The sequence below is a fragment of the Bufo gargarizans genome, chromosome 4 (genome assembly GCF_014858855.1).
Source record: "Bufo gargarizans isolate SCDJY-AF-19 chromosome 4, ASM1485885v1, whole genome shotgun sequence".
NCBI lineage: Eukaryota > Metazoa > Chordata > Amphibia > Anura > Bufonidae > Bufo > Bufo gargarizans.
In genome coordinates, this window is record NC_058083.1 from 119,316,414 (window position 1) to 119,604,771 (window position 288,358).

General features: G+C 44.1%; 1 protein-coding gene across 2 annotated transcripts; it reads right to left on the reverse strand.

Moving 5' to 3' along the window:
* Nucleotides 1-24,710: 24,710 nt before the first annotated feature.
* Nucleotides 24,711-195,911, reverse strand: SPSB4 (splA/ryanodine receptor domain and SOCS box containing 4). Of its 2 annotated transcripts, none has more exons than XM_044290033.1 (3): nucleotides 195,453-195,911; nucleotides 122,324-123,168; nucleotides 24,711-26,308 (listed from the first exon to the last, which is right to left on the reverse strand). In XM_044290033.1, exons 2-3 carry the CDS (start codon nucleotides 123,015-123,017, stop codon nucleotides 26,181-26,183), a joined length of 822 nt encoding a protein of 273 aa, XP_044145968.1. In that variant the 5' UTR covers nucleotides 123,018-123,168; nucleotides 195,453-195,911; the 3' UTR covers nucleotides 24,711-26,180. The 2 variants fall into 2 exon arrangements, with proteins under 2 accessions (XP_044145968.1, XP_044145969.1); XM_044290034.1 differs by lacking the exon at nucleotides 195,453-195,911 and adding an exon at nucleotides 123,597-123,726.
* Between the last annotated feature and the right edge of the window lie 92,447 nt (nucleotides 195,912-288,358).

The following is a 288,358-nucleotide window of genomic DNA, read 5'->3' on the forward strand; positions in this document are numbered from 1 at the left end:
AATGTTTACCTGCTTGTTGCTTGCCAGTTTCTTATCTCAACGTCGTAAGAACAAATCTGTGAGCTGTGATTTCAGTTTAGCTACAATGTCTACAAGGAGTCTGAGGTAGTCTGAGACATACCTTCTTGTCTCATCATTGGTTAACACCGCTGCTCTCTCCCTTCTCCTATTGGCTGTCGTGTATGAATAGAAGTCTATCACAGACACACCTGGAAGTCACTGCATGGACACTGATTCTTATTACAGGAAGGGCAAAATACTTATAAAGTACTAATACTGATACCAAGAATGATTATAAGGTAATCTCTGCACAAATACCCAGTAAAATGAGCCTTATTAGGGTACTTTCACACTAGCGGCAGGACGGATCCGACAGGCTGTTCACCCTGTCGGATCCGTCCTGTCGCTATTTCGCTGTGCCGCTGGACTGCCGCTCCGTCCCCATTGACTATAATGGGGATGGAGGCAGAACTCCGGCGCAGTGCGCAGTGAGAGGCTGCCGGACTAAAAAGTCGGACATGCAGTACTTTTAGTCCGGTGACCTCTCGCCATGCACTGCCATGCTACGCCAGAGATCAATGGGGACGGACCGGCGGCACGGCGAAATAGTGGCAGGACGGATCCGACAGGGTGAACAGCCTGTTGGATCCGTCCTGCCGCTAGTGTGAAAGTAGCCTTACACAGCCCAATGTAGCAGACGATTGTCAGTAGGGAAGTGCTTCTCCCAGCAATCGCCTGTTCGCTAGCAGAGGAGACCACTGCTATTACATGCAGCAATCTCCCCTGCAGCATAGGGAGAAGCGATTGCTATGCCATCACTTGGCCCTATGCTGTACTGCCGGCGGCAGATCGTGATTAGACACAACGATCTGCCGCCTGCAAACGATAATTTTTTAACATGTCAAACAATTTGGAGTGCCCAAAGAATGAGCGTATTACACTGCACACTGTATTATACCTCTTTTGCTGCCAAATGGCCTCCATTAAATTCAGGAAATGCAGGTTTCACATGCATGCTCAGCCCACACTATATTATTCCTCCTTTGTTGCCATTTATTGGAGGCCATTTGGCACCAGGAGAAGTACAATATAGTGTGGGTTCAGCGTGCATCTGGAACCTGCATGCCCTGAACTTAATGGAGGCCAGTATGGCACCAGCGGAGGTATTATTTAATGTTAGGTTTCTGTACTAAAGAGATCGCCTTGATGCTGGCGGACAGGCACAAATAATTTTGTACAAAATATATTTGCCAAGAATCTCACATTTATAATGTAGCATTAGTATTTGTACAGTTTCTCTAGTGAGTATGACACTATTGTATTCACTTTATTATTTGTGTTTGCAGAGTGCTGTTGTTTGTTTATGCATTCATAAATGTTACATTTTATAGGTGGCCAGTTTGTGAGAATTTTTTTTAAAGATACACCTGGTTAATAAAATAGCCAGAGATGGGCAAAGAATTGGCTTTAAGTGGTTATCCAAGAGTCAGACAGACCTCCCAGAGTGGCCAACCAGCAGTAGAGATCATACTTACCTGGTCCCCACCAGTGAGATCGGTGTTTCAAACTCTTTGGCCGACTCTTCCTCTCCCTGCCGCACTGAGATCAACATCCATGGATTGGGGGACACGTGACCACTGCAGCAAACCACAGGCCGCAGTGGTGACTGAAAGAGTATTTTCCTTCTCAATGCACCTTGATTCCGTCATTTGTCCCCGAAGACAGGCCCGGAGAACATGTCAGTGACAAATGCAGTATGATGTCAGTAACAGTTCTTTTTATTGCTTGTCATACATGGGCCTTATATACATTCATGCATACATACAAGAATAGCTGCAGCTCTCATTACAATAGTAGCAGTTCCTTATACACGCAGGCAGCTCTTATTATAATAATTCTGACTAGAATATTTTCCTTATAAAGACCGGAGGTAAATGTATATATAGTCATCCTTCAATATGATGTCACCCAACTCCTGTCCTTCATACAGATTATACAGCTAATTCTTTTTAAACCTTCAGTGACCTGCTACTCTTGCATCATGACAGCTGGTCAGTCACGTGCAGTCTGATTGGTTGCAGCATCACATGTTCCCCTGTCGATGGATGTTGATCTCCGTGCAGTGGAGAGAGGAATAGATGGCCGGGGAGCGTTAAGGCTGTATTACACAGCCTGATGTGGCAGACGACTGTCGGGAGGGAAGTGTTCCCTCCTGGCAATCGCCTGCTCGCTAGCGGAGAGACTGATGCTATTATACGCAGCAATCTCCTCCGCAGCATGGGGAGGTGCGATTACTATGCCAACGCTCATCCCCATGCTGTATAGTGGATTGGTGGTGGCAGATCGTGATTAGACACCTGCCGCCCGCAAATGATAGTGATGAGCGGCAGGAGAAATATTTGAATTCGAGATATTTAGCAAATATTTGGGTGAATATTCATCATAAATTAGCAAATTTTAAATTATTTTCTTGATTGCGATGTAATACTTGTGTTATTTGCCTCTGTTGATGTAACCTCGTTGTACACTTCGATTGTACACGAGAGAGGTATCTTGGCCGTTAAAATTATTATTTTCAGGATGTTTTTTATTTGCAGAAACGCGGAGTGGCTATGTGGTCATACGTAGCCACGTACGCAAATATTTTCATGCGGTGCTATGAGGAAGAAGTTGTCTATCTGTCCCACCACTTCAGACATATTCTGAGGTGGTAGAGATATATCGACGACATCTTCCTCATATGGACAGGTAGTGAGACTGAGTTGAATGATTTTTATGGGTTTTTGAACAATCATGATAAACATCTGCAATTCACTCAACACTTCAACACTGAGATCCAGTTTCTGGACACTAGGATTACATTGAGTGGAGGTATGCTGCACACGGAATTGTACACCAAACCCACTGACACCAATACCTTTTTATGTTATAATAGTTCCCACCCTAGGAGGATGATCCAGTCGCTTCCTTTTTCTCAATTTCTCAGGGTAAAACGTAATGTGACTGATCAGAGCAAACTCAATTTGGCCCTAGATTCCATGGACACCAAATTCTCAGATAGGGGTTATCCCCATCGGTTGTTGGTGGAACATATGGACAAGGGTCCGCAGCATGGATAGGGGAGATTTGTTGTCCAAACGGAAAACTGTTCAGAAGCCTGATAGGATTCCGTTTGTTTCAGTATACAATGAACTTAGTCCCTCCATTAACAGAATTATTAGGAAACATTGGGATATACTGGGGACTTGTTTCAAGGAAATTCCTGAGTTTAAACATCCACCGCTGTTCTCATATCGAGGCTCCAGGAACCTGTGAGATCAGCTGGTCAAGGCTGATATTAGTTCCAAGGGGGCCTCTAGACAGACTACGTTGACGCAGCTTGGGCTGGGTTGTTTTCCCTGCCTAGGTTGCGTCAATTGTAGGTATATTCGCAAAGGGAAGAAATTTATGCATTCTATCACAGGTATGACTTAGGCTACTTTCACACTTGTGTTCGGGGTTCCGCTTGTGAGTTCCGTTTGAAGGCTCTCACAAGCGGCCCCGAACGGATCCGTACAGCCCCAATGCATTCTGAGTGGATGCGGATCCGCTCAGAATGCATCTGTATGGCACCGTTTGTCCTCCGCTCAGCAGGCGGACACCCGAACGCAGCTTGCAGCGTTCGGGTGTCCGCCTGGCCGTGCGGAGGCAAACGGATCCGTCCAGACTTACAATGTAAGTCAATGGGGATGGATCTGTTTGAAGTTGACACAATATGGCTCAATTTCAAACAGATCCGTCCCCCATTGACATTTAATTTAAAGTCTGGACGGATCCGTCTGACTAACTTTCAGACGTAGAATTTTTTCTGAAATATAATGCAGACGGATCCGTTCTGAACGGATCCCATCGTCTGCATTATAGGAGCGGATCTGTCTGTGCAGACACCAGACAGATCAGCTCCAAACGCAAGTGTGAAAGTAGCCTTATGATATTATGTTTCATTTAACTTGCGACTCAAGTTTTATCATATATGTGTTGTCTTGTCCATGCAATTTACTTTACGTGGGTGAGACATCTACTGAGTTAAAAACCCGCCTCAACAATCACCGGTATAGTATCAGAAAAAAACGTCTTGACTTGCCGGTATCCAAACATTTTGCTGAGGCTGGGCACAGAGAGTGTGACTTGAGGTGTTGGATTCTTGATCACATACCCCAACCTAGACGTGGCGGTAATAGATCTAGGTTACTAAAATGCAAGGAGCTACAGTGGATACATAGGTTGGGCAGTATGGATTGAACGTGGAATATAACCTTGGGGATATTTTATGAAGTGTGGTTTGCCTCCTCGGGCTCGTGATTAGCATTTCGGTGTCCGGTGTGTACACATAGAGAATTAGAATATTTCTTGCCTTATCAATAATTTTTCCTTTTTCCCTTTTTTTTCTAGATCATTTGCACAATTGTAACAGGAGGGATAGAGAACAAAGGTCAAGTTGGACGCAGTACATCCTTCGGGAAGGAGGCATTTCTATATGCAGTGTCTATTATAGTATGCACTGCCCTGCTCGGGGAGTACCACGGGATATATGCTATATTGTTATATTAGCCTTTATGGTGTTGTTTTTTATTGTTTTGTTTTTTTATGAGTTGATGCCCCCTGTGTCACCTGCGCACCAGCTGGAGGAGATCCCTCATGAGTTTAATTATGTCCGCACAACCCTCAGGACAATACCCCTTGGATAGCCGCTTGATTTGTGGTGGCCCTTGGGATTTTTTTGGGTGGGGTGGGAGCCCTGTGATGGGGACTATCCCTACCTGTCGGCGGCTTAATACTCAGTAATAGAGCTGGTTTTAGGGAGTAGCAGTGTGGACTCGCAGAGAAAGGGCGGTTTTCCATTAACCAAGATGGCGCGTGTGTGCCTCGACCATACTGGGCATGCGCAGAATATTTAACACACCTAAGCTGCTTAGTGGTGCGGTAGCTGGGGAACGATCATGCGTCGGCAATTGCCTATGACGCATGACGTCCGTGGCTGTATGAGCTTCCCGATTGGCGCTCCTCTGAGCAGGCGCAGTGGGATATAGACAATGCCAGGATGGCACATGGATTGTGCGCCTCACCCGATTGGTATGTCTGCGCTACCTTTTCTTTTGCTCCTCCCCCTGTTTTTTAGGTCATTACTTATCACCTGACATGGTCAGTTTCTGTATATGATTAATATGTTTTTGTCACAAGATCAATATATTATGTATCACGATTGATATATATGACCATGTCCTTACTCTATATTGTACTTTGCATACATTGTATGTATTTTTTTCTATTGCATTATTTTGATACACACCCACCGGTTGGATTGGGATCATATGATTTGTATGCTGATTGTTTCACCTATATATATATATATATATATATGTCACCATTTGTATGAGTTTTCTGCTTGAAAAAGGCTCTAGTATTGAGCCAAAACGTTGCACCGCACAGGTTATTAAAGGAGTCATTTGTTCTTCATTTTCTGGACTATTTACTGGGGTAAGAAGCCTATTCCCTTAGGAGCGTGCACCCATTTTCTCAACATTTGCCGATGCCGCCATTTTTCTCAGTTTTATATATATATATATATCTATAGATCCAGAAAAAGGACGGCACTCCGGTCTTGAAAAAGTAAAATTATTCTTTAATCAACCTTGCGGTACAACGTTTCGGCTCCAATACTGAGCCTTTCTCAAGCATTTCTCAGTATTGGAGCCGAAACGTTGTACCGCAAGGTTGATTAAAGAATAATTTTACTTTTTCAAGACCGGAGTGCCGTCCTTTTTCTGGATCCATTGATTGGGGTAAGAGGTCGATTCCCCTGGAACGTGCACCCATTTTTTCTATTTGTAGTCAGTGCCGCCATTTTTCGTATTTATATATATATATATATATATATATATATTGTGGGGATCCGCTCTGGTAGGCAGTGGTAGCGAGTGCAGTATAGAGGCAACACAGAATGGTCTTGGTGTAAAACACGATGCTTTGTTTATTCACACGGTGCATACAAGTGAAAGACGGTGCAGTTCATAGGGAGGGTGGTCACACACAACAGCAAAATAATAGTTCAAACACAGCAAGTCCCTGCTGCAGGCTACTTGAGGCCTGTTTCAGTCACATAAAGCAAAGTCTATTTAAAGCCAGGAGTAATGTCACCTTTTTCGTGAAGTAAGTCCATGGGTCCTGCTTCTAGCCACAGGACACGGATCCCTCCTGGTTTCAGCTGCAGGATCCTGCACAGTCCTCCACAGGCCTCAGCACACAGCCCAGCTCACCTCCACTTCTCACTCTCACAGCCAGAGAACACAGAAGCTTCACATTGCACACCACACCCTTGTTGCTGGTCAGGTTTTAACCCTTCCCTGCAAAACCTGGCCTGGACCGTGGGGAGACAGGCACCCGCCCGCATATCTGCCTGCTCCCAATAAGAGCCGGCCCGGATCCCCTGTGTTAACAGCATAACCGCTGCAATATGCACTTTTCTGGCTCTTACTCCACCGGTGCCAGGACCCCCGGTGGCACGTACCTGCCGTCTATTACCACCCCAGGTACTCTCCTACATATCCCCCCCCTTTGTTCAACCCTGAAGGGTTGCACACCCTGTTCAATCCTGAGGGGTTGGACACATGTACAACAGTGTACCCGGGAAAGGGCATCGGCATTCCCCTGTAAGCGGCCTGCCCTGTGTTCGACACTGAACTTAAAATTCTGGAGGGACAAGAACCATCTGGTGACCCGGGCACTCCCCTCCTTGGCCCGGCTCATCCACTGGAGAGGGGAATGGTCGGTCACCAGACGGAACCTTCTCCCTAACAGATAGTACCTAAGGGACTCGAGGGCCCACTTAATGGCCAGGCATTCTCTCTCTACCACACTGTACCTGGTTTCCGCTGGGGTGAGTTTGCGACTCAGGAAGACAACAGGGTGTTCCTCCCCACTGATTTCCTGAGAGAGTACTGCCCCTAGGCCCACTCCAGAGGCGTCCGTCTGAACGACAAATTCCCGTGTGAAGTCGGGTGTCACCAAAACCGGGGACCCGCACAGAGCCGACTTCAAACGGGAGAATGCCTCCTCCGCCTGCTCATCCCAGCGGACCATCACCGTCTTCCTCCCCTTTAAAAGTCTTGTCAATGGGGCCGCTACTGTGGCAAAGTTGGGGATAAAGCGCATGTAATATCCTATCATCCCTAGGAACGAACGTACTTGCTTGGTGGTAAGAGGTCTGGGCCAGCTCTTGATCGCCTCAACCTTGTCTACCTGGGGTTTGACAACTCCCTGCCCAATCACGTATCCCAGGTACCGGACCTCCTCGAACCCGAGCGAACACTTTTTTGGGTTGGCCGTCAGTCCAGCTTTTCTAAGTGAATCGACTACGGCCTGTACCTTGGGCAGGTGACTCTCCCAGTCCTGGCTAAACACGATGATGTCGTCCAGATATGCCGAAGCATATGGACGATGGGGCCGTAGGATGACGTCCATCAATCGCTGGAAGGTGGCTGGAGCGCCATGTAGGCCAAAGGGCAAAACTTGGTACTGAAATAACCCCTCGGGGGTGACAAAGGCAGTCTTCTCCTTTGCCGCCTCCGTGAGAGGCACCTGCCAATATCCTTTTGTGAGGTCGAGGACCGAGAAATAGCGAGCTTTCCCTAGCCGTTCTATGAGCTCGTCTACCCGGGGCATGGGGTAGGCATCGAATTTCGACACTTCGTTGAGCTTTCTAAAGTCATTGCAGAAGCGCAGAGTACCGTCAGGTTTTGGGATGAGGACTATGGGGCTGGCCCACTCGCTCCTTGACTCCTCAATCACCCCTAACCTCAACATGGACCTTACTTCTTCTGAAATGGCCTGTCGCCGGGCCTCCGGTACACGATACGGCTTTAACCGTACCCTGACGTGGGGCTCGGTGACGATGTCATGTCGGACTACCGAAGTTCGACCAGGAAGCTCAGAGAATACGTCCCTATTTCGACTCACCAACTCTTTGGCTTCCTGAGCTTGTTTAGTCGACAGACCACCCGCTATCTTTACCGCGGAGGTGCCCTCCCGGACCTCGGGTGGAGCTGGGATCTTCCCCGCAGACAAGACAGTGCTTGGGCTGTCCCCAATGAGACACTCCCTATCTCTCCACGATTTCAGTAAATTTACATGATATACCTGTTCTGGCTTCCGCCGGCCTGGCTGGGATATCTTGTAATTCACTGACCCCACCTTCTCTTTCACCTCGTAGGGACCTTGCCACCGTGCCAAAAACTTACTGTCAATGGTGGGGACTAGCACCAGTACCCGGTCACCCGGGTTAAATGTCCGGACCTGGGCACTCCGGTTGTATACCCGGCTCTGTGCCAGTTGGGCGGCTTCCATGTGTTCTCGGACGATTGGTAGGACTGTCTCTATACGGTCCTGCATCTTTTCTATATGCTCTATAATACTCTTGTGGGGGGTGGGCTGTTGCTCCCACGCCTCTTTTGCGATGTCCAGCAACCCTCTTGGCCGTCGACCGTATAATAGCTCGAAGGGCGAGAATCCCGTAGATGCCTGGGGCACTTCTCGCACTGCGAACAATACGTACGGCAGCAACAGGTCCCAATCCTTTCCGTCTTTGGCTACGGTTCTTTTAAGCATAGTTTTTAGGGTTTTGTTAAAGCGTTCCACTAGTCCGTCGGTCTGAGGATGGTATACGGACGTGTGCAACCGTTTAACCCCTAAAAGCTTGCAGAGCTCCCTCGTCACCTTAGACATGAAGGGCGTCCCCTGGTCGGTCAGGATCTCTTTTGGAATCCCCACCCTTGCGAACATACCCATGAGTTCTTTAGCTATGAGCTTAGCAGAAGTATGACGTAGTGGGATCGCTTCAGGATATCTGGTGGCATAGTCTAAGACCACCAAGATATGCTGGTGCCCTCTGGCCGACTTGTTTATGGGGCCTACCAGATCCATCCCTATTCTTTCGAAGGGGACCTCGATGATGGGCATGGGTACTAGGGGACTGCGATAGTGGGGCTGGGGGCTCGTCATCTGACACACTGGACAGGATTGGCAAAACCTTTTGACCTCCTCATAAACCCCGGGCCAATAGAACCTTTGCAGAATCCGCTCTTGGGTTTTTTTTTACGCCCAAATGTCCTCCCAGCACGTGGGAGTGGGCCAAGTCCAGTACCACACGGCGGTATGGCTGGGGTACCACCAGCTGCTCCACTACCTCGTGCTGCACTTTGTCCACCCTATACAGCAGGTCCTGGTTAAAAGCCAGATGGGGAAACACCGAGTCGGCCCCTGGGTGCTGAGCCACCCCATTTACCACTGTCACCCCTTCCCTCGCCCGTAATAATGTCGGATCCTGGAGCTGGGCGGTCCCGAACGTGTCACGGGATACCTCCAGGTCCGGGATGGACGGGGTTTCCACGGATTCGCCTGCCAACACCTCTAGGGGAAACCTATCGGGATGACACTCTACGGGTGATGTGGTGACCCCTACAGCTGGTATCCCTGCATCGGGATCCTCGGGCACTGGGCCCGATTGTCGTCTGTCCCTAAGGGAAGGCATATTGCTCTTCCACAGAGTCCAGAACAAAGGAAAATCCCTTCCCAGTATGGCGGCATAAGGGATTTGGCGTCCCACTCCGACGACATGCTGCACCTCTTTGCCCAACACGGACATGGTAACCCTGGCAGTGGGGTACTCCCGGCGGTCCCCATGGATACAGACAATGGACAGGGTTTGCTTCTCTGGGAGTGTCTCAGACACTAAGGACTCATGCACTAGGGTCACCAGGCTCCCCGAGTCCAGCAAAGCATTAATCAGATGCCCATCGACCAAGACTTGGCACAGAGGTGGCATATCGGTGGTCGGCCTGGCATCCGCGGTACATACAGGCCGGGCAAAGAAAGAGGACCGGCGAGCGAACCCGCAGTCCATGGGTTCAGGTGTTTGAGGACAGTTCGCTGCCCTATGTCCCAGGCCGTGGCAGTGCCAACATTGAATCCCCGTGGTCCCTCCCCAGTCTCTCTTCCCTGGAGTAGGACTAGCCTTCCCCCCCCTTTGTGGTTGGGTCCCTTTTTCCGGATCCCTAGCCTGAGAGGGAGCCCGACGGGATTCCTGCGCCTGCGTTGAGTCCCGCACCAAGTCCTGGGTTGCCACATACCTCTCGACAAGGCTTACTAACTGATCCAGGTTGCCGGGGTCTCCCTGACCAACCCAGCGCTGTATGGCCCTTGGCAGTGTGCGCACCAAACGATCAACCACCACCCGTTCCACCATCTGCGAGGGGCTCAATGTCTCAGGCTGCAGCCATTTTCTTACCAGGTGTAACAGGTCATAGGCCTGGGACCGAGCAGGCCGGGACTCGGAGAAGGCCCACCGGTAGACTCGATGTGCACGCACATAGGTATTAACCCCAAGACGAGCCAACACCTCCCCCTTCAGCCTCTTATAGCTTTTGGCTTCCTCCTGACTGAGGTCGAAGTAGGCCTTTTGTGCGTCTCCCACTAAAAATGGCGCCACTACTTCGGCCCACTGTTCTGCCGGTAACCTTTCCTGTTCCGCAGTGCGTTCGAAGACCATCAGGAACGCCTCGATATCCTCTTCGGGGCCCATCTTTCTTAACGCTGAGCGCACCTTATCCCGGGCAGCAGGTAGGATTGCGGTCCCCCCCGGGACGGCTTGTTGTTGTAACACCCGCATGGACTCCTGCATAGTCGCCAGTTGCTGGGCCAGTAGACTATTCAACTGCCGCTGGTCTCTCAGGGCTTCCTCATGTCTCCGAGTAGCCTCCTCATTACTTTGCACCAAGTGTCTAATAGCCTCCTCCATCTTGTCTGGAGCCACAAAACTTGCTGGCTTAATATATGACATACAGTCCAAACAGCACAATTTTCAGCCTCACTGCCGTTTGCCCGCTGAAGCCACCAATTGTGGGGATCCGCTCTGGTAGGCAGTGGTAGCGAGTGCAGTATAGAGGCAACACAGAATGGTCTTGGTGTAAAACACGATGCTTTGTTTATTCACACGGTGCATACAAGTGAAAGACGGTGCAGTTCATAGGGAGGGTGGTCACACACAACAGCAAAATAATAGTTCAAACACAGCAAGTCCCTGCTGCAGGCTACTTGAGGCCTGTTTCAGTCACATAAAGCAAAGTCTATTTAAAGCCAGGAGTAATGTCACCTTTTTCGTGAAGTAAGTCCATGGGTCCTGCTTCTAGCCACAGGACACGGATCCCTCCTGGTTTCAGCTGCAGGATCCTGCACAGTCCTCCACAGGCCTCAGCACACAGCCCAGCTCACCTCCACTTCTCACTCTCACAGCCAGAGAACACAGAAGCTTCACATTGCACACCACACCCTTGTTGCTGGTCAGGTTTTAACCCTTCCCTGCAAAACCTGGCCTGGACCGTGGGGAGACAGGCACCCGCCCGCATATCTGCCTGCTCCCAATAAGAGCCGGCCCGGATCCGCTGTGTTAACAGCATAACCGCTGCAATATGCACTTTTCTGGCTCTTACTCCACCGGTGCCAGGACCCCCGGTGGCACGTACCTGCCGTCTATTACCACCCCAGGTACTCTCCTACAATATATATATATATATATATATATATAAGCTAACTATCTAATGTAATTAAACAGTAAAGCACAGAGCACAGCAATGACACTGATGTCTCTCTCAAAACTCCATAAAACTACAGAAAATGGCTGCTGGGGAGGTTCTTATATAGTAAGGGGTAGGCAACTTTCCTATTGGTTGCTAGGGATGTTGCTAAGGTCAGACAAAGACATTGCAGCCTTCTCATTGGCCCAGAAGCAGGGAGGGGTCATGGGTTCAGATGAAATAAATATCTAGACTATTCGTGAATACGAATATATAGCACTATATTCAAAATCTTTGCGAATTTTCGAAGTGGCGATATTCGCAATTCGAATATTCGCGCCCAACACTAGCAAATGATAATTTTAAACATGTCAAAAGATTTGGATTGCCTAATCAATACTGCCGCAATTAGCGGCAGTATTGATGATTATATGAATGCTTGTTAGCGATCACCTGACTAAAAATCTGCAGGTATAATACAGGCTTTAGACATCGAATCCAGCGGTGGGGAACAGGTAATTTATGATCTCCACCGTGAGTCGGCCACTCTGGGAGGTCTGCCTGACTCTTGAATAACCCCTTTAACATTTCACTTTTTTTAGTGTCCGCATAATGCTAACCAGTGTCCTCTGGTGCTGATATGTTCCTAATACAGCAGCATACCAAAGGTTCATCTGAAGACAACCCTGTTTGGATGTAATTTTTGTATATTTCTGATGGACTAAATTACTAATAATGTATTGTTATTGACAGGCTCGGACTGGCCCACAGGGGTACAGGGGAATTCCCCAGTGTGCCCCTGAGCAAGGTGGGCCCCTAGTCTCCAACCCCCTGCACAAGTGGCACATAACACATTAGATTTAGTGCACTACATACATATATTCAATGTACAGCACCTCCACCAGCCTATGTTTATAAAAAAAAAACTTGTTAGAGTATTTATTATATTTGAATGTATCTGTATGGTGGGCCGCAAAAATAAATTTTACTGGTGGGCCCTTGTTACCCCAGTCTGACACTGAATGTATAACAGGAGACCTTGTCCCTCTAATATACAGGTCTTCTATACTATATATTTCTATAATGTACCATAGGTTAATGTCAATACTAAGGATAATCTGAGCTGGAAGCCCCACCATTGCCCTATTTCTTCTCTCTGATTATATCCTGTAGACCAGTGTATGCAGCAGAATACAGACTGTCATACATGAGATGAGCCTGCAGTAAGGGAAGAGAGCATCATAATGATATAAAGAGCACTAAAGATGAGCTAATCGAAGCTGACAAAGACAAATTCTATCCGAATTTCAGGAAAAATTTGATTCTGAACGAATGCGAATTTCCTCGTGCTTCGTGGTAGCGAATCGCAATTTTTCCTAACATGCCGGCTACAATGGTGGCTACACATGTGAGGACATGGGGCAAGAAACTCTGGGAAGGTGGGATGACCCATAATGTCATGCAAATGTAACACCCCAGAGTTGTGTTACTACACTCCTCTACCCCGCTACTATCTTCTAAGAGCCTTTACCTTGTAATCTGATATGATTTTACATTATGTCATTCATAAATGTGCATAAACCATGTTAAATTCCACTAATGTTGTAATTTTCCATGTTCACCAGCAGGTGGCAGCAATGTGTTGGTAAGGACTTATGCAACACGCCAGACCTGCAGGGTATAGCGAAGTGAGGTCACGGTTATGGGCAATCGAGGGTTACTCACTGTATTGGAGAACCCTGGGCAGGCGAGTGGCAGTGAAGGAGAGGTAGACACAGTTCCTCTGGGGCACACTCTGTATGTAGGGACCAGGCCTGATGGTGGATGAGGTGCCCTGGATGTTACGGGTATTTTGAGTGCCTGGGGCAAGGTCCCTGTTGGATTCGTGACGCCAGTGCCTTTGGACGGTGGCACACCGGTTGGTAGTTGGAATGATGTAGGTACACAGGTAGAATAGTGAACCAAACGTTACTTTTACTGAACAGTTCAACTTTGTACAGCAGGTGGTAACACAGTCTTTCAAATCACAGTTCCACAAGTAGGCTTATTCACAAAATGGTAGGTATTAATTATGCAAGATACGCAGAGGGTAAATTCACAAGCACTCAGAAGCAGGTTGTACCTTTCCTCAGAAATAGTGTACACTGTTCTTTCTAGAACTCCTGTCTGGCTTTCTATCCCAAGGCCCGGATGCCTAAAGGGTGGCTTAAATCCTTGGTAATTATATCTTCCTCAGGTATTAATTAAATCCTTGCTTTCCTTTCTATTTGCATCTGCCCATCAGGGTTACTTATCTTTCCCTGGATCTTCCTTACTTGGCTGGTGATTGACTGTGGGTTTCTCCCAGGAGGTTCTGTCCTGCAACTGGGGTGTCTTCAGAGCTAACTAAGGCTCTCTTGGCTTCAGGCAGGCTGGATCTCCTCACTGGCCTCCTGGTCATAGCTAGCAGCCGGGGCTATCAAGCTGCATGTCAGGAGCAGGCTTTCTAACCTCTGTCTTCTCAGACTCCTGACTCTGCACACACTGCACTGCACTAACTCTCCCTGTCTGAGCCTGGACATTTATACTAGGGGCTCCCTATCTCCCTCTAGTGTCTGGGATGTCTAACTACACCCAACTAGGCCTGCTATTGCATCATACAGGGGTACATTGCATGTAAAAACACATTAGAACATACATTAAATGCACAATTAAATATAACATTTCTGTCCCTTGTGACTAGGAGTAACGCGCACACCAATTGACCCTTGTGTAGTGCCTACCCCTACCTAGTGGGACACTACACTTAGCTACAGTTTAGTACATCTAAGCTGGAATGGTTCCTCCAATACGGCGGCCATCTAAGAGTCTGCCATTCACTATCATACTTTGTTCAGGGACAGACAAGTATGCAGGCGCTAGGGAGAGTGAAAGAAAAACTAATTGTTAAAAAAAAGGAAAGAAGCGATTTACTAGTGCAGGGAAAGGATAGTGAGAGGAATAATTTCACAGGCAGGGAGAGATGTGTGCAGATGCTAGGGAGAGTCATAGGAAAATCCTCATTGTGAAAAAAAGCGATTTACAAGTGTGGGGATCCAGATAGTCTCATGATACAGCTCTGTCATTCTAGCAATTAGTTATTGGGGTGCTATGTTGGAAAGCCTTTAGTGGCTTATATCTGTGGAAAAAGATAAATACTGTATATAGGGAGGTCACTTTTCCTGTTAACTGCGCTGATATCATTTAGTGGCCTGCTTCAATACAATACGAGAAATATTTACGCAAGTTGTTATTGTTGTTATTTGCGCTAAAAGCGTTTATTTCACTACAATACGAGAAAAATAGGCGCAGTTCACATTTGGTCCTATTTGCGCTAAAAGCGTTTATTGCCATATTTCTAGAGAAAAAGAGAAAAATAGACTTAGTTCATATTTGGTGTTATTTGCGCTAAAAGCGTTTCTTGCTATATTTCACTACAATACGAGAAAAATAGACGCAGTTCACATTTGGTGTTATTCGCGCTAAAAGCATTTATTGCCATATTTCTAGAGAAAAATAGACTAAGTTAATATTTGGTGTTATTTGCGCAAAAAGCGTTTATTGTCATATTTCTAGAGAAAAAGAGAAAAATAACTAAGTTCATATTTGCTGTTTTTTGCCCTAAAAGCGTTTGTCATATTTCACTAAAATACGATAAAAATAGATGTAGTTCACATTTGGTGTTATTTGTGCTGAAAGCGTTTCTTGTCATATTTCTCTACAATATGAGAAAAATAGACGAAGTTCACATTTGGTGTTATTTGCGCTAAAAGCGTTTATTGTCATATTTCTAGAGAAAAAGAAAAAATATTCGCAGTTCACTTTTTCTGTTATTTACTTAATCATTTAGTGGCCTATTTTAGTCCAATACGAGAAATATATACGCAGTTAACTTTTGCTGTTATTTACACTGAAATCATTTTGTTGCCAATTTCAAATCCTTTAGTTGCCTATCTCAGTAAAAAAATTAAAATATATTTGGTGTTTTTAGGGGTGTTTTAATTTGCTTTTAATTTATTTAGTTCAGCTAAAAGTATGTTAGACAGAGAAGTGCCAGTAAGGGGGCGTGGCAGCGGGAGTTTCTTCTCGAGGCCTCAGGTCCACATGTCACCTAGCGGTCGTGTCTTGACCAGCAACCCAGCGGTTCTTGATTGCAGTACCAGCAGCCTGAGTCCAGAGTTGCTAATGAGCAGCTTTCTCCACCCGCATAGTAAAGAAACTACTCACCAGCAACAGCAGGTAGACCCGGAGCAGGACCTGAAACAGCAGGTGGTGGCATACTTTGACAGCACCCTGCCAGCCGTCATAGAAGATCCGCTGGACTACTGGGCAGCCAAACTGGATTTGTGGCTGCAACTGGCCGAATTTGCCCTGGAAAAGCTGTCCTGCCTGCCCGGTAGTGTGGCATCAGAACGGGTGTTTAGTGCGGCGGGGGCCATAGTTACCCCAAGAAGAACTCGCCTGTCCACCCAAAATGTGTAGAGACTTACTTTTGTCAAGATGAATCAGGCATGGATCAGCCAGGATTTCCACCCACCAATGCCTGATGCATCAGACTAGATCATTCATCTCCACACTATGTCACCGTGCCACTCTGTGGTATCATGCTGCTGCTGTTGCTGCCATGTCCACACTATGTCACCATGACACTCTGTGGCCTCCTGATGCCGCCATCTCCACACTATGTCACCGTGCCACTCTGTGGTATCATGCTGCTGCTATCTCCACACTATGTCACCGTGCCACTTTGTGGCCTCCTGATGCTGCCATGTCCGCACTATGTCACCTTGCCACTCTGTGGTTTCATGCTGCTGCCATCTCCACATTATGTCACCATGCCACTTTGTGGCCTCCTGATGCTGCCATGTTCACACTATGTCACCTTGCCACTCTGTGGTATCATGCTGCTGTTGCTGCCATCTCCACACTATGTCACCTTGCCACTCTGTGGCCTCCTGATGCTGCCATCTCCACACTATGTCACAGTGCCACTCTGTGGCCTAATCATACTGCTGCTGTCACCTCTACACTTTGTCATTGTGCCACTCTGTGGCCTCCTGATGCTGCCGCCACCTCCAGACCCTGTCATTGTGCCACTTCGTGGTCTCCTCATGCTGCTTCCACCTCACCACTATGTCATAGGGCCACTCTGTGGACTTTTCATGCTGTTACTACCCTCCCCACTCTATGACGGGGTCGCTATTGTCCTTGTTTGGCCTTCTTGAAATCACCATTTTTTTTACCTTTCTTCTGATCGGTCAGAAGGAAGGAAAAATTAGACGCACAACAGATCCTGTCTGTGTAGCAGCTATAAGGCCTGTATGGTCGCATCAGAATTGGCTTACGATTTGGTAGCCAAAAGCAGGAGTGGGTACAAAACACAGAAGACATGCAGATATTCCATTCACGTGTCATCTCTGTTTTAGATCCACTCCTGGTTTTTTTGGCATTACCAATACTCATGGATTACTGAGCAAATGCTGACCGAGTGAAGGCAGATGCTCCCCAGACAGGATCCGGTTTTTGTGGGTTATTGTTCTGACGAATCAGTGGAAGGGCAAAATAATAACGTCAACACAAACTTACTGCGGACACCCTCTCCACTCTGTCAGGGGGCTCTACTTGTATAAGCGTTTAATAGAACAGGTTCTGTAGACATCTATGCGGAATCAGCTGATGACAGTGTAAAAGTAGTGCGCTTCTTCTTGGCACTAACATCGACCTGTAAGGCTGAGTTAATACTTGAGTTATTCGGTCAGTTTTGGCCCTGTGACTGCCCAAATAAGTGAAGTGTGCAGTGATATTAAGGGCGACACCTGTCATCTGCATGTCATACTGACTCACAGTATTATTTCACTACCACAGCAGACTCCCTATGCATGTTACTGCAAGGCACAGTGTTCTACACCACTATAAAGGCTCTCTGCAGCCCAGAAATAGCCGTTGTTTTATCAAGATTCGGTGCGAATATATTCAGATGGAATCAAGTTTTTTCGGACAATTTGGCGAACCGGACGAATCGAATTTTTGAGAATTGTGCTCATCTCTAAAGAGCAACTTACTGAAAAATACAAGCTGGACATAGACATATGGCATTAACTTTTCTGCTTGTGTGTCATCCTTTAACCGCTTTCCACAACACGGAAGGAAAGTTATTTCCACACAGCAGTATAAATGTAAGATATACTTATCTGGTGTGGACACAATAGCCATGTCATCAACTTACAGCCAACATAATGATGCTACATCTATACACTATCACAGAGAGCGGGGCTTCCACTGTTACCCAATTGCCACCCCAATCATGAGATTGCACGGTGCTGGTGGGTTGTCTGTGAGTCTATTAGTCCAAATAGGTTGGCAACGCCATAAGTCATATCAGCATAATAAATTGCAATATAGCAGTATTAATATCATCATTAGTATCATTTTTGCAACATATCATAGAAATGATTGGGGGATCAGAAGTACAAGTTTTAATAATATTTATCTTTTTTCAGTAATTTTCACTATACAATCCATTTTACAGTGCAATATACAATCAGCAAAAAGTTTTAAAAAATCCCCAACCTAACTGAACCCACCTTTATAACACCCAAAGAGGAGTAGATAAAAAGAAAAAGACAGATTAAGGCCTTATGCACATGACTATTCCGTTTTTTGCGGTCCGCAAAAAACAGGAGCTGCCCGTGTTGCCTTCTGCAATTTGCGGAACGGAACGGGCGCCGGCAATATAAATGCCTATTCTTGTCTACAAAGCGTGGACAAGAATAGGACATGTTATTTTTTTTTGCGGGGTCGCGGAACGGAGCCAAGGATGCGGACAGCACACGGAGTGCTGTCTGCATCTTTTGTGGCCTCACTGAAGTGAATGGGTCCGCATCCGATCCGCCAAAACGGCAGCTCGGATGCGGACCCAAACAACGGTCGTGTGCATGAGGCCTAAGAGTACAATAGGGGTCATTTACTATCAGAAATATTAGCTTATTTGCACTGCAATCTGCGACTTTTCCCAGCTCACACCAGGTCTAAAAAAGTGGTTGTGGCGTGGGTGGGGAAGGGAAAGGACCGCTAGGCCCATATCATTCATTATTTTCTATGCCTGTTTTAGGCGTAAAAAAGGTCTACGTTTAAGCCAGCAAGGAAGCTGTCTTACATTTAGATCAGCGGTGGATGTGCCGAAGTTATGTAGAGGCCGGTGCCTCTTCAGTGGATCCACTGCCAGCAAAAGGGCTTTTTAAGACCAGCATCTAAAACACTGGTCTTATTAAATCACGCCCTATATCTCTTGACTTATGTGGAAGTTATGTCATGGCCACAGCCAGCTAAACAAGGCCCGGCCAGGAGAACCAGAACCAGAGACACTACAATTGCTATGTAACTACTGCTCATGTCTTTATTGTAAGCCATTCTCCAGAGCTGTCAGTTTTTTTGCTGGAACTGAACAATCCCTTTAATAACTGGTACCTCCTTATACCAGTTCCCACCTGTTTAATAGAAAAAAATGATAACTTCTTGTAAAGTAATTATTTTTTATTGGTATTATAAAACTGAATAAATGATTATAATTCAGTTCTTTAATCCTGGAAACATTGATGATTTAATCTCCAGCCCGTCAGACGTTACGGTGTCTATGTAATCTGATGATAATATTTCTCATAGACGGATCAAACTGTTTATATAGATTTTACTGTAAATGTTGATATTAAAGTTTCTGCTATGATGATGTTATAAGGTCTGTGATGTTAAGAGATAAACTATGATGGTAAAGTTGGTTTTTCCAATGTATTGATGGAGCAGCAACAGAAGATGGCTCTAAGGAACCGTGATGGACGATGACTCTCAGTTTTTTTGCTTCTGCTGTTTTTCCTTAGACATTTTGGAATCCACCATCTTCTTATTAGTGAATCCATACTTGGCCAGGCCTCTTTCACCTCAAGTACTGAAGGTATGAGTGAATCCATGCTTGGCCAGGCCTCATTCACATGTAGTAGTGAAGGTATGCGTGAAGTCACACTTGGCCAGGCTTCTGTCACATCAAGTTCTGAAGGTATTAGTGACTCCACACTTGGCCAGGCCTCCCTTACATGAAGTACTGAAGGTATGAGTGAATCCATGCTTGGCCAGGCCTCCTTCACATAAAGTAGTAGTGAAGTTTTGAGTGAATTCACACTTGGCCAGTCTTCTATCACATCAAGTTCTGAAGGTATTAGTGACTCCACACTTGGACAGGCCTCCATCATAAGATGTACTATAGGCCTGCTAATGTCCACTTCCTCACTATCGAAATTGTTCTCCTCTTCATTCTCTCTTTCCTCTTCCTCTTGCTCTTCATCCTCCTCTAGAATTGTCTCTAGGGTTGGCCAAAAAGAGACTTCACCAAACGTTAATGGCCAGAATGCCGACTCAGCCTCCTCCACCATCTGCCTCCATATCACATCTGTGAACTGCTCCTCTTCCTTGGTCTGTTTCATTCAGGAAATATCCAAACCACTTGCGATTGCAACCAGTACTGAAATAAGGGAAGAAAAGGATTTTCTGACAAAAATGGATACAGGGATAGATAGATGATAGATAGATAGATATAATAACAAAAGACGAGGCAGCACTCCAAGTACGTTGAATGGGTGAGGCCCGGTTTATTCCCAAGCCATTCACCATACTTGGAGTGCTGCCTCGTCTTTTGTTATTATATTCATCCATGGAAGTGACACCAGTTATCCCTTAGGATTTTGCACCCGACTGTCTTATCTCTAACTGTGCTGCTGTTTTCTTCTGTTAATAGATAGATAGAATGGATGGACACTGTTATTGTCCCATGCCTCATGAGAAAAAGAAGCTTCTACTCTTAGTAAGTAATGGAGGGAGACAAAGACAGCACAGTAGACAGACAGACATCAAATGGAGGAGACTTAGGGTACTTTCACACTAGCGTTTTTCTTTTCCGGCACTTAGTTCCGTCATAGGGGCTCAATACCGGAAAAGAACTGATCAGTTTTATCCCCATGCATTCTGAATGGAGAGAAATCCGTTCAGGATGCATCAGGATGTCTTCAGTTTAGTCACTGAACGGCGTTTTGGATGGAGGAAATACCACAGCATTTGCAAAAGATATATAACGGATTCGTTTATCCGGATGACATGCGGAGAGACAGATCCGTTCTTGCAATGCATTTGTAAGACGGATCTGCATCCGGATCCATCTACAAATGCTGTCCGTTTGCATGCAGATTGCCGGCGACAGAACTCTGCTGCAAGTGTGAAAGTACCTTTATAAGTAGAAAATAAATAGAAAAACATGAAGGATGTGACAGAATCCTCCAGTGCAGACTTACCCTCCACTGACAACTAGAACCCTCAGGTGATTCTGAGCTCTACCACTCCTTAGTGTGGTAGACATAATGTGTGATGTCATAATGTTTAGGGGCGGAGCCAATGTTCACAACATTCCGTGACCATAAATAAGCAGTAGTTTTTAGGGACAGACAATCAAATTCACGGTGGATATACAGTCATGTGAAAAAATTAGGACACCCTTTGAAAGCATGTGGTTTTTTGTAACATTTTTAATAAAAGGTTATTTCATCTCCGTTTCAACAATACAGAGAGATTAAAGTAATCCAACTAAACAAAGAAAACTGAAGAAAAGTCTTTTCAAGATCTTCTGTAAATGTCATTCTACAAAAATGCCTATTCTAACTGAGGAAAAAGATAGGACACCCTTGCCCCTAATAGCGAGTGTTACCTCCTTTGGCTGAAATAACTGCAGTGAGACGGTTCTTGTAGCCATCTACCAGTCTTCGACATCGGTCTGAGGAAATTTTACCCCACTCCTCAATGCAGAACTTTTTCAGCTGTGAGATGTTTGAGGGGTTTCTTGCACGTACAGCCCTTTTCAAGTCACCCCACAGCATCTCAATGGGATTCAAATCTGGACTTTGACTTGGCCATTCCAGGACTCTCCATTTCTTCTTTTTCAGCCAATCTTTGGTTGATTTACTAGTATGTTTTGGGTCATTGTCATGTTGCATGGTCCAGTTCCGCTTCAGCTTTAATTTTCTAACTGATGGTCTCACATGTTCTTCAAGCACCTTCTGATACACAGTAGAATTCATCGTGGATTCTATGATGGTGAGCTGACCAGGTCCTGCTGCAGCAAAGCAGCCCCAAACCATGACACTTCCACCTCCATGCTTCACAGTTGGTATGAGGTTCTTTTCTTGGAATGCTGTGTTTGGTTTACGCCAAACATGTCCTCTGCTGTTGTGTCCAAATAATTCAATTTTGGACTCATCTGTCCAAAGAACATTATCCCAGAAGTCCTGGTCTTTGTCAACTTTATCTCTGGCAAATGTCAGTCTGGCCTCGATGTTTCTCTTGGAAAGCAAAGGTTTCCTCCTTGCACACCTCCCATGCAAGTTAAACTTGTACAGTCTCTTTCTGATTGTAGAGGCATGTACTTCTACATCAACAGTAGCCAGAGCCTGCTGTAGTTCTCGAGATGACACTTTAGGGTTTTTGGAGACCTCTTTTAGCATCTTGCGGTCTGCTCTTGGGGTGAACTTGCTGGGGCGACCAGTCCTGGGCATGTTGGCAGTTGTTTTGAAAGCCCTCCACTTGTAGACTATCTTCCGGACAGTGGAATGGCTGATTTCAAAATCTTTTGAGATCTTTTTAAATCCCTTCCCAGACTCATAGGCTGCTACAATCTTTTTTCTGAAGTCCTCTGACAGCTCTTTTGCTCTCACCATGGTGCTCACTCTCACTTCAACAGTCAGGAGCACACCAAACTAAATGTCTGAGGTTTAAATAGGGCAAGCCTCATTCAACATGCAGAGTAACGATCTACTAATTATGTGCACCTGGTGTGATATACCTGTGTGAGATCTGAGCCAATTTAAGAGGGAATACATGTGAGGGTGTCCTATCTTTTTCCTCAGTTAGAATAGGCATTTTTGTAGAATGACATTTACAGAAGATCTTGAAAAGACTTTTCTTCAGTTTTCTTTGTTTAGTTGGATTACTTTAATCTCTCTGTATTGTTGAAACGGAGATGAAATAACCTTTTATTAAAAATGTTACAAAAAACCACATGCTTTCAAAGGGTGTCCTAATTTTTTCACATGACTGTACACACATACTAAAAATGCAATATATATATAAAGGCAGGCTCAGACTGGCCCACAGGGGTGCAGGTGAATCCCCCGATGGGCCCCTGAGCAAGTGGCACATAACACAGTAGACTTACTGCACCACATACATATCCTCAATGTACAGCACCTCAACCAGCCTATGTTCATATAAAAAACTTGATAGATTATTAAAGAAATTCCCCACTTTATTATTAGAGACACAATCAGAGCTGAGAAGACTTCTAGGTATAGAGGAAAGCTAGCCGGTATCCTCTTTTTTCCAGGACCTACCTGCAGGGACCCTCATATTCAATAATCTGGTCGCATCTTCCTGCTATGTGAGCAGGTAATATTTCAATATATCGGTACTGTGGGTCCCCAAAATAAATTTTACTGGTGGGCCCTGGGCACCCCAGTCCGGCACTGTATAAAGGTAAGCATGTTCACAACCTGCTAATATATATATATATATATATATATATATATATACGCACACACATGTATAGATAAAAAAAAAATATCTTCCCTGCAGCCTCTGACAGTTTATATATTATATCATTTTGGAGTCATTTATACATCATTTTCATAAAATGTGCACACATACATGGTACATACAGCTATAGACACACACACATCTGAACACATACTGCACATTTCTAGTATATGTATATACAGCTTATTTATTTCTCTTCCCCTCTTTCTCTATGTATACATTGTATACAGGCTTGGACTGGCCCACAGGGGAATCCCCCGGTGGGCCCCTGAGCAAGGTGGGCCCCTAGTCTCCCACCCCCTACACAAGTGGCACATAACACATTCGATTTAGGGCACTACATACATATATTTAATGTACAGCCTCTCAACCAGCCTATGTTCATAAAAAAAAAAAAAAATTTTACTGGTGGGCCCTAGGTACCCCAGTCCGACACTGATTATTGATATGTCCTGTGTGTGCATTGACAAGACAAGATAAGTCAAGGAACTGTGAAACTAAAAATAGACATTAACTGGTTCTGATTAGGTGGACACCTTCCACTGATGGGCCCAAGGAACCAGTGCTTACTAAAAATAAGACTTACTGGTTGGTAGGAATACATGGCTAAAATTAATTTTGTGTCAAATATTAACAATTTGTTTATTTTAATAAAAAACAAGTGGTTTGCTGTATAACATTTTTTGAAGTTACTCCATGTATTCTACTTCCTGTCCTGGCACTTTAAATGCCTCTTATTTTGGACTGTTAGCATGGCAGGAAGTTTAGCTTAATAAGGGTGCATTCACACGACCGTATAAATGGATTCGCTGTTTTGCAGAGCCGCAATTTGTGGACCGCAAAACATTTACGGTCGTGTGAATGCACCCTAACTTTTCCAGTCAGACCATCTGTGTAGTCAGAGAAAGTCCACCTGTAGTGACTCAATTAGTCCATCATACATTACACTAAAGCCCCCTTCACATGGGCGTTCAGGGTGCATAGCGAGAAACCCACGCGGGTAGGCATGCAACTGCAGTCAGTTTTGTCTGCAATTGTGTTCCGATGTTCAGTTTTTTTCCGCGCGAGTGCAATGCGTTTTGCATGTGCATGAGAAAAAACTGAATGTGGTACCTAGACCCGAACCCGGACTTCTTCACTTAATTTAATCATCCCTGATAATCTGCCTGACAATTGAGCCGTGAAAACCCAGCTTTAGCTGTATGGGAATGTCTTGATACAGTAAACAATTGTGGTTAAAAATAGGTAGAAATATTTCTGACATGACATGTAGTATATGTCTTTAGTGAACTTACTTGAAATCGTTTTGTTGAACCTCAAGTTTGGGCATTTATCACAGTTGATAAATGCAATGGATGAGTCAACCAGAAAGTGTCAATATGAAAACTCATAAAGGTTTACACTGTATACCAAAAACATCAAAAAGATATGTTATTTGTTATAAAGAAGAAAAACACCCAATGTAATTCTCTTTTTTATTTATACTTTTTTCAGCAAACCCTCCAAAAATCTCAAGCATCACTGCTTAAATCCAGACAATTCCCAAAAATGACAAACCAAAAGGATATGCATTCATACAGATGTGGAACCACTTGGTTGGTTCCAACAACAGCCATAATAGTGTTCTGAGTAGAGAAATAAAAGGCTGTGATATATCTCAATAGCATGGATACAGGGCATGAGAGGTACATGAGATTTTGTGATTTTGAAGCACATCAGTGTTGGTTTAAGAATGATATTTGAGCTGAGCTTGATGAAAGTGAAGCTCCTCTCAATGTCACTGTGGCGCCTGTTGTGGAGCAGATATGATGTCATTACGGGGGCGGGGTCTGTTTATTGAGTACCTACAGACTGACAAATGATTCAGGTAGTTATTGCCTTTTTAAGAATATACCTGAAATGCTCCCAACTACATTTGACACAAATCATAGTTATAGACATGATATAGGTGTAGATTTACAGAAAGAATTCATATTTAGGGGTTTAAACTAGTCGGTAGCTGTGTTTTCTTTTTTAAATCAGTTTTTAACAGTTCTAGTTCCCAAAAAAAAAAGCATTTGTAAAGACTGTACATAGAAGAGATGGTGTCTCATAGTAAAATCACAATAGTCCTACTGTACCTTCTGGCTCCGGTTGATGCTACTACACTAGACATACTGGTACAGAAAAGCCCAGTGCTTACTTCCCTCAGAGCTTCCCCATCCCTTGAGTGTCAAGGGATGCATAATCCTTAGACATGTTCTCTCGTTACTTATTTGTTTACATTTGCGGTGCTTGTGGAGAGAGTGAGCCCTTGCAAGGTTCATACCTTTTGTTGGTAAGGTTGGTACGACCACCTGGGTTGGACCCTACATCTCAATGTGCCCAATACCAGCAACAGGGCCTGAACTTATGGTAGGTATGGACATTTGGGCTACAAATAAATACCTCTACTAGAACAGAGGTAAGTAGTTGTCTCATAACTCCCTTGTGTTCATGTAGAGATAAGCTGTGTTCCTAGATCATTAACTTTCTACTAGCCACTTTGATATGCATTGAATTATTTTGACCCCTTGTTGACTGGCTAGGCAGTCTTCACTCTGTTTTAATGGCGTAGCTATATGTGCCTATTAGATGTGGAAAATGTTATAATTTTACTACATCTGAAAAACTTTCTATATGGAAAAATAAATGGTAAGACAGAAATTGGGAATCCTTTGAATAGACAGCACTGGATGAAACATCAGACAAGATTTTTCCAGTAGTCCATTAATGCTCTGTGGCACTGCATCCAGAAAAAAAGAACACTATATATATATATTAAAATTAAATAATGTGTAAATATCCATCGTAAAGGAATTTTGTTTCCATGTAAACAATATCTGCCATGTTGCATTACATCTTCTCTCCTGTGTTGTTGTCCGGCCGAGGCTTAGAGGTGCAGTGATGACGTCACTGGTACTGTAAATAGTTCTTTAAAGACTGAGGCAAAGGTAAAGACTCGATTTGGTGCAAACGTTCTCTGCCGATAGCAAACCGAACTGATCTCCGGCACAAGTCCATCAAAGGCAATGGCTCCGCTGCAATAAAAGAAGACACACGTAAATTACGGTTCTACGTAATATGGGGATTTCATAGAGATGACATATTCCGGTATTCTGGAGCTAAAAAGTGTTGTGATGTTTTTTGTTTTTTTACATACTATAAAGTTACTAAGTAAGATGAAACCATCAAGGGACCCTAAAGCATATCACAATAAATACATGAAGAGAACAACATCATCGGTCAATGTTTTTGGGTGTAAACAGGTATTAGATGGGCACAGGGGCCTAGATATTCTAAAACAAGACACATTGTGATAAATGGGAAGGTGAATAAAAAATATAATTGAATAAATTGAAGTCCACTCTTACGTTACTTGATGCACAACTGCAGCAATTAATATATATATATATATATATATATATATATATATACACGCCCGAGGGCTTGTATATGCAGAGAACATACATAGATCTAAAACAGCGAGTTCTATGTATCTAGAGTCCCTGAAATCTCAGCCCAGACTATATGGGGGCAAAAACAATGCTTGTACTAATAACATTTATGTATGAAAGATGAACCACCATCTGAAGTATATTTTTACCTTGTGAACAGACAAATATAAATGGCAGTTCCATAATGTAATGGTGATTATAACAATCAGTTGTTTTTAGAAAAGGGTTAATCAGATTACACACCAGGGTGGGGTGGGGGGAACCAATTGACCCTCATCCTCATTGGCCCATCTCACCCTGAGAGACCATTTAAGCATTATACAGATGGCTCATTGATTTCTGTGCATGCTGTCTAATGCTTCAAATTATCGATTAGTGATAAAAGCACATTCTCTGTGGTCCCAGCAGTGGCAATCCCCATAGCAGATTCTCAGAGAACAGTGGGTTGACGAACCCGTATAACTCCGTTGAAGGGGCTTTCCAGGAGATCAATATTGATGGTCTATCCTTAGGATCAATATCATCATCAATATCTGAGCTCCCTCAACGATCATCTGTTTGATGAGGCCACAGCGCCCTGGTCAGGGCTACAGCCTCCACACAGCATATCAAGCACAGCTCTGTACACTGCATAGTGGCTGTGCTTGGTATTGCAGCCCAAGCCCATTCACTTGAATGGGACTGGGCTGCTCCTAGGCCATGTGACTGAAGAACATGACATTGCTGGCCTAAGAAGAGAGTGGTCACCAGAGAGGCCTCTTCAAACAGCTGATCAGAAGGGTACCAGGAGTGGAACTCCCACTCATCTTATATCAATGACCAATCCTGAGCATAGGCCATGAAACTGTACTCTCGGAAAACCATTTTAAATAAGCTTTTCCCTCAGCCAAAAGTTTGTTTTATGTCTTTGTATGGTTATTGCTGCCTGCTCAACACAACATGCTCACTCCTTAGAGAATGAGGTTCTATGAGATATATAAGACATTTATATCAGGCTACCTGCTTGTCCCCTTTAATTCCATTCCACCTCGCTCCTCTGCCTAGGTCAGCTTTACATTTCATATTTTATTAGGAGATGTGCCAGTCCAGGATGCTATGCAAAGGTCAAATCTCCAGACCTCTAATAATGTTCTAAATATCACTGCCAAGTGAGCGTGGCAAAATGCTTTATGGGATTTGGAATCGGCTCCTTAAGGCTTTTGTGTTTTGGGCTGAATACAACGCAGACACTGCAGCGCGGTGTGGAATTTCTTCTTTCCACAGGAAACCTTAGGTTTCCTTATAGGCTATGAAAATACTAGTCAGGCAGATCTGTACAGTAACACACTGTATGGAGCTCAAATCTTCTCCAAGGCCTGTTTACGCAGCTCAACTGTGAGAACAAACTTAGTGCGAATTCATGGAGACGACAATCTATGCTTACTTATCTGTTACCGACATTTAAGATTTATCAGGTATTGGATCCTTTGGGTATTTACTTTCTTTTCTAAGTGATTTTTGTATTGCATCTCAAATGAGTAAAAATTATTTATCTTCATTAATGGTTCTACCGAAAAAATAACCATTTAAAGGGCTTCTGTCACCCCACTAAAGTAATTTTTTTTTTTTTGGGCTAGTTACATTCCTTATAGTGCGATATATGAAAATATAATGGTGTTACTTACTTTCATTCAGCCGTTTCTTAGAAAAAAGGAAGTTTTATAATATGTAAATCTAAATCAGGTCTCTACCAGCAAGTAGGGCGTCTACTTGCTGGTAGCCGCCGCAAAAAACCGCCCCCTCGTCGTGTTGATTGACAGGGCCAGCCGGGATCTCCTCCTCCGGCCCTGTCAGCATTTTAAAAATCGCGAGCCTCTGTTCATTCCGCGCAGGCGCTCTGAGATGAGGAGGCTCGTCTCCTCAGAACTCCCTCAGTGCGCCTGCACCGATGACGTCTTCTCTTTCGGTGATGTCATCGGCGCAGGCGCACTGAGGGAGTTCTGAGGAGACGAGCCTCCTCATCTCAAAGCGCCTGCATGGAATGAACAGAGGCGCGCAATTTTTAAAATGCTGACAGGGCCGGCCGGAGGAGGAGATCCCGGCTGGCCCTGTCAATCAACACGACGAGGGGGCGGTTTTTTGCGGCGGCTACCAGCAAGTAGACGCCCTACTTGCTGGTAGAGACCTGATTTACATATTATAAAACTTAGTTTTTATAAGAAACGACTGAATGAATGTAAGTGACAACATTATATTCTCATATATCGCACTATAAGGAATGTAACTAGCCCCAAAAAAAAATAATTACTTTAGTGGGGTGACAGAAGCCCTTTAATTCATTACAACTATTGCCTGCAGACTGAAGGTGCATTTCGTGAGTTTGCTAAGCAATAAAACTTATCAGAATACCAGTTTTACATTTCTTTTCCATCATTTTCTTTCATATGGTTTTTACATACAACATTGACTGACATTATATATATATATATATATATATATATATATATATAAAATAAAGAAATCGGACTGCACTCCAAAAAGGTCTTCAGTGAAAAAAGGATTTATTCACCCATGAGGTGGCACAAGCTTGAGAAAGGCTTATATGTGAGCCGAAACGTCGCTTGTGCCACCTCATGGGTGAATAAATCCTTTTTTCACTGAAGACCTTTTTGGAGTGCAGTCCGATTTCTTTATTCCGTATTAGTGGGTAAGCACCAGTTACCATACTCGGGCAGTGCACTCTTCTTACTTTGTTTTTTGGCTTGGTGGTGCTGCTGGTTATTTTTTCCAAATATATATATATATATATATTGAAATCAAGGTACATAGTGGCCCACATTTACAATGATAAGTCCACTACTTTCTTGACATTGTGCCAAAATTATGGTGCTTCTCATTTTAGATACATTTATTATTCACATGTGACTAAAAGAATGACTTTTTCTGACATCCCCGTCATTTCCTGGTTTTAAACTGGAATGTAGATGTGGCTAGCTTTTGTCTAACTTCCAAATACATATATGAAGCTGAAATCTATGATTTTTATGGGACACATTAGACCATCTATAGGCCCCTTTACATGGGCCGACACACCAGGCAGTTATAGGGAATGATTCATTCCTGATAATTGCCTGCTCCTCAGAGGAAGTGAGAGCTGCATTTACATGCATCAATCATCTCGTTCACTTGTCACCGTAGAATGTCATTGTCTCTGGACAGCAGATCCATGTTCACACAGCATGATCTGCTTCCCCGAAATGGCAATTTAGTTGACCTCATCAGTGACGCTTTCACTTGATGAATAAACGCTTGATTGTTCATTAGGTGACTGGCGGCACATTTATTCGGAGCAGTTATTGGGAAAAAGTGTTCTCAGGAACGTTCCTTCCCGAGCATTGACCCACGTAAAGGTTGGTCTAAAGTTTTTGGTGGGCAGAATTTTGCCGCATTGGCACAGATTTTTAACATAAGCTAAGCCAAAAAATAGCTGGTATAAACTAGATTAATCAGTCAGAAGATGCATCAGATTTATCATCCAGCATCCGCCACTGTGATAATTTTGGCGCATTTTCAGGCTACAAATTAGACAGGATTAGTAAATGTGGGCCACTGTGTCTCTATGGATTGCCATGGCAATGTAAGATAGCAAATACTGTAAATAATCATAGTCTCTCCTGAGATGCATTCCTGGGGGCCAACACATAACTACAACTAGAAAACAAAAAGACCTATGCCATCTTCTATAATGCTGGAAATACCTAAACTATGGATTTCAGATGGCTAAAAATGCCTGATTAAGACCATTTTCTGCCAATCGAAAGCAGATATCTGTTGAAAATCAAATAGCTTTTATGATCATTGCCTGATGCAGATGGAATACTTGCACAGCTTATGACTAGTGACAGATATTTACCATGCTGCATGATCAAATCTAAGTTAGGATGTGTTTACAAAGAACTTCTTCACTGTAGTGCTGTTCCATGCCGTCCACTAGCCTCCTCTCAGACATGGCTGCCACAGGCCTCCCCTGGTTTCCAGCTCTGCTCTCCGGGGCAGTGGTCCTCAATCCTCCTCATGCAGGCTGAGACCCGCTTCCTGCCAGCTCTGCCTCTCAGCTCTCACTGCCTGTAAGGGTGCTCTATCCAGCTCTCGTCAGCTCACGTGCACCTTACTCTTTCCCAGCCTATGGGTGGCCTCCCTAGGGTATTTAAGGCATCTTCCCCTGTGGGAGGATGCCCGAGCAATAGTTCCTAGTTTTCTAGTTTCCTGCTAAGGTGCGCTACTTTTCTTGTTTCACTCTCTCATGTACCGACCTCTATCTGCCCTGACCTTTGCCTTATCTCCATGCTGAACAACTGAATTTTGCCCTTATCCTTAGACTAACTTTGGGTTGCACAAATTCTGCCTGCCCTGACCTTGGCTTGTCCCTCGTGATGGTTTTTCTTGACCACTCCGGTGTCTCTTGACCCCTGTGGCTTAAACAGAGACCACTCTAAGTGGTGGCAGCCCAGTGGTTCCCCTGCAGCACAGTCTAGATCCCTCTATCGGGTTTAAAATCTGAAGACTAGGGTGGCCACTTAGTAGCCCCAAGTCAAATCTGTTCAGTAGACACAGCCGATCCACATCAGTTTTGTAACATTCACCTCATCAGCTGAAGTCCAGCCCATCGATCTATGGCTAACAACTGTTGCTGTTTATCTTTTTAAGTTATTATGTCTGGCAAAAAAACAACCTTCCCAGACCAAACATGGGACTGAATCAAGATGTACTCTGACAAATAACGTAAAAGGAATCAACAGTCAAGTGACAGCCACTCCTTACCAGTAGGGTTGAGCAAAACTATACATCCGAAGCAGAAATAGGTCTGAAGTTTAGGAAAACTTCAATTCTAAACGAATCTGAATTTCCTTGCACTTTGTGGTAACGAATTTGTTTTCCTAAATTGGTGGCTGCACGTGTTAGAAAGTGAAAGTAAGTGTAGACGAGACAAGCCAGGGAACGCAAGATCACCCATAATGCCATGCAACCAGCCAATCTACAGGTAGCCTTCCCCCTGTGATGGCACCGCTAGACAGAGCCCTATAACCCTGATCCCACGCGGTCGCCACCATTTTCCTGTGAGCTGAGCATAGGGAGAGACGTGACAAGACGCTCATGCTCTAGGGACAGTGTTGCTGCAAACTATTTACAGAGAGTGCAGGACAATATTGGAGAGGGGAGACTGCAGGGAGAGTGCATGGAGGGTGGAGGGGGAGCATAGGAGACTGCTGAACTGCAGACTCTGCTCCAATTTATCTCTGTGTACATAACTGTGCAGTGCACTATGAGTCATAGCTAATCCATTCTGTTAGCTGTAGAGTTACTGTGCCATCAGTACTACAGGCAGGGCTAATTTATCACCATGTACATAAGTGTCCAGTGCACCAATATTCATAGTTAATCCGTTCTGTTAGCGGTAGAGTTACTGTGCGTCAGTATTACCAGCCAGTGGTACTAATAGGCAGATTGGCCTGGGTATACCTGATTTATAGTGATCCGTGGCAAATTAATTTGTAATGAATCTAATTTGTTGTCGGCGAAGTTGCCAAATCAAATTTTTCAAAGCTTCGCTCATCTCTACTTACCGGCATAGTTGCACATTTTGGCAGGTTTGGATTAGCTATGGACCATTGACTTTGCACTAATTCCAACTTCACTATCACATTCAACACAGAAAAAACACTGTAAATCATAAATCGTTTCTCCATTTTATGGATGGTTATTAGAGTGCTGTATCTAGATAATATCAATATTTGACACCACTATCATTTCTTATGATCCCATGTGTAGGGTGCCATACTGATTCTTTAACATAAATCTATATTAGTGGTGTATAGCTTATGTCAAATCTCCTAATGGATTGCTTTAGGAAGGCTTTGATCAGTGTACAGATGGTAGAAGTTTCTTAGATCCTTCAGGATCTTTTTTCCCTCCCTTAGCTGAGGATTTCATTCATCTTTTCTACGTAATTATTAATCTGTGAACTGAGCCTTTACCATCTGCGCCAGGCATGATCTTACTAAACTCAATTAATACTGCCATGTTTCTTCAAGAAGCACAGTTAAAGGCGCGCACACACACACACACTACTTTTAAGAATGAGCAAACATCAAAGTAAAAGGAAGCAAAGCCAAAGATGTCTCATGTAAACATTTTGTTACAACAGAAGCATGGAGCAAGAAAAGAATGACGACAAATAATGCTCAATAAACTCGCAGACCTGGGGGGGGAGTCTACAACAGATGGTAATGATGTGATCCTGCCTACTATAGGCCATCATGGCTGAGCAGCCTGACAGGAACTTTCACTAATATGTATGTATCTGGAGGACTTTCTCTCTTTCCTGCGGTCGGGCAGAAGTTCACATAAGATTGTCAGGCACCTACAGTACATCTCACAGCAGTGCCCTACAATCACCACTTGCTAACCCCTTCCTCCCCATGCAAACTGTCTATCAAATATGGCCCCAGATAACAAAATATGGTCCATAATGCTCCACAATTTCCTTCTCCACTGTCTAGAGAGACAGATATAGCTATATATTGAATTTATATCTGAATTAAAAAATATGGATGAATGAATGAAAGGTGTCTCGGCCGCTTCACTATAAGATCACTACTCCAGCACTGAGGAGGAAGGGAGCAATGAAGCTATTGGGCATATTAATCCTCCACTTAATGTAGGCGCCCCCAGAGGAAGGCTTCGCAGAAACGTGTGTTGGGGTGTGCGGTTCTCCTGAGGGTCTTCATAATATGATGGGTATGTAGCCTATGTTATTTGTTTTCTATTAGTTGTATTGTATTACTTGGTAGGAGCCCCTCTTCTTTTTTTGAATTAGATACTTGTTTGACTTTCTTCTCCCGACACTTGCACTTTACTAATAGGTAGTGAGTATCCATTTATGATATACAGGATTCATCTAGTGCTGACTTTACATTATGGACTCCCCTTGTTACAATATATATATAGAATACTTTTGTAGTGCCATACCGTCCCTCAGGGGAACCGTACCTTTCCTACTGTAGTTTTTATCTTTGTTAACAATGTTATGTAATATTTATTCATATAATAAAGACGTTTTTATTTAGACTCTTTTTGTAGGTATTTATATTGGTGTAGAGTTGGCTTGTAAAAGAGGTTTTGTATGAACCACATTTTAGGTATAACCTTTTTGCATTAATGTAGGAGAAGGTGGACCAGAATTTCAGCTACAGGATAAACAGCAGGGGGTGCTAAAATTTAATATACATAAAAAAAAAACTTACGACATTTTCAATGCATGTATATTGCAATAATACTTCATTTGCAATGCCTTATTCATTATATAGTAATACTTTTTTTTTTGTTGGATAACCCCTTTTAAGAAAAATCCCTATTACCTGTGCAGTACCCCAGAATAGGGTACCTGCAAAATGTATAATTTAATGTTATTTGGTACTATGTAATGTTCTGATGTATTATATTGTACCTGCATAGTTTTGTATGGATAAGTCAGGGTTAACAATCCTGACTCTGCCTTTGTAGAAGGCTAAGAGATCGACCTAGGTCCGCCTCTAGTTTAGTGTGTGAGTCTAAAGAGAAGAACAAAGAGGAGCTACATGTGCTCACTCCTAGGAGGAACTATGCCTGAGTCCAGGACAGTCACTCTCTCTTTACAGTACTCCAGAGAGAGAAAGAAGGTCCAAAATCTGCAAGGCTTAGTACTCGAGCCAGTAAGGTATTTGTAGTTTAAGGCTGATAGAGACTTTACTGCAGTGTGAGTAACATTGTTAATATACCCGCCCACACTTTGAGACAGTCCTGGCCCACCATATCTTAATCCTATACCCCTCAGCTGGGAATCACTGACACATTTTCAAGAAACTTATTGCCAGCCTTAGATTTTGCAAAGAGAAAGAGACTTTGGAAAGATAGAGAGAAGTACTACAACCCCATCATTACTCGTATCCATACATTGCTATCAGGGAAGATTTGCACTGTAAATTGTGTGGAACTGTGTTTGATACCGTTGGATATACTGCAACTCCCATTCTGCACTCCCAAAGAGAGACTTATATGTTCTCTACAACCGGCCTGGTTACTGACTCCAGCACCATTCATTGACCTACATCTTCTTCCCTGCACTTGTACCAAACTCATAACGCAAAGGGCACCCCAACTACCATCAGGCAGGATCCCCAATATAAGGGTGTGCCTCAAGGGAAGAAAGGGTGCTCACCTGTCACCACCTGGTTGTAAGGAGCATCAGTATGAGGATTGCCACTGTGAATGATTATTACAGCCAGAGCCACTACCACTCCCTTCCTCCGCTCAGGTTCCTCCTGGGCTTGCGTCACCTGCAGGAATTAAGCCCACAGTACTCATCTTTTACTATAACTAACTTTTACTATAACTATACCATAGAGCGATGACAATGAGAACCTCCTTGTATGATGGGTGTCGAAAAAAAAGGCTTTATAATGCTCAACAACATAAGGACACACAGTAGTAAACAAAAAGGCATACATGCATAGTAAAGCTAAGGCTACTTTCACACTTGCGGTAGCCTTTTGCGGAACAGCCTGCCAGATCTGTGCTACCGCTAGTCCACTGTGCTGCCGGAAGCCCGCTCCAGCCCCATTCACTATAATGGTGGTGGGCTGGAGGCCAGGCCGCAGCTGATAGGCGGCCGGACAAAAACTACAACATGCTGCGGTTTTTATCCGGTGGTGAGCACGGTGACGTTATCGCAGGTCCTGCTGAATGAAGAAGGGGGACCTGCGGTGACATCACCGTGCTCACCACGTGGTGAGCGCAGTGACGTCACTGGAGGTTCTTTTGCAGGTCCAGCAGAAAGAAGAGGATACCGGCTGCGCGATCAAGTGGATGAGGTGGATTTTATTTTATTTTTAACCCCTCAATGGCCATTTTATTTAGAATTCTGTCTTAAGAATGCTATTATTTTCTGTTATAACCAATATTATAACGAAAAATAAGAAAGTAAAGTTCGGATCCCCATTGACTTTAATGGGGTCCGGGGTCAAGTTCGGGTCCCGAACTTTGACCTGAAGTTCGGCCGAACCCAGCGAACCCGAACTTCCACGGGTTTCCTCACCCCTACCCCTGAGCCTTTAGCTACGCCCCTGCACAAAACTGTGTTCACACTGAGGCAAATGCTGACAAACAGCCTCAGTAATGTCTCCCATTGTGGTGATGCCTGCTACACGTCTGCAGTTTCTTTTTCTTTTTTTATAGGTTCATCTGGCAGACTGTACTTACATCATCCGTGGCAGAAATGATTGAGGGAGCTCTATTTAACCGTTTACGTAGGCGCTGATGACATGGCCTACAGTCGCAGCCTATAGATCCAAAATGAAAATAACGTCTTGTCCTCACTGCAGCTAGCTACACGCTGTTCATTTATCTCCAGAGCTCCCCATGGATGGCGCAGATCCTCAGCAGACTAAACAATCTCTGGGTCATGACAGGAGTGGAAACTGCAGTGACGGCAGCTTGCATTCTAGCAGATTAAAGAGGGGGGTCTGGGAAATAGTTTGAGGTGCTGCTAGAGTGTAAGGAAGACTATTATATTAAGTCATATGTTTTGCTTCGCTGTGCGGTACATTTCCTGCCTTGAGCCAGCAATTTCCCTTGTCTCAAAAGCTGTAGAACATTGTGGCCATTCATTCTCTAAATCATAACTGCACAGTGGGGAGTGTTACTTAGTAGATAGCACGAATTAAAGGGGTTTTTCAGGATTTTTTTTATTTTTTTTTAAAAGACAGACGGTGCGGGATAAAGATCTAATCAAACCACTATTGCTCACCTCACCCGCTGATGCTGTTCCCAAGCTGTTCTGGTCCCTGATTCGGCCAGTGACCGGATGATTGGGCGGTCCATGCCACTTCCTGTCTGCTGAGCACAGGACCAGGAAGAGCATAGGGGATAGGATCAGCAGGGGACCAGCAGAAGTTGAGGATGTGTGAGGTAAGTAATGATTATGTTTTACTTTTAACCCATTACATCCTTTTTTTTTTTATAAGTAAAATAATAAATTACTTTCAACATAAAGTTATCAACTTTCCTAAAATAATTTCTGGTATTTCCCATTCAATGATAATTCTAGAGCATCTGTTCCGGAGCTCTGTGTTGGGCTGTTTCTCCTTAAAATTAATAAATAAATGGACAACTGGGTGTTACCATTTCCCTTGTCGATAGGGTATGTCTCTATACAGTCTGTAAGTATTTATTGGACACTGTAAGACTGGGTAGGAGCTCACCTCATTGACAAGGGAAATGGTAGGACTCAGTTGGCAATGACTTCATACAATTACAGGAGAAATAATATAATGCTGAGTCCTAAAAATATTATATGGGCATGCCGTAAGTGGTGTCAGGTCCTCTATAACTGTATTATTTCCTGGTCTCCTTGTCTATAACGGAGTGATTCCTACAATATTTTATTTTTGGAAGACTCATGAAGACTTAAAGGGGTTGTCCAATTTATTATTGATTTCCCATCCCCAGGATAGGCCATCAATATCTAATCCATGGGGGTCCTACTCCCTGCACACTCCACCCCAATGGAGTCCGACTCCCCGCACACCACTGATCAGCTGCTGGGAGGTAGCTTCAGCTCCACCCATTCTGTAGTGGACCGAGCTGGTTACTGCAGCACTGCTCCCATTCACTTCAATCTACTTCCGTTACTAGAGCTACAGTACTCCTGAACAACTGATATGGAGGAAGCAGGATGTAGATCCAATCAGATACTGATGGCCTATACTGAGGGTAAGACATCAATGTAAATGGAGTTAAGCTGGTTATACATGTGAGATTAAAGTTGGTCGAATTCGGCCAAATATCAATTGAGAAAATGCAGTGAACGAGCATTTGCTATGAATTTTGTCTGCGAAAAATGCAAATAATAAGATAAGATGGGCTGAGATCCAACCTGTCCAATCCATGCTTCCTTCAATCACATTTCTATGGCCAGCTTTGCAACCTATGACCTCATATGAGCTAAATGTCCTGTGAATGTTCAATGATTATCAAAGGTTGACTTTCCTAGAGTAAAACCGATTCCCTACTCTGCTCAAAACATTGGTCAGAGAGATGGCCACAAGGACACTACTTCTAGGTGCTACCCTACAAAAAATACATTGTGGGATTTTCTTATCCCATCAGATATGTTAAACCAATCCTACACATGAAAGAAAGAACAAGTAAGGCTACTTTCACACTAGCGTTTAGGCTCCATGCACATGGGCATGTCCCAAAAATTGGCCCACAGACAACAGACCTGCAAAATACAGATACCTTCCATGTGCATTCCACATTTTTCTCGCCTCCACCAAAAGAAAGGACTATTCTTGTCTGCACTACGGAACAGAACAGGACATGTTCAATTTGTGGAATGACCAAAGAGTATAAATGTCTGCATGGCCCCATGAAAATGAATAAGTCTGTGTGCCAGCTGCTAAAATTGTGGATAGCACACGAATAAAAAATACAGTCGTGTGCACGAAGCCAGTAATGCAATGAATATCTGTGACACAGATGTACCTAGGTTTAAGTCCTACAGATATTGAAAGACTATATACTGGATACTCATCATATGACAGAGTATATGAGGATATGTAAATCGGATGTGGAGAGAATGGGCAATAGAAAATACATTCAACTGCTACATCTAATACACTGTACTTGCATATAAGCTGCAGCCATCGTAGACAGGGCATATTGAAATATTTTGTGAGACTTTTCAGCCTAGAAGCTGTCAAGGACAGTCTCAACATCTGTATGCTAATTGAGTCAAGAAGTGCGGCTAACCGTGATTCAAATGAATCACAGCTCAGTAAGTGCTACCAGCTGAGGCGGCTACAATGTGCCATATACACATAATGCGCCCAGATGGTGGAGGAAGCCGATGAAACTTTAACATCGGTCTCAATAATAATGTTCATTTGCACAGAGAAATTTGTGAAGGATCTCAAAGACGAAATACTGGTATTTTAAGTACTTTTCTACATTAGATGTTAAATCCCTGCAAAACCTTACCTGAGGTCATATGATGGGTAGATCTGAGAATATTTCTGACCTATTTTCTGAAGTCTGAAACTGCCTTTATTTAGGGATACAAGACTAATGAAGGTGTCATGATCAGATGAAGCACACCAGGAGAGCCTCAACATCTCCAAACTATAGGACCCAAGGTACCAGACATTTGACTTGCTCTCAGGTTGCACCCTATAACGTCCTCGACCTCATGTCTTTGAAGGCACTTAAGCTGATTAATGTCAGCATTTTTGAGCCCCAAAATATATTTTTCTCTTGAACTATTGTTCCTCACCCCAATAGATCAGACTTCTGTTCAGATCTTAAACACTTTATAGAGTCTATTGTGTTTGAGATCTTAGTAGAAGTCTTATTATCCTGAATATCAGGTGAGAGAAACTCCACCAGAAGACCAGCAGCAAAAAGTCACTTTACATAACAGATGGCAAACTACTTTCAGCTTACTCAAACATGCTTGGTTTTAGGGTGTAACAGGGCCGCCACCTACCATGTGACATGTATAATGCTGGTGTCTTCTTATAAGGAAGATTAGCCACACAGGCATCAGGGCCCAAGTACCTCTATAACTATGCCCCTAGGGTGGGCAAAGCAGACAAAAAATAAAATCTCAGAATGAGCTCTCTTTCACACGAGCGATATGGATTGTGTCAGGATCTGTTCAGGGAAAAACGGATTGGTTTTGCACACAAGCTGAATCAGTATTTTCAGCAGTTGCATTCAGTGTGTGCGTTTTTTCCACCCGGATTGTATCCAGATTGCCTGCGTTTTTCAGGCACGTGAAGAAAAACTGAAGGATAACAATCTACATCTACTACCAACCATTAGTGAAAAACACATTACATCCAGATGCCGTCCGTTTTTTAATGCACAATATAGAACATGCTGCGATTTTCCGTGAACGCAAGGATGATACGTGAAAAAATTATACTTGTATCACATCAGGATGGAAAACTTGCTGGTGTGAAAGAGCCCTAAGTATGACAATCACTGTTCTAGCTGGTTGATAAATTCGATGGGAAACGGAATCTTATGTTTCAACCGCATTATGACATTTTGTACATTATTGATTAAAGGTCATTCCATGTGTGTGGCTAAAGCTTTACAGCGGCAGTGCAGTCACGTCTTTATATTCACTTACAATAGACAGATAACTGAGGTGTCTGAACACCTAATCTTGTCATCTAGCCGCTAAATGTTAAAATGGTTTTCAATCAGACACTGAAGACACGGAAGGATCAGAGTTTTTTTTCAGCCCTCCTAAAATCTGACGTGCCGCTCTGCTTTGATCTATTTGCAGTTTATGGATTTTGGCAATATTAAAATGTCATTAATTTAACAGAATGAAACCTTTTTTTATTTATTTCATTTTTGATTGAAACATTTTCAAAGGGCTTTCGTGCTTTACTGGAACTGGAACCTAAGGGTGAGTTTACAGGCTGCAATTTCTGTGCATTCTGATTAGTTCTGGTCACATCAGGGGGTGATTGTATGAAGGAGAGATCATTTTCTATTGTAATCACTGCCACTGTAACTGAAAATCAATTCACGCTGCAAATTTACTGTACAGTGTGTATGCCACACAGAGGGCATCCTCTCTAAAGGAAGGTTTGCACTACGGTTAACCATTCTATTGTTCACAGGCAGTGACATATTATGACTAATAATAATAATAAATAAATAATTATATATATTGTGGGGATTCGCTCTGGTAATTAGGTCTAGCGGATGCAGTAGAGAGGCAAAGTACACCGTTTTTTAATCAAACAGCGGTGTTTATTCTCACATTGGTGTATAACAAAATGCAGATAAGGTGTATCACAAATGCAGGTGGCTTGGTGTTTGTTCACACACAAGGAAAGTCCATAAACAATAAAAGTCACCTTTTCTCCTGGGTTTTAATTCACACCCTGTTAGCCGTTTAGCCTCATCAAGTCCATAGGCGGCCTGTTCGCCTTCAGAGTGGCCTGAGTCCTCCAGCCCAGCTCAAACCTCAAGTACCAGCACAGCCCTCAGTTCACAGCACACAGACTCCTGAGCTCCACTGTCAGAGGGAGGTAAATCCACCCACCTGGTAGTGCTGGCTGGTTTTTATGCCTGGCAAAACCCGGCCTGGAACATGGGGAGTAGTCACCCATCCAGCACTTTGACTACTCCCAGTAAGAGCCTATCCGGATCAGCTATCCATGCTAAATCTCACGGTGTCAATTAGCAATAGCTGCTGCTGACACATAAAATACCGGCTCTTACTTCACCGACGCCAGGAACCTCGGTGACACATACCTTCTATCCACGACAGTCCCTTGCGCCTTCCTACAATATATATATATATATATATATATAGAGAGAGAGAGAGAGAGAGATTATAAACTATCTACCTAGTCTCTCACCCATCTACTTGATTTAGGACTTTGTTTGCCATCTTCCAGGCCGAATATAATTCTGCGCTTTACTGTCACGGTATGATACTGCTTAATAAGCTCTATTGGCTTTGACTTTGCCTCAGTCTTCTGTAAAAAGTCTTCAACAGTAGCTCTTCTCACTGTCTGTTCATATCAAAGATAAATCACAATGAATCCCATTCTTGCAGCTTCTAAGCTTTTAACAAAATTGCTGTAGGAGGATTGTGGCGGGCGAAGGCTACATTCATTATAGCGTGTGAAAATGACCAATGAAGAGGTCAGCTTTTGAGAAAATAGTAATATTAAATGATTTTTCAGCCACATATATTTTAAAGGGATATTCCAGTTTTTTTATATTTGATACTAATGACCTATCCTCCGAATCAGATGTTTTGGACAGCCGCCGAAAACTAAATATTGGAAGGAGCCGGAATCAGAAGACTCTTGTCCACTGTTTAGTCACCATGGCTGTGTACTGCAGCTCAGCTACTATTCAAGTGGGAGTAGAGCCGCAGTACGCTGGCACGGCCACTACACAATAGACGTGGCCTTCTTCTTCTGGCTCCATCTCATGTTTAGTTTCTGGCAGCTACCCAAACTAATTGATTGGTGGGCGTCCCGGAAGTTGAACCCACGCCAATCTGATATTGATGATCTATCAAGGGGATAGGTCATCAACAGGGGTTCACCACCAATGAAGCCAGGTGAGGCTTTATATGTTCTCCCTGGGTTTGTGTGTCTTTCCTCCTACACTCTGAAGACATACTGATAGGGAACGTAGATTGTGACAGCTTGATGCTAATGTCTGTAAAGCGCTGCTAAATATGTCAGCGCTATATAAGTGTATAAAATAATAATAATAAAATAGTAATATTTCCTATCCCATATGAATGTTTAATATATTGGCTCTTACTACTATGTTCTTTGCCTATGGCTTAACATAAATTAACGGTGAATGTAAATTCCACTGTGTTTCTTTCAGCCATATAAACTGAAATATTCATGCATTTCCAACAAGTGCTTAATGTACTTCCTTGTGTGCATGTATATATTAATCAGATTATCAGAATAGTTCATTTTAATATGTGCATATGGAAATATGACATAATGCAATACTGATATCTAATGAGAAGCTCAGGTTTTCTCAAAACCAATATTTGCATGGGGTTTGTATGTTCTCATTACATTTGGGAGGGTTATGAAATTGGCCTGCATGTGTGTGAGAAAGTAGCATTCTGGGCCATGTATATGGAACCTGTATGGAACCAGCACTGCTGTGAGGTGTATCCACACAATACCATATTACAGAGCAATTTCACGCCTAACAAGGCTAACAAGGAGGAATACCACCATAATAAGGCTTGTGATTATCCTACCACTTTTTTTTTCTTGGTCCATGCAGAATCTGAGAGGTAAGACCTTACAGAAGTCTATGGGTGTGGTATTTAAAGGTCTTTTCTGGTTTGAATCAGCATCCTTTCAAAGTGGTCACTTGACCATGTCCCTACAGCTCTTTATTTCTTGTGATGTTATGTCCATGGGAGTGTCAGGGGAAGTGTCTATGTAACTAGCTGGGTGTTGTAAAGGGCGGTGCTCTGGAGCTGTGACAGAAAGAAGTGCATCATGGGTTTGGTTTGTTGTGGAAAAATTATTGTTCGCCGTATGGTCGCCATCTATCCTATGGAGATGCGCAGATTCGTTCGGATTCGCGTTCACATCTGCGCGGAGACTTTTGCACGATGGTCTGGTCGTCCCGACCTGTAGCTGATTTGTGCCCGGCCTGGTATTACTGAAGGATACCAGTGTCATGGCGCTGGCTGAGGAGGGAGGCATGGGGACCGTCGAGCGGGGATTTCTTCATGCACGAGGATAAGCGCGGCAACAGAAAGGGCGCGAATATGTTTGTGAACGCGCGAACATAAGTTTGCGCTATCATTCACATCTTCGCCAGCCAGTCACTTCATACCATAACCTGTCTCCTCATTGCTCATGATTGTAAGACCGCCTTCCAGCCAATCACTTCATACCATAACCTGTCTCCTCATTGGTCATGATTGTAAGACCGCCGTCCAGCCAGTCACTTCATACCATAACCTGTCTCCTCATTGGTCATGATTGTAAGACCGCCTTCCAGCCAATCACTTCATACCATAACCTGTCTCCTCATTGGTCATGATTGTAAGACCGCCTCCCATCTTCTAGTATAAATAAACCACGCCTAGCCGCTGGGAGGCAGGCACATTATTGGAACCTACTTGAGAACGTCTCTGTGATGTTATTTTGGAGGAATTGCGCACACATCGACGCACACTACACCAGGAATTTCCCGATTGTACTTCTGGCGGTCGTTTTCGGTTGTGAGAACGAGACAAAGGAGCACACGGCGTCATCAGGTTGGATGCAGGAACAGGGAAGCTATGTATAGGATAGAGACTTTTTTTTTTTTACATGATGAAAACAAGTCCAATTTGAAAAAAAAATAATGGGAAAGATGTACATTAGGTGAGCTAGTAATCCTGGAAAACTCCTTTAAGGTTGAGTACTGCTTGGAAGTTGTATGGAATTATAATACAGTTGTGTGATTGAGCTCTATGTTGGAACTCTAGTTTTATTCTGCTTAGAGCTGAGATTTATAGCATTATATGTGTCATATTAGGACAATCACCTCCATCAGTGAACTGCCAGATACCTGCAAACATCATTTACTATGTGCTCCTCTGTTGCGTCATGGTATTTGGTCAAGTATCGGTAGATTAATTTGTCACAAATGGGTTGGGAATATTAGTATCTCAGACTTTTCTTAATGGTGCACAAGCTTCCACTAACCTTTTAGATTTCACCTTTTTAAATATCAACATGATTTTTATTTATTTTTTTGCCTGAATAATTCTAATAACAGGTCAGTGCTTGGAGAATTCATCTGTTTCCTCTTCATGACAATCTCGGCAAGGATATGTTGACAGGAAATGGTTCACTTTGACAAACATCCATTAATTTATGGCATATCTCTTATTATTTTAGTGTTACATTAGGCTACGCTTCGCTTACTAGTTTGTGGTGGTGTTCATCAATTTCAGTAGTGAAAGGTTGACTTTTACATGTCTCAAATCTCTAACAGACTAAACAATTTATGGGTCACTGAACACAAGCGGAATTTGTAGAAAAAAGAATGCCAATTTCTATTATAAATACAGCACAGTTTGACCTTCCTTTCCTGGAGCTCACCCTAAAGAAATTATGCCATCTGCAGGTTACCATACTGCGCAGAGTAGATGTAGTCTTTATAGAACGTTCAACTAGTAGATGATTTTTCTTATTTTCTTATTTTCCTTCTACTTTCAATTGTGTTATACTTTCTTTAGCTAGTAATTTAATTCAATTCTTCTCAGCTCATGGGCATTAGTAGCACTATGATTACATCTTTGCATCACACCACATTAAAGGGGTTTACTGGGACTTAGGCCATCAATGTCAGATTTGTGAAAGTCCAACCACCGGCACCTCCACTTATCAGCCATTGGGCAACCATCGGTGCCGGAAACTATACAGTGGAAGGAAGGCTCAGTCTACTGTGTGCACTGACCCCGCAAGATCACTCTACAGTGGATGGAGCCTTCTGTTTCTAGCTCCATCCAATGTATATTTCATGGTGCTGACAGCTGCCTGATACACCTGATCAGTGGGAGTGTGGGCTGTTGGACCTCCACTAATGATGTTAACCCATCCTGAGGATGGGCCATTAATATCTTAGTACCAGAAACCCCTTTAAAGAGTCATGTACAATATGATATATGCATGTAGATGTAACTTCCTATATTTTACAATGAAAGACCACAGCATCAGTCAAACCCACCAGAGAATCCTCTGACAAAACAGTAGGTCAGCAGAAGACAAGCCAATTTGAAGCTGACTTGAAGCCGTTTGCTGCTAGAGATAATTCTCATGGATTGATTCACAAATAACTAATTAAGGTTTATTACTGATATAGGACCAGTATGTACAATAATATAAGCATAATTTAAGATTTAATTGAATATTCACATGTTCCCTACAGATTGAATGTAGGTGGCCCAAGTCATGTCAGTCTGACAATGCATGACCAATACATTGTTCCAGAATTTAATCACAGTGGATGAAAAAAGTGGGCAGAAGGTCTACAGCAAATCTGTGAAGATCCTCGTCATGTTGGGTGCAGCAGCATACAATATGGGGACATCAGCAAGGTTTGTACTTGTCAAGTCTGATCGATCTACATTGTGAAGCGATAAGAGAAAACAATATTAACATTTTATAGTATTTGGAGGCTGAACACAGAGTTTTTAGCTTCTGTAACTTTAAACCATGTACGATCTCCTGGAGTTTACAGTTTATGCGCACAAATAAAGAGGAAATGAAGACGTAATTGCTTATTGATTCCTACAAGTTCTTGAAATCATCTATTTTTAAAAGACCTTTGCCGGGAGAAGGTTATTGGTCTTCTGTGCACATTTGTCTGTGATTGGAGTTACGAGATATCATTTGGATTGAATGGTGTAAGATAAACTTTATAGCGCAACTCACAAGGAAGCAGAGACTGAACGATATACGGTAAAACGGAGATCAAAGTTATGATGAAATATAATACAACCAAGTTTTTTAATTTTTATTTAAGGTCTTTTAAATGGGCAGATTGAGCACTGATTGACAATACAGTATGACGATCAACACATATTTAGTATATTTAACTCATCCTACTGTATGGGGACAAGCAATCATTATTTCGATTGTTTGTCCCAATGCAGGTTGCATTAAGGGGGTGTCTGTCATGTTTTCCATCATATGTAATGGAATCTAATCACTTGAAGAGCAATATGTTAACGCAAAGAAATAGGTAAGTAGAATCCAAAATACAAGACCCAACAGGGGAAATATTTATTGGTTGCATAAACGAATAACGTGTTTTAGGGACGAAACGTCCCCTTCGTCAGGTTCACTGGCAACCTCAGAATCAGTGCAGTTTCTTAAACTGGTCATACACATTAAGTAAGATTTGGCTGAACATGGTGCTATTAGCCAGCCAACAATTTTAAGTGTATGGGGGTCTCCCAGCCACCTCCTAGCAAATACCAGGGACTCAAAGATGGATGTTTGATTTCAATATGTACAGTCCTTTGTCCAAAAATCTGGCAGCAGCTTATTCCCCTCTTGCCATTGAAAATAGGCAAGTATTGCCAAGCCTGGTATGCATGGTTATGGTGGAGTCAGGAGAAATGATTATGGTCTCCTTAATTCAGGGAAAACAGATCGCTAGACTAGAGCTCTCCTACTATGTCAAGAGCATAACCTGGGACATATAAAGCTGCTCTATAATACAAGGGACCTAACATCCCCCCATCGCGTGACACCACTTTCTGCCATGTCATTGCTTTATTAACCAAGCTACCTGGCAGCATCTATTCATTCTGCATATACACATACTTTTAGAAACTGCATTCAGGGAGTTCTGAAAGTTTAATGCCAACTTTTTAGGGCATATATTTCTTTTCTCAGACTAAGACCCCTTTACATGGATTTGCATGGATGCAGCACCATCCCCTGAATGTGTATTTTGATGCTGGAGATCTGATGGTGTGTGGCCCCGGTGCCAAGCACAAAAAATGTTGATGGAGCACTGTTGGGTGGTCCTAGGACGCTTCTGGGAGTGTCAGGAGATTTGTCAATTTATCCAGCAGGTCTCCAATCAGGAGTGTAGGAAAACATGCATATGCATAAAGACATTAGACCGGCATCTGCTAGAATATTTTAGAAATGATAAGCAGTGCATTTCCATAGGTGACTGCGTAGGGATCATGATGAATGCATTTTCTCTGCTTTACTCTGAATAAATCAATGTCTAAAATAATAATATGCCTTCAATAAGATGGTTCTCGAATGCATCGCCTGCATTACTGTCTTTCCAACTTCAACATGGACATGAAATGGCGAGATCAATGTGTCTTCGCTGCTCTACTGCTACTGTTTCACATGTTTCTGATGGCGGTATGGATTTAGTATTAGATTTCTGAAACAACAGGCCTCTCAGTTCAGAAGTCTGGAATGGTTAAATTATTCATGAGATGTACCCACAGCAACCTCGACGGCTGCAGAAAGGTCAGTGGTTTTTCTACACGCCAAAGGAAAGACATATATTATTAACTGCTCCCTTTGAGTTATTTGAAAGAAGTGCAATTATGCCCCTGTTTGCATTCGTTCCCCAAATCTACTTCATTAAAGAAGCATGACGGATTAAAATGTCCAGAAATGAATCAATCTGCTGTATGTGAAAAATTATTTTTCCCTCAAAGTGATGGGATTTGCTGGAAATGGCAGTAAACTATTTGATCTTGAATATTCCCCTGATGCTATTACACTTTAGAGAGCAATTCTCTTTAATGCTGCTCAATCTGCAAAGTTTGCAGGTGCAGATCACACCGCCTGAAGCCCTAGTAAAATCCCATCACGACAGTGCTTACATTACATGGTGCCCACGTAGAAATGAGTAGGCAAATTATCGCTTTTCTATGATAACTCTGCTGAGGGACATCTTCACAGTTTGTGCTGCCCTCGGCAAAGGACAGAATACGTTAGTAAATTAGGGTCAACCCATGTGTCAAGGCAATTACACCAATTTTCGGACCTATATGCAATAACAAAAAAGCCAAATGGTCTCCTACCACATATCCCAATATATACATTTGTTGTTTGACTTTGGCCTGCTCATTGGATGGCATGCTACCCATGTACAAAAAATTCTGCCAAAAAGCATCCAAAAAACATTAATATTTATTGCAATGAGTGCCCACATTATGCCAATATACAATACTTGACTAATACTAGTTATGCTACTTTCACATCTGTGTTGTTAATTCCGTTTTAAGATCTGGCAGAGGATCTCAAAACCAGAATTAAACGGATCTGCGCCATTTAATACATCCAGGTGCATCTGTTTCGGTTGTATTAAATAAAAACTGAACAAACCGGATCCAGTATCAAAATCATTGCAAGTCAATGGGCGCTGGATCTGTTTTTGTTTATTTTCCACTATCTGGCAACCTTGCTTTACATTGAGTTTCATGTCGGATCCGGTTTGTTCTGTATCGCAAACTGGACACAAAACCACAGCGGATGCATACTTATGCATCCTGATAAGTTCTGTTCCCATTGACAATGAATGGGGACAAAACTGAACCATTTCATTTTGGTTTTGAGATCCTCTGTGAAAGTAGCTTTATATAGTTATACAGTGCCCAAATAATACTACCAAATGGAGGTAAAAGAATATCCTCCAAATAATACCACCAATGCCAAAATAAGGGGCCATATATGACTACAGGCAGACACACATACCTGCACCTTCACAGCACGCACTCATTTTGTCACAAACTTGTCTGGGCTCCAGCGTTGCGGTCTCTGGCTTCTGAGACGCTCTGCTAGGCTGCACCAGGGGTGCAATGCTCAGTTTCTCCCTGCCGTGTACGTGCGCTGGGGGAGATTGGCGCGGGCTGAGTCACGGCCCGGCTGCCCCACCGATCTGATGAACATTCCTGCCTCCGTTATGAACAGATCCGGTTGTATTATCTTTAAAATAGCCATGACAGTCCCGGCATTAATACCATTGTAAGTCAGTGGGTGCCGGATCAGTTTTTTATTGTTTTGCTCCCCATCCCATTCCGGATAGAAAACCGCTGCTTGCAGCGTTTTTCTCACCGGTATGGGAATGTAACCAAACCGAACGGAATACATTCTGGTGCACTCCGTTCAGTTAAGTGTTGTCCCCATTGACAATGAATCGAGTCAAAACTGAAGCGTTTTCCTCTGGTATTGAGATCCTCTGCCGGATCTCAATACGGAAAAGTTAAACGCAGAAGTAAAAAGTAGCCTAAATGAGGCTTTTGCAGCGAGTTATATAAATGTTACATTATATCTAAATTCATGAAGATTACAGAGCTTTTTCCTCAGCAGCTTTTTCCTAGCTACCCCTGTATCTTTAAGAGAACAGTTCAGCAAATCATTTACAGAGCATGACCTCTCTTTGGCCAACAGAGTTATTTACAGTCCTATCAAGAAACGCCATAAAGCCAGCTCGGCAAACAAGAGATGCTATTCACCAAGCGTGGCTTTAAAGTGACAGACGTGCACATGTGAATTATATTTTCCACTATAGCACAAAGGTCATGAAAGAGTTTGTTGTAAAAACAACACAAAACGGTTGAGTAGACAATCTCACCATTTATAGCTGTGCACTATGCCATTATCTACTGGAATGTGGCAGGCCAGTGTGGTTCTTACCTTCCCCCAATCTAAACTTACAAAAGAAATCCTTTTGAAGACTACATACATGTTTTTTTATATTCTGCATTTTATATACATTATATATATATATAGCTCTGTATTTACATGCCATGAGCCACCATGGTTACAGACTACCGTACTCGATGTAGTCTGATCCTGCCATCATACTTCTTTCCATGTACTTCTTGCTAACCTACCAAATGTTTATTTATTAAGAACTAAGAGATAGCTAGAAGTGAGAGATTGCAGGTCCTGATGACACAGGGTTTGTTTGCAGTCTGTTGCCATAGTAACACATAGGCCTGCATGGCAGCTATACACACACAAAATTGTAGGATATGTTTTGAATAAGGGTTATCGGCAAAATAGTTCCATTTTGTATTTTAGATATACTGAAACCATACAAAAATGGTTGAAAAGGTGGACGTGGCTTTTAAAAAGCACATTACACAACTAATAAAAATATATAAAAACAAGTAATAGACTTGATGCTCTCAACTATAAATCCTCTGCACTCTTCAAAGATACAACTGGTCGTCAAAACTGCACATAGGAAGCATAGGATTCTCAATCTCACCCCGTCTACAGATATACTTGCAATTCTATGGTGGGTAAGTGTAATGGACCTTAGTCGGTTCTTTCCTTGTCTCAAGAGACATCAGTTCACCTGAACTGGGTTCAATAAATCAGTCTTAGTGGTGATCACACAACTGTGCTCGGTCCGGGAAACATGGGCCATGTGTCAGCCGCATCTCCCGGACTGACCATGGCTCCCCTGACCTGAACTGATTTATGATACACTCACTTCTTATCTGATCGCGGGTCTAATGTACTATGCTCAAATGATGATTCTGCGATCGGTCCAGGAGATGGAGCTGACACATGGCCCATGTTTCCTGGACCGGGAGTGGTCATGTGACTCATCCCTTAGTTTTTACTAAAAGCATCAATTTGGAGCTGAGAAGTCTTATTTCTCGGTGGTTTGGAGTTTTTTTTGCAGACATGTTTTCATGATATGTTTTATATAATTTTAAAAGGGTATTGCTATCTCATGAAGTGAAGGAATGGTAGGTCTGGTAGGATATGCCATCACTTTATGATTGGTGAAGGTCCAACAGACCTCCACCGCACAGTAGGGTCACCCATTGTGCAGGGGAACTGCAACTCTATTCAAATGAAATGCCACCCCTATTTGCTCATAGGTTGGAAGCTCTTGTGAGGTGGATCCTTACTCCTCTTGTTTGAATTGTTGATAACTGAATTGTTTGTTACTCAGTGATTTTGTCTCTACGTGTACCCCATGATAGTAAAGGCTGCAGAATACGTTGGGCACTATAAAAAGATTATTATTTATGAATGGTTATTTTCTAGCACATACTGTATATGAAGATTTTCACCAAAATGATTTTGCCTACTTCTAAGCAGAAGGACCAACTCAGCCACCCACAGAGAAAATTATTGGATGTCTGCCATTTACATGCTACAAGATAATGATATTGATCAACAGCAGCACAAAACATGTTTCTTTGGTTACTGTCACAGATAAGGGTTATTTAAAACCTTTGATATGGTATTATATACTCATCATCTGTGCATTCATAGTCATATCTGGTTGGGGCAGATGGAGAGGGTTCAATCTATGAAATGCCAGGGTCACAATATTGGGCACTTTTATTTTATTTTTGCTGTCATACTACTTTGCATTACCCAGATAGTGGGGCCCAGGGCTGTAAGTTGACCCAAAGCATCACTTTCCATTTCTACTACTGGTGTCCTCTTAAGCTGGACCTTTTAGGCCCTCTCATACACCAAAGTTGGTGTGACTGTAACTTCTGCATGCCCTGTAGCTATGGAGCGCTGTAATACTGCCAATAGTGTATTGAAATATGATAAATGCCTTAGCATCGTTGTTAACTATGTGCACCCATTTAAAGCTACAACCAATCCATCTTTAAATTTCTTACTAGGGGTCCAACAACTAGGGGTGCAGAGACTGCAGTCAAACTTGGGTGCTGAAGCCTGAGAGGGCCCAAAATATACCTCTATACCATATGAGGAGACTAGTAATATGACACATGACAGTTGTTGGCCATTTTACCGATTTTGACAGGTTGTCTTCGACGAGGACCTTTTTGTCTGTTTTAATAGCTCCATGCATTCCCCATGTAATAACAATTCTGGAACATCTAGTCTTATGTCTGTATGTTGTGCCATAGAGTCCGACTCTATCCAATGAATGCTGCCATTGTCAGACTGTGCAAGTACACCCCCCCCCCCCCCAACTGGTTACCACCCCTCTGTACCCTTACTGCAGACTGCTAGCATTTCATTCATAACTTCTATCAAGAATAATAAAGGAAGGGCACATGGCACATCATAAGAACAGATGCTCCAGAATTGTTATTACATGAGAAATGCATACAGCTATCAAAACAGACATGTCAGGAGAGGTAACAGGTCCTCCTTAAATGAGGGATTTTGATTTAAAAAAAAACGTAATTAAGACCAGCCAATAACTTCTAAAGTATCCAGTAAGTGCCATTTGGGAGTACTGCGATGGTTCGTGACCTAGATGAAAATTCGGGGATGATTCAAGAGCAGCAGTGAACTGTTGTGACGTGGTTGCTTATTGTTTCAGAATCTAATAGATGCATTTAGGTAGAGGTATCTCTCTGTATCAGAGGAGCCTCCGCTGAGCCAAGGCTCTGATGCAATAGTGGGCCTCAAAAGGTTCAGGAGAAGAAAAACACTACGAGCTGCATTAGGAGATAAGCACTTGCCACTAGGGTCTATTTATTTTATTCAAAACCATATTGATGATATTGAGGTTGGGCTCACCTTCTCTGGTGGGCCCAAGGAATCCTAGTTTGACACTGTCACTGGCTTATTGCTAGTTCCTCATCCTAGGAAACAAGTGTCCAATGCTTCTTTACTCCTCCTTTTCATTTCCCGAACTTGGAAAAGGAAGACATAAAGCCTCTGTAAATTCACACCACCGATAGGGATCTGGGGAAAACCTGTGCTGAGGTTTTAAAGCACCCTCTCTGCTTATGGCGGAATAAGAAGAACTCCCACTACTCTCGATATATGTCTGCAAATTATACAAATATCTGTATATGCCCAAAACAAATCGTAAGACTTTTCTGCCAGCATTCTTTTCCTGACACTTACTTAGTATTCAGCAATTACACTGTGCAGACAGTTAGATAATAAGGGGCAATGTAATTTTGCTTTGATTAAACTTTCATTAAGTAATAAACATAATTAAATCTTCACCGATAATCTCATTTTAGTGGACATTTGCATCTAATATCATGAGTACAACGCATACGATACAAAGAACATAGGGTTAATAGGGTTATTCCCTGGGAAATAGGTTTAGCATGGACTAAAGTTATCGATCATTTTTTTCCCTTATGATTTACCTAGAAAAAGAACTCAACAGACAAGACTTTTTGTAGATGAATCTGTTCCCTGCCGCGCCCATAGAAGACCGATATGTCATGCTGCCCTACACATTACATCTCACACCACTAATGAGGGAAATGGTTAATAGTGAGGCAGACACGGGCGGCTCATACTGACAGCTCTCCAATGCTTGTTACCATGCTTTATAACACCAAGCTCCTTAATGCACTGGGAAAGTCATAAACTATACAGCAGCAACGCAGAGGAAAGCCAAATCCAGGCCCATAAAATATAAAAGAATCACCTCGGACATTGTAAAATGAGTAAATGAGTTCTATAATGCAGCTCATCTCAATGGTGGAGGACACGCTTCTGTGGTCACCTGGCTCTGATCTTCCGGAACCCAAAAACGCAAAAGCATTGAAAAGAATTCCAATCATGTTTGCTTGTAAATAAACCTAAATGACCAGTTTTCCTGTATCCAACACTATCCGATATATCAAGGTATTAACTGAAGGTCTGAATAAACCCGATTATGGGCAGCGGTGCTACAGATACCACTACCTAACCCGACATGTCTAATTCCATAAAAATACTAAGAATGTATTAATTCTGTTCTATAAAAATAATTTGTGAAGCAAATACTGTGACCATGCTTTAGCTATTATCCAGAAATATTAGTTATAATGGCAGCAGGAAAGCAGTGTTTCTACCCGATTACTCACTTTATATTGTTACATTATATAATATATACAGTACAGACCAAAAGTTTGGACACACCTTCTCATTCAAAGAGTTTTCTTTATTTTCATGACTGGAAATTGTAGATTCACACTGACGGCATCAAAACTATGAATTATATACATAACAAAAAAGTGTGAAACAACTGAAAATATGTCATATTCTGGGTTCTTCAAAGTAGCCACGTTTTGCTTTGATTACTGCTTTGCACACTCTTGGCATTCTCTTGATGAGCTTCAAGAGGTAGTCATCTGAAATGGTTTTCGCTTCACAGGTGTGCCCTGTCAGGTTTAATAAGTGGGATTTCTTGCCTTATAAATGGGGTTGGGACCATCAGTTGTGTTGTGGAGAAGTCAGATGGATACACAGCTGATAGTCCTACTGAATAGACTGTTAGAATTTGTATTATGGCAAGAAAAAAACAGCTAAGTAAAGAAAAACGAGTGGCCATCATTACTTTAAGAAATGAAGGTCAGTCAGTCCGGAAAATTTGGAAAACTTTGAAAGTGTCCCCAAGTGCAGTCACAAAAACCATCAAGCGCTACAAAGAAACTGGCTCACATGCGGACCGCCCCAGGAAAGGAAGACCAAGAGTCACCTCTGCTGCGGAGGATAAGTTCATCCGAGTCACCAGCCTCAGAAATCGCAGGTTAACAGCAGCTCAGATTAGAGACCAGGTCAATGCCACACAGAGTTCTAGCAGCAGACACATCTCTAGAACAACTGTTAAGAGGAGACTGTGTGAATCAGGCCTTCATGGTAGAATATCTGCTAGGAAACCACTGCTAAGGACAGGCAACAAGCAGAAGAGACTTGTTTGGGCTAAAGAACACAAGGAATGGACATTAGACCAGTGGAAATCTGTGCTTTGGTCTGATGAGTCCAAATTTGAGATCTTTGGTTCCAACCACTGTGTCTTTGTGCGACGCAGAAAAGGTGAACGGATGGACTCTACATGCCTGGTTCCCACCGTGAAGCATGGAGCAGGAGGTGTGATGGTGCTTTGCTGGTGACACTGTTGGGGATTTATTCAAAATTGAAGGCATACTGAACCAGCATGGCTACCACAGCATCTTGCAGCGGCATGCTATTCCATCCGGTTTGCGTTTAGTTGGACCATCATTTGTTTTTCAACAGGACAATGACCCCAAACACACCTGCAGGCTGTGTAAGGGCTATTTGACCATGAAGGAGAGTGATGGGGTGCTGCGCCAGATGACCTGGCCTCCACAGTCACCGGACTTGAACCCAATCGAGATGGTTTGGGGTGAGCTGGACCGCAGAGTGAAGGCAAAAGGACCAACAAGTGCTAAGCATCTCTGGGAACTCCTTCAAGACTGTTGGAAGACCATTTCAGGTGACTACTTCTTGAAGCTCATCAAGAGAATGCCAAGAGTGTGCAAAGCAGCAATCAAAGCAAAAGGTGGCTACTTTAAAGAACCTAGAACATGACATATTTTCATTTGTTTCAGACTTTTTTGTTATGTATATAATTCCACATGTGTTAATTTATAGTTTTGTTGCCTTCAGTGTGAATCTACAATTTTCATAGTCATGAAAATAAAGAAAACTCTTTGAATGAGAAGGTGTGTCCAAACTTTTGGTCTGTACTGTATATATATATATATATATTATATTTATATTGTTATATGTTATTTATATATCTCCTCCTTTTCTTTGATCCTGATTTGTCATAACATAATAAAACAGAGGAATATATAAAAATATTTTATATTTGTCCCAGGAGATCAGTCATGGCCTCGTCTCCTTCCCACAAGCATCTGACTGGCTGTAAGGGCTCTTTCACACGAGCGAGTTTTCTGTCCAGATTCAACGTGCGTACATTTTCACGCATCATCTTTACCTTCTATATTGTGCATTGTTCACGCAGCCCTTGTGCCATAGAAGGGAATGGGGCTTGTGTGAAAATCGGAAGGCCTCTGGATGCAACGAGTTTTTCACTGATGGTTGCAAGGAGATGTAGATTGTTATTCTTCACACGCAATGAAAAACGCAGGCACTGACAAGCAAAGGATATATTTAACCCTATAAGTGTACATATATTGTACTGGGGAATACAGATTTTGCTGGTGCACAGACAGCACTACCCATCTCAGCCTCCAGGTGGCATCTGGCTTAATATAAAGCACTGCTGCAATCTTTAACCAGTAGGAGGTCTCCCAGCTATGGTATTATGCTTTGGAGAATCTCCTTATTCGTGCACTGGCAAGATTAATTTGGCACATTAATTTCCCTCGACTCTATCTGCACTGAACATTTTGACAGGCTGCCCTTGGGCTTGAGACCAGCTTGTTTTAAAAGGGATGATGCTGAGTGATCTCTCATTTTTGCATGTACCCATTACTGGCCTCAGACTTTTGCTTTGAAGAACAGGCTGATGTGTAGAGACAGGAAGGAGGGCTGTGATGATAGTTTCCCACTCACAGCTGCCATTTATCACAGCTCTGATCCACATATGAGCATGTTATAGGCTGATAATAAGGGCTCATGCACACGACCGCAAAAAAACAAAAACGGATGACATCCGTGTGCATTCTGTATTTTGCGGAACGGAACAGCTGGCCCTTCATAGAACAGTACTATCCTTGTCCGTAATGCGGAGAATAATAGGACATGTTCTATTTCTTTGCGGAACGGAAATACGGACATACGGAAACGGAATGCACACGGAGTAACTTCCTGGCAGGCAGGAGTGTAGGTTTTAAACTAGATAGTCACAAGCCTGCACACTCCACCGTTGAGGCCACTCATTGTCTGGAAGCGGTGACATGCGGGTAGGAGGCACATCACACTTCTGGACCAGCGGGGACTGGAAGCAGTGGAGAAAGGAGCTCTGTGCTGGAACTGGAGTGCCAGTGACTTTATTTTTTATCCCTGCACCCTTCCTGCCCGTATGAAAATGGATTCCTGGTCTCAGAGAACTCCTTGAAAAGTGTTGCGGCAGAACAATCTGTTCACTATATATGAAATGTAAAAAAAAAACTTATTGATATATTCATATAATATAGACACCCTATCTTTGTTCCGGCAACTCCACATCCATGCTCATTGTGATACCGGCAGTGCCGGAGATGTGCTTGATGGGGTTGGCTGTCTGGCTTAATACCAATAACTAAGCAGGTCTTTTCTTTGTCTCTGCATCAGCCATGATGGAGAAGAAGACTGACTCAGCCAACTCCCTGCAAGCATGTCATCAGCACAGCCTGTACTGGAATGAACAGTGATGTGGAGCTGCAGAGGTAACATCTCCATTTGGTAGGCAGTGGATATAGTGCGGAAGAAACGTAGGTGACACCAGCTGCAACTCACGACTGTATGTGTTTTGTGGGCCGCAAATTGCGGATCCGCAAAATACAGATCTCAGCTGTGTGCATGCTGCAATTTCCTTTTTCACTTTAATAGAAATGTCTTATCTTTGTCCACAAAATGGACAAAAATATGACATGTTCTAGATTTTTAGCAGGGCCGTGGAACAGACGAGTGGATGCAGGCAACACGGTGTGCTGTCCACATCTTTTGCGACCCCACTGAAGTTAATGGGTCCGCATCCAATCTTCAAAAAATGCGGATCAGGATGCGGACTAAACATACGTCATATACATGAGCCTTTTAGGGTGTATTCACACAGCCATATCTGTTTTGCGGACCACAATCCACAGATCTGCAAAACAAGCACACCTGCCATGTGCAGCCCGCATTACGGTGCGGTCCCACTGACTTTATTGCCTGCTGACCAGTGGACACCTACTTATGATTCCCCTGCATGACACAACAATTCTCAAGCCTCTGTTTGGCAGCCTGCACTCTACCCAGCTACTTGACTTACCACTCTGACCCCTTAGTAAGCTCCCACAGCTTTGTACAGAGCCTTCTCTCTTACACCATGTGGCTTCAGCTACACACTACTGCCTGTTCCCTCTTGTAAACACCTTATATAATATGCGAACAGTGACACCTAGTGTCATGAGTGAACACTACAAATATTACATTACATGTAAACAGGTTGAGGAACAGCGTGACTCCGTGACCACAGGCTGAATACATAAAACGTAGCATTGATAGTCATCACTAGTATCTTTCTCTATGCCTGTATGCCTAAATATATACTGGCAACCTCAACATGACTGCAAACTAACCGTATGGCTGGACCGTGAGACATGGTTCAATTTGTGAATTGATCTTCATTACTAAATAAGCCGATAAAAGAACAAACCATTTAACTCCTGAACAAGCTATTGCTGTATGAAAGAAGCCCTGTACCATATACCTAACATTTATTCTTCAAGAAGTGTAAAACACCTTACATCCTATTTGCGTAAGTAACTAAACAATGAGATATCTCCTGGCGCCAGAACTTGTCTTGTGTAACAACACTACTTAGAAAATATGGGCCGAAACACTGCTCCTATTACAAAGGTCTGCAGTTGTATGTTGGACACATGCCGACGCTCCTTTCTTCTTTTGCCAGTGCTGTTTAGCTAATGTAATCACAGTTTGGGCGCAGGAAGCTACAGTCATTTTTCAGAAATACTACCCTGCCTCTGTATTTGCCTGGCTCCAGCATAGGCAGACTATGAAACACTGTACTATGTGACTGCTGCTTGTTTCTCTCATGAGAAGCTTCCTCAGAGCATCAAATAACTGTCCAGGTAATACTCTGAATTATTGAGCAGCACTGTAGGCTCAGACAGAACCGGGAAAGCGTATGCTTTCCAAATAAAGTCCTTATTCCCCAACATTTAAAGTGTGGAGGAAGGTCACCAGATGTGGTGTGTGTGGCCATTATCTTAAACATTGCTTCTAAAGGGCCCTTTACATGGACAGAGACTCCTCCAGATAATCGCTAACGAGCACTCACAGGAACGCTCGTTAGCGATTATCTGGCGGTGTTCGTCAGGTAATTGTATTGTTTGTGTAGGCACCTAAATCGTGCTCCGTAAACAGCCTCTGCAGCCAGCAAACAATGAGTCTGTATGGGGATGAGTGATGACATTGGCCATGGCTTCTTCCCATGCTGTGGAGGAGATCGCTGCATGTAAATTCAGTGGTCTTCTTCACTGATGAGCAGGTGCTTGCCACGAAGGAAGGTTTCCTTCTCAACAATAGCCTGCAAAATTGTCCCATGTAAAGGGGACTTAACATCTGTCGATCTCCACCCATACATACCATATGCTGCCCAGCCTCCTCCTCCAACCATGGGAAGGTATACAGTGTAATGAGAACCTTATTCAAAGAAAGAAAGTTAAAACATACCAGCCTTCTAAAATTACCAGATTTAGGCTCCCTTCACGCACTCTGTGGCTTGTAAAAAAAAAAAGCCATGATTGTCATGTAGGTGGTCCATTTTGTTGTACAAACATTTTGGTCATGCCACTTCTGTCCCTACAAAGAAGCCTATGGTCAAATGTCCAAAAAACGCCATGCTACATTTAAATAAAATTCCATGGACCCAAAAATAAACTAAAAATGATGCAAAAAAAAACTGACTGTTTAATGGTTCCTTACTGCCTTACAGATCACATCTGGTAGCAGTGGTTTTGAAATGCCAGGGCAGATGCCATAAAACACTGCGCTTTTCTGAAAAATACTTTGTGAGAAACCAAACCAAGGACAGGCTGAATGATAACTGTCTGACAGCAGGGAACCTAACCACTGGGGCCCCAATGATAACTAGAATGTGGGTGGCAAGCCTCCTGTTCCTCCTTAAGAAGGAATTTGAATGGAGGGGTGGTTGAACATGTGCCCTGCTACCTTATTCAATGTCTATGGGGCAAACTGAAACAGCTAGGCACTATACTTGACTGTCCCCATTATTTAGATCAAGAGAACAGGACCAGGCAGGTTCATGCTGCCAGTTGGAACCGAACCGAGTTCGGGAAATGTTTTTTTACAGTACAAATTCATTTATTTGTAGGTATCAAACCACGCTGCTCAGAATGCACCGGAGGTGTTCCTCTTTAGTTTGTAGTCATATGCACCTTCAGATATAGGGACACGTCGGTATCCACATAGGAAGCTCTTTAATCCTTGAGCAACTCTGTGAATTAGCAAACATAGATGAATTAAAGCATATCATAAAAGGTCTTTGTCCTCAGGGCATGAATAAAGACGTTTTATAATTGTCCCTGGCTGACAGTGCTTCGCCATTTGTGCGATCCCTTTGCTAATCCACAGAGTTGCTCAAGGATTAAAGAGCGTCCTATGTGGAAACCGACGTGTCCCTATATCTGAAGGTGCATATGGCTCTGAACTAAAGAGGAACACCTCCGGTGAATTCTGAGCAGCGCTGTTCAATACCTACAAAGACTTGCTGTGTGAACTTTACCCACTTCACTATAGGACCTGCAACGTATTGGAGACTTTTTAGTGTTTTTACAACTTAATTTATGAAGTTATTGCGCGAAGTCTCACAACACTTCGCGAAGCAATAACTTCGGCTCATCAGAGCCAATACATTCTAATGCCGTATGGAGTATTAGAACGAAGTTTTATGCGAATCGACTTCGGATGTTTCATCCGAAGTCGATTCGCTCATCCCTAATCCTGACGATAGGCCATCAGTATTAAACACTCAGAAAACCCCTTTAAGTGACTAGCATGACATAGTATACATGTTTGTGGCCTGTCCAGTTTCTGCCAAGGATATACCAAAATGATTAGGAGCCATGTGCAAACCTTCCTATTAAGACTGGTGTCAGAGACGTCACCCTTAATACATTCCTTACATAATATTCTGATGGGTCACCATTTAGGTTTGCAAAAGAAAATATCCCTCACGTGATAATATTCTAAGGTTTTTTTTTCCAAAAAATAGCATTTTAATTATAAGTAACCTCAACGTGCTTAGGGGCCAACATGAGTCTATTAAAGATGTCAATGCTATAGATACCAAATATAATAAATGTGCAGGGATTATATAACAATGTGCATGTCGGTGCTGTACAACCAAGAGCAAATAAGTGCAACCTTAAAGTACATTTTGATAATACGTAAATTGACCAGGTATTAAGAAGCGACACGTTACATCGCAGCCAATCAGCACTGCAGCAGAGTCAATGTAATGTGTGCGTAATCAAAGCTTATATGATGGCTCCTTGAGGAAGCCAAGGTTATGGTGGTTATTCTGAATACCAGGTGGAGAGCACCTTTCTCATACATTATATGAGCAGGACTACAATGTCCTATCATAATGTAAAGATGACTGCACAAGTTCTCGGTGAGGAGCGCACCTAGCTGAAGGTATGATGCCATTTCCAGCAGTGCGTGAGTGAAGGAGATAGAAAAGAACATGTGGCTTGTTTGCAAACTACTGCTGAGCGATGTGTCCTCTCTTGAGGCTGGCAGCTATTTTACAGAGATTACTGGAACAAAGTCTCCAGACAGGATACACGCACCACCGTCCTCCCTCGCAGCCGATTCATCCTGTCGCCTCCCCGCAGTTGCAGAAGGAAAGGATAAAGTCAAAGATTTGTGCAATGCTGGAATGATGAGACCTTCATTTTTCTGCTCATAAATATATGTATTTTCCTCTTATAGTGTTCTGTCTCTTAGGCAGAAATGTTCCTCTCTATCTGGTACAAATCATTGGCTGCTTATTTCAATGTGACTATTTGTACAATTATCAATTTACATGTAAAATTGTGTTGTCAAATGAATGGAAAACAATTGATCTAAGGCTACATTCACATGAACGTGAAAAATGGTCGCGTGACGATGTTGCTGTTGGGGCAATGGGGCTATTCACGTGGCCTTTTTTTTTTTTTTTTTTTTTTTATGGACGGTGAATAGCAGCCATCAAAAAACAGGACATGTCCTAATTTTGCCCATTTTCACTGCCAGATGGACCCCACTGAAATTAATGGTCCCGCTTTTAATGGTTGTTTAGACAGGAGTGTGCCTGTTTAATGTCTGTTAAAAATGGGTATACTATGAAAATAAGGGCGTTCCGAAGGTTAAAAAATAATAAAATACTCACTTCATCCACTTGCACACAATGGAACACTCTCTCTGCACTGGAGCCAGCAGGATCTGCACTCCCAGCGTGATGAAGTCATATGTGATGTCACAACGCTGGGAACGTCAGGTCATGGTGCCTCCAGTCCATACATATGGGGGCACAACAGTGGGCTAATAACTATACTGGGGCACAACTGGGGGTCATTATACCTACTATACCCACTGACATGCGCTTTCAGTTTCAGGTTATAGCATTAAACTCCATTGTGTGTGCCTGGCCTAAGATGCCCACACAACTTCAACAGCTATGGGCCAAACACACAAATGATAGCTATTTCTCCCGGCTTTCCTATACACATACATAGTCAGTTTACCCAAGTGTGCATGTGTTGCTAATGGTGAGAAGAGAGTAAGCCATTATTAGACCCCTATGGCAGATTATGTCCCCTGAGAAAAAGAAGGAACAGACTTGAAATTCAACAGCCTGATCCTTCTGTCCCTCAGCACCATCTGTGAGGTGTGAGTCGGGAGGACTCCATACACGTCAGATAAGCAGCCAGTCTTGCAAAGATGGGCAGGTATCCATGACTATTTCTTAGGCCTGTGTATCTTTCAGAGGCATTGTCAGACATTGGAAATACCTAAAATGCCAAAAGTCTCTGGTGGAAAGAGAGTATGCAAGTATAATTGTGTTTCCTACCACCAGGACATGGGGCAAACGACCCAAGGCTCATTCATCTGATGGTACCGTGGAAACTTTTTCTCAGGGGCCTGATATAAATCCCAGATGATGGAGATAGGATAAGTGTCTACTCACAGTTTTGATCCATTCTCTTTACCATGGTGTGTCGGATTGAAATGCATCTTATTGATAGCCATCTTGGACTGTCTGAAAGCCAGAGAATGAATTCTATGCCTACTTTGAGCAGGTGTAGATTTGCGTTACAATTTTAACCATTTTCTGATCTTAATAATGGCAACCCCATCTGCATTTTCTCGCAATGGTGTTCATGATTTCCTGCTCCATAGTAAGACTATAGGCTAATGTATTTATAATTTCCAAGCAAATCCCATGTATGTATAAGGTCACCCCTCTATACTCCTATATATATACATATATCTGCATGGGCTACGATATCTGTCTCTCACTTGCATTATCGCTTCTGTGGAACTGTTGAACTTGCCTTACTACCAAAGTATAAAGAAATAGAACTATGAACACAGATACCTATATATTTGCCATGTATAGCTATACACTGTATAATATACATTATATACACCCATACTGTATATCTATACTAAACCAAACTTATGATATTTGGAAGTCAGACCGTCAGAAAAGTTTTAAAGTAAATTAGTAGAATTAATTAATACAAATCTATTGATTAGACCCTAAGGCTAATGAAACCCATTACAGAATGAATATATCATAAAATCAATATATATTGGAATGTTCAATGGCTGAATGTAATATTCAGTGTCAGTGGTATACTCACCATAGTTGCAGACCATGTATCAACCCCGAAAGTTGGGGGGCAACACTGAACTGCTTCTGTTCCCGACATGAGAACATTGTATTTTCATGTATCTACCACTAAGGGGATCTCAGTGCATAGTTTTTTACAGCTTCCATTAATTTAAATGCTAATTCGCTGCCCGACTAATCCACCTCTCACCTTATTACTCCTCTGCCTCTCCCCTCTGCCAATCCCTTCACTGGCTCCCCATTGCCCAACGAATCCACTTCAAAGTACTGACAAACACATACAAGGCCGTCCATAACCTGTCCCCTCCCTACATCTCTGAGCTACTTTCCCGATACATCCCTACACACACTCTCCGATCCTCACAAGACCTCCTTCTCTCCTCTCCTCTTATCGCCTCTTCCCACAATCGACTCCAAGATTTCTCCCGTGCATCCCCCATACTCTGGAACTCGCTACCCCAACATATCAGACTCTCACCTACAGTGGAATCCTTCAAAAGAAACCTGAGAACCCACCTCTTCAGACAAGCCTACAACCAGTAACCCTGCTGCCTCTATACCGCCATGACCAACTTAACCCGCACCTACTGTGTCCTTCTCCCATACCATGTAGATTGTAAGCCCTCACGGGCAGGGCCCTCTCTCCTTCTGTACCAGTTTGTAACTCATCTTGTTTATGATTAGTACAATTGTCTGTTATGTATGTGCACCGCTTATCACATGTACAGCGCTATGGAATGAATGGCGCTTAAATAATAAATAATAATAATAATAATAATAATGAGCTCCCCCTAGTGGTGGCCACAGTCAGTTTAATAATATAGTAAAAGTAGTAGTGGCTACACTTGGTGAGTGGATATATATAGGTGCTCACTCCACAACCCACCCCAGGTTGTAGCAATAAGATTTAATTGTTGTGTATAGATGGAGGGCACACAAAATATTGACCAACTATTGAAGTATCATATTTATTCTGCAGATATATGACTCTGGTTTTAATATTTATCCCTTATGGTATGGATTGTTGACTTTTTATCTATCTATGTATAAATAGGTTTTATATATATTAATAAATATTTATTGTTCAGTCCACATTGCCCCAGATATTGTGTGTGCCCTCCATCTATACACAACAATTTAAGTTTAATAATATACTATATGAAGGGAAGCAAATTGACTTGCATGGGGAGCTTTATCAATGTATTTTTTCGGCCATTGTCTGGTTCAGAATGAGCGCTATATTTATAAAGCACCTTTTCCACTTTTCTCAACAGAGAAGTTGGATAAAGTAGGTGAGGTCGAGGGCGATTTTCTTAAATAACATTTTTTATTCAAAATAAATATTCAAAAGTAATTTTTGTGAAGAACTGTAGTGAATTTGTGCTCATATTACAAATACACATTGACATGGTACAGCTATATTTTGAGTTCTACATCTCGTGGTATATACATTGATATGCTTGAGTTCTTCTCATGTAGAACTATGATGAGCTCCTGCACCGAGCTGAGAATAGCATGGGGTTAACACTGATAGGTCAGGCGGATCCATCAGAGAAGACAAGGCAATGTCAACGTCTTCCAGTAAGAGATATATCAGACGTTCTGCACTCACTTCACGTATAAGCCAGCTCAGTGTGTAATGAGTGAATTTAACTATTACCATGAGTGGATGTGACTGGGAATTTGGAGGGGATTAATTTTCTTAGTCCTTTTACTAAGTGATTTTATCACCTTTACTAGATTTAGAGTACGCTGGGACCACTGCCAAATCTTCTTTCTCACAGCAAGAGATTTCATGACATTTCAGGTGATGGACAGTCCTTAAATGAGCAAATACATAATTGTTCTGTAATGTGTGTACAGATCAATATCATGTTTGAAATATTATATTACAGGAGAATCTGAAAGACTGCGCCAGTAAAAACTCTCGGGTTTAAACTGGTAAGGCTACATTTACATTAGGTAAAAAAATGGGCATTAAAAATGAACAGATAGTTTTTCACGGCTAATTTGCACCAGTGCATGCATCCATTCTCTGGCCATGTATCCGTTTTTAATGGACATTTTGCATCAGTTTTTAATGGCTGTTAAAAACATATGTAGTTCATTGGCTTCTTTTCTTTTTACATCCCAAACCTTACAGTATATTTCCCCCCCCCCATAGTGCCCCTGAACATCAAATGCCCCCAAACTGCCACCAGTATGAATAATGGCCCCATTATGTCCTTCCACTATGAATAATGGCCCCATAGTGCCGCTTCAGTATAATGTCCCCCAGTATACATAACTACCCACATAGTGCCCTCCTCAGTATAAATCATGGCCCCTTAATGCCCCTCATTATATATATTTCTGGCCCATTGTGCCCCCAGTATATATAATGCATCCCCCAGCTGTGGTAGTGTTGATAGATCCATAAAAAAACAAAAATACCTCATCCACTTGCACACGATGGAACACTTGCTCCTCACGGGAGGCAGCAAGACCTGCACTCCAAACGTGATGATATCACAACATGGTACAGCTTGGTACTGCGCTCAGCCCACAATTAGCTGATCGGCAGAAGTCCTGAGGATACGTCATCAGTATCAAATCTCGGAAAACCCCTTTAAACAAGGCAGAATTCAGGTACGTCCACCATGCTACTTTCCGCTACGGAAACCTGTAGTAACCCTAACTGTGAGTATGGCAACCTGCACAATAGGTGCAGAGCTTAATTTGACGTTTGGGTCTGCCCTGTGGTTGCATCGTACATGAAAAAGTGTTGCACCCCTATTTCTTGATGCCTTTGCTAGCGTCAGCTAAAGAAGTGTGCTGTGAGGTAAAATTACTTTAAAGAGATATCTTGGCCTATAAACTAAAACTGCAGCTGTGTAACCTGTAAAATCTATGGAAATTGCATTTGTGTAGTAACTGCCAGTCCATGCATGCTGAAAACTGTGCCTGATGTGCTTGAACTTGAAGCAAAGAACTGTTCTACTGCAAATCCTCATCATTGCCTCCTTGAAAAGTGCATGAGACCCTGCCTTGCACCTCCAAATTCATCACCCCGAAACATCATCAGTCAGAAGAACCCCAACACTAGGGTGTGCCCCGAAGGGAAGAAAAGGTAGGCCCTTCTCATTACTGCATTGCCCAGGGGAGCGTCAGAGTGAGTAACAACCACAACCACCATTCTTGCTACTATAATTCCTATCCTCTCCTCTGCTTTCCTCTCCTGAGCTCACTGCATATGTCATCAATATCCTAGTCCCAGAAACCCCCCAAGGAAGATTAAAAAGGGGTTATTACAAAAGGGACTATTACATAAAACGTAGTCTTTAACCTTGGTTAACATTAGCATCATGGGCACTAGGGATCAGCGAAACGAGCTTCAGATCCTAGATCGGAATAATACTGTAAGGACATCCGTCTCCGTACAGCATTAAAATGTACAGGCTCCGATGAGGCGAAGTGCGTTATTCCCAAAGTCTTGCAAGATTTCGTGAATAACTTCGGTATTTTATTTTTAAACTGGAAAACCAGTTTAAAACTTAGATCTGAACTCGGCTTCGGTTCCGACTGGTACCTCGGAACCAAAGCTGAGTTTGGATCCAAATTTTAAAATGGTTTTCCAATTTAAAAATCGAATTAAGACTCATGAGACTTCGGGAATAACTGACTCCGCCTCTTCGTAAGCCATACATTTTAATTCTGTACGGATCTCCGTATAGCATTAATCCGAAGTTTTGAGCGAAGCGACTTTGGATCTAAGATCCGAAGCTCGTTCTGCTCATCCTTAATGGCCACCATTGTTACCTGAGTTACTGCATCTTTAATGGATCCCAATGGATCCTGATGGATGACATTAAATTTGACCATGCAAAAATAAAGACAGATCTAAGTAGGGTGGGGCAAGGCACATAATCATATCTTTATGGTAGCTTTTCTTCAGCAGGACTAAGAAATATAAGTTTTATTAAAAGCTATCATAAAGGTATATTTTTCCACCTCGCCCTGACCAGGGCCGGTGCAAGGATTTTTGCCAACACAAGCGAAGCTACATTTTGGCGCCCCCCCCTCGCATCTCATCTAGCCCTGGCCCCTTCTGCAGCAGCTGGCCTCTGTGTGGTCCTGGTATCTTCTCTCTGGTTCAGACAATCGCTGGTTTGAGGACCGTATTTTTCGCCCTCTAAGACACACCTAGGTATTATCCGAGTAGGATAATAAGAAAAAAATATTTTCCATTACACCTCAGGTCAGACCAGCAATCAGACCCCCAATGTTAATCAGACCTCAGCTAAAAGTCCCAATCAGGCCCCCAATGTTAATCAGACCTCAGATCAGACCCCATGTCAGACATCAGCCCCTATCCATTAGCCCCCCATGTCAGCCATCATGCCGCCATGTAAGCCATCAGGCCCCCATGTAAGGGCCCTTTCACACTTGCGTTGTCCGGATCCGGCGTGTCCTCCACTTGCCGGAGGTACACGCCGGATCCGGAAAAACGCAAGTGTACGGAAAGCATTTGAAGACGGATCCGTCTTCAAAATGCTTTCAGTGTTACTATGGCAGCCAGGACGCTATTAAAGTCCTGGTTGCCATAGTAGGAGCGGGGAGCGGGGGAGCGGCATACTTACAGTCCGTGCGTCTCCCGGGGCGCTCCAGAATGACGTCAGAGCGCCCCAGGCGCATGGATGACGTGTACATGCGATCACGTCATCCATGCGCCTGGGGCGCCCTGACGTCACTCTGGAGCGCCCCGGGAGCCGCACGGACGGTAAGTATACTGCTCCCCCGCTCCCCACTACACTTTACCATGGCTGCCAGGACTTTAGCGTCCCGGCAGCCATGGTAACCATTCAGAAAAAGCTAAACGTCGGATCGAAACGACGTTTAGCTTAAGGCCGGATCCGGATCAATGCCTTTCAATGGGCATTCATTCCGGATCCGGCCTTGTGGCAAGTCTTCAGGATTTTTGGCCGGAGCAAAAAGTACTGCATGCTGCGGTATTTTCTCCGGCCAAAAAACGTTCCGTTCCGGAACGGAAGACATCCTGATGCATCCTGAACGGATTTCTCTCCATTCAGAATGCATTAGGATAATCCTGATCAGGATTGTTCCGGCATAGAGCCCCGACGACGGAACTCTATGCCGGAACCGGCCAACGCAAGTGTGAAAGGGCCCTAAGCCATCATGCTCCCATGTAAGCCATCATGCCCCCATGTCAGCCATCAACCCCCCATGTCAGCCATCAGCCCCCCATGTCAGCTATCAGACCCCATGCCACATTTCTCCCCCTCCATGTCAAATCACCCCCCTTTGTCACATCAGCCCCCCATGTCACACTTCTCCCCCTCCATGTCACATTTTTCCGCCCTCCCCCAGGGTGCGCCCTAAGGCAGCCGCTTGGTCTGCCTTATGGTAGCACCGGCCCTGGCCCTGACCCATACCTAGCTCTGTCAGCAGTTTTGTAAGATCAAAACTGCTGACAGACTTATTTTAATTTATAATGAAGTCCACATGTTTCTGTGCTCTTTTTCTTGTATAAAAAGTAGTCCAGACTATAATGCCATAAAAAAAACACGGCAGAAACCCAATGATATGGAGACTAGTGCTCACGTGAACAGAGCCGTAATGGTTAAAAGCAAATCTACAATGAGACTATAGTAATGTATGCTCTGTCAGGGCAATTACCTTGTGGCAATATTCAGTAAGTATAGGTCATACCTGGCATACCTAAATAGCACATAAATATACTGTATATGTCTGCTACTCCATTAAGTGTGCCAGGATTTCTTAAGAGAGATGCACTGCTAAATTCCGGGCTCATTAAATGCTATTATTGGAATGTACTATAAATATCCTATAATCCCCAGGATTCATTATGAATGAAGCAAATAGGATGCAGACCTACAGGACCCAACCTTTAAAGTCAATATCTCCAAAAATCATTTGCAACTACCAGCGTAATGTCATTACACCTAATGCCTCTGTATAACTTGGAAAATAATTTGATGTACTGCATGAAGTCCGTTAATAAAAGCCAGCAAATGGTTAATTTAGAAGACTAGACAGAAAAGTGAATGGAGGAAGGAGAGACTGCGGGAGCCGCCTAACTGTCTAAAGCCTGATCATTGTCCAGTTCTTAATAAATGAGGCAGATGTTCTATTCAGAGCTAAATTTGGTAGGCACCTGGACTTCATCACTCCCGCACAGAGACTAAAAGGTTTTTCCAATCTGCCAGTGCCACTTTACCACATCGTTCTAGGCACATTGTTCAGCCCACCAGGGTTTTATAACATTGGCTCAAGGACAATACAAAACTGGGCTTGTGATTTACACAGACCATGGCCAATAAATGCACAGCTATCTGCAGCCAATAAACTTGAGCATTGAGACACTTGCGGAGCTCAGGATTTTCCCCATAGTTATTTTTATATCTTTCAACTTAGTATGGCTTGCTTGATGTGTGTTTCCTATCAGGGAAGCTAATATGACATGCCAATCTTACGTAGTTCAGATAAGGACTTCTTATCTCGCAAAATATTCAAAAACTAGAGATTTGATTTAAAATAAAATGTGTCTTTGGTGAGCTTATATTAAAAGGATACTCAAAGGCTCAACTATTGATGGTCTATCCTAAGGAAAGGTTGTCAGTATTTAGGGCTCTTTCACACTTGCATTGTCCGGATCCGTCGTGTACACCATTTGCCGGAATTACATGCCGGATCCGGAAAAACGCAAGTGAACTGAAAGCATTTGAAGACGGATCAGTCTTCAAAATGCGTTCAGTGTTACTATGGCACCAAGGACGCTATTAAAGTCCTGGTTGCCATAGTAGTAGTGGGGAGCGGGGGAGCGGCATACTTACCGCCCGTGCGGCTCCCGGGGCGCTCCAGAGTGACGTCAGAGCGCCCCATGCGCATGGATGACGTGATCCATGCGATCACTTGATCCATGCGCGTGGGGCGCCCTGACGTCACTCTGAAGCGCCCCGGGAGCCGCGCGGACGGTAAGTATACTGCTCCCCACTACACTGTACCATGGCAAACAGGACTTTAGCGTCCTGGCAGCCATGGTAACCATTCAGAAAAAGCTAAACGTCGGATCCGGTAATGTGCCGAAACAACGTTTACCTTAAGGCCGGATCCGGATCAATGCCTTTCAATGGGCATTAATTCCGGATCCGGCCTTGCGGCAAGTGTTCAGGATTTTTGGCCGGAGCAAAAAGCGCAGCATGCTGCGGTATTTTTTCTGGCCAAAAAACGTTCCGGTCCTGAACTGAAGACATCCTGATGGATCCTGAACGGATTTCTCTCCATTCAGAATGCATGGGGATAATCCTGATCAGGATTCTTCCGGCATAGAGCCCCGACGACGGAACTCTATGCCAGAAATGAACAACGCAAGTGTGAAAGAGCCCTAATTGGTGGAGGTCTGACCTCCAATACATCTATAGAAGAGCAAAATAAAGGCCCCATGTCCCCGTCATTGTTACCCATCATCCATATGCCTGTCCGTGCCTGGTACTGCAGCTGGGGCTGAGCAGTAGTACCTGGAACCTCTACCTGTATGGAGAGGTTGCTGTGTCTGAGTGAACACTGAAGATGCCATGCTGGTCACGTCACTCCAGTTAGTGCCACAGCCTTTATCTTCTAAAGACTGATAAGTGTCTATGATTTTCAGACTCCTATGATACTGATGGCCTATCCTAAGGCTATTGAACACATTAAGGAACTGCATAAATCCCCTTTAGCTTCTCTATCAGCCCATCACCAGAGACCGGCCAGACATTGTCTTTTTATATGCCCTTTTAGGGTATGTGTAGCTAATAATGGGGGTCCCATACTCGAGATCCCCCTCTAATAGTTTGTTATAGCACTGTCACTTCATCTTTGTTTTCTGAACGGCTGCACTGCACGTAACCGAGTAAATGTTGGGCTTCAATACTACCAGCAATGAGACTTCCTCCAAAAAATGAACTTGACTGTGCTGCATAAGGTGCATTGGGGCTGTCCAAACATCCTGACCCCATAGGGCTCTTTTCGCATCAAGCTTATGGCCCTGTTTAACATATACACCAAGATGCATACATTAAACTGATGCCTTTGATAAATGTCATTCATAGGTTCCCATTGTAAAAAAACATGCCTGTTGTATGGAATAGCACATACTAATGCACTACATACCTTCTGTCATTGTGGTATACGGACGTATGTTGGCCAGATGGAGACCCAAAGTGCACACTTTTGGTCTTAATCAGGCTAATGTAACCCTATAGAAACATTGTAGAGGAGATTTATTAACACCAACATTGTGTACGCTCCTTTTGTTCCTGTGGTGGTGTGAGATGTACCCCAATTATTAAGAGGAGCACGCCTCTTAATAATTGTGGCCCATATTGGGTACCAGAACAGAACTCTAATGCCGACAGGAGCTGGAAGAAATTTCTGGTGTAAAGTGCGCCAGTTTTCTGACACACGTTGCTGAATGAGGTCCTGCCCACAGCCACCTCCTCACGCCCACATCCCACCCACTTTTTGGAAAAGCGGTGAAGGTGTTGGAGAATGCTAAAAAGTAATAAATTAATCCCCCCTACTTTAAATCTCTCCTTTAGGGATGTATTTTGTGATCCGCAAAACACAGATTTGCAAAAATTATGGATGATGTTTGTGTGACAACCTTATTGCATCCGTATTTTTGGAGATCCACTGTAACAATGCCTATCCTTGTCCGCAAGAAGGACTAGAATAGGACATGTTCTATCTTTTTTGTAGAATGGCCATGCGGACATATGGAAATGGAATGTTATTTCAGTTTTTTTTAAGTGAATGGTCCCACATATAGGACGCAAAAAAATGGAACGGACACGGAAAAAAAAAATACCTGTGTGTACATTAGGAGCTTTTCTGGCATAGACACTAAACATGCATCCCAGTCATGATGAGAACATAGTCTAATTGTGCATGAAATACACTGACAGATGCCGGGGGACTCGTAAGGGTTAAGGTACTTTAATTACAATGTATATATACTCCAGGAAAGAAGGGAATATAGAATCCTCCTCCCCTTATAGCTTCAGCCCAGTTTTGCATTTCGAAACAAAACCAAAAGGCTTCCTACTCTGTCACAAGGTTAGAAGAAGGATGTGAATTATCAGAAAAGCCAAATCTCTAGAGGCAAGGAGCATATACCGGCTGCTGGTTTCCTCCCACAGACACACAAAAATAACATAATCAATGAATGGAGTGGCTCAGTTTGCATTATTAATGTGAATATGGCACACCATATCTATAATTCCATTAGATGACCTCTAAGGAGAACGTTCGTGAACAAAGCCTTGTGTAGGTAGACACTAGACGTACATCACAGTCATGATGTGAACGTGTCACTACCAATAGAGTCATTACCAGTGATGACATCAAATGACAAAGTGGACCCAATTCAGTCCTTGCATCAGATCTAGTATTCTGACTAAAAGTGGCAGTAAAAAAAAAATCAGCTGTGACTCAGCCGGTCATGTATTATTCAGCTCGTCACAGACGTTCATTTCCAGTGACTTCTGTGATCTGGGGTGGCGATCACCTCCCAGGTTGCTCAGCAGCATATGCCACAGGAAGTTCTCAGAGGCCTTATGGTGCTCATTTCATCACAGTTTCTGCACTGCTGCCATTTAACATCTGATCTAATCTGTCCTTCAATACATGGATCCTAGAAATTTGTTGCAAACAACTTTAAGGGGACACTTTAAAAAGGGATATTTTGTTTAACTCAATATTCATGAAAAAAAACATTTTTGTTAGAACTTTTGGCTTCTAGTTTTTCATTTCCACATCATTATGCCATTAAAAATGAAAAATGCAAAAGATTGTCCCTCTGTAGCAGACAACACAAATGTCCTCCTATATGAAAAGGCAATGCACTCATCAGTTTACTACTGCTGTGAGGGGAAAGTCTTACCTGAAGGGTAATACTCATGATAATAGTAGGTGTCAAATTATAATAACAGTATGAAAGCTCTATTGATAGGCTTGGATAAAGAGGTCCACAGAAGAGCATTGCATTGATTCGTGTAAAGTGTGATGCTCTAATTCAATCCCTACAGGGGTCTCTCTGTGGTCGTAGTGGTGGTCTAACTGAGAGATTTAAATGGGTATTCCCACCTGGGACATTTACTGAATATCCACAGGATATGTCATAAATGACAAATAGGTGTGGGTCCCAGAGGTGGTACATGCACCTGTGTATATGCCATAAATGTCCCATATGAGACAAACCCTTTGGGTTATAGACTGTCTGCTGTGCTATAAGTCCAAGCAAAGAGAAAATGAAAGATCCAGTACAGAAAACCATATTCACATAAAAGTTTATATGTGATAAAAATAATTTTGGATGGAAGTGTCCCTTTGAAGGAGTTGCCCACCTTTTCATTAAAGGGAACCTGTCATCGGCAAAAGCCATCCCAAACCACCAGCAGTACCTTCAAGTAGCCGGCAGTGAGTTTCGAATGATGATTTTCTTACTGTATTCTGATGAGGCAGAAGTATGAAAAACAATCTTTTATCCTCCATCTAGGTAACCGTGCCCCCTTCCCTGCCACTTGTCCTGTGACTGACAGCCGGCTGTTCGGCAAAGCCAGACGGCTGTCGGGCATAAGCGCTGTCAGTCACAGCGAAGGGGCAGGGAAGGGGGCGCGGTTACCTTGACTTGAAGCAAGGAGGCCGCTGCCCCCTTGACTTCAAGCCTGACTAGAAAATAGCACGGACGGAGGATAAAAGATCATTTTTCATACTTCTGCCTCATCAGAATGCAGTAAGAAAATCATAATTACGAAACTCACTGCAGGCTACTTGAAGGTACTGCTGGCGGTTTGGGATGGCTTTTGCCGCTGACAGGTTCTCTTTATCCTCAAGAAAGGCCATCACCAGCTTATCAGTGGGGTCCGACATCCCGCAGCCCCGCTGATCAGCAATAGTTGCGGTACTGGAGACAGATTGCTCTGATCTACTTTGCAGTGGACTGAGGTCATCTCTGCAGCACTGCTCCCATAAAAGTCAACGAGGCTCATGAGCCGATCAAGGCAGTTTCTTCTCCATGAGTGCAACACTGCAGTCTGTATGATTTTGAAGGCATCCAAGGAATAGAGTGGGCATATGATTCCCCTTGTGCATCCCTGCTCTCATAATGTCAACCCACGATTCATGTCTAGTTGTAGGATCCATAGCTTTAAGATTATTATACATTTCAATGCTGAAAGAATATCTTCAACGTAAAGTGAAAGGATATATTCAACGTAAAGTTATGTGCTGAGCATATCTGGATTGCAATTGACGTGGTATCAAAAACAGAATCTAGCTTTACAATATGATAGGAAGACTACAAAGGAGATGCACATATATGGTTTCCATGTGTTTCTTTCAGCTTACAGTTCCAACAGAAACTTCTATTTTTGAGAACTTTAAAGACAAGATAATCTTCTCACTCACCACAAAGTTTATCTCTGAGAGGCATGTTCTCCACTAAAGTGTGCCCATTTTTCTGAAGAAACATAATCAAGCTGAAAGTGATTGCCTCAGTTAATGTAGCAATAAGTACTGATGAATGGGTTATGTATCCTATTGGTTACAGACCGCAATTACGTAAATGTGCTTGCTGACAGTGTACAGCCAGGCCTATCCAGTACATTGGCCTCGGCTGGGTCTTATAGCACCTGAACCAAATGAAGGGAGAGCACTTGCCTTTTCTCGACTCCTGTGGTTACTGCAGGTCTAGGAGCAGGTACAGAGACAGTAGGTGAAGGTGATCAGTGAGATCATCACAGACAAAGAGCTACCACTACTAGACATTACAGTTTTAAATAATAACCGACTGGACACCAGGGATATACGTAAATATTACACAGGTTGTCTGCTTGATGCATTTTGAGATAATATAAAAGAGCCACCAGAAGGAACAATGCTTGCTTTGAAGACCCCAGTCATTTAATGCTGAGCTTCGCAGTGGTGGGATCCCACTCTGACAACAGCTGATTGAGGAGGGTTTTGGCAGTTATCAGTTACACATCAGGGGATACAGCAAAAAGAAAGAAAGTCGGTTTATAAGATCTGAATCCAGGGATAAATAAAATGAGCCAACTAGACAACTGGTGGAAAAAAGTCACCATATGGGACATATAAATAATTTGACGCCATATGCACCAGAACATATATAATACATACTTGCCTGCAGTTGTGATTTTTCAGGGACAATACAGCAGAAGAAGAGTAAAAAGGGGAACGCTTATGCAAGCCCCACCTAAAGTGTGCATTTTGTTGGCGTTCATGCATATCTGAAGGACAGGGCTTAAATGGCCTGACTTCTAAAGACCTCTTTAAATGGGCCAACTGAGCAGGCAATTATCGGAAGAGATCCATTTGCTGCCGATAATTGCTTCTAAATCAGAGGAGGTGAAAGCTACATTTACATGCAGCAATCGCCTCCTCTGTATGAGGATAAGCGATTGCAGTAGAGAATAATGGTTTCTGGGAGCAGACCACTATTTCGGCAGGACAAGCTCCTGCCCAGAAACAATGATTTTGGTGTCCACATCAACAATGATTTTACCTGATAAAAAGCGTTAGCTCATTCATCAGGGTATCGGTTGCACCTTTACACAGGGCAATTATGTGTAATGATTGTTAGTAAGAATGTTGGTTCCCAATAATTGGCCCATGTAAAGAGGCCTTAAGGAATAGTATTGTACATGCTGAAAAGTGATCTCCACAAAGCAGGAAGGGTCAGTCCTGTTGTTAGGGCTCTGTGGCCAGAAGACTCTAGGATCTTTTTTTTTTTTTTTTTTAAGAGGACCTGTCGCCACAAAATGCAGGGTAATCTGCAGCAAAAATGTTACTGAGATGCAGATTGAGATATCGTTTTTGGGGAAAATATTCTGTAACATTTGTAATTTATACATTTCAATATCTGCTCTTTCTGAGTTCAGTTGTACCTGGGAGCTGTGTTGTCAGTGATTGATATTATTCTCTGTGTAAGTGTGTATAATGAGATAGCCTGTCAGTCACTGATAGTTGTACACAGGGGAGGTGTTATCAGTGATTCATAGTATTCTCTGTGTAAGTGTGTATACAGACATAGCTGTCAGTCATTGATAGTTGTACATGGGTAAGGTGTTATCAGTGACTGATAGCGTTCTCTGTGTAAGTGTGTATAGAGTGATTGATAGCATTCTCTGTGTAAGTATGTATACAGAGATAGCTGTCAGTCACTGATAGTTGTACATGGGCAAGGTGTTATCAGTGATTGATAGCATTCCCTGTGTAAATGTGTATACAGAGATAGCTGTCAGTCACTGATAGTTGTACATAGGTAAGGTGTTATCAGTGACTGATAGCGTTCTCTGTGTAAGTGTGTAGAGAGTGATTGATAGCATTCTCTGTGTAAGTATGTATACAGAGATAGCTGTCAGTCACTGATAGTTGTACATGGGGAAGGTGTTATCAGTGATTGATAGCATTCCCTGTGTAAATGAGTATACAGAGATAGCTGTCGTCATTTTGATAGCTGTACACAGGGGAGGTATTATCAGTGATTGATATCATTCTATGTGCAAGTTTGTATACAGAGATAGATGTCAGTCACTGATAACACCTCCCCTGTGTAGAACTGAAGTCAGAAATAGCAAAAATGTAAATGTAAAAATTGCAAGTTTTACTGAATCTTTTCCCACAAACATATGTATCAATCTACTCAGCTCCCCCTGCTACTTGCAGATTGCACTGCATTTCAGGTGACAGGTTCTCTTTAAGATAGTGACATAGAAAATAAAGGAAAACATTACCAAAAATGCTAATGATAGATTATTTACTTCTAAAGCTAACAGCATATTTTATAGAAGCAGCAGGTTTAGACTTCCTAGTCCATCAACGACCTTCCGATTATGAAAACACTTCCGTCTTCTTCATATTGACGTGTGTGCATAATAGATAAGGGCTATAAGAAGTAGTGCAGTTTTTTGAGTTGCTGGTGACGTTATGCAATGTCACTTAAGCACCATTAAAAATAAAATATACTAATTAGTCAGCTTTTTCAGACGCATCAGGAATGCCATCAGTGTTAAAATAAGACTCCACTGCATTCTGCTAATCTCCAATCAATACACATTAGAACTCTTTTAAACGAGCGTGACGGATAAGGTCCGGATGCGTTCAGGGTGCGTTCAGTGAAACTCGCACCATTTTGTCTGAGATTGCGGTCAGTTGTTCAGTTTTTTCCGCACGGGTGCAATGCGTTTTGATGAGTTTTTCATGCGCGTGATAAATACTGAGTGTTCACAAACAACATCTCTCAGAAACCATCAGTGAAAAACGTATTGCATTCGCACTTGCTTTCAGATGCAATGCATTTTTTTCACTCGCTCAACGCAGAATTAATGCGTGAAAAAAAACGCTCATGTACACAGACCCATTGAAATGAATGGGTCAGGATTCAGTGCGGGTGCCATGCGTTCACATCACGCATTGCATCTGCGCGGAAAACTCGCTTGTGTGAAAGAGGCCTTAGGACTCCTTCACATGGGCGTTGCGGGAAAATGTGCGGGTGCGTTTTGCGGTATCAGTGTTCTGTAGATTGTATTATTTTCCCTTATAACATGGTTATAAGGGAAAATAATAGCATTCTTAATACAGAATGCATAGTACAATAGCGCTGGAGGGGTTAAAAAAAATATATTTTTTTTAACTCACCTTAATCCACTTGCTCGCGCAGCCGACATCTCTTCTGTCTGTCTTCTGTGCGATTTTCACGCAACGCACAAGTGATGCGTGAAAATCACCGCTCATGTGAACAGCCCCATAGAAATGAATGGGTCGGGATTCAGTGCGGGTGGAATGCGTTCAACTCACGCATCGCATCCGCGCGGAAAACTCGCCCGTGTGAAAGGTGCCTTAGGGTTGTCAGATATTACACAGATCATGGATTTTATCTCTGCATCCTCTGTGTAAAGTGAGAGCTAGGCATTTTGCTAGCTGTCACATAACTACAATTAAATTGAAGTGGCATCAGAGGAACTATGACTAGAGCAAACGAGACCAACTTCAACATCTCCGCCATAGCTGAACTACATTTCTCAAGGCAACCAGTCACGCTATCACGTTCAGATGGATAACTATCCAGATCACTGGTAGCTGTAGGTTAACCCTCAAGGCAGGGCAAAGAATGCATTCGAAAAACCAACATTAAGAATGATGCTATTGGCATGGCACTTGTGAGTGTATGTCCACATGATAGGTTATACTCCGATGTGCATTTTCCAAGGCTGACGCTCAGATTTCAGCCACAGATTTCCACATTGCAATCATGTGGTATGGCATGAGCGTTAGTCTCATTGTCATTCTACCGTGGCACCAAGAATCTGAGCCGCGATTTCCCACTGCATGTAAACAGTGTGGAATTGCGCCAGAATCGGCATCAGATTTGACACGGGTGAACATGCCTAAATAAATGCACTATGGGAATGCAGCTTCACACGGAATGTGGTGTGGAATCTGCACCAAAATTGGTGTCAGCTCTGACAAGTGTAAATCTACCTTAAGTGAAATTATTTAAATGTATCGTCACACGGACTGCAGTGCGGACTCACACTTTATGCCCTATTTTATTAGAGGATGAAGAACCTCTTTAAGAGAAGCTGTTTATATTAGGACAAGCACATGGGCTAATCCACTAAGGTATAAAAGTCAGAAGACAAAGAAAATGCCATGACCAAGTTTTGAGTGGGTAGGCATTAAAGCGATCATCTTGCAGTGTAATATTGCCGCTCATGCTCATTCACCGGGCAATTGTGATTTTTAAAGCCTGTATTAGACAGGCTGATTGGTCAAGCATTTATCGGGAGGGAAGTGTTTCCCCTTGGCAATCGCCTGCTTACTAGTGGAGAAGACAGCTGTTATTACATGCAGCGATCTCCTCCGCAACATGGGAAGAATGTTGGTTTGCCGGCAGCAGATGGTTTGCCATGTGGTTTGCCGGCAGCAGATGGTAGTTAGACAGCGCAATCTGCAGCCGGAAAACGATTATTTTTAAACGTGCCTACAAAAAAACAATTGCCCGATGAATGAGGGTTTGCTCGTTCATCAGTCAATCTGCGGCAGTATTACACTGCAAGATGATCACTAACGAGCGTTCATACAAACTCTCATTATCGATCATCTTGCGAAAAATCGGCCGGTACAATACAGCCTTAAGAACGCTAAAAAATGATTGTTTGCCGGCGGCAGATCGTGATGTCTAATTACGATCTGCCGCCGGCAAACCATTGTACAGCATGGGGATGAGCGATGGCATAGCGATTGTTCCTCCCCATGCCGCGGAGGAGATCTCTGCATGTAATAGTGGCCGTCTCCTCCGCTAGCTAGCGGGTGATTGCCGGGAGGGAACGCTTCTCTCCCGACAATTGCTTGCTCAATCGACCTGTGTAATACAGACTTTAGAAATGTTCATAATGATGTTATATTTTGTAATAAACAGGTTATTTAAATTACAATATTATTTATACTCTTTATAGTATTCTGGGTATTGTTCTGGGTATTAGGCTCTACTGTAGTGTGTTTTGTGATTTGGCAAAAGGAAACATAACCGTTGGGATCAGTGTTCGCCAGTCCAACACTTATATAGGTCAGACAGGGAAGATGCTCTGTGTATTTGCATGCAAGTTGTGTCACCGACCAGGGTGACTATTGTTCTCCGCAGCCTTCAAAATGTCTGACTTTATTTACTCAGTTAAGTTGTCACATTCATCACTGTACATTGCTGTTCTAAATTATTTAGGTACTTTTGTATGCCCTCTTCAAACATTGCAAATGAATTACCTTTCTTTGCAAAAGGGCGATGGAAGCACGTTTCCAAAGCCAGAGGAAAAAACTGTGTATGCAGCTCTACACAATATGTCTGCACTGTGCATGAAAGCGAAATAAATAATTAATGCATTTGTACTAAGACATAAAAGTGCGAGCATGTTACTCTAAAGGGACTTGTGTATTGTCTTTCAAATACTGAAGAGGAAGGCTCCCAATCCAATGCTACGGCTCCATGCTGTGCCCAGCAGCTGCTGCTGAGTTTGGCAGCAGAGCACAAAAGACCTTGAGATTGAGGAAGCCATAGGAATTGTTAATAATGCAGCTGAACAAAGACATTTTAGACATATGCATCTGCCTGCATAAATAACAAACAGCAATTTACTAATGTTTTAAGAGTCTGAAGCAGAACTCAAATAAATTGGAGATGAAAACTATAAAGGGAATGCAACAGGCACTTTGATGATGCTACAGGAAGTCAACCAGAGGGAAACATCTGGCTGTTACTTTGAATTTTTCATAAGTGTTGAATGCAGACCTGCTAAGATACAGAATGTTATTTACTGCTTCATGGTCACACCCTACCATGCCAAGAGTGGGATTTTGGAGGCATGTTGGAAAAATGATACACTGATTACTCAGGGGGGGAGGAGGGGGGTTGCCTATCCTCAGGGTGGGTCATCCATATCAGATTAGTGGGGTCTCACTCCCATTACCCCCCCCCCTGATCAGCTGTTGGCAACTGCTGGCACAACAAACTATTCAGTGCCAGGACCTGGAAGCAGAAGGCTTTATACGCTGTGTAGTGGCTGTGACCGGGTACTGTAGCTCAGCTACCATTCAGGTGGGAGCTGACGTGCAGTATGCCAAAGCCAGAAACTAAACAGTCCAAGACAGCTGATTGGTGGGAGTACTTGACCCTCACTGATCGATGACCTATCCTGAGGAAAGCAATAAACAAAATGTAGAAGCAGCACCACACGATCCTTATTGATGTATCCAAATAGATGCCTTGGGCTTGGATCCAACGGCCAGAATATGTAGGCAGCATCTCACATCATCGACTTTATTCGGACTTAGTAAGTAATACAAATGGCAACGTTTCGGCTGATACACAGCCTTTGTCAAGCCTATTCACATGGTGTTACATGCATTTTTCTATCCTGAGGAAAGGTCGTCAACATCTGTAGTCCAAACCACTCCTTTAAATATAAATACTAAAATGGGGGATGTGTAAATAGGAGATGATGCTCCTTAAAAATGGAGCTAAACGTACAGTCACCTTGCAGGGACAGGATGGCATCCCTCTTTCCATTTCTTTTTTAAGAATACTCTTCCTCCTATATTTGATATAATATAATAGTATCTTTAGAAGAAGGAGTTTTGTTCAGGCTTTCATCACCCATGGGTAAGTGCAATGGGACCGGAATTGAGGCCCATCTTCTCCTTAGGACTCATATGTGACCTTATAACTCCATTTATGCCCTGGTTTTTGAGGAACATCTAAGAATATTCGTAGCAAATTAAGGAATACAAATGTGCATTCAGTGGGGTACATGGAGATGAGACCCCCTTATGATGCTGGGTAATACCAACCGGGACAGAAGGATTTGATGATTGTCTTCACTCTCCACTCTTCCTTCCATGACCCTGGCACCAATTCCCCCTGTGTTTTGCTAACATTTTAGTTTCCCAGTAGTAAGTATTTCAAAATAATTGTGGATAATTTCATATTAAATGATATGTTTTATTGAAGTAACTTTAAGCATTTCAGTCACTTTAATGAGCTCTCTAGAGCTTTCCATCATACCAGATGGAAGGAGAAACCTCAGTGATATAAGCATGCCTATAACATTCCAGACTGAAAGAACTGATATTATTTGAATTAAAATATATTCTTGATTTATCCCATTGAGACTTTGAAGAAGATCTTACCCCCTCCCTGGCTATAAGCACTGTATAGCAATCAATGGCAATCAGACAGGCAATATCATTCCATATGTTTGCAGACTATCTGCATGTGTTTAAGGAAGCATCAGTTTACTTAACAGGCCATGGTCTGTTTCTTGTTATATCTGCTGTTCTCTGACATCTTGTGAACTTTCCTCCCTAGCTTGTTTATAAGGCATCAGACAGAGATTATATCTTCATCACCAATGGGAACCAAGAAATATGCTGACTAAATGTCTGCAGATTTGGCCATTAAACATTATTAGGTTTCCTGGAAACACCTGCACTCTTATCTGAAAGACTTCAAGTTTTTGTACTGTTTTAGAGCACCAAACATGAGTCAGTGAAGCCTCACAGACAATGGAATGGGCTCTAGTCCTATAGTCTGTAAAGAGATTGCCATAATGTGCATCACTCTCTGTCCCCAATGGAGCTTAGGGTCCTCTTACATCGGCATACAATCAGCTGAACAAGCTTTCATAAGAAAACAGGGCAGCGATCAGCCAACAGATGATCCAGGTGCCCCAATCTTTTATGTGGGCATATAAACAGGGAATATGTTACAGACAATATGCAAATTGAATGGGAATGAACAATCCTACTAATGATCATCATACACATTCAATAGCTGTTGGCTGCACAATAGTTCGACCAACAGCTATATCTCCTGACCCCCCTAAAACTCCTGCATACACATACGGCTTAGCCAAATGTGTATTTGTATTTATCGGGTAGAGGCGAGAAGCCGCTGCCAGACATTTACGCCTGTGGCTTACCTCCCAGGTGAACAAAGGGATCGAACAAAAATATTAATTTCAACTCACCCTTCGCTGGCCCAACATCATCTGTTGGGGTAGGGTCAGGAGCTTCCCCATATACAGTAAATTGTCTTCCGAACCCACAGGGCCTTTAGAGTTTGCATTAGAGGTCCTTTCTACGAACACTGATTGACTTGTTATATATCATCCATTGTACTAAAGGCTCTATTACATGGGCAGATTATTGTTATGATGATCCGTTAGTGATCATATGGCAGTGTAATACTGCCACGGATTACCTGATGAACAAGCAAACACTCGTTTATCAAATAATTAGGATCTTTTAACATGTAAAAAAATCCTGGTTTGCCGTGTAATAGGCTGCCACCAAACCATGAGATAGTATAGGGATGAGCAGTGCAGGTGGAAAAAGTATGTGAACCCTTAGGATTAAATAACTGGTTGAACCTCCTTTGGCAGCAATAACTTCAACCAAATGTTTCCTGTAGTTGCAGATCAGACGTGCACAACGGTCAGGAGTAATTCTTGACCATTCCTCTTTACAGAACTGTTTCAGTTCAGCAATATTCTTGGGATGTCTGGTGTGAATCGCTTTCTTGAGGTCATGCCACAGCATCTCAATCGGGTTGAGGTCAGGACTCTGACTGGGCCACTCCAGAAGGTGTATTTTCTTCTGTTTAAAGGGAACCTGTCACCCAAAAATCGCCTATTAAGCTGTTTACAGTACCTTATAGTGCTGTATAGTCGTTTCCTGATGCACTTTTTGTTAGTTTTGCAGCATGTATGCTCAGTCAGAAATCGATGTTATATTCAGCTGCTGCCCCGTGCTTCAAGTCAGGCTTGAAGTCACGGGGGCAGCGGCCTCGGCGTCTTACATGGCCCTCTCCCCGCCCCCTGCCTCTGTGACTGACAGCCGAAATCCGATTCCGGGACCGCGCTCAACGGCCGCATGCGCAGTAAAGGGCGGCAGGAGCGCGGTCCCGGCTGCCGCGCGTACTACGCGCCGTCTTACTTTCGCCGCACTGCGCATGCGCCCGACATCCTGTATCAAACGCGCCCGCGCCCGGCATCTGGGCGCGGGCGCGTTTGATACAGGATGTCGGGCGCATGCGCAGTGCGGCGAAAGTAAGACGGCGCGTAGTACGCGCGGCAGCCGGGACCGCGCTCCTGCCGCCCTTTACTGCGCATGCGGCCGTTGAGCGCGGTCCCGGAATCGGATTTCGGCTGTCAGTCACAGAGGCAGGGGGCGGGGAGAGGGCCATGTAAGACGCCGAGGCCGCTGCCCCCGTGACTTCAAGCCTGACTTGAAGCACGGGGCAGCAGCTGAATATAACATCGATTTCTGACTGAGCATACATGCTGCAAAACTAACAAAAAGTGCATCAGTAAACAACTATACAGCACTATAAGGTACTGTAAACAGCTTAATAGGCGATTTTTGGGTGACAGGTTCCCTTTAAGCCATTCTGTTGTTGATTTACTTCTATGCTTTGGATCGTTGTCTTGTTGCAACACCCATCTTCTGTTGAGCCTTAAGTTCTCCTGCAAAATGTCTTGATAAACTTGGGAATTCATTTTTCCTTTGATAATAGCAATCCATCCAGGCCCTGACGCAGCAAAGCAGCCCCAAACCATGATGCCCCCACCACCATACTTCACAGATGGGATGAGGTTTTGATGTTGGTGTGCTGTGCCTCTTTTTCCCCACACATAGTGTTGTGTGTTTCTTCCAAACAACTCAACTTTGGTTTCATCTGTTCACAGAATATTTTGCCATTACTGCTGTGGAACATCCAGGTGCTCTTGTGTAAACTGTAAACGTGCAGCAATGGGGTTTTTTGGCCAGCAGTGGATTCATCTGTGGTATCCTCCCATGAAATCCATTCTTGTTTAGTGTTTTACATATCGTAGATTCGCTAACAGGGATGTTAGCATATGCCAGAGACTTCTGTAAGTCTTTAGCTGACACTCTTTTTCACCTCATTGAGCAGTCTGCGCTGTGCTCTTGCAGTCATCTTAACAGGACAGTCACTCCTAGGGAGAGTAGCAGCAGTGCTGAACTTTCTCCATTTATAGACAATTTGTCTCACCGTGGACTGATGAACAGCAAGGCTTTTGGAGATACTTTTATAACCCTTTCCAGCTTTATGCAAGTCAACAATTCTTAATAGTAGGTCTTCTAAGAGCTCTTTTGTGTGAGGCATCATTCACATCAGGCAATGCTTCTTGTGAAAAGCAAACCCAGAACTGGTGTGTGTTTTTTATAAGGCAGGGCATCTGTAACCAACACCTCCAATCTCATCTTATTGATTGGACTCCAGTTGGCTGACACCTCACTCTAATTAGCTCTTGGAGATGTCATTGGTCTAGGGGTTCACATACTTTTTCCACCTGCACTGTGAATGTGTACATGGTGTGTTCAATAAAAACATGGTAACATTTAATTAGTTGTGTGTTATTAGTTTAAGCAGACTGTGATTGTCTATTGTTGTGACTTAGATGAAGATCAGATAACATTTTATGATCAATTTGTGCAGAAATCCATATCATTCCAAAGGGTTCACATACTTTTTCTTGCAACTGTATATTTACTTGTATATAAAGTGCAAGTGCTGCCACAAATTTCAAGGAAAAGGCACTCCGATACAACCTGTATATCACATAAAGTGGTACTCCTACACTCATAAAGCCTATGCACTAAGTGAAAGGGCTGCCAAAAATTACAAGGAACCGGCACTCCAGTACACCCCTTATTACACATAAAGGACAGCATCATAGACACCCTTGAAAAATTATGATTGATCGCCTGCTGGTGACCCTCAAAAACATTAGGAGCAAGAGCCTGCTGTTGACCCTCTAAAACATTAGCGGCGAGGGCCTGCTGCTGATCTGACCATCAAAAAAATTTGGGGTGAGGGTCTCCTGCTGAGTTGACCCTCTGAGACATTTGGGGCGAGGGCCTGCTGCTGATCTGACCATCTCAAACATTATGGGCGAGGGCCTGCTGGTGAACCTATAAAACATTAGGGGTGAGGGCCTGCTGCTGAGTTGACCCTATAAAACATTAGGAGCTAGGGCAGCCTAATAAGCATGTTGCTATGATGGAGGAGAAGGACGAGAAAAGGAAGACTGAACCATATACCATTTTTTGTGGTGGAAGGGGTGCATGGGAATACAGTGTATTCAATACACCATAAAAGCTACATTTAAAGTGCCTTTATGTTTAGCCGCTTTCCTCTGGTGGAGTAGAGATGTCAGGGGGAATCCAGGCCTTGTTAATTTTGATAAGAGTCAACCTGTCAGCATTTTCAGTTGACAGGCGGATGCGCTTATCGGTTATAATGCTCCCAGCAGCACTAAATACCCGCTCTGACAAAACGCTGCCCTGCATCTGTTGGAACTGCCGTGTGTTTCCCTCATCTCCACTCCTCGGTTGCCCAAGGAACTACGTACTCTGCTGCCAGCGTTGTCAGCTGGAAATTTTGGGAGCAATTTTTCCACAAGGACCTTCTGGTATTGCACCATTTTGCTAGTCCTCTCTACCACGGGAATGAGAGATGAGAAGTTCTCTTTGTAGTGGGGGTCAAGAAGGGTGAACAACCAGTAATCGGTGTTGGCCAAAATGCGTATAACGCGAGGGTTACGGGAAAGGCAACCTAACATAAAGTCAGCCATGTGTGCCAGAGTCCCAACAGACAAGACTTCACTGTCCTCATCAGGAGGATGACTCTCAATCTCCTCATCCTCTTCCTACTCTTCAGCCCATCCACGCTGAACAGATGGAATAAACCTGCTGTGGGTACTGCCCTCTGTAGTGGAGGCAACCGTCTCCAGATCCTCCTCCTCCTCCTCATCATCCAATTTGCGCTGAGAAGACGAACTGAGGGTGGTCTGACTATCACCCTGTGTACTGTCTTCCCCCATTTCCACTTCTTCCACATGCAAAGCGCCCACCTTCATTGTGAGCAGCGAGCGTTTTAGTAGACACAGAAGTGGGATGGGTACGCTGCTCACCATCTGTGTTGATTCCTCAAAGTCTCTTAAAACCTCACAGAGGTCAGACATCCATGCCCACTCGTCGCTTGTGAATAGCGGAAGCTGATATTGCAGCTGGTATTCCACTACTGCCCTCTGCTGCTCACAAAGCCTGGCCAACATGTGGAACGTGGAGTTCCAGCGCGTGCTCGTGTCGCACAACAATCGGTGAGCTGGCAATTGCAAGCGCTGCTGCAGCATTGCCAGACCGGCGGCAGCTGTAGATGACTTTCGGAAATGGGCACACATGTGGTGCACCTTCACCAGTAGCTCAGGCAAATTGGGGTAGGTTTTGCAAAACCGCTGAACCACTAGGTTGAACATGTGGGCTAGGCATGGCATGTGTGTGAGCTTGCCGAGCTCCAAAGCTCCCACCAAGTTACAGCAATTATCAGACACAGCCTAGCCTGGTTGTTGGTTGAATGGCGAGAGCCACAGCTCAGTCTGGTCCCTTATACCCTGCCACTGCTCTACGGCGGTGTGATGTTTGTCAATAAGCAAATTAGTTTCAGCACGGCCTGTTGCCGCTTCCCCACTGCAGTGCTACACTGCTTCAAGCTACTGACTGATGGCTGACTGGTGCTGAAAGAGAATTCAGAGGTGGAAGTGGAGGAGGAGGTGGAGGAGGAGAAAGGGGGTTTGCAGCCACTAATGTAGGTGGTGGCGGAAATCCTGATAGAAGTGGCTCGCAATCCTTGGTGTCGGTAGCACCTGTGCCCTCCCAGGGTACGATTCCCGGCCTCCACAACGTTTAGTGTGCTGTCAGGGAAATGTAGCGTCCCTGGCCAAAAGCACTTGTCCATGTGTCAGTCATTAAGTGGACCTTCCCAATAACTGCGTTGGTCAGGGCATGGGTAATGTTATGGGACACATGCTGGTGAAAGGCGGGGACGGCACAGCGGGGAAAATAGTGGCGGCTGGGGACTAAATAACGAGGGACCGCCTCCGCCATCAGGCTGCGGAAAGCCTCAGTGTCCACAAGCCTAAATGGCAACATTTCCACATGGCTTTAAAGCACCCTAATAGGTGGGCCGAACACCTGGGTCCACAATCAGTGGTGGTGAGGTTGCTAGTGTTCACACCCCTGCTCATTTTGTTACGACACAGGTTGCAAATGACAATTTTTTTTATTGTCTGTACTTTCCTCAAAAAACAGCCAGACTGCGGAACACCTACCCCTTGGCAAGGGAGATTGCGGCAAAGCGGTGCTCTGGGGAAAAGTTGCGGGCCTGTTTGGTGTGTCCCGCCTTCTCCCTTTTGCCACCCCACTGCCTCTTGCAGCCTGTTGCGGTGCTGCGGATCCCTCCTACTCTGTACTGCTGTCCTCGCTTGGCTTGCCACCTTCTCAGGTTGGGTCAGTGATTTCATCGTCCACCACCTCCTCTTCCACTTCCTCACTCTGGTTATCCTCCTGACTTGTTGACCTAACAAGAACCTCACTTATTGACAACTGTGTCTCATCCTCATCAGGAACCTCTTGAGACACTAATTGTTGTGGTTGACTTATTGGCAACTGTGTCTCATCATCATCATCCACCTCATAAAACACTAATTGCCATTCCCCACCATCATCTTCTTCTGACTGTGGATGCTCAAGAGTTTGGGAATCAGTGCACAAGATCTCCTCATGTCCCTCTTCAAGCAGGCTTGGCGAGAGGGCCAAATCAAGGAATGGCGATTAAAAGAGCTCCTCGGAATATCCAAGTGTGGGATCACTTGTTTGCCAAGACTCTCCATGGTGGGAGGAAGGAGGAGCAGGGTGAGGATTCTGTTGACCGCGATGTTCCGAGCATCACGATGCTCGAGTGAAAAAGGTATTCAGCTGAGCATGCTCGCCCCACACTAGTTATTATGTGTTGTTTTTATCTAACCCTTATTCGTTGTAAGTTTTCTATTCTTTGTTTGTATTTACCTAATTTGCTAAAAAGAAATGGCCTAATTATCCCTATTCCCTTGATAAATGTACTTCTTTATTTTACTATTCTTAAAGAGGTGTGTGTAATCTCTCTTTCAAGAGTATCTGAACCTGAAATGGTGTATTTGTTAGCAATACAAGTGCCTGGTGCTAACCAGTACAAACATTGGAGGAACACACAATCTCTATGCAGAGAGAGAAATCCAAGAATCTAAGTTTTACAGATGTAAGAATTCAATTTCACTACTCCATGATTAGATACATACAAGACCGCTGGGAAAATATTATGTGCATCAGGAATAAAAGTTCTCTGTACTTGACTATGGCCACTGGTCGAGCAATCAGAATTAGCAATTCTTGCCCAGCAAAACAATTTAACAGTTTTGAGGAACCATTATCTACACAGGGTCTTTATGGTCTAAGCGGCTGTAGATGACTTTCGGAAATGGGCACACATGTGGTGCACCTTCACCAGTAGCTCAGGCAAATTGGGGTAGGTTTTGCAAAACCGCTGAACCACTAGGTTGAACATGTGGGCTAGGCATGGCATGTGTGTGAGCTTGCCGAGCTCCAAAGCTCCCACCAAGTTACAGCAATTATCAGACACAGCCTAGCCTGGTTGTTGGTTGAATGGCGAGAGCCACAGCTCAGTCTGGTCCCTTATACCCTGCCACTGCTCTACGGCGGTGTGATGTTTGTCAATAAGCAAATTAGTTTCAGCACGGCCTGTTGCCGCTTCCCCACTGCAGTGCTACACTGCTTCAAGCTACTGACTGATGGCTGACTGGTGCTGAAAGATGAGAATTCAGAGGTGGAAGTGGAGGAGGAGGTGGAGGAGGAGAAAGGGGGTTTGCAGCCACTAATGTAGGTGGTGGCGGAAATCCTGATAGAAGTGGCTCGCAATCCTTGGTGTCGGTAGCACCTGTGCCCTCCCAGGGTACGATTCCCGGCCTCCACAACGTTTAGTGTGCTGTCAGGGAAATGTAGCGTCCCTGGCCAAAAGCACTTGTCCATGTGTCAGTCATTAAGTGGACCTTCCCAATAACTGCGTTGGTCAGGGCATGGGTAATGTTATGGGACACATGCTGGTGAAAGGCGGGGACGGCACAGCGGGGAAAATAGTGGCGGCTGGGGACTAAATAACGAGGGACCGCCTCCGCCATCAGGCTGCGGAAAGCCTCAGTGTCCACAAGCCTAAATGGCAACATTTCCACATGGCTTTAAAGCACCCTAATAGGTGGGCCGAACACCTGGGTCCACAATCAGTGGTGGTGAGGTTGCTAGTGTTCACACCCCTGCTCATTTTGTTACGACACAGGTTGCAAATGACAATTTTTTTTATTGTCTGTACTTTCCTCAAAAAACAGCCAGACTGCGGAACACCTACCCCTTGGCAAGGGAGATTGCGGCAAAGCGGTGCTCTGGGGAAAAGTTGCGGGCCTGTTTGGTGTGTCCCGCCTTCTCCCTTTTGCCACCCCACTGCCTCTTGCAGCCTGTTGCGGTGCTGCGGATCCCTCCTACTCTGTACTGCTGTCCTCGCTTGGCTTGCCACCTTCTCAGGTTGGGTCAGTGATTTCATCGTCCACCACCTCCTCTTCCACTTCCTCACTCTGGTTATCCTCCTGACTTGTTGACCTAACAAGAACCTCACTTATTGACAACTGTGTCTCATCCTCATCAGGAACCTCTTGAGACACTAATTGTTGTGGTTGACTTATTGGCAACTGTGTCTCATCATCATCATCCACCTCATAAAACACTAATTGCCATTCCCCACCATCATCTTCTTCTGACTGTGGATGCTCAAGAGTTTGGGAATCAGTGCACAAGATCTCCTCATGTCCCTCTTCAAGCAGGCTTGGCGAGAGGGCCAAATCAAGGAATGGCGATTAAAAGAGCTCCTCGGAATATCCAAGTGTGGGATCACTTGTTTGCCAAGACTCTCCATGGTGGGAGGAAGGAGGAGCAGGGTGAGGATTCTGTTGACCGCGATGTTCCGAGCATCACGATGCTCGAGTGAAAAAGGTATTCAGCTGAGCATGCTCGCCCAACACTAGTTATTATGTGTTGTTTTTATCTAACCCTTATTCGTTGTAAGTTTTCTATTCTTTGTTTGTATTTACCTAATTTGCTAAAAAGAAATGGCCTAATTATCCCTATTCCCTTGATAAATGTACTTCTTTATTTTACTATTCTTAAAGAGGTGTGTGTAATCTCTCTTTAAAGAGTATCTGAACCTGAAATGGTGTATTTGTTAGCAATACAAGTGCCTGGTGCTAACCAGTACAAACATTGGAGGAACACACAATCTCTATGCAAAGGAGAGAGAAATCCAAGAATCTAAGTTTTACAGATGTAAGAATTCAATTTCACTACTCCATGATTAGATACATACAAGACCGCTGGGAAAATATTATGTGCATCAGGAATAAAAGTTCTCTGTACTTGACTATGGCCACTGGTCGAGCAATCAGAATTAGCAATTCTTGCCCAGCAAAACAATTTAACAGTTTTGAGGAACCATTATCTACACAGGGTCCGGAACACTTGCCGCAAGGCCGGATCCGGAATGAATGCCCATTGAAAGGCATTGATCCGGATCCGGCCTTAAGCTAAACGTCGTTTCGGCGCATTGCCGGATGCGACGTTTAGCTTTTTCTCAATGGTTACCATGGCTGCCGGGACGCTAAAGTCCTGGCAGCCATGGTAAAGTGTAGCGGGGAGCGGGGGAGCAGCATACTTACCGTCCGTGCGGCTCCCGGGGCGCTCCAGGGTGATGTCAGGGCGCCCCAGGCGCATGGATGACGTGATCACATGGCATGTCATCCATGCGCATGGGGCGCTCTGACGTCACTCTGGAGCACCCCGGGAGCCGCGCGGACTGTAAGTATACCGCTCCCCAGCTCCCCGCTCCTACTATGGCAACCAGGACTTTAATAGCGTCCTGGCTGCCATAGTAACACTGAAAGCATTTTGAAGACGGATCCGTCTTCAAATGCTTTCAGTACACTTGCGTTTTTCCGGATCCGGCGTGTAATTCCGGCAAGTGGAGTACACACCGGATTCGGACAACGCAAGTGTGAAAGAGGCCTAATGTGTATGTGGGTCTGCCAAATCTACTCCAACAACAGATCTTAAGGGAAAAGAGAAGGGTCAGACATATTGGATTTCCACATGCTTCATCATTTCAAGGAAAAAAGACAACTGCCAGAGGTGTCTGGCAGCAGTTCATCCCCTCTCATTAGTCGAGTCAAGTGTATGGAAGGTCAGAAGGAACAGCTGGCAGCTGAACAAGTGTTTGAGCGACAGTAATGTTAAGAACCCTAAAGACAGGCCCACTGTGCAGAGAATTATCAGGAACATTCCGTCTGTTCCTGATAATTGCATGCTGCTTGTTTGAGTATGTGAAAGCAGCATTTACATACTGCAATCATCTCCTCTGTATGGGGACCAGCGATCGCTACTGAATAGCACGTAGGCCAGGTAACTTCTATTGACCGCTCATTAATTCAGTATTTTAATTGGCTGTGCAATACAATGTTAGTAGATGAAATCATGACCGTAGCATTAATGTATCTGTTACGCTGAGCGCTCCGGGTCCCCTGCTGGCCTCGGAGCGCTCACAGCGTATGCCCCCAGGCAGCACTCCAGTGTCTCGGCGTGTGCGTCCTCGCTCTCTAGGGCGCGCGCGCGCCGGGACTCTTAGATTCAAAGGGCCAGTACACCAGTGATTGGTGCCTGGTCCAAAGGGGTTATTAAGGGTTAAGGTTTGTGAGAGGCAGTGCTGACTTAATTAGGCTGCACCTGTGCACTGCCCATTTATACCTTCTCCTCCCACAGCTTCCTGCCGGATCTTTGTGCCTTGTGCCTCAGAGAAAGCGTTCCACTGTGTTTGTTTGCCTTGCCTGTTGCCGAACCCGTTGCTACCGTCTACTCGCCTTTGAACCTTGCCGCCTGCCCTGACCTCTGCTACGTCCGACTACGCTCTTGCCTTCTCCCTGTGTACCACGCCTTATCAGCTGCCAGAGAGGTCGAGTTGTTACTAGGGGACACGACCTGGTAGTTACCGCCGCAGCAAATCCATCCCGCCTTGCGGCGGGCTCTGGTGAAGACCAGTAACTGCTTAGAACCGGTCCTTTAGTACAACCCGCGCCATCGCCTCTCTGGTCCAGAGGATCCACTACCTGTCCTGCCGGTACGTGACAGTAAGATCCGGCGATGGATCCCTCTGATGTTCCCCTGCCAAGCCTAGCGGACCTCACCACTATTGTGGCCCAGCAGGGTCAACAGCTGGCCCAGTTGACCGCTATGTTGCAGCAGCTCCTGCCTTCTCAGCAACAGCCAGCTCCTCCATCTGCTCCTGCTGCATCACCTCCGCCTGCAGTTGCCACCGGTTCCAGAATCCGTTTGTCCCCTACCAGACAAATATGACGGAGATCCTAAGCAGTGCCGTGGGTTCTTGTCGCAATGCTCTCTCCACCTCGAACTTCTGTCCGACCAGTTTCCTTCTGAGCGAGCCAAGGTAGCCTTTATTTTCAGTTTACTGTCCGGGAAGGCCCTGGCCTGGGCTACACCACTATGGGACCGCGCAGATCCTGCCACCGCTTCCGTTAAGAGCTTCTGCCTAGAGTTCCGGAATGTTTTTGAGGAGCCTGCCTGGGTTACCTCCGCAGAGACTGCCTTACTAAATTTGACCCAAGGAGGTTCTTCCGTGGGTGACTATGCCATTCAGTTCCGCACCCTGGTCTCTGAGCTGAACTGGAACAATGAAGCCCTTTGCGCCACCTTCAAGAAGGGACTTAACAGTGAAGTAAAGGACGTTCTGGCTGCACGTGAGCTTCCTTCCACTCTTAGTGACCTCATCTTGCTGGCCACTAGGATAGACAAACGTTTCGCCGAAAGACAAGAGGAACTCCTCCTTGAAAAGGAAAAAGCTCGTCCTAGACGCTTTCCTCGTCTGGCTCCCGTTTTTCTGCGTCCACCTCAACCCGCTACTGGGTTTTCCGCCGTGGAAGCCATGCAGGTGGATCGGTCACGCCTGACTCCGCAAGAACGAAGTCGCCGCATAAACGAGAACCTGTGTCTGTACTGTGCCAGTACCGAGCACTTCCTTAGAGATTGTCCTCTCCGTCCACCGCGTTCGGGAAACGCTCGCACCTAGTAAACGTGGGAGAGGCGTTGCTAGGTGTGGATTCTTCCTCTCCACGTCTCATCATACCCGTGCAGTTGATCATCTCTTCCAAGTCCTCTTTCTCCGCAGCCGCCTTCTTGGATTCCGGTTCAGCTGGCAACTTCATTCACGCCTCCTTCGTTGACAAGTACCGTATTCCAGTAATCCGTCTACCCAAGCCGTTTTTCATCTCTACTGTTAACGGTGAGAGACTCTCTGCCACCGTGCAGTTCCGTACCCAGCCTCTGCAGATGGACATCGGAATATTTCATACCGAGACTATAGAGTTCTTTGTCCTTCCCTTCTGTGCCTCCGAACTCCTCCTGGGTCTGCTGTGGCTTCAACGTCATAGTCCTGTCCTGAATTGGTCCACCGGTGAGATCCTGCGTCGGGGTTCCTCCTGTTCAGACCGCTGTCTCAAGCCTGCTCTGGTCAAACAGAACCCGCAAGTTTCTCCGCCTTCTGGGCTGCCCAAGCCATACCATTCCTTTGCGGATGTCTTCTGCAAGAAACAAGCTGAGGTCCTTCCTCCTCACCGATCCTATGATTGCCCGATCGACCTGATACCCGGTTCTACTCCACCTCGGGGCAGAATTTATCCTCTCTCACCTCCTGAGACTCTTGCCATGTCCGACTATATACGTGAGAACCTACAGAAAGGATTCATAAGAAAATCTTCTTCTTCTGCTGGGGACGGTTTTTTCTTCGTGACAAAAAAAGACGGCTCCCTCCGCCCCTGCATTGACTACAGAGGTCTTAATAAAATTACCATCAAGAACCGTTACCCTCTGCCTCTAATCTCTGAGCTATTTGATCGTCTCCGAGGGGCTAAAATCTTCACTAAATTGGACCTTCGAGGGGCCTATAATCTGATCCGTATCCGTGAGGGAGACGAATGGAAGACCGCCTTTAACACAAGGGACGGCCATTTTGAGTATTTGGTGATGCCCTTCGGCCTCTGTAACGCACCTGCTGTCTTCCAGGAATTCGTCAATGATATTTTCAGGGACTTACTTTACACCTGCGTGGTCGTATACCTGGATGATATCCTCATCTTTTCCTCCAATTTGGATCAACACAGGGTCCATGCGCAACAAGTTCTTACTCGTCTTAGGAGAAATCGCCTGTACGCTAAACTTGAAAAATGTCTTTTTGAACGGACCTCCCTGCCTTTCCTGGGATACATTATCTCAGCCCAAGGACTTCAAATGGACCCAGCCAAGCTCTCTGCGGTTCTGGATTGGCCACGCCCCTCTGGTCTCCGAGCTATACAAAGATTTCTGGGCTTTGCGAATTACTACAGGCAATTCATCCCTCACTATTCCACTCTGGTAGCTCCTATCGTGGCCCTCACAAGAAAAGGTGCTAACCCCAAATCCTGGCCTTCCCAAGCCGAGGAAGCCTTCCAGTCCCTGAAATCCGCCTTTGCCTCTGCACCCGTTCTCTCTAGACCAGATTCCACCAAGCCTTTCTCTCTTGAAGTGGATGCCTCCTCGGTGGGAGCCGGAGCTGTCCTCACCCAGAAGTCTTCCCGGGGCAAGACTTCTACTTGTGGCTTCTTTTCAAAAACATTCTCTTCCGCAGAGAGAAATTACTCCATTGGGGACAGGGAACTGCTGGCTATTAAATTGGCACTGGAGGAATGGAGACATTTACTCGAGGGCGCCACACATCCTGTGTACATCTTCACGGACCACAAGAACCTGGCTTATCTCCAGTCTGCTCAGAGATTAAATCCCCGTCAGGCTCGTTGGTCTCTGTTCTTCGCCCGCTTTAATTTTGAGATCCATTTCCGTCCGGCTTGTAAGAACATTAGGGCAGATGCTCTGTCTCGCTCCTCTGATGTGGTGGGCGACGAGTTAACACCTCGATATATTATCCCTCCAGAACGCCTTATTACAGTCGCTCCCGTGGACCTGCGCCTTCTTCCTCCTGGCAAATCCTACGTACCTCCACGTCAGCGGCTGCGAATTCTCAAGTGGGGCCACGCCTCCCCTTTTGCCGGTCATCCAGGGGTGCAAAAGTCTCTCCAACTAATCTCCCAAAGGTACTGGTGGTCTTCTCTGGAGAAAGATGTCTCGGACTTCGTCCAGGCCTGTATGATTTGCGCCCGGGATAAATCGCCTCGCCAGAAACCAGCGGGTCTCCTCTTGCCTCTACCTGTTCCTGAAGTTCCCTGGTCTCACATCGCCATGGACTTTATTACAGATCTTCCCTCCTCCCATGGCAAGTCCGTTATTTGGGTCGTGGTGGATCGCTTCTCCAAGATGGCTCACTTTGTACCCCTGCCCGGTCTACCCTCTGCACCCAAACAATTTTTCCAACACATCTTCCGTCTCCATGGCCTTCCCAAACATATTGTCTCGGATCGTGGGGTACAATTCGTCTCCAAATTCTGGAGGGCTCTATGTGCTCAGCTCGGGATCAAATTGGACTTTTCTTCTTCGTACCATCCTCAGTCTAACTGGCCAAGTAGAACGCGTGAACCAAATTTTGGGTGACTATCTGCGTCACTTTGTATCCTCACGCCATGACGACTGGGCTGATCTACTTCCCTGGGCGGAGTTCTCCTACAACTACAAACAATCCTCTGCCTCTAACAAGTCTCCTTTCTTTGTAGTTTTTGGCCGTCATCCTCTTCCACCTCTGCCGCAGTCTCCCACTCCTTCTTCTGTACCTGCCGTTGACAGTCTTGTACAGGATTTTTCCTCCATCTGGCGAGAAACCCACGCTGCTCTCCTCAAGGCTTCCGCCCGTATGAAGGTTAAAGCTGACAATAGACGCAGATCTCCTCCGGAATTTCGCCCGGGTGACAAGGTGTGGCTCTCCTCTAGGTACATCCGATTTAGGGTCCCAAGTTACAAGTTGGGCCCTCGTTTCTTGGGACCCTATAATATCAAGAGTCGTATCAATCAAGTTTCTTATCAGCTCCATCCGAATCCTCCCTCCGAATCCATAACTCCTTCCATGTCTCCCTTCTGAAACCTGCTATCTTTAACCGTTTTTCTCCCAAGCTTGTTTCTCCCACCTCTGTCGCCGGTACCTCCGATATATTCTCTGTCAAGGAGATCTTGGCGACCAAGATCTCCCGGGGGAAAAGATTTTTTTGGGTCGACTGGGAGGGCTGCGGTCCTGAGGAGAGGTCATGGGAGCCAGAGGAGAACATCCTGGACCGCAGTCTCATCCGCAAGTTCTTCGGTACCAAAAAGGGAGGGAGACCAAAGGGGGGGGGGTACTGTTACGCTGAGCGCTCCGGGTCCCCTGCTGGCCTCGGAGCGCTCACAGCGTATGCCCCCAGGCAGCACTCCAGTGTCTCGGCGTGTGCGTCCTCGCTCTCTAGGGCGCGTGCGCGCCGGGACTCTTAGATTCAAAGGGCCAGTACACCAGTGATTGGTGCCTGGTCCAAAGGGGTTATTAAGGGTTAAGGTTTGTGAGAGGCAGTGCTGACTTAATTAGGCTGCACCTGTGCACTGCCCATTTATACCTTCTCCTCCCACAGCTTCCTGCCGGATCTTTGTGCCTTGTGCCTCAGAGAAAGCGTTCCACTGTGTTTGTTTGCCTTGTCTGTTGCCGAACCCGTTGCTACCGTCTACTCGCCTTTGAACCTTGCCGCCTGCCCTGACCTCTGCTACGTCCGACTACGCTCTTGCCTTCTCCCTGTGTACCACGCCTTATCAGCTGCCAGAGAGGTCGAGTTGTTACTAGGGGACACGACCTGGTAGTTACCGCCGCAGCAAATCCATCCCGCCTTGCGGCAGGCTCTGGTGAAGACCAGTAACTGCTTAGAACCGGTCCTTTAGTACAACCCGCGCCATCGCCTCTCTGGTCCAGAGGATCCACTACCTGTCCTGCCGGTACGTGACAGTATCACATCACTATATTGCCGTTTTAGGCTACTTTCACACTAGCGCTTTGGCTCTCCGTTTGTGAGATCCGTTCAGGGCTCTCAAAAACGGTCCAAAACGGATCAGTTTTTTCCTAATGGATTCTGAAAGGAAAAGGATCCGCTCAGAATGCATCAGTTTGCCTCCGTTAAGTCACCATTCCGCTCTGGAGGCCTGCAACGTTTTGCTGTCCGCCTGACGAAGCGAAGCCAAACGGATCCGTCCTGGCACACAATGTAAGTCAATGGGGACGGATCAGTTTTCTCTGACACAATCTGGCACAATAGAAAACGGATCCGTCCCACATTTACTTTCATTGGTGTTCAAGATGGATCCGTCTTGGCTATAGAAGACATAATACAACCGGATCCGTTTCATGACGGATGCATGCGGTTGTATTATTGTAACGGAAGTGTTTTTGCAGATCCATGACGGATACGGAAAAAAAAAAAAACGCTAGTGTGAAAATAGCCTTACATGCATCACTATATTACAGTAATATCGCCCCTTTCTGATTTTTCCTGAATGCAGCAGCCAGGCTCATTTATCTTTCTAACTGCTATAATGATGTCTCCACCCTGTGCCAGTCATTGCCCCGGTTGTCCATACAGTGTAGGATTCAATTTGAAGTGCTCATTATCACCCACAAAGCTCTCCATGGTGCTGCACCCCCTATATCTCCCTCATCAATTCTGTCTACCACCCTACCTGTGCTCTACGTTCTGCCAATGATTTAAGACTAACATCCACCATAATCCGAACCTCACACTTCCATCTCCAAGACTTCTCCTGAGCTGCAACATTTCTCAAGAATGCGCTTCTCCAGACAATCAGGTTACTTCCAGAATACCACAATTTTAGGTGCACCCTGAAACACATCTATTTAGAGTGGTCTGTCATATTCCTTAAACTATGTCTTCTCCACCGCCCTTGAACTTTATAGATGGCTGAACAATTGTACAAAACAAGCACTTTTTCGGATTTGGGCCACCCATAATTCTTCATAGCCTCGTAAGCTCTTATGGGCAGGGCCCTCACTCCTTTTGTTCTATTGTTGATTAGTTTATTCTATGTTAATTCTTTTTTTGTACATCTATAAAGATTTTTATCATTATTATTATTATTATTACTATTACATACGGGTCATTCAAATGATCACACCAGGTCCTACAGTAGAAAATAGAGGGGTTACTAAGTGGAGAACCCTTCTCTATAATTTCCTTACACCTTAAAGGGAACCTGTCACCGGGATTTCATGTATAGAGCTGAGGACATGGGTTGCTAGATGGCCGCTAGCACATCCACAATACCCAGTCCCCATAGCTCTGTGTGCTTTTATTGTGGAAAAAAAATGATTTGATCCATATGCAAATTACCCTGAGCATCCAGCGTGAAGGAGCGCCCGCATCCTCAGAATCTCCTCCTTGCTCCCCGACGTCAGACAGCCAGAGCGCCGTAATCTTGCGATGCGCGAGCTAGCGCATGTGCTGTTCCTTCCCTGAGGCTGGTGCCAGCACAGGGAAGGAACACTATGAGAGCACTGCGCATGCGCTAGCTCGCGCATCGCGAGATTAAGGCGCTCTGGCTGTCTGACGTCGGGAAGCAAGGAGGAGATTCGAAGGATGCGGGGTGGTGCTGGGCTCCTTCACGCTGTACTCATCTCACGTACAGGACACATCTCAGGGTAATTTGTATGTGGATCAAATCGTTTTTTTTCCACAATAAAAGCACACAGAGTTTTGGGGACTGGGTATTGCGGATGTGCTAGCGGCCATCTAGAAACCCATGTCCTCAGCTCTATACATGAAATCCCGGTGACAGGTTCCCTTTAAGAAGGCATATAGAGTTGTCCAGATGAGAAATGAACAAGTGATAAGTCGAAAAGACCTACTAGTTCTGGGCTTATATAGCTGCGCAGCAAGAAATGTAGTATAAAGTGGTTATCTCATTACACCCAACCTTTTTAATATGGAAGATATGATGATCAACTCCCAGCACCCCAGGCAAAAAGCTGTGTTTGCTGGGGAAAGACCTAACATTTAGGAGTTTGTAGATGAGGCAACCCAGTGGCACAACTAGAAATGACTGGGTCCCACAGCAAATTTTTAAATGCCCCTCCCAGGCAACTTCTTAACAACCCCCTCCTCCTGTGCAACCCCCACTCCTGTGGCTAGTCAAAATCGCTCTCTTAGAACAGGCCCGGCAGCCGCTCTTCTCCTGGGTGGGCCCCTGCTTCCCCTACAGCTACTCCCCTGAGGCGACCCTATTCCTTTTCTAGGGGAGGACATAGTTCAAGTAAATAAGACTCAAGGCAAAGGGCCTTCTGGTTGGTGAGGCCCCAAATAAATCCATCCATTTTGGAAGCAATATACACAGAACAGCTACATCGTATAATACACATTCACCTTAAAATACAAACATCAATAAAAATAGAAATCAATAACTGCGCTGATTTTGACCTATTCCAGGTAGTAATAGTACTGCTGCCACAGGTCACACTTGATTGGTTTGAAGTGCAAATGAACTGGCAGCTGGTGCACAATGGAAATTCTTAGAAGTCATTTCAGAAACTTTTGAAGGAATGCTCCAGTGCCCTCCTTCATTAGATCTGTAAATCTTTACTATGCACAAGACTAATATAATCCCAGGCAGGCATCTCATTTGCAATAAACACATATAATTAGCTGTCCCCTGTACATTTGAAAAAAGCTCAGCAGAATTCTTATGAAAAATGAATCTTATTATTATTACCTCCTCTGATTATAATAGAGCTACGAGCTGCTATAAAAAGGTCTGCAAACAACTAGTCAAAGACCCCATTTGAGCATACATAAAACTGAGGGAGGGGTAGTTATGGGGTTGAAACGTAGTCCTTGTGCCCTCACTCCTTCCCTGGCCCTTTACAGCTGTTTAAGGTACTTTCACACTTGCGTTGTTTGATTCCGGCAGGCAGTTCCGTTGCCTGAACTGCCTGCCTGATCAGGCAAACTGTATGCAAACGCATGTCATTTTTTCTGACTGATCAGGCATTTTTCAGACTGATCAGGATCCTGATCAGTCTGAAAAATGCCCGATCAGTCAGAAAAATGCATTGCAATACCAAATCCGTTTTTCCGGTGTCATTAGGAAAAATGGATCATTTTTTTATTCTCATTTTTAAAGGTCTGCACATGCGCAGACCGGAAGGACGGATCCGGCATTCCGGTATTTTGAATGCCGGATCTGGCACTAATACATTCCTATGGATCCGACATTCAGGCAAGTCTTCAGTTTTTTTTGCCTGATCAGTCAAAATGACTGAACTGAAGACATCCTGATGCATCCTGAACGGATTACTCTCCATTCAGAATGCATGGGGATATGCCTGATCAGTTCTTTTCCGGTATAGAGCCCCTAGGACGGAACTCTATGCCGGAAAAGAAAAACGCTAGTGTGAAAGTAGCCTTAGGCCTCTTTCACACGGGCGTCAGTTTTTTTGCCCGGATAAGAGGCGGGTGCGTTGCGGGAAAATGCACGATTTTTCCGCGCGAGTGCAAAACATTGTCATGCGTTTTGCACTCGCGTGAGAAAAATCGCGCATGTTTGGTACCCAAACCCGAACTTCTTCACAGAAGTTCAGGGCTTGGGATTGATGTTCTGAAGATTGTATTATTTTCCCTTATAACATGGTTATAAGGGAAAATAATAGCATTCTGAATACAGAATGCATAGTAAAACAGCGCTAGAGGGGTTAAAAAAAACTCACCTTAGTCCACTTGATCGCGAAGCCCCGCATCTCCTTGTGTCTCCTCTGCTGAACAGGACCTGGGGTGAGCATTAAATACAGGTAAAGGACCTTTGATGACGTCACTCTGGTCATCACATGGTACGTCACATGATCTTTTACCATGGTGATTCCCCATGGTAAAAGACCATGTGATGACCGAAGTGACGTCATCAAAGGTCCTTAACCTCTATTTAATGCAGCAGCTCACCCCAGGTCCTGTTCAGCAGAGGAGACACAAGGAGATGCCGGGCTTCGCGAGCAAGTGGACTAAGGTGAGTTTAAAAAAAAATTAACCCCTCTAGCGCTGTTTTACTATGCATTCTGTATTCAGAATGCTATTATTTTCCCTTATAACCATGTTATAAGGGAAAATAATAATGATCGGGTCTCCATCCCGATCGTCTCCTAGCAACCGTGCGTGCAAATCGCACCGCATCCGTACTTGCTTGCGGATGCTATTTGATTTTCACACTTCCCATTCACTTCTATGGGGCCTGTGTCGCGTGAAAATCGGACAATATAGAGCATGCAGCGATTTTTACTCAGCGCACAAGTGATGCGTGAAAATCACCGCTCATGTGCACAGCCCCATAGAAATTAACGGGTCAGGATTCAGTGCGGGTGCAATACGTTCACCGCACGCATCGCACCCGCATGGAAAACTCGCCCGTGTGAAAGGGGCCTTAGAGAACCTGTACAGTCTGTAACTAATGATGTCTGCATTTTTCTGGTGAAAATAGAACATTACATGGGACTTGGTTAGATTTCACCCACAGATGGCAGACAGTATTACAAACAGAAGTCCAGTCATGGAAGAAGGGGGAGTGGCTGCTACAGGCCCGAACTCAGGAAGGGGCCCAGTTAGTGATAAGAATAGTCTTAGCACTGGTATTACTCACCACTCCCTGTTCTTCTCCTGACGACTGCCCTGCGTTGGCAGCGCACAGCTTTAGGACAGGACCTAGGGTATGTAAGAGCACACTATGACCTGATGCAGTGCTGAATGAAGAGCCAAGGCATCCACAGTAGGAGAAGAGAGGTGAGTATTTTTTTGGCCCAGTCTGAAGTCTGCAGTAAGGGAGGTGGGGGCAGGGAAACCTTCAAAAATTTGCTGTGGGGTCCAGTCAGTTCTAGTTATGCCACTCCAACATTTCCAAAATTAATTCTGTACTAGAGCAGTCCTGTCCTGTTATGCTCAACCCAGTACTAGTAACCATGAATGAAAACTTTACACAAGTTTTATAAATGACCCCCTATATCTGTGCATGTGTGAATGCATGCATATATGTGTGTGTATTGTAGGAGGGTTCAAGGGATGATCGTGGATGATATATATGTCACCGACGTTTCTGGCCTCGGTGAAGTAAGAGCCGGTTTCATGTGTTAGCAGCAGTTGCTGTTTGACACGTTGCTATTTAGTATGGCTGTAATAGCTCATTTGGGACGGCTCTTATTGGGAGTAGTCAAAGTGCTGGGTGGGTGACTACTCCCCACATTCCAGGCTGGGTCTTGGGCTATTAAACACAGGCAGCACTGTGGAGCTCTGTCAGTCTCTGTGTTTGGGCCTGGATTAAGGCTTGCTACCTTTTTGGTGTGAAAGCAGGTGGATTCTGCTTTGTCCAAGGACTTCTTCTTTACTGCATGGTGTGAATGAACACCAGAATCACAAGGTGGCTGTTTTCCTTGAAACTGACTTCTTGTTTTATTTACTAAATGTGTGAATAAACACTGAACTGTTTAATTCAATTACTTTGTTGTTGCCTCTATACTGCGTCTGCTAACCTGCCTATCAGAGAGAATCCCCACAGTATGTACATATACAGTATGTACACATTGTGACACATACACACACTGTATGTCACAGCTTGTATATGTGTGCTTATGTTTTTTTTTTGTGTATGTGCAGTGATTCCAAGAGAGAGGAGTGGAAGTATTAATGATGGTGGTAGTAGTTCCTCACGGTGGCGGTCCTTACTCTGGCGCTCCCTGGGGACATGCAGAGCTGGGAAGGGTGCACCATTTTTTCCCTTTGGGGGACTCCCTTGCTTTGGCATTCTCTTGCTTGGTGTTAGGTGGGGTGCCCTTGGTGAAAATGGATTCTGAGGTGCAAGGCAGAGTTCCCTGAGGTGTGGTGAGGCCGGTGTAATGGTAGGACAGTGTTTTTACTGGCAATTCAAGTTCCAATACAGTACTCTACAGCAGTAGTCACAGTCCAGACTTTGCATGGACCTTACACGGTTTTGCAATTCTACAGTTTCACTGACTGAGAAGGTAGTTAACAGGCCAAGTGGTTTTCATTCTGAGAAGATCTTTATGCAGCTGTACTTTTGTCTTAAGCATCCAGACATATGGGTGCACTTTTCTTTTGCAGCTTTCTGCACTAACACATGGTCGCTCACCGTTCTCTGTACTCACAATGTGGTGCTACAAAGTTCTACTGTGAGATGAGGGCCTTAGCACTGGGATGGCTAACCTCCGGACCTCCAGCTGTGGTGAAACTACGACTCCCAAGATGTACACTCAGAACTCCATACAAATGAATGGAGCATGCTGGGAGTCATAGTTTCACCACAGCTGGAGTGCCGGAGGTTAGCCATCACTGCCTAGCAGATCCTCAGTCTACCTATAAAGTATATACAGGCTCACAAAGCCTTTCATCTTGTGAACAAGCGCAATGCGGAGTCCATAACTCTCCCGGACAAGTTATCGTCACAGTCTTTGTTGCTTGTACCACCTCTTAACACTGGAATGCACCACAAAATGTCACTTTTCTCCTATTTATCCCTTAGAAGCTGGTTTAAAGGCCTTTTTCTCCACTTGACTGGTTCTCCATCCAGGGCTGTTTTCTGCCACATCTACCCACTTCTATGGCTCACACTCAACTTAGGCCAAGTTCACCCTTCAGTTATTTGGTCAGTTAATTCTATTGGTTATTGTAAGCCAAATCCAGTATTGAAGGCACAGAGAAAAAGTATAATGGAAAGATTTGCACCAGTTCTGTGCTTTTGATCCACGCCTGGTTTTGGCTCCCAATAACTGATGGAAACTGACCAAATAACAGAAAAGGGAACTTGGTCTAACTCTACAATACTAGTACTAACTTACTCCTCCCCATGAGGAAGGTGTAACTTCCTCCACCTATCAACCTTTACTCCTTCTACAGCATACACATAAGGCCTCATGCAGACGACCGTTCCGTTTTTTGCGGTCCGCAAACCGCGGATTCGCAAAAAACGGAAGCCGTCCGTGTGCCTTCCGCAATTTGCGGAACGGGCGGCCATCAATATGAATGCCTATTCTTGTCCGCAAAGCGCGGACAAGAATAGGACATGTTATGTTTTTTTAGCGGGACCATGGAACGGAGCAACGGATGCGGACAGCACACGGAGTGCTGTCCTCAACTTTTGCAGCCCATTGAAGTGAATGGGTCCACAACTGAGCCGCCAAAACGGAGGCTCGGATGCCGACCGAAACAACGGCCGTGTGCTTGAGGCCCTTTAGCAGTGGGATATGTATGCATGTACCATAGGTGTGGCTTTACAATATTCTGCATACTCTCCCGACCTACATATTCATATTACTGAGATAAATTTTTATAATTAAGAATTGGTAATTCTTACAACCCTGGTGACCTACATACTATAGAGTTACTACAGACATGGCCATCAAACCACATTTCAAACCTCAAAAAGAGACACCGAAATAAGCAGAACACGACACATCATACAGTAAACTGTGCTGTTTATGGCCAGCTGACCAAAGCTGGACTTTATTAAATCAGACTGCTCATGTTACAACATGAATCACTTGCCCGAGTTCCAGTAAAGGCACGGTGCTGAGTTCTGGAAGAGTTACATTCCTTACTCTGGAGTACTGTACAATGCCTGGCACACTGGACACAAGATGCACGTCACTGGGTCAAGATAAAGACACTGAACAAGTAGGGCATGCTGGGAAATGTGAGCTCAGCTACCTTTTGAACTGTAAATGCAGCGCTGAATTGGAATGGCCTATACCAGTGATGGCTAACTTTGGCACTCCAGCTGTGATGAAACTACGACTCCCAGCATGCTCCATTTATTTCTATAGAGTTCTGAGAGCAGCCAAGCAAGCTGGGTATCTTGGGAGTTGTAGTTTTACCACAGCTGGAGTGCCAAGGTTAGCCATCACTGGCCTATACTATAGGTAACTCGGGGTCAGTAGAGGAGAAGCAAAGTAAATCATCTTTGAAATTCTTTGATTGTAAGTCATTTATGTGTGAAAAGATATGAGCATGTACTGAAAAGGAAAGGCAGGCCCTTAGAAAGCTTTAGCCCCATCTCCAAAAATCGAAAATGTAATAAAATGTTATAAAGCACAATACAATGAAAGCCCTTCTTGTAATTCATAAATGCCATTATGTGTCATGAACAATGCAGAAATGATGGCCATTGATGTCGGGTTACATCAGTGTAGAGGACAATGCCCTTGGAACATTCTGAAATCCTCTTAAACCATCAATGATCATCATCTTCATCATCCTATTAAACCTCACCCTGTTAAGGCCACAATGGATGAACTATTCTCATGGAGAAGCTATGGCAGTACGCTCATTTTGATACTGGAGTTAATGTTATGGAGCCGGGGACATAAAGTGCACATTAAAATAATAGGCGGTGGTAGCGGCTTATTGCCCTGCTGCTCTGCGCTCAGTTGACATTTCTATATAATTTTGTACAGAGCAATTTTCCATAATATCACTACCATTCTCTGGATGTGCTGTTCAGGGAGAACATAGTAATGCTGATATTACACCTGTCAGGAGGGAGCACCGACCTAAAATATCATTGACAAGGATTGCTGTTACTGTTAGCAGAACTTAGAGACAGACGGTAATGTGAGGACACAAAGTGATGTTTGACTATGCGACCCTCACAGCAAGTATAATACCAGTACTGTATGTATATAAATCTATAAGTGGGGAAAATCGGCTTCTACCTTACAGGGTTTTTTGCCTTCCTCTGGATCAACATGTAGGATAACAGGCCGAACTGGATGCTCAAATGCGTTCTTTCAGCCTTATAAACTATGTTACTATGTTACTTTGTTACCATATCTTGTATTGAAAAACTGGAAAACAAAATTCCTTGTCGGGTGAAAAAACAAAAACTTATTCCCACCATGGTTTTTTTCAAGGTTTGTTTTTATGGCGTTCACTGTACTCTAATACTCTAAAAATGACATGATGAGGTTATTCTGCGGGTCAGTATTTCGGAGATACCATTTCTATAAAATGTATAAAGTTTTTATTTTGTTTTAGTATTTATAAATTCTCAGCATTGCCATATTCTGACACCCATAACTCTTCATGCTTTCGTCTACAGAGCTCTTGGGAGGACTTGTTATTTGCGGGGTGAGCTGTGGCTTTTATTTGTACCATTTTGGGGTACATATAGCTTTTCAATCCCCTTTTATTAAATTTTTTGGAATGGGCAAGGTGACCAATAAAATCAGGATTTTTTTTTCCGTTTTTCCATTATGGCATTCATCACACAGGGAAAACATTTTTAAATTTTAATAGTTCAGACATTTTCAGACATGGTAATACCGGTTATGTTTTTTTATTTTTTTATTTATCTTTATGTTTAAATTGGTAAGGATTTTTTTTTTTTTATATTTTTGTGTTTAAAAATAAAACTTTTCATTTTTTTACTGTACTTTTTAGTCCCCTTTGGGGACTTGATTGTGCAATCTTCTGATCACTTATACCATACATTGCAATAGAATACTGTGGGATTCTGACAGGCTGCCTGTCAGGCCGTGCCTCTGGCATGGCATTGCAGGCAGTTCACTATAATAGACCTGAGAGCCCCCTCCCTCTGTCTAAACACATAGAAACATAGAAACATAGAATGTGTCGGCAGATAAGAACCATTTGGCCCATCTAGTCTGCCCAATATACTGAATACTATGAATAGCCCCTGGCCCTATCTTATATGAAGGATAGCCTTATGCCTATCCCATGCATGCTTAAACTCCTTCACTGTATTTGCAGCTACCACTTCTGCAGGAAGGCTATTCCATGCATCCACTACTCTCTCAGTAAAGTAATACTTCCTTATATTACTTTTAAACCTTTGCCCCTCTAATTTAAAATTGTGTCCTCTTGTGGTAGTTTTTCTTCTTTTAAATATGCTCTCCTCCTTTACCGAGTTGATTCCCTTTATGTATTTAAAAGTTTCTATCATATCCCCTCTGTCTCGTCTTATTTCCAAGCTATACATGTTAAGGTCCTTTAACCTTTCCTGGTAAGTTTTATCCTGCAATCCATGTACTAGTTTAGTAGCTCTTCTCTGAACTCTCTCTAGAGTATCTATATCCTTCTGGAGATATGGCCTCCAGTACTGCGCACAATACTCCAAGTGAGGTCTCACTAGTGATCTGTACAGCGGCATAAGCACTTCACTCTTTCTACTGCTTATACCTCTCCCTATACATCCAAGCATTCTGCTGGCATTTCGTGCTGCTCTATTACATTGTCTTCCCACCTTTAAGTCTTCTGAAATAATTACTCCTAAATCCCTTTCCTCAGATACTGAGGTCAGGACTGTGTCAAATATTCTATATTCTGCCCTTGGGTTTTTACGCCCCAGGTGCAATCCCAGTCAGTGAACACAGGGGTTCAATGACTGGGATTGGAGTTTAACACACAGCCAGCATGTATGGAGCAGGATCAGCTGATGACCCAGCCCCATACACCTCTCGCACTCCTCTAATGTACTATTACATCATTGGGGATTAAGCCTTTTGCAGCCTGGTCTGCAGGATTGTCCTGATAACTATGTTAGCAGCTGTATGTACCTATTGTCATACATACAGACTCAATAAGTTGCAGCACTCCCAGTAATCTTCAAGAAATCTGGCATGTGTGAACATACCCTTACCCACCCGGATTAGAAAAGTACTATTTCAATGCCACGCTTCGTCCATATTTGTTTTATGCATTAAATACATATTTAAATTTCAAAATTATACTTGGCACAGTGTCACATTGATTAATATACTGTTTGGAATCCACTTCTATTAGCCAGAACTGAGCTACACTTGGAAGACATTGTATCACCATGTATTACATGACCACCCATTCCTTTGGCTTAAAGACGTTTTCTGGGAATTTGATACTTATTACCTATCCTCAGGATAGGTCCTCAGTAGCGGTGACCGAATCGAGCTTCGGCTCCAAGATCCAAAGTCGATTCGTTCTCCAACTTCGTTTTAATGCTGTACTGAGACCTGTTTCCATAGAGTATAAAAAATTTGTTAAGTCCGAAGTCTACAACTTTAAAAACATTTTAAAACAGGAATCCGTTGTTGGCTTCGGCACCGAGGTACCAACCGGTACCGAAGCATCTGTCACAATATAAGTATAGTGCCACTGCATGACGCCTATATATGAATTATTGTGTATTATGGCCAATTTATCTATAATATTAATAATGTTACTGTGATTTCGGTCAAACACATATGACATTCATTAGAAATATACTGTGAATATTCTATGCGTTAAAAGGTAGAGCCCCATAGAAGTAAGTTTAAATTTATGGCCCCATACCATTGAGAGGTTGTAAAGAGCCTAGACAGCATGAGGACGAGTGATGGCGGAGAGATCACTGCATGTAATACCGGGGCGACTGTCAGGAAGGAACACTTCCTTCCCAACAATAACCTGCACCTCGGCTGGTGTGATACTCACCAAAGGGGTTTTCCCAGCTCAGACAATGGGGGCATATCCTTAGGATATGCCCCCACTGTCTGATAGTTGATTGTCCCACCACTGGGATCCGCACCTGCACTAAGAACGGAGGCCCAAAAGTTGTGGAGGGCACACTACGCATGGGCAGCCGGCTTCCATTCATTTCTATGGGGCTGCCGAAAATAGCTAAGCGCTGGCTCGGCTATTTCCGTTGGCCCCATAAAAATGAATGGGAGCAGTGGCTGCGCAAGCGCGGTGCGCTTCCATTCAGTATTATAGGTAGAGCGCTTGGTGGTGGCCAGAACTGGAGAAACCCAGGGTCCTCCTTCCCCGCTCCATTCTCCATGTAGGTGCTGGTCCCAGAGGTGGCCTGGGTATGCAAAGGTCATTTGATAGATCTCCATACTGTTCATTCATATACTGTTTGTCCATTGTAATTAGATCGACTGTAAACTGTCTTTTTTTTCCAGACTAAACAAGCCCAAGTTTAACCTGCAATCCACATATTCCCTTACTTGGCCTGTTCGCCCTCCTCTGCACCCGCTCTGGTTCAGCTATGTCCTCCTCATACACAGGTGCCCAAATGTGTACACATTATTCCATGTGTGGTCTGAATAGTGATTTGTAAAGAGGCAAAACTATGTTCTTGTTCTGAGCATCAATGCCTCTTTTGATGGATCCCATTATACCGATGGCCTTGGCAACAGCTGCTTGGCATTGGTGACTAAAGTTAAGGGAATTTTCCCACCCAAAAATATTTTATATATTTGAAACCAGCACCTGGGTCTGAATACGTTTGTAATTAATGGTCATTAAAAATCTATTACAACCGCAGGGTTATTAAATAAAATGTATCTGTATGCTACATGCTGTTTTTTCCCCCTTATTTTTCTGTCCACTGTAAGAACATTGGTGAGGTGGACGCACCTGCTCAGTTCCATTCTTCAACTGCCAAAAGCCGTATCTACTGTTGCTATGAAAAAGAGGTGTAATAGAGAGGACACTACTTTTGAGCTGTGACAAGGAGAAAGCTGCAGTGGAAAGGATGCCCTCCCTGATAATGGACACCCCCCTGACCTATCAGTTTGAAATAAATCAAGCAGAGCAATTAGAGCAATGAATGGTGGATCTCTGGATCCATGTCAGGTACAGGGCTGGTTCTGGCTTTGTCATGTACTATAGGGTGTCTGATTTTTATTTTTTACATTGACCATGGTATGACCCCTATAAAGGGGTATTCCCATCACATACAATGGGAGCATATCGCTAGGATATACCCCCATTGTCTAATAGGTGCACCTCTGGGACCAGCACCTACAACGAGAACAGAGCGAGGAGAGCTGTGGCTGGAGGACCTCGGATTTCCCGGGGTCCATCCACCACAAGCACTGCTCCCATAGAAGTAAGTGGGAGCGCACTGTGCACGAGCGGCCCCTGCTCCCATTCATTTCTATGGGGCAGACAGAAATAGCCGAGGCAGCGCTTGGCTATTTTCGGCGGCCCCATAGAAATGAATGGAGGGCGGCTGCGCATGCGGCCTCCGTTTATTTCCCGGCTCCGTTCTCATTGTAGGTGCGGGTCCCCCCTATCAGACAATGGGGGCACATCCTAGCGATATGCCCCCCATTGTCTGAGATGGCAAAACCCCTTTAAGTTTACTGTTCACCAATATCTTAAAGTGTTTTCCAGTGGCAGTTTTTCCTAGTGTTTTACATACAAGACATAATTATTCATTTCATTTTCTTCGGTCCAAGTACATGACCTTATATTTTTCCATATTGAACTTAATTTGCTATTTCTCCACTAAACCTTCCACACATCCCTTTGTAATATTATATTGCCCCCCCCCCCCCCTTTGTGTTGATTACTTTGTGAAGATTTATATCATAGGTAAATATTGACATTCTACTTTGTAAGCCTTCTGCAGGGCCATTAAGGGGTTGTCCGGGCTTTTACTATTGATGACCTATCCTCAGAATAGGTCATCAATATCAGATGGGCGGGGGTCTGACACCGGGCACTCCCGTGATCAGCTGTATGAGGAGACAGTACGCTCAGTGCGCACGTGCCGTGTCCCGTCTCTTTTCCTGCTCATCGGTGCTGTCTATGGCAAAGCAGCAGCTAATAGGAAGAGAGACGGGACGTGCACACTGTGTGCGCCGTCTCCTCATACAGCTGATCAGCAGGGGTGCCCCGTGTCGGACCCTCACCAATGTGATATTGATGACTAGAGATGAGCAAAGTTTTGGAAAATTCTGTTTCGCCGAATTTTACAAAAAAAATTAGCTTTGTGACGAATTACTTCACGCATTTTTTAGGGAGTAGCGGGTGCAATGACAGGAAGCTGCGATAGCGCAGCCCCCATCATTCTACCCTTCAGATGCCACGTTGATACATGATAGCGGCATCTGAGAGTAAAAACTGTGTAAAATTAACTGAAAAAAAAACCCAAATCATACTTACCACCTCCATTTGCTCACGACAGGCCAGCTGCCGCCATCTTGCTTGAAGATATGGTGCGAAATCTCACGCGGCCCGAGATGATGTCGTCACGCCGGCCAGCGTGGTGACTTCATACATCACCACGCACGGGATTCCATCTGAGATCTTCAATCAAGATGGAGGTGGCCGGCCCGTCACGAGCAAATGGAGGAGGTAAGTATGATTTTTGATTTATTTTTTTTAAACATTATTTCAGGTTAAATTTATTCTCAACCACGAAGCACGAGGGAATTCGGATTGAATTCCACTTCGTTGGGTTCGATTCGCTCATCTCTATCAATATTAAAAGCCCTGACAACCCTTTAATAAGTATATTAAGAAGAAGAGGGCCAATACTGACCCCTGTGGCACCCCACTGGTGAATGTGACCCAGTGTGGCACTTTTTTTCCATTCAGTTGTGACGCACTCGCCATAATTGAATCGGTGTCTCTCCTAATGTACCTTTGAGGGTTTCTCTAGTGATAGCAGCACATTGGACAAATTCAGACATGGCATAAAAGTGGTAACTAAAAGCACTTTAGGAAGTTACTGATAATATCCACGATGCTATTGTACATTAGGCCATGAGTCAGATCAGAGAGGAGAAAATGAATTGTGATTCACTGACTTCTTGCTTTAAAACTTGGCGGCGTCTCAAGAACAACTGACTGCAGTGAGACTACCTAACGGTAACGGACCCTATTCCGTAACACTGGGCAGGAATGTGAAGCCTTGTTTAACACCAGGGTCTCTATGGTGATTACTACATGAGTGAATGTCAAATAGTTAACGCATGAATCATTTTCCAGATAAAACATTTTTTTAAATATATATATATATATATATATCGGGTTCTTTCATTTTTTTTATTCAATACCATTTTGGAGCCAGAAAAACTCTTTAAAGTCTTTAAAGAAGATTTCATGATGTATCACAATATGAAAACAGCACAGGAATAGCTTCTCCTCTCTACATTGACAGAATACAGGCTGTAATATAGGGCACTTCTATTCTGACAGCACCCGCAGTACCATCCATTAAACATCTGCAGGCAGAGGCAGTCTATAGATAGGTATAGCTTGCACCCGGGGCCTAAAAATAACCATGGGGCCCCATAGCAAAACTTTACTGCCCCAATCCACTATCCCCTAGCAATGCCAAGCTCATGGTTATTTTGGTTTCCCTAATGCATAGAAATAACATACTCAGTGATGTCACAGTACTAGGATAAGGCACACAGTGATGTCACAGTACAGGGATAAGGCACACAGTGATGTCACAGTACTAGGATAAGGCACACAGTGATGTCCCAGTACTAGGATAAGGCACACAGTGAAGTCACAGTATTGGGATAAGACACACAGTGATGTCACAATCATGGGATAAGGCACACAGTAATGTTAAAATAATGGGTCGAGATACAAAGTGATGTCACAATAGTGGGATAAGACACATAGTGATATCACAGTACTGGGGTAATGCACAGAGTGATGTCATCATATTGAAATAAGGCACACAATGATGTCACAATAGCCGGATAATGCACACAGTGATGTCACAGTAGTAGCATAATCTACACAATGATGTCAGAGTGCGTTGACCATATCATCTCATACCGCAGACATAATGCATAGAAAATAATGTTGCAATGTATGAAAAAACAGCGTGGGAAAAACATAATGATGTCACCACGCAGTTATAATGAACGTGTGAATTCACAGCATAGGAATAATGCAGACGCTCCTCCATAGTAATCACTATCTATGTCTGAGTGGTGATGGGTCCTATTAGTTGTTGGGCTCCTGGCAGCGGCTAGGCATGCCACCTAGTAGTTACGCCCATAGTTTGCACCTTGTGGAATGGATGTATACTTTTAGTGCAGAATGCCTAGAAGGATCCCCATAGGATTATAGGCATACATGGCGGATTCTTTAATATAGTTTTGGAGGATAAATTTTATTAGGGAGGTCATGTAGGTTTCATCACTGGGCAGAGTTCACTAGGGTGGTGTCGGTCAAGGATTGGGTCAGGGCTGTTGCCGAGCCAAGTCAGTAACGGGTTTTCTTAAAGTGACCAATTGTTGCTGGTTCGGGTTGAAGTTTCTTTCTGGTCCAGACACAATGGGTTGATTGGTGTAGAGGTTTGGGGCATGTGATATGTTAGGAGTATTAATAAAGGGGTATGTGGGGGATTGTTGCATTGCCTCATCTGGAATCTGCAGTGCCCGCCCTCCCGCCCACCCCTATAGTCACAGCTTTTATTTAACCTGGGGCAAAATTGCTTACTGATCAGCGATTTGATGAAGAGGCTCTAGTTTATGGCTGAGCTTCTCATTAGGGTTGTTATTATTGTGTTTAATATGGTTATTTATTTAATAATATGAATTTTTATTATTACATTTTATAGGGAGTGGCCAAAAAATGTATTCAATAAAATTACGGTGTACGTTTTTATTTATATTGCTAAAGGGCTTATACTGCGGATCTGGTGATGTCACCGGCACTAATGGGTGGGCTTTAGCACTGCCCTAGCCTGTAAAACAGCCTAGGGCAGCGATGGTGCCGGTGACGTCAGTGGGAACACTACTAGGCGGAAGTGTATGCCTAGCAGCATAAAATGGGCAAGGCAGAGCATGGGAGCATTTCATGTCAGAGGGGCTGAGGGAATATGTCCGGGTTCAGCTCTGAACACTGACAACCCTTTAAGGTGTGGGTTAGGGGTATGTTACGATGTATAATCCCATATCCCAACACATAAATATCTCCAGTTTAAATAACGCTACTTTCACACCTGCGTGTACTCCGGCCGGTAGGCCCCGCAGACAATGCTGGAAAAAGGCTGGGCAAAAACAGCTGTGTGCAGCGTCTTCTGTCCGGCTGATTCTCGGCATATTTGCCAAGCAGCGGCCGGATCTTTGCTGTACCCCATTATAGTCAATGGAGTCTGGCGGGAAGGCGGTAGTATCTGGAAAACTCTGTTCTGTACCAGAAACGCCTGCCCATGGTCTCTGTCGCAAAAGTGAAACTAGCCTAAATGAGATTTTGAAGTCCTATTTTGGGAAAAACTACTGAATATTTTTTGATGTTCTGTGGTTACCCAGATTTACAATACGCCCTACCGGTTGTGGATTTCACATGGAGAGTTGCTGATATTGTCACCATAGGAGCCATTGAAATAAATGTGATACGTAAGTTTTAAAAAATGTTATCTACTGCAAAAATTCTTAGATTCCATCAATACAAGTAACCCATTGATGAGGCCTCTACTACTGCAATGCAGCTGTGGGTCACATAACGTTGACAGCTGAGAGAGGAGGGGGCTGTCGGTGAGACCCGGCCCCTCACAGTCTCGCTGATCTACAGTGTGTATATCACAGGGCTCTCAGTGCATATCCTGCCCAGCCTGACCACAGTTTACATGGGGTGCCGATGTGTTCATCTGTAACTACACAGTTTTACAGCAATATGTAGACTCATAGCAAATGTCCACACTTTGTAAGCAGTGAGGGATGGGACTGGCCCACCAGACTATCAACAACATCACAGACTCGAGACTTAGGATCCATTCACACGTCCGCAATTCCGTTCCGCAGTTTGCGGAACGGAATTGCGGACCCATTCATTTCTATGGGGCCGCACAATGTGCTGCCCGGACCCGGAAATGCGGATCCGCACTTCCAGGTCCACATTTCCGTTCCCGGAAAAAAATAGAACATGTCCTATTCTTGTCCGCAATTGCGGACACGATTAGGCATATATTCTATTATAGTGCCGGCGATGTGCGGTCCTGCAAAACAAAGACGGATGTGTGAATGGACCATTATTCACACGTCAGTGACTCATGTCTGTGTGCTATCCGTGTTCTCCAAGTATAGAACACGGATCTATTGGATCTAGGTGTACTCAGATGTCTTTCTGATTTTTACTGATCAACTGCACAGAAAATTTATAAAAATTGTGTTAAAAAAAGGTTTTAATTTTTTGACAATAAGACCTTATCTTAATTCTTGCATTACTTGTTCTATTGATTCCGTTCTATTGATGTATTTTGCTTTCTGCACCATGTTATACAGATAGCTGTAACTGGATAAATCATGAATATCTGATGGTGGGAGTCCTGGCACCCCCGCCCCAATCAGCCAGTCATATTTGTAGCTCTGTCCCATTCATGTGAATAGGCCTGAGCTGCAATACCACCGCTGTGCTTGGTTAGCTGTGCGGAGGCTGCCGTACTCACCGGAGCACCATGGCCTATTCACACAGATGATTGGTGGGGGTACTGGGATTTGGACCCGTGTCAATGACAATCGAACATTCATGACCCACCCTTAAGAGAAGCCATCAATACTGAACTTTCAGAAAACCTGTTGATATCAGCGATACATGTCACATGCGGAGGCCGGAGTTACAGAAATGGCCAAGCGGATCATGTTTTTGTGACTCCCATAGAAATGAATAAGAACTGCATCGTTTATCTAACCCGAGAGCTGTGAAAACAGGATAACTCACTGCGCTAATCTGTTCTGGTGGCTCCCATTTACTTTAGTCCACGTACCCATTTTCATAACCCCGGCCACCAATGGCCACTGCATATGAGGGGTAGTCCGACCTCAGCCATGTATGCCTTTGATGGGAATACTGTTTGACCCAGACCAAGATGGTTATAAGATACAGTGCAAATAATGCATACTGTAGTCCATGACAAGACCAGCGACCAGTCACATGATGAAAGCATCCGATTGGCGACTGCCCAACACACTAGTTTTTATAAAAAAAGCTGTACGCTGCATCCTTATTGTGCCCCCAACAGACAGATACCATGGGCTTTACAGTTATCAATAGATAGGAATACACATAGTTAGGCCTCATGCACACAGCCTTTGTTTTGGTCCGCATCCGAGACACAGTTTTGGCGGCTCGGATGCGGATCCATTGACTTCAATGGGGCCTCAAAAGATGCGGACGGCACTCTGTGTGCTGTCCACATACGGTGCTCCGTTCTGTGGTCTGCAAAAAAAATATAACCTGTCCTATTCTTGTCCGTGTTTTGTGGACAAGAATAGGTAGTTATATCAATGGCTGTCCATGCCGTTCTGCAAATTGCGGAAAGCACACGGACGCCATCGGAGTTTTGCACAACACACAATGGTCGTGTACATGAGGCCTAAAACTAAAGAATAATTCCACAGTAACTGCTTTTCAACTGCATTAAATTGGCTTGATTTAACCTGACTCTACACTGTTTTCTTCCTTTTCTCCACTAGGCCAAAACTGAAAATAGTGCCTGGTACATGGCACTTTTTTTTTGTACCACTGCTACTCTGGGTGGAGGTGAGTAGAGTAGGGCAGGGCTGGTGGAAAAGTGGCTGCTTGTAAGGGAAACCCACATGTGTTGCATCTATAATGTAACCTACCCACCAGTCAGTAATGGCCATCTTACGTTTAACAATTCCACTGTGCTAAAATAACATACAACCATGTGGAGGTAATGTGAACTTGGCCGTAGATGAAAAAAAAAAAAAATAAAATAAAAAATCATACCCATCGAGACATCTAAATGGAGCTACCACCGTAGTGACCTCCCGCTCCTCCTATGTCATGCCTGCATATACTGGCATGCAGCTTGATTACTCCATTAAAGCCTGAATACAGAAACAGTATCTATGTGCTAATACTCCAGGGCCTGCATCAGCTCACCGAGCTATAAATACAGCGTTCTGAAGGGACCTGGGACTACTGGTTTATTCTCTGTACAAACAGTTTAAAGGGGTATTCCAGCATTTTTTTTATCGATGGCGTATTCTGAGGATAAGCCATGAAAATCTGATTAGCGGGCGTCAGACATCCCACAACCCCGTCGATCAGCTGCTTCAGTGTGCTCAGACACTGGAAGTACACAGTGCCGTCCATTGTGCAGGTACTGCAACGCTTCAAGTCAGCACCAGAGCTGATCAGATTTTCCCGCCGATCAGATATCGACGGCCTATCGGAAGATACCCCATCAGTAACACAATCCTGGAATACCCCTTTAAGGATGCACCAACAAGATCAGGACAATGCACTCTATGGTAAATATCATAACATATACTGTAGCGCAGGTATCAGCGACTTTCGCCACTCCAGCCGCTGTGAAACTACAACTCTCAGCATGCAAACACACCTGGCTTTTCTTCTAACTCCAATAAAAGTGAATGGAACATTCTGGGAGTGGTGGTTTCAGGACACATGGAGTTCTGCAGATTGCTGATCCTTGCTGTCGTGTAACTGCCATTCATCTTTGTGTAACATGGGGATCACAGAGTTGAATTTTTCATAGTTACAGAGATATACGTCCATCGAGTTAAAAAAGGGATGGGTGCAGATATGAATTTACCTTACAAATTCAGGTATATCCAGAGTTATTACATTGTGAATCTGCAGTTCCCCATTATGTCAGACACAGTGTGAAAACCTTCTGCATATTGGCTGTGATGTCCCGAGAAGCTCCTGGGCCTACATCTACTGTGTAAGGCCCTGTTCACACTAAGTCTGCAGTGTTGTATCCCGTGATGGAAATCGCAGACGTAAGCTTCTAAAGGATGCCACTGAGTGGTATCCATCATTTATAGGCACCCATGTTCAAAACAAATGTATACCACACAGAATAAGCTTTTTTGTCAACCCTGAGAGATACCTGCTGATGGGTAAATGGGTTATAGAGATCCATTTAACATATGGACTAGTAGATTTCCCCCTGCATACAATATACATACAATGCTGAAGACCCTAATATTTATCCTAAACTCCCAGTCCCAACCCTCCTCATTTCATTATTGGACCCTGTTCCCATCATGTTTGTGATGTCCATGTAGGGCATCCACCAGGAAAGCTCCTGAGATACATGCTACATGTGTCCATAAAGTTATATTAGCCCGACAGAGGTCAACAAAGTATCACTTTGGCCTCCTTCTGGTCTGTATATGTTATTATACTGCAAAAGACTGCATGGAATAGCGTAGTTGACTATTATTCCATGCAACAGTACCCAGTAAACAATGTATACATGAAACATCACAATGAGACCCTTTAGATGGTGGAGGCCACTGTATGTATAACATCCATCAGAGGCATCTGTGTAATGTATATGTCCCAGAATAGGCAATAAACGTGATGTAAACCGAGCCTAACACTGAGGACCACCTATGTCGTCTGAGTCTTCATGCCCTCTTCAAGCCTAGCTGCATCAATGACGCAGCCCAGCCATCACTGGCTGAGCAGTATTCCCATCCAATCCTGCCATGTCAAGAACAGGAGCAACAGGAACCCCAACACCATTGCAATGGCAGCACTGGGGAGTCAGCGAAAGATCATTTTTTTTTTTTTTTTAGCATTTGTATGCCATGGGGTAGCATTTTCAAAGTGCTGGAATACTGGATTAGATGTAGTGAAAAATGCATTAAATAAAAAAATCATAATTATGTCTATAAATATATGAATGGATATGTTGTGTAAAAGGGCCATTAAATGAAACGACTCATGGCAGCTAGATCACCTCCTCAGTAGTAGGTGGAATCTATTTTAAAATGTTGGCAGCTATACATGTTACAGAGATAACGGACTAAAGCTGCTACATAAAATCAACATTTCATTTCCTTGGAAGCTGCAATTAACAATTTCATTCTACAAAATCCAAACTCCCGTACTAAATAATTAAAGGATTATCCAGGGGGGATTACATTTCTTATATATGGTTCAGAGGGGGTTAAAAAGAGAAGCATTACTCACCTCACCACTTCCATTTTGATTGCTACCAGTTACTGCTGCTCAACCAATCACTGGCTGATGCAGGTCATCAATGCAGCCAATGATTGGCTGATCAAGCATCTAATGCCATTCCTGTGTGGCGCTGGGAACAGTAAGTGGGGAGCAGAGAGGAACAATAAGGGGGGTGAATAAGGCTTCTTTTCTTTCAACCTACTATGTGCCATATATAAGAAATTTGGACAACTCCTTTATATGCTTAAGATATTGAAAACTGGTGGTTTCAGCAACATTTGTTCAAAGTCGTTCTGTTACTTAGAAACCAACTACAAGCTTTTATGGGGTTTTAGGAAACTCCTTAATAAATACCCTAAATGGCATGCTGAGCTAATAAGGATTGCTTCTCTATTAGGCCCCCATTTTTAGAAATAGTAGAAAGCTGAGTCTACATGGTTACCAGCTCTGGTGGACGGCAGGCTTACTTTGAAAAACAGAAAACCCACTAATTTCACATGGTGCCCTCCAATGCTTTGTTTGCCATTGGCCCAGCAATGATATTAGCCGAATACAGGACTATCAATGTTGATACTTCCACGGTTCTATGGTCTCAGGACACCCAAATCGGGAAGCAGTTGTCTTAACTAACTGTTGTCAAAGAACCAGATTAACTGAACAGAGAGCAGAGAGGGCTCTATAGACCTGTAGACTGAAATGGGGCTTTTGCTGATGTTGATTTATGCTATTATACCTTACCATCCCAGATTGGACAGTCGAGTAACCGTAGCCTTCTCTGCAACCCTATCCAGGGTCTCATAAGAAAGAGATCTAGCATAAACTTGCCCATGCAAGGGTGTGTACACTCTTTGTACAAATGCTCTGTGAACCGTATCTCCAGGATTTGGAGGCCAGGCAATGCTCCTCTGGGAGGGAAGGGATGCAAATAAGCTCTTAACAAGCTCTGCCGCTAATGCCACCAGATGTAAGGCAGCTATCCTACATATCAAAGTTTGACCTTTTGAAAGACCTTGAGACATGACTTGGATAATAATTTAGCCAGCATCTCATCTGCAGACAGCTGTTTTGGGGTTATTGCCCCTCATTAGTGCAGAGCAGAGAGTACTGGCTTAAATGGGTGAGAGGCCTAGGTCAGGACATGCAAACTACAATATCTCCCATTTAAGGCGCTCTCCAAAAGGAGATATTGTATTCCCCAAATCCTGACCTAGGCCTCTCACCCAGTTAAGCCAGTACTCTCTGGTCTGCAATGATGAGGGGCAATCACCCCGAAAGAGCAGTCTGCAGATGAGATGCTGGCTTAATTATTATCCAAGTCATGTCTCAAGGCTTTTCAAAAGATCAAACATTGACCTTTAGGATAGCTACATTACCTCTGGTAGCATTAGAGGCAGAGGTTATTGTATCTCCACTATAAAGAAACATTATCTATGTTTCTATGACTGGGGTATGGGTTGATTGCTGTAAAAAAGGGCATATTTCTGCATTAAATACCAACACAAGTCCCTCAAATGAGACAGTGCTGATGCATCACACACATAAACTCTCTAGCAATGAACCTCACTGAAAATGCAGCATAAACAACTATGAAATTATTCACTGGTTAAATCGATCAACCTTTCTGCTGGCCTAGGGATATAATACAGGGACAGGACGGGTTATTTCCATCCCTGCTCCGACATAAATAATAGATCTACAGCAACCACGCTGGGTGTATCTTTTACAGCAACCAGAATGGAAACTCTTAAGATAAGGAATCAGAGCCCTGTATTGCTGTTCTTTTATAAAGCAGCTACCCAAATGTAAAGTAATGTCCGTAAGTGTGTCGGATATATAGACTCACACACAGTATACAGTATGCATATGATACATCTAGACTGTGGAAGGTCTAACAGGAGTACATGGCGCATTCACAGGGAGGATCCAGTACAGCCTGCATTCACTTTGTGACACATTAACCCTCCATGTACGTATTACTATGTTCAATACCTCAGTTATGTCTTCTGGCTCTGGATAATATGATTTGACTGCACCGATTCTTGATTACAATTCAAGATCCCTTTTATTACAAGAAAAAGCTGGTAACAATTCAGTAAAATCTGCTAAACGCTAATCCTTCTAGAAACACACATGGAAATACATTTTGTTCAAGAGCAAACTGAGAATAAAAAAATTGGCGTCTCCATAATAGCACAATCCTTAAGACTAAAGTAACTGCAAAATAATCGTAACTTTCCACAGGGCAGCAGCGTTCAGGAATTTTGTTTACTGGCAACTCATAATGAACTGAAAGCCAAAAAGTGAAAAAGAAAAAGGTAAGACCTGGCATGGCCGGCAGTATTGAGGTCACTGCCTCCACAATGTTGTGCAACCTTTGTGGGGTTAAAATTTGGAGAACTAGAAGAACAGATAACAGTGTTTTGCTGACTTGCTTAATGTACCTAACTCCACCACAGAGTTCTTTGTGTATTCACAGCATGCAATGTAAAAACCTGACAAAAACGGTATGGGGTGCATGTGTGGGACTAAAGGACTTTGTATTTCTCAATTATTCCCAGTGTGCAAAGCAAGCGCGGAGCGTCCTGTGGATTTCTATAGTACAATGTTTGCAGTGGCTTGATGGGTTGATATCCCAGGGTACTGAGATGCCCACGTATTACAGTAACTACAAAATGCTATAGTAACCATGGTTATTTTTGGTTTTCAGTTACTATTACATTTACAAATTCATAAGCCTATTGATTTCAGCTCATGGTCGCAGTATGCTACAGTAAATGATAAGCAACATTGGTAGGTAGCCAACATCAAAGATTTAGAAAGTCTCCTGTATAGTCATCACTAATATTTGTAACATCTTCACAAGGTTATATGTATAATACTAGGTAATCAAGGTAATAATACTTACGATCAAGTCCATTGATGTATCGCATTGAAATTTCACAGTGACCCCATACAGCGCTGACAATAGGATAAAGTTTTTTCCCTTTAAGTCCTCTGAAGGCAACTCCTAAATATTGTCCATCAACTATGAAGCTAAGAGTCCCCTCATCCATGTCTAACACTACCAGCAAAGAGTCTGGGAGTACAAATGATTCATCAGGTTCCAGAAAAGCTGGATAGGTAACGCCAGGTTGGTTTTTACAATTGTGATACAGTTTGTTTCGTCCTAGGTCCCAGCCCCAAGACTCACTATTGCTTCCTACCAATGAAGTATATCCAACTGAATGTAAAGGGGAATCTGCAGTTGCTACTCCCACAACAGCATGCGTTCCTCTTTGTCTCGTAGGCCAATGAATTTGCCAGACATGAAGGCCTCTTGTGTAGCCAACTTTCCCTCTGATGCAGTCTGTACTTTGTGCAACTGGGTGCCGATGGAACGTCAGACGGTCGTCCTCCTTCACAAAGATATTCAAAGACCGGTCCTCATTGTTCCAAGCATGCTTTTGCTGAACTTCCAAAGTAGCCATGGGCATATCCAGCAGCATGTCTAGTCTAGCAGGCTTACAAAAGTCAGGGCCCCTTAGTTCTCTTTTGACTGGTCTATAGGGAGGGTCCCGTACATCCACAGATTTTATACTCCCTGAGATCTTTTGACCCATTTCTTGTTTGGGGGTTTAGGGGAAAGGGAAGATGTTCCTTGGTTTCCTTCTGTTACCTCATTAAAAAAAATATACTGAAACCAGTTACTTGTGCCCTACAAGCAGCCTATGAGGACCTTCGGCCGTTCGGCAATCTTCTGGAAAGTCTTTCCTGGAAGAAAGGAGAACAATATATTAGTCCAGGATGAGTGACATAAGTGGGATTGTACATAACATCTTAAAGCAAGTTTCTCAGCCTTGGACCTTATGTTCCTAAACATTCTTTATCTGATATGCGTATAATGTGTTGCTAATTAATAAATCCTCCTTTCACAGTTGTTGCATAAAACTCTGATTCCATGCTTCATCCGGGAAGCCTAGAGAGAACAAATATATAAAAAAAGGGAAAAAACTAAGCCCACAGATTGCTAGGAATTCCATAGAATGAATGCTTCCAAGGCACCATGTAGATCGGTATGACTTGTGGTAATTATTGAGCTTCACATATGTTTAGTAGGTTCAATGTGCCAAATATGTACTTGTGAAAACAAGCCAAAAGAGAGGAAAGGTTGCGCTCAGCGAGAGCATGTTCTGTGATACCTTCTAGCTGCTAGGCTTGAAACGCTACACAAATTGTAAGAACTTCAGAGGCCTCTTCTTAAGAACTAGCTTCATATATTTCCGAGGCAGTGGTAGCTGACAGGTTTAGACACCCTGGACAGACTCTGACTAACTAAAAACAAAATGTGCCTGAGAATGTACAGAGCTCACAGTGTGCTCCACAGACAATAACTTCCTCTGATTCATAATGGGATACAGACACACGCTGCTTTCCTTCCCTCCACCCCTCCACATAAGTCTAGCCAAAGCCTCGCCTTTGGATGTAAGAACATTATTCACATTCTTTCAACTAACGGTTCTGCACACGAGATCGGAAGACACCTCTCTCTGAATCATTCTCATCTATCATGTTTCCCTCATATATCCTGTACAGTATGTCAGACCATGATTGCTATTTTTTCTATGTAAAATGTGGCTAAATGGACTATTTAATAAAAAAAATAGCCACAACAGCATAAGTCAGATGTTAATTTTGAAATGTAGATGTATATATCACCCCATTGTCATACTTTATAAATCACTTCTTTAGTTCTTCACCTGAATGTTGTCCACGTTCAATCCCAGAATATAAATTATAGTAAGAAAACCTCTAAAACCCCACCAACATCTAGGCCAGGCATGCTCAACCTGCGGCCCTCCAGCTGTTGCAAAACTACAACTCCCAGCATGCCTGAACAGCCTACAGCTATTAGCCTACAGCAGGGCATTATGGGAGTTGTAGTTTTACAACAGCTGGAGGGCCGCAGGTTGAGCATGCCTGATCTAGGCTATTCATATAATGACGGATCATTATATGTTAGAAATGTTTATGTAAAAAAAAAAAAACTTTCTCTAAATGGGACTGAGACCTCTCCCCCTACATCAAGGGCAGATGGAGACAACACAGCACAAAATTATAATACTGCTGCTTGGGCATTAAAGGGGGTGTCTCACTTTAGTAAGTTGCATTTATCATGTAGAGAAAGTTAATACAAGGCACTTACTAATGTATTATTCTCCATATTGCTTCCTTTGCTGGCTGGATAGATTTTTCCATCACATTATACACTGCTCATTTCCATGGTTACAGACCACCCTGCAATCTGGTGGTCGTGCTTGCACACTATAGGAAAAAGCATCAGCCTCTCTGGTGGCCTGGACCATAGGAGCGCGCTTAGGTTGGGGCTTTTTCCTATAGTTTGCAAGCACGACAACCACTGATGAATTGCAGGGTGGTCTGTAACCATGTAAACGAGCAGTGTATAATGTCATAGAAAAATTAATCCGGCCAGCAAAGGAAGCAATATGGATAATAACAATACATTAGTAAGTGGCTTGTATTAACTTTCTCTACATGATAAATGCCACTTGCTGATGTGAGACAACCCCTTTAAAGTATTATTGTATTTCAGGGACTGATGATTAAGAGAATAACTCGGCAGCTGGTTCTATTGAGTTTTTTTTTTATTTATTAAAGGAGTTCTCCGGGAATTATTTAAAATGGCCGCATGCAACCTGTCATAGAGTGTGAGCAGGATTAGTTGCCTCCACTTGCAGAGGTTCCTAGGTAGGGTGAAGGGGCAGGGCCTTACTACACAATATGCTCTAGCTCCTACCTATACTACATATTAGTGATTCTTCTGTCAGGCTGCTCAGCCATGATGGCATACGGTAGGCAGGATCACATTGTTACATGTATTGTAGAGCAGTGTGTGGAGAGGTACTGCCCCCTCATCCCCCTAGGCAGCTCTGCAAGTGGAGGTAACCACTCCTGCTCACATTCTACAACAGGTTGCTGGCGTCCATTTCAACTCATTCCTAAAGAACCCCTATAAAACAGGCTTTCTGAGACACACCGATGAATTCTATAGGTCATCAATATGAGATTGTGGGGTCCAACACCTGGTGGATTTACATGGGACGATTCTGCAGCCGACTGTCTTCCTGACAGTCGGCTGCTCGTCAAGTGAAGGAGATCGCTGTATTTCCATGCAGTGATCTCCTTCACGGTATGAGGACTAGGGATGGCTATTGCCACCCCTCGTCCTCATACAGATTCATGGTTTCTGAGCAGCAGACCGCTGTTTAGACCACACAATTTGCTGCCCAGAAACTATGATCAGTGGTGCCTGCATGAGCGATGCATCGGGTGATCGGTGGCACGTTTACATGGGCAGGTTGTCTGGACAATTATTGGCTCGTGTAAATGCAGCTTTAGTGTCAGCCGCAGTTCTGGAAGTATACATAGCAGGAACAACACCACTCCATACACTGTGTGGTGGCCCTTCTCAGGTACCAGTCACAAGACTAGTATCCAAGAATGGACACTAAAAGTGTACTCAGCTGGAGTGTTTCAGCTCTGTATAATGTTTACTTCTGGAACCAACAGCTGTCGATTGGGATTCTGGGTGTTGGACCAACACCAATCTCATACTGATGACCTATCCTATGGATTGTCTATCAATATGTTAGTCTTAGATAGCCCACTTTAGTTATATTCATCAGATAATCCAAATACAAGGTGATTCCTCTAAGACAGGGATCATCAACCTTCGGCACTCCAGATGCTGTGAAACTACAACTCCCAGCATGCAAACATGCTTGGCTTTTCTTAGAACTCCCATAGAAGTGAATGGAATATTCTGGCAGTTGTAGTTTCAGAACATCTTGAGTGCTGAAGGTTGCTGATCCCTGTGCTAAGAGTTGTCTTATAGCCTTATAGGCGATATTGTTCAGTATTCTAATGACAACCCAACAAAAGACAACACCAAACAGGTACCGGCAGAACAGCATAGCCAAAGATGGCATGGACATTTTTTTGTTATGTTTTTCATGTGCTTCTCTTGCTTTCCAAAAATGCTGTAGCCAGATGATACCTAAAAGTCTGAAGTGAAATCTAAAACTCATGACGAACAATGCATTTTGCAAAAAAAATTTTTACCACCATGAAATTCATGGCATATTTTACAAGATAAAAAAATGCTCTAAAAACGGTGTACAGAAATATTTGTAAACTGCGGTAGACAATGGTAGATGTAACCACAGTGGTTTTATTGCTCCAAAAACACCACGTGTCCACCACGGCCAGGGGAGCAGGTAAGAAGAATGTGACCTGATTTGTGATAATCCCAGCAGACCCTCATAACCGGTGCACTTACTGGGTTATAGTAAATGGGGGAATGGGGGGGGGGGGGTGCGAGTGAGTAATTCTGAAAACATTTAGCCAAGTATTACACATAAGGACAAGAAAGATTAGTAACATTAACTACTGTACATCACAAGGAGATGTTTGCTTCAGACACGTCATGTCATTTCAACATGGCCAAGGTTTGTTATGGTCTTTGTCATACGTGAGAAAGCCGAGACTGTACAGTCTGCACTCCAGCCCCTGATATTAGTGGATAGTACATCACTTGTGGAACATACGTATTCTTGCAACAATCTGCTGCCAGATGTTAGTTAACAGTTGCAATGTTTTACAATTTTAGATAAAGTTTTGGTTCTGTCGCACTGATTTATTATCAGTGACGGAACGCGGGTACATGCAGGACACATCATGTGATAAAAGGGTTTATGCCGAGTCAACTAATGAAAAACAAAGGAAAGTATTTTTCTTTTTCACAGTTTGTTTCTAATTAGCATCTAATTGAGATGTCATGCAAAAATATAATTTAATAAGTGGGTCCGTCTTTATATCCCTTAGTTACGGTGAAACGCAAAACAGTCTTTGACACTAGGCCTGGCAAGAACCTGATTATTAATACATTGGCTTAAATAAAGACTTTTTCTCTAATGCCTGCAGCCTGACTCCATAAACAGAAGATTCATACTTTATGCTCCCTGCCACTCTGGTCCTCCGCGCAGGATCCTGCATGTCCATGTTTCAGTCCTTGGATAATTTACATCCAGCTGTGCATGGGAATAGTCACATGCTTATCTGTAGTCAATACCTGGCTTCAGTGGAGATGTACCACTTCTGGCCAAGTCACCGCCAAAGGTACATGACCATGCCCATGCAACACTGGATATAAAAAGTCTATATAGTACAGGTACACAGAGGACGATAGCTGAGAGGAGAGCTTCCCCCTGTGATGAAGATGGTCCATACCTTCGTTAAATGGTTGGCCATTCATTTCCGTGGTCTTCATATAATACCCCATAATACACCTGCAACCACAATTTTATATGGTAACATAACTGGGGCTCTGAGGCTGAACTCATGCCTATCAAATAATCGCCAGGACAGCTTTCAATTATTTTCTTGATGAGACAATCCATTAAATATAGCTTAAAAACCTAAATATGAAATTATGATTTGGCTTTCTCCAGCACTATACCCAGCCCACAACACTTAATAGGGTTGCCCAGCTTTTTGGACCTTTTTTTTTTTAACTTTGGACCCCCGCCTGCAGTACCTATTAAAAATTCATACTCACCTGCTCCCTGATGCTCCTTTCCAACTTCCTGGGTCCCTAGCTCCCTTCAGAATTCAGTCCTGCAAACTTTTGGATGGATGGGGTCACGTGCACCTCTGTACACAATGACTGGCCTCAGCAGACACATGTGCCCAAGTGGGTTATGTGCCTCTTGGGGAAACATTACATTGAAACGCACGTGATCTGAACTGTACAGAAGTTTCCAGGACAGGACGATAACTGGAAGACTGCCGAAGGGAGACAATGACCCAGAGAGTCAGACTGGAGCAGCAGGGAGCAGATGAGTATATATATATATATTTTTTAAACAGGCTGAGGGTCATAGTTAAAAGAGTCAAAAAAGTAACCATCGCTCATCTCCATACAACAGTAAAGATTGCTTTATTCAAATACAGCTAATGAGCTGCCATTCATATGAGGGATTATTCCCAATCATTGCCTATTGATATCGACCCATTAAATTAGTCCCTTAGTCATATGGTCCTTTCCTATGTAGGCTAATTGGTATAGTGAAGACCATTACAGAAGATCTAAACTCAGAAAACCATCATACCTTTTAGAAGAACTTGAGGTCTTCCTGTTCCTTCAATGTATGACAAGCACAAATTATTTCCAAGTCTTTTGATTGTTGAGAACATTAACTCTCCAGTCACTAATATCACTCACACATACCTTTTTGTTTAGCTCATGAATGTTCACTGTTTGGTATTCAAAATGTATACCTGATCCAATTCCCCAATGAGTGACTCGTGTACCACATGTGGCTATTGGAGCCCCTCCATGTAGCTTCTTAGATGTTGAGGGTTCCAGACACCAATGTGCACTGGTAACACCACACCAAGGAGGGTATGCTACCAGGGTCAAAACCATTAACCTGGGGTGAGAGTCATATAACTTGAGCATAACTTTAACAGGTTTAGCTAATGGTAGGGTGAAGAATGAAACTTAATAAATCAAAAAGAAAGCAAGATAAATAGATATGAGAAGAATAAAGTTAACACTGGGATTTTTTTTTTAATGTAATTCTTACTTTCAGGAAACTATTGTTGGGTGTTTAGTAAGATGGGTTGCATGTTTTGCCTATCAATCAACTATCACTACGATCAAAGTACATTTCCAAAATGGCTTATGTAAGACGTTAAAGAACTGAGGGGAGCTCAGTGTGGGGCTGAATGGATATGGCTATAGTTTACTATGAGTAGACTATAACTTTATGGCCAATTTATAATAAAGATAAAGATTTTGCTCCCAGTCTTTAAAAAAATATCACGTCTTCAAAAACAGGGCTAGATTCAAGGCTCAAGAACCTTTCAAAACAATTTTATTTGCCAAAAAAGAGAATATTTTCCACAGTGAGCAAAATGTGCTGACAAAACAGAGACGCCGTCCAATATCCAGCTCAACACTAAGAACATTATGTGGTTATCCATAAAGACTAACATTCACGCCATAGTGACATCTCAGGTGACTAACAATTAATAACAGTAATTATTCATGTAAGATCCTGGGAAATCTTAGTTGTAGGCTGTGAAAACAGAGATAAATGCAAACTATGCGGTCTCAATACACTCAATGAATTACTTGGTTTTCTATAAAATTTGAATATTATCAAATGTCGTCAATTGTTTTTCCTGATTCTTCATTCATTTGGACCAGGAACTAGTCATGGGTCAAACAATGTCTTCGGTTAAGATACAAAGAATGATAAATGTTTTTTTTTTTCTAGTTTTATGTAAAGATTGATTACTGTATGATAAGACGGTATGTAACTTTCTAATATACTCTGTGTTTCAATGTTTCATCATTTTCAACACATTTGCTTGCTGTGTGTTGTTATGTTTACATTTATTAGCAAGAGTCCTGTCTTTTGTCACATCCAGTTGACACGGGTAACTACAAGCTGACTCTGAAAAAACTCTGATCAGAAAGCTACTTAAATCAAGTTTTATATTTTAAAAAAATTCTAAATTTTTTGGGGGATTTTTTTTTCTCATTTTCTATGTCATGTATAGCAATATAGCTGAAATCTTAGTTTTTACACTGACCACTGAGCCGCAAAAAGCTGACACTTCCGGTTCTGTAGAGTTCACTTCTCAGAAGTCATCTCATTATTATCATAGGCAGGATTACAATGATACGATGCACATCATGCATGCAAGGTTCCTGCCCCGGTCATAGATTTGGTGCACCCTCCAGCAGGCTGTGTGCAAGACTCAAATGTACGGCAGCCTCCTAGCTGTCCTTCTGTCTTCGTTCATGCCATAAAATTGCCGGACTCGCTGGTGCCACTCCCTCCACTGCTGCTGGTGCCACTCCCTCCACTGCTGCTGGTGCCACTCCCTCCACTGCTGCTGGTCCCACTCCCTCCACTGCTGCTGGTGCCACTCCCTCCACTGCTGCTGGTCCCACTCCCTCCACTGCTGCTGGTCCCACTCCCTCCACTGCTGCTGGTGCCACTCCCTCCACTGCTGCTGGTCCCACTCCCTCCACTGCTGCTGGTCCCACTCCCTCCACTGCTGCTGGTCCCACTCCCTCCACTGCTGCTGGTCCCACTCCCTCCACTGCTGCTGGTGCCACTCCCTCCACTGCTGCTGGTCCCACTCCCTCCACTGCTGCTGGTCCCACTCCCTCCACTGCTGCTGGTGCCACTCCCTCCACTGCTGCTGGTCCCACTCCCTCCACTGCTGCTGGTCCCACTCCCTCCACTGCTGCTGGTCCCACTCCCTCCACTGCTGCTGGTCCCACTCCCTCCACTGCTGCTGGTGCCACTCCCTCCACTGCTGCTGGTGCCACTCCCTCCACTGCTGCTGGTCCCACTCCCTCCACTGCTGCTGGTGCCACTCCCTCCACTGCTGCTGGTCCCACTCCCTCCACTGCTGCTGGTGCCACTCCCTCCACTGCTGCTGGTGCCACTCCCTCCACTGCTGCTGGTGCCACTCCCTCCACTGCTGCTGGTTCCACTCCCTCCACTGCTGCTGGTCCCACTCCCTTCAGGGCAGCGTAGAAACACCACTTGTGACAGTGTTTAAAAATTCAAAAACATGGGGGGTTTTTACATCAGAAAACTGGTGTGAGGGGAATACTACATTTCCCACTGAGTTTTCTTCTCTTTTTGAATCCAACACTTGATTTGGCTTCCAAAACTGCGTTCAAAAACCTGAAGGTGGAAACCCAGTATAATGGATCATTTTCCTTCTCTCTGCTGGTTTGTACATTTTCTCTCTCCATGCTTGCCAGGAGTTGTATCCTCCACTTCTGCTCCCCTCTCCCCCTCATGCTGTTTCTTTAAAACACTGACCAAGAAACTGCAGCTGCATCCCCTCGCTCACTCACTCCTTCCCTCTGTCTTCTATTTATTGTTTTACATTAGATGAATTTTTTGATGGCTACAAGAAGGAAAGGGGAGACTGCATGGAACTGGAATGAGAAGATGATACTGTTTCTGCTAAAAATGTGCTAAAATGTTCCATATATAGTCACATTAGGGATGAGCAAATCAATTCTAAATTTCTGGTAATTCAATTTGGGCAAATTTTGTGGACAGAGTGAGAGAGAAAAAATCCTAGGAGACCTCTGAATGTCATACACAAATTTTCATGCCAATTAAAGCACTTTCCATTTGGGAGAATCAGTTTCGGACCCAAATTTAATCAGATGACCGTTTAGGCCGAATCGAACCTGAATAGAATTTTGAGTGATAGTAATAATCTTTATTTATATAAGCGCTTTACAATCAGAGGGTTTATGTACAAAATCATACATTACATAAGAAGCAACAAACAAGTTAACATCTAAAACATGAGGAACGCGGGCCCTGCTCGCGAGAGCTTACTATCTATCAATAACGTCTACTGATTAATGTAATAATATGACGAGTACCCTTATATTGGATATTATGTTTTCCTTAAAAGACTTTTCGTGTTGACCCTACATTTACTGTCATTAAAGTTTTAAAAGTATCCTAAAGAAAAAGTTATGCGATTATTGTATTACCGTGCAGTGCATTACGAGGTATGAGACTAGAGCATTAATTACAGGCTAGGTCATTCTTCATTGCACGCATTTAAAGCTTGCACATCCATCATTGCTATTAATTCAGGAAAAGACTTCAATGCAGTCTGCAGGTTGGAGCAGGTCCAAGGGTGCAAAACGATTGCTCATAAAGTATAATAGAAAGCTGAAAGTATGTGGATTGGTTAACCACAAAACTACTTTTGTTACTAATTATACAAGAGACGGAAGGGGAGATGCAGCTGTTCCATATAAAGATTCAGCTCAAAAATCACTGGCTGCAGATACAATGGGATCCAAAGGGACGGACATAAATCACTGGCTGCAGATACAATGGAATCCAAAGGGACGGACAAAAATCACTGGCTGCAGATACAATGGAATCCAAAGGGACGGACAAAAATCATTGGCTGCAGATACAATGGAATCTGGAGCTAGGTACCTAAAGAATATCCAAAGGGACAAACAAAAGGAAAAAAGATCAGAGGCAGTCTAGTGACTAGAGTGGAGCGAAGTTTTGTAAAATTAGATTTGGCTGCCTTGCAGAATTTTACAAAAAAATTCACTTTGCAACAAATTACTTCTTTTTCCTTTTTTTAGCCTATTTCGGGTTAAATTGATTCGCTGCCACGAAGCACGAGGAAATTTGGCTTTGCGGCAAATCAAATTTATCCTGAAATTCGTATCCCTACTAGTCAACTCAAAAACTGACACCAAACCACGCAAGTGTCCACACAATGTCACATATTAGAAGGAATTGACCATTACTCCACTTGCAAAATTTTCTATCAATCTTAAATCAAATGTCACAAAGCTCGGTAAGATGTTGATTGGAATCTGTGGCCAGAAAACAAGCTTCATGATTCTTGTTTGGCTCTTAAGGGCCTTTCACACATGGTGATAATCGCATGAATGATAAGTCACAATTATCGCCAAGTGCATACATGTCCACCGATCAAACCAAAATTGCTAGTTTTTTACTGATCACATGTAACTGTTTGTAAACAGGCATCTACCCGACACTTGTAATGGAAACTGTATGAGTGGGGGAGGAGAAACAAACAACTGCAAGAATTATATTTACAAAAAATGAATTATTGTATCATCTAGAAAGATACAAGTAAATGAGCACCAGCCATCTCGCTATGTCTTCAACTGGTGCTTCTAACAGGCATATAAAAGGACCTTTAGGCTTCAGCAACGGCCAATGGCCACACGAGCCTAAAGAGGACCTTTCACTACAATAAAAAATCTAAACTAAGCATACAGACATGTAGAGCGGCGCCCAGGGATCTCCCTGTACTTACTGTTATCCCTGGGCGCTGCTCCGTTCTCCTGGTATAGGCTCTGGTATCTTCAGATTTTCAGCTCAACTGGGTGGAGCCTGCCGGAGTCTCCTTCTCCCAGGCTGGAGTGCTGGCCAATCGCAGCGCTCAGCTCACAGCCGGAGAGAAAAAAAAACCTCTCAGGCGGAACTCTCAGGATCCGCAAAACAGACACCGGCCATGTTCGTTCCACATTTTGTGGACCGCACATGGTCGGTACTATAATAGAAATGCCTTTTCTTGTCCGTTGCTGCGGGCAAGAATAGGACATGTTCTATTTTTTTCAGGGGCCGTGGAACGGAAGTGCGGATGCGGACAGCATACAGTGTGCTCTCCACATCTTTTGCACCATTGAAAATTAATGGGTCCGCACCCATTCCGCAAAATTGCGGAACGGATGCGGACCCATTATGTGGACATGTGAATGGACCCTTATTCTGCAGAAAACAGCCACCAAGTGGCAAGCAGGGGCGGGCTTTGCTTTGGGCACCTGGAACTTATGCAGTACAGTGTATTATACTGTTAGAGGGATACTAACAGGCACTCTGGCACAGCCTCATAAGTATACGGTGCAGGCAGACCTGGGGCCTTCATTATGTCCTTGGCTGCTGTGTACCAACATTGTCACCTCGTGATCTTGTAAGTGGCAGTGCCGATGCCTGAGAGATGGAGCTCTTTGGTGATGATCTGGCAATCCAAATTTTTTGACAGGTTTCAAAACGTCATCAGTGGTCTCAGTTTTGTTTTTTGCCCTCCATTTCCGTATTCCACGGACATTGCTCTGAAGAAAATTAATTTACAAAGCATCTCCTTCCAATGGCCTATGAAAACCACTGAAAGAACGTGGATACCATATTTACTGTGTCAGTGGTTTTCAAGGACCCCTGGACTTCAAAGAGCATGTTTGGACCGTATCACTGTCTAAAACACTGCAAGTCTCTGTGGTTTCTCCACTGACTCACCGTCAGTGGAAAATCATTGATGTGTGATTAAACATATTAAACTCAATGAGTACATATGCTGTCCGTGGACTAGAACACACAAAACACATGTCCGTGATTCACTATTAGTCTTCAGAAGTAAAAAACAATGTGATTTGAAAGTGTGACCTACAAAATATTAGGGACTTCTGCTCTATGGTAAAACTCATGCACCCAGCAGCAGTCCAGGAGATACCACAGCAAAACAGGATGGCAAAAACCAAAATGTCTCTAGGAGCTTTTTCACTGGACATTTCTACCATTACAACTGTATTACTTTTCTTAGGAATACATATGACTATATATGAAAATTAAATATGATTCTGTGTTTTTGAATTTTTTTCCAAATCCCTTTTTAGAACAGCAGTGACATGTAAGCAAGTGGGCACGTGCTGTTCATGCACACGCCATTGCTGAGGCCATTGCGTGGCTGCCTGAGTTCATGGGTGTCATTACGTCTGGTCTGGCGAGGACCAGAGGCGGTGGGGATGGAAGCTGTGGTGATGGAACGCAGGACTGTCAAAAGGCGATTTTTTTTTTTTGTCATTTTAAAAACTGTTATGCGTTCTTGTCATTTTTTATGGGTCTTGGAAAACCGTTAAATAAAGTAGGATCTAGCATATGTGAGCAGAGCGACTTTGAACGCCCTGTGCAAGAACCTGAACGAGGGTGGCTGCCAGCAACTCACGCTTTATTAAATACCTTTACTGAACAATACGAGACATACTGTATGCAAGTAAAAGGGGACCCCTCCATCAGCGCAGATTGGAAACAAAGACCGGCGTAAAATGCTAGTCTTTGTAAATGACCCCCAAAATTTCTTGATGCTTAAGAATGTGCCTTCTTACACAATGGAATACATTAAAAGGGTTACATGATACACTATGAGGTACTGAGGCTAATCTGATCACAGTGTGCTAATTTGGCAAATTGCGGTCTGGGTGCCTGTTGCTGATTGCATGTTACGTCCTCTGCAGCAAGCCAGCTCTGTTTAGACCATGCAGGCAAGACAAATAAGTAAGGCCCCTGGGAGATTCCACCCTTCTCTGAATATCAGATTCCTATGTTTCCTGTCAATTGCACCAGACTAATTTTAGCTTCTGATGACATAAGTATACTGGAAAAAAAAACTAAATGCCTATGAGTCTGACCAACAGACTGTACATCTCAGCTATGCGAAAAACAAAGCATCACTGACAACGATCAAGGTAACCCTTCACTGGCTGAAAGAAAGGCAAAATTATCCAAATGTTCTTCAGATTTATAAATGGTCACAGTTACTGTAATCCCCTCTTCAAAATATTGTAAATATAAGTACTTGAACTGTTATAGCCTCTCAAATTTTAGTAATAATAACTAATGATTATCATTCAGGTTTTCCACAGAATGACTATAATTAAAGACCCCCCGTAGACAATAGACCATTGTCAGTCAAACCTTCTCAGAGAGACCAGCTACCAAGCTAGTGTTTGGAGAACTCCTTACTCTCCCACGTACAGTACACGCTGGTGTTATGTGGGAGCTAGGAGAGATAGCTCATAGAAGGTGGCCTACAGTATAAGGCTACATGCACATCTGCTGCTGAGTTTCTGTCAGGTTCTAGAAGACAAAATAATACTTCATGCCGTGGTATTTCATCCAGCAAAATGCCAGTACTCACACTGGAACCCAACGGACCCAATATCTGGCAGGAGCCTCCATTATAAATGACAAAATAACACTGGTAACTTGCAGTAATATGCAACACATTCAAAAAGGTTTTTTTTAGAAGAAGTTTTTTTTAAATAGCTGGCTGTCTGTTTATATACAGAAAAAAATAGCTTCTTCTTGCAAGATCTTGTGCCAGCAGATGACACATAACTCTATTTGTCACTCTCTCTATATATGCTTTCCCTAATCAAAGTCTCTATAAAATACCCAATTATTCTCTCCCTATACTATCCATATAGTGCCCTTATCACACTAGATTAGAGGTTTGTGTCAGGACTTGGTATTTGGAAGGCATTACCATAACACATCCTTTCAGATCACAACCTGAAGACAGAAGGGCATTCTCTGACGTTCTCAGCAAAGGATCTTCCTGAATTCTGCCCCTGATTGGCTCATTAGGTTGACTTTCAGCCTCTAAGTCAATCAGGGCAAGACCTCCTCCCCACTTCCTCCAAGTGTCATGTGATCCTCCATCTTCTTCCTCTCTCATAGTTTCCCCCCACAAATATTAACAGTGAAACTGTGCTGGGTGCCAGTTTTACACATTTTGTCTGAAACCAATCACCAAAAAATCTGATTTGTTTGGTGGATGACATTTTGTGAAATTCAAAACAAAATGTATTCATTTAGAATACATTTGCTCATCTCTAATGTATATAAATGGGTGTATATAACAAAAGTAATAAGGGGTTAAATGGTGATTGATAGATAGATAGATAGATAGATAGAGTTATTTATGGTATTGGGAATATACATAGCAGTACAGCAGCAGTATACATAGCTATGGTTGTGTCTGTTTATCCCGGGTATGGAAGTGGATCTGTCAGGCAGCTGTGATGGAACACAGAGGAGCTGATCATTATCACCCACAGAACCAGAACCAGTTCCTTGTGTACATCCAATCATCCATTACACAATTGTTGGTAGCAGCTTGGGGACAGCCATAAATGTCAAAAAAGAATGATGAGATATTTCAAATTGCCTTATTTGGATATATACAAATATAATACCCCAGAGTGGCATTACCACCTTTGTCTGGCCCCTACTACCTTTAATGATGATTCTGTGTCATCATGTGTATTTATTTCCATGTCCTGCAAAATGTGTATTCATATTTCCTTTCAAACTACTTTTTAAGTATAATGTGCCTGGTTCACCAGCAGATGGCGGCAACAGTGGCAGAGTTAGTTTCCCTGGAAAGGAACCTTCTAGTTCCTTCCAGCCCTCTCTAGAGAGGTAGGAGTTTAGTTAGAGAGAGAGAGCTGTTCAGAGTAGCCTCTGTATGGGGAAGTAGCAGGCCCTCGTCCCTCCTGGATAATCCTTCAAAAGTGAGTCTGGAGGATTCCCCCCTTGGGGAGGAAGCAGGCCTCGTCCCCACTGGACAGGTCCTGCCTGCCTGTGAGTTCTAAATGGTTGCATGTCCCCCTCCTGGGCTTGCATTGCCTAAAGCCAAGCTAAGGAAGCTTGAAGCCAGGAAGAAGTTTTCCTAGGATTACAGTGAGAGACAGACTACAGAAAGACAAGTTACAGCAGAAAGGAAAAGTTCCTATTTATTCCAGCCAGACACAGCAGAGCTGAGAAAGCTACAATATAGCAGAGCAGAGAAAGCTGCAGTATAGCAGGGCTGAGATTGTTGCAGAAGTGTTTGCCTGCCAGAAGCTAAGCCTAAATCTGCTGATGACCAAGATAAAGTTAGAAGATTGTTCCTTGTTGAAATTTTATGCAAAGTAAAGCTGCATTGGAACTATATACAAAGTCTGGTCTCAATTATTCCTTCATCATCCAAGTTATTCACCCCCTTTTATCACTGCTTTGGACAACCACGTCTGGGATCCAAGGATATCCCCTCAGGAGCACCGTGACAAGTGCTAAAGCCACACCCAAGGGACACTATAGGCAACCCTTACTCCACTCTGGCAATCCTGCATCTGGGTACCAACACCACTATACTTAAAGGGGACTCCATGTTCTCGTTGCTGAAATGCAACTGGCGTCACGACAACTTGCTCTATCAGAGGGACATATATCGTAAAAAGCTCTTAAATTGTAAGGAAACCTTCAGATGCTGGCCCTAGTCCGCTGCACAAACACATTACATCCCAAAATATACAATTATCCAGGATATAACCAATCAGGACAGGCCACATTATAGTCAATGGATAAAATGTGTATAACAATAGTCCAGTGAAGAGATAGGTGGTCAAGAACCAAGTAAGAACAGGAGGAGAAGGAACACCATTCAGCCGTGTAGGAATACAAGGTGGACAGTAGATATGATCATATCCCTGGATTTATAATATTGTGCACATGTATATCTATATGTTTTGTATATGTTTTTAGTTTATTTCATGTTGGGGTTATTGTAATGCTACATGTATCGTCTTAAATGAATGCTTCATAAGGAGGCACTGACTTATTTACTATGTCATCTAAGACCTTTTGTCACGGCGGGCGTGCACTCCGAATAACAGATAACGCACCAACCAGGCTCTGGACGAGAGACAGGGGAAGGGTCACCTCCTAGCTAATCCCTGACCTCTTTCCCTGCACTGCTCAGCCCACATACAGACCTTGAAGGTAGGTGTGATGTGTCCTCCAGCCTGGGCTGACAAAACCCTGAATTCCCTGAGATGGTGAAGTGGGGAAATAGGAGCAGGCTGCTCGCACAGAACCTGGATTGGAAAGATGACACAAAACAACCAAACTAGAAATAGCACTTATCTTCCACAGCAGGAACAGACAGCCAACCTTCCCTCCTAGCTTCCCAGACCACAATGATTAGTATAATCCGCTCAGATCACTTGGCTGGAGTGCCATTTAAACTAATGCCTCCACCCAGTGCACCTGACGAGAGGCGGATCGAGCACGGCACCAAAACAAACACTAACTTCGTGCTGCTATCCTGGCCGACCTCCGCACATCGTCAGAGTGGGGCATGACACCTTTGTTGACTGGAGCTAATTGACTTGGTTCTGAATCTTCAATGTCCAGATATAGCTGAAGTAGCTGTGTGTACTTAGCATGTAAATACAAACATCTATAAACTGGGGTAACAGGGCCTGCAGTCTAAATTCCCCAACAGCATGTCTTTGGAGTGTGGGAGGAAACTGGAGCACTTCAAGGAAACCCATGCAAACACAGGGAGAACATACAAGCTCCATGTTGTCCTTGGTCAGATTCAAACCTGTAACCCCAGCTCTGCAAGGCACCAGTGCTAACCACCATTTATAAACGTAGAAAAAGAATGCAGAGCAAGAATGCTTTCTTTCTATCCGGAGATTTAGAGTGGAGGTTCCATTTTTACTTTGAGACATATCAGAAATGGGTATCAACTAACGGGTACCTTCACCAATGACTGAAATAAAGAGGCCTGCAACAAACTACTGCAATCAGAGCATGATAGGTGTTGTAGTTTTCCAACTGCTGGAGGGCCACAAGTTACATAACACCGATAAAAACAATGAGGCAAATTTACTATTTAAAACTCAACAGTTTTTTTGTTGCATTTTGCGCTAGAAAAGAAATGGTTGCATGCTTTTTTACACACTTTCTGCCTCATCTGACAAGAGGTGTGACTTAGCAAAAAGTGCTTCACTAGAAAAGGACCATGGCCTAATTGCACCTCATGCACTAAAAAATGCGCTAACATTTTGACACATTTTTGGAGTAAAACAACAATTTATAGGTGACGTAAACTTAGATTTGACAGTTTTTTCAGCGCATGGACAAATTTTTTTTGCATACGTACAGAATCTAGAGCAGGATTTATGATACTCCAAATTTATAAAGGTCCATAACCCAGAATAGTAAGTTTGTCTAATAGTGAGACTGGGATTTGTATTAGACAGTGTACAGTATGACACCATTAGTAAATTTGCCCCCTTGTGAGTAGCTTGCATCTGTCCAAATCATAAAAAATCCTTCAAACAGGGCTTTGATGGTACTATGCGCAGAAGATCCCAAAAGTTGTGTCAAGTCCAATAACCATACGTGGATAATGTGGCAGAAGTATTGCACTGTTTAGAGAATGGCCATGCTCTAGTGACACAAATATAACGGTGGCAATTCTATTACTTCAGGAAAAGTTATTTTCCATGGGTGAATAAAAATGCCAAAAGTTCCACAAAGTCCATCTAGTTTGGTTCATTCACAACAAACAGAAGAGGCAATGAAATAAAGTATATTTCAAGATCCCAAGAAACTATACCAGAATACAGATTATACATGGTGATCAATATCTAGAAAAATTACCAAATCCATGTGTCTCTATGTACAAAGTAAACAAAGTCAAACTTTTTCAATGTTACTGGGGACACACGGAGAGAGGGCATCAAATGAGCTCATTGTAAAATCACAAGAACATTATGCTCTTGGGACTGGCTGGCGTTTTCTATTTTTGCTGTAGAATGGAGAAAGTCTGCTCACGCTCATGACAATGGTGGGGCTTCTGCTACTGCCAGGGACATATTATTTAGAGACTGTGAGAGGAATACACGTGTGGTTAAGTGTACTGTTCTACAAGAATTCCTAGAAATACTGTAAATCTCCGTGTAACAAGGAGTTTCCTGTTATGTCACAGAGGCTTGGACAACAGTCAGAAAATATGATGTACGGCAGGAGTGGGCACACACTTTGTTTCTCTGTAACATAGGCAAATGGAAACTATTACAAACCTCCCTTTTTTTTACATTCATGTGAAAATCAAAGGAAGTTGTGTGTCTGAAGGCGAGAAGAATTGTCTTTAAAGTTCATTTTAGGACGTGACTCCAGGGGGGGGCCAGGGGGTGGTTGCCCCGGGCGCCAAATTGCAGGGGGCGCTGGGCAGCAGGCATTTCAAAAAGAGCCATGGGAGCCTCCGTTCTGCCTCATAGGCTTCAGGCCACAAGGCGATTACCTCACTGTGATCTCCTGCGCCGGGTCTCGCGAGATGATGTGATGACGCGGCACAGGAGGCCACAGTGATGTGTTCATGACCACCTGAGCCGGGACGCGCGAACTCAGGCCAAAAGCAGAGATGGAGTGAGGAAGAGAGGTGAGTATTTTATTTTATGTAATTACCCTAAGGCAGGCAGCAATCGGGGCACTATGGAGGAGGGGGGCATTATCAATACCACAAAAGAGGAAGCATACCAAGGAGGCAATTATGTAGAAAAAATGTGGGCCATTGTATATGACAATGCTAATAAAGAGGGGGCCATTATAATTATAATACAGAGGGGGCCATTATAATAATAATAATAATAATAATAATGATAATAAATAATGATAGTAATACAGAGGGGGCCATAATAATAACAGAGGGGCCTTGTTACTGCTGGGGGCACTATAGGAGGCCTTAATTATACTAGGGGCCTATTGAGGCATTTTTATTTAGCACATATTAATAGGGATGCTATTGGAGGTATTGTGGGGCAGTGCTCCTCAACTCCAGTCTGCAGGGCCCACCTGCCGGTCATGATGTAAGAATATCCCACAGAATGAATACCTGTGGTAAGTACTGATGCATTGATACTAATTATATCACCTGCTCAATGCTAAGGAAATTCTGAACACATGACCGGCAGGTGGTCCCTAAGGACTGGAGTTGAGAAACACTGGTGTAGGGATTGCTATTACCATCGAGGACAGTTTGGGAGCATGATATTATGGGGAACTATCTGTCTGGCTCTACCACAGTATTGGGGGGCAGCAGGATGAAAGTGTTGAGGCATCAGGAGGAGGAGGACGATAGTAAAATGAGGAATCTATTTTTTTTTTCTGTGAAACTCTGCAGAGATGAAACACGGCTAAAAGAAGGTGTCATGGCGGTCTTATCTCCGAATGAAGATGCTGAGGAAAGAATCTACATCACAGGAGATGTCACTGGATGGATGAGGTATGTGGTGCTGTATCTACTGTATATTTTGTAGCGATGTATGAAATATCCATCCACATATCCGTTTACAGTAGGGTTGGGGGGAGGTTGGATATAGAATTTGGCCCACACTGCCGCAGTCCGGCCCCAGACTTCAGGTCACACTGTATGTGTTCTGAATTCTGGGGGCCTCACACCCATCTACTACATTATCTGTACTCAGAGAGCTATTACCGTGTTATCTGTGGAGTTATGTAGGACTGCAGGTGACATCTACTACACTATCTTCAAAAAAAGGGCGTGGCCACAGTTGGAGGAAGGCGCAATACTTGACTTGCCCCGCCTGCTGGCAACCCACGCAACGCCACTGCGTGACTCTAAACAGTTACTAGAGAAGAGAAGATTGCGGCACACAGGTTCTTCATTGACAATTTATACAAGTTATTAGTTTGACACCATCATATATGAATTATGATCCAGTTACATCATGTAATACTGTAGCCACTTTTGATAATCGTGCTGACCGGACGTTTCGGTCCTACATGGACCTTCTTCAGCGGTCTACTTATCTGTGATGTAATAATGATAAGGATCCTATTAGTAACCAAATATACATGATCAAGAGATGGTGTAAGACAACATAGAAATGAACACTTGACAACATTTTCAGAGACAAAGCATGTTAGTCAGGCAAAGATGAGAGATATCTTGAGCAAAGAGGAGTGTAAAGACTCCAATGTTTAGAGATAGGGAATAAAAGATGGGGAGACAAATGGCCACTAGAGAAATTAGAAAAAGAGCCAGTTATAACGGAGAAACATAATAAATCGCATATAGAAATAGTTTGTGTCCTAGGAAGTATTACCTGTATTTTTGTGGCTGGGGTATATGGCGCTGGATCACAGGACGCTAGCCTGTGAGCGCGGTGGTTATAAACTGTATGCGTATAAACTGTATAAATGATATAAATTGCAGATGAAGAACCTGTGTGCCGCAATCTTCTCTTCTCTGATTATGACTACTAAGTCATTGCTGACACCAGCAAACCTAGTGTGCGACTACCGCTGAAGATATCATATCAGGAGTGCATCTACCCAATGATTTCTTACATATACCCAGCCATGAGTTAAAGATTTGCGACTACAAAAGAGATCGCAGACGACTAATTGGATGTGAACTCCATTGCAGCACTCTCACTGAATATTACAGAAACAATCGTATCCCGAGGGGTTTACGCTCACGTCTGAGACCAACACTATTTGCAGACAATACTGAGTTCTGCGAACGTTTAGAGAGTATTTTGAACAAATGCTCATTTGATTTAATTTTACTCACCATAGGAAAACTTCAGAAATCAATTGGAGAACTATCCAAGAAGATCGAACCAACAGAAACAATGTTAACAACAACAACAGCATTAGAAGAAGAGTGGAAGAAAGCCAAAGAACTGAATACAGAGAATCACGGAACAGAACAAGCGACAAAAATGTATCCGCAACGCAGAGGATTATCATCTGGATACAGTCTACAGGTGGAAAGGAAATCAACAACAGAACCTCTGGGATACCCTAGCATTCTGGTCCGGGATCATCCTCTGACAGTGACAGATCAACGGGCTACAGACGTCCACCATTTTTTTTTACGATATCCAAGGAGAAGAGGCAGACTAGGAAAAGTGCACCAGGAGAGGTGGTAGAAAGCGACCAAGGAGATCGAATCCAGACGAGATCCAAGGTAAGGAGGCCAACCTAGAAATCAACATTTCTTCGTTCAATCTGTCCCCAGCACAGACTAGTGTACTACAAAAGGGTTTGTCATTTTGTCCCACATCAAATTTAAATACATTTACACTAGAACAAGAACTACAGAGATTCTATCATACTCTAAGATTTATTTCAGTGAAGAGGGTTCTAACTCACAAACCACCACTGACCCACCGAGCGCTCTATCAATAGAGACATTAGGCCTCAGGAATAAGAGCTCTTTCATGCCCCCACGGAACAAACATCCAATTGAAACTTATATCTCCTTTTCTCAGAATACAATACAAGAAATTCTGACCAAGAATACACTAGGCCATTTTAGACACTCCAATAATTTATCCGTGGAAGAAAGGATGGCCCTTAATACCCTACAGACCAATACTGACAATACTATCAAGCAGGTCGATAAAGGCAGAGCCTTGGTAGTAATGGACAAAGCAGAGTACCTTGGGGAGATCAGAAGACAATTAGCAGATACCACTACATATGAAATCCTACCCAATGACCCTACCAGACATATTCAGAGAATAATATCCCACACGTTGATGATATTCACTAGCCAAGGGGTGATTGATTCTAAAACAGCTACATTTGTTACAAAACAGAATCCTATTACACCGGTTTTCTACGCACTACCTAAAATCCATAAAAGACTGAATAACACCCAAGGACGTCCAATAGTAGCATGCACAGATTCCATCTTCTCTCCCCTTGCAATCTAAATTTACACCGCTAATTAGGTCATCCAAATCCTTTCTCCTTGACACAACCGACTTTCTTATTAAACTACAGAAACTCGACTTTATACCCAATTGTACGTTACTGACATTGGATGTAAACAGCTTATATATGTCCATTGAACACGACAATAGCATACAGGCAACAGCAAGACTGCGTCACACTCACTCTAAACTACAAGATAGGCAACAAGAATTCTGCCTCGAATTATTGAACATCATACTAACAAAAAACTTTTTTCTGTTCGGTGACACATACTACGTCCAGAAGAGGGGGACCGCTATGGGATCTAATGTGGTACCTCCCTATGCTAATGCATATGTGATGGCATTTGAAGAAGATCACGTGTACACATGTTTTGACAATTGTGGAGAAAAAGAGGCACAGCACACCAACATCAAAACCTCATCCCAACTGTGAAGTATGGTGGTGGGAGCATCATGGTTTGGGGTTGCTTTGCTGTGTCAAGGCCTGGACGGATTGCTATCATCGAAAGAAAAATTAATTCCCAAGTTTATCAAGACATTTTGCAGGAGAACTTAAGGCCATCTGTCCACCAGCTGAAGCTCAACAGAAGATGGGTGTTGTAACAGGACAACGACCCAAAGCATAGAAGTAAATCAACAACAGAATAGCTTAAACAGAAGAAAATACGCCTTCTGTAGTGGCCCAGTCAGAGTCCTGACCTCAACCCGATTGAGATGCTGTGGCATGACCTCAAGAAAGCGATTCACACCAGACATCCCAAGAATATTGCTGAACTGAAACAGTTCTGTAAAGAGGAATGGTCAAGAATTACTGCTGACCGTTGTGCACGTCTGATCTGCAACTACAGGAAACGTTTGGTTGAAGTTATTGCTGCCAAAGGAGGTTCAACCAGTTATTAAATCCAAGGGTTCACATACTTTTTCCACCTGCACTGTGAATGTTTACATGGTGTGTTCAATAAAAACATGGTAACATTTAATTCTTTGTGTGTTATTAGTTTAAGCAGACTGTGATTGTCTATTGTTGTGACTTAGATGAAGATCAGATCACATTTTATGACCAATTTGTGCAGAAATCCATATTATTCCAAAGGGTCACATACTTTTTCTTGCAACTGTAACTGAATCATAATTCATATATGATGTCAAACTAATAAATGGTATAAATTGCAAATGAAGAACCTGTGTGCCGCAATCTTCTCTTCTCCGATTACGACTACTAAGTCCTTGCTGGCACCAGCGAACCTAGTGTGCGGAGCTCCACCACTACTACATACTCTTAACAGTTATTAGTCATGACATACGGAAAGGCTCCATGGTTTCCTCTTGGTCTGTTATAGACTTCAAAATAATAATGTACACTCATGCAATGTGTGTGTTACGCATTGATATCATGTGACTATATCAAGACAAACACCAACTGAAACACACAAAACTACATAAGGAATTTACATATATTTTATTGGTAGAGTTTCACGTATTCGCTCACAGTTTCTGAGATGTGAAGCAGAACTGAAGATGAAACTCTAAAGCTACATTATTTATTTTCTGCACTTATATAGCGCTACTATATTTCATAGCACTTTACAGACAATAGCATCACGCTGTCCCCAATGGGGCTCACAATCTAAATTCCCTATCAGTATGTCTTTGGAGCCTGGGAGGAAACTGGAGTACCCAGAGGAAAACCATGCAAACATGGGGAGAACATGCAAACTCCATGCAAATGTTGTCCTAGGTTGGATTCTAACCTAGGACCCCGCCACTGAACTACCGTGCTGCCCATTATATGGAATACTTACATTTCACAACTATCATGGCTATCACCCTAAAGATCTCTTGATAAATGATGTTCTTGATACAAACTTCTTGCTTTCAAGCTAAAGTTGGTCATACAAAAGAAATTTGTTGATCAGACGATGCAAAGACTGGAGCCTGTCGGATTTGTCACATAACTGTTCCGAACGAAGCCTATGGGCCCCATATACTATAATAGGATCCGTTAAGTTTCCTTTCTGGGGATCAATTTTGTAGCGGACAACAAAGTCCTGTATACATAGAAAGGCGAACTTAGCCCTGGATAGTTCCCAGGAAAGTACAGTCCAGGTAATTGCCTACTCATTTGTTGAATTTAAGTGCAGCAATGATCGCTACTGTATAGGGATAAATGATTATTGCTACAATCTTTTGTCCCCATACAGTTTCATTGTTTGTCAATAGCAACCCCCCCCCCCCCCCCATTTAACACAGGGTGATGTGCTGCCAACTAATGAGGATTTTTGGTGCCCCATGAAAGATGTGATGGTCCAACAAATGAACGCCTGCCCCTTTGTTGAGTGATCTGCACCACAGTTACACAGGACAATTGTCGGGAAAGAGGGTTTGTATGAGCAATCTTTTCTGACAATTGCCCTAATTTTTGCTCCATGTAAAAGGGCTCAAAAAAATAAAAAAATTCTAGTTAGGATTAACCCCTTGACTGTTGAATTGGCTTCTTCTGATTCTCCTTACTCTGCCTCAGGTTCTCGATTAACCAATCGTCTACTGAAATTGTTTCTACTAATTCTCCTATCTGTCTCACCAGGTTCTGAAACTTCTTGTCTACAATACTACTCTTTGCTCCCTGGTCATTCTGGTAGGTCGGTTTCTAGCAAGCTTGCACCAGCTTTCTGCTACCTTACTCCACAGACATAACATGAGTCTCTAGCAGCCAAGTCCTCCTGACCTTATAGAAGTCTCTAGTGAATTACCTAGGTCTAGTCTTAGCTTACTATCAACTGGAGTGGTTAAGGAAGTCTGGTAGCAGTTTCTTAATTTGCTGGCAGTTGTTCTAAGGATAGCATTTCCCTACGTGTTACCAGAACATTGTGTAAGTACATACTGTGCTTATTGGTCATTGCTCATCGGTGGCACTATTATTTTCCAATATTTTCATAAAGTTTTTGCAAGGACAATTTACTTCAAATGCAATGCACTAAAACCTATTCCAAGTTCCAGACGGTGCACATTGTACCCAGAGTACTAAAAAGGATTTGGAGTATGCATTATTTAAATATAATACTTGCCAAGCAGCAACTAAAATCCGGCTACATAACTAACTTGTAAATGAGAACATAGTATTTTAATAAGAACAGATGTTTGTGCACTCATCGTCCTAGATGACTCACTTCACCTGATATACCGTAAAATGTTCTGCTCTAAGTTTTTGTATGTAATTTCCTATAGCGGGCTCACACACTGAAACCATTAATTTATGTGCGTTTTCCTCAGCTGAGTAATTCCAAGACATTTACTTCAGTGGGAAAAGAAGTGGAGAAGATACAGCACATATGGCGTATGTACGTGGCCACTCAATTCATCCAAGACATCTGTGTGTCCAAAAAAGGATTTATGTACCCTAGGAGAAGACTTGACACTGCCAATGGGCAAATAGACAGCTCCCAGCCTAGGCTGACACCTTTTTTAAAAAGCTTTTTCTGATAATGGGAAGTTATACAGAGAACAAACATTGGGTCCTCTGATTTCATGATTGGGGATGTGATGAAAGCCGCTTTCCCCTATGAACATCCCAACAGTACCGAACAAATCTTAGAAAAGAAAGTTAATGTGGTGCCTAAAGAGTATTGAATAGGTCCAACAGGGTGGACTTTTGCTTAATTCAAACTATGAGACAATCCGGGCTATGATGTATTTCATCCCAACCTTGTTCCATTAAAGATGGTGATGTATCATCTAGGAAATAAAGAAAGCTAATATCTATGGCTATTGATCTTTTATTATTTTTATTTTCTTTATTTTGCTAATTTTTATAGCGCTGACATATTCTGCAGCATTTTACAGGCATTATCATTGCTTGCCGTCCTCAATCGGAGTTCCCTTTCTGTATGTCTTTGGAGCATGGCACAGGAACAGCATAAGAAGTCAGGGACTGATTCAAACCCAGGACGCCAGTGCTAACTATTGAGCCACTCTGCTGTCCTAATGAATTTTAGGAGCCTGGATTACCCATTTAAGCAACGGAAGAGATTCTGTTGCCCCTTACTGTCTTTTTTCTACAGAATTCAGAAACATTGGGGTTATTTATCAAGCTGGTGTAAAGTAAAGCTGGCTTAGTTGCACATAGCAACCAATCAGATTCCGCTTTTCATTTTCCAAAGGAGCTGTCAAAATGAAAAGTGGAATCTGATTGGTTGCTATGGGAAACTAAGCCAGTTCTACTTTACACCAGTTTTGATAAATGACCCCCATTATGTTAAACTGAATAAACTAAAAATCTACCATGCAACATTGGGCAGCAATTTATTGGGAATACCGCATACTGAAGCTTTATTGAAGCCTGCTGCTTAAAAACTCACTTTTATTTCATCAAACTCTGTATAATTCAATAGTTCAAGTGAGCATACCAACATGTGTAATACACCTTATTACAAAAATATGTTTTGTTCTTCACTTATCAGCCACATCTTCTCCTCTCCCTACCTCTTGCACCGATCATTCACTCTTAAAGGGGGTTGCCCCATGATTAATGTAGAAAATGAACATCAGACATCATACAGTACATGACAATTTCTTTGTAAGAAAGCTAGAACCAGCCCTGTACCTCACATGGATCCAGAGATCTCCCCATTCATTGCTCTGCCATTCATTTTCTGCGGGATCACATTGCAGCTGTTGTCCATAAAAGTCGCTAGCGAGGGGAGTGGAGAAGGAAGATGAAACAGCTGGAGAGAGACAGCAAGAATAAGGAGGAGAGAGAGTTTTACTGTCAGACCCCAGTGCTGGATTCATAGCAACACTGCTCAGTATAGCCAGGCTGTGTTCTCCATGCTGCTGCTTCTGTGTATGTCAGAGATAGACTAAAACTGGCCATACACATTAGATCTACAGTATGTCAGCAGAACCCACCGATTTCAGTGGGTTCAGCCAACCATCTATTGTGTATAGAGCCTCTTGAGTCTCCACAGCTGCTCTGGGGAGGTAAGGATTGGGCACAATGGATTTCAACTGCCCGATCCTTTTTGTTCTCAGGAGATAGGCTGGTGCCTCCAGTGGTGTCTGGCAGTGGCTTTTTCCTGTCTCATCATTCACTACATATTCATGCTTCGCTGAGCCGAGCATGTAAAGAGCATGCATATGTGTGGGAGAGACAGCTGTCGTTTAGACAACAGTTATCTTATGTGTATGCCCATCTTTAGGGACAACTGATATTAGATATGGAGCATGCAAAGGGGACAACTGGAGATAAATGAAGGGTACAAGTCATATAATTGCCAGAAACTGTTCCCTCATACACAGCATATTCTGAAAAATGGCGATGTGTCAATATAGTTGCTCTACCTGTTTTGTTCACTGGTCTTAGGTGCACCGTTAGTGGACTATCCCAACGTCAAATTAAAGATTATGATTGTATAGCAAATAGACTAACAGGCACTCAGCCACCAGGAACTGTATACATTTTTTTTATATTTTTGATACAGTTCCTGGTGACTGAGTGCCTGTTAGTCTATTTGCTATATATTCTGAAAAAATCACCTGAAACAACAAGTGTGGTTGAAAGGTAGACCTCAAGAAATCAGGAAGCACCTCGGATTCTGCAATGGGCGTCATCAACTCAACATCTACAAGGGTAGCAGGGCTTATTAAGGAACCTTGCATGAAATAGCTGAGGTTCCACCTGCAGACTGTGTAATGTTTGGTGACATCACCAGTTCCAGCTTGAGGACCCAGGGGACACTTAGTTTGTCCCAGAGTGAGTCACATAAATGCTAATTTCTGGTTGGCTGCGGTGGTTTCAGTTCATTCTCAAGTACTGAGATACCAGTAAAGTGCGCTGCTTCTCACTTAAGGGCAAAGAAGAACACTGACATCTCTGCAAGTAGATATTGAGGTCAGGGTACTGAGTGATCATCCTCTACATATGTGACAATCAGGAACAGCAACGTGCTTGAAGCAACACTTTGTTATTTTTAAAGAACACATCACAAGGGACCAATACTAATTATTCAGTCTGGATGTTCTGCAAATAATTTAATATTAAGCTTCCACCCGTAATTACATTGGGAAAGGAGAAAAGGATTAATAAAAACAATGAATTATATCAGCAAATATACTAATATGTTGAAAATACCCAGTTATTTTAATCTGCTGCATGGTTTTGGAGCTGGAATAAGCTTCATTTACACTAAAAGTAAGTAAATCATAAATCCCAGTGCCCATTACCTCTACAATGAACATAAATTTGCAATTTGACTGCTAGAAGCAAAATATTAAAAGTTCCTTTGTGAGTTTAACATGCTCAGCTCCCATACACTAAAGCAAAGTTCTGTCTAGACACCATGTCTCGTCTACATGCGCCCTGTGTTCCCACCCGCATGGTTAAAAAAAAAAAAAAATCTTATTAATAGCCTATTTTAAGTGTTGACTACGTAGCTTTGTTGTTCTATAGCTTTGTTGTATGCAGAAAGCAAAATAAGTAATAGTGAGGGAGATTTATAAAACCGGCGTAAAGTAGAACTGGCTTAACTGCTCATAGTAACCAATCAGATTCCACCTTTCATTTTTCAGAGATCCTTTGGAAAATAAAAGGTAGAATCTGATTGGTTGTTCTACTTTACACCAGTTTTGTTAAATCTCCCCCAGTGTTTTTATGTTTGGCAAAGGAGCGATGGAAAGCATTAATTTGTTAAATTCAATAGATTTTCCTGCCACACATTTATAGAACATCAACAGAACCTGAAAAAGTGGGTCCCATGCATGGAGCCTGCTGGATGGCACACTGAGTCCTTGGTAGCACTCCATGAGTAAAGCAAGCTTCAGATCCTAGATCCGAAGTCGCTTCGTTCAAAACTTTGCATCCATCGCCGAACAGCATTAAAATTTTCGGTCTCCGATGAGGCAAAGTTAGTTATTCGTGAAGTCTCACAAAACTTCATTGAATGACTTTGGAGGAAAACCACTTTAAAACTTGGATCCAAACTCAGCTTTGGTTCCGAGGTACCACTTATCACTAGTAGCTACATGGTGCCATTTTATTTTTCCCCTTACTTAGCTATGTTTAGAACAGTGGTAAGCAACCTTAGGGTACGACCACATGCTCAGGTTTTTGCATGCAGTTTTGGAAGCCAAAACCAGGAGTGAATTTAAAAAAGGAGAAGTTGTACCTATCATTTATACTTTCTTTTCTTTTATGGGCCACTCCTCATTTTAGCTTCCAAAGCTGCATGCAGAAACCTGATCGTGTGGTCGTACCCTTAGAGAGTTGGAGATCTGCCATTGTTAGGGTGCATTCATACTGTCAATGTTGGAAATCTTTCCATTTTACCTTATCTCTTCGGAGGCTCCACTGGTTGAATGTAACAATCACTGATGGAAATCACTGACCAAACACTGACTGTGTGAAAGCAGCCTAATGTGTGTGGGTGTTGAGGTCTACTTGGTACAGAGTTGTGAGAAGTCCATGGGGAATGATGTGTAAGTTATCAGGGGTGTTAACAGGGTGGTGTTAATAGACACCGTCACTGGATGGATGGGCCATCAATATCAGTCGTCCGGAAAATCAGTTTGACAGCAGCACATCCCTATTTACACAGGACGATGTGCTGCTGGCGAATATTCATTTTAGGCTGCATGAAAGATACAATCACCCGGGAATAAGTGTTGATACATTACCGATATTTGCCTCAATAATATGCTCATTTAAACGTTTGCAGTTGCATGGTCATCGTGCAACTGTGGTAGGGCTCCCCATAGAAAAGGCCGGGAGGCCCTACCATCTAAATTGCTGCATGCACAAAGCTCAATCAGCACTGTGTATACAGTTCAGGAAGTGGACGTGCCAATTCCTGTGGAAGTCATATCGATCGGTTACCGCAAGAGTTGCTGGTTCTTAGCAGACCCAGATTAGCTCTACAGTAGGACTTTAAAACAGTGTACAATCTCTCTGGGGGCTGTATTTCCCCCTTAACTTAGGCAAAAATGTCAGGCCCAGTTAAAGGAGAAATCAGCAATAAAAAAAATAATGTTTAAATTCTCCCCCAAAAGTCATCTATGACTCGATTGAGGGGGGAGCAGAAAGTGCAAAATAAAAACTGTAAAAAATAAAGATAAAATTGAAATAAATAAGTGAAGTAAAAAACTGCCAGCACACACCACATCCATAAACTACTGTATATATTCCCCTATATCAAAGTTACTGTTAAATGGGTTGTCTCACTTCAGTATGTGGCATTTATCATGTTGAGAAAGTAATACAAGGCACTTACTAATGTATTGTGATTGTCCATATTTCTTCCTTTGCTGGCTGGATTCATTTTTCCATCACAATATACACTGCTAGTTTCCATGGTTACAGACCACCTTGCAATCCATCAGCGGTGGTCGTGCTTGCGCAATATAGGAAAGAGCACTAGCCTATGTGAGCTCCTATGGTGCCGGCCACCAGGGAGGCTGACGCTATTTCCTACAGTGCGCAAGCATGACCATCACTGATGGATTGCAGGGTGGTCTGTAACCATGGAAACAAGCAGTGTATAATGTGATGGAAAAATTAATCCGCCAGGAAAGGAAGCAATATGGATAATCACTATACATTAGTAAGTGCCTTGTATTAACTTTCTCTACATGATAAATGTCATTTGCTGAAGTGAGACAACCCCTTTAAGGAAAGTGGACATCAAATAAAAACTGAAAAATGCTAAATAATAATGACAGAAATAAATCCCCATGCATCACTCCAATAAAGGGCGTAAATATTATTTACATGACCAAACTGAAAAAAAAAAAAGTTATGAATTTCAAAGACACATAGAATAAAATATGGAAAACGTGTCTGGTCAGGAAGGGGGTTAAATGGACCGGTCTTGAATTGGTTTAAAGCAAAATAACTGAAAGGCTAAACATTTGCTTTGTCCAGAACATTCACATATAATAATTTTTCCAAATATAAAAATGGTAAAAAAAAAGACTATGGGGGAGATTTATCAAACTTGTGTAAAGTAGAACAGGCTTACTTGCCCCGAGCAACCAATCAGATTCCACCTTTCATTTTCCAAAAGAGCCCTGAACAATGAAAGGTGGAATCTGATTGGTTGCTATGGGAAAGTAAGTGAGTTCTGCTTTACACCAGTTTGATAAATCTCCCCCTTTGTAAAAAAAAAAAATGTATGGTTTTCAAAGACGCATGGACAAAAAAAAAATGTCTGCTGATCTTTTCAAGACACACACATTTCAGCCATTTACCAAGTACTGGGCCTCCTTGGTAGTGACCTCGGTGTCTAGGGTCTCTGGTGCTGTGCCTGTGTTTTATCACAGTTGCACCTTTAACCTCACCATTATAAATCTGTTGCAGGACTGTGTACAAGTTTGCAAAGGTCAAGATACATGAGTGCCGAGACCCCTTGACCCTCCCCACCCACAGTGCAATCTGCTGAATGCTACAGTATAGGTAATAGCCAGAGGCCATAGAACAAGGGCACCATACAAGTGTAAAATTCCATACTTAGCCACAAAATCTCCGGAATATACTGCATGTTGTAGACGCAGATCCTTGCCATGGATGGTGCTGCATGCTGGGAGTATGAATTTAACAACAGCCTCAGGCAATGTAAACCTGAACTAATATGTGGAGGAGTGGAGGCCGCAAGCTGAGCCTTACAGGGTAAAGGAAACACATGCAAATAAAGCACCATTTATTACACTGCTGCTATTTAATAGTCAGAAATGATTCCAGTAATTCTGAAACAATTCTTCTTACACAACATCTTGGCTTGAAAACACTTTAAGAACAGTTTTACATTATTTCATGCAATTTCCCATTGACAAAGGAAAATGCCAGGTTTCCTAATTTACCACCCACTATGGTGTGCTAAGACTTCCGTCCTCTATCATCTGTATCGCTCCTCTCTCCCATGTCTACGGTCAGGGGCAGTTTAGGGCACTATATAGTAATATCAGGCACTGAATGGCACTATTATTTGTCATCGCACAACTGTCACGTGACTGCTACAGGAAGTCACTTGCCACAACTGTGACTTCATTAAAGAAGCACTCCCACAATTTTTTTTATTCTCTGACCTGTTAGAAAGGTACATTATGTAAGCTGTAGTGAAGGTAATCTTCTTACCAGTGACTGTATGTGTTAGTTATAACCTCCCTTCTGATCCTCAGCTGTGTCATGTGACCAACTCTCTGATCTCCAACTGAAAGAGGACAGGAAGTCAGTTACTTGTCTATTGATTCGTATGAGACTGACATTGAGGTTCTCATGGGAATACATAGAGAAACTGGCTTCCTGTCCACACATAAGATGCTGTGTTATTGGGAAAGTCAGAGTGCTGTTTACATGACACAGCTGAGGATCAGAAGGGAGGTTATCACAAATACAGTCACTGGTAAGAAAATTACCTTCACTACAGTTTACATCTTGTACCTTTCTAACAGGCCAGAGAATACAATTTTTTGTGGGTGTGCTTCTTTAAGTACGGCACATGACTGTTGGGAGTCATGATTGGCTCCTTAAGTCTTGCAATGGTACAGAATGTCATTTCACAAGCCGTACACTGGTGGGGAGCCCTAGACTGGAAATATGAGGTGTGTAAGGGGGGGGGGGTGACAGGCAGGAAATTACAAGGTGAGAATTAGCTTTCTCACACAGGCACCGATCTGAGATACACATAATGATTAATTAAAGTATAACTGTCATTTTTTTTTTTTGAGTATTGGATTGTGGTGATTAATATCTCCTTGGTGGCCCTATTTCAACTTTTCACTTTGTACTCAATTACCCCTTAATTCCACATTTGTGTTCCCTGTACTGCCTATTTTTACCTCTTCTTAAAAAAGGGTTGCTATGCAGGATCCGTCTATCTATTGAAGGACGGAGGACGCAGAAGCAGGCAGCGTGCAGGGTCACATTACTGACAGCCAGGGACTGTAAGTAAATGATTAAAGCCAGGTCCTCCCCAGCAGCTCATAACAGTGCCTGGGCTGTGTGCACTTCTCCCTGTCCCTGCGCCTGGCAGACGCTCCCTCACTCAGCAGAGCTGGAGAAGGCAGAGTTGGAGCAGCGCAGGGAAGGGAGATCTGCCATCTGCTCAGTGTATAAATGAAAGCAACGTGTGGTAAGAGGACCCCTTTGTGCTGCAGGAGATTAACCCTATAGGGGGAGGGCTCTGGCTACTGACACTTTTGGGGGGCTATTGTTACTGGCTAGTGAGGGAAGGTGGGATTAGCCTCAGGGTGAGGGCAGTGGCGGCCATCTTAACTGAATAGTGAAATTGCAGTTTTATGCAGACTGGTTGCTAATTGCTGAATCTAATTAAATATGGGGTATGAAAATTGAAATTAGGGTCTAAGTGTGACAGTTATCCTTTAACTTCTATTAATTATTTCTGGGGAAACTGTTAAAAAAAAACAGCAACACTACCATTGCCTTTTTACGTTATACATTTCGCAACATTCACGTTCTGGCATAAATAATCTGATAAATTTACTCTCTGGGTCAGTACGATTACAGTGATACTATATATACACAGTATATATATATCACATTTATCTACTTTTGATTTTTGCAGGACAACTTGTAGCTTTTATTGCTTTCATTTGGGATACATGGGACTTTTTCATAGTTTTTTATGCCATTTTTCTAGTGGCGGACAAGCAGCAAACAGCAATTCTGGCATTGGTTTTCCTGATTTTTTTTATCCCACAACCATTAGCTAGAATGGGCCAGAAAATCAGAGCTGGTGAAATCCTCAGTATGAGTGCTGTCTATTCTAACTCTCTGAGGGAGAGCTTTCTGCACCGACAAGCTGGTCCAGCCAGGGACAAAGCAGCTTATTCTGTATAAACTGTAGCACTGGAGGTGGGGAAGGGGCTTAAATGTCAGGCCCAGTTATAGGAGAAATCAGCAATAATAAAAAATATGTAGGGGGACATTTATTAAGACCGGCGTTCTTTATAAAGCCCTCAACTGGTGGATGATCTGCCGGAGTTATGAAGAGACGCAGGCCTCTCCATAACTTTTGCGCATCCAGCGCCAGTTCTAAATTACATAGTAAATGACCCCCGTAATTATTAAATTCCCAACCAAAAGTATTCCATGACTCCATGGAGGGGGGCGAACCAGTGCAAAATTAAAACTGTAAAAAATAAAATTAAAATAAATAAGTTTAAAAAAAAACTGCCGCCACACACCACACCGCGGCTTCTAGCCCCACCCCTGGCATCCATAAACTATATATTCCCCTGTTAAGGAAAGTGGACATCATTTTAAAACATACAGACGTGGACAAAATTGTTGGTACCCTTTGGTCAATGAAAGAAAAAGTCACAATGGTCACAGAAATAACTTTAATCTGACAAAAGTAATAATAAATTAAAATTCTATAAATGTTAACCAATGAAAGTCAGACATTGTTTTTCAACCATGCTTCAACAGAATTATGTAAAAAAATAAACTCATGAAACAGGCATGGACAAAAATGATGGTACCCCTAGAAAACACAGAACATAATGTGACCAAAGGGACATGTTAATTCAAGGTGTGTCCACTAATTAGCATCACAGGTGTCTACAACCTTGTAATCAGCCATTGGGCCTATATATATGGCTCCAGGTAATCACTGTGTTGTTTGGTGATATGGTGTGTACCACACTCGACATGGACCAGAGGAAGCAAAGGAAAGAGCTGTCTCAAGAGATCAGAAAGAAAATTATAGACAAGCATGTTAAAGGTAAAGGCTATAAGACCATCTCCAAGCAACTAGATGTTCCTGTGAGTACAGTTGCACATATTATTCATAAGTTTAAGATCCATGGGACTGTAGCCAACCTCCCTGGACGTGGCCGCAGGAGGAAAATTGATGACAAATCTAAGAGACGGATAATCCGAATGGTAACAAAAGAGCCTAGAAAGACTTCTAAAGAGATTCAAGGTGAACTTCATGCTCAAGGAACATCAGTGTCAGATCGCACCATCCGTCGTTGTTTGAGCCAAAGTGGACTACATGGGAGACGACCAAGGAGGACACCATTGTTGAAAACGAATCATAAAAAAGCAAGACTGGAATATGCCAAACTACATGTTGACAAGCCACAAAGCTTCTGGGAGAATGTCCTGTGGACAGATGAGACAAAAATCGAAGTTTTTGCCAAGGCACATCAGCTGTATGTTCACAGACGAAAAAATGAAGCATATCAAGAAAAGAACACTGTCCCTACTGTGAAACATGGAGGAGGCTCTGTTATGTTCTGGGGCTGCTTTGCTGCGTCTGGCACAGGGTGTCTTGAATCTGTGCAGGGTACAATGAAATCTCAAGACTATCAAGGAATTCTAGAGAGAAATGTACTAGCCAGTGTCAGAAAGCTTGGTCTCAGTCGCAGGTCATGGGTCTTGCAACAGGACAATGACCCAAAACACACCGCTAAAAACACCCAAGAATGGCTAAGAGGAAAAAATTGGACTATTCTAAAGTGGCCTTCTATGAGCCCTGACCTCAATCCTATTGAGCATCTTTGGAAGGAGCTGAAACATGCAGTCTGGAAAAGGCACCCTTCAAACCGGACACAACTGGAGCAGTTTGCTCATGAGGAGTGGGCCAAAATACCTGCTGAGAGGTGCAGATGTCTCATTGACAGTTACAGGAAGCGTTTGATTGCAGTGATTGCCTCAAAAGGTTGCGCAACAAAATATTAAGTTAGGGGTACCATCATTTTTGTCCATGCCTGTTTCATGAGTTTATTTTTTTACATAATTCTGTTGAAGCATGGTTGAAAAACAATGTCTGACTTTCATTGGTTAACATTTATAGAATTTTAATTTATTATTACTTTTGTCAGATTAAAGTTATTTCTGTGACCATTGTGACTTTTTCTTTCATTGACCAAAGGGTACCAACAATTTTGTCCACGTCTGTATTTTAGTTGCACTTAAATAAAAACTGTGAAAAACAATTTTCCTCTTTTTTACATTTTCCCAAGACAAAAACAAAAACTGAAAATGCTAATATAGTAGTGACAGAAATAAATCCCCATGTATCACTCCAGTAAAGGCGTAAACATTATTTACATGACCAGAGGCAGAACTTTATTGGACTCTCGGCTGCCATGTGAAGTCATCGGCACCCCCGGAATCGCTTTTGCAGTGGTGCCAATGGCTGACACAGGGAGTCCTCTCCCTCTAAAACCACTTAAATGCCACGGTTGCTATTGACCACAGCTTCTAATGGGTTAAACATCTGGAATCAGCAGTTCTGCCAATTCGGGCCTTTAGAGCAGGAGCCTGGCTGTCTTAAAGGGGTTGTCCGGGTTCAGAGCTGAAGCTGGACAAACCTCTATTTTCACCCAGGCAGCCCCCCTGACATGAGCATCGGAGCAGCTCATGCTCCGATGCTCTTCTCTGCGCTGCGCTAAATCGCACAGGGCAAAGGCTCTTTTGTTTACAATAACACACTGCCGGGTAGAGGATTCCGCCTGGCAGTGTGTTCGGTGACGTCACCGGCTCTGATGGGCGGGCTTTAGCGCTGCCCTAGCCGTTTTACTGGCTAGAGCAGCGCTAGAGCCCCCCCCATCAGTGACGGTGACGTCAAGGGGCTCCCTGAGCAGCTGAAAGAAGAGGCTTCAGCGCTCCTGCAAGGGACCCGAGTCTAAGAAAACTTCACTTTCGGCCAAGAATTTCCTATAAGAAATCGGGGCTTCAGAAACACGTGGAAAAGGTAGGACATGGATGTATGTTATATGTATGTCTGTCTTGTACTAATGTAACAAAGTCCTCAATCCCGGACAACCCCTTTAGGAGAGCTGAGCTCCTTCTTGTTCCTGCATGGGAGACCCGTGCAGCACTTACACTAGGAAAAGGAGGAGAGACAAAATGAAAGCCTCCTTTAACCCCTCTATGTAATATATGGAATAGGATGGAATAGATGGCGGTAGTATTTATGCTTCATGTTTATTTTACAGCCCCTTTACTCTATAATTCCTTTGATAATAGCTGCTCTAATTACAATGCCCACATCAACATATGTTCTGTTTGCAGCAAGCACAAAGGTAACAGTTGTGCCTCTTCTCTGGCAAATCTCTAGTGATTTGCTGAGAAATCGCTCGAAGTAGCACAAAAATGTGTTTATTTGTTTTACTTGTTTATATAGCGCTAACATAATCCAGAGCGCTTCGCAGACATCATCGGAGCCTCAATGTCTGTCACACAGGAATGAATAGAGAAACTGTCCACACACAAGACTAAGGGCTGGATTACACCAACAGATTATCTGACAGATTTCTGATCAATTGTTGGTCTGATGGCCAATTGCACACACAGATCTTTTGTTATACACACCAACTATTGGTCTGATTGGACAGATATTGGTCAGATAATCTGTTGGTATAATTCAGCCCTAAGTGCCAGTTGGAGAGTCAGAGTGTTGGTCACATGACACAGTTGAGGATCAGAAGGGAGGTTATAACTCACAACTACAGCCATGGGTGAGAAGATTACCTTCACTACAATTTTCATCTTGTACATTTTTTTTAACGGGCCAGAGAATAAACATTTTGGTGCCACATGAGTTACATGGCGCTGATTTTGTGTAGGATTTGCCATGGATTTCAAACGCTTTGTTGAAATTTGCATATTTAAGTTTTTTTCTGGGATTACTATGGTTTTTAACAGCTATGCTCATACTAATATAATGGCTTACCTCGTGTACACATGCTTTTTTTTCAATTTGGGCTCACCTGTCCCATTTGTAGACAAATCCTTCTGGGTTGTTTTCATCCTGTATGTAGCACATCCTGTTGCTGGATCCAACCGAACCCATGATGCACTTCTCCTTTCTCTGCCACACCTCCAGCACCACCCCTAACAATATCCAGCTACTTTATAGCTCCTCCCACCCAGCTAGTTACATAGACACTTCCCTATCACTGCCCCTAACAACGCCCAGATAGTTTATAGCTCCTCCCACTGAGACACTCCCCTATCACTGACACGCCCATAGACATAACATCACTTGAAATAAGAAAGAGCTGCATGGACACGGTCATGTGATCACAGTCCAGAATGGAAGAAAGGGGCAATAAAGGTAAGAGAAATACATAGCTGAATTACAGCTCCCTTGATAGATGATTATTTTACAGGCTGCTGATGCAAACTGGAAATAATAACGTATTTGTTTCCATCTACGGTATTACTAGCTTATTATAACAGTAATCCCATAATTATCTTCATTTTAAAAATGAAGAGGTAGGGGTTAATAATAGGATTTAGCATATTGGGGGTGCAATGGCATATGTGAGGAAACTAGATGCCACTGGTCTCGTCCCCAGCAGCGAGCTGACATCGGCTTCTCAGTGGAAGTGGTTAGCTTAATGAGAGAGCAGAAGAGAGCGGCCCAAGTATTGACATGCATTGTTGAACCGAGCAATTTTATTTCTAATTTTCCTGAGATGAGGAACACATTGTAACTGGCATGAATTAAATATGATGAAATCAATGTGCTATGTGGCTGAAGAACATTTCTACAAATATTTACCTGATATTTTAGGAATCTACTGGCCTGTGACTGTCACTGGCAGGAGCTCGCCCTTAGCCCACCAGGACATCAGAATGTAAGCTCTGCAGGCCATAAATCACCTCCTGCTCAGAATGCTGCTAATACATAAACCAGCATTGGACTTTAAGGGTACGTTCACTTGGCAAATTTTTGATGAAGATTTCTACATGTTTTCTATGCGGAAATCTGCAATAAAAAAGATGCTTAACATTAACCCTTCGTAGTTCATACAGAACAAGCATGTCCATTCTCGGCATGGTTTGCAAACTTGGACCCTAGGAGTTCTGCCATGGGCTCCACAGTCAAAATATACAGGTTTCATTTTTCCGATGAGTATTTCTGTCATGTAGGTAGACGCCACTGCAGATTTTGATGCAGTTTTTGGAACCACAGCCAGTAGTAGATCCAAAAAGAAGGAGTAGTATAAATCCTTCCTTTATTTTTACCATTCCTTTTGAATCCACTCCAGACTTTGACAAAAAAAAAAACTGCATCAGAAACTTCCCCTTCGGACAATCCCTTTTTTTTAGGAGAGTCAAAGTAGAAATTCATCAAAGGGTGTCTGCTGCTGGACCCCACGATGATCAGCTCAGTTGGGGGACGTGGCAGCAAGTTTAGTTCCTCTGTCTCACCACTACAGGGTAAATGAAAGGTGTTATTCGGGAACTTGATATTGATGGCCTATCACCAATACTGGTCAACAATATCAGAGAAGCGGGGTCCGACTCCCAGAACCTCCACTGATGAGATGTTCTAAGAGGCCGTGAAGGCTTCAGTCTCTTCCTAGGCCAGTGACATCACATTCATCGGTCACATGGATTAGGCAAAGCTCAGTCCCAATCCCAAGCACAACTGCTATCCAATGGACGGCTCTGCAAGGAGGCAAATGTAGCTCCAACAAGGAGTGTCATGTAGTTTTCCTACTGTCCTAAATTGTAAATTTGGCAAGTTAAGCAATGGTATGGAATAGACAGAAGGTCTGAATAGAATTTCTAGCAACTGGCATAATTTTTTTTAATTTTAGCTGGACTGGCCCTTTATCGTTGACGTCAGCGCTGGTCTTATGCAGTTTTTATTTTACACCTAAAGGCATAATAGAAAACATATTGTCCTCTGAAGTTCATCTTTACATTCCAGACTCTGACTTCAAAACTAGGAATTGCTTCCGTCAAACAGCAGGATATAATAGAGATGCCTGCAGAAGCACAGCACTACACTAAGACTAATGTCACCAGGATCCCAGCAGGTGACATGACTAAGATAGGAACCTGCCGGTTTAGTACACACAATGTCACCAGCATCCTACAAGGGATAAATCTGTCACAAGAACAAAGTAAAGATGTTCAATATACACAGAACGGTATGCAGGATAAACTCTCATTCTGCCTATATCATACCAACATAGGAACTATAGACACCACTGGGGTGGAGCCAAATACATGGTGGCATTTTAAGGGGCTGCATAGAGGGCCATATCCATTAGATTAACTCAGCTAAAGGATGATGTTCTAATGTAGCAGCTCCTTCAACACTTATATCCTCAGCATTGTGCAGGAGAAGAAGACCTACAGTCTACACGACATTGTTGAAGCTAGGAAGGGAAAATACAGAGATAGGACTTAGCAGTGGTGTACTAAGTGGGGAAAGTGGGTGGCGGTACGTCCCAGGTGCCGATCTCAGGGAGGTGCCAGAAACAATAAGCGCTTCCATCAATACAGATGGAAGCGCTTATTGCTGGAGTGCTGGAAGCTGCAGTCCTGTCACTCACCGGTCAGCTCCCAGCGCTCCTCCCCTCCTTCAGGCCGGGGGCGCTCTGAATGGTAAAGCAGGAAGACTTCTCCCCGCTCCACCATTCAACCTGCACGCACAGATCGCGCTGCCGGCCTGTGTGGGCGGAGCTTGCAGACCAGAAATCTGCATAAGCTCCGCCCACACAGTGCTGCAGAGCGATCTGTGCCTGCAGGGAAGAGAGGACTGTGAGATTCAGGAACGGGACAAGGTGAGTAGTTACTGTGGTTTTTTTTTTTTTAATACAGAGGCGGCACAGAGGACTTTATTACTATGGAGAGGGCACAGAGGACTTTATTACTATGGAGGGGGCACAGAAGACTTTATTACTATGGAGGGGGCACAGAGGGCTTTATTACCATGGAGGGAGCACAGAGTACTTTATTACTATGGAGGGGGCACAGAGGACTTTATTATTAGGAAGGGGGCACAGAGGACTTTATTACTATGGAGGGGGCACAGAGGGCTTTATTACTATGGAGGCGGCACAGAGGACTTTATTACTATGGAGGGGGCACAGAGGGCTTTATTACTATGGAGGGGGCACAGAGTACTTTATTACAATGGAGGGGGCACAGAGGACTTTATTATTAGGAAGGGGGCACAGAGGACTTTATTACTATGGAGGGGGCACAGAGGACTTTATTACTATGGAGGGGGCACAGAGGACTTTATTACTATGGAGGGGGCACAGAGGGCATTACTAATGTGGAGGGGGCACAGAGGGCATTACTAATGTGGAGGGGGCACAATAAGCATTTCTACTATGAAGGGGGCACAGAGGACTTTATTACTATGGAGGGGGCACAGAGGACTTTATTACTATGGAGGGGGCACAGAGGACTTTATTACTATGGAGGGGGCACAGAAGACTTTATTACTATGGAGGGGGCACAGAGGGCATTACTAATGTGGAGGGGGCACAATAGGCATTTCTACTATGAAGGGGGCACAGAGCTAGAGGGCATTGCTACAATGAAGGGGGCACAGTGGACATTATTACTGCGAAGGGGGCACAGTGGACATTATTACTATGAAGGGGGCACAGTGGACATTATTACTGTGAAGGGGGCACAGTGGACATTATTACTGTGAAGGGGGCACAGTGGGCAGTATTACTGTGAAGGGGGCACAGTGGACATTATTACTTGAAGGGGGCACAGTGGGCATTATTACTGTGAAGGGGGCACAATGGAGATTTCTACTATGGCCATAATGAGGGGAATGTTTAAAGTCCGCTTTGCCTCACTGTATATTGCCATAAGTTGCACCAAATTTATCAAATGGCACACAGTTTAATATATTTGGTACATATTAAAAATTAAAATAAAACTGGCACTCTAGGCTCTTCCATGTAGAAAATTTTTTAATAATTTATTGCCTTTGATTGAAAAATGGTACTCAACAATGGTCACTCAAGACATAGTATAGGGAGACATACAGGAGTGAGAAAGATGGACGATATCCACACTTTTCAGATCAAAGTTTTGATACCCTAAGAGAGCCAGTTTTATTGTCATTCCTGCATTATACAATTCTACGATTCATCAGTCCCTTTGACATTAGGGTTTATCACAGGTAGTACTTTGTCAAGAGATGTTATTCTACTTTGTACGCTCTACTGTAGTGAGACTGTGCTATATTTTTACGTGCAACTTATTTTTTCAAAGCTGCATTTGATGAATGTGGCATACGGCTTCTCGCCTAGTTATTCTCAGCCACTTTCAAAAAGTTGCAACAGTAAATCAGTGTAGAGTAAAATCAGAAAAAGTCATATATTTTTTCACACAAATGGGGTGCGCCATAATCTGCAAATCTTCTATGCCGAAAACCAGCATAAAGGCGTCATAACTTCCCCTAATAAACCTCTCTTTTTTCTATCCATTCCTGTGCACCAAAAACTCCAGCTAGATTCATATACAGAGCTTTACCACAATTTTGTGATGTTTTTACTGTGTCTTTATTTGCTTAGGATACTTTAATGTTCACAGCAAAATATTGCTACACATTGTTTGAGTTTTTGGCATTTTGTTGTGTTTTTTTGGGGTCAGTACATTTTTTCTCACAGACGGACTGTTCTAGATGACATTTTTCTGGCATTTTTCCCATAGGCTTTTCCATGAGACTTCAAAAAATAAAATGCATCTACAAAATGCAAAAATAAAAAAAACATTTAAAAACAAATAAAAAAAAACACCATTCAAAACATTTGATATGTCAAAAGACTACACTAGTTCTCTACTCCAGTTTCCAAAAGAAGGTGGTCTGAAACCTGTCTGAATCCTGCTTGAACAATGCCATAAACTGAAGTGGCCTTTAGCATCTGTCAACAGGATCAACCCTATTAAACTATGCACGATGCCAGGTAGGGTTGATTCTGCTGCTAAAACAATATATGATTTATAATCCTCTGTTAAACTATACCTAAGAAAATTAACATTTCATTATTAAGTTAATTTGGTCTTCAGAGCACAGAGGGGCAGCACTAGAGCTGTTTGAAGAGCTTGTGGCACTCGCAACCTTCCAATCACATTGGATGTTGGCTTTACTTGAATGGGGACTGAGCTGTACCTAGGCCACGTGACTAAAGAACATGACATCAGTGGCCTAAAAGAGCTGATCGTGGTGGTGCCAGGATTGCCATTACCAATCAGATACTTGGACCCCTTTAAACTTTAAATTGCACAACCCCTTTCGATATCTTCCATTTAGAGTATCTGTACATCATAGAGGGCAATCACCTGCTCTTGGGCACAATGTAAAATTTAATTTCCTAAAAGTAGCTTCCCTATAAATGACGGCTGAATAGTGGGTCGAAAGAAGGCACTGTGGCAATCGGTTGGTTACAGCGTCAGCTTATATCCGAGAAGGGATGTACAGATGGGATAACCCTTTAAGGAAAATATGCATCAAAAGTTATCAGTGAAGTGAACATGATTTAAAAAATATATATTTATTTCATGCATTTATAAATCATTCATATCGACCAGACAACCCTTTTAATTATACAAAGCAAGAGACTGAAAATGGCCAGCTAAGGTCTACATAGGAGTTGGGAAACTGCATTTTTCCAAGCCTGTAGTCCTACACTTCCAAGTATTCTGATTACCGGCACCATAATTCTGACCTTTCCAAATGAACTCTGGGGACCTATTAGACTTTCCAATGTTTGGGCAGGACGAGCGCCGGTGGACAACAAACACATCCATTTCTTTCACAGACTGATGCAAAGTCAATGTGGTAGGAACGACCTCTACTATAGCTGTCCACCCTAATTCAGTTCTATTATCGGCAGCATATCCCTGATTACACAGGGAGGTACCAGTCAGGCTAAAAATTGTCTGTTGACTTTGGTCTGGCCACCACCAAGCCGGCTCCCCATAGAAGTGAATAGGAGCATACCGTACATGCGCGGCCCCTGCTCCCATTGATTTCTATGGGCCGATGGAAATAGCTGAGTCAGCGGTCTGCTATTTTTGCCGGCCCCATAGAAAATGGATGGAGGGCAGCTGCGCATGCGCCCTCTTTCACTTGCGGGGCTCCGTTCTCGATATAGGCGCGGGTTCCAGTGGTGGGACCCGCACCTACAAGACAATGGGGGGCATATCCTAGCGATATGCCCCCATTGTCCACGATGAGACAACCCCTTTAAGGTGGCCACACTCATTAGACAGAAGTTAGTGAATGTTCATTTCCCAGACAAAAAGAAAGATCGCATGAAAATATTCTGACTTCTTTTCAGACGATAATGCTCACTTGGTCACTCGTTAAATTTCAACTGACAAACGTTCATTTTGGTTGAAGTCGTCCATTTTGATTAACTTAAAGGGGTTGTCTCATCTTAGAAAATGTGGACCTATCACTAGGATAGGCCCACATTGTCTCATAGGTGCAGATCCTTCCTCTGGCACCCGCATCTATATCGAGAACAGAGCCCCGAAGTTGGTGGAGGGTGCACTGCGCATGCGCAGCTGCCCTCTATTCATTTTCTATGGGGCCACCCAAAATTTCCATCAGGCTAATAGAAGTGAATGGGAGGGGTGGGCGGGCATGTGCAGTGCGCTCCCATTCACTACTATGGGGAGAGCGCTTGGTGGTAGACTTCTGGAGTCCTCCAGGTACCACTTTGCAGGGCTCCGTTCCTGATATACAGTACAGACCAAAAGTTTGGACACACCTTCTCATTCAAAGAGTTTTATTTTCATGACTATGAAAATTGTAGATTCACACTGAAGGCATCAAAACTATGATTTAACACATGTGGAATTATATACTTATCAAAAAAGTATGAAACAACTGAAAATATGTCATATTCTAGGTTCTTCAAAGTAGCCACCTTTTGCTTTGATTACTGCTTTGCACACTCTTGGCATTCACTTGATGAGCTTCAAGAGGTAGTCACCTGAAATGGTCTTCCAACAGTCTTGAAGGAGTTCCCAGAGATGCTTAGCACGTGTTGGCCCTTTTGCCTTCACTCTGCGGTCCAGCTTACCCCAAACCATCTCAATTGGGTTCAGGTCCGGTGACTGTGGAGGCCAGGTCATCTGGCGCAGCACCCCATCACTCTCCTTCATGGTCAAATAGCCCTTACACAGCCTGCAGGTTTGTTTGGGGTCATTGTCCTGTTGAAAAATAAATGATGGTCCAACTAAACGCAAACCGGATGAAATAGCATGCCGCTGCAAGATGCTGTGGTAGCCATGCTGGTTCAGTATGCCTTCAATTTTGACTAAATCCCCAACATTGTCACCAGCAAAGCACCCCCACACCATCACACCTCCTCCTCCATGCTTTACGGTGGGAACCAGGCATGTAGAGTCCATCCGTTCACCTTTTCTGCGTCGCACAAAGACACAGTGGTTGGAACCAAAGATCTCAAATTTGGACTCATCAGACCAAAGCACAGATTTCCACTGGTCTAATGTCCATTACTTGTGTTCTTTAGCCCAAACAAGTCTCTTCTGCTTGTTGCCTGTCCTTAGCAGTGGTTTCCTAGCAGATATTCTACAATGAAGGCCTGATTCACACAGTCTCCTCTTAACAGTTGTTCTAGAGATGTGTCTGCTGCTAGAACTCTATGTGGCATTGACCTGGTCTCTAATCTGAGCTGCTGTTAACCTGCGATTTCTGAGGCTGGTGACTCTGATGAACTTATCCTCCGCAGCAGAGGTGACTCTTGGTCTTCCTTTCCTGGGGCGGTTCACTTGTGAGCCAGTTTCTTTGTAGCGCTTGATGGTTTTTGTGACTGCACTTGGGGACACTTTCAAAGTTTTCCAAATTTTTCGGACTGACTGACCTTCATTTCTTAAAGTAATGATGGCCACTCGTTTTTCTTTACTTAGCTGCTTTTTTCTTGCCATAATACAAATTCTAACAGTCTATTCAGTAGGACTATCAGCTGTGTATCCACCTGACTTCTCCACAACGCAACTGATGGTCCCAACCCCATTTATAAGGCAAGAAATCCCACTTATTAAACCTGACAGGGCACACCTGTGAAGTGAAAACCATTTCAGGTGACTACCTCTTGAAGCTCATCAAGAGAATGCCAAGAGTGTGCAAAGCAGTAATCAAAGCAAAAGGTGGCTACTTTGAAGAACCTAGAATATGACATATTTTCAGTTGTTTCATACTTTTTTGATAAGTATATAATGCCACATGTGTTAATTCATAGTTTTGATGCCTTCAGTGTGAATCTACGATTTTCATAGTCATGAAAATAAAGAAAACTCTTTGAATGAGAAGGTGTGTCCAAACTTTTAGTCTGTACTGTGGGTGCGGTGGGACCCGCACCTATAAGACAATAAATAGTCTAGCGATATGCCCCCATTGTCTGAGATGAGACAGCCCCTTCAATGTGTATGGCCACCATTAGTCCCATCATGGGCTATAGGGCTTGAACACTTCTGGAGTATTGAGATAACCAGCTGACTCGGTTGGAGAGGATAGTGGTCATGTATCTTGGGCAATTAGGGACAACATTGCAAAATGACAGACGGTTACAGGACGTAAATGGTGCATAGGTGATGACAGCCCTCCTAAATACTGGTTCTGTCCTTCTGAACGATGACATAAACTAGACAAACGCATCCATTGTGTTTCATACCTTAGCTATAGACTGGTCAGCGGGCAGTTGAAGGGGAATTTTTCATGCTTATGAGTTGCCAGAACTAACAAAACATAATTCTTAGTTATGTCATGAAAAATGTGCCAGTTGCATAGTTATAATTACACAGTACGTCAGCTAATAAAATACAGCTGCTCAAATGTAATCAGTGAGAACACTCATCATACAGCGGTACCGAGAGGAAGGGAGCGCTTTCATTCAAATCCCATCTTTGCGTGTCCTAATTTTAAATTATAGCTGAATAACAGTTGACATTCCATCGAGATGATCTGCAGATTACAGGGGTGTGACCCAAAACTCTGCACTGCCGTATGACCACCTTTAGGTAATCATTCGAACACAACTATACCATTCAAACTACACCGCATGGATATGTTTATTAGGCCAGGAGCACACCGCAGTCGTATCATGATCTGTTGAGCGCCATATGTGTGACATTGGGAGAATAGCGCGCCGTAACCTGGAACATACCAGATTCTTTATTCTACCAGATTCATGGAGAATATTAGCTAAGATAACCCTTGGTGTGCCTCTGTATGAAATTAAAGGGATACCACGGTACAGGAAACCCTAATTCACTTCTATGAGTCGCCAACTCACTGTGTGAATGAGGCCTTTAAAGGGAACCTGTCGTATCAAACATGCTTTTCGATTTCTGGGCAGCATTTTATAGAGCAGAAGGGCCTGAACAGATTGATATATAGTGCTGCTAGAAAAATCTGTGTAACTGGTAGTTTATTCATTTACACTCCTGATCACTTTGGGTTTAGGAGTCCAGTGGGAGGTCCTACTGAGTGAGGACAGCTATATTTATGGGCAGACTCTACATGGAAGGATGATACCAGTAAGACCGGACAGCTATATTTATGGGCAGACTCTACATGGAAGGATGATACCAGTAAGACCGCCCGCTGGGCTCCTAAGTCCAAAGTGAACAGGAATTGAAATGAATGACTGATACGGAATCTTTTCCCATAAAACTATATACACAGTATATCATCTGCTGCCCACAGACTGGACTGCATGGTCTTCATTACAGGTTCCCTTTAACGCTGGGTTCACACCTGAGCGTTTTACAGCGCGTTCCTACGCGCTGTAAAACGCACAACAGGCAAGAACCAATGATTCCCTATGGGAATGGTTCTCACCTGGGCGTTTTACAGCGCGTACGATCGCGCTGTAAAACGCCCGACGCTCAAACAAGTGCTTGAGCTTTTTTTTGGGTGTTTGTCGCGCGTTCCCGCACATAGAAATTCGGGAACGCGCGACAATGTGTGAACGCCAGTCTCTGTATGCGCGATTGTAAACGCCCGTACAATCGCGCATACAGAGCGCTCGTTTCCGAACGCTCAGGTCTGAACCCAGCGTAAGAGTATCTCCTGGAAAAGCCAAGATTTGGATTTCATTACCCCACAATTGTCGTTAGCAGGTGTCTCTGGATCCAGAGATTGCTGTCACTATTAATGTCAGTATCCTCTGAAGGCTGTGTACATCTGGTTTCAGGGGTTCTATCCGGGGTTTTGTCACGTTTTGGGCGCTTTCCCATCAGCACTATATTTATTTCCGTTCTTCTGCTCCGTTATAAGTGTCGGATTCAGCAATAACTGACAGGAACGGAGCCTCACAGATCCTATTCACTATAATGGGATCTGTTATCTTTCTGTTTGGGAGAACATTTTTTAGCAGAGAAAAAAAGTGTTTTTATGTCTAAAATAACAGATTTCAGACTGAAAAGGCTAAGGCTACTTTACTTTACACTAGCGTTTAACTTTTCCGGTATTGAGATCTGACTGAGGCTCTCAATACCGGAGAAAAACGCTTCTGTTTTGTCCCCATTCATTGTCAATGGGAACAAAACTGAAAAGAAGGGAATCCTCCAAAAAGCATTCTGTTCCGTTTGGTTGCGTTCCCAGACCGGACAGAAAACCGCTGCAAGCTGCAGTTTTCTGTCTGGCATGAGATGCGGAGCAAAATGGATCCGGCATCACCCACAATGCAAGTCAATGGGGACAGAGCCATTTTCTCAAATGGACACAATAGAAAACGGATCCGGCACCCACTGACTTACAATGGCGTTCATGCGGGATACATCATTGCTATTTTAGAGATAACACCGGATACGTTCATAACTGATGCAGACGGTAGTATTATCAGTAACGGAAGCGTTTTTGCTGGACCCTGCCGGATCAGGCAAAAATGCAAGTGTAAAAGTACCCATAAATGAGTCTGAGAGATGCTCTATGTGGTGGGGGTCCTGAATGAGGGTCCTAAACTAGACAACCCCTCTACACCATACTTATCAGCTCGTCTCTGGTTGCTATATGGGAGCAGGAGCCAGAGATTAACATAAGGCTACTTTCACACTGCTGTTTCTGGGTCCGCTTGTGAGATCCGTTTCAGGGCTCTCACAAGCGGCCCAAAACGGATCAGTTCAACGGATAAAACTGAGCCAAACGGATCCGTCCTGACACACAATGTAAGTCAATGGGGACGGATCCATTTTTCACTGACACAATATGGTGCAAATGAAAACAAAGCCGCCCCCCATTGACTTTCAATGTAAGTCAGGACGGATCCGTTTTGACTTAGACTTTTTTTTAAATGAATAATGCAAACGGATCCGTTATTAAAGGATACAAGCGTTTGCATTATCGGTGCGGATCCGTCTGTGCAGATACCAGACGGATCCGCACCTAACGCAGGTGTGAAAGTAGCCTAAACCAGGGATGCTCAACCTGCGGCCCTCCAGCTGTTGTAAAACTACAACTCCCACCATGCCCTGCTGTAGGCTGATAGCTGTAGGCTGTCCGGGCATGCTGGGAGTTGTAGTTTTGCAACAGCTGGAGGTGTGCAGGTTGAGCATCCCAGACATGAACCACAGTAACGGTTTCTGCCACATAGAAGCAGCTCTCAGAATTAGGATGCTGCCACATTTCAAGCCTGTGCTTCTTTTTGAACGTGTTGTTTTTCGCTAGATACCCGAAGTTATGCTGTGTTTTCTTCCTGCAAAGGAAAAAAGAAAATCACACACAGCAAAAGTGAATTACATTAATTACAAAATAGAGTTCTAGTAAAGTAATTTACTCTGCTGTGTGTTTTCTCTTGCTGAATGAAAATGCACCATAGCCATAGGTATATTTTTGCAACAAATGAAGGCGTTTTTTTTTTGTTGCCCGCATCTTAAACGTAGCACAGCCACCCTAAGTATTTACTAATTATCATAAGCCATGATACACATGTGACTTATATTAACCGAGGCCTAGGCCTAAGGCCTCTTTCACACTGGCGTTTTGGCTTTCCATTTGCGAGACCCGTTCAGGGCTCTCACAAGCAGTCCAAACGGATCAGTTTTGTCCTAATGCATTCTGAATGGAAAAGGATCCGTTCAGAATGCATCAGTTTGCCTCTGAAGGCAGACACCAAAACACTGCCTGCAGCATTTTTCTGATGCCTGACGAAGCGGAGCCAAACGGATCCGTCCTGGCACACAATGTAAGTCAATGGGGATGGATCCGTCATGGCTATAGAAAACATAATACAACTGGATCCGTTCACGACGGATGCATGCAGTTGCATTATTGTAACGGAAGCGTTTTTGCAGATCCATGACGAATCCGTAAAAAACGCTACTGTGAAAGTAGCCCAACCCTTAACCCAGCAAGGCAAATATAACAGCCATTCCTGTAGAAACCATTACAGAATAGCCCTGGAAATCAGCATTTTGCATTCAGCATCTATTCCAGCAGGATCCATCTGTTTGTCCACAAGGAAAATAAAAACCCTTTACTAAGACATTAAAGGGGTTGTCCCACAAAAAATATTCCACAGTTTTCAAATCAGCACCTGGATCTGAATATAATACTGTTGTAATTGCAGGTTATTAAAAATTGAGTATAGCCACTGAGTTATCCAGCCACCTGCAGTTTATTTTCTTATTTCTTTGACCTGCTCACTGAGATGGCTGCACATGCTCAGTTTCATCTTCCAACTGCCTTCTGAGCTGTGATAGGGAGAGCATGGACACGCCCCCTGAGCTGTGATAGGGAGAGCATGGACACGCCCCCTGAGCTGTGATAGGGAGAGCATGGACACCCCCCCTGAGCTGTGATAGGGAGAGCATGGACACCCCCCCTGAGCTGTGATAGGGAGAGCATGGACTAGCCTCCTGAGCTGTGATAGGGAGAGCATGGACACCCCCCCTGAGCTGTGATAGGGAGAGCATGGACACCCCCCCTGAGCTGTGATAGGGAGAGCATGGACACGCCCCCTGAGCTGTGATAGGGAGAGCATGGACACGCCCCCTCCGCTGCAGCAGAAAAGACACTCCCCCTGAGCTGTCACCTTGATATAAATCTAGCAGAGTAATGAATGGGGAGATCTCTGGATCCATGGGAGGTGCAGGGCTGGTTCTAGCTTTGTTAGAAAGAGGGTGTCATGTCCTATATGATGATTTTCATTTTTAACATTAGTCATGGGATAAACCCTTTAACCCCTTTAAACCCAGTCAGAGAGTGAATCCTCTGGGGCTTCTAGTTATCAGTCTCTGCTTCACAGAACGACTATAAATAGCGATCATTTATAGCAGGCATCCTCAAACTGCGGCCCTCCAGCTGTTGCAAAACTACAACTCCCAGCATACCCGAACAGCCTACAGGTATCAGCCTACAGCAGGGCATTGTGGGAATTGTAGTTTTACAACAGCTGGAGGGCCGCAGTGTGAGGATGCCTGATTTATAGGGTACGTCCACATGAGACAGAAAAGGCAGCAGCAAAATCTGCAATTATTTGGTCCAAAATCCACATGAGTTGCATGCAGATCTGGCTGCAGATGTTGCTGTCTATATTACTCTTTGCGTTGGGCTTTGAAATCAAGTAGGCGGTGCTATCAGTGATTGACAGCCTACCCTCTATTGCTGTGTATACAGAGATAGCTCCTGCGCACTGGTGCTTTATTCACCCCTACAGAAGTACCAGGCTACACAGAACACAGTCCTACCACTTTACAAATCACTGGTCAGACCACACATGGAGTACTGTGTACAGTTCTGGGCTCCTGTAGACAAGGCAGACATAGCAGAGCTGGAGAGGGTCCAGAGGGGGGCAACTAAAGTAATAACTGGAATGGGGCAACTACAGTACCCTGAAAGATTATCAAAATTAGGGTTATTCACTTTAGAAAAAAGACGACTGAGGGGAGATCTAATTAATATGTATAAATATATCAGGGGTCAGTACAGAGATCTCTCCCATCATCTGTTTATTCCCAGGACGGTCACTGTGACGAGGGGACATCCTCTGCGTCTGGAGGAAAGAAGGTTTGTACACAAACATAGAAGATTCTTTACGGTAAGAGCAGTGAGACTATGGAACTCTCTGCCTCAGGAGGTGGTGATGGTGAGTACAATAAAGGAATTCAAGAGGGGCCTGTATGTATTTCTGGAGCGTAATAATATTACAGGCTATAACTACTAGAGAGGGGTCGTTGATCCAGGGAGTTATTCTGATTGCCTGATTGGAGTCGGGAAGGAATTTTTTATTCCCTTAAAGTGGGGAGAATTAGCTTCTACCTCACAGTTTTTTTTTTTGCCTTCCTCTGGATCAACTTCCAGGATGACAGGCCGAACTGGATGGACAAATGTCTTTTTTCGGCCTTATGTACTATGTTACTATGTTACAGTAGTTGGGTTTGTTTGCACAGGTTAACGCCGCCACGTGTCCTTTATAATACTGGTGTCTCCTCACGTGGCAGGACACGGGTACAGTTGCTCTCCTCACCATAACAATTTTCGACAGTCATGACTGATATGTCATGGCAAACAGACTGTTATACAATGCCATGAGTATGCGGTGACAGAGGACAGGGCTAGAACTTTAATGCGTTTATTACTTTTTATCTTTCCAACCTTATGGAATATTTAATATTTCTGTTTTCTAGGACAAAGCCTTTAACTATAACCATTATGGCATTTACAGTTGGATCTTTTCTCATTGCAAATTGCTCCATTAAACTACAGGACATGAATTAGTCATATAGACCTCTGTTTACTTTAAGGGGTTATGTTTTTAAAAAAAATAATGGCAGAATTCTGTAAAAATATTAATAAAGAATTCATACTCAGCTCAGTAGTCGAGCACTGACTATTGTATCTACAATGCAAGGCCCTGGTCCCTGAAGAAGCTCCTGCCGTCACCACAGAAAGCCATTTACAGCTTCCACCATCTATTCCTCACGGGTTTATTAAAGGGAATGTGTCAGAAAATGACCTATTATATGAATCAGATTTTTCACGAATTTTTGCTGTTATTTATAATTCTCCTCGTGTTGCTTCGAGTCTCCTCAGGGTACGCCGGTTTCCTCTCAGACTCCTACAAATTACTGCTAGGTTAATGGGCTTCCTATAAAATCGGGCCTAGTGTGGGTGTTTGAGATAGGAAATTGCCATGATGGTTCCCAGACAGGACTGATGGGAGTAAAAGCCTTTCTACATGGGCTGAGAGGGCAGGCGATGATTGGAGCTGAACAGCTGTTACTACTATTGCTGAGCGAAGCGCACTTTGGATCATAGATCCGAAGTCGCTTCGTTCAAAACTTCGTTTGAATGCTGTACGGAGACCCATATCCGTACATCATTCAAATGTATGGGCTGCACGGAGGTGAAACTCGTTAAATTCGGAGTCTTGCGAGAGTTCGGTGAAGAACTTCAGACTTCGATTGCACAACTTGAAAACCATTTTAAAACAGCAATCTGAAGTCGGCTTCGGATTTTTTTCAAAACAGTTTTCAAGTTGTACAATCAAATGCCAAAGGTCTTCACCGAAGTCTCGCGAGACTTCAGACTTAACTAATTTCACCTCCGTGCAGCCCATACATTTGAATGATGTTTTGAATGAAGCGACTTCGGTTCTATGATCTGAAGTGCGCTTCGCTCCACCCTAGTTACTGCGATTATTCATCTCCATGCAGTTTCCCTGTCTGTCGGCAGCACATGCCTGTTTGAAGACTTTAGGTGCCACATAACGTGAATGGCAGCTGAGCTGCAGTACACCAGCATGGCCACTATGTAGTGAACTGAGCCTTCTGCTTCTGGCTCCGTCCTCCGTTTTGTTTCCAGAACCATCGACCGCCGAAAACAGCTCCAGAAAGCGCTGTGGCCTCCTTGCAGCTTACCAAGCACAGTGCCATTCATTGGATAGTGGCTGTGCTTGGTATTGCAGCTCAGCCCCATTCACTTGAATCGGACTGAGCTGCGCCTAGGCCACGTCACATCATTGGACAACTCTTCAAACAGCTGATCGTTGGAAATACCAGTAGTCATACCCCCACCGATCAGATAACCTGAGGTCATCACTATTACGCATTTTGCGGAACAGAATTGCGGACCCATTCATTTCTATGGGGCCACACGATGTGCTGCCCGGATACGGACATGCGAACCCGCACTTCCAGGTCTGCAATTCCGTTTCAGAAAAAAATAGAACATGTCCTATTCTTCTCCGCAATTGCAGACAAGAATAGGCATATTCTATTAGTGCCGGCGATGTGCGGTCCGCAAAATGCGGAATGCAAATTGCCAGTATCCGTGTTATGCAGACCCGTGGATCTGCAAAACATGCTACGGACGGGTGAATGGACCCTAAGGCCCCATTCACACGTCCGCAATTTCGTTCCGCATTTAGCGGAACGGAATTGTGGACCTATTCATTTCTAAGGGGCCACACGATGTGCTGCCCGGATACGGAATTGCGGACCCGCACTTCCGGGTCCGCAATTCCGTTCCCGAAAAAAATAGAACATGTCCTATTCTTGTCCGCAATTGCGGACAAGAATAGGCATATTCTATTTGTGCCGGCACGCACATTGCCGATGTCTGTGTTTTGCGGATCCACAAAACAATCTACGGACGTGTGAATGGAACTCGGACAAGCCTATTTAAACAATGAAGACTGCTACTGAATGACAGCAAGCAGAGATTTTGAAACCCATGAGGATTTGATGATGCAATTATATTGGAGAAATGCATAACTTTTCAATATTCAGTGAATATTTAATAGTGCGTGCACGGTGTAAGCAATCGGTTACTGGCGGTGCTATATTATTGGAGGCAGAATGGCGGCATTTTGTCCTTTACACACGGGGATGCCGCTATCTAACATTTAGGTAACGTTACTGTTATTATAAAGGCTCCCGGGGCAGTCAGGTACTATAAAATAAAGACAATTTGTGAAGTGTCGATCCCTCTTTCCAATCACTTGGCTTTGTATTCTCAAGACAATGGGAATAAATTAGTTCTGCAAATGAATGAAAAGTCTCTTTTGCAGAGATTGAGTTCTTTGCGCCTCAGTGGACACACGTCAAGGTTTATTTCTTGCCTTACATAATGCAAACGGAGACCTTCCCCAGCCCCGAAACCATTACTATTCCTCACTGCATCTGTCTCATTTGCCTAGAGTTGGCATGAGAAATTGGCATGCAATTTGTGTCACGGCGGCATGAAACAGGCTCGTCCCAGAGCTCATTAACCCATCCCCCGGGCCCCAGGAGAAAAGGGTTAAACCCCCGCACATGGCTACATAAATGTATACAGTACAAGATGGAAACACTGCTTCTACTGATAGCTTATATAATAATGCATGCCATCTTATTACAGCATGCTCGGATCTCTCCTGCTTGTCTGACTTTTCCGTTTATTACCTGTGAACCTGAAGTGTGGCACTTGGGGTAATCGGAAGGCTTGTGGGAAACGATGAATCGTTATATGCCGTCTATTGCAAATGATATAATAAAGTACGATACCTAGTAATCACCCAAGACACACATTCTAGTAAATAGTGTGATCACCAGGAAAGGAGTAACGGCACCGTACACTGGTAGATATGGCAGACGACTGTCAGGATGGAAGCGCCTGCTCGTCAGTGGAAAAGCAGCGATCACCGCCACAGTATGGGGAGGAGTGATCACTAATGTCATCGCTCGTCCCCATACAGAAGCACTATTTGCCGGCACCAGAGGCTGTTTGGACGGCACGATCTTCTGCCGGCAAATGGTTTTGGTGACCACATGAAAGATCTAATTACCCGACTGAAAGAGCGTTTCACCTTTACACCGGCGATAATCCCATGACCGCCTATTAGCGATTATCTGGCTGATGCTCAGGCAGTATAAAGAGACCTTAAAGGGGTTGTCTCACTTCAGCAAATGGCATTTATCATATAGACCAGAGATGCTCAACCTGTGGCCCTCCAGCTGTTGTAAAACTACAATTCCCACCATGCCCTGCTGTCTGGGCATGCTGGCAGTTGTAGTTTTGCAACCGCTGGAGGGCCACAGGTTGAGCATCCCTGATGTAGACTAATACAAGGCAGTTACTGATGCATTGTGATTGTCCATATTGCCTCCTTTGCTGGCTGGATTAATTTTTCCATGGCATTATACACTGCTCGTTTCCACTGGCGCAGCACACACACAAGGTGGCTGGGATGGAAGCTGTTGCGCCTGCGTGCCTATGTGAGCTCCCACGGTCCCAGCCACCGGAGAAATCTGCCACGTGTTAACAAACCCTAAGGCCTCTTTCACACGGGCGTCGCGGGTTAGGGCCGGATGCGTTCAGAATGACCTTCTATCTTCATTCAGCAGGACCTGCGCTGACGTCACCAAGCTCACCACGTGGTGAGCGCGATGACATCAGCGAAGGTCCTTTTGTAGGTCCTTCAAGAAGAACAAAGAAGAGGATCCCGGCTGCGCGATCAAGAGGATGAGGTGAGTAATGTTTTTGATTATTTTTTAACCCTCAATTGACATTGGACTTTGCATTCTGTATTAAAGATTGCTATTATTTTCCTTTAGAACCATGTTATAATGGAAAATAATAAAGTAAATGGGGTCCCGGGTCGCTCATCCCTCGTCTCCTTAGCAACCATGTGTGAAAATCTCACCGCATCCGCATTTGCTCGTGGATGCGATATGCTTTTCACGCAGCCCCATTTATTTCTATGGGGCCTGCGTTGCGCGAAAAGCACAAAATATAGAACATGCTGCGATTTTCATGCAACGCACAAGTGATGCGTGAAAAACTTCGCTCATGTACACAGCCCCATTGAAATTAATGGGTCCGGATTCATTGCGGGTGCAATGCGTTCACCTCACGTATTGCACCCACGCGGAATACTCGCCCGTGTGAAAGGGGCCTAAAGGTGACCCTCTCAAAGGACCTTTCATCCACCTCTCAGACTTTAGATCATTACCCAGTTTACATAACGATACAACGATGCACAATACATTCCAATCATCAATGTGGGATTCATCAACGCTTCCAGGACAAAAATACTATGAACATACGCACACATGACCACGGAGCGTGCGAGAATAGGGAAAGGGGCAGCGACTCATCTCTGGTGGGAACAAATCCTGCGGCATGCTTAAATCAAACTAAAGGCCCTAATACACTGCCCAAAAATCAGGCAGATTATCGCTAACAAATGCTCCTTAGCGATAATCTGCTGGTGTAAAAGGTACCGCTGATTACCCAATGAAAGAGCAAAAAGTGCTGATGATATAGCTACTCCCTATTCTGTTTAGAAGGCTGGACTCTAGTACAAAATCGTTGACTTGCTTGTTGCTATGTAATGTGTGATTTTGCTTGTACATGTTCCCTCTGATTGTAAAGCGCCGCGGAATATGTTGGTGCTATATAAATAATACATATATTATCAGGATAATCCGGTAGAAGTAGTCTTGCATATGCATATCTAGATGCCTGCTCTGAAATACCTCTCTGCTTTGAGAACTCTGAGGCCTGGTTACACCCACTTAGGGCCTATTTACAGGGGCAGATTGTCAAGTAAATTATCAGGACAGTCGTTCCCGATAATTGCCCCATATGAATGCGCCGCCAATCACTAGGCAGGTGACTCTATCACTTATATGGCATGTTTTTTAGCAGGAAATTTTGCTGCTGACAAACAATGAAACTGTATAGGAGACAAACAAAACGATTGTTTACGCCCCCTACAGAAAAGACGATTGCTGCATGTAAATGAAGCTAAATGAGCGGGCACTGATTGAGAAAGAGTGTCTTGCTCCCAGTCATTATCCTGTGTATCGGCCTGTGTAAATGGGCCCTAACTTGAGTGTCTCATTTCAGCTTATTATACCTTATAGACAGGCACATGGGCCTTAAAGCGGTTTTCCGAGTTTACCTATTCTCCAGATAGTTCATCAGTATCTTATCAGTGGGTGTTCAACACCCGGGACCCCCGCCGATCAGCTGTTTTAGAAGGCACCGGTGCTCACAGTAACGCTGCGACCTTCTCTATGCTCACCGTCCATTTGATACCCTCTGGGTTTAGTATTGAACCTTAGACCATGTGACCAATGAACGTAAAGCCACATGGACTAGGCTAAGCTGCGAGAAGGCAGCAGCGCTACTGCGAGAGCCAGTGCCTTCTAAAACAGCTGATCGACAGGGGTCTCCATCAGATACTGATGACCAAAATCCCGGAAAACCCTTGGAGGCATTGGGAGAGGATAATAATTAAAGTATAGAAAACAATTTACTTTGAAATTAAAAATCTGTCATTTAGAACTGTTTTAGACCAGGTCCTCCTTTGTGACATAGGCAGAATATTTGTATGGCTCTATCCATTTTTTATTTTTTTTTACATAGGGAAACATTAAAGTCTTGGAAATCCTGCAATTGTATCACAATTTACAGTGAAATCTGTGCAACCCCATCCTGCTTTAACAAGGCTGAACAATAGGAACGTCACTGCAGTTGACCGCCCATACGTAAACATTTGGACAATTTCCTATGCACGCTTGTTTGGCTTGTTAAGTGCAAACAGAGTTCTTCATGCACAGAACAATATCCCAGCTCGGCAGTCGCTTTTAGTGAGGAGTCACTGGTGTGTTCAGAAAAGATGGCAAAGTTACTTGTCCGCTAATTAAAAATCCTGGTACTTGAGGTCTGACAACAAATGAACACGTGGCTGCCATGTAACAGCAATGACAAGCTGGTGGAAGGACTGACATCAAAAGTGCGGTGAGATAAGATAATTCCGGTTCAGAGACGTGTCCAGGGTCCTTTTTCAGAAAGTATAGTATTAGAAAATTCTGAATAATAAACATTCAAACATTGCATTACTCAATAGAACAAGCGAATATAAGACACTTCTAACTTTCCAGTTAGAAAAAAATGCCTCTTTGTCCACTTATGAGCTACTTCTCCTCCCCTGCCTCCTGACCTGAAAACTCATTTTCAATTTACAGTTAAAATCCAACTTGAGAGAGGCAGGCACGGGCTTATGTCACTAAGGGGTCAGATTACATCCTGCCCATAGGAGTCTATAGAGAGGGTGAGAAAAGGGAGCTTCTGGAGGGAGACAGAGGCACAGACACATTTTGCTGCTGGCTCTAGTAAGTTTTCTATCTCACCTCAGTGATAGATTCACAGCTACACTGCTCAGTACTACTGTACTATGTCCTCCACCTGAGACATAGGAGAGCAGAATCTCCTCTCCTCTATGTGCAGTGTATGAGAGGCATCATAGCAGTTCGTTCTCACTCACTAGCTCAGAGATATCTTACAGATGGAGCCTGCAGAGAATACAGTCCATATAATGAGGAGATATAATGTTACTGGTCAGGGGTCACATGCAGTTGGTTATAATGTAGCACTGCAGAACAGAAACTGGTGAGACCACGAGATTGTCAGGATTGGAGCAGTGAGGGATTTACAAGGCGAAATTTTTTTTTTTTTTGTTATTTTATCACGTGCAACCCCTTTAAGCTGCCCTGTATGGGAGAACAGTTGTCAGAACCCAATTGTGTCAGGATTGGCAAACCACCCTGGTGTATGGGAGGGCCACAAGTGTCTATCAGTCAACAGAAGGATCTGGCATGCTTGATGTTCATTCTCGCAGAAGATAAACTGCTGCCAGCGGGTTCGGTAGCGGCTTATACTGTGCCTCTTCCACCATTGAAATAAACATGGATATTAACGGTGGTGTTGGGAAAAATATCTGCTGCCATCAGGAGTTTCCATATTTTTGATGGCAGGAATAGCATAGGCTAGTTTCACATAAATTCTTCCGGGAGGCTGTTTCGGCGGAGGAACAAGCTGCTGGAAGACATTGTATCCGACACAGCCAGATGCTACCTGACCACTATAGAGCCCATTGACTATAATGGGACTTGGTGGGGATCCGGACTGTTTCCGGCATTAGTGTCGGGATTCAGCCGGGCAAAAAATATTCTGGTGGTGCTCCGGCCTTTTCCAGCTGTGCCGGATATGATGTCTTCCTCTGCCGGAACAACCTGCCGGAAGAATGTACGGCTAGTGTGAATAGTTTGGTTTCCCAAAAGAACAAAGATATGACGCTGGTGCGAACAGAGCTTTAAACAGTGCCTGCGTTATACTGGCAGCAATGGCAGGTAGATGGGTATGCATGCTATACACGCTCTGTACATGCTCTGCATGGTCACATCAGCAGCAATAAGGCACAGCTCTGAGGACTGTACAATACAAAAGGTTAGGATTAATAATAATTATTGGGATATTACCCATATATGTCCAGATTACTGAAACTGGCTTCAATCAATGTGCCATTGGGCACCGCTGACTGTCTGGACCTAAATAAATATTAAGCCATGTGTGAGTCCATTAGAAAGTTGGCATTCGTCCTGTGCGCCATGATGCAATGCCCGGGCTTCCACACTATGACGAGCAGCTGACAGTACACTCATTTATTAACATACCACAAACGCAAGCCTGATTCATTTCCATGATCTCATCAATTATTACAGGAAACAAAAAAAAACAGGATTCCTATGAGCAGTTAATTATGGTTTAGTGACGCCCACTTGGGTTTTACTCGCCATCATAAGGCTGCATCTCTGCCAGTGCGGCAATTAACACACACAGTGCAATTCAATGACAGCGCTGACTGGCTCCATCTCATCGAGACGGAACCTTCTTCTCGCACTGACCCCATTCAGCATGACTGCTTACATTCTTGGAGCTTTCTTACAAGCTCCACGGCTCCTTAGCGGAGACATGGCAGCAGATTTTCCTTTTTTTAATGTTTTTTTGTTTCCTTGTTTTTTTTTTTTTTTAATCAGAAGATATCCCTCGTCTGGTTTAATATTTCCGCTTAAAAATATATATATATATGAATACAGATTCAATAAAGTAATGGACGTCTCGGGAAGCCAGATAGAAATCTTCACTTTCATGAATAAAATCCTTTACAGTTCCTAGGTGAAATATATATGAGACATTGCTGTAATTTCAGAGCAATGACACCCAATTTTGGGGCACTTTCATCCTGCCACAGGAAATAATTAAAGGGGTTGTCCAGGTTCAGAGATGATCCCGGACATACCCATAATTTCACCCTGGCAACCCCCTGACATGAGCAGCGGAGCAGTTCATGCTCTGATGCTCTCACTTGCCCTGCGCAGGATGGCGCAGGCCAAGGGCTCTTTTATTTACTATAACATACTACCGGGCGGAGGCTTCCGCTTCCTCTGATGGGCAGGCTTTAGCGCTGTCCAAGCCGTTTTACAGGCTAGGGCAGCGCGAAAGCCCACCCATCAGTGCCGGTGACGTCACCGGGCCCACTGATGGCCGGAAGCCTCTCCCTGCAGCCTGAAGGAGAGCCCGATTTGTCACCCGAACTCCACAAAATGCCTTTTCCCTGCGCGATTCAGCGCAGGGCAAAGGAGAGCATCGGAGCATGAACCGCTCCGATGCTCTTGTCAGGTGGGGCTGCCGGGGTGAAAATGGAGGAATGTCCGGGTTCAGCTCAGAACCCAGATAACCCCTTTAGCTTGCAACTATGGTCTATTTCTTAGGGCTCATGCCTGTGAACGCAAGAGCTCTGTGCCCGTGCTGCGGACTGCAAATAGCGGGCACCGGTCGTGTGTACCTCGTGCTGCGGATGTGGACCCACTGACTTGAATGGCTCAGCAATCTGCAAGGTATGGCAAAAGATAGGACATGCCTTATCTGTTGCGGTGCGGAGGCACGGACCTGAAGCGCTTCGTAGTGTTTCCGTGGCCTTTAGACCCACATTTCCGCTGCACAAAAGATACAAGGTCCTATCTTTGGCCGTATCTTGTGGATCAATCACCCAATCAAGTCGATGGGTGGACATAGGCAGCACGGAGTGCACAAGGCCAGTGCCCGCATATTTCGGACCTGCAGTTGGCGGTCTGCAATACTGGCATGGAGCCCTTACGTTTGTGGGCATGAGCCTAACGAATTTTTTTTTTTTTGCGGCCCGTATGCGGAAAAACCATTCACTTCCATGGGGCCACAAAAAAAACTGAAATAACTGTTTTATTATGGGGCGGCCCTTTTGTTTTGCAAAATGCGGGATGCACGTGGCCAGTATCCATGTTTTGCGGATCCGCAATTTGCTGACCACAGAACACCCAACGGTCATGTGCATGAGCCCTTAAAGAGAAGCTCTCAGATCACATGTCTATTTTAGTAACTACTTGCATTTCCCCGTGCAATACCAATTCTGGAACATTTTTCATATAACTCTGTTTTGTCATTCCTCTATTATTCCTTCTAGAAGTTTATAAAAGCATTGACAACAGTCTGCAATGGGGTCCAACTAGTTGTAAATGGAGGGGGGGGGGGGGGGGCAGCACTGACTGGATAGTTTCAGACTGTGCAGGAAACCCCCAACCGGTAACAACTGTACTGCAGACAGTATAAATTCTAGCAGGAATAATAGAGGAATGTCACAACACAGAGCTATATAAAAAGATGCAATGAACTAACAATTATCCCCTGTCCTGTAGACAGAAGATAACTTAAAATGGGCAGAATACCCCTTTAAATATACTTGTTGATTGTAGGATAAAGTGTCAGAATGTAACCAACAAGCTATCTGCGCAATTCTAATGTTACTAAATACTCTCCTCAGGATCCTCCAAGCAGCCGATCCTTCCACAACAGATTGCAATTACCATTGACACGTTAATTATTTACCTACATCTGCAAATACAAAGGCACTTCCTAAATCCTCGCATGACAAGTGACTGCTGAGAACGGATGTCTCCTCCACAGGCGCAGAGTATTACCATTACAAGGTCTTATTTTTTAGACGCTTTTCTAACCACATTGTCAGGTCCATTCACACGTCCGTATGTGTTTTGAGGATCCGCAAACTGTGGATTCTCAAAACACGGACACTGGCACTGTGCATTCTGCATTTTGCGGACTGCACATCGCCGGCACTCTCATAGAAAATGCATTTTCTTGTCCGTAATTGCGGACAAGAATAGGACATGTTCTACGATAGTGTGGATCCGCAAATGCGGATGCGGACAGCACATTCCGGTTCCGTTGAAAATTAATGGGTCCGCACATGTTGCAGACCCATTTAGCGGACGTGTGAATGGACCCTTTGCACAGGAACGTATTTTCTATATGTGCCCGTTCAGTTTTTTTTGCGGATCTGTTTTTTGCAGACCTCAAAATACATACGGTCATGTGCATGAGGCCTCAAGCACGTGACCGTGCGATGTAAAACATAAACACACTGACCCATAGAAGTCAATGGTGCTGTTCCCACATTGTTTTTTTCATGGATCCATGCGCGCCATCCGATAACTTCCCCACAGGTCTTAGGGTCTCGCCGCACTGTGATTTTAGGTGTGACACATGTCGCTCACGCAAGTATTGCAGACATCAATTGGGTCACAGCGTGGCTTGCACGTCTGCCATAACCACAAGCCCAAAATTGCCCAAAAATCAAACACTGCTGGATTTATTGCTATTTTGGGGTAGCAGATGCAGAAAACGTGCAAGTCGCGCTGCGATCCCATTTATTTCTATGGGTCTCTTGCTACACTGTGATACTTGAGTGTGCAACATGTGTCACGCCCAAAATCGCAGTATAGTCATGCCCTTATTCTTACAGGAAATGGGTTAACTAGCTGAACACTGGGGAGGTCTGACATCTGGAACCCCCACAGAACCTGAGAATGAAGGTCACGGATGGAGCGGCAGGTCGGGCATGCGCCATTCCACTCCATTCATTCTCTATGGGACCGCAGCAGATAGCCAAGTATAGCGGTATACAGGCATGGGATTCCGCCAGTTCCCTCCAGTTCTCCGGCTGAGTCCCGATCCGGTGCTCTGGCGGTGGGAGGGCAGCAGGAGATGTCCGTTGTTCGCTTCCATTGCTTGGCGCACCGCTGATAGTTTAGCTCCTTAGTTGGGTGGTATGTGTGTGTACTGTATATATGATGTATTTATGTATGTGTACCATGTATATGGTGTATTTATGTATGTGCACCATGTATATGGTGTATGTATATGTGAAACGTCTCGTGACGCCGTGTGTCCGGCGTTGAGTAGGGAAACTTATGAAACCCACCCCTGGCGGTATAGCTGAGTATAACCTATTACCTGCAGCCCACAGAGAATGAATGGAGAGGAAGGGCACATGCCCGACCTGCTACTTCATCACATGGGGGGAAGTGGACCCCTGTTTGCAGGATCTATGGACCCCCAGTGATCAGTTAGTTATCCCCTATACGGCAGATACTAAACCCTTTAAGGATCCCTTTATTTCAGACTGAAAATGGGATACGGTCGTATGTACGAGGCGTAAGGTGGAGAACCCCGAACTCCTGTTTCTCCTTTATCAGCATAAGATGCCCTAAAATATGGATGGAGCTTGAGCTACTGCAGAACAGCTAATCGTCGGTTGGCGGGTGTCGGACCCCTGCCGATCAGACATTGATGGCCTGTGCTGAGGATAGGCCATCACATCAAATCCTCAGTTCATACCTTTCAGTCTGACTTAACTGGCATAGCACAGAGGCTGACCCCCCTATACAATACAGGACTGTCTCACCGTATCACAGTACCAGTTTGCCTTATGACGGCGGTCAGGCGGAGTAGACCTAGACTTCCGCAGAACACTCCGATCCGTATGTCACCGTGCAGCAGACTATAATATATAGTTTCATACCAAAGGCAATCCATAGGTTTGTGATGCCACGTTGCAGCTCCCACCAGGTGTGCACTAAAGGCTGCTCCATCTGTCTCCACTTCGTCGGAGAGGTACGCTGGGACAGCGGCCTTCAGGGACATGGATTTCAGTTCTCCAAAGCTCAATGAGATCATCTGCGGGGACAACTACGCCTCTACAATATCCATTGTATTTTCTCATTTCAGCCATGTCCATTGCTATCGGAAAGCCCTGCAATCCACTCTGACCGCGCGGCGTTCACAACGCTGCCAAGTCTAAGTGAATTGACAATTTAGAAGAGGCTCAGCTTTGTCAACAAGAGCACAGTGCCGCATTATCTGGCAGGGCAAAGCGAGCGCTGAGCGTGTTCTTCAAGAAGTAACTGCTACCAGCCTTCACTCTGTCCGATTACTGCAGCTGCTACGTTCATTACACTGACGAGGAGGCCGGTGAAGCACATGCAGAGGCCGCTGCAGCTAACAGCTCGCCATTCTACCGTTTATTTTTTCTGTTTTGGGGGCCGTTTTTTGAGTTCCGTATACAGAACCATTTATTTCAATGGTTGCGCAAAAAAAAAATACGGAATGTACTCTGTATGTATTCCGTTTCCATGTTTCCGTATCTCCGTTCCGTGCAAAGATAGAACAGGTCCTATATTTGTCCACAAATCACGTTCCGTGGCTCCATTAAACTCAATGGGTCCGCAAAAAAAAAACAGAATGCATACGGAAATGCATCCGTATGTCTTCCGTATCCGTTCTGTTTTTTGCGGAACCATCTATTGAAAATGTTATGCCCAGCCCAATTTGTTCTATGTAATTACTGTATACTGTATATGCCATACGGAAAAACGGAACCGAAACAAAAAACGGAACAACGGATCAGTAAAAAACGGACCCCAAAATACTGTAATAGCCATACGGTTGTGTGAAAGAGGCCTTAGGGTGGGCTCACACCAGCGTTCTGGATTCCGTTATGGCTTTCCATCATAACTGGTTATAATGGAAAATAACGGAATCCGTAAGACGGAAGACTTTAAGAGGCATTCTGTTGTGATCCGTCATAATAGAAGTCTATGGGCAGCAGAACGGATCCGTCTGGTTCCCGTTATGTAAGATGGAAAACAAAGTTCTGTCGACAGGACTTTGTCGTCCGTTCTGTATAATGGGAACCAGGCAGATCCGGTATGATTCCCATAGACTTCTATTATGACAGATCAAAACAGAATGCCTCTTAAAGGCTTCCGTCTTATGGATTCCGTTATTTTCTGTTATAACCATGTTAGCCATAACGGAATCCATGACGCTGGTGTGAACCCGCCCTCACCCAGTTGTTGTGATTTTGTGTTGGTTTAGAGCATTTGAATGGTGTATAGTTCAGTCTCCGCTATGGCACACGGTAGTCCTCCATGATGGTGGCAATTCTCCCATAGCAGAAGCGGTAACTACCAAAGTACAGATGTAGCCAGAGCTGACCTCTGCTGATACCAGCTCTGGGGCTGGAGGCGGCATGCATGTGGCAAGTACTGGCCTTCCTTTCCAGGCAGTGAGAAGAGGGGCTGCAGGAGAAGGGGGCTTTCCTGCTAAATATGTCCACCGACACAATGAGGCATACTGGCACTGTTAGAGAGGCACTCTAGAACTCTATATAGAGGCCCTTTCAGCACTGTTTATGGTAGTACTCTGGCACCGTCTATAGAGGCATACTGGCACTGTCTATAGAGGCGTACTGGCACTGTCTATAGAGGCGTACTGGCACTGTCTATAGAGGCGTACTGGCACTGTCTATGGAGGCGTACTAACACTGTCTATAGAGGCGTACTGGCACTGTCTATAGAGGCGTACTGGCACTGTCTATAGAGGCGTACTGGCACTGTCTATAGAGGCGTACTGGCACTGTCTATGGAGGCGTACTAACACTGTCTATAGAGGCGTACTGGCACTGTCTATAGAGGCGTACTGGCACTGTCTATAGAGGCGTACTGGCACTGTCTATAGAGGCGTACTGACACTGTCTATGGAGGCGTACTGGCACTGTCTATAGAGGCATACTGGCACTGTCTATAGAGGCGTACTGACACTGTCTATAGAGGCGTACTGGCACTGTCTATAGAGGCGTACTGGCACTGTCTATAGAGGCGTACTGACACTGTCTATAGAGGCGTACTGACACTGTCTATGGAGGCGTACTGGCACTGTCTATAGAGGCATAATGGCACTGTCTATAGAGAGGCGTACTGGCACTGTCTATAGAGGCGTACTGACACTGTCTATAGAGGCGTACTGGCACTGTCTATAGAGGCGTACTGGCACTGTCTATAGAGGCATAATGGCACTGTCTATGGAGGCGTACTGGCACTGTCTATAGAGGCATACTGGCACTGTCTATAGAGGCGTACTGGCACTGTCTATAGAGGCGTACTGGCACTGTCTATAGAGGCGTACTGACACTGTCTATGGAGGCGTACTGGCACTGTCTATAGAGGCGTACTGGCACTGTCTATAGAGGCGTACTGACACTGTCTATAGAGGCGTACTGGCACTGTCTATAGAGGCGTACTGGCACTGTCTATAGAGGCGTACTGACACTGTCTATAGAGGCGTACTGACACTGTCTATGGAGGCGTACTGGCACTGTCTATAGAGGCATAATGGCACTGTCTATGGAGGCGTACTGTCACTGTCTAAAGAGGCGTACTGACACTGTCTATAGAGGCGTACTGGCACTGTCTATAGAGGCGTACTGGCACTGTCTATAGAGGCGTACTGACACTGTCTATAGAGGCGTACTGACACTGTCTATGGAGGCGTACTGGCACTGTCTATAGAGGCATAATGGCACTGTCTATGGAGGCGTACTGTCACTGTCTATAGAGGCATACTGGCACTGTCTATAGAGGCGTACTGGCACTGTCTATAGAGGCGTACTGACACTGTCTATGGAGGCGTACTGGCACTGTCTATAGAGGCATACTGGCACTGTCTATAGAGGCGTACTGGCACTGTCTATAGAGGCATACTGGCACTGTCTATAGAGAGGCGTACTGGCACTGTCTATAGAGGCATACTGGCACTGTCTATAGAGGCGTACTGGCACTGTCTATAGAGGCGTACTGACACTGTCTATGGAGGCGTACTGGCACTGTCTATAGAGGCATACTGGCACTGTCTATAGAGGCGTACTGGCACTGTCTATAGAGGCATACTGGCACTGTCTATAGAGGCGTACTGGCACTGTCTATAGAGGCATACTGGCACTGTCTATAGAGAGGCGTACTGGCACTGTCTATAGAGGCATACTGGCACTGTCTATAGAGGCATACTGACACTGTCTATAGAGGCGTACTGGCACTGTCTATAGAGGCATACTGGCACTGTCTATAGAGAGGCGTACTGGCACTGTCTATAGAGGCATACTGGCACTGTCTATAGAGGCGTACTGGCACTGTCTATAGAGGCGTACTGACACTGTCTATGGAGGCGTACTGGCACTGTCTATAGAGGCATACTGGCACTGTCTATAGAGGCGTACTGGCACTGTCTATAGAGGCATACTGACACTGTCTATAGAGAGGCGTACTGGCACTGTCTATAGAGGCATACTGGCACTGTCTATAGAGGCGTACTGGCACTGTCTATAGAGGCATACTGACACTGTCTATGGAGGCGTACTGGCACTGTCTATGGAGGCGTACTGTCACTGTCTATAGAGGCATACTGGCACTGTCTATAGAGGCGTACTGGCACTGTCTATAGAGGCGTACTGACACTGTCTATGGAGGCGTACTGGCACTGTCTATAGAGGCATACTGGCACTGTCTATAGAGGCGTACTGGCACTGTCTATAGAGGCATACTGGCACTGTCTATAGAGAGGCGTACTGGCACTGTCTATAGAGGCATACTGGCACTGTCTATAGAGGCGTACTGGCACTGTCTATAGAGGCGTACTGACACTGTCTATGGAGGCGTACTGGCACTGTCTATAGAGGCATACTGGCACTGTCTATAGAGGCGTACTGGCACTGTCTATAGAGGCATACTGGCACTGTCTATAGAGGCGTACTGGCACTGTCTATAGAGGCATACTGGCACTGTCTATAGAGAGGCGTACTGGCACTGTCTATAGAGGCATACTGGCACTGTCTATAGAGGCATACTGACACTGTCTATAGAGGCGTACTGGCACTGTCTATAGAGGCATACTGGCACTGTCTATAGAGAGGCGTACTGGCACTGTCTATAGAGGCATACTGGCACTGTCTATAGAGGCGTACTGGCACTGTCTATAGAGGCGTACTGACACTGTCTATGGAGGCGTACTGGCACTGTCTATAGAGGCATACTGGCACTGTCTATAGAGGCGTACTGGCACTGTCTATAGAGGCATACTGACACTGTCTATAGAGAGGCGTACTGGCACTGTCTATAGAGGCATACTGGCACTGTCTATAGAGGCGTACTGGCACTGTCTATAGAGGCATACTGACACTGTCTATAGAGAGGCGTACTGGCACTGTCTATAGAGGCGTACTGGCACTGTCTATAGAGGCGTACTGGCACTGTCTATGGATTGGCTATTAGGGCAGGCTTAAACTGATTATGGACTCATTCTGGCATTGTTTATAGAAATACCCTGGCATTGCTTATGGGGGCACTCTGGCACTACTATGAAGACATTCTGGAACTGTTGATACATACACTCCGTCACTCTTTATAGAAGTATTCTTGCACTGTTTATGGACTCACTCTGGCACTAGTTATAAAGGCATTTTGTCACTGCTTATGGGGGTACTCTGGCACCACTTATGGAGGCACTATAGCACTACTTATGGAGACACTCTTCCACTGTTTATGGAGGCACTCTGCCACTGTTTATGGAGGCCCTCTGGCACCACTTATGGAGGCATTATAGCACTGTTCATGGACTCAATCTGGCACTGTTAATGGAGGCACTCTGGCACTATTTATAGACTCAATCTGGCACCACTTATGTAGGCACTCTTTATAGAGGCACTCTGGCACCACTTATGGAGGCACTCTGCCACTGTTTATGGAGGCACTCTGCCACTGTTTATGGAGGCACTCTGCCACTGTTTATGGATGCCCTCTGGCACCACTTATGGAGGCATTATAGCACTGTTCATGGACTCAATCTGGCACTGTTTATGGAGGCACTCTGGCACTATTTATAGACTCAATCTGGCACCACTTATGTAGGCACTCTGGCACTGTTTATAGAGGCACTCTGGCACCACTTATGTAGGCACCCTGGCACTATTTATGAACTCAATTTGGCACTACTCATGTAGGCACTCTGGCACTGTTTATGGAGGCACTCTGGCACCACTTATGTAGGCACTCTGGCACCACTTATGTAGGCACTCTGGCACTGTTTATGGAGGCACTCTGGGACCACTTATGTAGGCACTCTGGCACTACTTATGGAGGCACTCTGACACTATTTATGTAGGCACTCTGGCAGGGCACTATTTATGAACTCAATCTGGCACTACTTATGGAGGCACTCTGGCACTGTTTATGGAGGCACTCTGGCACCACTTATGGAGGCACTCTGGCACCACTTATGGAGGCACTCTGGCACCACTTATGGAGGCACTCTGGCACCACTTATCAGACTTTCAGTAACATTCAGTTACTCTGGGGCTTGTCCCAGAGTAAGGATTTATCAGATATCGGTAGCACATGTAATACATGCTTGGTTAGTGGTGGTCCGACTTTAGGAAGGGGTTTCGCTCTGCTAATTTTTGATATAGGAGATAGGGCAGGAGAGACAAGAGAGGAACAGATTTGAGGAACATATGGAACCATCTAAACCTACAATGGACACCAAACATTAGACCGGTGGGTGAAACAATGAAATACTGACTAAAAGTCCTATCAACTAAAGGACTGCAGGGAGGACCCGTGAACCATGTGTGGAGGACTCGTGAACCATGTGTGGAGGACCCGTGAACCATGTGTGGAGGACCCGTGAACCGTGTGTATGTACTTTCCATATGTACTTTTATTCCACATAATGTGCTAGAAATCCGGAAGAAACGGATATTACCTAGAGATTAGAAAGAAACTCAAGGCCACCAAAATGAGACTGCGGGGACCACTTTGGCTGATAAGGTCCCACCAGCCGGACAGGTCAATGATATAACATCTTCTGTGAAGTCAAGATTCCGTTTTCTGTCTATTTACCTACACGTGGCTGATACCAACCAATATACTGTACGTATTCTTCCATAAACCGCCACCCCGAGGCCTCAGTACTAGAGAAGTAAATGGCAGGCCTTATCTACATGTATCACAATCACTAATACTGTATTCAGCTGGTAATTCTGATATTTCCATGTGTTCTTCTTACCCAATGACATGCTGCAGCACTCCCCTTTCTAATTTATGAATAGAATGCCAGGATAATAGTGAAGACTGACACATAAAATGGAAATATAATTCTGCCTAACAATGCTGATTTCTCTGGTCTGTAAAACTGTAAGTGACAACCCTAGAGAACAATGTAATGGTAGCCATCGTTTAGTGACAGTACACCTTGATGACGTATCAACGAGACATACAAGTGTAATCTACTACGCCTTACCAAAATGAGAGAAGAGGGCAATTCAAAGGAGACTTCACAAAACTTCACAGAATCAAGCCGCTTTCACACAGTCAGCGTTTGGTCAGTGCTTGGTCAGTGAATTCTATCAGTGTTTGGGCTCGGTCACACGACCGTGACGTTTTTTGCGGTCTGCAAATTGCGGATCCACAAAAAACGGATGCCACCAGTGTGCCTTCTGCAATTTGTGGAACGGAACAGGAAGTCCGCAAAAAAAGATAAGAATAGGACATGACTCGTCATTTTTGCGGGGCCATGGAACGGAGCAACGGATGCGGAGAGCACACAGAGTGCTGTCTGCATCTTTTGCGGACCCATTGAAATGAATGGTTCCGTATGCGGAACGCAGAAAACGGCCCGTATATGGAACGTGAAATCCGTTTGTGTGAACGAGCCCTTTGTGAGCCAAAGCCAGGGATGGAGCCTACACGGAGATAAGATAGAATGGAAAGATCTGCACCTGCTCTGTGGTTTTGGCTCACAATCACGGATGGAAATCACTGATCAGACACTGACATAACACTGACGGTGGGAAGCAGCCTCATAATTCCCAGACTACTTCAAGTCATGTTAGATCAGCTCGTTTTGTAAAGTTTACCAAAACTGCAGCGTAAGACACAAATAACCCCTTGTGGTCTAAATGTTTTCTCAGGAACATAAAACCAGAACCGGGAAGTGATGGTAAATGGTTGTCATGGTCCAAACACAGAACGGTCAGAACCGCTCCACATAGAAGCCACAGTTCCCTGATCTGGACCACCAGGAGGCTAGTCTAACGGCTCCACATCCCAGCCTGCCCTTCATAAGCCACATCGTTTATTGCCCCCCCTGCCAGGCTGTAGTCAGGGTGGATAATTGCACGTTCTACTTCAATACAAAGCGCACAATAGTCACAATGTACTGCTCTGGGCCCTGGTAATATGCCACCTACTGATTGCCCTCAGTTCAATGGAGGTAACAATGGAGCATCTTTCAAGAGAGGCCAGGCGTTTACAACAATGGAGAGAAAGCAAAACATACAATGGAACTCCCTCCATGTTCTTAGGAGGGTCCTGAGATACCATGTGCCAAAGCAGAACATCATCATACCGAACCCCAAGAAAACTTACACCAGTACAGATGACAGCAAACAATGCCAGGTGCACCCTTGGCACTTTTTATGGCAGTCTGGCATCATTTACAATGTAACATTGTTGCAAAGTTTATTTGTAAGCAGTGTATTCCCATCCAGCAGGAGCCCTGGTGATGGGCACTGACAATACAGGGGGCAGACATGTGGCCCAGGGTGGGCACACCATACAGAAGAGCATTCACAGGCAGGAGCCACCACTTATAGGGGGCAGACATGTGGCCCAGGGTGGGCACACCATACAGAAGAACATTCACAGGCAGGAGCCACCACTTACAGGGGGCAGACATGTGGCCCAGAGTGGGCACACCATACAGAAAAGCATTCACAGGCAGGAGCCACCACTTACAAGGGGCAGACATGTGGCCCAGGGTGGGCACACCATACAGAAGAACATTCACAGGCAGGAGCCACCACTTACAAGGGGCAGACATGTGGCTCAGGGTGGGCACACCATACAGAAGAGAATTCACAGGCAGGAGCCACCACTTATAGGGGCAGACATGTGGCTCAGGGTGGGCACACCATACAGAAGAGCATTCACAGGCACAGAGCACTTACAGGGGGCAGACATGTGGCCCAGGGTGGGCACACCATACAGAAGAGCATTCACAGGCAGGAGCCACCACTTACAGGGGGCAGACATGTGGCCCAGGGTGGGCACACCATACAGAAGAGCATTCACAGGCAGGAGCCACCACTTACAGGGGGCAGATATGTGGCCCAGGGTGGGCACACCATACAGAAGAGCATTCACAGGCAGGAGCCACCACTTACAGGGGGCAGATATGTGGCCCAGGGTGGGCACACCATTCACAGGCAGGAGGCACAGAGCACTTACCTCAGCAGCAGATCTATCCAGCACTTGGCATTCAGAGCCCTAAGACGTGAAATCAACCAGAAAAGACAGAAATTGTACAAAGGATCCTCGGAAAAAACGTTACAATCCCCCTGTCTCCAGATGTGGCACAGGGCAAGACGTGGTGCCAGCCTCCTGCCAGGGCTGGGTATCCTGGTAAAGTTACTGCTGGAATGATCCCCTTCTGGATCCACACATGTAGTTGACTAGCACCCGCGGTCTTCCTGGCATAGCACAGGGCAGCACCAGCCCAGCCATCAGCCGATCCCCCTCGCAGGTCCCTGCTTTCCTTCCCTTTGGTCAAGCCCCTATGGGGGGCAGTTTGGCTTTGTGCTCAGAGATTACCTTTGTCACCCCCCACCCCCTGCAGCCCAGATGGGAAGAGCCTGCTGCTGAAGCAATGCCCCATCCTGAAAGCTGATCCCTGCTGATCTCATCACTTACACCTCACTAATCCAATGGCGGGGAGTGAGGAGCAGATGGAGCCGCCCATGTTCTGCCTCCTCCAGGAGAGCACACAATGCAGGACCGCTCTGCTGCTGACATCTGCTGGGGGTTTCCTTGTAGCCCCCAGAAGTGGGGACGATGTACTCCATGCCATTACCTGCAGCTTTGTGTCACATATACCAGATCTGTGCCTCTCCTTCCTCCATGTCAGCCCCCCTGCCCTTCCCTTATCTGCATAGTCATTGTCCGCTCCATGGTAAATTGGATTCCCAAAAGTACAATTATTTTACCAGTAGTGTTTGTCATAGGCGCAAGTGACAATGTGAGGGGCGGTATAGACCTGAGCGAGGAAAAATTCCCTCATAAAACGTCACTTTTATTCCAGTAAATAGAAAAAGTAAAGAATTATTAGTTGTAAGGCGTCGCCACTTTACAGGAGGGATTAACTTAAAGGGGTTATCCGAGACTAAGGCCTCGTTCACAAGAGCGTCACGGATTTTGTCCGGTTGCGTTGTGGCAAACCCACGCGAGTAGGCACGCAATTTCAGTCAGTTTTGTCTGCGATTGTGTTCCGTTGTTCAGTCTTTTTCCGCGCGAGTGCAATGCTTTTTGCACGCGCGTGAAAAAAAACTGACTGTGGTACCCAGACCCGGACTACTTCACTGAAGTTTGGGTTTGGGATCGGTATTCTGTTGATTTTATTATTTTTCCTTCTAACATGGTTATAAAGGAAAATAATAGCATTCTGAATACAGAAGGCTAACTACAGTGTCCATTGAGGGGTTCATTCTGCTTCCTGCAGGACCTGCAAAAGGACCTTCGATGACATCATCGCGCTCACCACGTGGTGAGCACGGTGACGTCAGCGCAGGTCCCGCTGAATGAAGATCAGGCGAGTTAATTTTTTTAATTTTTTAACCCCTCAGTGGACATTTTACTAAACATTTATAACCATGTTAGAAGGGAACATAATACAGTGAATTGACTTTAATGGGGTCCAGAGTTGCTGATCCCTATTAACTAACATTATCTCCTAGCAACCATGCGTGAAAATGGCACCGCATCCGCACTTGCTTGCGGATGCTATGCGATTTTCACGCAGCCTTGTTCATTTCTATGGGGCCTGCGTTGTGTGAAAGATTCAGAATATAGAACATGCTGCGATTTTCACGCAACGCACAAGTGATGCGTGAAAAACATCGCTCATGTGCACAGCCCCATTGAAATGAATGGGTCCGGATTTAGTGCGGGTGCAAAGCGTTCACCTCATGCATTGCACCCGCGCTGAATATTGGCCCGTGTGAAAGGGGCCTAACAAATGCTCCCCCATATGCCGGGCCCCTCACACTAAATATACTTACCTGGCACCCCTCTTCCTGGGCCGGTGTTGCTGCTTCTTCTGGGGGGGACAGCCAATGGCAGGCGGTGACGGGGACGAGCCTCCCTGGCATCACCCGCGATGCTAGGGAGCCTCGTCCCCGTCACTGCCTGCCATTGGCTGCTGCCCCCCCCCCCCCCCCTGAACACCAGATGTTTTCATCCGCGCAGAGAGAGAAGCGGCAGCCGCGTGGGGAGCCAGGTAAGTAGATTCAGTGTGAGGGGCATATGGGGGAGCATTTGTTAGTCTCGAATGACCCCTTTAATTTAGATGTATTTGGAGTTACCAGAGCTCCGGCACTATAGACCCTAGATCCTGGATTAAGGACTCGTTCACATTTCCGTCTTTCACTGACGTATGCTGTCCGAAATTTTCCATGGACAGCACACGTACCTATAGATTTAAATCTCTCTGTTCACATTTCAGTGTTTTTTTACTGACTGTGAATCAGTAAAAAAAACACCTGGACACGCGCAACTTTAATCTGTGATGCGGACCAAGCACACCAATTAAAATCTACAGGTATGTGAAGATCACTGACACAACACGGATGGCATCCATGTTGTGTCTGTGTTGCGTCCGTTTTTCACTAAATAAATAGGAAGGACTCCTGTACTCCGCTTTGCTGCTTCATTTGCATCTATTTATTGAGGTGGGATTTCCAGTACAATAAATGCTGAACATTTTCGGCTATAAGTACTGGCTGAGCCGCACCGGGGGTTTAGTAGGAAGATGCAGGGCACATAAGGCCCATTAGGGATATGTGGCGGTTAGGTGGGTGAGGCAAGTGCCTCTGTTGTGTGGCGCCATATATCCCTAATGGGCCTTATGTGCCCTGCATCTTACTACTAAACCCCCGGTGCGGCTCAGCCAGTACTTATAGCCGAAAACGTACTGGCTGATTTGCGGATCCGCAGAACATTTACGGACGTGTGAATGGACCCTTAATCGAAGTGACGTCTAACCATTTACAATTGTTTTTCACTGAAGACTCTGAAGATTCTTTGGAAATTAATTTTCAGCTGAGCAACTTCCGTGAATTACAGATGAAACAAGGATGGTAAAAACGGACACACAGACCGACCACGGATCCTTCACAGACATCTTCACGGATGAAAAACGTACACTTTTTTTCACAGACACGACAATGCGAACGAGCCCTACGCCTCATTTACACGTCAGTGTTCAACGTATGTGTGCCGTACGTGTTCTCCACAGACAGCACGCGTCCCCATTCATTTTACTGTGTGTATTCGCACATGAGTGTTTTAGCACAGTCCGTGGGTCCGTGTTTTTAGCACGAACGCATGCTCTATTTTGTCCGTGTTCACGGATCCATCACGCGCATTACAGTCTATGGGTTCGTGAAAACCACGGATGCAATATGGATTCCATCCATGTTTCTTCCGTGTTTCACGGATCATTAGGAAGAGATGGTTTGAAAATAATTTTTCTGCTGTTCGCTGTCAGAGAAACACGGATGGCACCCGGACCCAACACGGGTCCATCACAGACAGCTTCACGGATGCATCACTTACAACCTTTTCATGGATTTAAGCACGGAAACGGACGTGTGAATGAGGCTTTACGCTGCAGCAGTGGTGAAATATGCAGTGGGGGAGGGGTGCTATTAGAATTTTAATCAGCATGGTTTTTCTTCTCTAATCACATGTTATAATATGCGTGGTCTGTAGCCATGCAATTACATGCTGCCAGGGTCCATATAATACTAAAGGGCTTCTGGCACCCCCCCAACCACCAATTTTCAGTTTTTGACTTATTATATTTGTTAATGTAAGCAGATTCCATATATGCCCCTCTTACCTCGGGCTGTGCAGTAATTACAGTAAAAAACGTACTTTTATTATATGTAAATTTCTTCACTACCAGGAAGTTGGGCGGACTTGCTGGTAGCCGCCGCATCCTCTGTTTAAAAAAACTCACCCTCCTCCAATTGATTGACAGGGCCAGCGAGCGCTCTCCTCCTCTCGCTGGCCCTGCCTGCAGCCTGAAATCCCGCCCCTGCGCCGTACCGCTCGTCATTCGGCGCAGGCGCTCTGAGAGAAGGGCGGCCGCTTGGTCGCTCCTTCCTCAGTGCGCCTGCGCCGATTACGTCAGCCCTACGCCCGGAAGAGAGGTACACTCCTGTGTTCTGTTGTTTATCACAATCGTAGTATTGGTGGCAATGTCATTTTGTGGCAACTCTGTTTGATTAATATCAGTTTCTTGTGTTAGGGCTCGTTCACACGAAAGTGTGAAGCCCGTGCTGTTGACCGCAAATTGCAATACAGGGGCACCTTCCGTGGGACAGGCGCATGTGGATCACAGACCTATTCACTTGAATGGGTCCGCGATCTCTCCGTTCCGCAAAAAGATAGAGCATGTTCTATCTTTTTGCGGTGCGGAGGCACGGAACAGAACCTCAGAAAGCACTCCGTAGTGCTTCCGTAGTGTTCCGTTCCGTGCTTCCGTTCCGCATCTCCGGATTTGCGGACCTATTGAAATGAATAGGTCCGCATCCGTGATACAGAATGACAACAGAACGGTGCCCATGTATTGCGGATAAGCAAATGCGGTCTGAAATACGGGAACAGGACACCAACGGTCGTGTGAACGAGCCCTTAGGCTGTGTTCACATGTGCTTTTAGAGCCACATACATTCAGTCAGATTTTCCAGTTAGATGTAGTGCAGCGTGCGTCATTTTTTTCAGGTATTTGATATCACGGGTTCATCACAGCATGTAGGGTACGTTCACATGTGGCGTATATGCTGCAGATTTCCTGCAGCAGAATTGTACACAGAAAGGCCTCATGCCCACGAACGTTGTTTTGGTCCGCATCCGAGCCGCAGTTTTTGCGGCTTGGATGCGGACCAATTCACTTCAATGGGGCTGCAAAAGAATGCATCCGTTGCTCTGTTCTGTGGTCCGCAAAAAAATATAACTTGTCCGATTCTTGTCTGTTTTGCGGACAGGAATAGGCAGTTATATTAATGGCTGTCCGTGCCGTTCTGCAAATTGTGGAATGCACACGGACGCCATCCGTGTATTGCGGATCCGCAATTTGCAGACCGCAAAACACACAACGGTCATGTGCATGAGGCCAAACTCTACAGTGTTTACAGTGGCAGAAAAGTGGATGAGAAATCTCATCCACAACTGTGGACACTTTCTGCACATAACGTGCAGTGCGGATTTTAGATGTAGAGGTTAAAATCTGCAGCAAACCCAGAGTATTTCTGCCATGAATTTCACAGCAGCAAAATCGGCGCCATTTGATCATATACATTAGGGCTCGTTCACGTGAAAGTTTTTTGTGTTCCTCATACGGGCCGTTTTTGCGTTCCGTATACGGAACCATTCATTTCAATGGTTCCACAAAAAAAACTGAATGTGCTCCGTCTGCATTCCGTTTCTGTATTTCCATTTTTGGTTCCGTTGAAAGATAGAACATGTCCTATTATTGCCCGCAAATCACATTCCGTGGCTCAATTCAAGTCAATGGGTCCGCAAAAAAACGGAACTCATACAGAATGTATTTCGTATGTCTTCCGTATCCATTCCATTTTTGCAGAACCATCTATTGAAAATGTTGTGCCCAGCCCAATTTTTTCTATGTAATTACTGTACAGGGAGTGCAGAATTATTAGGCAAGTTGTATTTTTGAGGATTAATTTTATTATTGAACAACAACCATGTTCTCAATGAACCCAAAAAACTCATTAAAGGGATTCTGTCACCTCCCCTAAGGCAAAAAACGATTTAAAACCAGCCATGCAGCACAGCTTACCTGGATTAGGCTGTGCTGTTCAATCTTGAAATCCGTCCAGCAGTTAGTTCAAAAAACGAGTTTGATCAATGAGGAAATGCGTCCTGAAGGTGCCCAGAGGGGCGTTTTTTTCTTCTGAGAGAGCCCAGTCCCGCCCCTTTTTCAGTGCCCAGCCCGCCTTCCTTTTACTTCCTAACTGCCGCCTCCAGCCTGCCACAGCCTCCCCTTCCTCTCCTCCCCCTCCCTCTTGCCGAACGAAGTCTCGCACAGGCGCAGTACCCACTGAGGGCTGCGCCTGTGCGATCATCAGGAGACTGAGGGCGGCAGCTTCATCTTCGTCACTGGGCATGCGCCGAGCCCAGTGACGTCCGATGCTCGCTCTTCCCTGCTGAGGGAAGAGCGAGCATCGGACGTCACTGGGCTCGGCGCATGCCCAGTGACGAAGATGAAGCTGCCGCCCTCAGTCTCCTGATGATCGCACAGGCGCAGCCCTCAGTGGGTACTGCGCCTGTGCGAGACTTCGTTCGGCAAGAGGGAGGGGGAGGAGAGGAAGGGGAGGCTGTGGCAGGCTGGAGGCGGCAGTTAGGAAGTAAAAGGAAGGCGGGCTGGGCACTGAAAAAGGGGCGGGACTGGGCTCTCTCAGAAGAAAAAAACGCCCCTCTGGGCACCTTCAGGACGCATTTCCTCATTGATCAAACTCGTTTTTTGAACTAACTGCTGGACGGATTTCAAGATTGAACAGCACAGCCTAATCCAGGTAAGCTGTGCTGCATGGCTGGTTTTAAATCGTTTTTTGCCTTAGGGGAGGTGACAGAATCCCTTTAATATCAAAGCTGAATATTTTTGTAGGTAGTTTTTAGTTTGTTTTTAGTTTTAGCTATTTTAGGAGGATATCTGTGTGTGCAGGTGACTATTACTGTGCATAATTATTAGGCAACTTAACAAAAAACAAATATATACCCATTTCAATTATTTATTTTTACCAGTGAAACCAATATAACATCTCAACATTCACAAATATACATTTCTGACATTCAAAAACAAATCAGTGACCAATATAGCCACCTTTCTTTGCAAGGACACTCAAAAGCCTGCCATCCATGGATTCTGTCAGTGTTTTGATCTGTTCACCATCAACATTGCGTGCAGCAGCAACCACAGCCTCCCAGACACTGTTCAGAGAGGTGTACTGTTTTCCCTCCTTGTAAATCTCACATTTGATGATGGACCACAGGTTCTCAATGGGGTTCAGATCAGGTGAACAAGGAAGCCATGTCATTAGATTTTCTTCTTTTATACCCTTTCTTGCCAGCCACGCTGTGGAGTACTTGGACGCGTGTGATGGAGCATTGTCCTGCATGAAAATCATGTTTTTCTTGAAGGATGCAGACTTCTTCCTGTACCACTGCTTGAAGAAGGTGTCTTCCAGAAACTGGCAGTAGGACTGGGAGTTGAGCTTGACTCCATCCTCAACCCGAAAAGGCCCCACAAGCTCATCTTAGATGATACCAGCCCAAACCAGTACTCCACCTCCACCTTGCTGGTGGGACTGGAGCTCTCTGCCCTTTACCAATCCAGCCACGGGCCCATCCATCTGGCCCATCAAGATTCACTCTCATTTCATCAGTCCATAAAACCTTGAGATATTTCTTGGCCCAGTCTTGACGTTTCAGCTTGTGTGTCTTGTTCAGTGGTGGTCGTCTTTCAGCCTTTCTTACCTTGGCCATGTCTCTGAGTATTGCACACCTTGTGCTTTTGGGCACTCCAGTGATGTTGCAGCTCTGAAATATGGCCAAACTGGTGGCAAGTGGCATCTTGGCAGCTGCACGCTTGACTTTTCTCAGTTCATGGGCAGTTATTTTGCGCCTTGGTTTTTCCACACGCTTCTTGCGACCCTGTTGACTATTTTGAATGAAACGCTTGATTGTTCGATGATCACACTTCAGAAGCTTTGCAATTTTAAGAGTGCTGCATCCCTCTGCAAGATATCTCACTATTTTTTACTCTTCTGAGCCTGTCAAGTCCTTCTTTTGACCCATTTTGCCAAAGGAAAGGAAGTTTCCTAATAATTATGCACACCTGATATAGGGTGTTGATGTCATTAGACCACACCCCTTCTCATTACAGAGATGCACATCACCTAATATGCTTAATTGGTAGTAGGCTTTCGAGCCTATACAGCTTGGAGTAAGACAACATGCATAAAGAGGATGATGTGGTCAAAATACTCATTTGCCTAATAATTCTGCACTCCCTGTATATGCCATACGGAAAAACAGATCCGTGAAAAACAGCCCGCAAAACACTGAAAAAGACATACGGTCGTGTGAACGGGCCCTTAGATAAATGTCAACTGAGCCTGTCATTTTTGGCAGGACTGGCCAACCATCTATTGTGGTGTCCCAATTCTTCTCACTACCAGATGTCAGTGCAAAGAAGGTTTGGCCATTGGTAGAAGGGCTGGGAGGTGCAGCAATCTAAAGCTTTAAAGGGGTTGTCTGAGTTATTTTCTTGTTCTTTGTATGTTTCTAAGGGCTCATGCACACAAATGTATTTTCTTTCTGTGTCCGTTATGTTTTTTTTGCGGACCGTATATGGAACCATTCATTTCAATGGGTCCGCAAAAAAACGGAAGTTACTCTGTGTGCATTCCGTTTCCGTATTTCCGTTCCGCAAATAAATAGAACATGTCCTATTGTCCGTATTAGGCCTCATGCACACAACCATTTTTCGGATCCGCATCTGAGCCGCAGTTTTTTTGCGGCTCGGGTACGGACCCATTCACTTCAATGGCGCCGCAAAAAATGCGGACAGCATTCCGTGTGCTGTCCGCATCCGTTGCTCTGTTCAAAGCCCCGCCAAAAAAATATAGCATGTCCTATTCTTGTCCATTTGCGGACAAGAATAGGCGTGTCTACAATGGGCCGTCCGTTCCGCAAATTGCGTAAGGCACACGGGCGGCATCCGTTTTTTGTGGGCCGCAGAAAACTGTACAATGGTGTGCATGAGGCCTTACGGACAAGTATAGGACTGTTCTATCAAGGGCCAGCTGTTCCGTTCCACAAAATGCGTATTTTTTGTGGATCCGTTTTTGCGAACCGCAAAATACATACGGTTGTGTGCATGAGGCCTAACTAGGCAAATGTAAGGACTTTACAATTCACTTACTTTATCTCCAGTTTCTGCTTTCTCAGATTTCACTGAGGGTCACAGGACCAGTGATGTCAGCCTCTCTCCCTGCTCTGATGATGTTTCGTGCACAAGCCTGAGAGAGCAGATGTGTGTCTGTACACAAGAGGTCACTGTGCTGGCCACACCCCTCTGTTGCTTATTGCTCTCTCCATGGATTCTTAACTAGACTCAGGGCTGAAGGCTTTACTGAGTAGCTGCAGGCAGTGAGGAGACAACTGCTGGGCACAGGAGCTGATAGAGGAGTTCTGCAGAGCAGAGCACAGGTAGGGGGAAGATCCTGTGTGCATCAGCAGTGTCATTACAGTAGTCCTACAAATACAACATGCTGCTGAGTCTCCCAGCAGGCAGACATGTCGCTCAGGGCAGCACTTGTATTCACTCCCTTAGCAGTGTCATTATGCAGCTGGGACCTGTTGTTCTACACATACAACATACTGCTGAGTCTCCCAGCAGGCAGACATGTAACCCAGGGCAGCACTTGTATTCACTCCCGTAGCAATGTCATTATACAGCTGGGACTTGTAGTCCTACACATACAACATGCTGCAGAGTCTCCCAGCAGACAGACGTTACTCAGGGCAGCTCTTGTATTCTCTCCCGTAGCAGTGTCATTATACAGCTGGGACTTGTAGTCCTACACATGCAACATGCTGCTGAGTCTCCCAGCAGGCAGACATGTCACTCAGGGCAGCTCTTGTATTCTCTCCCGTAGCAGTGTCATTATACAGCTGGGACTTGTAGTCCTACACATACAACAAGCTGCTGAGTCTCCCAGCAGGCAGACATGTCACTCAGGGCAGCTCTTGTATCCACTCCCTTAGCAGTGTCATTATACAGCTGGGACTTGTAGTCCTACACATACAACATGCTGCAGAGTCTCCCAGCAGGCAGACATGTCACTCAGGGCAGCTCTTGTATCCACTCCCTTAGCAGTATCATTATACAGCTGGGACTTGTAGTCCTACACATACAACATGCTGCAGAGTCTCCCAGCAGGCAGACATGTCACTCAGCGCAGCTCTTGTAGCCACTCCCTTAGCAGTGTCATTATTCAGTTGGGACTTGTAGTCCTACACATACAACATGCTGCAGAGTCTCCCAGCAGGCAGACATGTCATTCAGGGCAGCTCTTGTATCCACTCCCTTAGCAGTGCAGGGGGAGGGGCAGAGATTGTTGTTATTGCAGGTAAACAAAGGGCCAGAAAAGAACCAGGGAAACTAGATTTATTTATTTTTTTGCTGAAAACTTGCTTAGCTTAGTTATATATCGCTGACCATCAGATTTACAGTGCTATATATATTTTTTTCATAGCTCGGACAACCCCTCTAAGCTGGTCATATACTGTACGTCAGATGTATGTCGGACAATTTCACTGGGACCTTCTGACCATATAATGTGTATCGGGGGCTTCCCTCTGTGGCAGATGGATGAAGATTTGGGTATTGGATTTTAACTGCCCAATCCTTTTGTCATCGCCAGATAGATTGCAGCAGCCCTCCCCTCTTCCATCTGAGGACGCTTGCTTAGCCGAGCCTGGATGTGTATGAGGGAGTGAGAGCTGTCGCCGAACAAGCTTTGGCCAACAGCCATCTGATGTGTATGGCCGGCCTTAGCCTGACTGAGCGAGGGCATCGCCACTATGGTCAGATGTCTGCATGCAGTTTTGGAAGCCAAAACCAGGAGTGAATTAAAAAAAGAGAAGTTGTATATGTAATTTATGTAATTTATACTTTCTATTCTATTATAATCCACTGCTGACTTGTGCTTCCAAAACTGCATGCAGAAACCTGACCATGTGGACGTAACCTAAAAGTGCCTCGGACAGCATGTATTCTGAACAGGGCCCTGCCGACAGTCCTCGGGGGACACTCCCTTACACATTGCCATTCTGTCACATTCGTTATGTAGACCATTTTCATTCTACATTGGCTTAATACGTTTCTGGTTACTATGACAGGTTTGGCCAGTACAAAAATACTATTTCAATTCCTTGGTTGAAAATGGATAGTTCTTGTAATCTGTGATGGACTCCAGTCTCTGTTAATGGTCACAATTGTTCCATCAAAAATTCTTCCAGTGCATTCCAGTTTAACAATCGGTAACCAGTTAAAAATATCAAAGCATTGGTTGGACTGGGCCATTCTGATCCTATTAGGCTACCTTCACACTCGCGTTTGGTGCGGATCCTTCTTGGATCTGCACAGACGGATCCGAACCGATAATACAACCACGACACATCTATGGTCTATTCCAGTGTTTCCCAACCAGTGTGCCTCCAGCTGTTGGAAAACTACAACTCCCAGCATGCCTTGACAGCCTTTGGCTGTGCGGACATGCTGGGAGTTGTAGTTTTGCAACAGCTGGAGGCACACTGGTTGGGAAACACTGGTCTATTCAGACCCTAAATTCCCTGTAGGGGTCCCTAACTGAAAATAAAAATATTTCTTTATTAGTTATTATTTTAAAATAAATGAACCAAACAACTATAGAAAACTATTAAAATTATCAGTGTCTGATGGAGGGTACAATTGGAGTGTATGTATGTATTTGCCTTTGTCACATGTAGCCACTATGGAGTGCAGTGCCTCCCATTCATTTGTATGGGGTATAGCTGCACTTACAAGCCTCTGCTAATACTTTGTTTGTGCATTCATACAATGTGATGGCAGATTGGGCGCTCCTATTAAGATCCTTTTATCGTTCGGCCTTTATATTCAGGCTGGACAACAGTGAAACAATGTTGCTAGGTTTATGTGTACTTTTGAAGCTGCCACTAGTCTGCTCAATTCACTTGTCTCTAGGCTACACTCTACACTTTTGTGCTACTGACTGCTCTATTTCATCCATAGAAGTCACTGTTCGCGCTAAACCGCTCATGTGGCATGCTCAATTCCACTCCTCAATGTCTGGTGCTGTCTCTGCAGCATACTCTCTTTATACTAGTCCCTAACATTTCAGGCACTGTTTAAAATACAGGACGTCATACCACCCCTCCAGACATGTTTCGCCACGCTCGGTGGCTTCGTCAGGGGATGTGGGGTATGTGGACGGTCCACATACCCCACATCCCCTGACGAAGCCACCGAGCATGGCGAAACATGTCGGGAGGGGTGGTATGTCTGGTGCTGCAGAGACAGCACCAGACATTGAGGAGTGGAATTGAGCATGCCACATGAGCGGTTTAGCGCGAACAGTGACTTCTATGGATGAAATAGAGCAGTCAGTAGCACAAAAGTGTAGAGTGTAGCCTAGAGACAAGTGAATTGAGCAGACTAGTGGCAGCTTCAAAAGTACACATAAACCTAGCAACATTGTTTCACTGTTGTCCAGCCTGAATATAAAGGCCGAACGATAAAAGGATCTTAATAGGAGCGCCCAATCTGCCATCACATTGTATGAATGCACAAACAAAGTATTAGCAGAGGCTTGTAAGTGCAGCTATACCCCATACAAATGAATGGGAGGCACTGCACTCCATAGTGGCTACATGTGACAAAGGTAAATACATTCATACACTCCAATTGTACCCTCCATCAGACACTGATAATTTTAATAGTTTTCTATAGTTGTTTGGTTCATTTATTTTAAAATAATAACTAATAAAGAAATATTTTTATTTTCAGTTAGGGACCCCTACAGGGAATTTAGGGTCTGAATAGACCATAGATGTGTCATTATTAATAATATCCCGAGGGTTCCTAAAAGGGACTTTATTTAATAAACTGGATAATACAACCACATGCATCCGTTCAGAACGGATCCGTTTGTATTATCTTTAACATAGCCAAAACGGATCCGTCTTGAAGATCATTGAAAGTCAATGGGGGACGGATCCGTTTTCTATTGTGCCAGATTGTGTCAGTGAAAACGGATCCGTCCCCATTGACTTACATTGTGTGTCAGGACAGATCTGTTTGCCTCCGCATCGTCAGGCAGGACACCAAAACGCTGCAAGTTTTGGTGTCCGCCTCGAGAGCGGATTGGAGGGAAACTGATGCATTCTGAATGGATCCTTTTCCATTCAGAATGCATTAGGGCAAAACTGATCCGTTTTGGACCGCGTGTGAGAGCCCTGAACGGATCTCACAGACGGAAAGCCAAAACGCCAGTGTGAAAGTAGCCTTACTTGATACTGACCAGTGCACAAGGATGTTTTTGCGGTTCCTATATCTGGTATATTTCCTTGCTAAGTCTCTACATTCCAGCTCTGATAACACTAGTAGATAGCAGCCTGTCATGTTACTTGATCCCTATGGCTCACCCAGAGGATCACAGACCCTTTATCTGTCTCTGCCTGTTATCTGCTGTCACAACTATACATATTTTACCCTGGGCCAGTCTGCTAAGCCTGAGATTACTTTCCATTTCTGCTTCTCCTCTTCCATTTAAAATTGATGGTGTTATATCCTCAAATTATTCTGCAACAAGCATAAAAATAGAGCAGTTCTTAATAGTGTAAATACATATTACAGATGTAGCAGAGCCGGATTTATCACCCAGCGCTCTTATTTTGGCACCATGACAACTCAGTAATGCTGTTTATATATTGCACAGAATCGAACTTATGTATCTAATATCCCTGGTCAGGTTGCCATTTTTATATTCCAAAGGACATGTGAAAAATGATGTTGGAATCTTTAATTGCTTTGCTATGGACAATGTCTGTTTGTTTTAATACATTCTAAAGTGTTTTTCTAAATGTGAAACTCAACCCTGTTAGGCATCATGCACATAGTTGTATTACGGCTCCATATCTGCTGTATCATGCACATAGTTGTATTGCGGCTCCATATCTGCTGTATCATGGACATATTTATATAACGGCTTTGTATAGCTCCATGCCTACTGTATCATGCACATAGTTGTATCACGGCACCATACGACTCCAGATCTGCTGTATCATGCACATAGTTGTATCACGGCACCATACGGCTCCAGATCTGCTGTATCATGCACATAGTTGTATCACGGCACCATACGGCTCCAGATCTGCTGTATCATGCACATAGTTGTATCACGGCACCATACGGCTCCAGATCTGCTGTATCATGCACATAGTTGTATCACGGCACCATACGGCTCCAGATCTGCTGTATCATGCACATAGTTGTATCACGGCACCATACGGCTCCAGATCTGCTGTATCATGCACATAGTTGTATCACGGCACCATACGGCTCCAGATCTGCTGTACCATGCACATAGTTGTATCACGGCACCATACGGCTCCAGATCTGCTGTATCATGAACATAGTTGTATCACGGCACCATACGGCTCCAGATCTGCTGTACCATGCACATAGTTGTATCACAGCACCATACGGCTCCAGATCTGCTGTATCATGCACATAGTTGTATCACGGCACCATACGGCTCCAGATCTGCTGTATCATGCACATAGTTGTATCACGGCACCATACGGCTCCAGATCTGCTGTATCATGCACATAGTTGTATTGCGGCTCCATATCTGCTGTATCATGGACATATTTATATAACGGCTTTGTATAGCTCCATGCCTACTGTATCATGCACATAGTTGTATCACGGCACCATACGACTCCAGATCTGCTGTATCATGCACATAGTTGTATCACGGCACCATACGGCTCCAGATCTGCTGTATCATGCACATAGTTGTATCACGGCACCATACGGCTCCAGATCTGCTGTATCATGCACATAGTTGTATCACGGCACCATACGGCTCCAGATCTGCTGTATCATGCACATAGTTGTATCACGGCACCATACGGCTCCAGATCTGCTGTACCATGCACATAGTTGTATCACGGCACCATACGGCTCCAGATCTGCTGTATCATGCACATAGTTGTATCACGGCACCATACGGCTCCAGATCTGCTGTACCATGCACATAGTTGTATCACAGCACCATACGGCTCCAGATCTGCTGTATCATGCACATAGTTGTATCACGGCACCATACGGCTCCAGATCTGCTGTATCATGCACATAGTTGTATCACGGCACCATACGGCTCCAGATCTGCTGTACCATGCACATAGTTGTATCACGGCACCATACGGCTCCAGATCTGCTGTATCATGAACATAGTTGTATCACGGCACCATACGGCTCCAGATCTGCTGTATCATGGACATAGTTGTATCACGGCACCATACGGCTCCAGATCTGCTGTATCATGCACATAGTTGTATCACGGCACCATACGGCTCCAGATCTGTTGTATCATGCACATAGTTGTATCACGGCACCATACGGCTCCAGATCTGCTGTATCATGGACATAGTTGTATCACGGCACCATACGGCTCCAGATCTGCTGTATCATGCACATAGTTGTATCACTGCACCATACGGCTCCAGATCTGCTGTATCATGGACATAGTTGTATCACGGCACCATACGGCTCCAGATCTGTTGTATCATGCACATAGTTGTATCACGGCACCATACGGCTCCAGATCTGTTGTATCATGCACATAGTTGTATCACGGCACCATACGGCTCCAGATCTGCTGTATCATGGACATAGTTGTATCACGGCACCATACGGCTCCAGATCTGCTGTATCATGCACATAGTTGTATCACGGCACCATACGGCTCCAGATCTGCTGTACCATGCACATAGTTGTATCACGGCACCATATGGCTCCAGATCTGCTGTATCATGCACATAGTTGTATCACGGCACCATACGGCTCCAGATCTGCTGTATCATGGACATAGTTGTATCACTGCACCATACGGCTCCAGATCTGTTGTATCATGCACATAGTTGTATCACGGCACCATACGGCTCCAGATCTGTTGTATCATGCACATAGTTGTATCACGGCACCATACGGCTCCAGATCTGCTGTATCATGGACATAGTTGTATCACGGCACCATACGGCTCCAGATCTGCTGTATCATGCACATAGTTGTATCACTGCACCATACGGCTCCAGATCTGCTGTATCATGGACATAGTTGTATGACGGCACCATATGGCTCCAGATCTGCTGTATCATGCACATAGTTGTATCACGGCACCATACGGCTCCAGATCTGCTGTATCATGCACATAGTTGTATCACGGCACCATACGGCTCCAGATCTGCTGTATCATGCACATAGTTGTATCACGGCACCATACGGCTCCAGATCTGCTGTATCATGCACATAGTTGTATCACGGCACCATACGGCTCCAGATCTGCTGTATCATGCACATAGTTGTATCACGGCACCATACGGCTCCAGATCTGCTGTATCATGCACATAGTTGTATCACGGCACCATACGGCTCCAGATCTGCTGTATCATGCACATAGTTGTATCACGGCACCATACGGCTCCAGATCTGCTGTATCATGCACATAGTTGTATCACGGCACCATACGGCTCCAGATCTGCTTTATCATGGACAAAGTTGTATTACAGCTCCATACGGCTCCAGATCTGCTGTATCATGCACATAGTTGTATCACGGCACCATACGGCTCCAGATCTGCTGTATCATGGACAAAGTTGTATTACAGCTCCATACGGCTCCAGATCTGCTGTATCATGCACATAGTTGTATCACTGCACCATACGGCTCCAGATCTGCTGTATCATGCACATAGTTGTATTACAGCTCCATAACTGCTGTATGGCACTGTAATTATCGCCCAAAGGTTTCTATGGGGCCCTACTATATCTCCGCAGGCCGTTGATTCCTACAGGAGACACCCAGAGGTATCTTAGCAATCACCAATAATTCAAAATTGGGCACCATTATACATATCAATCAAAAACTCCCCTTGCCATGAGCTTCATCAGAGTCACCAAAAGAGAAAGAAGCACGGGGAATCAAAGTAAAAAAAAAAAGCAACAACCTTTATTATACTCAATTAAACACGACATAATATCATAGTGGTAAGTAACAGATGACAAGAGCAGCCCCCAGTTGGAAATAATCCATTTTAGATACACATCGTTACATATGGATACTTAATACCACCAGCAAGTAATAATATAACTTGCAGTGCAATTACATAGGAACGTAAAGTGCCCTGCGCCCTGACGCGCGTTATGCCTAATGCATCATCGGGGGGTGATCCCCAGGTCCTGTGATGAAGTATTCGGGCAAACACACATCGTGGCGTGGGGCCCCTGGTTGGTATAACTTTCTACTTAGATTGTGAGCCCCAATTGGGTACAGCTTAATGCTAATGTCTGTAAAGCTATATAAGTGCATAAAACAGGGGTATCCAACCTGTGGCTCTTGAGCCGCATGTGGCTCTTTGCTTCTTAAAGTGCGGAGATCTTTTCTCCTGATCAGGCACTGTTACTACTTTGCAGCTCCAGCTCACTGTCCACTACGTCCTATGGCACACAGTGTGAGAACGTAGTACGTGGAGACACGCACTATGACCTGACGTGTGCTCATCAGGACACAGGGGAGAGTGTGTCAGACCTGCAGAGTAGCAGGTGCCCGAGCAGGAGCCCAGTGCCTGATTAGGAGAGGGAAGACATTTTTTTAAATTATAGAACTGAGCATGGGGGTCTGATCTAAGCATGGGAGGTTATGATCTGAGCATGGGGGGGGGGGGGGGGTCCTGATCTGGGCAATGGGGGTCTGATCTGAGCATGTGAGGTTATGATCTGAGCATGGGGGGGTCCTGATCTGGGCAATGGGGGTCTGATCTAAGCATGGGAGGTTATGATCTGAGCATGGGGGGGGGTCCTGATCTGGGCAATGGGGGTCTGATCTGAGCATGTGAGGTTATGATCTGAGCATGGGGGGGTCCTGATCTGGGCAATAGGGGTCTGATTTGAGCATGTGAGGGTGCCTAATCTGAGCAATGGGGGCTCGATCTGAGCAATGGGGGCTCTGATCTGTGCAATGGGGGCTCGATCTGAGCAATGGGGGCTCTGATCTGAGCATGGGTGGGGCAGATCTGAGCATGGGTGGGGCAGATCTGAGCATGGGGGGGGCTCTTGTTTGAGCATGGGGGGCAGATCTGAGCATGGGGTGGTCTTCTTTGAGTATGGCTTGGTCAGGTCTGAGCATGGGGGGGGAATCTGAGCATGGGGGGGGGGGGGGATCTGAGCACTGAGGGTCTGACACTGGGAGCCTGATTTGTGTTGTCTGATCCGAACATTGGGGGTCTTATTTTGGGGGTCTGATTTGGAGGTCTGATAAGGTTTGGGGATCTTATTTTAGGTCAGATGAGGATTAAGGATCTGATTTAGGAGTCTAATCTGAGGTCTGATGCAAAATATATTTTATTATTTTTTTTCTCTGCGAATGAAAAAATAAGAAAAAATATTTTAATTTTACATGATTTTTTTTTCTCTTATTTTTCTTTGTTAAAACCTAGGAGCATCTTGTAGGGTGAAAAATACGGTGACTCATGTCTAAATGTATAGCTTGTGGGTCCTTGTGGTCATACTTTTGGGGGGGCTCTTTGTATTTGTAAGGTTGGCCCGGCTCCGTTCTCCTTGTAGGTGCCGGTCCCAGAGGCGGGACCCGCACCTATCAGACAATGGGGGCACATCCTAGCGATATGCCCCCTATTGTCTAAGATGGGATAGCCCCTTTAAGCCTCATTCACACGTCCGTGTCCATGCTCAAATCCATGAGCAGGTGGTCAGTGATGCACCCGTGAAGCTGTCCATGAAGGATCCGTGTTGGGTCCATGGGTCCGTTTTTGCTGTCCGTGTGCCATCCGTGTTTCACTGGCACTGCACAGCTGAAAAATAATTTTCAAAGCATCTCTTCCTAATGATCCGTGAAACACGGACCCATAGACTATAATGGACGTAATGGATCCGTGAACACGGACAAAATAGAGCATGCATCCGTGCTAAAAACATGGACCCACGGACACACACATTAAAATGAATAGGGACGTGTGGTGTCCGTGGAGAACACGTACAGCACACGTCTGTGAAACACGGACGTGTGAATGAGGCTTTACTCTTCAATTATTTCCAACCAGGGGTTGCTCTTCACATCTTTTACTTCGATATATATGCCTGATATTGCCGTTATGAACTTTAGATATCGTAGTTTGTAAGTAAGTATAATATAATAAAGGTTTTTTTTATTTTATTTTTATTTACTGTGCTTCTTTTTCTTTTGGTAATTTTTCAAAGGTTTTTATGTCAAATTTCCTAGGATTCCAACCAAAAAAGTGACATTCTGTGGCAGGGAGGTAGTCTTGCTTAGAAGAATAGCTTCCAGGGAAGAATGATGCACACATCACCATACTGTGGCATAGTGACCTGAAACTCAGCCCGACCATAGCTGCACCTGTATAATTACTTTAGTGCTTTTCTCTTCTCTCCCTTCTGCCATAGACACAGCAATATGACCAGTAACAAGCATTCCTGCTGCTGACCCTTCATAATAACATTATTGCCTGCAACTGATTGAAATCAGGCTCATTACTCGTAAAATGTATCTGCGTTGGACAGATGAGAAATGTTCTCCTTCTGCAGGTGGTTATTGTTGGACACTTTCACCACATAAAAGGCAATCAGCTGATGATGTCCTTTGCCGACTATAAAAGTGCCACAGCCAAAATGATTTACCTTGGGCGAAATCATTACACTTAAGCCTCATTCACACATCAGTGTTCGGTCAGTGATTTCCAACCGGGAGATGGAAAAAGATGCTTGGTTGGTCCTCCTACTTCCAATTTGGGGCACTGTGCGTGCGCCGTGCAATGTACTGTGCCACCCTATATGAGTGGTGTGTTAAGTAGTACTATTCTTATCAGTTTAATCCCTGTTAAGTCCCCTATCAGGGGACGTGTATCAAAAGAGTTGTCAATAGTTGACACACTCATGACAAATTTTATTCCTCTATGCGTCAATCTTGGTGTAGTGATGACTGTGCTCGTGCGCACATTTAGGAGATTGCAGGCGATGGCGGTTTTTCAAAGCCTATAGTCGTGCTGAGGTAGTTCAGTGACAGTTAAGTGACCCAGAAAACAATGATTCTGCAGTGTGGGCCCATTGTTGGCCTAGTAAGCTTTAATGATCACCTTAGATGATCACAAAGAATAATAATGTTTTTTCTATGCAAAATTATCCAGCCGATTGCTTTTGGTCTGTGTTGTGAGTAGAGATGTCGCGAACATAAAATTTTCCGTTCGCGAGCGGCGAACGCGAATTTCCGCGAATGTTCGCGAACGGGCGAACCGGGCAAACCGCCATAGACTTCAATAGGGAGGCGAATTTTAAAACCCACAGGGACTCTTTCTGGCCACAATAGTGATGGAAAAGTTGTTTCAAGGGGACTAACACCTGGACTGTGGCATGCCGGAGGGGGATCCATGGCAAAACTCCCATGGAAAATTGCGTCGTTGACGCAGAGTCGGTTTTTAATCCATAAAGGGCATAAATCACCTAACGTTCCTAAATTGTTTGGAATAACGTGCTTTAAAACATCAGGTATGATGTTGTATCGATCAGGTAGTGTAAGGGTTACGCCCGCTTCACAGTGACAGACCAAACTATGACAGACCAAACTCCCCGTTTAACGCACCGCAAACAACCGCAAACAGTCCATTTGCACAACCGCAAACTGCCCATTTGCACAAGGTTGGATACCAAGCTAGCCATGTCCCGTTGATGTCATTGAAGGTTTCTTCCTCCACCCAGCCATGTACAACTCCAAGGGTCCCCGAAAGGTGACAACAGGCCCCCTGGGACACCTGCTGTGGTTGGTCTTCCACCTCCTCAAAGCTACCTTCCTCCTCTGACTCCTGTTCTTCAGACTCCTCTCTCTGCGTTGCCGCAGGTCCAGCAATCGACGACGACAGGGCTGCTTCTGGTGGTGATGGTGACCACAACTCTTCCTCTTCATGCTCATCTACACCTGATCCAGCACTCTTTGCAGGGCACGCTCCAGAAAAAACGCATATGGGATGAGGTCGATGATGTTGCCTTGGGTTTGACTGTCCAGGTTTGTCACCTCCGCAAAAGGACGTATGAGCCTACAGCCATTGTGCATGAGCGTTCAGTAACGCGGCCAAAAAATACCCAGCTCCACATAGGCTGTCCTCTTTTTTTTTTATTAAAAAAATCTGTTCTTACCAGTTTAATCTCTGTTTTGTCCCCTATCAGGGGCCGGTGTATGAAATAGATTTTAGGAACCGGGAGATGGAAAAAGATGGTTGGTCAGTCCTCTTACTTCCAATTTGGGGCACTGCGCGTGCGCCGTGCAATGTACTGTGCCACCCTATATGAGTAGTGTGTTAAGTAGTACTATTCCTATCAGTTTAATCCCTGTTACGTCCCCTATCAGGGGCCGGTCTATGGAATAGATTTTAGGAACCGGGAGATGGAAAAAGATGCTTGGTTGGTCCTCCTACTTCCAATTTGGGGCACTGTGCGTGCGCCGTGCAATGTACTGTGCCACCCTATATGAGTGGTGTGTTAAGTAGTACTATTCTTATCAGTTTAATCCCTGTTAAGTCCCCTATCAGGGGACGTGTATCAAAAGAGTTGTCAATAGTTGACACACTCATGACAAATTTTATTCCTCTATGCGTCAATCTTGGTGTAGTGATGACTGTGCTCGTGTGCACATTTAGGAGATTGCAGGCGATGGCGGTTTTTCAAAGCCTATAGTCGTGCTGAGGTAGTTCAGTGACAGTTAAGTGACCCAGAAAACAATGATTCTGCAGTGTGGGCCCATTGTTGGCCTAGTAAGCTTTAATGATCACCTTAGATGATCACAAAGAATAATAATGTTTTTTCTATGCAAAATTATCCAGCTGATTGCTTTTGGTCTGTTCACAATGAAGCAATGACCTTATCATCTGGGGTGTGCCAACATTTCTATTGCCAACACACTCATAGAGGTGATCGCTTCATTGTGATACGCAAGCCCCTTCACCACAACAAGGTAACGATCACGAAGGGGAATTGACACATGTATGTGCCTTTTTTTTGTTTTTGCAGCCACAGTGCAGCACCAGATGCCAGAAAAATTAGGCATGTACACATGCATGAAAAATGAGGTATTATTGCAGCCGCTGCTGTAGCAGCGGCGGGAAAAATTTATGTTTTTCAGGCAGAAAGTGCACTAAAACATTGCGGCTTGAACCCTAGTTGGTGGCGGAGAAGTCACGCAAGTCATCCGGCATTCAGAGATAAAATACAGCGTGTGGACCATTTTTAGTCCCAAGGCATCTCATTAGGCCTTTTTTTAATCAAGTGTATCGCCCACTGTCAGTCCCTTCGGGATCCATGCCTCATTCATCTTAATAAAGGTGAGGTAATCTAGACTTTTTTGACCTAGGCATCAGGCAACTTCTCTTCTCAGTGACAATACCTCCTGCTGCGCTAAAGGTCCTTTCTGACAGGACACTTGAAGCGAGGCAGTCCAGAAGTTCTATCGCAAATTGGGATAGCTCAGGCCACAGGTCAAGCCTCCACACCCAGTAGTCAAGGGGTTCATCGCTCCTCAGAGTGTCGATATCTGCAGTTAAGGCGAGGTAGTCTGCTACCTGTCGGTTGAGTCATTCTCTGAGGGTGGACCCCGAAGGGCTGTGGCGATGCGTAGGACTTAAAAAGCTCTGCATGTCCTCCATCAACAACACGTCTGTAAAGCGTCCTGTCCTTTCCGGCGTGGTCGTGGTAGGAGGAGGATTACTTTCACCTCTTCCCCTGTTAGATTCCCATTGTGCTGTAACATCACCCTTATACGCTGTGTAAAGCATACTTTTTAACTTGTTTTGGAACTGCTGCATCCTTTCCAACCTTCGGTAATTCGGTAACATTTCGGCCGCTTTCTGCTTATACCGGGGATCTAGTAGCGTGGCCATCCAGTACAGGTCGTTCTCTTTCAGCCTTTTTATACGAGGATCCCTCAACAGGCACGACAGCATGAAAGACCCCATTTGCACAAGGTTGGATGCCAAGCTACTCATGTCCCGTTCCTCGTCCTCACTGATCTCATGGAAGGTCTGTTCTTCCCCCCAGCCATGTACAACACCACGGGTACCAGATAGGTGACAACGAGCACCCTGGGATGCCTGCTGTGGTTGGTCTTCCTCCTCCTCAAAGCCACATTCCTCCTCTGACTCCTCTTCCTCAGACTCCTCTTCCAGCGTTGCCGCAGGTCCAGCAAGCGATGCTGATAAGGCTGTTTCTGGTGGTGATGGTGACCACAACTCTTCCTCTTCACGCTCATCTACGGCCTGATCCAGCACTCTTCGCAGGTCACGCTCCAGGAAGAAAACAAATGGGATGAAGTCGCTGATGGTGCCTTCGGTGCGACTGACTAGGTTTGTCACCTCCTCAAAAGGACGCATGAGCCTACAGGCATTGCGCATGAGCGTCCAGTAACGTGGCAAAAAAATACCCAGCTCTGCAGAGGCTGTCCTAGCACCCCGGTCATACAAATACTCGTTGACAGCTTTTTCTTGTTGGAGCAGGCGGTCGAACATTAGGAGTGTTGAATTCCAACGTGTCGGGCTGTCGCAAATCAAGCGCCTCACTGGCATGTTGTTTCGCCGCTGAATATCTGAAAAGTGCACCATGGCCGTGTAGGAACACCTTAAATGGCCACACACCTTCCTGGCCTGCTTGAGGACAACCTGTAAGCCTGGGTACTTATGCACAAAACGTTGTACGATCAGATTCAACACATGTGCCATGCATGGCACATGTGTCAACTTGCCCAAATTCAATGCCGCCAACAAATTGCTTCCGTTGTCACACACCACTTTGCCGATCTCCAGTTGGTGCCAAGTCAGCCACTGATCCACCTGTGCGTTCAGGGCGGACAGGAGTGCTGGTCCGGTGTGACTCTCTGCTTTCAGGCAAGTCAACCCCAAGACGGTGTGACACTGTTGTATCCGGGATGTGGAATAGCCCCTGGGGAGCTGGGGGGGTGCAGTTGATGTGGAGCAAAATGCAGCAGCAGAAGAGGACTCATCCGAGGAGGTTGGCGAAGAGGATGGAGTAGGAGGAGTAGAAGAGGTGGCAGCAGGCCTGCCTGCAAGTCGTGGCGGTGTCACTAACTCCTCTGCAGAGCCACGCATTCCATGCTTAGCAGCCGTCAGCAGGTTTACCCAATGCGCAGTGTACGTGATATACCTGCCCTGACCGTGCTTTGCAGACCAGGTATCAGTGGTAAGATGGACCCTTGCCCCAACACTGTGTGCCAGACATACCATGACTTCCTTTTCCACAATAGAGTACAGGTTGGGGATTGACTTTTGTGGAAAAAAAATTCGGCCGGGTACCTTCCACTGCGGTGTCCCAATAGCTACAAATTTTTTGAAGGCCTCAGACTCCACCAGCTTGTATGGTAAAAGCTGGCGGGCTAAGAGTTCCGACAAGCCAGCTGTCAGACGCTGGGCAAGGGGGTGACTCTGTGACATTGGCTTCTTACGCTCAAACATTTCCTTGACAGACACCTGACTGTGGGCAGATGAGCAGGAACTGCTGAAGGTGAGAGGCAGAGTGGTGGGTGGTTGAGAGGGGGCAAGGAGGACAGCAGTGGTTGACGTGGCTGAAGATGCTGGACCAGGAGGAGGATGGTGGCTTTAAGTTTGTGTGCTGCTTGTACTCATCATGTGTTGATCCCATAGGTGTTTGTGATGTGAGATCATGTGCCTTCGCAAAGCAGTTGTACCTAGGTGGGTGTTGGACTTCCCTTCCCACGACTCAGTTTATTTTGGCACAGGTTGCAAATGGCATCGCTTTTATCAGAGGCAGACACACAAAAAAATGCCACACTGCTGAGCTTTGCAATGACGGCATTCTGGTAGAGGCAACAGCATGCGTTGATTGGCGTGCTGCCTGGCTGACCCCGGGTGCCGATACATGCTGTCTGACTGTGCCACTAGCTCCCTGCGACGACCTCCCCCTGCTTCCAACTCGTCTCCTCCTCCTCTCTGTCTCCCCATCTGAACTTTCCCCCTGTTCTTCTTCTCTTCGAGCGGGCCCCCACGTGACATCCACGGACACATCGTCACCATCAACCACTTCACTTGTATCTGCCATTTAAGTGTGCTGAATATGTCATGAAACACATGTACACGATCAGGTCGTTTTTTACTTTGTTCACTCTCGTCTGTTTGCACAAGGCAGATGCTCCGCACGACTTCCTCTGAACCAGATGCTGCTTGCTGACAGACATGACAAAGAGAGCATTTAACAATTTAGGACTACACATGTAATTGTAACCATGCTAATATCTGTGATGGGTTTGCCCTGAGCTCACACCTTCCCGTCACCCTCTGGTAGACAGCCATAGTACAGCTGCACTAATCCCTGCACAATGACAATGCTGTCACTGGATTAACCCCTTCCCCCATCACTACAGATATCGCCCACTACAAGTATTTTTTTTTTGTGTCTTCTTTTGTCTTAGTTCTTATCTGCGACAGGGTCCCAACCTAATATGTGTCATTAAAGGGCTTTTCTGGGATTTCAATATTAATGGCCTATCCTTAGGATAGGTCATAAATATCAGATGGGTGGGGGGTCGGCAACCCAGCCGATCAGCTGGTTGAAGAGGAGGCCATGCTCCATGCGAGTGCAGCTTATCCCTCATTGTTTACCTTCTATGGGACGGCTCGTTCCTATACACTTGAATAAGAATGAGCTGTCCCATTGAAATGAATGGGACAGCTGGTAATTACATCTGCCCACCGCTGCGCTGTTGACGACGATCAGGTAAGTTTCAACCAGCTGATCAGCAGGGGTGTGCCGAGTGTCGGACGCCCGCCGATCTGATATTGAGGATAGGTCATCAATATTAAAATCCAGGGAAAACCCATTTAATAGTGTGTTGCGTTGATTGGCGTGCTGCCTGGCTGACCCCGGGTGCCGATACATGCTGTCTGACTGTGCCACTAGCTCCCTGCGACGACCTCCCCCTGCTTCCAACTCGTCTCCTCCTCCTCTCTGTCTCCCCATCTGAACTTTCCCCCTGTTCTTCTTCTCTTCGAGCGGGCCCCCACGTGACATCCACGGACACATCGTCACCATCAACCACTTCACTTGTATCTGACACCTCAGCAAAGGAAGCAGCAGCGGGTACAACATCATCATCATCACACAGTATGTCCATGTGTGTAATGCTGCCTGACTGAGACATATCCCTGTTAGCTACATCCTCTGGCAATAATGGTTGCGCATCACTCATTTCTTCCAACTGATGTGTAAATAACTCCTCTGACAGATCAAATGAAGCGGCTGTGGTGCTAGTATTGGTGGTGGTGGCAGGCGGGCGAGTGGTAACTTGAGAGGTGCCTGAAGCTGAGCTGGAGGAGGATGGTGCGTCAAGGTTCCGAGCGGAAGCTGTAGAAGATTGGGTGTCCTGTGTTAGCCAGTCAACTATGTCCTCAGAACTTTTCGAGTTCAGGGTACGTGGCCTCTGAACACTGGGCATTATTCTAGGGCCAAAGGAAATCACAGCACCACGACCATGATGGCCCCTGCGGGGTGGCCTGCCTCTGCCTGCCCTTTTTTTTTAGATTAGTGGTACTATGCGTGCAAGGTACTGTGCCACCAGATATGAGTGGTGGGCACTGGGCACAGAACACTCTGTGGGCCTGACACACACTGGCAGGCAACTGCAATTATATTACAGAGAAAAAATTGGATTGCTTTTTTATCTGAAAGGTACTGTGCCACAAGATATGAGTGGTGGACAGTGGGCACAGAACACTCTGTGGGCCTGACACACACTGGCAGGCAACTGCAATTATATTACAGATAAAAAATTGTATTGCTTTTTTATCTGCAAGGTACTGTGCCACCAGAATGAGTTTTGGGCAGTGGGCACAGAACACTCTGTGGGCCTGACACACACTGGCAGGCAACTGCAATTATATTACAGAGAAATAATTGTATTGCTTTCTTATCTGCAGGGTACTGTGCCACCAGATATGAGTGGTGGGCACTGGCAGTGGGCACAGTACACTCTGTGGGCCTGACACACAGTGGCAGGCAACTGCAATATATATCTAGAAAAAAAATAAAAAAAATAAAGGGCTTTTTAGGGTGCTGTCAGGACGCTGTCCTTACAGCAGAGATCAGATGAGTCTTTGAGGACTGGAGTGGACACAGAACAATGCCCTAGCTAACGATTTCCCTATTAAATCAGCAGCAGCAGCAGCACTCTCCCTGCTCTCACTAACACTGCAGCTTCAGAATGAATCTAAGATGGATGCTGTCCTTGCTTTTTGATAGGAGGTGGGAGGCTCTGGGAGGGAGGGTCTGCTGATTGGCTGGAATGTGTCTGCTGACTGTGAGGTACAGGGTCAAAGTTTGCTCAATGATGATGTATAGGGGGCGGACCGAACATCGCATATGTTCGCCCGCCACGGCGAACGCGAACAAGCGATGTTCGCCGGGAACTGTTCGCCGGCGAATAGTTCGGGACATCTCTAATTGTGAGCCAAAACCAGGTGTGGAGCCTCCACATAGATAAGGAATAAGGGAAAGATCTGCACCTGTTCTGTGTTTAGAGCCGCACCTGGTTTGCGCTCAAAATCACTGATGAAAATCACTGAATAAAACACTGATGTGTGAATGAAGCTTTAGGCTACATGCACACGACCGTGCTGCGTTTTGCTCTCCACAAATCGCGGATCCGCAAAACACAGATGGCGTCCGTGCGCATTCCGCAATTTGCGGAACGTCACGGACAGCCTTTAATATAACTGCCTATTCTTGTCCGCAAACAAGAATAGGACATGTTATATTTTTTCTGCGGGGCTACAGAACGGAGCAGCGGATGCAGATGGCACACGGAGTGCTGTCCGCATTTTTTGCGGCCCCATTGAAGTGAAAAAACAACGGCCGTGTGCATGAGGCCTTATACTGATGCATTGTTCTCAGAGTTGAATCTGTCACCAGCGACCTCCCTATCAAACTGTTTGCCCAGACACATAGCTGTAGTTCATCTTGATCTGAGGCTCCGTTCCCGAATTATGATACTTTTTCTTAATATGCAAATTAGGCCTTAGGGTGTCACCATTGCTCCTATTGCACCCAAGCTTCACTCATTTCTGTGGCCTGCCCCTCCCTGGTGGCTTTACTACTGCAGAGCGGTAGGGGCTAGCCACATAAAGGAGTGGCAATGGTGGCGCCCTCATTGCACCAAATACCTAGTTTGCATATTTACCCTAAGTTCACACCTGAGCGTTTTACAGCGCGTTCAAACGCGCTGTAAAACGCTCAACACATGAAAACCAATGCTTCCCTATGGCCCTGGTTCACACTTGAGCGTTTTACAGCGCGTTTGAACGCGCTGTAAAACGCCCGACGCATAAACAAGTTCTTGAGCTTTTTTTTGGGCGTTTGTCGCGGGGTTTTGCCATAGACTCATTGAACAACACTGCAGTCAATCACACAAACGAGCGTCAAACGCGCGTTTACTATTGCAGAAAACGCGTATAAAAACGCGCGACAAATACGCACGTAAAACGCGCGTCTCAGAAAACGCTCAGGTGTGAACCCAGGGTAAGACAATATGTCATAACTCAGGAACGGAGCCTCAGATCAACCAAAGAAAACAGCGTTTTAATCAGGTGAACCCCAGCTATGTGTCTATGCAAACACCTGGATAGGGAGGACGCTGGTGACAGATTCCCTCTAATAATCGTTCTTATAGCTAACAATGTAGAAGCATTATTGGGACCAATTAACTTTTTTGGGAGGCGCATCTGCAACTAAAAACTGGTAAAATAATAAAATTTGATGAAAATACCATCAATGGAGGAATAATGCAATCATCACCATATATTTTGTATATCACTAGTTGCTGTACTCATTCCACATGATGATAAAGGGGTTCTCCAGGCTACAGAAAATGATGACCTATCCTCATGATAGATCATCAGTATCAGATCGGTGGAGATCCAACACCCGCCACCCCCACCGATCAGCTGTTTTGAGCTACAGCTGCACCGGACACTAAGGCCTCATGCACACTACTGTGGTTTGGTTCAGCATCCGAGCTAAATTTTTTGCTGCTCGGGTGCGGACCTATTCACTTCAATGGGGCCGCAAAAGATGTGAACAGCACTCCGTGTGCTGTCTGCATCCGTTGCTCCGTTCCGTGGCCCCGCAGAAATTATAGATCATGTCCTATTCTTGTCCGTTTTGCGGACAAGAATAGGCATTTCTATAATGGGCTGTCTGTTCCGTTCCACAAATTGCGGAAGGCACACAGGCGGCATCTGTGTTTAGCGGATCCGCAACTTGCGGACCGCAAAACACAGCACGTTTGTGTGCAAGAGCACTCACAGTGTATGGAGCGGAAGCAGAAGGCTCTGCACACTGTGTCGTTTCTGGCACCAGCGTGCTGAAGCTCAGCTTCCATTCATGTGTTTGGGAGGTGCAGTACCTCAGTACTGCCACTACACTATGAACAGCGCTGTCTGGCTCCAGCTCTACATACTGTGTAGTTTCTGGGGCCATAGCAGGCTGACACAGGTGATTGTGGGGGTGCCTTATCCGAAATAGATGTAGTATCCTGAGCAGGGGCCACTAAGCTCCACCCCCTTTTGCCCATTAAGCCCCACTGTCAGTAGTACAGTACTTCTGCTACTTCACTGGAGCTGGAAAGGGCCCCGCAGCCACAGATGAACTGCCTGCACAAGTGATATGTCCGCCCCTGACTTAGTTGCTTGTTGAATTGTTTTAGCCAATCAGTCTGGCCAGCAGGGGGCCCCAAGCATTTTCTTGGTTTGTATGGTGGTAAAGACTGCTCCTGATCCTGAAGATAGTTCATCGCTTTCTGGAGCCCAGACAAGTCCTTTAAAGGGGTTATCCCATGACTAATGTAAAACATGAAAATCAGACATCATATAGGACATGACAACCTCTTTCTAACAAAGCTAGAACCAGCCCAGGAGGCAGGTGAAGGCTGAAACTGAGCATGTGCGGCCTTCTTAGTGAGCAGGTCAAAGAAATAGAAAAAAAATAACTGCAGGTGGCGCTATACAGATACATTTTATTGAATAACTCAGTGGCTATACAAAATTGTTAATTGCATGCAATTACAAAAGTATTCAGATCCAGGTGCTGGTTTGAAAACTGTCGAATATGTTACGTTGGACAAGCCATTTAAGTGTGCTGAATATGTCATGAAACACATGTACACGATCAGGTCGTTTTTTACTTTGTTCACTCTCGTCTGTTTGCACAAGGCAGATGCTCCGCACGACTTCCTCTGAACCAGATGCTGCTTGCTGACAGACATGACAAAGAGAGCATTTAACAATTTAGGACTACACATGTAATTGTAACCATGCTAATATCTGTGATGGGTTTGCCCTGAGCTCACACCTTCCTGTCACCCTCTGGTAGACAGCCATAGTACAGCTGCACTAATCCCTGCACAATGACAATGCTGTCACTGGATTAACCCCTTCCCCCATCACTACAGATATCGCCCACTACAAGTATTTTTTTTTTGTGTCTTCTTTTGTCTTAGTTCTTATCTGCGACAGGGTCCCAACCTAATATGTGTCATTAAAGGGGTTTTCTGGGATTTCAATATTAATGGCCTATCCTTAGGATAGGTCATAAATATCAGATGGGTGGGGGGTCGGCAACCCAGCCGATCAGCTGGTTGAAGAGGAGGCCATGCTCCATGCGAGTGCAGCTTATCCCTCATTGTTTACCTTCTATGGGACGGCTCGTTCCTATACACTTGAATAAGAATGAGCTGTCCCATTGAAATGAATGGGACAGCTGGTAATTACATCTGCCCACCGCTGCGCTGTTGACGACGATCAGGTAAGTTTCAACCAGCTGATCAGCAGGGGTGTGCCGAGTGTCGGACGCCCGCCGATCTGATATTGAGGATAGGTCATCAATATTAAAATCCAGGGAAAACCCATTTAATAGTGTGTTGCGGCAGAAGGGCTTTTGGGCCAGATCAGGCCTCAGGCACCTCCAGCTGGACAAATGTGCATACTGGGAGTTGTAGTTTCACAACACCTGGAGTGCCGGAGGTTGCTAAACTGGAATGTGTATAACTTTCTACTGTCATGGTTGGTTTTTGAAGTTGGCTGGATTCCCTATAAAGAAGTCAATATTGCCTTTGTATAAGACAATGGATGCTGGAAAATGTATATCATATTTACTATATATGTACAGATCCCAATTCAGCACTTACTGTACTATACATGAGAATTATGCTAAATAATAGGATTCTTTTTTAAATGCCGGAGAAGTAACTGTTTACGGATTATCTCATGTTCACTGGCTATCATGGTCTTAGCTGGAAATGGCTGTAGTTGTACAACTGGTTCACATCAGCGTTATGGATTCCGTTTTTGTTTTCCATTATAACATGGTCATAACAGAAAATAACGTAATCCATAAGACGGAAGTAAAAAAGGAAGCCTTTAAGAGGCATTCCGTTTTGATCTGTCATAATAGAAGTTTAAGGGAATCATAACGGATCTGTATGGTTCCCGTTATAAAAAAGACGGAAAACAAAGTTCTGTCGACAGGACTTTTTGTTTTCTGTTTTGCATAACGGGTACCATACAGATCCGTTATAATTCCCTTAAACTTCTATTATGACGGATCAAAATGGAATGCCTTCCGTTTTTACTTCTGTCTTATGGGTTCCGTTATAGAAACATAGAATGTGTCGGCAGATAAGAACCATTTGGCCCATCTAGTCTGTCCAATATACTGAATACTATGAATAGCCCCTGGCCCTATCTTATATGAAGGATGGCCTTATGCCTATCCCATGCATGCTTAAACTCCTCCACTGTATTTGCAGCTACCACTTCTGCAGGAAGGCTATTCCATGCATCCACTACTCTCTCAGTAAAGTAATACCGTACTTCCCGATATCCATAATGCTGATGTGCACCCACACTTAAAGGGGTTTTCTGCTACACAGATAATGAAGACTTATCCTTGGGCTATGTAGAAAGAAGAAAAAAAAAACACCTGGGTGCAGGAATAGCATAGGTATTTATTTTTCCTTAAATATTAAAACACAAGAAAATCTATATAATGTGGTATCACTGAATGAAGGGAACACTCTTGTCATAAATTAGGTGCAGTATTGGTAGTCAGTGCGCATAAACGGAAATCTACCCCAGAAAATTGGTGTAAAAGACGATAAATATGTCAGAACCCTCCATGCCCGGCCTCAACACACACCCTTTTTGAGAAAATGGTGAGGGCAGCAGAAAAATGGCACTTGCGTAAAAACTTTTGTGCAAGTGATGCTAAAAAAGTTGCAATTACAGAGTTTCTGACTTTTTTACACCAGAAAACTGCAGTGGGGGGATTGATGTATTCCCCCAGTGTCTCCAGACACTGCACACAAGTCCATAATTACTCCTTCGATTCTATCATTTCTATTCCTATTGAACAGATTCCCATGGAAACTCCAAATAGGATCCAAATACTGGATCTTAAAGATGCCAGTTCTGCACCCCAATAAGTTAAATTAGACCACTGACACCTCATTCTAAATCCACGCATCCACCGCCCACCCTCGCCGTTGTATTCCGTTTGTCACACCTTACAGAGATCGCATCCCTATCACGCTTATCTTAAACATTAACATCTTCTGATATCTAAGTTTCAAACATGTATCTATTCGCCTTGTTATCATTGGCAGTTATTGTGTACTGATTATATTGTATCTGTTTTGTTTTTATTATGTATCAATCATGATTTTTTTTGCCACTTCTAACAGTTTAATTAGTAATAGCTGGTTCTCTATTTCTAACATGACCCCCCTTGTAACCTTTGACCTTCCCCCCTGGCTCTCCCACTATTTGCACTGTTTGTATATTTGGTTGTATGGCCTGAAGAAGTCTCTGTAACAGTGACGAAATGTGTTGCCTAATAAACTTGATCCTTCCATTACCAGCTCCATGCCACATTGTTATTTGCATCAAAAGGCAAGTGTCCCTTCCTCCAGTTTTTCCTGCTGAAGTTTCATTATCCTCAGGATAGGTCATCAATGTCAGATCGGTGGGAGTCCGACAACCCCCCCCCCCCCCCACCCCGCTGAACAGCTGTTTTGAGCAGCTGCTGGTGCCGGAAAGAATACAGTAGGTGGAAGGCTGCGTCCACTGTGTAGTGTAGCTGCAGTACCTCGGCACAACCACTACACCGTGGAGGGAACCTCTGCAATTAGTACTGGTATGCTGGATATCAGCTTCTGGGCCAAATGCTGACTGATGACAATCAATTTCTGCATAATCAGTGGTTGGAGTTTAGCACAATTTCTGTTTTTGATTGTCCACCTGCTTTTTGGAAATTGACCACAGGTTCTAAATGGGATTGAGATCTGGGGAATTTCCTGGTCATGGATTTAGACGCCAGTCTTAATAAAGCCCCATAGCTGGCGGAGGGTCTGCTGAAATTATGAAGAGGCGCCAGCCTTGATGTTCTTCTTGGAGAGGAGTGACTTCTTTGCTGCCCTTCTTGAAGCTAGGCCATCCTCCAAAAGCCTTCCCCTCTCTGTGTGTCTCTCGCCTGTGTTCTGCTATTGATGAGCAATTTCTGCACTGATGGTGACCCAATCCCGTAGGTGAATCCTTACTGATCCTGGCACTCGTACTTTCTCAGGTGCTTCTTCACAGCAATCGGACCTCTATCTTTGAAGTTCTTGATGATCTGATAAACGATTGATTTAGTTACAATCTTACAAGCAGCAGTGTCCTTGCCTATGAAGCCTTTTTGATGTAAAGCAATGATGAGTGCACAGGTTTCCTTGGAGGTAGCCATGGTTAACAGATGAAGACAATGATTTGAATCACCACTCCCCTTTTAAAGAAACCGGTTTGCTCTTCTAATTCAGTAAGCTTGACAGAAGTGATATTAGCTGTCTTGTCCTCGTTAACACTTTGTCCTGAGCTAAAGAGAAGATCAGAAATGAAATGATGTTAGCAGGTCATTTTTAGCAGGGCTGAAATGCAGTAAAAATTTGGTTTTTGTGATTGTTCTTTTTTTATGGCAAGAAATGACTTTTCAATTAATTGCAATTCATCTGATCACTAGTCATAACAATTGAGAGTCAATGCAAATTACCACCTAAAAACTGAAGCAGCAATCTTTTTGAAAACCAAACTTTTGGCCACGACTATAGTTTCGGCACCAGCTGCTGCCTGAACCAGAAGATTGGTGGTTGTGTGGGGTGATAGATCTCCACCAGTCTGATATTGATGACCTATCCTAAGCACTGGCCATCAATATTTAAAGTGGTGTCCTACCACCAAACTTAAGTTAATTTAAATAAAAAAAGAAAGCCATTCACCTGTTCACCAGTGCTCCGTTCTAGCGCTGAGGGTCTCACTCCCACTGGTACACCCTACAAACCACTTGTAGCTTTGTTTTATGTATAGAAATAACAAAGCATTAAATCACTAAATTCCCAGAAAATGCATTTGTAAACGTCTCCTTACAATCTACTTCTATTTTCTTGCATATTTTTGACTTGTTATAAATAGGCATGAAATTGTAGTGTTTTTTTACTAGATTTTTTTGACTTTTTTTGTCCTTTAGAGAAGTCTATGGGAAACATCCGAATAAACGCCACAAGGAGAGCATGCTGCGATTGAGGGAAAAAGGAACACTGTAAAAAAAATATGGCATTCTTAAAAAAAAATGCATAATGTGAAACCACTACTAGTGTGAACTGAATATTAAAGAGTTTGTTGGGTAGAGAAAACACATTTACACTGTTTGAGTTAGTAGATTGAAATTCCCTCATTCAGACCTTCCATCATTTTTCTAGAGCAGAGAGAGTTTTTAGACAGCCATTGATTGCAATGGGCACCATGCAATGCTTCCTTTTTCCTGTGGTAACGGTGACATTAAACACTTCCTGCCAGGTTTCCATACAGCAAGATATCTGAAGGCACCAGCGATGGAACAACCTTTGATCCATTTATTTTCAGTGATCCAGTGAACAAAATGTGATTGTAAAATATATCTAAACCCTTTTAAGCAATTTTTTATTTTAAGGAAATTGTGAACCTGCTATAACAAAGTTTGATGGCTATTCAGTGTGACATTCAATAGGAAAGAAAAGCATTCAAAGACCAAATGTCAATGACAAATTTATTTGGACCTGAATAAAATCAGCTAGCCAGTTTGCCAAATAGGACCCAAATCTAATTTTAAGAAATTCACTCAGCTCTATGATCTATCCTTAGTATAGGTCATCAAAATTAGATCGATGGGGTTCAGGATTCTGGCTTTTATCTTCAATCAGCTGTTTGAACAGAAAAGCCTTTTCCTATAGAATGCAAGCACGGCCGCCGCTGCTGAATTATAGGGGGTTTGTAACCAAAGAAACGAGCCGCGTATAATGTGATGGAAAGTAAATCAAACCAGGAAAGGAGGCAATATGGACAATCACAATACATTAGTAAGTGCCTTGTATTAACTTTCTCTACATGATAAATGGGAAATTAAAGTGACCCTAGAAAACACACACAACAGTTGGCCCTATGCTGTAGGCAGGTCCAAATTGACCCAGCAGAGCAACGCAATAAGGCATAACCAACACAAAGGTGGGGTCGGCAATATACCATATTGCAGCACAAAATACAGTTACAGCAAAACTAAACAACACAGTGCAGCACAAAAAAGCTGTCCCTCTGTGGTGACTATCATTAGCTTCCATGTTCTGTCCTCCTCCAATTATCTGGATTTGGAGCAAGGGCTTAGAAGGTGAGATGCCAGCCACAGCAGCAGAACCAAGCCAGACCTACTCTCAGCTTGCTGCCATGGGCTTTCATGCTTTGCTGCAGTATTTTGAGGACAGAGATACAGTTGAATTCAAGAGGGGGACCTGCAGGCACTGGCTTGGTACATAAGTACCCGATGCTCCCAGCGGCAGAGAGGAGGGCTCGGGTGGCCCCTTGGGCATTGGGCCACCAGGATATTTCCCTGTAGGGTCTATGGCCAGCCAGCCCCTGCCATTTGCTGAACCCTTTAATAGGATTTCTGGGATGTACCTTTGTTTTTTGTTATTAGGTATTTGGTAGCAGAGAAGCTCCTGAGCTTCCTTGCAACATCTCTAATAGGGCCCCCACCTACCATGTTCCATGTATAATATCGGTGTCTTTTAAGGCAGAAAGGCCTTTAGCCCCCCAGACACCAGGACACATGTGGAACTGCTGCGCTCCTTTTAACTTGCTCTGCCAGGACGATATATTCATCACAAAATCCTTTAATAAAGGTTGAGAAACAAATGAACCCTCATTACTCCAGGAGACTGCTATATGCCTCCTGATGTCACGACCCTCGGTCTTGGTCGTGACTCCTTGGGAGCCGCATGCGGTTGCTCGCGTTTTGGAGTTCGTCAACCGCAGCTGGGGGCACTTAGTGGTTGCCTCAGGTGCGGTTGTCACGGACAACAGTCATGCGTGCGGTTGCCCTTGGCAGCGTGTTTTGGTGTGCACGTCCTTCGTCTGTGTTTGTGTGCACTTCCTGGTCTGTTTCCCTTGCTGTGTCTGTTGTCCCCTCCGGTGTGTTTGTCATTCCTCTCCCCACCTGGTGTATGTAGTTGTGGTGTGGGTTGTGTCTGAGAGGTTTGATTATGGTGTGTGATGGCTCCGAAAGGGGCGTGCTTACCCAGAGGGGTTAAGCGAAGGCAAGACCGTGGGTTTCCCAGCCCGGAGCCTCTTTCCATCTTGGCTGCGGCAGGTAAGAGTAGATAACATTGTTATTGTGCTTTGTGTCTTACCTGCCGTACGGTTTCCCCCATTGCCTTGCATCCTGTCAGCTACTGGGCCTCTGGAGACGCCAGTCATCCGTGTCGAGGATGCACAGGCATTCTCTGCCCTGTCATCAGGCCTAGGGTGTAGCAGGGATAGCAGGGTCCTAGGTTGGAGAGTATGAGCCCCCTTACCTTATGAGGCGGCTCATACGCTAGGAGTCCAGGGAGAGCGCTTAGGGTTACGTGAGGAGGTGACCAGCTCCCTGTTCCCTGCTATCTGGCGTTGCAGCAACAGCTATTGCACGGTGGGGGGTTTTCCCCACTCCCCACCGTGACACCTGAGATAGTTGTACTGGAGAATACGAGGAGAACTCTCCCAATACGGTACATGATGAGGATTGTATATGTGACATGAATTTTCTCTTTTTATTTTCTTACTAACCCTAACTATAACATGTTATATGTAATATATTATTTGTTCCCTTACTGCTTTTCTGCAAAGCTTCACTTTAAAAAATGAGTGTTAGGGGTCGAAGTGTAATTTTAATGTATTTAGCACATACTGGATTATCAGTAAAAATAGAACATTTATATTGGAATGTAGAACATGAAAAGTACTTTTTCCTTCTCTACATATAGCTGTCCTAGATATCCTAGTCAAGGTATGCATGCAACCATCATATCACGATGAGACCTCATTTATGATGTACAACTCAAGGACATAAGAAATCTTTTTTTACATTTTTCACTGTACTACCTACCTTGGAGTGGGCTGCTGCGGTGAACCTGCTCCATATGCGAGTGCCCGTTGTATCATGCAGCAGGCACCCGGCTGCAATGACGGGAAATGGCGATCCCACGAATCCTGTCATTTAACTCTTCAGATGCTGTGTTCAATGCTGATCGCAGCATCTGTGGAGATAGGCAGAGGAATGCAGCTCCCTCTGCCTTCCGATCGGAGCCCCTGCAGTGAAATCAAAGAGCTCTTATTGGTTACCATGGCAGTCTGGATGCTGCTGAAGCCTTCCAGGCCTGCCATGGTAATCTGCCTGCTGAACTAAGCACGAGACACAGCTCAGCAAGGACAGTGTCAGAATCCTATTCACCCTAATAGATCTCTAAGGGATCAAAAGATCCCAGATTCTAGCCCTCTAAGGGGGCTAATAATTATTAAATAAAAAGTTTATAAAAAAAATCCCAAATAATCAAGTTTAAATCACCCCCCTTTCCCAATTTTACATATAAAAATATATAAACAATAAAACAAATAAACATATTAGGTATGGCCATGCCCGCAAATGTTTGAACTATTAAAATATTTTTTTTAATTTTCTGTGTGGTGAATGCCGTAACGGAAAAATGAAAAACACGCGATTCGCCATGTCACTGTGCCCCCACCAAAAAATTTAATAACAGTGATCAAAAAGTTGTACATACCACAAAATTGGTACCAATAAAAACTACAGTTCATTACACAAAAAATAAGCCCTCATACAGCTCTGTAGACCGAAATATTAAAAAAGTTATGGCTGTCAAAATATGACGATGCAAAGAAAATGTAGAATTTTTTTTCAAATTTTTTTCTTATTTTTTTCTTTAAGTAAACAAAATAAAAACTAATAAAAATCATGTTGAGGCGCAGAATAAGGAAATTGTGTCATTTTTAGGGCACAGTGAACGCTTCAATTTTACCCCACAAAGAATTTTGGCATGGTAAATTAAATGGTGGCATTAAAAAATGCATCTTGTCCAACAAAAAATAAGCTATGTGAACGGAAAAATAAAAAAAGTTATGGCTTTTGGAACATGGGTAGGAAAAATAAAAGATGCAAAAATGAAAATAGGCCCCGGTTTTTAAGGAGTTAAGTGTACAAACAGGTACCTAGTTATTATTGAAATATACACTTATTGATGTGGCTTTGGTTATGGCACCAGGGTTCTGAGCTTGAATGCAACTAAGAACAACAGCTTTAGGCTCCATTCACACGTCCGTGGTGTGTTGCGGACCCGCAAATTGCGGATCTGCAACACACCAGCCTGGCACCCCCATAGAAATGCCTATTCTTGTCCGCAAGCTGCGGACAAGAATAGGACATGTTCTATCTTTTGCGGAGCTGCAGACCCGAAGATCGGGGCCGCGCTCCGCAATTGCGGATGCAGACAACACACTGTGTACTGTCCGCATCTATTTAGTCCCCATAGAGAATGAATGGGTCCGCACCCGTTCCGCAAAATTGCGGAATGGATGCGGACCCATTTGCGGACGTGTGAATGGAGCCTTATGGAGCTAGTACATTCTCCTAGTGTCTGTTTGGGTACTCCAATTTACAGTAGTTAAGTAAACATCTATGGCCAATTTCCGGTATTCCATTCCAGCATAGAAACAGAATACTGAAATTGTTGGATCTGGCAAATGATGGATACCACCAGCTACCAACAGATTGCATTAACTATAGTGGGGTCAGTCAGGTTTTCCCGGCATGAAAAACAGCATTCTGCATTTTCTTCTTTTTTTATTGATTTTTATTTTTTGCTGGAATCTGCAACAAAGATTCCTGCTGGAACCTCAGCCGCAGATGTGAACCTAGCCTTACTCACAGTTCTCTGAAAGCATATTGGTAGGAACTCGGTTCTAGATTGTTTGAGATAGAACTTAAAGGGGTTATCCCATATTAGACAATGGGGGCATATCGCTAGGATATGCCCCCATTGTCTTATAGGTGCAGGTCCCACCTCTGGGACCCGCACCTACCAGGAAAACAGAGCGGAGAAAGTTAAGGAGGGCGCACTGCGCATGCACAACCGCCCCCCATTCATTTCTATGGAGCCGCCGAAAATAGCCGAGCCCTGGTTAGGCTATTTCCGTCGGCCCCATAGAAATGAATGGGAGCGGTGGCCGTGCATGCGCGGTGCGCTCCTATTCACTTCAATGGGAGAGGCGGGGAGCTGCTCCTGGTGGTGGACGGACCCCGGGAAACTAATTTATTTGATTCACACATTGATGATTTTCATGAAACTCTTTGCGATATGCTTAGCATTCACTGGGCAAATCCATTTGCCACGTTTGATATTTGCTCTGGGTTAATAATGGATGAACAGTGACTACTATTATATTCCTTGACTGATGAATCAGCAAAACGTGAATTAAAAAAATGCTCATGTAAGCTTTTATTGACAGCATTAAAAGAAATGTCTCTTTTTCGTCATGAGCTTCATGTTCTTGCTTTAATAAAGTTTAGTTTGCATCACTGCTTGAAGAAATAGGCAGAGATTTCACAATTGCATCACAGAACATTTTCTTCACATATACAGTTAGTAGAAGGTTAAAAGTAAACTTTCATCCAATTTTTTATTTTAATCAAATGGGCTGTGCTACTCAGCATGATAGGGGTAAGTGTTTGATCACCAAGGGTTCAACATCTGGGACTCCCAGCGATCACGAGAGCAGGGGTACACGAGTGCTGCTGGAATGCCCCATGAAAAGCAGTGGTGTGCATGTGCGCCCTCCACTCCATTCTTTTCTATGGGACTGCTGTGAGCACTGCACTCGCCAGTCCCATAGAAGTGAATACAGCCGAGGATTTTTTTCTACAATTTTTTTTTTAAATGGGTGTTTTCTGAATGTAATTTTTTGAAGTCCCTCCATCTGTTCTAATTCTGCACCTACTATTACAATGAGGATTACCCTTCAGTTGATATTTTTACCCTCACAGCAGCAGTAAACTGATTATGGATTACCTATCTATATAAAACACAGAGAAAGAATGCACCAAACAGATGTAACACTGACTATGCTGGCAAGACACAAATAAAGGTATTAAAAGCTGAGACTTTTGCCAATATGTTCCAGTAATGGAGATATCGGAGCCCATCATGCACCACGTCACGGTTCCCAGCATGGCAAGGGGTCCTAACCGCTGCTCTAACTATGGTGTGAACATGGTCTGGAGGTGATATAATTCAGCTCACAGCAAAGCTTCCCACAAACGCCCAGCATGAATGCTGCGGTTGTGCAATGTGAATGAAGCCAGGCCGTGAGCCACACCCACACCAGACCATGTGATGGAGGTTACCAGGTGCAAAGGAGTGTTGGAGTGCCAGGTAAAGGCAAACGCACTCAAATCTAACAAGGCAGAAACCAAAAAACAAAAAAATATAGTGGCAATTCTGGAGGAGCTGCCAAACCCCTGACACTGTGGCGTGTCTTAAATTAGGGGGAGCAGCCCGACCGCATGTGGACCGCAGTAATCGACTGACCCCAGCAAAATATCCATACAATGGAGGATGTCGGCGCGGTCCACATGCACCACAAGAGCAAACTACACAGAATGTAGCAATCATATGAAACACAGAGAAAGAATGCACCAAACAGATGTAACACTGACTATGCTGGCAAGACATAAATACAGGTATTAAAAGCTGAGACTTTTGCCAATATATTCCAGTCATGGAGATATCGGAGCCCATCATGCACCACGTCACGGTTCCCAGCATGGCAAGGGGTCCTAACCGCTGCTCTAACTATGGTGTGAACACGGTCTGGGGGTGATATAATTCAGCTCACAGCCAAGCTTCCACACAACCGCCTAGCAGGACAACTATGGTGTGAACACGGTCTGGGGGTGATATAATTCAGCTCACAGCAAAGCTTCCCACAAACGCCCAGCATGAATGCTGTGGTTGTGCAATGTGAATGAAGCCAGGCTGCAAGCCACACCCACACCAGACCATGTGATGGAGGTTACCAGGTGCAAAAGAGTGTTTGAATGCCAGAATGCATAGAATTGCCACTATATTTTTTTGTTTTTTGGTTTCTGCCTTGTTAGATTTGAGTGCGTTTGCCTTTACCTGGCATTCAAACACTCCTTTGCACCTGGTCACCTCCATCACATGGTCTGGTGTGGGTGTGGCTTGCAGCCTGGCTTCATTCACATTGCACAACCGCAGTATTCATGCTGGGCGTTTGTGGGAAGCTTTGCTGTGAGCTGAATTATATCACCCCCAGACCATGTTCACACCATAGTTAGAGCAGCGGTTAGGACCCCTTGCCATGCTGGGAACCGTGACGTGGTGCATGATGGGCTCCGATATCTCCATTACTGGAACATATTGGCAAAAGTCTCAGCTTTTAATACCTTTATTCATGTCTTGCCAGCATAGTCAGTGTTACATCTGTTTGGTGCATTCTCTCTGTGTGTTCTCTATGATTGCTACATTCCGTGTAGTTTGCTCTCGTGGTGCATGTGGACCGCGCCGACATCCTCCATTGTATGCATATTTTGCTGGGGTCAGTCGATTACTGCGGTCCACATGCGGTCGGGCTGCTCCCCCTAATTTAAGACACGCCACTGTGTCAGGGGCTGAGCAGCTCCTCCAGAATTGCCACTATATTTTTTTGTTTTTTGGTTTCTACCTATCTATATAGGAGGTGTTATCTATTGTCTTGACTGCTACAGAAGAACAAACAGTCAGAATTTAAAAAAACAGCCAGAATAAAATAAAAAATATTCTATGAATATTGAGTTAAAAGAAATACTCCTTTCTGATGGCACTGTCCCTTTTATCTACTGGTAACATTGGTGAAAGCATTGATGACTTCCACTAGTCTTAAAAATGTAAGGGGCAACTGTGAATATTTCTGGCCATTTTATTAACATAACACAATAGCTTATTCAAATCCCAGCATGGGAAATAAATATGATAATTTTTGGGCAACGCTTTTATATTTTACTAGGGGATTTATCTAGAACCTTGTGTAATTAGCTGTGTAGATGTTGTATCTTCTTTGTTTATCTGGGTTCTGCTTGTGATCAGCCTGGTGATAATTCTCTTCAACTGCTCATCTGCTTCTGAAATATCCACTAATTACGGACTAATCTCTATTACACAGTTTCAATGCAGGTCCTTTGACAATAGACAGCAGAGCTGCAGGCTTCCATCTGGGGTCTGAAACCACAAAAGGCTGCTTGGTAAAGATGAATATATAAAGGGCACCTCAGGGATGAAGAACGTATGCATCAGATACAAAAGGTCTTACCACTTCTTTTGTTTTGCAGAGAAGCCTTAAGCATGCCCAAAGCACTAGGGAGGTAAACTCAGCTGGCAGACGCCAATTTGCCCTGGGACAGATGGTTGACAAAGGCAAATAATAGGTAGGCAATAAAGATGGTCACTTCCGAAACAAAGGCTTCTCTAACCCTTTAGTATTTGGAGACCAGTCTACTCATGAAGGCCAAATTCATTTTTACTCATATTAAACTTACAAGACTGTCTATCTGATGAGGCATATGGTCCAGTGACTATGGACCTAACTACACATTAAACTATGCTGTCTGAAACCAAGGAAAATGAAAACCAAAGTCATGTCAGTTCCAGTTCTGCGATATATTCTAGATATGAAAAGTGCAACATAAATGATAAGCAGATATTTTATAATTTGATTGCTATACATTGCACAAAAGCTTGGACAGAACAAAAGAGTGGACTGAGGGTATTCTGGGCAATACTGGTCATTCATCCTTACTATCTACTATAATTATAATATATTTTAGTGTGGTTAATAAAATGCCTTTGAAAAACATTTATTCTCATTGACCCAAACTAATAGGGATCAGGCCACAGTGTAGACACTAAAATGCAGCTGCATTATAGTCAAATAAATGAGGCCTTACTCAGAGCCTGTGGGCCCTGTTCTGCCTACAAACCCTAATGCTTGAAGGGTAAGTCCACCCATGTACACAAGAAAAGCTGACTGAGGAAAGCTGTAGCTTTAAAAGTAGACCGTACGACCACATGGACAGGTTTCTGCATGCAGTTTTAGAAGCCCAAATCAAGAGTGGATCATAGAAAGAGGGAAAATATTAAGAACAGATAAGACTTCTCTTTTTCTGGTTTTGGCTTCCAAAACTGCATAAACCTGACCATGTGGCCGTACCCTTAGGCCAGGGATGCTTAACCTGCGGCCCTCCAGCTGCTGCAAAACTACAACTCCCACCATGCCCTGCTGTGGGCTGATAGCTGTAAGATGTCTGGGCATGCTGGGAGTTGTAGTTTTGTAACAGCTGGAGGGCCACAGGCTGGGCATCCCTGCCTTAGGCTATGCTCAGACGAAAATTTCAATTTGCAAGAAGATCTGTGGCAGAATCCAAGGCTGATGGCAGTATCAAGAAAAGCTTAATTAGAAAGACGTGCAGAGGGGTCTCCTGAGAGCTGTGCAGCTATAATAGGTCCAACATTGCCGCCATGTTGTAAGAAAGGAAGGTAAGAGATACTGTGGAGGGAAAATAGTGGACAGAGAGGACTTTGGTCAGTAGTAAGCAAGAGTGAGAGACTGCTGGCTGTGCAAACGAGGCAGCTCTGAGCCCTTGGGAGAGCACTTGGCTTGGTTTGGCGAGCTTAGGGCCACAGTAAACTTATAAGAATTCACGGAAATTGTGACGCTGCCAGGAATGAGTTGGAACACGAAAACCCATTGCTGAAACTAAGTATAGTATGTGCTATGTGAAAAATAAATAAAAAACCTCACTATTGTCAAAGAAAAATTATGTAGCATCAAATTGCATATCAACACATATAATGTGCAATACAGGAAGGCTTAATACTCAGAATTTATAAGTAACCGTGAGACCAAAAGGGGCATAAGGAGAATCCAACAACATCTCATCTAAGCTTGGTGTGGGAAGGAACCTCATCTGTACCGCTACAGATGCAGCTACCTCAGGGAACTTATATATTTTCAGAGGGATATGATTTTTTCACATATACACGCATTGACAAAAATATTGCACCAAAAAGGAATGAAATGAGCTTTCTATGTGTGAATGGAATGATGATATATGGAAGTGATCACAACATTAGAGCGAAAGGCTGCCTCTAGCCAGGATACAAGATGAGATACGGTTGGGCATGGCTTCTCTATGGCATCCACTGACACATTTGCCCATAGAAATTGTAGCTGGGCCTGAAGATCCTGCACACTAGTAGTTGGCTGAAGGTGGGGTCCTACCTGGTCCCATAAATGCTTGATTGGCGATAATTCTGGTGAGTGGGCAGACAAAGAAAATGTTGCTATTCAGCTGCGACAATTCTGAGCAACCCTTGTTGTGTGAACGAGCATTATCCTACTGAAAAATGGCAATTGGAAGCCCTGCCATAAGAGGCAACACATGTAGCTGCAGGATGTCCTGCACATATCACCGAGCTGCTAGTGTCCCTCCTATCACTACTAGCAGTGACCGACTAGTATTTCATGGTTCTCCAGATCCTCACACCAGCAGCTGGGTGAGTGTGTCACTCCACAGCAAAGGCAGGATTGAAGCAGTGGTGTAACAACCCCATTAGAAATAATGTCCTCCACATTGTGCTCAATTATAATGCCCCCACAGCACCCCCAATATTAATAATGTCCCCTGGTAGAAATAAGACCTCCTATAGTGCCCCCAGCAGTAACAAGGCTGCAGTAACAAGACCCCTATAAAGCATCCTATAAGGCCTCATGCACACGACAGTATTTTTTCACGGTGTGCAAAACAGGGTTCTGTTGTTCCGTGATCCGTGTCCGGAAAGTGAAAAAAATGTCAAGTTTGCCTTGCAAATGATAGGGAAAAAAACGGACGTGGACGCACGGACGCGGATGACAATCTTGTGTGCCTCCGTGTTTTTTCACGGACCCATTGACTTGAATAGGTGCGCGAACCGTTGTCTGTGAAAAAAATAGGACAGGTCATATTTTTTTTACGGACTGAAAACACGGATTACGGATGCGGATGACAAACGGTGCATTATCCGAGTTTTCAACAGACCCATTGAAAGTCAATGGGTCCGCAGAAATTCACGGAAAACGGAACAACGGACACGGAACACAACAACAGTCGTGTGCATGAGGCCTAAGGGTCTCCAGTAGTAATAAAGTCCCCTATAGTGTCTGCAGTAGTTATACTGCCTCCTTTAGTGTTTCAAGTATTTATAAAAATCCCTGTAGTAGCCCCAGTTTTTATAAAGACCTGCTGCAGTGCCCCATGTAGTTATAATGACTATTAGAATATATAATGGCTCCCCCTGTATTATTGGTATATATTATGGCCCCATCTGTATTATTGGTATATATTATGGCCCCCTCTGTATTATTAGAATATATCATGGCCCTCTCTGTATTATTAGTATAGATAATCGCCTCCTCAGTCTTATTATATATAATGGCCCCTCTGTCTTATTATAGTAGATAATGGCTCCCTTCATCTCTATGTATAATGCCCACCTTTGCATTAGTGTATGTATTTCAACTCTGTATTATTTGTAATGCTAACCTCACCCCCATAGTGCCCCCAGTACTACCTGCCTTAACATGCATACATTAAAAAATAAATACTCACTCACTCTTCCACTATCCGTCGCCACTTGTGGCCTACGTTTGTGCAACCCGGCACAGGTGGTCATGAACACATCAATTTGCCCTCCTGTGCCGAGTCATCACAATAGCTCGCGAGACCTGGCACAGGAGGTCACGGTGATGTTATCACCTGCGTCGTTCTACTGCCTCGTAGGCTTCAGGCACATTGGCCTGAGGCCTGTAAGGCAGAATGGAGGGAGCGGGAGCCATACGCTCCGGTGGCTCTCATTGAACTGCCTGCTGCTTGGCGCCCTTTGCAATTTGGTGCCCGGGGAACTCACACCCCTGCACCCCCCTACACTACGCCATTGGATTGAAGCACTCACAACGAGGCCTCTATAATCGAACCAGACCATCGTGGGATTCCAAACAGAACGTGAAATCATTGCTAAAGATAAGATTCCGGTCCATAGCAGTCCAGCTTCCTAATTTACGATAACACTGCAAATGAAGGCGATGATGGCTGGCTGTCAATGTCGGGACACGTAATGGGTTTCTTGACACCAAATTTCCTTGTGCTAAGCACCAGAAAATGGTCCGGGTAGAGAGAGGGGTGTGTATTGCAGGTGCCATCTGTATATGGCTGTGGGAGCTGCTTGTGCTTGTCGGCAGATCAAATAATTCTCTCTACTGGTGGTCTGTCTGGGCCATCCAGAGCCTGTTCGCCATGTGTGGGTGTCCTCATGTGACCACTATTCCCAACAACTCCTAATAGTTAGGTCAGAATGACCTAGATGGCAGGAAATTTGCTGAAACAACCATACTGCTTCTCTGAGTTTGTCACAGAGGCATGTCTAATAATCTAGCGATCTCTCACCAAGAGGTACACTGTCCAAAAGTAGCCTCTGAGATCCTTTTTTATAGGGCAGTGGGATGAGTACTTTTACACCATCGTGTGGCAATACCCAGTGTCTAATCAGACCACACCTGTAATCTTTGACATAACTGCATGCTGAGTTTTGCAGCAACCCGACATTTCTATCTGGGTGCATTATCTTTTTTTTTTTTATCAGTGAGTGTATATTAGTAATTTTTTTTTGTTTAAAGTTTTGTTATATTGATTTATTGTTTTTGCTATATAGCGGATATGATGGTATCCGTTTTTTCAGTGGTCCGTGCTGTGTTGAGTGGGTGTTCAGCCATGAATTTGGCACCATTCTATGTAGATATCAATTGTGATATTTTGCTGTGTCCTTTTTATACAAGGGCACAGGTCTCTTAAATAGTACACAATATTCCATATGTGGTCTGACTAGTGATCTGTGTAAAGGCAAAACTATGTTCTTGTCATGAGCACTTATGCCTCTTTGATGCATCCCACTATTTTATACGGCATGGCAGCAGATGTCTGGCATTGGTCATTAGTCCACCAATGACCCCAAGTCTTTTTCAGTGGTAGTTTTACCAAGTGGTTTCTACATAACTGTAGAATTTGTTTCCTCGCCTCACATGCGTAACCTTACATTTCTCTTCTCCATTTCTCCACTCCAGCCTCCACCTACCCAGAGCTTAGAATCTTCTACACTGTGATCATGTCAGTAATACACATACGGTATTAAAAAGAAGAGGGACTAATGTTGACCCCTCCGATACCCCATTGGTGACCATGACCCAATCTTCGGCTGTACCATTAATAACATACATTTTCTCCTAGTCCGAGCATTCTCATTTTATGTCCTAACATTTAATGTGGTACAGTATCAAATGTCTTTGAAAAGGCCAGATACACAACATCCATATCATTTCCTTGGTCCAGTCTCGAACTTACCTCCTCAGAGAAGCTGTTCAGTTTAGTTTGACTGAACCGATCGCTCATAAATCCATTCTGTTATGTTATACACTTACTGTATTACCATTGACATATTCCGGACTAGCATCTCATTAAACGCCTTCAAATATTTTACCCACAATAGAGGATAAATGCTTACAGTCCCATGGAGCAGACCCCGTCATTGTAGAATCCTTAAATATTAGAAATAGGCATCAGACAGTACTGGATTCTCGCCCTCTGCACCCAGTGATTTGTCTATGTTAGTGCTTTTAGACTTTGCTGCTCTTCGTCCTGGGTTAAGCAGGTGACGTGTCATGGAGAATTTACATTATTCCTTGTCGTGTCACCTGTCATTGTATTTTCCTGTGTAAATACAGTAGAAAAGAAGGCAGTTAATAGACTGGTCTTTTCCTCCTCCACGATTGTACCCAAATTATTTGTGAGAGAGACTACAATTTCAGTTTTAAGTTTCTTATAATTTCCCTTGTGTACATAGCTGTACCACCATAGTGCACTTTTTAGTTCTGGCTATTTGTGTCCCTAATTTATTTTCTCTTTGCCAGGTAATTAAGCTTTTTGAATTAATAAAGGATTCAGAGCTTTCTGTATACGCGGTAATCTCCCAGGTCCAGACAATTTAGTAACGCACAAGCTTATCCTACAATTCTTTTTTTTTCCTTTTATTGCAATAAATGTTGAAACTGAATACCTTGTCAAGATAGCAATGCCCTTTAAAGGTTTAGCGTTGAAGATACTGAATAGAAGATATTATTCGGGTGTTAATGATTCTATGTAACATCATTATTTGGTTTTTAATTTACTAATCTGCATAAAGTGCCAAACCACCACTGCACATAGCACTTTACCTACATAAATGGGTAATGGGTAGGCGTCCTGTATACTGAGAGCTACTTTATATAATACACAGTTTAGAGGGAACCTGTCACCAAGAAAATGCATATTAAACCACCAGCAGTACCTTATTGCAGCCTGTAGCATGATTATAAAGGTGTCTGTGTCTTTTCTGTATAATGCGCCAAAAGTCTGAAAAAAAACTTTTTTTTCAGCTGGCCGCGCTATGTAAACAATAGCCTTGAAGTCAAGCGCACCGCCCTATTTCCCTCCCCCTTAGAGTTTGATTCATAGGATGTCCAATTCCTTCACTGCCGGGCACTTGAACTAGTCTTGCGCCTGCGCTGTGTCTCTGCAATGTCAGCGCCTGTACACTGTTCCACTGCACTGTAATATGGTTTTCAAAAGCTCAGGCACTTGCACACGCGAGCCTGCGCATGCACAAGACTTCCTATCGATCAAACATTATGGGGAGGAAAGGGGGTACGCTTGACTTCAGACAATAAAGCCGCTGCCCCCTTGACTTTAAGATATTATTTACATAGTGTGGCTAGTTGAATAAAAGTATTTTTTCCGAATTTTGGTGCATTGTACAAAAAAGACACAGACACCTTTATACTCCTGCTATACGCTGCAATAAGTCACTGCTGGAGGTTTATTTTGCATTTTCTAGGTGACAGGTTCCCTTTAAAGGAATTTTTAACACCAAGGCCAACACTTGTCAAGTACCCTTTTGGGCAAATAGGGGTGGTGGTATTCATTTCTGAGTCCTATTCCCACCATCTTACTTAGCTGAGATGTCCCAATACAAAGGTCTTTTGGTATATTTCTAATGGGGAGTGGGAGCTGTTACCCTTCATTTACTGCAATCGTTACTGGAGTGCTGTTCTTTATCTTCCTTGGATGTTAAAGGGGACTTTGCGTTATGGATCATTGATAGAAAACATTTTATTATTCAAGGTTTGTAATGATGTGAGTTATCATTTTATATAGTTCTACAGTTTCCCACAGGTAAGGGGCAATGTTACACAGGCCGAGGATCAGGCCCATCATCAGGAACAAAGGTTCTTAGGAATGCTCATTGCTAATATAAATGTGCCAATGATCACCTGACAAACTAAATTGTTGGGTGAATCCATCTTTCATGTGGCACCAAAAATCTTCATATCTCAGCAAGAACCTTGCCCTGTGCGCAAGCCAACAACATGCAAACTGTATGATGGACAAACAATCGTAGTAACGATCATTCACCTTCCTTTCACTATACATCGAGCTGTTGAATAAGCAGCAATCAACTTGTATATCACTATTTGGTGCTCGTTACTAGCTCGGCATTGGCTTATGTAATAAGACCCTAACAGGACAGTGCTACTACTTTGAGTACCAGAATAACTATCTTGTGTTACATATCTACAAGAGAACCAAAAGCAATATTGACAGGGAGAATTGCCTAACACGGTCTCCTAACAAGGTGCATGAATGTTGGCAAATTTGGTACAGACATCTGAGCAATTTTTCTAAATAGCAATACATTTTAAGGGAATTCTAAATAAAAGAGAGGGGAATAGGACCCTTATTGGTCACTGACACTGACAATAAAGACCTCCCCTTGCTTTCGATGAACCACTGATATTATGAACAATGTAATATCTCATTTTCCTGTGCTGGCACTGCAGGGAAAATGACTCATCTGCTGGGAGTCCTTGTATCTACATCATGCAATTAGCTTATAATCAGGGGCTCTTCTAACAAAAAGGCATCACTGTGAGTGGACAACCCCTTTAACTTTAGAAAATTGCACCATGATGCCAGTAGATGTGGTAGGTTCAGCTGACAACGTAATGTGTATGATGTCGGGGGGGGAGCAGGATCAGGCAGACTTTCACCAGATCCTTTTGTTCTCCCAGAGAAGTGTCTGGCAGCGGCTTTCTCCTCTCTCCCCATAGACAACATATACACACTTGGCCAAACTGAACGTGTATGTGTATAGGGTAGTCAGGAGAGATAACTGTTGGCTGAATGATCATTTAGCTGACAGCTATTGACTGTGTATGGCCATCTCAAGACTGACTGTGTAGCCACATATTTACGGTTCCTTTATATGGGTTGACTGAGCAGGCAATCAATTTGTTTGAATTTGTTCCCTATAATTGCCTATTCGTCAGAGAAGGTGAGAGCAGCATTTACATGCAGCAATCATCTCCTTCTCATGAGGACAACATCCTTTTTGTGATCGCTCGGCCTGATACAGATTCATTGTTTCGGCAGATGATGCAGGTCATGATGTGCTGCTAAGAAACAGTGACTGTGGCGTTTTTCGTCCGAAAAATTTACATTTGCTCGTTTATAGGGTGATTGTCCGCACAATAACACAGGCCAACTATCAAGAATGAGCATTTTAACAAACTTTTTTATCCTGATAATTAGCCTAATAATTGGTCCATGTGAATGGCCCTTTAGAAGGCAACCTAATTTTCCAGCTGCCCCTAAGCAAATTGCACCAAATAAATGTTGGCATTCTTTGCAGCTTGTATGTCAATAGAAAAGCCACTCGTGTGAGCATGGACTTTTAGAAAACAGTTTAACTGTATGGATAGCAGTAGTACAATATTATCCATTTCCAATCTGCAAGGACCACATGTGCTGTCTATAAGTCTAGCAAGCTACAAATTGTTCGAGCAGAATACAAATGAATTCCAAGTGATTGTTTTGGATAGAAAATCCCAGAGCACCTGCTCCTGAAGCCAAGAAAAGTCATCTTAAATGAAGCAATTGTGTGAAGTGAACTGCATGGAGAGTGAAAAGAAAAGGCAACCAAATGAAAAAAGACCATACTTCAAAGAGGAGTTTATCTTTTATAGGTATAACAAATGAATTCACTCTTACCACACAATGGGGTCTATGAAGGAATGGAATGGGGACATTTTTATTACCAATTTAGAATGTTCAAATTAAGATCTAATCCCTAGGTGAATTAATTTAGTTTATAAAGACTTGCTCCCCTAGTGTTTACAGGTAGGTACTGCAGCATCACATCTGTACATGCATTTTGGTACAGTAAAAAAAAATTGTTTATTAAATGTATTTCATCTTGTCACAAATGAATTTGATTTTGCCTTCTTTGTTTATAACTTATACAGAAGAATCTGCTTGCTAATTGCTGCTTTTTAATATAACAAGTATAAGATTTTTTTATTCAGGCTCTGAATTGCTTGTGACCAACAACATACCGAAGATACTGTGCTATGTGCAAGAGATAAAATAAGGAGCAGAACATTTCTTTAGGGGCAGATTCACAAACAGTGTTCATGAGGACATCTCGGTATCTCTGAAACATTGAGGACTGACTGCCCTAGGTTAGCATAACTTTGGGAATGTTACCTTCCCACCAGGATAAAGATGCATTTTCAGCTTTTTTTCTGATGGTCACTTTAAAACGATCAGAAATAAATAAATATCTATATAGAAACCAGTTGATAGATATGATTTCCACTGGAGATGAGTGAATCACTCCTAGGCCTTCTAGTAAACTTGTTATCCTGATCTATAAGTTTAGAGACTCGTCATCCTCTGTCGTCTTCTGCAGCCTTCGGTGACTTTCGATGACAGATGTCGAGCACATCTCAGGAAGTGGAGACGGCATAATACAACAGGACATGTTCTTTCTTTTTTCTTTTCTTCTTTTATATAACTCTGGGCTTCAAATAAATGCTTTTATTAACTTTTTTGGAACTTTTTAAGGGATTTTTTTATATACAAAGTATCAGACTGAGTTTTTAGCATTCCCACACACAAAAAACGCATATATGGAAAAAAAAAAAAGCGCAGTCATGCCGCAACAAAATGCAACATGTGCAATATATGCATTTATCCACTCTGTGGACATAAGGACTAATGTAATAGGGATTGTATCCATTTAGACTCACAAGTTTTAATATTAATAGCCCAAACAAGGTAGAAAGACAATAGAGAATGATCTCCACTCCAGATCTTTACTCTCACCGAATGGACAGCTGTCACGATAGCTAGGTAAGCAGGGAAATAACCAAACACGGGAAAACAAACAGAACAAATGACTAGGCCCAAAAGCTAGGGAGAAAAGGGTCACCTCCTAGCGATCCCTAAAAGCTTTCCCTAAACTGCTGTGCCCATGTGCATACCCTTATGGTGGATATGCACATGTCCTCGTACCTAAACCTAAACACCCTGGGCAAACCCTAAGCAGCAGGGAAAAGGGAAGAGGCAACCTGCTTCTTCAAACCAAGAGGACCAAGCATCTCCCTAGAGGCCTAGATAAAACACACAAAGGGAAATAAAGGAGAGGACTTATCTTGAGCAGACAATTCATCACACATTAAGAGCTCCCAGGAAAGAACTATAACCCGCACAGGCCACTGGGGGAAGGAGGGATAAATAGCCTCACTAACAATGAAACCAGTACACCTGAGGGAAGTTGGATCCAACAGAGAAGTCAAACATGTGCAGCCAGTCTGACAGACCTCCGCACATTCACAGGGCAAGGCGTGACAACAGCATAAAAAGGGGGAGATAGGATAAATGCAGGTGACCACTGATGAAGAAGTCAGCTCTAGACTCCGAAACGCGTCTGATGAAATATCAATGTACCCACAGGTTTTAATTTGGAATAAATATTGTCTAAACCACCCTAGTTGAAGCGCTTCACCTATCGGCACTCGCTTACACCAGTCCGTGATCTTACAGCCCGCCAGCCAGGACGCAAATATTCCATCACCATATGGGACGCCAACTCAGCTAGAACCATGTGGGATGCTGACAGCGTGGCTGAGATAGAGGACCTGACTCATAAGGATAGCGGGCTGCCAGAGTGACAGGACAGGTAACTGCGGTCAGGGTACTAATGCCAGGTGGGACACCACTGTAGGCTTACACTAGTACCGGACTGCTAATTTAACCCTGAATGAACTGTGTATATATAAACCTGATTCTTGGATGCACTGGACTTGCAAATAATGGCCCCTTGAATAATGAGACATTCATACATTATTATATGAACTGCACTTTATTGCAAGATAAGTCTAAAGGAGATCACCCGATGCTGGATATCCACAAACTATTAGTGATCTGCTCTATCACATTAAGGCCTCTTTCACACGGGCGTTGTGGGAAAATGTGCGGGTGCGTTGCGGGAACACCTGCGATTTTTCCACGCGAGTGCAAAACATTGTAATGCGTTTTGCACTCGCGTGAGAAAAATAGCGCATGTTTGGTACCCAAACCCAAACTTCTTCACAGAAGTTCGGGCTTGGGATCGGTGTTCTGTAGATTGTATTATTGTCCCTCATGACATGGTTATAAGGGAAAATAATAGCATTCTGAATACAGAATGCATAGTAAAATAGCGCTGGAGGGGTTAAAAAAATAAATAAAAAATTTAACTCACCTTAATCCAATTGATCGCGCAGCCCGGCATCTCCTTCTGTCTTTATCTTAGCTGTGTAGGAACAGGACCTGTGGTGACGTCACTCCGGTCATCACATGATCCATCACATGATCTTTTACCATGGTGATGGATCATGTGATGGACCATGTGATAACCGGAGTGACGTCACCACAGGTCCTGTTACTGCACGCAGCTAAGATGAAGACAGAAGGAGATGCTGGGCTGCGCGATCAAGTGGATTAAGGTGAGTTAAATTATTTTTTATTATTTTTTAACCCCTCCAGCGCTATTGTACTATGCATTCTGTATTCAGAATGCTATTATTTTCCCTTGACTTTGGTCAAAGGTTAATTTTCAGTTGTTGCTTGGAGTAAGTGTTCTTCATGACCGACATGTTTATTCATTCAAACTCCACAAATCTGCCACCTGTTGATCTAAAAATCCTATTAATCCGGCAAGTCACTACTTTTGAATTAAAATGAAAAGAATCTATATGTGTGACGTCTAATAGTTCGGAATCTCTATCAGTTTGGACCCTGACAGTGCCATGTGTGCCAATGTATCAGAGTTTTAAGGATTCTATAAACACACATGGTGGAAAAATCTGCCATGTATCCTGTGGGGTTGAACAGTGTTAATCCCTGCCTCGTGTTCCACTGCGCAAACACTAATAATGATGTGTTGCCGCTTTTCTAGAGCAGAAATCTACACCAAAATCCACACTTTTGTAAAAATCAAACCTACACATTTTCTGCTGGATTTTTCCACCACGTGTGAAGGCACACTAAGAATAAGGTTGGCCAAAACTGAAATTTTTTTGAGGAACAGCTATGTTTTGTGTATGGGGGCCTTCCAACAGCTCCCAACAGATAATATCATGGGGCGGACTGGGAACTTAAAGTTGCCCCGGAAAAAAAAACTTTAAGTGGGCACTAGGTAGTAAGCGAGTCCAAATTGAGAGAAGGGGGTATCACAAGTAGGCAGGGACAACAGAAATAGGTGGGGCCAGAAATACCATAGTGTAGCACAAAATACCGCCCAGCCCCCAGTAAAACCAAATACCACAGCATAAAATGCTGCCCTATCATTATACTGAGAATGGTGATACCATTGAACTTAGGAGGGCACCTGCGTCTGCTGGCCAGGCATCTAAGTACCTGATACTCCCAACATTAATTAATGCTGAAAGCATCAGATCGTTATGTACCTGGACAGCAGCAGTGAGGAGGGATCGGGTGGCCCCATTGGCATTGGTCCATTTCCCTGTAGGTTATATGGCCAGTCCACCCCCTGGAAAGAAGGATTGGCCATGTTAAATTCCAGTTCAAGTCACCATCAGTAGTGTTGAGCGAATCAAAGTATCCGAAGTAGACTTTGATTAGAATTTCAGGGAAAATTTGATTCGCCGCAAAGCTTAATTTCCTTGCGCTTTGTGGTAACAAATACATTTTCCCTGAAATGGCAGTAAAAAAAATAAATAAAATCATACTGACCTCATCCATTTGAGCTCGAAGTGTCTGCCGAGGCCATCTTGCTTGAAGATCCGGCATGAAATCTCGTGCTTGGTGACTTATGATGTCACCACGCTGGCCAGTGTGATGACGTCATCACGCACTGCGCGAAATTTCGTTCTGGATCTTCAAGCAAGATGGCCGCAGCGGCCTCTTTGCACTCAAATGGATAAGGGTAAGTACAATTTAATTTAAAAAAAAGATTAAACTTTGAAAGGGCTTAATATGAATCAGATGCTGTGATCAGTGATGAACGCGGCATCTGAGGGGTTCAATGATGGGGGGGGGGATCACCATTCCCTTCATTGTGCCTGCTACTTACAAAGAAATGTGGTTCACAGCTAGTTTTCAGTGTGGGATCAAACAATGCAACATATAATTACCATCATTTCATATATGTCTCATGTCCACAAAAATACCTCTAGCATTCCAGTGACTCTCATCAGCTATTCTGCCATGCTAAAACCAGACTAATTGATGATGATGCACTAAATTCCCATGAAGTTAAGATGAAACTCTGATGTATAAGTGTTCATTTTAGCTCTGCAGCTGCTAGATGTGTCTTTAATGCATGTATTCTGGGAAGTTCCAAAGGGATTAAAGTAACACGTTCTAATGTAGCATGCAGGTCTGTTAAATGATGTCTGCTATACAGCAAATGTTCCACTGGCTGCAAGCCCCATCTGCACCAGTAGCCCAGATCTCATCAGTGGGAAAAAAAACATTATTGTCAAGAATATATAGTAAAATAATAGCTGAATGATCTAAAGGTTGTGCCAAATTTGTGATTGGAATGGATTTTGATAGTATTTTGGGTTGGTTTTGCACATAGCTTTTCTGTGGCGTTTTTTGCTGGTTTACTTATTTATTTATTACTTATTTTTGCTGCTGCCTTCTTTTAACAAAGTTTTTATGCCACCTCCAGATGTTAGCTGTAAGTCTATGAGAATTATGAAACCCAGTAATAAACATGCATTTTTTTTCTTATGCATTTTTTTTCTTATGCAGCATGCTCTGGGTATGGCATTTTTTCAGGGATTTTCCTATAGGCCTCTATATAGAGAAATAAAACTGCTCGATAAAAACATCAAAAATGGGTGACTTGAAAAACCACACTAATAAAAATGCTTGTAAAAAAAAAAATTACAGAGACTTATGTGTGAAGGAGACATTAAAAAGAATCTATCGCCAGTTTTAAGGTGCCCTAAATTGAACTGATTAAGTCACTTTGCTAAAATCTGTATTGAACAAATCCCGCGCTAGAGCTGCTCAATACATCACACACTGGTGATATTCACGAGGACCTGGCTCTCCCCACCCTTTAATCCGACATAAATAGGACTTAATGGATGATAGATTATGACATATTTTGAACTATTTGGAGGTTATAGGGGTTGCCAGTTTCCCTAAATGTGATAAATAATAATAGAAGACATACTTAACAGCGCTGCTGCTCTGGTCCTCACTACCGGTTTTTGTTTAGAGCTGCAGTGGTGACATATTGTAGTTATATATAGCACATGACAGCTACAGCAAATTCCTGACCTTGTTCCTGCTGAAGCCAGTGATTGGCTGCAGTGGTCACATGCCACAAAACAGCCTGGTTTTAAAATATGCTGTGCCATTGAATTTATGATTTTTTAAAATAACATAAATGTTGCAAAAATTGGCCCTTATTGGGGGCAGATGGTGCTTAAACACACAATGTGTTATTGGAAAAAAATGTCTTGTTCTGAACAAGCAGTCCAAAAATGATGCCTTACAGGGAGCAGATGCTTGCCCGTGTACATCCAAAACTTCTTCATCATTTTTTGGGGATTATTAGCAATACAGTGTGGACATGGAAAGGGTAAGATGTGTACAAGTAATAGTGACAGCAATAGTAGCAGCAGTAGTAGCAGCAGAGCATGGCACATAGAAGGGAGTAAATGTGCAGCTGGGTAGGGGGTAATGGTAAAGGCAGTATAAGGAGCAGTAGATGCAGTGGCAGCAGCTATACAGTACAGAACATGATGGCAGGCAGACAGTGGCAGTGGCATTGGGCCGGTGATGAATACTCACCATCAGAAATGGCAGATCTATTCATAGGCCTCAGCCGGAGGTGTATGAAAATCTTTTCGCCTTATTCAATCCTCAATCCTCCATGTCTCATTCATTTTGACAAAAATGATGTTTTGTACACCAGTGTAGAACAACTGTGTAAATGTAGGTGTGACAACGCCACCTGCCGCACTGAGAACCCTCGCTGAGATGACACTGAAGGCTGGAAAAGACAGTACAACGAGAGCAAACTGGGCCAGTTCCGGCCACTGTTCCAATGTGCCTGCTCAGAAGTCCATGGGGTCATGGAACAGGATTTGTATTTTTTTCACCAAAGTACATTAATTTCTAGAAAACACAATGTGTTTCTTTCCGGAATGGTATGATGGCCACGTGCTTCCATGGTAAGTAAAGTTGCATAGTATTGTATTTACAGATGAATGTGGTACCTTCAGTTTTTTTTTATTACTCCAAAGATGTACCAGACTTCTGGAGGTCCACAATTTTTTTTCTGATGGCTGATTTCTTTTGCATTTCCAATGATGTCAGGCAAAGAGACTTATAGGCTTTAAAAGGTTGTCTCACTTCAGCAAACGGCATTTATCATGTAGAGGAAGTTAATACAAGGCCCTCACTAATGTATTGTGATTGTCCATATTGCTGGCTGGATTCATTTTTCTATCACATTATATATCTCGTATTTCCAAAGTTATGACCACCCTGTAATCCAGTAGCCATGCTTGCACACTATAGGAAAAGGCACCGGCCTCACTGGTGGCTGGGACCGCTGGAGTACACATAGGCCGATGCTACTTCCTATCAGGGGTAGGGGAAGCACGGGAAGTGGCTGCTTTGGGGCCCTTACTCAGAAGGACTAAAAGGTTTTATTGTCAGGTCCCCCTCAACAGTATTATACTATGACATTATCATACCTCCCAACTTTAGAAAATCGCAAAGAGGGACAATATGTGCAGCACGCATCATGGCAGTATTTTTCATACTAGGCCATGCCTCTAACTCTGCCCAAAGCATAATTACTGACTCCATCACAACTACAGCAGGCGGGGATTTGTTAGGTGAGTATGAGTACCTTTATTTTTTACAGCATATGGAGCCTCTGGGACATTTTTTTTTTCTTGCGCTTCAATATCCATTTAAATATTATCACATAAATCATCAGATTATAGATACTTTAAGGTCCAAATTGCACAAAATAATGAACTTATAGTCTAATGTACAGGTAGAAACCATACAGATAGTTTAGTAAGGAGAAATTTAGTAAATGTATCAATGCACATTTATGCATTAATTACGCAGGTCAAAAAGAGGGACATTTAAGGATCAAAAAGGGACAGAGGGACTCGGGTCAAAAAGAGGGACTGTCCCTCCCCTCCAAAAGAGGGGCACTTGGGAGGCATGCATTATATACAGTAACACTGTGGGAAATGGACAGAGCAGCTGCCAGGCCTCTTCTGAGAACTCAATCTTGACTAGCCACAAGAGTGGGGGTTTGCACGTGAGTTGGGGTTACAAAGAGGTTGCTGAGGGAGGGGGGGGGGGGCATTCAAAAATTTGCTGTGGGGCCAAGTCAATTCTACTTATGCCACTGCTTCCTATAGTGTCCAAGTATGGCTACCACTGCTGAATTGCAGGGTGGTCATAACCCTTAGATATGAGCAGTGTATAATGTGATGAAAAAATGAATCCAGCCAGCAATGGAGGTAATATGGGCAATCACAATACATTAGTAAGTGCCTTGTATTAACAGCCTGCTGATGCCCAGTGACGAGGATGAAGCTCCTGCCCTCAGTCTCCTGCAGATCACACTGGCACAGCCCTCAGTGGGTACTGCGCCTGTGCGATGAGAGGCTGTGGGAGGTTAGGCAGTCGGAAGGAAGGCGGGCTGGGCACTGTAAGAGGGGCATTACTGGGCTCACTAAGGGGAACAAAACGCCCCTCTGGGCACCTTCAGGGCTAATTTGCATAATCATAAAAGTCGATTTTCTCATAAACTACTGGACGGATTACAAGATAGAAGAGCACAGTCTATTCAAGGTAAGCTGTGCTGCATGACTGCTTTAAAATCCGATTTTGGGTTAGGGGAGGTGACAGAATCCCTTTAAACTGTTCAATACAGTAGACTGTTGGCTTCCTAGCCAGTAGTTCTGTGGTAATGACATGTATGTTGCTTTTCTTTCCTTCAAGGAATGTATAAATACATTTGCATATTAAATACAGAGGAGTCGGAGTCAGAAGTACAAAAAACTGAGGAGTCGGAGTCTGAGTCGGGGAATTTATCTACCGACTCCACAGCCCTGCATAACAATTCATTTGGATGGATACACAGGTAGGTGGTGGCAGATTCCCTAACAGCCTCCAGTCTTCAAACTAAATTTTGGAGGGTCTGTGTGAATTTGTACCTGTTCAATTAAAACCCTATTTGTAGGGTCAGACACTGATGTCCCAAAGGTGTTTGATGGGAATGAGGTCAGAGCTTTGCAGACACTCAAGATCCTCCTTGCCAAACTCAAACCATGGTTGTCTCTGTGTACAGTGCAGTGTAATGCCGGGCAGGAGAGGACCTGCACCAATCTGCATAGTTCCGTTCACTGTAATTCCAATAGGCAACATTCAACGGGTATTCGCCAAACCAAAATTTCCCGTTCAGACAGCAGAATATGAGTTATTACTCAAGTGACACGTTTCTACTGCTCAAGTCCAATGGCGCAAGGTAAATGTAGTTTAATATGCAGCTTTAAAACCCAATTCTGGGAAATTCAGATACACAATTTAGTTTGTTCTCACCCCTGACTAAGCTTTATGTGAAACCCGGGTCGGGCTGTGCGGAAAGAATATTACTATATTGATATGCTGAATAACCATTTTACTTCTGTGAGTATAATAAAACAGAAAGTTTTAACTGTGCCGGAGGTACTCTCACTATTGTGTGATTTATGACATCTTGCAAAAGAGCCTTCAACGATCCAGCATAGATTTGCTGAGTTTCAATCTGTCTTGAAGAACACTGCGATCCAACTGAAGGGTGTCTGTCTTGAGCCAGACAACGTGATTACCTGCATTCCTGGAAAAATGCTTTGTGTGTGAATAAGGCCTCATTCACATGACAGTTTTTTTTCACGGTCCGCAAAAACGGGGTCCGTAGGTCCGTGATCCGTGACCGTTTTTTTGTCCTTGGGTCTTCCTTGATTTTTGGAGGATCCACGGACATGAAAAAAAAAGTCGTTTTGGTGTCCGCCTGGCCGTGCGGAGCCAAACAGATCCGTCCTGAATTACAATGCAAGTCAATAGGGACGGATCCGTTTGACGTTGACACAATATGGTGCAATTGCAAACGGATCCGTCCCCCATTGACTTTCAATGTAAAGTCAGGAGTCCCTATTATACCATCGGATCGGAGTTTTCTCCAATCCGATGGTATATTTTAACTTGAAGCGTCCCCCATCACCATGGGAACGCCTCTATGTTAGAATATACTGTCGGATATGAGTTAGATCGTGAAACTCAGATCCGACAGTATATTCTAACAAAGAGGCGTTCCCATGGTGATGGGGACGCTTCAGGCTAGATTATACTAAAAAACTGTGTACATGACTGCCCCCTGCTGCCTGGCAGGTGCTGCCAGGCAGCAGGGGGCAGACCCCCCCTGTTTTTAACTCATTGGTGGCCAGTGCGGCCAGAACCCCCCTCCCCCCTGTAGTTAACTCATTGGTGGCCAGTGGGCCCCCCCCTCCCTCCCCTGTAGTTAACTCATTGGTGGCTAGTGGGCCCCCCTCCCTCCCTCCCCTGTAGTTAACTCATTGGTGGCCAGTGGGCCCCCCCTCCCTCCCTTGTAGTTAACTCGATGGTGGCCAGTGGGCACCCCCTCCCTGTAGTTAACTCGTTGGTGGCCAGTGGGCCCTCCCTCCCCCTCCTAATTAAAATCTTCCCCCCTATCATTGGTGGCTCCTGCCTATACTCACAGTGCTGCATTGATAAAATGTACTACGTACATGGCTGAGCTGTCAGAAGTGTACAGAGAACAGAGTTTTAAGCGCACAGGGAATGGTGCACTTTAGGCAGGGAAATGTGTAGTAAAAATAGAAAATTGATTAATAAAGTATATTAGAGATAGTTTTATTAGGGCATTAGGTATAACATATTAACAGTTTATGTAAAGGTTCAGTTACTCTTTAACAAAAATAAAAATAATAGCCACATTGGGTATCGCCGCATGCGTACCAACCTGCTCTATAAAAATATCACATGATAAGCCCCCTCAGGTGAATGCTGTAAAAAAACCTGTGCTACAACAGCCATTTTTTGTCACCTTGACTCACAAGTGTAATACAAAGTGATCAAAGTCATATGTACCCCAAAATGGTACCAATGAAAACGTCAACTCATCCCGCAAAAAATGAACCCCCACATGAGACAAACACTCGAAAAATAAAAATCAATAGCGCCCATGAACCAATCCGTCAAAATCTGCACTGCAAAAGCCATATGGCTCTCCTTCCGTTCTGAATCCTGCCATGTGCCCCCACAGCAGTTTACCACCACATATCGGGTGTTGCCATATTTAGGAGAAAATGGGTAACAAATTATGGGGTGTTTCTTCTCCTGTTACCCCTAGTGAAAATGAAAAATTTGGGGCTAAAGCAACATTTTATTGGAAGAAATGAAACTTTTCATTTTCACAGCCAAGTGTCTACAAACTCTGTAAACGCTTATGTGGTCAAAGTGTTCAGTACAGCCCTTAATACATTCTTTGAGGGGTGTAGCTTCAAAATGGGGTCACTTTTTGAGAGTTTCCACTGTAGGGGTACGTCAGGGTCTATTCAAATACAGAACGGTGCCGAAAAACCATTCTGACAAAACCTGCCTCCAAAATCCATATGGCGCTCCTTTCCTTCTGACCACTGCCATGTGCCCAGACAGCAGTTTACTACCACATATGGGGTATTTCTGTAAACTCCAGAATCAGGGTAATGCATATTGAGGTTTATTTTGCTTTTGACCCTTACCAGGATTGCAAAAAAAGAATGAATAACAATTAAAAAATATTAAAAAAATATTAAAATAAAGGAAATTTAAATATTTACCTCCATTATCCTATAATTCTTGTGGTACACCTCAAGGGTTAACAAAGTTTGTAACATCAGTTTTGAATAATTTTAGGAGTGTAGTTTCTAGATGGGGTCATTTATAGGTGGTTTCAATTATGTAAGCCCCTCAAAATCACTTTATAACTGAATTGGTGCTTTTGGAAATTTTGTTGGAAATTTTAAAAATTGCTTCTAAAAATTCAAAGCCTTCTAACTTTCTAAAAAAATAAAATGACATTTACAAAATTATGCCAACATAAAGTAGACATATGGAACATGTAAAGTAACTATTTTGAGAGGTATCACTATCTACCATAAAAGTAGAGAAATTCATATTTAGAAAATAGTGAATTTCTACAAATGTTCTCTTAATTTTTTGATTTTGTAATAAATCAATGGTAAAACATATTGGCTCAAGTAATAACATGAAGTACAATGTGTCACGAAAAAACAATTGGGTCCAGGATAGCAGAGTAGCGGTAATCCCATAGAAGTGAATGGGATTGCTGTACGAGTCTCAAAAAAGCATTTTTTTTTTTATATTTTTTTTTAGAGCCCATTCATTTCTTTGGGATCACTGCTACTCTGCTATCCTGGCCCCGACCAGTGTCACCATCCAGCCGTACACTAGAGGGGTTGTCTCATTCAGGTAGGAGCCACTGCAGCTCTTACAACCCCTGGCGAGTAGCTGATTTTGCTGGGGGTTGCCAGTCATACCCTCTGCAACAGCTGGAATAACATTCCTTTAATGGAGACTTAGTATTATGAAGCGGCCGTGTATGTCTGTCCATGTAATATTTGGGTGGCTCAGGTTCACCAGAGTGGAAGCTGCTTTTAGCATATCAGTAAAATAAAAATAAAAAAACAGACTGGTAATCTCAGTGAAACTAAATATCGAGCACGATATTACAGTAAATGTGCCCACTGTATAATATTTATCACACAGGTATTCATGGTTAATAGTGTAGTAATGGGCTAGATGAAAGGTCAGAAGTCACAGAGGGGGACATACATAGTGATGTCATAGTAGTGTATGAAAGGTCAGAAGTCACAGAGGGGGGACATACATAGTGATGTCATAGTAGTGTATGAAAGGTCAGAGGTCACAGAGGGGGGACATACATAGTGATGTCATAGTAGTGTATGAAAGGTCAGAAGTCACAGAGGGGGGACATACATAGTGATGTCATAGTAGTGTATGAAAGGTCAGAAGTCACAGAGGGGGGGACATACATAGTGATGTCATAGTAGTGTATGAAAGGTCAGAAGTCACAGAGGGGGACATACATAGTGATGTCATAGTAGTGTATGAAAGGTCAGAAGTCACAGATGGGGGACATACATAGTGATGTCATAGTAGTGTATGAAAGGTCAGAAGTCACAGAGGGGAGACATACATAGTGATGTCATAGTAGTGTATGAAAGGTCAGAAGTCACAGATGGGGGACATACATAGTGATGTCATAGTAGTGTATGAAAGGTCAGAAGTCACAGAGGGATGACATACATAGTGATGTCATAGTAGTGTATGAAAGGTCAGAAGTCACAGAGGGGGGACATACATAGTGATGTCATAGTAGTGTATGAAAGGTCAGAAGTCACAGAGGGGGGACATACATAGTGATGTCATAGTAGTGTATGAAAGGTCAGAAGTCACAGAGGGGGACATACATAGTGATGTCATAGTAGTGTATGAAAGGTCAGAAGTCACAGATGGGGGACATACATAGTGATGTCATAGTAGTGTATGAAAGGTCAGAAGTCACAGATGGGGGACATACATAGTGATGTCATAGTAGTGTATGAAAGGTCAGAAGTCACAGAGGGATGACATACATAGTGATGTCATAGTAGTGTATGAAAGGTCAGAAGTCACAGAGGGGGGACATACATAGTGATGTCATAGTAGTGTATGAAAGGTCAGAAGTCACAGAGGGGGGACATACATAGTGATGTCATAGTAGTGTATGAAAGGTCAGAAGTCACAGATGGGGGACATACATAGTGATGTCATAGTAGTGTATGAAAGGTCAGAAGTCACAGAGGGGGGACATACATAGTGATGTCATAGTAGTGTATGAAAGGTCAGAAGTCACAGAGGGGGGACATACATAGTGATGTCATAGTAGTGTATGAAAGGTCAGAAGTCACAGAGGGGGGACATAGCGGCTATTATGACATCACCGAGTTCTAGGTGGCTGCTCAGGAGACATAGGTGTGATTGTGAAGAGAGGAGAAGGCGCGCACATCACTCCCTGCGACTACAGTTTCCTTGCTGAAAAATGAGGATTGTACTGCTGCTGGTTATTTGGACATGTGTATCCTGCCGTCCACTACCGCCATTTGAACTTCCTTCAGGAATGGAGACTGATCTGGAGGAGTCACCCAGTAAGTGTCCTCCATGTAGTGGCGTCGCTAGAGGGGGGCGAGGGGGGGCAATTGCCCCCCCTATGTTGTCCCTTGCCCCCCCGGGTGCCCCCCCGCTGATTCCCCAGAGTGAATACTAATGAGCGCTTCCATTATGGAAGCGCTCATTAGTACCGAAGGACCAGGAAGTGGTGAACGCTCTGTACTCACCACTTCCTGGTCCTCGGCTGTCGGCTGTGCAGGGCTGCGCACAGCGTAAGGTCGCTCTGTGACCTCACGCTGTGCGCGCCAGTTTAGAGCACAGTCGACTGAGGAGAAAATGGCAGGCGGCGTCCGTCCAGGAGCAGGAGAGGTAAGTGTTTTTATTTTTTATTTTATAGAAAATGTGGCTGCTGGGGGCATAATGGGGGCTAATTGGAGGCATATGGGGCATTTGGAGGCATATGGGGGCTAATTGGAGGCATATTTGGGGGCTAATTGGAGGCATATGGGGGCATTTGGAGGCATATGGGGGCTAATTGGTGGCATATTTGGGGGATAATTGGTGGCATATTTGGGGGATAATTGGAGGCATATTTGGGGCTAATAGGAGGCATATGGGGCTAATAGGAGGCATATGGGGCTAATATGAGGCATAATGGGGCTAATAGGAGGCATATGGGGGCTAATAGGAGGCATATGGGGGCTAATAGGAGGCATATGGGGGCTAATAGGAGGCATATGGGGGCTAATTGGAGGCATATGGGGCTAATTGGAGGCATATGGGGGCTAATAGGAGGCATATGGGGGCTAATAGGAGGCATATGGGGGCTAATAGGAGGCATATGGGGGCTAATAGGAGGCATATGAGGCTAATAGGAGGCATATGGGGGCTAATAGGAGGCATATGGGGCTAATAGGAGGCATATGGGGGCTAATAGGAGGCATATGGGGGCTAATTGGAGGCATATGGGGGCTAATTGGAGGCATATGGGGCTAATTGGAGGCATATGGGGCTAATAGGAGGCATATGGGGCTAATAGGAGGCATATGGGGCTAATATGAGGCATATGGGGGCTAATAGGAGGCATATGGGGGCTAATAGGAGGCATATGGGGGCTAATAGGAGGCATATGGGGGCTAATTGGAGGCATATGGGGGCTAATTGGAGGCATATGGGGGCTAATTGGAGGCATATGGGGCTAATTGGAGGCATATGGGGGCTAATTGGAGGCATATGGGGGCTAATAGGAGGCATATGGGGCTAATAGGAGGCATATGGGGCTAATAGGAGGTATATGGGGCTAATAGGAGGCATATGGGGGCTAATAGGAGGCATATAGGGGCTAATAGGAGGCATATGGGGGCTAATAGGAGGCATATGGGGGCTAATTGGAGGCATATGGGGGCTAATTGGAGGCATATGGGGGCTAATTGGAGGCATATGGGGCTAATAGGAGGCATATGGGGGCTAATTGGAGGCATATGGGGGCTAATTGGAGGCATATGGGGGCTAATTGGAGGCATATGGGGGCTAATTGGAGGCATATGGGGGCTAATTGGAGGCATATGGGGCTAATAAGAGGCATAATGGGGGCTAATGAGGCATAAGGGCTGATATGGGGGCTAATGAGGCATAAGGGCTGATATGGGGGCTAATGAGGCATAAGGGCTGATATGGGGGCTGATATGAGAGGCATAATGAGGGCTAATGAGAGGCATAATGTGTCATCCACAGATGCCCCCATAACAGTGTGTCTTCCACAGATCCACCATAACAGTGCGCCTGTGCACTGACGAGAGACAGAAAGAAGGGGAAAGAATCCGTGGAAGCAAGCAGAGGACGGCACTGCAGACGACTGAATAGCTTCTTTTGTAAGTAAATTGCTTTATTATAACTGTATCCCTGCATATCGCAATTCTCTCGTATTTTGTAATCTTATTGATATATACTTATTTTGTTTGTGCCCCCCCATTTTTGACTGTGGTATCTTTGTGCCCCCCCTATATATTGTTCCTAGAGTCGCCACTGCCTCCATGTGTACAGTATGGCGTTAATAAGATTAGAGTAATACGTGCGTTGTCATCCGGTTTTTATGTTCAGTGTGACTAAGACTAGGACTACACCTGGGGATTTATTAAAGGCTGTTCTCCAGTATACAAAAGTCTTAGTTTTTATGATTTTTGGCCTAAAAATGGAGTAAATTATAGCAGACATCTATGCCAGACCATTTACCTTTACTGGTACATGGACAGCAAGAAAATGTATTATGAGGCCTTCACGTAAAATGTAGCACATATTACTCCAGCACATTCCATATTAAGACCAGCATAGGAGCTGACAGTCTTCATAAATACCCCCCAGATTTCTTCTCACACTACAAGATATAAAATACTGTGAAATTGCTACTCATAGGAATACACTGAGTAAAATCGGTTAGGTGATCTGCTGGAAGTCACCGAGAAGTGATGTCATAACTGTTATGACATCACCGGGTTCTGGACAAATGTTCAGGAGATGTAGAGGTGATTGTGAGGGAAGGTGAAGGAGAACACGTCGCTCACCTGCGATTAGAGTTTTCTTTCTAAAATAATAGGAGTTTTGTTGATTAATTTGCACATCATATAGAGCGCAGATCTCACAGAAATCCCTCATTATGCGGTCAGTTTCTACGCTGCTCGTGTAAAATGAAGGTTGGTTTGGGCAGCAAAGGCAGTTCTTCTTTAAGACAATTTGATAAATGTGTCCTAATCGGCATCCCTAGTTATATGACTTATTGTTACTGTTATTCTTAGGAACAACGGTGAGGCTAGACATCCAGAAGAGCACAGAACTGCTCCCGGACATGAAATTCGGAGTGATCGCGGCTATTCCACTCTTTATCCTTCTCATGTTCCTGGTAGTATTTGCCATCATCGTCTACTGCACGTATGTAATATTTCACTTTACGTATAACACATCCAGAAGAGCACAGAACTGCTCCAGGACATGAAATTCGGAGTGATCGCGGCTATTCCATTATTCGTCCTCCTCGTGTTCCTGGTAGTATTTGCCATCATCGTCTACTGCACGTATGTAATATTTCACTTTATGTATAACACATCCAGAAGAGCACAGAACTGCTCCAGGACATGAAATTCGGAGTGATCGCGGCTATTCCATTATTCGTCCTTCTCGTGTTCCTGGTAGTATTTGCCATCATCGTCTACTGCACGTATGTAATATTTCACTTTACGTATAACACTGACATTACTGATCCACTCCTTAGATCTAAGTCATTATTACAGATTTTGTGACAGATCTTACAATCTTAGATAAATCACACAATGTCGCCTTCCTAGCCGCACCTTCGGACATCACACACTGCACATAACTGCTCTCTATATATATGTATACTATAATAATGTCTGTGTGTTTATTACAGGTTCTGCCGCAAAAAGCCAGAGACCTGAAACCATCCCAGCCCTGCTCAGGCTACATTCATCATTTATGTGTTTGTATATGTACCCTGCTTACACCGTATCTGCTTATACATCTGAATTGCATATATATCAATAACAGACAGGATTTCCACAAGAATACTTCTGTGGTGCAATAAATTCTGAATTACGTGGGATGTGGATGTGGCCGCTGTTTCTTTCTTCACTATCCGGATACTGAGACTCAAAAGAACATGAACTACTAGTTGTCAAGATAAGGGTGAATATTTAAGGAGATGAGAAGAAGAAAAAGGATAGAAAGATGAAAAAATGGAGTGAGGATAAAAGAGGAGAGTGGGGAAGGTGAATGGGGGAGAAAGGAAAAAAAAAAGGGGGGGGGGATGAAGGAAGTAAAAGGCAGTAAGATTAGCTATTCATGCTGTGAGCAACAATCATCATTTATAAATTGTAAGTGTTCAGTACAGCTCTTAATACATTCTTTGAGGGGTGTAGCTTCAAAATGGGGTCACTTTTTGAGAGTTTCCACTGTAGGGGTACGTCAGGGTCTATTCAAATACAGAACGGTGCCGAAAAACCATTCTGACAAAACCTGCCTCCAAAAACCATATGGCGCTCCTTTTCTTCTGACCACTGCCATGTGCCCAGACAGCAGTTTACTACCACATATGGGGTATTTCTGTAAACTCCAGAATCAGAGTAATGCATATTAAGGTTTATTTTGCTGTTAACCCTTACCAGGATTGCAAAAAAAGAATGAATAACATTTAAAAAATATTAAAAAAATATAAAAATAAAGGAAATTTTTATATTTCACCTCCATTATCCTATAATTCTTGTGGTACACCTCAAGGGTTAACAAAGTTTGTAACATCAGTTTTGAATAATTTTAGGAGTGTAGTTTCTAAAATGGGGTCATTTATAGGTGGTTTCAATTATGTAAGCCCCTCAAAATCACTTTATAACTGAATTGGTGCTTTTGGAAATTTTGTTGGAAATTATAAAAATTGATTCAAAAAATTCGAAGCCTTCTAACTTTCTAAAAAAATAAAATGACATTTACAAAATTATGCCAACATAAAGTAGACATATGGAACATGTAAAGTAACTATTTTGAGAGGTATCACTATCTACCATAAAAGTAGAGAAATTCATATTTAGAAAATAGTGAATTTCTACAAATGTTCTCTTAATTTTTTGATTTTGTAATAAATCAATCGTAAAACATATTGGCTCAAGTAATAACATGAAGTACAATGTGTCACGAAAAAACAATTGGGTCCAGGATAGCAGAGTAGCGGTAATCCCATAGAAGTGAATGGGATTGCTGTACGAGTCTCAAAAATGCATTTTAAAAAAAAAAAAATTTTTTAGAGCCCATTCATTTCTTTGGGATCACTGCTACTCTGCTATCCTGGCCCCGACCAGTGTCACCATCCAGCCGTACACTAGAGGGGTTGTCTCATTCAGGTAGGAGCCGCTGCAGCTCTTACAACCCCTGGCGAGTAGCTGATTTTGCTGGGGGTTGCCAGTCATACCCTCTGCAACAGCTGGAATAACATTCCTTTAATGGAGACTTAGTATTATGAAGCGGCCGTGTATGTCTGTCCATGTAATATTTGGGTGGCTCAGGTTCACCAGAGTGGAAGCTGCTTTTAGCATATCAGTAAAATAAAAATAAAAAAACAGACTGGTAATCTCAGTGAAACTAAATATCGAGCACGATATTACAGTAAATGTGCCCACTGTATAATATTTATCACACAGGTATTCATGGTTAATAGTGTAGTAATGGGCTAGATGAAAGGTCAGAAGTCACAGAGGGGGACATACATAGTGATGTCATAGTAGTGTATGAAAGGTCAGAAGTCACAGAGGGGAGATATACATAGTGATGTCATAGTAGTGTATGAAAGGTCAGAGGTCACAGAGGGGAGACATACATAGTGATGTCATAGTAGTGTATGAAAGGTCAGAAGTCACAGAGGGGGGACATACATAGTGATGTCATAGTAGTGTATGAAAGGTCAGAAGTCACAGAGGGGAGACATACATAGTGATGTCATAGTAGTGTATGAAAGGTCAGAAGTCACAGAGGGGGGACATACATAGTGATGTCATAGTAGTGTATGAAAGGTCAGAAGTCACAGAGGGGGGACATACATAGTGATGTCATAGTAGTGTATGAAAGGTCAGAAGTCACAGAGGGATGACATACATAGTGATGTCATAGTAGTGTATGAAAGGTCAGAAGTCACAGAGGGGGGACATACATAGTGATGTCATAGTAGTGTATGAAAGGTCAGAAGTCACAGAGGGGGGACATACATAGTGATGTCATAGTAGTGTATGAAAGGTCAGAAGTCACAGAGGGGGGACATAGCGGCTATTATGACATCACCGAGTTCTAGGTGGCTGCTCAGGAGACATAGGTGTGATTGTGAAGAGAGGAGAAGGCGCGCACATCACTCCCTGCGACTACAGTTTCCTTGCTGAAAAATGAGGATTGTACTGCTGCTGGTTATTTGGACATGTGTATCCTGCCGTCCACTACCGCCATTTGAACTTCCTTCAGGAATGGAGACTGATCTGGAGGAGTCACCCAGTAAGTGTCCTCCATGTGTACAGTATGGCGTTTATAAGATGAGAGTAATACGTGCGTTGTCATCCGGTTTTTATGTTCAGTGTGACTAAGACTAGGACTACACCTGGGGATTTATTAAAGGCTGTTCTCCAGTATACAAAAGTCTTAGTTTTTATGATTTTTGGCCTAAAAATGGAGTAAATTATAGCAGACATCTATGCCAGATCATTTACCTTTACTGGTACATGGACAAAATGTATTATGAGGCCATCACTTAAAATGTAGCACATATTACTCCAGCACATTCCATATTAAGACCAGCATAGGAACGGACAGTCTTCATAAATATCCCCCAGATTTGTTCTCTCACACAAGATATAAAATACTGTGAAATTGCTACTCATAGGAATACACTGAGTAAAATCGGTTAGGTGATCTGCTGGAAGTCACCGAGAAGTGATGTCATAACTGTTATGACATCACCGGGTTCTGGACAAATGTTCAGGAGATGTAGAGGTGATTGTGAGGGAAGGAGAAGGAGAACACGTCGCTCACCTGCGATTAGAGTTTTCTTTCTAAAATAATAGGAGTTTTGTTGATTAATTTGCTCATCATATAGAGCGCAGATCTCTCAGAAATCCCTCATTATGCGGTCAGTTTCTACGCTGCTCGTGTAAAATGAAGGTTGGTTTGGGAAGCATAGGCAGTTCTTCTTTAAGACAATTTGATAAATGTGTCCTAATCGGCATCCCTAGTTATATGACTTATTGTTACTGTTATTCTTAGGAACAACGTGGATGCTAGACATCCAGAAGAGCACAGAACTGCTCCAGGACATGAAATTCGGAGTGATCGCGGCTATTCCATTATTCGTCCTCCTCGTGTTCCTGGTAGTATTTGCCATCATCGTCTACTGCGCGTATGTAATATTTCACTTTACGTATAACACATCCAGAAGAGCACAGAACTGCTCCCGGACATGAAATTCGGAGTGATCGCGGCTATTCCATTATTCGTCCTCCTCGTGTTCCTGGTAGTATTTGCCATCATCGTCTACTGCACGTATGTAATATTTCACTTTACGTATAACACATCCAGAAGAGCACAGAACTGCTCCAGGACATGAAATTCGGAGTGATCGCGGCTATTCCATTATTCGTCCTCCTCGTGTTCCTGGTAGTATTTGCCATCATCGTCTACTGCACGTATGTAATATTTCACTTTACGTATAACACTGACATTACTGATCCACTCCTTAGATCTAAGTCGTTATTACAGATGTTGTGACAGATCTTACAATCTTAGATAAATCACACAATGTCGCCTTCCTAGCCGCACATTCGGACATCACACACTGCACATAACTGCTCTCTCTATATATGTATACTATAATAATGTCTTTGTGTTTATTACAGGTTTTGCCACAAAAAGCCAGAGACCTGAAACCATCCCAGCCCTGCTCAGGCTACATCCATCATTTATGTGTTTGTATATGTACCCTGCTTACACCGTATCTGCTTATACATCTGAATTGCATATATACCAATAACAGACAGGATTTCCACAAGAATACTTCTGTGGTGCAATAAATTCTGAATTACGTGGGATGTGGATGTGGCCGCTGTTTCTTTCTTCACTATCCGGATACTGAGACTCAAAAGAACATGAACTACTAGTTGTCAAGATAAGGGTGAATATTTAAGGAGTTGAGAAGAAGAAAAAGGATAGAAAGATGAAAAAATGGAGTGAGGATAAAAGAGGAGGGTGGGGAAGGTGAATGGGGGAGAAAGGAAAACTAAAAAGGGGGGGGGATGAAGGAAGTAAAAGGCAGTAAGATTAGCTACTCATGCTGTGAGCAACAATCATCATTTATAAAGTGACGCGTCAGATTTGCAAAAATCGGCCTGGGATTTAAGGTGAAAAGTGGCTCAGTACTGAAGGGGTTAAAGTACACCTTGTGCAAAACAATGCATAGTAAATTCAGCATCAGCCATGATCCAAGCTGCTCATAACGGTATTAGGAGGCCGTCTCAGCACACAACACCCTACAGCTCGGCCTCCTCTGCTAGATATGGGACGTAATATAGATCCTACTACGGCCTACATGCAGTTCAATCCTTTACTACTGATTGCTTTTCCTCTACACAGGACCCCGATATCGGACCCCACTTCAATGGGAGCAAGTGTTGCAGTAACCAGCATTGTCCACTACATAAGAGATGGAGCTGTGCAGTTCTGGCGCTGATCAACAGGGGTCGGACCACCCCGACTATCAGATATTGGGGCTAGGCCATTAAAGGGGTTCCCTGGGCTTTTAATATTGCTGACCTATTGCTCAGGATAGGTCATCAATATGAGATCGGTGGGGTCGGACAGCCGGCACCCCCGCCCATCGGCTATAAGACGAGACAGCGCGCGCAGTGTGCCGTCTCCCTTCTCTCTTCCTGCTCTGCTGCTGTTTTGCCATAGACTACATAGGAGGACAGGAAGGGATACGGCAGATGCACACTGCGTACGCCATCATCTCATACAGCTGATTGGCGGTGGTGGCGGGTGTCCGACCACCGCCGATCTGACATTAAAACCCCGGACAAACCCCTTTCATAGTAAATGAGAGGACAACCCCTTTAATGCTGTGATTTGACTCACTGAAACTGCAGGGAAGACCCCAAACTAATCTAGAACGAAGAGCGCAAAATTGAGCTTAAAAAAAACTCTCATGCTACATACCGTGGGAGATTTCTGAGAGTTTTATGTACAAAACTGTTGTGTAGTTGACACTGCTGCATCCTGTTATACAAGAAATGGAGAAAAGCAGCTATTTCGCAGGCTTCACCAACCCCCAAAAAACTCTAATGAATTGCTAAGGCATATTTAGGCCCCTTTCACACGAGCGAGTTTTCCGCGCGGGTACAATGCGTGACGTGAACGCATAGCACCCGCACTGAATCCTGACCCATTCATTTCAATGGGTCTGTATACATGAGCGTTGTTTTTCAAGCATCAGTTCTGCGTTGCGTGAAAATCGCAGCATGTTCTATATTCTGCGTTTCCACACAGCCCTGGCCCCATAGAAGTTAATGGGCCTGCGTGAAAAACGCATTGTATCCGCAAGCAAGTGCGGGTGCGATGCATTTTTCACTGATGGTTGCTAAGAGATGTTGTTTGTAAACCTTCAGTTTTTTATCACGCGCGTGAAAAGCGCATCAAAACGCATTGCACCCACGCGGAAAAAACTGAACAACTGAACGCAATCGCAGACAAAACTGACTGAACTTGCTTGCAAAATAGTGCGAGTTTCACTGAACGCACCCTGAACGCATCCGAACCTAATCCGTCACGCTCGTGTGAAAGAGGCCTTATTCAGCTGCAGGTACAAGTGCTACACGTTTAGTTGCTATACACAAGCATCATAAAGGGGGGACCCACTGCTCACAATACTCCTCTATTATCCAGAGCAGAACGGCTATTACAATGGGAATCTTCACTTTGGCATAGCAGGAAATTCACGCATTACACAGTCATTCATTGCAATGGTCAGCATGTAATGCTAAAGTTTTCCAGCAGAGGTCACCGCAGGGGAACTGAATGGTTCGCTGCATTATATATATTTTTTAAGTCACATCCATTTCATAGCTGCTAACTGTCCACAAAGTATCACGACTCCATACAAAATGTAGATCACAATGATACTATCATTAAAAAAGATCTGTCGTACAGACAGGTTCTCTTTAACCCGTTTTTCTTGAGTTTTTATACTGGGGGGGGGAAAAAACCTTGAAAAAATTGTTTTTTTCTTTTCGTCGCCATATTCTGACCCCTATAACTTTTGTACAGAGCTTTGTGAGGGCTTATTTTTTGCAGGGCGATCTGTACTTTTTATTGATAACATATTGAGGATTGTATGAATTTTTGATCACTTTTGATTTAATTTTTTGCAGGAGGAGAAGTGACCCCCCCAAAAAAAAAAAAAACAGCAAATCAGCTATTTTAAAAAATTTTTCCCCCATTTCACCGTTTTCCATATGGGATAAATATTTTTAGATTTTAATAGTACTGGTGTTTTTTTTTATTTATTTAAAAAATGTTTCCAATCTTTTTAACTATTAAGTTTCTTATAAGATTTTAAAACTAGACATGTATTTTTGGAAAAATGGTATTATACATCAAACCAATGATGTTGGACATCAAAATCCAGTTTCATGTATTCAAGAAGACTTCAACTCCAATTTGGAATGGCATATAAGGGCACACTCATTCACAGTTAAGTTACCACTGAAGAAGGAGTGGGAAATTATATACACTCCGAAACGCGTTTGGTTTGAAAGAGAAAATAAGTTTGATGATGTGCCCCAGCATTATGTTCTGAGGAAACAAGTACAAAGTTGCGCAACTGGAATATCACAAAGAACTTTCATCTTGGAAACCTTGCTCACTAACCTGATTAACTACCAAGAGCACCTGTCTACTAACCCACAGACCCCAGGACTCAAAACCGGCAAGTACAACAGGGTTAATATTCACCACGTAAGGAGCCGCATTCACGCTGAACACAGGTGGGATGCCACACAGCGTGTAACATCACCCGCGGTCTGGAGATACCAACTGTGAGTACTCTAACTGTAGAAAGCAGGGGTTATTGTGAAGGGGACGAATAATAACTATACCTAATATCCCCATTTGTACATACTTTGGGGAGGACATGGAGTGATGTGAATGTGAGCATGCACAGCACATAATCAATTCACTGCACTGTTTCTGGAGAGACATTTTAAACAGATTCAACTCTGCTTCACCGTAGAGGGTTTGGAGTCTACCCCTTTCTAATATTTTTTTCCACACATATACGTGACCTTTGCCTGAGTCACTGCATATCACCATCTGGTGACTCAACTTATCTCCTTGTTTTAGTGTTTTATTGTTGTTTTACTGCCATTGATCGCCGCATATATTTAATTAATATAGTTTTTAATATAAATGTTATAGTATTCTATTTTGATGTTGAATATATAACTGTTATTCCAAGTGAACCAAATATTTTGGTTGCGCCTATCTTACAATTTCAATATTTATTTATTAACTGACATTGCAATCATGCCTATGATAATGAGATGACTGCTGAAAAGTGATCTCTACAGAACAGGAAGTGTCAGTTCATACTGCCACATTTTCAGGATTATATCAGTTGGCTTAACATTTAAACCTAAAAAATCCTTTACTGAACCGTTCAAAAGTTTAGAATATAACTGACCACAGGAGGTCACAGACCCTACTGCTTCATGATTTTCCCACTGTGTGTCCCTGGTATTGCAGCTCAGCTCTATTCAACCTAGGACCCAGATACAATATCAAACTCCTTGGACAGAAATGGTGATGTTTCTAAAAAAAAATGACTTTTTTTTTTAACCCTGAACAACCCCTTTAAGTGAACAATCCCCAAGATGAATTGTAAATTTTAAAACTGTTTTGTTCAATAGTGTGTTCCATATTACTGGCCCATTCTGACCTGATGGGGTAAAATACATTTTCATAATTGGAACCACATGATCAGTAGGAGGTAGATGGCATTTATTAATCACCCATGAAAGACTCCTGAAATCATTCACGGAGAAGTGCATTGCATGGCAGGTATAATGAGATGCATCATAAGGGATTTGACAAAACAAACGTGTTAAGCATTTGCTTTTGTATGTAAATTGCTTCAAAAGAGCATATGTGTTCTCCAAACTCTCCTGTGGTTTGTCTGGTCCCTTCCCCCTTCACCTTTCTGGGACTAGTCAAAATCATTAGTTTCAAAGCCTAAATAATCACAGACACAGATTATCCCACCGATTATATTAACATGAAAGGTGTGCTGAACATCATTTATTATTGTGAGTTATTTCAAAGCTTGTCTCTTGCAACTGTTCTTGCACTGACCTCCACCTCTTTGTTATGATGGAGATGGCTGTCTGCCTGACCTCCTCATCCCTGGTGCAGACAGACGTGCTCTCGCTGCCATTGCCATCTGCCATCCAGATGGAAATGATGGCCTATATTAGGCACATGCACAAACAATAATTAGGATTCTCTAAGCTACAAATATGGAAAAGCTATTAACGGAGAATCTATGTATGAATAGTTAAAGGAAGATCAGAGTCGGACTGATTGGTGGCATATTATACAACAATTTAGCCTAGAGGTGTGTAGACCCTTGAAGCATTGATAAAAATATTATATTTATCTATTACATATTGGATTGGCACAATGAGCCTGTCTAAATGAGATAAAGAAGGCTCACTTTTCTACTGAAAAGAACAAAAAAAGTAAATCAAGTATTATTCTATACACCTCTTGGCATGTAGGTACCATACAGTAAATGCATTATTGCATATTACAAGCTTGTTAATATTTGCCCTTAAAGGAAATGTGTCGTCCAGAAAAAATGACCTATTGTTTAAAGCAAGTTTTTAAAGAACTTTGGTGATGTGTTTCATCTGTCATCTCATTATCATCACAGGCAGGATTACAGTGACAGATATCACCTATATATAAATAACATAGGATTCACCATTCACAATGGGTATCTACTCCCTCCTGACCCTTGCATAAGTCAAAGAGCAGGCCTAGAAAAATCTCCCATCTAGTCCAATGTATCGATGGCCCGTGGTGGCTACTGTAAAGCATATCTCTAAATGCTGGTAACAACAGCTCAGGCAAGATGGCTGCCCGAAAAAAGCATAAAAAATCTACAATCAGAAAATAAAAAAAGTTTAGAAAAAAACTATATTTGCCACTATCCGGTTTTAACTTGCATAAAAAAAATTATAGGTGACACATTCCCTTTAAATGAACACTCCAGGCAAACCTGATGTACAAAGCAAATTTATCAATCCCTTCTAACATTTAGACAGTGCACAATTATTATGGTGGGGCACCCTGCATGATGAATCTAGTGCATCGTTAGACGTTTTTGTCTAACTTTGCATCACCTTTGGGTTGGCTTATTTTGTGAAAAAAAAATTTGGTGCAGTGTCGCAGCTTGATGACTGTCAGTTCTGTAATAACAATGTTGGGCTACAGGACCTGTTTGTCCTGTAATTGGGGTTTTCAGGTCCTGAAACTGTTGCCTGGGGCTGAGGTAATAAATATAAGGAACCAGAGCACCCTGTGGTCAGTCATCTAGTGCATATGGCAAAGTGCTGCAAAGCAATGACCCAGCTACCACACTAAGGGGCATTTGTTGCTGGCGTTGGTCTGCTCGGAGAGGTAGGGCTGTAAAGGACTGCTGCCTATGTAATAGACCTGCTCTAGATGTCTAGACCTGTGGTGGGCGCCGTGACATGGTGGCCACACATGCTGTTGCCTTCGGCAACGTGGTGTTGTGGTTGCATGCGGGGGCAGTGTCACGGCCTATGTTGTTTGTGCCATGACACGTTTGCCACTCACGCAGTTGCCTGTGGCAATGTGTTGTTTATGCATGCGTGAGCGATTTTACTTTTAGTTGTTTCCCTCCTGGTGTGTAGTTTATGGTGTGGGTTTGAGTTGGAGGTTTGTTATACGTCTAGGTGTTTGTTTCATGTAGGTGTGTACTGGCCTGCATGGACGTTTGACGTTTTCCCCTTTTGTGTGTGTATCCTCCGGAAGGGGGTTGGTTCCCCGGAGGGGAAACTACTCTACAAGACAGTGTGCTGTCCTGCCTGGAGCTTCCGTGCATCCGATGTTCGCATGGAGGTTCGGGTAGATGTTAGTGCCGTCTTTCCATCTCTGCTGCGGCAGGTAAGTGTTGGTTGTTGCTAGTGTTCTGTTGTTACACTGTGTACTTACTTGCCATGCAGTTTCTGCATTCTGTCTTTCTCCCTGTCAGCTGCTAGGCCATTTGAGACTCCTGTTCATCCGTGTCTGGGAAGAACAGGTCGTCTCTCTCCTGCTCCTATGTGAGGGATTATCAGGGCGACTCAGGGCCAAGGTATCCTGGTATGAGCTGTCCTACCATCCAGGTACGCTCATACGGTGAGGAGTTAGGGTGAGTATTAGGGACGCTTTAGGAGGTGACCTGCTCCCTGATTTCGGCGTCCTGGCCTAGCTTCTTCCCCTTTATTCCTGACATTGTGCGGTGGGGGGTTCCCCCCCACTCCCCACCGTGACAGTATGTCAAACTTAGGCTCCTCAGTATATTTTTGCCTTTGGAAGAGGGCCCAGCATGTGTGCGGCCTGCAGTTTTCTGGCGCACATTTTATCCTCCGGAGGGAGGGTGAAAGGGGAACTACCGTTAACAGTGCGGTTCTTGGTAACTGGTGGTTGCCAAGGTAGTAAACAGTTACCTGTGTTGGTGCGTCCCCTCGTCCTTCTCTGTGGTTCCTTTCTCTGTCGTCTGTTGGCAGCATTCCTTTGGTGTACCGGCTGTGTGTTGGTTGGGGAATGTCTGCTGGCAGCTAACTGGAGTAGGAACTGTGTCTGAGTTGGACGCGGTGTCCAGTACAGTTTATCCAGACTGTTTGGTGGCTGGCTGTCAGGAGCCTAGTTGTGGTCCTAGTATGCTGGCGGCAGTTTTGGAGGAACATGCTGACACCGATTCCCATATATATTTTTTTCTTCCCTCCCACCCGCCACCCCCGTTTTTTGTCTAGACCCTTTTCTGTTTGGAGCGGCTTTGAGGGGTGGGAGTGTCGCGACCTGTGGTGGGCGCCCGTGACATGGTGGCCACACATGCTGTTGCCTCTTGGCAACTACTGTGGGTTTGAGTTGGAGGTTTGTTATATGTCTGGGCAGGGGCGTAGCTAACGACTCATGGGCCCTGGTGCAAGAGTTCACCTTGGGCCCCCCTTCCCTCAGTGCTTTGTATGTTTCTTATGCGGCACAAGGGTCTTTGGGCCCTGTCAGGCTCCTTAGCCCGGTAGCGACTGCTACCTCTGCACCCCCTATAGCTACACCCATGCGTCTGGGTGTTTGTTTCATGTAGTTGTGTACTGGCCTGCATGGACATTTGACGTTTTCCCCTTTTGTGTGTGTGTCCTCTGGAAGGGGGTTGGTTCCCCGAAGAGGGAACTACTCTACATGACAGTGTGCTGTCCTGCCTGGAGCTTCCATGCATCCGGTGTTTGCATGGAGGTCCGGGTAGATGTTGGTGCCGTTTTTCCATCTCTGCTGCGGCAGGTAAGTGTTGGTTGTTGCTAGTGTTCTGTTGTTACACTGTGTACTTACCTGTCATGCAGTTTCTGCAGTCTGTCTTTTGCCTGTCAGCTGCTAGGTCTCTGGAGACGCCTGTCATCCGTGGTGATGGATGAGCAGGAGGTCTCTGCCCTGTCACGATGTTGAGGGCGATGCAGGGATTCCTAGACTTCTAGGTTTGTGGGTATGAGCCCCCTTACCATTGAAGGCGGCACATATAGTCAGGAGACTAGGGCTATTTGAGGGAAGCTTTAGGAGGTGACCAGCTCCCTTTTCCCTGTCTATGGCCTAGTAATTGGCGGCATTGTACGGTGGGGAGTTTCCCTCGCTCCCTACCGTGACACTAAGCTATTGCAGCTGACTGGGCCACTTGAGTAAATGTTTGCCCCGGGCATTAATGCAAGTGGTTGCAGACCACTTCCAGATAGTGACTGCAATGTAATAGGCCCAAGCTTGATACTCTGGAGGGAAAGTGCCCAGAGAACGAGAAGCCTGATATTCCCTCTAACTGCCCTGATGAGTTTTTACCCAGGACTATAAGTAGAGGCCTCAACGAGTGTGCCTTGAGATGAACTGTGACTGTGACATACTGTGGCTGGTGGTCACTGCCTGAGAAGGTACTACACTGTGAAAGTGAAGAAAATCTGCATTTACTATGGGCAACCAGCTATTATATGTATCCTGTGTGTGGGGATCAGAGAGTTTACAGCAGAGAGACTACCTGCTGTGAACTCTAGAGACTGTCCTGCAACTGCTTCTGGATTACAAATACTATCCTGTCAAGTGACAACTTCCGGTATAGTTATGCTCTTCTACCATTGGCAACAGCTGATGAAGTTATTTAGCAAGCTCCACTGAGAGACTTTTCACTTGCTGTCAGTAATCACCAGGCTCCATGCTCCACAATTCTGCTTGTGCACCCACCAAGCTCTTGTGTAACCAATAAATGTGTGCCCTCTCTGAGAGACTGGAACACAGAGGGCACAAATTGCCACAATTTGAGTAAACTGCTGGTAAAGAGAATCCTTGCTGTTTCCAAGATACTACGTCATCCTCTAGTGGGCTACCAAATAATAGTCATAGGCCACAACAATTAGTCTATATCCCTATTTGACTTTTACACATTAATAAATTACATTTTTCAGTAAATTTATATCACTACTTCATTAAACTACAGCTACAGAGTTTTATAAAGAAATGCCAAATAAAAGTAGGACCTGGCACAATGAAAACAATATGACAACATAATGAGTTGAGAGGAGAAGGCGGTATGGTCATAAACGTGGCTTTGTGACTTCTTAACCTGCCGTCTATTAATATTCAGCCCTTCTTTGTTCCTTTAGGATTCCCAGGAGACTCACCATAATGGAGTTCACTGAAAGGTCAGGTGGATTAGCAGAAAGGAGGTGAAATGCTGGGCAGAGAGCCAGAGGCCATCACAAGGCGTTCAAATCCAGAACCTCAGTGTGTACAGCGACAAAAACTGGGGACATGTTTCCCTCAAGTCCATATTATTACAACTGACAGTGTAAAGCACTTCTGTCTGATCTGCTGAGAGTATAAGGCAAATACAGAATATGTCTAACAATTGAGGCCTCTAAGGAATACTGGTACTATCACGCAGGTCGTTAGCTATATTGTATATGAGAGTATGAGAAATTACAGCGCAGACTGTTTAGTAGGTGACAAGACTTCAAATTCATCACCCAAGTGAGTATTTGTAGCAAAGAGCAGTTTGCTAAGGGCTTTGGTAAGTTCTGTTTTTAGGCCTGGATTTTTATAGGATGATGGGAGGTTGGTAGTGGGGCCTATCATTCCCTTCCTGGCCAGTTTTATTGGCAACACAGTCCAGCTCATTACTAGGCTATCAGGACCCATATATCTAAGAGGTCTGAAACATGATTTACACTTGCATTACGGATTTTAACACTGGAATAAAGGTCATTCTTAATTTCACCTGAATTGAGCTGGATACTCTTTTTTAAAATTTCTGGACTTTACCGCATCCAGGTGCGGCATCCATGCACAAGGGGTGTTCACAACCAACGCAGGTGAGAGCTGCCTTACTACATTATCTATTAACTATAATTTAGGAGTCAGGAGTTATCTGGGATTTTGATATTGATGGCCTATCCTCAGTATCCATTAATTTCAGATAGGCAGGGGTTCAATCCTTGGCACCCCCACGATCTGCTGTTTGAAGAGACCGCTGTACTCAACGGAGCTCTGGTGAATGCTGCAGTCTCCTTGTAGTCTACCAAGCACACCTCCGTATGTTGTATAGTGGCTATGCTTGGTATTGCAGCTCACTTGAATGGGACTGAGCTGTGCTTAGGCCATGTCACCTATGTGCAGTGACATCACTTGCCTAGGCACCACAGCCTCTTTGAACAGCTGGTTGTTGCGGGTCCCGTGATCCCTGCCAATCGTATATTGATAGATACCGAGGATAGACCATAAATTTAAAATCCCAGATAACCCATTTAATGATGAGACAAGTATCAACAGACCAAAAAACAGAGGGTGGCAGGGGAGATGAATGCTGAAGCTTCTTCTGTGTGTATCTTGTCACTATATTGTCTCTAGCAACATAATACAGTGTTTATCTGTCACTGAATAACCTTTTCTTTAATTATAATGAGATCACATTGTCCTAGTCTACACAGTAAAGCTGAAAAGTTACCAGAAGAAATCTGGAAATGTCAGCCTATTGCATATGCTCTGGTCACAAAAGTGCATAGATTAAAGGGGTTGTCCACCTTTTTTTAAGTGATTGCCAAACTTCAGGGTAGGCCATTACTAGCTGACCAGTTAGGGTCTGACACCCTGTACTCTGCCAATGAGCTGTTTGGCAGTAGATCTGATGCTGGAAGCAGACAGCCCAACTCTGTAGTGAAGATCACAGTCCACTACAGACAGAGCTGTCTACTTCTGGTGCTGGAGCTATTGCCGAACATCTGATTGGCGGAGTGCTGGGTGTCACCTTTTAACTACCATTAACTTGCTCCCAAAAAGCACACATACTCTTCTGCAATGTATATACAGAAAATGTTTCCTGTAACCATGGAGGGAGTTTCAACAACAACTTTATTCAGACACAAACAATATAACAAAAGTTTAAAACTGTCATATCTATATAGCCTACACATGGCAGTAAACATGTTAACATGTATAACGCCTAACATCCTCCCTTTCTTGTGAAATCAAGTAATATATATCATAAGATGATTGGATAACAAAATACATTCCAAAGTTGACAATGCTTTATATAATGTATCTAGCATACAAAATCCTTATATCTTGTTGGTGTCCTAATAACCCTAGTTCTAGTACGTCTTGGTGTGGCAGGAGCTTCACATTGTTGCATGTGATCATCCATCCCTGTTTCTTTGGGAGTGGTCTCATCTGGAGATGTACCTGGTGTAATCACTTCACTTATTTCCACGTCAGATTTGTCATCCGCAGTCCTCAGAAACTTCCTGTTCCTTCTGTACAACTGTCCATTTGCTTCGACTTTATAAGATCGTGGAGCAACTTTCTCCAAACAAATACCTTGTCGCCAAATTTCATCTGACGACGGCGATGGTTGTATTTGCACTGGCTGACCAATGCTTAGTTCGGGAAGTTCCTTGGCTCCTTTATCATAATATGCCTTAGTTTTTTTTGCTTCTTTCAGTTAGGTTCTCGACTAGGTTTGAGCGAACCCGAACTGTATAGTTCGGGTTCGTACCGAATTTTGGGGTGTTCATGACACGGACCCGAACCCGAACATTTACGTAAAAATTCGGGTTTGTTGTTCGGCGATTTATATGGCGCATTTTGAAAGCCTGCAAAGCAGCCAATCAAGTCATACTACTTGCCCCAAGAGGCCATCACAGCCATGCCTACTATTGGCATGGCTGTGATTGGGCAGTGCAGCATGTGACCCAGCCTCTATTTAAGCTGGAGTCACGTAGCGCCGCACGTCACTCTGCTCTGATCAGTGTAGGGATAGGATGCAGCTGCTGCTGTTAGGGCGAGATTAAGCAGTGATTTAGTCTTCAAAAACACTTAATGAAGTGATCGATCTACAGCTGTGAATCATTCAACTTCTGCTAGTTAATTGCTCACTGTTTTTAGGCTGCCCAGAGCGTTTTTCTGTCACTTTTTTCTGGGGTGATCGGCGGCCATTTTGTGTCTTGTGGTGCGCCAGCACAAGTTGCCACCAAGTCCATTTAACCATCAATAGTAGTTTTTTTTTTTTGCTATATCATACATCAGGGGCTTGGCTGTGCTTATTGTCACCCCTAGAAACTCAGGATAGAATTTTCTAGATTTTATTGAGGGGTGAAATTCACTTGCAAAAATAGCAATCCCCTAAATCTGGTGTTCCAGCTGTGGCTAGCCAAGTGTAATACTGTCTGCTGTCTGGCAAAGGATATATTTTTTTCTGGGGTGAAATTCAATTGCCAAAATAGCAATACCCTAAATCTGGTGTTCCAGCTGTGGCAGGACAAGTTTTATAGTGTCCGTCAAAGCATAGCTTTTGTTCTGGGGTGAAATTCAATTGCCGAAATAGCAATACCCTAAATCAGTGGTTTTCCGCTGTGGCTGGACAAGTTTCATAGTCTTCGTAAATCGTTCTGGGTTAAAATTCAATTGCCAAAATAGCAACACCGTAAATCTGGTATTCCAGCTGTGGCTGGACAAGTTTCATAGTGTCCGTAAAAGGATAGCTTTTGTTCTGGGGTGAAATTCAATTGCCAAAATAGCAATAGCCTAAATCAGTGGTTTCAGCTGTGGCTGGACAAGTTTCATAGTGTGCGTAAAAGATTAGCTTTTGTTCTGGGTTGAAATTCAATAGCCAAAATAGCAATACCCTAAATCTGGTGTTCCAGCTGTGGCAGGGCAAGTTTTATAGTGTCCGTCAAAGCATAGCTTTTTTTCTGGGGTGAAATTCAATTGCCAAAATAGCAATACCCTAAATCAGTGGTTTCTGCTGTGGCTGGACAAGTTTCATAGTGTCCGTAAAAGAATAGCTTTTGTTCTGGATTGAAATTCAATTGGCAAAATAGAAATACCCTAAATCAGTGGTTTCAGCTGTGGCTGGACAAGTTTCATAGTGTGCGTTAAAGAATAGCTTTTGTTCTGGGGTGAAATTCAATTGCCAAAATAGCATTACCGTAAATCTGGTGTTCCAGCTGTGGCTGGACAAGTTTCATAGTGTCCGTCAAAGGATAGCTTTTGTTCTGGGGTGAAATTCAATTGCCAAAATAGCAATACCCTAAATCAGTGGTTTCAGCTGTGGCTGGACAAGTTTCATAGTGTCCGTAAAAGAATAGCTTTTGTTCTGGGTTGAAATTCAATTGCCAAAATAGCAATACCCTAAATCAGTGGTTTCTGCTGTGGCTGGACAAGTTTCATAGTGTCCGTAAAAGAATAGCTTTTGTTCTGGGTTGAAATTCAATTGCCAAAATAGAAATACCGTAAATCTGGTGTTCCAGCTGTGGCAGGACAAGTTTTATAGTGTCCGTCAAAGCATAGCTTTTGTTCTGGGGTGAAATTCAATTGCCAAAATAGCAATACCCTAAATCAGTGGTTTCAGCTGTGGCTGGACAAGTTTCATAGTGTCCGTAAAAGAATAGCTTTTGTTCTGGGTTGAAATTCAATTGCCAAAATAGCAATACCGTAAATCTGGTGTTCCAGCTGTGGCTGGACAAGTTTCATAGTGTCCGTCAAAGGATAGCTTTTGTTCTGGGGTGAAATTCAATTGCCAAAATAGCAATACCCTAAATCAGTGGTTTCTGCTGTTGCAGGCCAAGTGTAAATCTGTCCGTAAAACGGTATATTACACTCAGCGTGCATCTCCAAGTGTATTTCTTTCCGTAAAAGGATACCTTTCATCCAGGGCCTAAATACTAGGCCTACAATTGATATTCAACCAAATCTGTGATTACTGCTGTGCCTGTATTAGTGTAATACGGTACATAAATAGATAGCCAGATAGTGTTAGGTGCCTGTAAAAAAAGGCCTGAATTTGAATTCAATACATTGGGCCAAATAATTTTTCTTATTGTGGTGAACGGTAACAATGAGGAAAACATCTAGTAAGGGACGCGGACATGGTCGTGGTGGTGTTAGTGGACCCTCTGGTGCTGGGAGAGGACGTGGCCGTTCTGCCATAGCCACACGTCCTAGTGAACCAACTACCTCAGGTCCCAGTATCCGCCAGAATTTACAGCGATATTTGGTGGGGCCCAATGCCGTTCTAAGGATGGTAAGACCTGAGCAGGTACAGGCATTAGTCAATTGGGTGGCCGACAGTGGATCCAGCACGTTCACATTATCTCCCACCCAGTCTTCTGCAGAAAGTGCACAGATGGCGCCTGAAAACCAAGCCCATCAGTCTGTCACATCACCCCCATGCATATCAGGGCAACTGTCTGAGCCTCAACTTATGCAGCAGTCTCTTATGCTGTTTGAATACTCTGCTGGCAGGGTTTTCCAAGGGCATCCGCCTAGCCCTTCCCCAGCGGTGGAAGACATAGAATGCACTGATGCACAAACACTTATGTTTCCTGATAATGAGGACATGGGAATACCACCTCATCAGAGTCAGCACGTCTATGATGATGACGAAACACAGGTGCCAACTGCTGCGTCTTTCTGCAGTGTGCAGACTGAACTGGAGGTCAGAGAGGAAGACTGGGTGGAAGACGATGCAGGGGGCGATGAGGTTATAGACCCCACATGGAATGAAGGTCGTGCCACTGACTTTCACAGTTCAGAGGAAGAGGCAGTGGTGAGACCGAGCCAACAGCGTAGCAAAAGAGGGAGCAGGGGGCAAAAGCAGAACACCCGCCGCCAAGAGAGTTCGCCTGCTACTGGCCACCTCCCCCTGGGACCGAGCACCCCAAAGGCAGCTTCAAGGAGTTCCCTGGCGTGGCAGTTCTTCAAACAATGTGCTGACGAGTGGTTTGCACGCTGTGCCATCAGAGCCTGAAGCGAGGCATTAACGTTCTGAACCTTAGCACAACCTGCACGACCAGGCATCTGCATGCAAAGCATGAACTGCAGTGGAGTAAACACTTTAAAAACAAGGAACTCACTCAGGCTCCCCCTGCTCCCTCTTCTGCTGCTGCCTCGGCCTCTTCCTCCGCCTCGGGAGGAACGTTGGCACCTGCCGCCCAGCAAACAGAGGATGTATCACCAACACCACCACCTCCGTCACCAAGCATCTCCACCATGTCACACGGCAACGTTCAGCTCTCCATCTCACAAACATTGGAGAGAAAGCGTAAATTCCCGCCTAGCCACCCTCGATCCCTGGCCCTGAATGCCAGCATTTCTAAACTACTGGCCTATGAAATGTTGTCATTCAGGCTGGTGGACACAGACAGCTTCAAACAGCTGATGGCGATGGCTGTCCCACAGCATGTTGTTCCCAGCCGCCACTACTTCTCCAAGAGAGCCGTGCCTTCCCTGCACATCCAAGTATCCGATAAAATCAAGTGTGCACTGCGCAACACCATCTGTGGCAAGGTCCACCTAACCACAGATACGTGGACCAGAAAGCATGGCCAGGGACGCTATATCTCCCTAACTGCACACTGGGTAAATGTAGTTGCGGCTGGGCCCCAGGCAGAGAGTTCTCTGGCGCACGTCCTTCCGCCGCCAAGGATCGCAGGGCAACATTCTTTGCCTCCTGTAGCCTCCTCCTCCTACTCGGCTTCCTCCTCCTCTTATTCCACCTGCTCATCCAGTCAGCCACACATCTTCACCACCAACTTCAGCACAGCCCGGGGTAAACGTCAGCAGGCCATTCTGGAGTTGTGGCTGGGTATTGAACAACAGAGCGACGAGTGGTTGCTGCGGGTGAGCCTCAAGCCCGGCCTGGTGGTGTGCGATAATGGGCGAAATCTCGTTGCAGCTCTGGGACTAGCCGGTTTGACGCACATCCCTTGCCTGGCGCATGTGCTGAATTTGGTGGTGCAGAAGTTCATTCACAACTACTCCGACATGTCAGAGCTGCTGCATAAAGTGCGGGCCGTCTGTGTGCGCTTCCGGCGTTCACATCCTGCCGCTGCTTGCCTGTCTGTGCTACAGCGTAACTTCGGCCTTCCCGCTCACCGCCTCATATGCGACGTTCCCACCAGGTGGAATTCCACCTTGCACATGCTGGACAGACTGTGCGAGCAGCAGCAGGCCATAGTGGAGTTTCAGCTGCAGCACGCACGGGTCAGTCGCACTGCGGAACAGCACCACTTCACCACCAATGACTGGGCCTCCATGCGAGACCTGTGTGCCCTGTTGCGCTGTTTCGAGTACTCCACCAACATGGCCAGTGGCGATGACGCCGTTATCAGCGTTACAATACCACTTCTATGTCTCCTTGCGAAAACACTTAGGGCGATGATGGAAGAGGAGGTGGCCCAGGAGGAGGAGGAGGAGGAAGAGGGGTCATTTTTTGCACTTTCAGGCCAGTCTCTTAGAAGTGACTCAGAGGGAGGTTTTTTGCAACAGCAGAGGCCAGGTACAAATGTGGCCAGCCAGGGCTCACTACTGGAGGACAAGGAGGACGAGGATGAGGAGGAGGTGGAGGAGGATGAGGATGAAGCATGTTCACAGCGGGGTGGCACCCAACGCAGCTCGGGCCCATCACTGGTGCGTGGCTGGGGGGAAACGGAGGACGATGACGATACGCCTCCCACAGAGGACAGCTTGTCCTTACTTCTGGGCAGCCTGGCACACATGAGTGACTACATGCTGCAGTGCCTGAGCAACGACAGCAGAGTTGCCCACATTTTAACTGGTGTGGACTACTGGGTTGCCACCCTGCTGGATCCCCGGTACAAAGACAATGTGCCCACCTTACTTCCTGCACTGGAGCGTGATAGGAAGATGCGCGAGTACAAGCGCACGTTGGTAGACGTGCTACTGAGAGCATTCCCAAATGTCACAGGGGAACAAGTGGAAGCCCAAGGCGAAGGCAGAGGAGGAGCAAGAGGTCGCCAATGCAGCTGTGTCACGGCCAGCTCTTCTGAGGGCAGGGTTAGCATGGCAGAGATGTGGAAAAGTTTTGTCACCACGCCACAGCTAACGCACCACCACCTGATACGGAACGTGTTAGCAGGAGGCAGCATTTCACTAACATGGTGGAACAGTACGTGTGCACACCCCTCCACGTACTGACTGATGGTTCGGCCCCATTCAACTTCTGGGTCTCCAAATTGTCCACGCGGCCAAAGCTAGCCTTTTATGCCTTGGAGGTGCTGGCCTGCCCGGCGGCCAGCGTTTTGTCTGAACGCGTATTCAGCACGGCAGGGGGCGTCATTACAGACAAACGCAGCCGCCTGTCCACAGCCAATGTGGACAAGCTGACATTCATAAAAATGAACCAGGCATGGATCCCACAGGACCTGTCCATCCCTTATGCAGATTAGACATTTATAACTACCTCTCCTTAACCATATATTCTTGTACTCCAGGGCACTTCTTCATTTAATCCTCTTTTTTTAATTTTACCATTATATTGCGGGGCAACCCAAAGTTGAATGAACCTCTCCTCCGTCTGGGTGCCAGGGGCCTAAATATCTGAAAGTGGCCTGTTCTAGTGGTGGGTGACATGAAGCCTGATTCTCTGCTATGCGACCTCTCTCCTCTTTCTGGGTGCTGGGGACTAAATAAGTAAAAGTGGCCTTCTCCATCGGTGGGTGACATGAAGCCTGATTCTCTGCTATGCAACCTGTCTCCTCTGTCTGGGTGCCGGGGCCTAAATATCTGAAAGTGGCCTGTTCCAGTGGTGGGTGACATGAAGCCTGATTCTCTGCTATGTGACCTCTCTCCTCTGTCTGGGTGTCAGGGGCCTAAATAAGTAAAAGTGGCCTTCTCCATTGGTGGGTGACATGAAGCCTGATTCTCTGCTATGGGACCTCTTTCCTCTGTCTGGGTGCTGGGGCCTAAACAAGTAAAAGTGGCCTTCTCCATCGGTGTGTGACATGAAGCCTGATTCTCTGCTATGCGACCTCTCTCCCCTGTCTGGGTGCCGGGGCCTAAATATCTGAAAGTGGCCTGTTCCAGTGGTGTGCTATGCGACCTCTCTCCTCTGTCTGGGTGTCAGGGGCCTAAATAAGTAAAAGTGGCCTTCTCCATCGGTGTGTGACATGAAGCCTGATTCTCTGCTATGCGACCTCTCTCCTCTGTCTGGGTGCTGGGGCCTAAATATCTGAAAGTGGCCTGTTCCAGTGGTGGGTGACATGAAGCCTGATTCTCTGCTATGCGACCTCTCTCCTCTGTCTGGGTGTCAGGGGCCTAAATAAGTAAAAGTGGCCTTCTCCATTGGTGGGTGACATGAAGACTGATTCTCTGCTATGGGACTAGGGATGAGCGAACTCGAACTGTATAGTTCGGGTTCGTACCGAATTTTGGGGTGTCCGTGACACGGACCCGAACCCGGACATTTTCGTAAAAGTCCGGGTTCGGGTTCGGTGTTCGTCGCTTTCTTCGCGCTTTTGTGACGCTTTCTTGGCGCTTTTTGAAAGGCTGCAAAGCAGCCAATCAACAAGCGTCATACTACTTGCCCCAAGAGGCCATCACAGCCATGCCTACTATTGGCATGGCTGTGATTGGCCAGAGCACCATGTGACCCAGCCTCTATTTAAGCTGGAGTCACATAGCGCCGCCCGTCACTCTGCTCTGATTAGCGTAGGGAGAGGTTGCGGCTGCGACAGTAGGGCGAGATTAGGCAGATTAACTCCTCCAAAGGACTTGATTAACTGATCGATCTGCAGCTGTGGATCATTGAGCTGCTGATCCTCAATTGCTCACTGTTTTTAGGCTGCACAGACCGTTTGTCAGTCTCATTTTTCTGGGGTGATCGGCGGCCATTTTGTGTCTTGTGGTGCGCCAGCACAAGCTGCGACCAAGTGCATTTAACCCTCAATGGTGTGGTTGTTTTTTGGCTAAAGCCTACATCAGGGTGAAGCTGTCACACCAAGTGCATTTAACCAGCAATAGTCTGTTCATTTTTTGGCCATATACAAAATCAGGGGCAAGCTGCGCCTGTCACCAAGTGCATTTAACCCTCAATGGTGTGGTTGTTTTTTGGCTAAAGCCTACATCAGGGTGAAGCTGTCACACCAAGTGCATTTAACCAGCAATAGTCTGTTCATTTTTTGGCCATATACAAAATCAGGGGCAAGCTGCGCCTGTCACCAAGTGCATTTAACCCTCAATGGTGTGGTTGTTTTTTGGCTAAAGCCTACATCAGGGTGAAGCTGTCACACCAAGTGCATTTAACCAGCAATAGTCTGTTCATTTTTTGGCCATATACAAAATCAGGGGCAAGCTGCGCCTGTCACCAAGTGCATTTAACCCTCAATGGTGTGGTTGTTTTTTGGCTAAAGCCTACATCAGGGTGAAGCTGTCACACCAAGTGCATTTAACCAGCAATAGTCTGTTCATTTTTTGGCCATATCCCAGTCTAATTCTGTCACTAAATCCATACCGGTCACCCAGCGCCTAAATACTAGGCCTCAAATTTATATCCAGCTAAATCTGTCCCTAGTGCTGTAGCTGGGCGAGTTATTTAGTGTCCGTTCAAGCACATTTCTTGTTCTGGGTTGAAATACAATTCCCAATTTAGCAATTTCATAATTTAGTGGTTCCTGCTATATCAGAGCTATTTGAAATCTATCCCAAAAAGGGTATATAATATTGAAGGTGCACATTGGGTCATTCAGAATAACTTCACACACACCCGCTACTGTGTATTTCCAAGTCTAATTCTGTCACTAAACCCATACCTGTCACCCAGCGCCTAAATACTAGGCCTCAAATTTAAATCCCTCTAAATCTCTCGTTACCCACCGCTGTACTGTTGTTGCTGGGCAAGATATTTAGTGTCCGTCAAAGCACATTTTTTGTTCTGGGTTGAAGTACAATTCCCAATTTAGCAATTTCATAATTTAGTGGTTTCTGCTATATCAGAGCTATTTGAAATCTATCCCTAAAAGGGTATATAATATTGAAGGTGCACATAGGGTCATTCAGAATAACTTCACACACACGCTTCTGTGCATTTCCAAGTCTAATTCTGTCACTAAATCCATACCGGTGACCCAGCGCCTAAATACTAGGCCTCAAATTTAAATCCCTCTAAATCTCTCGTTACCCACCACTGTACTGTTGTTGCTGGGCAAGATATTTAGTGTCCGTCAAAGCACATTTTTTGTTCTGGGTTGAAGTACAATTCCCAATTTAGCAATTTCATAATTTAGTGGTTTCTGCTATATCAGAGCTATTTGAAATCTATCCCTAAAAGGGTATATAATATTGAAGGTGCACATAGGGTCATTCAGAATAACTTCACACACACGCTTCTGTGCATTTCCAAGTCTAATTCTGTCACTAAATCCATACCGGTGACCCAGCGCCTAAATACTAGGCCTCAAATTTAAATCCCTCTAAATCTCTCGTTACCCACCGCTGTACTGTTGTTGCTGGGCAAGATATTTAGTGTCCGTCAAAGCACATTTTTTGTTCTGGGTTGAAGTACAATTCCCAATTTAGCAATTTCATAATTTAGTGGTTTCTGCTATATCAGAGCTATTTGAAATCTATCCCTAAAAGGGTATATAATATTGAAGGTGCACATAGGGTCATTCAGAATAACTTCACACACACGCTTCTGTGCATTTCCAAGTCTAATTCTGTCACTAAATCCATACCGGTGACCCAGCGCCTAAATACTAGGCCTCAAATTTAAATCCCTCTAAATCTCTCGTTACCCACCACTGTACTGTTGTTGCTGGGCAAGATATTTAGTGTCCGTCAAAGCACATTTTTTGTTCTGGGTTGAA

Excerpts from the sequence above, each read along its gene's own strand:
- SPSB4 (XM_044290033.1), bottom strand. The coding sequence starts at position 123,017 with ATGGGTCAAAAGATCTCAGGGAGTATAAAATCTGTGGATGTACGGGAC. Across the intron at positions 26,309-122,323 it reads ATACATCAATGGACTTGATC|CGGAGCCATTGCCTTTGATG; the intron begins GTAAGTATTATT and ends CTTTTATTGCAG.